This window comes from Cyprinus carpio, chromosome A7 (genome assembly GCF_018340385.1).
Source record: "Cyprinus carpio isolate SPL01 chromosome A7, ASM1834038v1, whole genome shotgun sequence".
Taxonomy (NCBI): domain Eukaryota; kingdom Metazoa; phylum Chordata; class Actinopteri; order Cypriniformes; family Cyprinidae; genus Cyprinus; species Cyprinus carpio.
In genome coordinates this window covers 23,150,279-23,438,636 of record NC_056578.1, presented here as the reverse complement: position 1 = coordinate 23,438,636, position 288,358 = coordinate 23,150,279, and the positions used below count along the sequence as shown (strand labels likewise).

The following is a 288,358-nucleotide window of genomic DNA, read 5'->3' as shown; positions in this document are numbered from 1 at the left end:
GTGTTTTGACATTCTAAGAGAAAGTTTGAGCACCAAAGAGATGGATACAAGTGGAGACAATACCTGAAGTACCAGAAGACCACTCCAAATTTCCTGATTAATGTTCATTTTACTTTTGTCTACAAAGCTGCGTTTTGGACATAATGAGCATAAATACCCTACATTAAATCACAATCTCTCACATCTTATCAGTTATGATCATATTTAAATAATCACTTCAAATCCTCCCTGTCATTAACAACACAATCAAACGAGCACATGAGACAGATACAGTCAATCCATTCTCTCCCTCTACATGCCATTACAGCTCGGGACGATTGAATCATCTTACAGTTTAAGGACTAATTAACTTAATGTGCCCACATGTGTTACAACATTAACCACATTATGTGATGGGCCTGTTATGCTGAAGTGGAAGCCTGATTATTTTCTGGATGGGTAACTCGGTAATCATGTGGTCTGTCTTTCTTTCCTTCTTAGGTGCCGAAACCATTTGTGATGCTGGAACCTGTCAGTCTGTCTGTAGCTGAGCTATTCATGACAAAAAACAAGATCTCATTGGGTCTATATTCATGTCTTCATTGATTTACCTTGCCACATACACCCAGACAAACTGAATCATCAGACAGCAGCACAGAGCGCTTGATAAGACTAGCTAAACCAAATATTCCTGAGGTCTAGGGGACATAGGGCAGGCTGCAGAAATGACAATAAAGTCCTAGAAAATACGACCCTAGAAATAAAAAATATCAGCTGAAAGTTCCGAAAGTTTTACATGCAATATCACTTCAGTTTCCTTCTACCGGCATTGTACATTGTGCATCTTCAAAACTTCTCAAAAGCATTCAGGAGAAACGAAAGCATTAATGAATGCATGCCTTGTTGGTGTTCATTAATGGTTTGGTCAACCTGATTTCCATGTTAGGCCCAAACTGACTGTCTGTTGTTCAGAGTGTCAGCGCATTCACACGACCAGCTAGCGAGAGCGCAGCACACTTGGCTCTCTCCAGGACTTCCTATACTTCAGAACTTCCGCAGGACTGTTCGTTCCCCTGCTACTCAAGGGTGTGGGATAGTTGGGGTGAAAGGGAATAAGTGAGAGGAGGAGGTGGCCGAAGGCTTGGCAAAGTATGACAGCATCTGTGTTGCCCACTTCTGCTTTAATTAAGAAGCCTCTTCAATGCTTTCGGTGTTGATTTCTCCCAAAATCTTAATTTCCTTCCCCATCTCCTTCTTTCTCTTTATGCCCTGGGGCTTGGAATGAAATTGTAAAGGATCATGGGAGGTTATCCACAGCATTATTCTTGTTGGGTCCCAAACCAATCAAGTGGTTCACAGAATTGGAGCCAGAGTTGCTATAAGAAACAGAAGAATCTCACTATGGTATTGCGGCTGAGTATTTGAGAAAGTGTTTTCTCAGAGAAATATTAATAATTACCTATCATATAATAAACTCTTTTTCCTTTTTTTTGTTTGTTTGTTTTGTTTTTTTACTTCATTTCAACTAAATAGGTTGTGGCTCGTTATTGATGTTGTTTACTTAATCATGCAGTGTTCACAGTATAATTAGTCCAATTCAGCTCATAAACTGCATGAGTAACAGTGGCCAAATAATCTCTTTTGAACATTAATATCCAGTCCTGTTTACATGAAAAAAATATTTTACGAGTTAGCATACAATTAGATTTGTATGAAAACATGATTTAAAAAAAATCTAATAAGCAAATCATACAAAAATACAAATTAGATGTTATAAATTCATGCAAATTCACCAGCAATTTATTACAAAACATAAAACAGTTACAAGTTGCCATAACAAAGACTACTACATCTTCCATTCCAGTGTGGCAAATGAACCAGGCTCAATATCAGCTATGATTTTTAACATCCTTACCTTGCAGGGCAGGTCAATTCATTATGCAATGAGTTGACCTTAATAGGGGACCACCTATGGTCCATATCTTGGGAACTTTTACCAAACCAATTTCAATGTTCTGAATAAACTGCACCCCGTGTTGTACGGGTGCCTTCCCAGTAGTTGACCCAGAGCACTGATACCTTTGCGGATAATGGCAAGGTGAGCACTACAGGAGGTGTGCATGGGACTGACCCCCCTAATTAATGCTTGAGCTATAGTAAAAATCTGAAAAATAAAACAAATTTTAAATTTCTGCAATTTTCAGAATAAGACAGATGACATGCATAAGTAAAAACATTACAAAAATCAAAGTAATATAATGCAAGCTTTGCAAAGAGGCCAGTTTTTTTTTTGTATTTTTTTTTAAGGATTAAAAAAGTTCTAAATTTAATTAGACAATACAGCAAACCCACAGCTTGTGTGTGAGGGGAGCTGGAGCTTTGAGCCAGAGCTGTATCACATTTAATTTTTGAAGAAAGCATTTACATAGAAGTCTGCACAGCAGCAAAAGGTGTCAGTTTTAATCAAAGAAAGAGTGGGTAATGGCCACAGAAATGGCATTACAAGGCTTCTTAATTAACAAAACCTGTACATTATGTTTTCTTCATTATTTTCATATCTTTAAAAAACACACAGCTGCACTAGATTAACAGTCTGAACACTCTTAACCCGATGACACTGATACAATAAAAACCATTATTCTTTTTGTAAAGTTAGTTAATTTTGAGAAGCCTCTGTTTATATAGTTTAAACATATCAAATACTATACTTTATATACAGTGGCTCCAAAAAATCACTTAAGTCTCTTTTTGGACATTTAAGTCATAATTAAAAATGTCTTTGAATTATGTACAAAAATATCAAAATAATTTGTAAAAAAAATAATAAAATAAAATCACTTGTATAGATGCCACTGGATATTTTGTATATATTAGTATGACTTAAACACTCAAATTTTTGAAGGACCCTGTATAAACCAATTTCTAACTGCTGCTGCATGTACTATGCCACATTTACACATCATGAGTTTGCCCTTTTTGCTTACACTAGCCTCCATCTTATTGTGTGCATGTGTGTGTAGGTGTTGGTCTTAAAGAAAGCAGGAGAAGGAGTGAGAGAATGAGATCATTTTGAGACGCTTTCTGCGTCTGTGCCTGAAGCTAGGCCGCTGTCCAAGTACACTGTGTTCTGCAGCACAACAAGGTCTCTTCACACTCTGAACTCCTATCATCGTTTTTGTTTTTCTCAAATAGTTCACACAGAGAAAAAAAAATCTAATTATAATCACATTTGTTTTTCAGCTTTGTATCTCAAGCCAGGTTGACTACAGTATTACATAATTTAAACAAAAACTAGTTCTAAGACCGCATGTCATTATACAAGAGACAAACACAGCACATGCACTGAAGTTTAACCAAGGATTTCTTTTGGTTGACCACCCTGCCGGGCTGAATCAATGAGCTCCAGCCGAGGTGTTTGATAAAAGCCTGGCAAACACTTTCACAGCATTGATGGGCTTGTCTGCCAAGCACCTTTGCCAAATACACACACGGAGACACACACGCAGCAGGCTGTCTGTTGGAGAATGGAAAGAGATGGATAGTCTCTACGGTTGTGTGACTGTATATCCTCAGTGCTCCCCACTGAGCCTACAGCACCATGGTAAACTCGCATCTGAAACATGCTGAATACTCACTCTTGAGCATTAGTGTGTGTCTGTGTGTGCGAGAGCTTCGATTCAAAGCAGGATCTGAGTGAGACCACTCAAATCAGAACACAACACGGCCCTAAAATACACAAAAGAAAGCATTGCACTTTATGAGATAGTATTTAACAGTTTTATAACAGTTTAAGATAACAGTTTCTTTGAATATTGTAAGACATTTGCACTACAGAAACATGCTCTGTGGTGAGAGCTAAGTGATCTGGTATGAAACAAATTGTTACGGTCAGTGGTGAGCATGTGTGTGGTCAGAAAGTGGGCAGAGGAAATGATGGAATGTATTATTCATGTCTAGAGGAGAGAGAAGGCAAAAATCAGTGGGTATTGATGAAAAGAAATAGGTGTGTGGATATGCATATCTAAGCAGCTGTAGACACACGTCTACACCACAAAGACATGCCTGAAAGATCTTCTCTTAACCACCTGTTAGAAACATCTTTATGATTCTGCTTTATAGTACTTAACCTGCATAAACCTATAGATCATTTCAGCTGCTACAGGGCGAGAGCAAGAGAACTACAACTCCCGAGTGTCCCGTAATTACAGAGGCTCTGTCAGCACCGTTTAGCCCCTGAGCTGTGAGGTCCGGAACTTCAGCCTCACTTCAGCAACAAAATGAAAGGGTTAAATCCTGCTGGTGACGAGCCAAGCACTTTAACTGGAGAGGGTAAATAGGAAAACATGTGGGGAAAGAGAAGAGCCATTGTTTTTTGAGCTCTGAATGCATTCACAGTTTTCTCAAAAGCAAATGAAGAACAAATGCATGGGGACACTTGTTTTTTCACTCTCTCCTATGTGTTTCTCAGAGCAGCAGCTGCCTGTAATTTAGTTTGAGTCTGTTTTTCGTCATTGAAGGAATGTCCACAGAAATGTGAAACTCTCTCCAGATGGTGACGCGTTTGACTCCATTCAGCTCGTTCAAAAACCATTCAGATTCCAGATGTACATGTCTTTCCTTCCCTCTTTTCTCCTTTTTCAAATAGACACACACACACATATTTACTTATTTAAGGAGGATAAAACATACACTTCTAATATTTTCATATAAAGCTAATTAATAATAATGATTACTGGGTAAATAAAACACAACAAAATACATAATGCACTTTCTTTATGAATCGTTGATTCACCTCAGTTCTAGGGACAATTTTGTCTACAGACTAAGCAATCCCACACACATACATTCAGATTGTCACATATATTCAAAGCAGTGCATTTGCTCACACAGCCTTTCAGTTAGACGATATTTACACCAGGGTCAGAAACAGACCAGGGCTCTGGGCAAAAAATGCCAATGGAAGGGACAAAGAAACCACTGGATATTTCAAATGATGGAGAAAAAATAACCCAAAAGTGAATTCATGGTTTTTTTTTTGGGGGGGGGGGGGGGTATATTATTATTAAAATATTATATTTGCTATGTTCCATTGTTCTAGCTAAGAGTTTAGTGTGTCTTACCATATACTGACTTATAGCTGTCAGATCAGTTATTGAATGTGTAGGAACGATAAAAATAAGTAAATAAAACACTGGATTTTGAATTTGAAGCAATCACTGACCAAAGCATAAAATATGACATATAAACTAAATTAAATCATAATAATTTAACTAAGATGGTAGACAGTGTCTTGCCAAACATTAATGGTGAAAAACTTTTATTTTTTTTCTTGACTGTTCATAATTTATCAGATTAAGAATTTATTTCCGTTCATTAATTCATCTTAAGTATATAAATGACATACTGCATGTCTTTATAACATCAGAAAACCATTAAGTTCAAAATGCCCCTGAAAATCTATTTGAGGGGGGAAATATTTGCAAATGATTAAAAAAATACTTTCTAAACCTGGTTCCCACCTACACATCAAACAATAATTCAACTGACATTTCAGCAGATCAGATCATATGTGTCTCTCTTTGTCTCAGACAACAATCTACCAGACTCTCTGTGTCTTGTCTATCATATCCCCACACCCTGTAGTTTTCACTGCCACAGAAACAGCAGAGTGGATGAAAGTATTTATGAGTCAGCAGCCTTTATGTAGGAAATGCAAAACCACTTGAAATGTGCAAGAAACCAGCTGGGGACTAGCTGTTGAATTACTGTCTCTCCAGTTAGCTGTGTATGTCTGAAGTGATTTACTTAATATCTTTCTAACCAATTCTCTACATATAAGTCTTTCTCAGAACTTTAAAGAAGCTTTATTGCTATAATGAACAAGAGTATACTGCACAAATCATAGCAAAAGCTGTTTATAAGTGGACACAAAAATGTACAACAAAAAATATAGAAATTAAAATTAGTTTGCATGTACGTGCACAAGTATTTTACTCTCTGTTTGTGTCTGTTTCTTTCTCTTCATTATCATCATTAGCAGTTCTGGGGTGTAAATGGAGTCACTGTGAATGGCACCATCATCACCTTCCTTCATTACTGCTACTTCAAGCTCTTATGACACACACTCACAACCACATAGACATGGGAAGGTTAGATACAGTGTGCCAGAAAGCATGTCAGTTCACATTTCGATTCTTGAGAAAAGACTATCTAGGATGATCTGTGATTAACAGCAACTTGAATATTTTGCCTCCCTGGACTGTTCTCTCCTTTTCCGGTAAGCCGCATTTTCCAGCCTTCTACATGTTTTCTCCTTTTTATGTGTGAATGTGCATGTGTAAGAGTGAGAAACAGAGAAAGACAGGAACACAGAGGGCCTCTGGCTCAAGGTCATTGGTTTAGGTCCTCAAAGGGGTTTAAAAAAAAAAACACCCTTACAGATACTGAACTATAGTTTACGTTATTCTTACAGATCTTATTTTTCTCTCAGATTCTGCAGAGACACCAGTGTGCTTCACAGGACCCATAACATTACAATATACATGCAGGAGAAGACCCAGAGCACAGATTAACTATTTAACAACTCAGAGGCAGTGAGGAAGGGAAAGCGAAAGATTCTTGCAGAAGAGTACAGAGTTTACAAACTGAAGTAGAGGAAATCTCAATCATGGAGAAACACATGCTACAAGTCATGACAGAAAGGTTTACAGGACTATGAGCTAAAGCAAGAGTTTTCAAATTTGTTGATGCCAATTAGGGAACCTCAAATATAATGTTCCCTTATTATGATACTGTAAGTAGGTACTGTTAGACTAAAAGAGAAACATTTTTCATTTGTGTCTTTAAAATAAAATCTTAAATCTGTTTTTTTCTTTTTTGTTAAACAGGAAAACATTTTCAAGCAAATTTTAAGAAGCACAACTGCTTTCAACATTGATGATAATAAAAAATATTTACTGAGCACTCAATCATCATTTTATAATAAATTCTAATCATTTTAGACTGTAGACAAAAGTATTGGCTGGTGAAAATTCAGTTTTGCTATTACATAAATAAATCACATTTTAAAAAATATTGAAATTGTACAAATATTTCACAACAATACTGTTTTTACTGGGGTTTTGAACAAATAAATGCAACCTTGGTGAAAGACTTTTTTCAACAACATTTCTTACATCACCGAATCTGTTGCTGACTTTTTTGCCATTGTTTTAAAACTCATGGTAAAATGTGTTAAGCTGACCTGACAGTATAAAACACCTAGAGATTATCAAAATAGCTAAAATGTTTCATAAACAAACATGGAAGAGGCAGGAAGATGTGTAGAACTCTGTGAATGACAGACGTTCCTATTCTGTGGAAATCTGCAGAGCTTTCTGTGCTGATTCTGTGTGGGCTGAGTGACGGGTGACTGGATGAACAAACACACAGAGAGATGGAGAGAAGCAGCAGCTGTGATAAATCCAAGTAGAAAAAAGGTAGAAATAAATAGAAGAAAAAAGAATAAAGTGAAGGTATAAACAGCTGGGATATTGAGATACTAAAATCAGTTTTTAAAGTCTCTTAAAAAAGACTGGTGGCCTGGGAGGCATTGCCTGAAGTGATTTCCTTTTGTTCCCTCTTCCTCCCCCAAGGACCCTTAATTACACTTGTCGGAGGCACAGGGGGTCAGAGGGGTGGGGGTTGATGGGATGCTGGAGAATCTCTTCATGTATTATGGAGGAGTGAATCCCCTTGAGAATTATGCATGTGTGTGTGTGTGCGCGTGTGTGTTAGTGAGGCATGATGTGGGGGGGGGGTAGTCTCTCGGCAATCCTTCTTCAGCAGTTCAAAAGATGTGTGAAGAACACATGAATTATAAATCCCATCTGCACAAGACAAGTGTGAGAGAGTATTAAACACTAAATGCATTTGAAAGGTGTGATTGGAAGTGCTGCTCCGCTTCCAGTGTGTGAATGTGGGTGTACTCCTGCGTCTACATGCACAACAGCTCCTTGTCAGTTTCTGTGCGCACACTCTTGTTATTTGTGGTGCACTCCAGATAAACAAATCAGAATGTATTCATGCTGTCTGCGTCTATGCTCTCAAAACTGCACAATCAGCTTCAGCGCGACTGGGAGTTTGCTAAAGAGACTCTGAGAAGTGGTCATTTTTACCGTATACATCAGGAAGAAAGTAATAAGTAAAAAAAAAACTCCACTGGTTCTTTGACGAGCTTAAAGGAAAGCATATTTATTAATATTTTGAAGAAGTACATATTCCTATCATCATAAACTACACTAAATAACAAAGGGGTTTTCAATTCTGGCATCTTTCTTTCAGTTTAACAGAGCCATGTACAGCTGAGTCTGACAACAGGTGTGACTCTTAAATTGTCCTCCGCTTACAGGAGCACCTCGAATATTGTCTGCATGAACAAATAATGACAAACCCAATTTCTGCTCTCACAATACCTGTGAATAATGTCTGTAACTGTACGGAGACTTTCAATCTAACTGAAACAACTAGCTGTCTAGTTAGGTTTTGTTCAGACAACACGTATTGGACACTGAATATTTATATAGTTATATAATGCAATCATCATTACTGAAGCTAACTGAACTGTGTGTGAGCAAAACTGTATTTATCAGGACATGCAACTATTTTATGATGATGTGGGAATGTAGGATTAAACACGGAATTTCAAACTGTGTCTCCTCAGGGGGCCTCAAGGGGGTGATAGCAGGTTAAAAAAAAAGATTTTACAAAATGTGTCCTTGGACTGTTAAAAATAATGAGATATTAGTCTGAGATATGAGATAGAAGTCATGCCCACAGACCACCCGCTCCAATCGCTAAATGTCTGTTGCATATGGTGCACCAAACTGGAAACACTTTCACAAAGTCAGAAGTCTAAATCTGATCATTTACCAAGCTTGGACGACCTTTTGCCAAGATATGAAAGGATTCCAAAGTGATCTCATTTTATTAGCTGTCCTCTCACATCTATAATTGAAGATGAGGTGAAGTCCCTCACAGAAAAGGGAACTTCTGCAACACAAATGAACGTACCAACACTGACACTGCAGTATGTGAATTCAGTATTTGGATCACCTGAATTGCTTGATGGCACTAAAAAATAGAGAGACATGCTCCAAACAGACATGTACCGATAGCTTCTTATTAGAATGGCTGTTGATGAAGTTGATGAAATTGGTGCTTATTTGTTATTTCTGTCAGTTTAATTAAAAAAGGATATATTTTACACATGATACTTTTACAATGCAAAAGTATGAACATTTTTTACTATCATCAGCTCGTACATGTGCACTGGTGAAAACGCAGGCAGAGATGAAACACCATCAGTGCTAAATGGTTAAAATTAGAGAACACAAGTGAGAGCTCGCCAGCCGTGGGCTGCTGGTTGAGAAACACTCGTTTAGCTGCTGACTCTGTACTTAAGTCAAGTTCAAAAGAGAGTAGTTTTCCCACTTCAGACTGGGGTGATTTACATATAAATTAATAACATATGCAGAATGACTGTGGTGGATACGAAAAAAATATTGCATGTAAACAGAGTTAAATCTAAGATCACTGACACTGAAACATGCATTTTCAGTCTAAGTAAAGAACCTCAGGAGAAGTACACCGCTGTCATAAATACCTCTTTTGCTCTATAGGGAATTAAACCAAGACCTCAGAGGAAACACCCACACACACACACACACACACACACACATAATCACATATTCATTGATCACTGGAACTTGCTGTGTTCTCGCCCTCTCTCTACTGACATACAGGTCAATAACAACAAATAAAGAGCAGTAGCGTAGAAGCAAACAGAGTGAGTTAAAAACAAAAGCTCATGTTAAAGATGCCACAGAGGATTGGTAGCAAAAATAAAATGCTTAGGTAAGACGACATCAGCAAAATGAAGTGTCACTATGCAATGTGAACAGTTGCTAGCCAATTCCTCCAGAATCTGTCCTCCACCCCAAGCTGCCCTTATGTCCTGCTGGTAATATATAATGTGAAATTTAATGGAGTATACGTATATTTTTAGGTGTGTAAAGTCTGTCAGGGCTAGTGCTAACTGAATTATTAAGGTGCCTAATTATTATGGTGTCTCTCTAGGTATCTTCAAATCAGCTTTGATGTATTTATTTTATGTACCCTGATTGCCCAGATAACTGTTATCTGATAAACTGTTATCTTTTAAAGGTACAGTTCTGCCAAAAATAAAAATTCGGACATAATTTACTCACCCTTATGTTATTTAAACAAAATTTCATTATTGGCTACTCTATCCATTTATGATTAATATATGAAAATAAAACATATTGAAAACTAAAGCTACTTTTATTAAAGTGATCATCCCTTCAAAGATTTAATCATCTGCCATAATAATTTAACAAATCTTTATTTGGTGGTTTTCTCAGCCAAGTGATAGATGTTATTTATTGTTATCAGTTTAATCAAAATTTGATTAGATTATCCTCCATCAACAGCCCTGCCAGAAACTTTGTTACAGCATTCTTTCATTTACTGTCCAAGTAACACAGTACAATAATGGTCAGACAATGACATAATGTGTGTTCTAATTTATTCAAATGAACAAACCCTGTACCTTAAGCTACTTCCTTACTAAACTACCAAAAGAATGTCACACACTTTTCTGCCATGATGGAGATAATGTTCAACATTAACCCGACAAATGAAAAGCCTCATGGCCTGAGCTGAACTTAAATCTCCAGTTTAATTTGATTTATCTGCTCCCAGTGTCTTTGAATTCAGACGGTGTCAGTGCATAATTTATGAGTTGAACAACAACAATTAAAACATCAACACAGAAGACTCTACATAATTCATTGAATGACTTGTTAAGAAAGACTGGCTGTCTGGTTAATGACGGACCGTTCTTTGAAGTCTGGGATTCGGCGGCTCTATGAATATCATGAATAAAGTAAGAGAAAATTTTACTAATTCGATTCATTTATTCTAGAACACTGATTTTTTTTTTTAGGAAAGCCATCTGTGTTAGTGAAACATTTTCCTGCATGAGAGGCACAAGAGCGGAGCGGCCGTTCTCACCAACTGTTCCGTACAAGCACCATGTGCTAACGTAAGGCAACTCAAGTGCGTCGAATACAGCCCTTGATAGGTGGGATAAGTAATATGATATCCTTACGACTCAAATAACTAAATGAAAAAGAGCATGAAGCTGTTCATCAGGAACTGAATGAAGAAGGAAGCATTCCACTTTAATTTTGCCTTCCTGCTATAAAAAAATATCCAGATGGCCACAAAGGTTCCCTACCTGCCCAAACACATGTCAAGTATAGTCCTGTGCCCTTTCTTTCAAAACATACTCTCTTTTCAGCTCCTCTAGTGCACATTTCTACCATGTTTGCCTGCATGTAACATGGGGTCCGTTAAATGCTGAAGCTCTAGCTGAGAAAAAGACAGTGTTTAGCATTCCACCTGGTCATTAGGCAGCTGTGCAACTGATATATTCTGAGCCCCAATGTAAAATTAATGCCACCCTCATATCAACCTCAGACAGACAGGCTAATGAGAGCATTGGAACAAACATGGCATCAATTATTCCATATGCGGCACTATATTTTTAGCTCCATCTTCTTTTCACACTTCAGTGGCCTCGATCTTTAAACCCCACAATAAATAATAAGTTTCTCTCACGATAGACTGGTCATTAAGCCTAACTCTGACTAACCCAGAAAGGTTTACAAAGCCCCAAACAAAGCAAAACAAATAAAGACCTAACTGGGAGTCATTAAACGGTCAGGGTTAGTTGCTAATAGTGGATAGTGTGAGGCAATTAGCACATGGTCCGGGAAAGCCCTCAGCAGTCCTAATTAAGTCATCTCTAAGTTCACTGCAGAGGCACTTATCACACCCAAGAGGATGGCAGAAACCAACACAAGAGAGAGATCCAGGCATAAACAATGGTAATTTCTAAATGATGTACTCGCTATGCTCTCTACATGAACTTCTGCTTCTTAGATGGTAAAATTGCATGGTTTGAACAAAGGCATGTTTTTACTTCTTACAACCCTGTTTTCTTTCCATAATAGACCGTTTCCCTAGCCCACAGACAGTCTAAGCCTGTTGGGTGAAATGTTTTATAATGAGGGTCAGCTGTGACCTGTTGATGGTCAGTTTGAATGTTTTGAACCGAACAAAGGTAGACCTCAGTAATCTACATTCACTCTCTTTGCACTGGCATCTGCTCTTGGATTCTCCTCTTGCCTTATGCTCTTCCTCTTTACCTGAGCTCTGTCTTCTTGGACAACGGTGTATAAGGCCATTAGGTGAGACTCCAGCCCTCACTGGCATCTCTCTCTCTCTCTTCAGAGCTTCAGGAGCTGTTCACACAGAGCATGTTTTTCCATTCCATTGTGCTAGTTTTCCATTGTTTTTCCATGTAAACACACATTAGATGGACATGGATGTTGCATTCGCCTCTTTTGCAGTGTCTCATGCATGCCGCAGCATTCTCAACACAACGCTCAAATTAAATTAAGTTCATCTTTTGAAACTTCTTTTGAGTTTTTCCCCATTCTACTACCTGCATCTCGTGTTTTTCAAAGCAAAAAAATGCATTCTATATAAAATGCATGCTTTTGCTGCACTCTATCTTTTCCTATTTCTTTCTCTCTCACACGGTTAATTCAAAATGCATCTTGTTTCAATTGAATTATCTATTCTATATTTCAATTTTTATAACTATTTAATCCAATATGTAACCATTTAAAGCAGTAACATCTGATTAAAGCAAGAAATCACAGACACAGTTTTATACCATATCTATTTATCATGCTGTTCATCTTTCTTAAATCATTTCAGCCCTTCAAAAAAAAAAAAAAAAAAAAAAAAAAAAAAAATCACTGCAGTAAATATACAAATTTTATTAGCATAATAGATCTTTTGTAGTTTGGAAGCCCACATATTCACATAACTAACTGGGTGTTTCTAAGTCTTAGCTGAAGATCAGATTAAGTACAATCTAAAGAAATTATAACATTTTATTTTATAATTTTTATTTTATTTATTTAACAAATGTATGAGAAAAATTGGATATGTTTGAAGACACATAATGAAAGGGGCATGGAGAGGTTAGAGGTTAATAAAAAAAAACTGAACTGTGTATATTGTTACATTTGTGTCCAGCCATTTGCTGTCTGTACTGTGCATAATGTGGTTTTGTCATGTTCAATACAATTGTTCAATTGTTTTTCATTTAGCAGCACAACCTGTAAGAGGAGCAACATTTTGTTCCTCTGCAAAATTCACACACATGGATAAGCTTGACTTGATCTGACTGAAGCTATAGTATTTAATATTTCCCATGAGAAATCTAAAATTGGCATAAAACAAATCAATAGAAAAGCTTGAAAAGATTCTCAGGGGGAATCTCAAGGGAAAATCATCTGAATTACAAACTGACAGTTGTCATCTGAAAAAGCGCCACAAGGGATTTTTCCCCCCAACCCGCTGTTAAAAAAATTGTCCTTATTGCGACTGAAGTCACTTTTGTCTCTGAGTCTGTAGGTTTTAAGTGTTTATACCTAAATTTGACCTGAATGGAAAAAAATCTTCTGTCACTTACCTCCAAAGGGAACTCTCAAGAACTTTGTTGGAGTCTGCATGGAAATATTTAGTGAGAATGAGGATGACCTACGAAGAGAAGAAAAGTGTCATTAAACATTAAATAAAAATAATTATATTTATACATACATATACACATTTTTTTTTTTTTACAATTATATTAAAAAATACAGTTGTGTCCAAAAATCAAATTGAAAATGTGTGTGAGATGGAGCAAATCAAACACATTAAGAACACAACACTCAATCCACCTTTCTCTTGTAGGTTCTCATATCCGTAGCGAACATTGCATTTGCAAAAACTTTTGGAAAGTCTGGAAGAAACTGAATTTCCTGAGAAAATGTTCCCTAAATCCAGCAGAGAGCCATCACTGCAAGTGTCGAGTTCTTCAGACTTACACAGAAGCATGACGTGTTTGGTGTTAGAAACAGTATACGCTAACCTTATTTGACAGTCATCAACACTTGATGGCCAACATCTCCCTAGCTTCTGCTAATAACTACTCTATTTCTTTCTTTTTTTTTCTTTTTTGGATCTTTAGGACTGACTGCACTGCAAGCAGTTGCTATAGTATTGATGAACATACAGTGCATTTATTTTGTTAATTTTTCTTTATGAGTTTTTTTTTTCTCATAAAACAATAAAAATCACACATGCAATGAGCAAGCGGGGTGAGTATCAACAAGCTACACAAAGTTTTCTTCAGTAGCTTTCTTCAACATTCATTAGTTGCAATATAGTATTTTAATCCAGACAGGTACAATACACAGCTGCAATAGGTCTGAAAATGCACATAGTAACATCTTGATAATTACAATTTATGTTGTAGGGTTTCTGTATGTATTTCTCTGTGTTGTGGCATTTTAGCAAGAGCAAACCTTAAAAAACAGCTATCTTTCTGATTAGGCTGCCAGTAATAGCTTCAATCAACACAATACATATGATGAAATCTACTGCAGCTCCACCACAAGAATCTTTCTGCCGTGTGATTCTACCTGCCTTGAAGTATTTTTACAATGAAACCCACTGTATCTCTATAAAACTGGTTTCAATCCAAGCATGTGTAATGGACGGTAAATGCTTTTTTGAGCATTAAGATATAAAACACATGTCGAATAGAGAACACAGACCAACACACACACAAAATGATGCCTTCCTCTGGTCTATCTGGTTGAGGTATAAAAGCCAGGGTGGGTTGTATCCTTAAAGTCTCTCCTATCTTTTATTCATGTTAGTAGGACGCCTGAGTTTGCAATAACAAATCAGTAGTGTGTGAGTGAAGGGGGATGACTTCTGTCTGTGTGTCTCCTTTATCTTTCTCTACTGCCTCACACACTGGGTCTCTGACAGCAAAGCCCAGTGGAAAAGCAGCACCACGAAAAGGGTCAGAGAGATTCAGGGCCTTGGCAGGGTGACTGACAGGGCAGTACTGGAATGTGGCAGGAACCGTGTGGACCGGGCCAGCCTTGGGCTTTGCTTGGGGAATTGGCTGATATGGTTATTGCCCTGAGCTTGTCCCTCCCTCTGTAGACGACAGAAGTGCTAAAGGTCAGAAAGGTGTGAGCAAAAAAAGCAAAGGTTTTTTACCAGTATGGAGGTTGTGAATGGCCGAAAAGCTATTTTAACCTTTAACAGTGATTCATGGCAGGTCTCAAGCCGAACTGTACAAAAAACAAAAAACCCAGTTCAGTAAAAATTAAGTTATTCCTGGAGTCATGTTGATATATTGTAAAAAGTTAATTGCATTCAAGCCAGATATATATAGGATATACCTGATGTCAAGGATTCAGTATATAATATGCTTTATTTCTTACAATTAAAAAAGCAATTTGAAAGGGCCAAATATGTTTTGTTCTAATAAATTATTTCTTTAAATGTTTTTTAATACAGTTCAGCTGCTCTTGAGTGATATAAGTTTAAGATTCAGTGTAATCATGCTTGCAATTTCCACATTCATAATTATTCATAAAACAAAAATAAATTCCCACATACTGTTATTGACATTCAAGTTGGTAAGATTTTTTAAATCTTTCTGAAAGAAGTCACAAAGGCAGCATTTATTTGATCAAAAATACAGTAAAAACTGATATTGTGAAATAGGCTATTTTTACAATTTATATAACTGTTTTGTATTATTTCACTATATTTTATAATGTCATTTATTCCTGTGATGGCAAATCTGAATTTTCAGCAGCCATTACTCCAGTCTTCAGTGTCACATGATTCTTCAGAAATTATTCTAATATGTTGATTTGGTGCTCAAGAAACATTTCTTATTATCAATGATGACAATGTTGTGTAGCTTAATTTTTTGTGGAAACTGTGATTACACACACAGACATTTAAGTTAAAAAAAAAGAACAGTGTTTATTTGAAATAGAAACCCATTGTAACATTCTACATGACTATACTGTCACTTTCAATCAATTTAATATATCCTTGCTAAAAAAAGAAAAAAAAATCCTTTATTCCTTATTAAGCCAAAACTTATTATCCTTATTGAGTCAAAACTTTTAAACATTCGCATATAAGAGGGAATTAGATAAATGAATCAAATCAAAAGTATGATCTTTCTATTTGACTGTAATTCTACAAATAGTGCATATGAATCAGCACTGTCTCATTTGTTTTGTTTTTCGTTTCTGATTTGAGCAAAAGCAAGCCATCTGATCATTATCAAAATTGTTCAAAACAAGTCTGCTTTTTGTGTATTATTACTCCACATATTATGTTCCTTTCCTTTCTCCCTCGTTCTGTTTCCCTTTGTCTATCATCGACTTCCATCAAAACAAATCTGAAAAGCATCTCAGGCATCAGGCCCCCAAACATCCTCTTGGCTATTCATGCTATAATTTGTCAAAAACATAACTATTTACCAGATGCAATCTGTAACTAATTTAAAGAGCCTTTCTCTCTGGGAATACTGAAGAAAATGAGGCTTACTGTTACTGCAAACACAGCTGTATCTGGAAGAATAACCAAGTCTCTTTTTCCACTTATGATTTTTCTTACATACATGGGGATGAATAAAACATTTATCAAACAGTGGTTGAGTGGTCTACATTCACTCAACAAGGCAGAAGCATTTGTTCTTTCCACAAAAATACCACAGTGTGATTAACAACAACTGCAAATCTTCCTTATTCATCAGTACATACACCATTTTGACGATTCCTTTTGAACTAATTATGCTGAACCTAATCACACATATTAGCTGTCCACAATGCATTTTGGCATCAGGCTACACAGCACAGAGTTTTCTCAGTCCACCCAGGGGGCCGAGTGTCCCCGCACAGGCATCAGATGGTGGCCTTTGGAAAGAGTCTGTCTGCACCCAGCTGTCTGCAGTACAACGCTAATGAACCACTGGGAGCAAAGCCTTTCACTCACTCACATCATGCAAATACAGTTTGAGGAAAAGAACAACTGATGATCAGCAGCTTAGAGCAAAGCCCACTGAACTCATTACTGACATCAGCATGCAGGGAATAATCTTCACATCATTTACTTTGAGCAATAACAAAGATGACATCAGCTGAGAGTGAAGAGAAGCGAAGACTAAATGTACAGGCACTCTGGCGGCAGCCCCTCAGTTTATCTGCTTACCAAGAGGAAGTGAGAGCAGACACAAAAATATAAAAAAATTAAAAATAAAAATACAACAGTAAAATCAGCACTGAGGACAAGAAGAGCCTGTCACTGAGAGTAAATCTTGTCATCATAAGTGTCTAGAACAAAATAATATAAACTCATTTAAATTTTTTGCTGATATTCAAATTCTAGTGTTTTGAGACAAAAAATCAATCATTTTAAGTGCATTAATTGATTTATGTATCACAACATTATAACGTACAGATTGAAAAAAATGGACATTTCTTTTTGGATATTTCTTTTCACTTATAAAACAAGAATTATTTGATACCAATGTTAAAAGATTCACTTTCAGGGACTGTTAAATGACAAAAAAAGAATTAAAAAATAGAAATGTAAAAATTGGGTAAATGAGCATGTACAACTAAATAGATGTCAAAAGAAATGTTATAATATTTAAAGTTGCAATGAAACAGAAGTAGCAAGAGAACTTTTATTCCGTACTGTGATATACATCCAAGTTTGAGATTATTGTACACGTTAAAAATAAAAGATCAGGCACATCATTAAAAATAAACTTAAGCCATGCATTTCTAATGCTTGGATCTTTAGGAAGGCTATGCAAAGTTTTGGGAGGAGTATAGAACACACCTTCTTGATTACATATGACACATGTTAAGGGGTGAGAGAAACAGCACAGAGTGAAAAAAAAGAGAAAAAGTCTGACTGTAAATACAATTCTCTTCTATACACACTACTTGAGGTGCTAGAATATGCTTAACAGAGCAGCACTTCAAAAAAGGATAACAGAGAGACTAAAGCTTTTTCTCAAACCTCAGCAAAGATCCCTGGGATTTGTCACCATCGCTGTCCTGCATAAAAGCAGATAAATGCCTCAAGCATTACACACACAGATTTGGCTTGCCAAGATAGGAAAAGTATAAAAGTGCCTCTTGTATCCTTTCTCAGCTGCGTCACAGAAGCCTTTATGCTTAAATCATTTATCCGTAACTCAAAAGGGATTTTTTCTTCAGTGAAATAAAATGTTGTCACTAAAGAAAAGGCAGGAGTACAGTTTGTCTCTCCATCTGTACTGTTGTGAGACGAAGGGTCACAGTAGAGCTGGGGGGAAACTATGAGTAATGGTGATAGAGGCAGAGGATAGGTAGACATCAATCAGTCCACTGCACAGCAACAGACAGACTCTCTATCGGAAACCTTAGGAGAAAAACTGCTGTGATGCCAGTGCATTTATACCAACACACTGGCCCTCATCCCAGAATATCAGCTTGGCAAACTGGTTTTAGCTACATCTAAATCTTAGTCTAGAAATATCTTCAGTACATCACATGCTGGGAAAGACTGCAATTTGCCTAAAAGACCGCAAGTACAGCGCCTCCACATAAGGCTTCTGCAGGGCATCTTTTATGGACACTATAAATCTGGTACTAATTAGATGACGAGACAGAGAGCAGGTGCATAAGACACCAAGAATTAAATATTACAATATCAATTATGGAAGCAATTATTGTTCTCACTGACATTGTTTTATATAGTTCTCAAATGATTGGCCCCTGAAAAAGAGACAAACATCTGAATAGATTCTAACCAAGCAGGACACAAGGGGGGCCACTGATGAACCGCCTGACCTCCCCATGTCTGTCTGCGGTTGTGTTTCCTCCTCCTACTGGCTATGTTGCATGCTTCATTTTCTCATGCCTGAAGTGCTTCAAAACCCAAAGAGAAAAGAAAGGACACAGAAATGTATTATTCCAGTCATATTTTCTCAGGCTGCTCCAAAAACTGCCAGTGCATTTTTCAGCAAGCCTTCGAAAAAGTGCACAATTTTCCTGAAATTTGTGAAATTCTCTCTAAAAAAAGTGGCAAGAAAAAGTTCTCTATTTGTAGCTTTGGGAGAATGACATTTCTCAGCCAGTTGGTGACATTTATTAGGGAAAAGTCAACCAGCCTGTGACGAGACGTGAATGGACAAACACAATGCCACAAGAGGCTTCATTGAAAAACACATCATGGCAAACATATCACATGTGAACTGTGACTGCACAGAGCACTGACTTCAGTTCACTATCCGACATTCCAATGAACTTGGCGCTTCTTTAAAGAGCAGTGAATCAAGTGATAGAGAAGGGGAAATAATTCACTGAGTCTATGCTGAAAGTCATTCTTATGAAGCCAGACAAGGAAATGAATCACTTCGCAAGAATACACAATCCCTTAAAGGTGCTGTATGTAGGATTGACAGTCCAAATTCAAAATTTTGGGGAGGGTTTTTTTTTTACCCGGCACCTCCTCCTCAGACTTGAGGCACACGCAGGTTGCCAGATTGACGACAAATACAGGATCAAGCACACTTGACGATGAATGAAATAAAATATGCCGTGTTTTCCGCCAACTGGCAACCCAGGATGCCGAAATACAATTGGGTAAACTGTCAGTGGGCGGGTTTCACAAACCAAAACAAAGATCAACATTCTGGCCAGGAACGCACATTTTTAATGGAGAATAACTGACTGCAGCATTGTTTTTCAGATAAAAAAAGTATGTACCTTAGCATGTTTCTTAAATATCTGCAAACATATTATGGTATTTTTATGCTTTAGTAGAGTGAAAAACTTACATACAGCACCTTTAACTAACATGTCTGATGCAGTGGAACCACACACATAGAAAAAGATACATAGAAAGCCATTCATAATTTAAATGACTGTATAGTGCCTCTCAAATTAACGAATGATTGGACAGAATGGGGATACCAATGATAAACGTCTAATTTATGTTCCTCTGCATTAACTGGACAGTACTCCAGTTTAAAATGTGACAGATGATAATCCATCCCAGACTGATTTACCATAATCCAGTGTCGTTTTGGGTTTAAGTATGGATCCCTGAAGATTACTTCACACCATTACACAGCTCTCTCCCCCATCAATCACACAGATTGACTAGGTAATCTCAGAAATGTGAGATTATGAGAGAAGTAGTGTGCCTTTAGATGTGCCTGTAGAAAACGATCTGCTTAAATCAAGGAGGTTAGCTAACTAAAGCATGTAGGCAATGTCTTATAAAGCACTTTCACAAGAAACTTCTAAGAATATTAACATAATGTCACTTTACACTGCAGAGTTCATGTTAAAGTATAATTAGATGTGTAATGTGCAATTAAAATGTAATTGTTTGAGAACAACCTGCAGCTACATATTTTATTCCTACTGCCATAGGAAGTAATTACATTCATTTACAATACAGGAACTCTGCAATTGCAAAGGCTTAAATGGTTGAAACTCTATTCTATATTGATTTTTAAAAAGCACATAAATACAAACAAATAAATAGCAAACTGTGGTTTTATGTTATAAGTGATAGTCTGAGAAAGCTTCGTTGTGTAGCATCCGCTCTGTATGCTCTGTCACATGAAGTGTAAACACAAAAAAAGTCACACCTGATCATTTCATTCTTGCTGGATTTTTTTCTTGTATTATTTTTCTGGCACAGACTAACATTCAAAAAGAAGATAAAAAAAGAGACAGTAAAGATATTTACAATGTCATTAAAAAATTATATTAAAAAAAGCTGTTCTTTTGAACTTTCTATTAAAATTTTAACCATTTTCAACACTGATAAAATTCAGTTTTGGAATCAATTACATTTTAAAATGACAAATACAGTTTGTAATATTTCAGAATATTTTTTTATCAAATAAATACAGCCTTGGTGGTGAGCATAAAAGACTTTTCAAAGACAAAGAAAATATTACAGACACTGTAAGAATGGCAGTATATCTTGTTCTACTTTGACACAATCTGTTTCCTAAGTACTGATTGCCAATAAACACCCGGCATGTGAGTGACAGCTGATGCAGGAAATGCAAGGAAGCACCACAGACCCACTGTCCAGCTGTGTTGTTTCCTCCCAATGATTTTATTCCCATCACTCCCTGTAAATCCAGCCAGACTGCTGAATCCAAGGGAAAATAAAACACAAAAGTGAAAGCACAGGGTGTCTAACTGTGAGTGTTGTGTGCTTGTATGTTTGAGACGTGATTGAATGGCCTGCAACGGTGCATTGATGAACTAAGAGGAAAAGTAGGCTTATAATGAACTCTGCAGATAGAAGATCTGGCAAGGCTTCCTGGCACGCTGACAGTGGAGGTTTTTCTCAGCCAGACACAGTGAGAGAAGCCCATAGTGGACACAGCTGTTATTACTGGCATAACAGCTGTCACCTTTGCAACACAGTAATTTTTTTCTCTCAATCATCCCTTTATGTTGTAATAATTTCCCATATATATAAATTATTCTGTCTATATCCACCCCTCACCCACAACTCTCTTTTGCTTTGGTAGATTATTGCCTCTGCAAGGCAATAATTCCTCTTTGATGATACATTTCCATCTATATTTCTTTTTGACATTCTTTAAATTTGAGGCTTAAGCCTCTTCCTGACAAGAGTGGCTATGTTATCCGTCTTTATTTATTTGTGTACTTGTGTGGAGTGAACAGAGAACAGATAACTTTTATCTCGGATATAAAGGATGAGGTTCTGAAGCTGTGGGACTAGGCCCGGATCGAATTGAAATGAATACGTTATGCATAACTACTAAAGGTTCATACTTAACATTGGGTGCTGGTTTTGCACTCTTTGTTTAGGCTTTGAAACCGTCTTAAAAAGCAGCAGAATGTGAACCCCATTCCGTCCTAGATTCTTTAAGGTGGACCGCATAAAGCTGCACACTCCACTGAATCGATAAAAAAATGTTTGCAGATCGCCATGTTTCACTTAAACATATAACTTCAAAACTTGTTGGGTGGTAATTGTGAGTGGGACCAAAACAAGAAAGACAAAAGAAAGTAAGACAAAAGAAGAAAGAAATATAATAAAAGATATGATTTTTTTTTTTTAAAGAGCGATACATATTTACTTAATATTAAAAAAAAGACTAAATAAATGATGGCAAACTGTTGCTTGCCTTTCAATACACTTAACTTTGTAGGGTAATAAACACTTAATCTGTAATGCCACAGGTTTTAAGTTTCAATCAGATACATTTAGAAGTAATCCATAAAATGGATGTCAATCTTAAAAAAGAGATTATATCCATACAGTAATTAAACCTTTTTTAACCAGGGTGGTCCTAACAGAGCCCTGGCCCAGAAAAGTGCGTGTGTACAGTATACAGTGGGAAAAATATTTATTTGATCCCCTGGTGATTTTGTAAGTTTGCCCACTTACATAAAAATGAAGGGTCTGTAATTTTTATGGTAGGTTTATTGTAACGTATAGAGACTGAATATCAACCAAAAAATCCAGAAAAAAAAACACATTATATAAAGGTTCGAAATTGATCTGCATTTCAGTGAGTGAAATAAGTATTTGCTCCTCAAGCAAAACAAGACTTAGTACTTGGTGCCTTGTTGGCAAGCACAGAGGTAAGACTTTTTTGTAGTTGGTTGCCAGGTTTGCACTCATCTCAGGAGGGATTTTGAACCACTCCTCTTTACAGATTCTCTCTAAATCCTTAAGGTTTCTTGGCTGTCCTATGGCAACTCGAAATTTCAGATCCCTCCATAGATTTTCTACAGGACTGAGGTCTGGAGACTGGCTAGGCCTCTCCATGACCTTGATGTGCTTCTTCTTGAGCCACTCCTTTGTTGCCTTGGCGGTATTTTTTGGGTCATTGTCATGCTGGAAAATGCTTCAATACATCTTCAGTGTTCTGGCTGAGGGAAGGAGGTTTTCGTCCAAGATTTTACAGTACATGCCCCGTCCATTTGCCCCTCAATGCAGTGAAGACGTCCTCTACCCTTAGCAGAAAAACAGCCCCAAAGCATAATGTTTCCACCTCTGTGCTTGACTGTAGGGATGGTGTGCGATAGTCAAGTAGTCGAGTTAATGCCAAAGATCTCAATTTTGGTCATACCACTTTCTCCCAAGCCTTCTCTGAATCATTTAGATGTTCATTGGCAAACTTTAAACAGGCCTGTACATGTGCCTTCTTGAGCAAGGGGACCGTGCGCTGCAACAACAAGCTCCTCCCGTGTAGTTCAGGGGCTGATCCCTCACCTTTCTCATGATCATTCTTACCCCATGAGGCAAGATCCTGCACGAAGCTCCAGACCGAGGCCGAATGATGGTTGTTTTGTATTTCTTCCATTTCAGAATAATTGCACCAACAGTTGTCTCCTTCTTACCAAGCTTCTTGCTGACGGTCTTGGAGCCCATTCAAGCCTTATGCAGATCTACAAACTTGTCTCTGACATCCTTTGACAGCTCTTTGGTCTTGCCCATGGTGGTGGGAGAGGTTGGAATGGAAGATACAGATTGGTCTCATTTTTATTTCATTTTGCCTGTAAGTAAGGGATAATGTACATCCAGCCGGTTGTTCTAGCAGGAGGGGTTTTGTATCTGCCTGAAGGGGTTTATTCTGCGAGATACTTGTCACATAAGTAAATAATTAGACGCAAAATATTGATTTGAGCTGAAATATTTGAACGCAAAGCTTCTGTGAAGACAGCAGTTGCAAACAAGCAGCAAATTCAAACTAAACGGACATTTAAGGGAAACGGTGCAGTCAAACAACGTATCATACAACATTTCACCACAAAAATAATTAAGCCAATAAAAGAATCAAAACTAATATGTTTTAAAACCTTACCAGTTTGTTAGTTCTCTTATAATCCATTACAGCGTACAAAACAATCGTAGCAAAATGGCAGCAGCTGCGTTTGTATGAAACGAGAGCGAGTCCTCGATACCAGGATGACATAATTAAACAATTGTACACCATTTTGAATCGAGTTTTAATATTTTATTAGCTAAACAAATGCAAAGCTTCCACCAAGAAAAAATAGTTCAAGCGAGAGTACAGCGCTGACTGCTGTTACCCGGATGAGCCTGTGTTATAGTTTTTACAGGTTGTTATCCAGGGATAACATACTTCGGAATGTCGTGACTGAATCAAGTATTCCACAGAGCCGTGTAATAATGCCTGATAAAGCAGCGTTTGTGATCACAGTGCTGCTTTGTGTACAGCATAACCAGGGAAACTGCTATTTTTACAGCTCCGAAAGCGGCACCTAGTGGCAAAGAATGAATTTGCATTGTCATTCAGACCAATGAAAAAAAAAAAAAAAACAACAACAACAAAAAAACCAGTGGGTGGGCAGTATGCTAATGTTTCATGTTGACATCAACATGAAACAGCTTGGGATTCCTTTTTTTTAAAAAAACGACTGGTTTCAATGATCCAGGGTTGACTCTTTCTTTTGAGAGACAACTTTATACACAGTGCACTTTCAGATTTAAAACATTGCAGGATGTTTTCATTCACTTAGAGCTGTGTTACACACTGCATAAAAGGTAATTTCCAAAAATCCATAATACAGTAGGGGCACTTTAAATTGGCCATGTTCCACATGGGCACATAATCTGTGGGAGCCAGAATGTTTGCTGGTTGGTATGGGAACAAATACTTATTTCACTCACTCACTTATTTTAGTTCACTGAAATGCAAATCAATTTCTAACCTTTATATAATGTGTTTTTTTTCTGGATTTTTTGTTTGGTATTCCGTCTCTATCCATTAAAATGGACCCTTCATTTCTTTGTAAGTGGGCAAACTTACAAAATCAGCAGGGGATCAAATAAATATTTTCCCACTATATACATACATATATATACATATATACATATATTCTCCACAGTATTAAGAATCAAGCATATGTAAACTTTTGAACAGTGTCATTTTTATAAATTCAACTGTTATTTTCTGTTGTGGATTTATGTAAACATTTTTATGTGAAATATCTTATTCAGGTCCACACTAAATAAAAAATATAATAAAAAAAAATGTACAGACACACATTTTGAATTGCACGAAATATGTAATAAAAAAAAAATATTTAAAAGAGAAGCCAATAGCTTCAGATGACATGAGAAAACACAAATTCTCTGTTATAAACACCCACAATGTTTGCTTTAACCTCTAATCTTTTCCAAACAAAGCAAAAACCATTGCCTCGGTTAATAGAGTCTTCTTTGATGTGGGCTGGTGCCGTCTCAAGAAGTCTAGATTGGCCATGCACATATGAAACTATTGCTTCAATGTGAGCCTTTATCTGGATTAGGGGAAATTACACTGACCACTAGAAAGGGCTCCATCTGATGAGAGAGTAATTAAGAGGGATATGCTGACCACACAAGGTTAAGAGGGAGCAATGTAAACATGTTGAGTATAGAGAGATCTCTGAAGCTCAGCCTAATGCTCTCATGGCTAATTGAATCAACTATTTTTTTTGGCCTCTTCGCTCCATTAAACTGTGCACTGGCTCCCAAGAGTAAAGCATCTCACTGCTGCCCTCTCACCCCAAAAACTTTTCTATCACTTTACTTTTCATGTTTATATTTTTTTACAGTATCTGCTTGATGGTTCTCCCTATAATCAGTTCATTCATTTAAATCCATTTAGTCCACATAAACACTCAAAACAAATATTTACACTCAATTTACACTCAAAACAAATATTTAGGCTTAATACTTAAGATTTATGTATTTCAATTGCATATCAAATTTTCATCCATTTAGATTACATATTTATTTTTAACATAAACTAATGAACTTTATGTGATGCATATTGGCCAACCATATAAATGAAACAAGTAATGAGATTTATGTAATAGCACCTAGCACCAATAAATCCAATTTGCTTTAAATGTATAAGAAACAGGATTTTGCAATATTATGTAATAAACCCAATTTGCTTAAGATGCAGCACATTTAGGTAATGTTTATTAATAAACACAATGTAATTAAAAATCATATTTACAATTTAAAAAATGTTCCTCCCCCTTTCCAGTCACACTGCTGCAACAGAACCGGATACCTCAGGTAAATCAATGATAACAACATTTGTGACATGCAGTAATTTAGAAGACTCAGGGGTTGAGTGGCTTTGCACCACCACACTTTCCATGAATATTTAGTTACATGTTAGGAGTACACAAGTATAAAAGGAACATTCTAATCTAAATTTTAAACTTTTAACATTTAAAATGACTCAAGTACAAAAGTTTGCAACAAGTCATCTCAGTTTTCAGTTTAATCAGGGTTTTCTAAAACGATTCAAACGTGCAGACTCAGACTCAGCCTCTACACTTCAACAGTCCTGGAAGACTGACAAAGAGAATGAGTTGTGTCCCAATGCCAGTCACAGTGTGTTGTTCAGAAATGTTAACATTGTTTGCAAACTCTGACGTTTTAGATACATTTTAGAAACATCATTCAAACATACACTGCCTGGTCCAAAAAAAAAAAAAAAACTTTTACCCCAACTGATGCAGTGTGTAGTTTTTTATTTCTTATTAAACAACCATGTCGGATGTGTACCCTTGTACATTTGATGACAATCATATATGACCCTGGACGACAAAACCAGTCTTAAGTCACTGGGGTATATATGTAGCAATAGCCAAAAATACATTGTATGGGTCAAAATTATAGATTTTTCTTTTAAGCCAAAAATCATTAGGATATTAAGTAAAGATCATGTTCCATGAAGATATTTTGTTAATTTCCTACCTTAAATATATCAAAACTTAATTTTTGATTAGTAATATGCATTGTTAAGAATTCATTTGGACAAATTTAAAGGCGATTTTCTCAATATTTAGATTTTTTTGCACCCTCAGATTCCAGATTTTCAAATAGTTGTATCTCAACCAAATATTGCCCTACCCTAACAAACCATACATCAATGGAAAGCTTATTTATACAGCTTTCAGATGATTTATAAATCTCAATTTAGAAAAATTGACACTTAAGACTGGTTTTGTGGTCCATGGTCACATATGACAATCATATGACAACAACAAAATTCATCAGGCTCAATTTGTGAAACAGTGGTTTAGTGAGCATGAGGAATCATATTCACCCATGAATTATCCACCACAGAGTCCTGAGCTTAACCCTATTGACAGTCGTTAGGATGTGCTGAGCCAACTTTACAGAGTGGTTCGACTCTCCCATTGTCAATACCTCATCTCAGCCAAAAATGAAAGCAACTCTTGATGGAAATTAATGTTGTGATGTTGCAAGACGTTGTCGAAACAATGCCACAATGAAAGCACAATGTAATGAAAGCTAAAGGAAAATATGAAATATATTGATGAAATGAAATAATGAAATATGAGTTTGCAACTTATTTTTGGACAGGCAGTGTAAAGTCAACTCCAACACATCCCAAAGACTTTCACTGGGGTTTAGATCAGGACTCTGTGGTGGACAATCTATCACAGTTTGAGCCTGATAAATCTTGACATTGTCATCCTGGAATATGTACATGGGTATGTCTTCTGACAATAAAAAGCTAAGCACTGTATAGGTTAGGGTTAAAAGATTTGTTGCCAAACATACAACATGCAGAAACATGTCAATCACTGCAATCATGATCCAATCATAAAAACACAAGTATTTGCTTAATTAAATCCAGGCGGTGATTTTTTGGCAAGGCTTGTTCCACAGCCAGCTGTATTTAAACCATATTCATAATTTTTAACTTATCTTCTTTTATGTTCCACAGAAGAAACAAATTCATAGAGGGGTTGAACAACAAAAGGCTGAGTAAATAATAACAATTGTAATTTCTGAGTGAACCGTACCTTTAACTTTCTTCTATTCCTCAAGCTAGAGAGTTTCGGGTTCCTTTTCTTGTTCTAATTATAGCCTTATAGAATCTCCTATCATAGCCTCTATAACATACGGTACGGAAAAAGAAATGGTGATAGATATTTGTTTTCACTGGCTAGAAAGTATCTGCAATGTTTACTGGCAAGCAGTACTTTGTAAATATGTGACCACCCAGTTTTGTCTGTTTCTAAAATGTTTCAAGGTGGTCAGCCTTTGTATAAACAGAACAAACCTTAAAAGAAAAGAGACCCAAGCAAGACCAAATACCAGCTTTGAACCGAGTCAGATCTGTGTGACTGATCAATGTAATGTCAATCTGTCCTGGCTTTTCTTTTTATAGGTACTTAAAGTAGCTTTGCTACTTCTAGTTAGTCATTTCTCTATTGTGGAAGAGAATGATCTCAGGTAAAACAGCACTCATTTGCTCTCAGGTGAAACTGCTTGCATTAGTTGTCAGGTGAATCAGTCCTCTTACATGCTGAGCAGACTACACCACTCCACAACAATCTACTTCAGTGCCATTAGGATAAAGAACCACAGGGATCATAAGCTCATGGAAAAATTGAAAGACTTTCATAATGGCTGTTACCGTCTCAGATACCTGATTGCCTGTCAGGCAGACTTACAACAAAGTGGAAAAAAATAAGAGTGGTGAATTCAGAGAAGAGCACCCATCACCCATCGCTGAGCTCATGCCTAATCGTTGTCACAGAGTCTCAACATTCATAATTCATCCAAAGTAGGCCAGGGACTTTCTGCATCACAGAAAACACACCTAACAGGAACAGAGATCATGTTGTTATGGATGTTGTTAAGAGAAAAATAGCAGAGGCTTTAATATCATTAAAATAAATAACTTAATTAATACTTTGATCTATGTCTAAATGTTAATATACTGTACAGATTTCATACTTGTTATTAATGGCTATTATTAATTTTGGGGTTAGTAAGATTTTTTTGTCTGTATCTGAATTGATTCTTTTATTAAGCAAGGCTCAATTACATTGACAGTAAGTGAATGTAAAGATTTTACATTGTTACAAAAGAAAATATTCAGAACTTTTTATTCATTAAAAAAAATACTTTAAAAAAATTGTGATACTGAAGACTGGAGTAATGGCTATGGCAGTATGCACAAAACCGCAAAACCCCATGAAAGGTAGACACCAAAAAAGAGTTTCTCATATAAAATAAATGCATGTAAGCCAATGCTGAATAACAGCCATCTGAATCATACAGGAAAAAATAAATAAATAAATAATAATAATAATAATAAATCGGATCACTGCCATCATATTTAAAACACAGATGTAAATGTTATCCGTTTCTTTCCATTTCTCAAAGCCAAAATGTAAATAAAGTTACAGCATAACCCTCCAAACATACCATGTTTACAATATTTTATATAATAAAAATACTCTGACATAATCTGTTAATACAAGAGCACATGGAACAGGTACGCTTTACTTCCCCTTGTAACAACACCATCTTGCAAAATCATCACACTGACCATGAAATAAATCTGGATCTAACTTTACAGACCACCCCAGTAACAAACTTGAGTCTTGAGTTTAACTTAGTTTAACAAACTTCTAAAAAGAACAAACCCCATGCCATCAGACGGTTGCATGACTTAAAGCCAAAACAATGCTTCAGCTATCGCTGACATCCATTGCAGGAGCCCCAGAGCCAAGCAGAGCTGACCTTATCAAAAAAGCAACAAACAGAGAAGTGCTGTCAGAGCTAAAACAAGCAAAGGTCTGAGTCTGACAGTTAGCAGTTATGACTCCAGTAATAGAGGAGTTATTTTAAGACATTTTAGTGCTTATGGACTACAGGTACAAACATAAACACCATGCATGCATATGAGTCAGCAGAGGTTTGATTGAGATCATTTTGATTTGCAAAGGGTTGAGAGAATTCAAAGGGATCGGTGATATCAAAATATCCCCAAAATGAATAATTGAATACACTATCATTCAAAAGTTTGGGGTTGTGAGATTTTTTTTTTTTTTTTTACTTTTAAAAATTATTATTTATTCTGCAAATACACACTGAATTGATTCAAAGTGACAGTAAAGACATTTACAATGTTACAAAATATTTTTATGGTCATTCTTTATTTTAAAGTCCAATTCCCACTATTAACAAACCATTAATTATTGACTTTTCAATAAACTCCTAATTTGCTGCTTATTAATAGTTAGTAAGGCAGTTGTTAAGTTTAGGTATTGAGTAGGATTAGAGATGTACGTAAAATATGGTCATGCAGAACATGGGCTTTATAAGTACTAATAAACAGCTAATATGCTATTAATATGCATGCTAATAAACAACTAGTTAATAGTGAGAATTGGTTCCTATACTAAAGTGTTACCATTTTTATTTTAAATAAATGTTGATCTTTTAAACTCTTAAATATCAAAGAATCATGAAAAATGTTACCGTTCCCACTAAAATATAAAGCTACTCAACTATTTTTAGTGTTGACGATAATAATAAATGCTTCTTGAGCAATAAATCAGCATATTAGAATAATTTCTGAAGGATCATGTGACACTGAAGACTGACGTAATGGCTGCTGAAAATTCAGCTTTGCCATCACAGGAATAAATTACATTTATAAAATATTCAAATAGAGAAAAGTTATTTTATGTTGTGATAACATTTCACAATGTTTTTGATTTAACTGTATATATTCTATCAAATAAATGCAGCCTTGGTGAACATAAGAGACTTCTTTCAAAAACATTGGAAAAGCTTACCAACTCCAAACTTTAGAACAGTAGCGTATTTGACTTGACACCCAGGACAAATATGCAGCAACTGTGCAAAATTGATAAAACTTCACAGTTTCTCCATTTATTTCCCTCCACTGATCTGTACAAACTCTTGTAAGTACTGTATGTCACAAACATCATTGTTGTGAGAAAGACCATATTACTTCAACAGATGAAATAGCAGAGAGCACAAGAGAGACAGAGAGAGAGTGACAGATAAAGAAAAAAAAGAGAAACTCCATCTGAGTGAGTAAATGAATGAGCAAGTGAACAAATGAGAAAGGCAGAAGGTGAGAGCTTGGCCTTCCAAAGGCCTTACATAATGATTCCCATTTGAAGCAGAACACACTGCCTTACTCAGTGAACTTTAATGACAAGACCGCAATGAGAGAGTATCACACAAACTGATTCGCACAAACACTGTGTGTATCTCACAGACTGAATGTTTATATCTAAATCTACACAGCGTTTATCATGCGGGGGTGATGAAAAGAGAGCCTCTCGTTGATTCTTTCATTAAACCTTTCTGACAGTCATCTTGCTGAAATCGCATCCTCAAGCACTCTTTCCATCCTCTAAAGTGGACTGATGGCACACACAAGAAAGGTACCAGGTTTGAACAGAAATTTGATTAATGGCTGGTTTTATAAATATTCATTGCCAAACGCAATTGCTTTCATGGAATGTAACCAGATTTGAGGATTATTTGATGATGAACTCACATATTTTCCTTTTAATTGCACAGCATAATGTACTGAGGGATAATTTCAAGACTATAAACTTTCTTCCATCACCAGATCATGACAGAAAACAAAACAAAAATCACATGAAATGGTCTGCAAGGTTACATAACTAGGAAGCTCTGTATTGTGTTTCTTAGTCAGTGTTTACTTTCCACAGATAATGATGATTGATCTTGGGTCAGTGAGGTAAAAGTATCCCATGGCAATTCACGTCAACACAACCATAATCTGTTATATGACACCAGGGGAAAGAAGACATTATTACAGGGCTTTTACGGAGAGAAATGGCCTCAGGGAGAGTCATAATGAGGACGTCCAAACCAGTAGCACTCAGTGGACTATGTGTGTTGTATATATTGTGCATTACTGTGTACAGTCTATGTCAGAGCATAATAAATCAGCGAGATGCACTCACACAGCTACAGCAGCCCATCTTTAAATATGACTTTTTTCCCCTATAAATAGGATGTACTGTACATATACACATTCAACTGGACAGTTATCATCAAAATATTAAATTACATGTGCACAAGGAATTACAACAAAGCCAATAAATAAAATAAAATAAAATAAAACCAGGAGAAAAATGTAATCCATAAATCTAGGTAAGTAATGTAATTGAAGGCTAGCTGGAAGTAGTTTAAAATTTGAACAAATAACTGTTGTGCTTTTTCCCTGAAGTGTCTAGCAGTGAGACACAATGTAATAATCTACACTGTGTTCTAACAGACAAAACAATGACTTTATTCTACATCTGACTGACAGATGTAGGCTGAAAAAATAAGTCACAGTGATGTTACCATGGGCCAAGAGTTTCTCCTAAACCAGGGGTTACAAAACTCAGTCCTGGTGGGCCGGTGTCCTGCAGAGTTTAGCTCAAACTTACCTTAACACACCTGCCTGGAAGATTCTAGCATGCCTAGTAAGACCTTGATTAGCTGGTTCAGGTGTGTTTGATTAGGGATGGAGCTAAAGGTGCGTTCATGACATGTTGTAATGACCGTGATTACGAGATACCACTTGTAAAAAGCGTTCACGTCCTCGTAGAACTTGTAATTACAACTTGGGAGTTTGTATAAGAAATTGCTTGTAAATGATGTGCAAGAAGAAAGAGCTTATCACAAATGTGCCATTTATGAAGTATTGCCTAATAATTTTGGTTAACTCTGTGCATGGGTGTCCGTGATGGGAGTGATCGCATTCTGTGGGGCTGTTGTTGGCCTGTAAATGTGATAGTTTTCACATTATTGATGATTTACAGAGGAGGTCCATATTCTTTATTGGATTCCCTCCATCTGGCTCTCCAGCTACACAAGCCCTTTAAAACGTTGGGTGGATTTCTTTACAAAGATCTTATTTTATACTTGGACCATGTTTTGCAGTGGACATTCTGCTTAGATCTACAGCAGATTTGCTCTTTTATTACAGTTGTTCCCTGAGAATTTTACTCATTTTGCGGCAGACCTCAGAAATGTAAGTATCTGCAGAATAATCTTTTGATAATACTGAAATGAGCCATGCAAACCCCCTTTAAACCACTATCTCAGATCAGCTTCCGGCACAGGAGACAAAGACTACAGTCAATATTTATCAGCATTTCTATCCAGATTCCATAAAGTGAAAATCAAATCTTTCACTGACTCCAACCAATTTGTTACACAATAGGACATCACACAATACTGCACTTCCAGTGTGAGAATCCATTTAACACAGGTCAATAGCAGCTGTAGGTGAGCTGAAAGAACAAGAGTTTTGTCGACACAGGCTGGATTGATAAAAGGTCCTATTGTGCGGATCACTAGCAAGAGGAAACTATTTGTGAGTATGTGTGATAAAGAGTGAAACATCACATCGGGTTCGCAACAAGAATATACCTGAAAACTGCTTTTTATATATGCTTGTGCAATAATGACTTGCAGACATTCATTAGTAGCATTGCTATTACAACAGCTCATATGAAAAAATGTAGGTCATTAATGACTGATTTATGAATAACTGACTTGAGTTGAATGATGACCCTATTGTCTACTGTAGAGCTGCTTTATGGCTGAATCGACTTTGTTTCACAATTAATGAATTTTGAACATTGACAGTTATTGAACTGAACTGAATAAACACTGAATTGACAATTTCAAACAATTTGTTTTTTATAAAGTACTTGATTTAAATAATGCTACACTTACAGATCGAATTCATAGAGATGCAAAAAAAAGACATATGAACACCAATTTATGTGGTATTTCTCCATCCTTATGTCCCTTTCTCCATTACTATTTATATATTTATAAATATGTTAGTCTTATATATGGCACATTTTCTTTATGCAACATTTATTATTAGAATAACTTAAAATACAAAATAGCTACTATCCCTAAAACATGCAGTATCCTGTAATGAAATGCTACACACATGAAAAGAAAACCAAACAGATGTATAAAATGGATCATATACAATATACAGAGGTAGAGAACTGCAAAGATGAGAGTAAAATAGGAGAGTCAGGGAAACAAATAGTTTTAAGAGCAATGTTGAATGAGGACAAATGAAAATGGAAGTATAAAGGAGTGTGAGGCATGTGTGAAAAGAATTTAATCAAAAAAAAAAAAATGAAAAGGTGGAATGGCAGATTAAAAATGAAATAATGATTTACAAAGAGAGGAACATCCAGATAGATAGAAAGATCATCAAAGATAGACATCAAAGAGGGGCTTGAGCACCTGCCCTTTTTCTTCCTCGAGAGGAAGTGCCCTTTTTTCTGGGGAGATTTTTTTTTTTTTTTTATAAATTGATATATGTATATGTGTGTGTGTGTGTGTGTGTGTGTGTGTGTGTGTGTGTGTAGTGTGTTTCTGTTTGCGCACAGCTTTCCCTGTCAAACAAATGAAAAATCTAAATATCAGGTCAGGTCTAGAAATGTTGAGGCTCGGTCGAGTTCGGATGCCTTTCTCCCCTCCGCATAGCACAGCAGCACACATTGATCAGCACAGCTTGCAGAAGTGAAGCCCTGTGTTTGTCTTGCTGTGGAGGTGAGGGGTGATGAACAAAAGACTAAGCTACCTGTGCCTCCAATTTACAGCTAAGTATCCAAAAGACAAAAGGCATAGTTACTTTGTATTACTAAAATCCCTGACTCATGAGCTACCATGTAATAAGTTAGCTAAAGTTTAGTTAAGGCAATATAGCATGGGCATACAGGCTAACTTAATGGAGAAATGACAGCTGAATACAGTAAACAATTTATTGTCTTATAAATGCACAAATTATAAGTGAAAGTATGTCCCTCTCCTTTGTGCAGTCATTTATTCTAAATATATACTTAAAACTAGTAGCATAGAAAACATGCACATTGTGGCTTAGTTTGATTTGTTGTTGCCTGTTCTTGTGATAAAATTAGTGAACGCTAAAGACCATGGTCTCTGTGAACTGATTATTTTGTAGACATCTGTTGAAAAAAATGATACAACATGAAACAATTGGGTGAGTGTGAGGGAATTAAAATAAATTGTAAGGTAAGTAAGTCAGAGTTGTGTTAATATATTAACGTTTTGTTTAGAAAATAAAAATTAAGTAAATATGAGAAGTGCCCTTTTTTCCACTTGAACCCCTGCCCCTCAAAATGTCTGTGCACGTCCCTGTAAATATATGACATATTTACAGTGAGAAAGTGAGAGAGAGAGTGACCCTAACTTGCTGTGTTTAGCCTTTTATGCCAGACTGAATCTGCAGCTGTTACTATTGATTACTGTAGGTGGCAGAGAAAAGGAGAGAGATCATAAGAGCTGTTAGCTACACCCAGATGAAGGGCCTGAAAAAAACGTGTGCAGGTGTAGTCACAAAAAAAAAAAAACCACCTGAATCATTCCTAGTAATCAGAGACATGTTGACTCACTTTAAAGAAGACACGAAGAAGCTTGTTCTTAATTTTTCCAGTAATGGAGAGAGTAAAGTCTCTGACACACAAATCCACTTATTTTGTCTGATTGGCCCTTTCAAAGCACTTCCACAAAACTCTTGTACTCTGTCATTCACCGTATGTCTACCTGCTATTTTCGACATCCTTTAAGCTTTCTAATAAATGTATGAATATAATTATGACTGTCAAAGATCTAATTTCTCTAGGGACTTTCTTTCTGCTTATGTTACTGTTAAATAAGACTAGGCTTGCATTGAGCCAAACAATTATTTTCTCTAATTAATTTCAAGACAAAATAGATGCCCATGCAAGATATCTAACTATAATAAACAAAAGGTTCAGCCACAGGTTGATAAAGAGCAAAAAAAGATCTCAAGAGATTGGAATAAACCAAGATGAAGTGGGCTAGAAAAGATGAAACGAGAGAAAGATTTAATTAGATGAGCGTGCATAATTCATCAGCTTCATCAAGATTGTGATTGCATACTGTCACATGCATAATTGATTAAGAAAGAACCTGCATAGTCTTTTTACACAAAGAACAAAGATATAATTGAATATCTTCTGAAAGCCATCAGTAGGTTCATTTTAGTCCTATGGAGCAGGAGAAACTGTAATAAAACACAGAAAGAAAAGATAATGTGAAAAATAAAATATTCCAACCCAGCAGAGGGAAAAGAGGAGCGTAGTTTAAGAGGAGGTGGAATGAGACACAAAGGAGGTGAAGGACAGGTCAAAAATGGTGAAAACTACTGCATATCCACATTAATCTTTCACTGTCAGGGAGGTCAGAGGTCAATGGACAGTTAACCTAATACCACATTATGGGACCATAATAATCATAACTGCTGACATCACAATAATGTACTTTCTCTCTGTTCTCTTCAAGAATTCTGTTGGAATCTAAGGTTTTCAGCATTTCTACACAAAAGAATCATTTTACGTAATAAAACTGTTAGTAATGCAGTAATTAAAGGGGTCATATGATGCGATTTAAATGTTTCCTTTCTCTTTGGAGTGTTACAAGCACTTGGTGCATAAAGAAGATCTGTAAAGTTGCAAAGCCTAAAGTCTCAAACCCAAAGAGATATTCTTTATAAAAGTTAAGACTTGTGCACGCCCTCTAAAATGGCTCATTTAAACACGCCCCCACGTCTACGTCACTGTGTGGGAAGATTTGCATAACGTCGCCCAAATGTTCAGGCAAAGAAAGAAGGCGTAACTTTGATTCTCGCTGTTGCTGCTGCCGCCATGTTGTTGAGACACTGTGTGTTTCGTTGTGAAAGCGAAACTACTTTGTTTGGCCTTCCAAAAGAGGATGATATCCGCTTCGTCATGCCTAGAGCTGATCTGTGCTGGTCACTGTGGAAATACATCAACTTTGCACTGGGATCGCCAGATCTGCTTTTACCGTGGATGAAGCAGTGTAGAATAGCACTTGCTGTTTATCGTTTCTTCGATAACACAAATGCAGACATGGTTTTATGTTTATGCGGTGCGAAATTGGTTTTGTCTCGTCGTAACGGGTACTCTGCATCACAGTATGTTAAGGGTCGTAACATTTCCATCACACACTTGAGATATTTGGCCGATCACAATGCACTGGATAGCTGGCCAATCAGAGCACACCTCGCTTTTCAGAATGTTTCAAAAAAGCGGGGCATAGAGGAGCAACAATAATATACAGTATGTGGAAAATAATGTGTTTTTTGAACCTTAAACCACATAAACACATTGCATTACAACAAAATACACAAAATAATGTTCTTTTTAGCAATGTCATATGCCCCCTTTAAAACATAAACACTGCAAATCATTCACAGGGTTGTTGAGATGCTTCAAATTCAGGATTTGTTTTAATGAATACAAAGCCAAACACACCTTACTAATAAACATCTTCGGTGTTAGAGATAAAATGTACTTTCCACAAAAAATCGTTTTGATGGATGGATGGATGGATAGACAGTTTTTTTATTTTAAAACTAGTTTTCATGCTAGATAAATTATATAGTTCATCAAGTCATGTGACACATTTTATATTCATGGAATGTGCCAATAATATCATAACATTAAGCGTTTCTGTATTTTTTAAATGATAAAAGACTACACAAAACATTCTCTGTTTTGATAATTGTGTATTGTCCTGTCCTTGTCTTTTAAAACATCCTTTAGTAAACCTTTTACATATGACATTTACGGTGTGATCATTTATTTGGCACTTCAGTGATAAATGAGGTCAAAACTCATCTGTCACCTACAGCAGCAAACATTCAGCCAAAATATGAAGCACAAAGTAATATATTATTAGAGCAGCGTTACAATGAATTGCATCCCAATTCAGCTGATTATAATGCTTTACGTGGTGCGGACAGGGGCGCACTAAAGCACAGGCTTATATGAGCTTTAACCACAGCTCAAACACTGAGAGAAGGCCCCAGTGGAGGAAAGTATGACATATTAAAATTGATCACAGCAATATACAATGTATTGGCTGCAGTAGCAGATCCTGGCATAAGCACTGATTCACACTTCACCTCTCACCGGCCAAACTGGAAGCGGAATGAATGACAACAACATTTTATAATACAGGTAAAGTTATTCAAACTCCTACAATATATCCATGAACATTCCGTTTTTATTTACTTTTATAAAAAAAAGTATTAATAATAATTCAGCCCTGGATGAATTCCTCGTTTATTTGCTTTGTAAGGATTAAAGAACCTGAGATACTTTGATCTCCTGAGAAACAGACAATACAAACATACACGGGCATCTTCGAGACACCCCACAGAGTGGAGGTGCAGGAGACCTCCTTCCCTTCTGGCCATTTGTTTCATTTTAAATCCCTTCACCCATGCTTTCTTCTACTCAATCTGCTCAAAAATGATTACATGAAAATGTCAATGCAAGTGAACTAACAGTCATGTCTGGTATCATTTGAAATGTCTCAGTGCAACTGGTACAATGGTCTCAATCTTACAAAAGTAGATTAAAAGATAATACAGATCCTAAGAGTTAAGAGATATTTTGCCTACTGTGATGGGAGTGCCCCTTCCCAGGGTCCTCCATGTAAATTACCTCCTGTTCCCATTGAGTTGTAAAACCACCCAGGCTTGGGACCTGAGTTAATGCAAATTCCTATTGTTAGTTACTGTCTCCATCTCGGGGGATGTTTGTCTTGGTCTGAGGTATTTAAACGATTGCAGCAAAAGGATCAGGGCCTTCTGTAGCCAGAATGAGCCCTTAGCATGAAGTGTGTCCACACACTTCATACTTATGTATTTTTCTAAAAGTCAGGTATGCATCTTTTACTCTTAGATTCACCTTTGAGAATTTGATGTGTTCCGTATTGATTTGATATCTCTGAATTGGCTATGTAATTGGCATAATACTTACCTGACTGATAATAAATTGTTACATTTGATTTACTCTGAGTTACTCTGAAATTGCTTCCTCAAGTAGATTAAGTGAAGGCTATGTTTCCGCAAACCTGCGTCCAGGGTTAAGTGCATACTAAAACTCAGGCTAGATGGAGCATGGGGCACATCAGGTGAGGTTTTAGATTTCTGGCTAACCGCTTGACTTTAGTTAAGTTGTACTCAGTTGCAGTAACTATGGGGGGCTAGTCAGAGCACTGGTCATAACCGCTGGTTATTGTCTCAGCTTTAATTAAGTTGTACGCAGTTATATAACTGTCGGGGGGCTAGACAGGTAGTGCTAGCATAACCGCTGATTATTGTTTGAGCTTTATTTAAGTTGTACGTAGTTAATCTTAACTATCGGGGCTAGACAAAGAGTACTAGCATAACCTCTGATTATTGTCTCAGCTTTAATTAAGTTGTACGTAGTTATATGACTGTCGGGGGGGCTAGACAGATAGTGCTAGCATAACCGCTGATTATTGTGGTGAGCTTTAACTAAGTTGTACATGGGTAACTGAGGGGGAGTAAAACGAAAATACTATTTCAAATATGGTAAGTATGGGTAACCTATTAAATAGTATTAGTCATAACCTCTGACTACTGTTTAGACTGGCGAGTTTGTGATCGTGGGGCACACGTAGAAGAACGGCCGTCGTGGGGCACCCTGAGCGACATAGATTCCTAATGAACAAGTAAATATAAAGTAAAGAGTTAACTAGAAGAATCCAATGTCAGAATAATAATAATAATAATTAGAGACAGACAATCAACCAATTTGCCTTTCAACCTAAATTCGAGGTCATACTAAAATGGAGTCAGATGAATTATTAAAATGGAGTCAGATTAGAATTGGATTTAAATTGAATAACTCTACACGCTGAAAAGACCGAACGCGCAAGAAACCTTCAGCCAGCACCGGATACCTTCCTTGGACCGAGTGCCTGGACCTTACAGCTTCATGTTGATTTGCTATCAAAACATGTGACAGGGAATAACTGAGAAATGTTTCAGGCAGTCAATAAATTGACCACCGTCTTCTATTCTTAATCAGTTAGTGTGGCAGGAGTGGCAAGATTTCATCAACAGCAGCGGGTTGGGACTGTTAGAGCTTAATTTCTTCACAAAGATGGGCTTTAAATAGGAGTGACACAGTCATCCTCTCACCCTCACCACATGCACATCTAGGCTAGAAGAAGACCCTCCCCCCACCTTTTATTACATCCAGAGGCCTGTGATCTGGGTGTGTCTATCCCCGTTCCTGACAGCCTAATTAAGCAAGAGTGTAGCCCTTAATTGATTTCCTCATGGAGCAAGAGCTCAGAGATGCTTGTTTTGGCCTTAACTAATGATCTCCTCAATTAGTATCTGTTGGGGGGGGGGGCTTCAGGTGTGAGATAGAAGAGTGCTGGGGGTTTCCCTGAGGTGGGCTGTCAATAACATGACCAAACAGCCTGCTGTTTTATACTGTAACTGTGTCTTTACACAGTGAAATCATCCTTATTCACAATGTTCTTATTCATAATGTCTATTAATGATCAGTGTTGTTATAGTTATCTAAATACAAATATTTTCACTAATTCAGATACGGCTAAAATAAAATAAAATATGAATTCAATGAAAATCATTAGAAAAAAAATTAGAAAGGCTGCCTTTGTTAATATGAAATAATATTAACTTTCAAATGTTATAACTAAAATGACTAAAACTGCAATAAATTAAAGTTAAGTATTTTAAAATAAGAAATATATATTTTTAAATATATATAGATTTAAGAATAAATCTGGAGACAAAATTTTTTTTTTTTTTTTTTTTTTTTTTTTTTTTTATATAGTGTGTGTGTGTGTGTGTGTGTGTGTGTGTGTGTTTGTGTGTGGAGCCATGAGCACATTGCTTTCATTTCTGACTGTTGTATCTTGCTAATGAGCACTGAATGCTTGTACTCTCAGTTCACCAGATCCATCTGAAGCCTTCATATTTTGAATCATGTTACATAATCAAATGTAATTTAGGTCTGTTTTGTGCAAGAACTGAAGATTTAGCATGAGCTCAATACTTTGGCCCAACACAATATTCTTTTATCAGCACGTCTCCAAGAATGAGGTGCAATTCGGCTACACCCAAAATGAGCATAACTTAAAAATGACATTGGTCTGTTCCAGGAAAACCTTTAAAGAAATGAAAATACTCCAGCTTTGTTGCTGTGCTGTGCATGAAGCTATGAACTGAATTTTTAGGCTAGGATACAACAGAGAAAAACACTTTTTCAAAGTTACATAACTTGATCAATTTTGTGACTTTATGGTGGAGAAAGAGGGGTAATGGGATCAGAAAGGATGGAATCAAGCCCGTGTCTCCCACGTGAGCATGGCTTAACTTGTCTGGAGCAGCTGTATGACCACCATGACACTCATCCAGTCCCTGATAGTTATAAGCCTTCATATATATATATATATATATATATATATATATATATATATATATATATATATATATATAATGTTGAAATGTAGAAAATGCATCTGGGTAAGGGAGTGACAAAACCTTTTTTAAAAAAAAATTTTTTACATTCCTTTGTGCTATTTGTACCTCACTGAAATGTTGTGGTTGTAAAAAAAAAAAAATGACTACAGTTATAATACATTCAAATAGTCATTAGACATTCAGGACTAAGATCAGTAAAGCTTGTGTCAAGTAAAATGTGTCAAGCCTCAGTAAATGTTTTCTGTGTGTCTGTGTGTGAGCAGGAGAGCGAGACAGATGAATCTGTCAGCAGTTCTTCTGAAGGTCAAATGCAGCTATTCATGTGTGTTCATTAAAGTGAAAACAGTCAAAATCTGAGACACACACATCATTTGCACACTCTTCATCATGACAATGCAGACAGTTACGCTGGCTCGTGGAATCCACGGTGTCTATTAAGGGTAAAATAAACAAACTATTGACAGATAGATTAGTCACACACACATAGACTTCACATGACAACTGCGGCTCATGAAGGACTGTCAGTCAAAATGCAGATTTAAAAAAGACAGTTTTGCACACTCTCTCTTCCTCAAACATGCATACAATGAATAAATATGGATATGAATGCATCTGACTGTACTGTCTGTTTTGCATGTAGCTCATTTTAATTTCAATCATTTTAAAAATATTTTTTTAATTAATTTGTTTTATCCATACATGTATATATATATATACATACATATATATATATATATATATATATATATATATATATATATATATATATATATATATATATATATATATATATAGTAACAATGTAAAAGTCTTTGCTACTTAAAAAAAAGCTTTTTATTCATCAAAGAATCATAGAACTAAAATATTAAGCCATACAAATGTTTTCAACATTGACAATAATAAGAAATTATAATAAGAAATTACAGCCATTCAGCATATTGGAATGAATTCTGATGGATCATGTGACACTGAAAATTGAAGTAATAGCTTTTGAATGTCATGACAAAAATAAATTACTTTATAAAATACATTAAAATACAAAAGAGTTATTTTTAAATTGCAATATTATTTCACAATATTACTGTTTTTACTGTATTTTTTACCAAATACATGCAGCCCCTTACGAAAAAGAAGTTTATTCAAGTACACTATTAGTATACTTCTTTTAAACTAAAAATAGGATACTTTCAGTCTATAGAGACAGAGCGTATAGCGTACATAGCGGGGGGGACAATCCAACGCTCTCCATTGACTTTCTATTGAGCTGCCTACTTGTCATTTCTGACTTATAACAAAAACAGAGCAATGCTTAAAAGCAGCTGTGAGAGGTGTACAGTAAACAAGCTAAAAAAGCCAGAACTAAGTTTTTATAAGCTGACCCATCCCCCTCCCCCCCACAAAAAAAACGCGCATTTAGGACACAAATAGTTGTAGATGTCGGGGTATTTCATGCTGGGTTATTCAGTTGGATCATTTCTCAAACAAAAGGGAAGGTTAGGAAAGGGGCACTGATACAGACCAATAAAATTTAGCTTCTTAATATATCTTCTCCTCTCAGATTCACATAGGGTGGTGAAATAATCCTCTGACATGGTTAAAATAATGAATGGTCTTGTCACCGATTTCGTTTCCCTCCAGTGGGCGCAGTTCTCAGAGTAATATGACACATTGCACTCCACTTTTGTGTCCTAAACGCTTGTTTTTTGGGGGTGGACAGCTTATAAAAATGTAGTTCTGGGTTTTTTATAGCTTGTTTGCTGTAAACCTTCTCACACTGCAGCTTTTAGGCATTGCTCTGTTTTTTGTTTTAAGTCAGAAATGACGAGGAGGCAGCTTCCCGCAATAGAAAGTCAATGGAGAGCGTTGGATTATACCCCCCCCCCCCAGATTATGACATGTGTCACTCTGTCTCTATACTTTCAGTCTACTTTTTATGTACTTTTCAGAAATGTGCTTTATGTACTTGTCAGAAATATACTTAAAACGGTTAGGAACGACCCTTCAATATGGCGGCCATGATTGTTTTCACTTCGAAGTGCATTTCGGATGGCGATGTATCCCGTTTGGAACGCACCGTCTTCCACATGTAATCTAACATCATCAGACATAAAACAGCATCAAAACTTTGTTTAATATGTAATGTTATGGAATAAAATGTTGACCCATGAAGAGATTTGGGGTGTTAATCGACATTTTATTATCATTCTGAATCCAATTCATAGTCTTTTTTCATTTTTTCATTTTTCTTTATTTTTTATTTATTAAACTTACCCACATTCATGTGTTTATAAAAAAGAATGCATGACGCTAGAATAAAATGTTTTTGTTTACAAGCAGATACCCTGTTCTTTCTTTTGATGTTTTGTATGTTCAGATATTCATATAACAAAATACATACAAACCTAAGTAGGGACATAGTAGTATACTTAAAAGCAGTGGCGTAGCCACGGGTGTGCCAGGGTGTGCCGGTGCCACCCACAGTGGTAGCTGGCACACCTAAAAATAGATGCAGAATTATTTTTTATAGTCTCAATAAAAAATGTTTACTAAACTTGGGCTATTGTTGTTTACTTAGAAAATATATATTTTTTTAAATCAACCCTTTTACGCATAAGTTACAAATATTTTAACTGACCCCTTGTTTCCATGGCGACGCGTCATGATTGTCATGTGACACACCGCGGCCACAATAACTAACAGATGTATCGCTATTCGTTTTATTTCGTTTTTCATTTTTTATTCAAAAATATTCACAAACATGTACACGCTTACCATGTCAACTATTTGATATTCCGATTCTTCGTTTAAAAAACCTTTATAAATTATCTTGATCTAACGAGATGAGCGCTGCAGTTCAGAGTCCTGTCAGCCGGATTTAACGTACAGCCAAACTGTCTCTGGTACAGCACTTGAATTCCCCAGTTTCTCCCGAAATACATGAAAGTAAGTGGCTGTTGAACTGTGAGAATAGAGTAAACTTTATTGTTCTGCTATGTGTGTCTGATATATGAATAAAACACATATTTGAATATATAGATAGTAATTTTACTGCTTCCATAGTGTGTATTTTACAAACTACCAATGTATTGTTTTACTAGTGATTATGTATATTTAAATGTATGAAACCTAAAATAAACATTATGTGGTTGAAAACACTGCATATTAGTTATATGATAATTGTTGATATATGACAAGCGCTGAGCGCGTCCGTCTCTGGCTCAGCACCAGCCAACGCGGGAAAGCAGTTTGAATCTGGCAGTTCTGTGACGCCACTGAACATTCTAAATCATACTCTCAGGGGCACAGAAATAAAAATCCAATATATGGTGTCATAATGCTCAAAACGGCCACGCCGTCTCGCCCTTTTAGCATCACTGTAAACCCTAACGCTCAAAATAATTAATTGGTTTGAGTAGGAAAAACTTAAATTAAACGAATAAGTTCAGTGAAAATAACTTTATGAGTATTTAGCACTTTGTTTTTCTTTCAAGTTCACATAACTGATATATTTTAAGAAAACTAAACTGTTTCATTGTTTTGAGTTTTATGAAATTATTTATTTTAATATTTTAATAAGTTTAGACAAACTTAAGTTTAACTGAAACAGCTTTGATGTCTATTTCCCAGCATGCTTTGCCGATGGCACTCAAAAGGGCGAGTAAATGCTAAAATTAAGTGTAATATAAGTTTTGTGTGTGTGTAAGATTAATGTTAAGTGTGAGATTTAGCAGTGATTAATGTTTTGCTAATTTATGTTATGCTAATTTAGAAGAATTTCTGTTAATGTTGGCTTTATGGTGACAAGTGGTAAATGCAGCTTGCTTTGAGAGCAAATGATCCCTTTATATTGTTATGCTCATACAGCTTCTGTATAACACCATTGTTAATATGTTAGCAAATTAGTATGTAAGCAGATTAGCTTTTAAAAGCTAACTGAGTTTATACTAATAAAAGTGTTCACATTGAGATCAATTGAAAGTTTTAAGTTAATTGTATGAATTAATGTCCTCATACATTTTAATTGTAACTTGAAATGTTTAAGTACAAAATAAAAATCTGCTAGTTCGGCTTACTTATTAGGGTTTACAGTGTACTTCATAGATTTGAGTTATATTAATTGAATTAGTACTATTAACTTTATTTACCCAAGTTATCTTAACAATAAGTTACTGAGTTACTTGGACACAAATCAAAATTTTTTTATGCTTACATTTTTTGAGTTAATAAACTTAAAGGATTTAAGGCAATCGGTTTCCTCAAACGGTTTGAGTTGAACTAACTCATCAGGTTTTACAGTGCAGCTAACAGGCACTATGTTATGACTATGTTATTGGCGATCCTGAGTGTAATGTATATTATTCTTCCGCAAATGGCAGTCTATGGCAGCCCTATGAGACAATGAGACATAGTACACCTGATTGCTCTCATCATGCTGATCACAAACAATATCATACATTAAGACTCCGCCAATTACAGTAGTAGCCATTTTGAAAAGTACAGTGTTCCGTTTTTTTCGCTCAAATGATCTTCGGGGCGAGCCGCACGCATAAAAGTACTGTCCCCGATTTCTGATGTTTTGTTCTTCAGGCTCTGCACTGCTCTTGGTGCTTAAATGCTTGCTGCCCTGCTGTACTTGATGTGCGCCATACTTGGTCTGCCATCTTTACCTTTAAGATCAATAACCCATAATGCTGCTTGCAGCTATATTATTTTATATAGTTTTATGGTTATGTGGGGCATGGTTATGGTTAGGGTTAATAATTTTGCACAGTAATCTGACAATAAATGTGGCACACCCAGATTTTCATACGCACACCCAGAGTCTCTTTTCTGGCTACACTACTGCTTAAAAGTACGATGTAAAGTTCACTTAAAGAAAACTTGCGAGTATACGTGCAGTATAAAACTACAAACTACTAGTTTACTGAATCCATACTACAAAGTGTACTAAAAATGAATTTATTTATTAATAAATTTAATTTAACTGTATTTAATTAGTAAACTATCAGTATACCTATAAGTTCACTTTTAGTATAAACTAAAAACATAGATAGTTTACTACTGATATACTTAAAGTATACTTAAAAGCCAATTTAGTCCCAAGGAGTATTGAAATGGTACACTTATAAGTATACTACTAGTACACTGATATTTGTAAACTTACTACATAAAGTATACTTAAAAATATACTTAAGCATACTTAATAAAACAAACTTGAAGTATACTTATTTTTGGTAATGGGCCTTGGTAAGCTTAAGGGACTTCTTTCAAAAAACAATAAATAAATAAACAGCTCCAAACTTTTGAACAGTAGCAGAAGGCTCTAGGAGTTCTAGGAGTTGTCTGAAAAGATTCTTCTATATCAAAAATAAATAAATAAATAAATTGTATCACCACAATGGGGAGACATTATTGCTCTTTATTCCCAGCATACCAATGGCCACCTTATAAGAAGGTGGTACTATGATTGAAGATATGGAAAAGTTTTGGAAAAGGAAACCTGAGTGTGGGTGGAATTTCTGACTGCTAGAACGCAGCCTGTATTTCTATAGTGCTCTAAAGGCTCTAAAGGGAAAATGAAGGCTCTGGAAAGAAGAATGATCTTGTTTCAATAGCTGATTAAAGGTGGACACAAGCTGCTCATATTACTGGCTACAAGTTTGGAAAAAACTATTCAATATTGAATCATGCATAATAAAATACTATTAGTTATATATAACACAGCACAGTTAGTATTCCTCAAGAGTTCTTCAAAAGAAAGGAGTTTGCAGATTACGCTAGGAAATAGTCACTTTTCGAATTGATGCTTCCTCTGTAAAAATGCCTGGTCAGAGAACACACATATCATATCATATCATATCATATCATATCATATCATATCATATCTATTATATTATATTATATTATATTATATTATATTATATTATATTATATTATATTATATTATATTATATTATATTATATTATATTATATTACAATCCTATATCATTGAGATTTATTGAGGTATGGTTGATCTGCTACTCAATATTGGAGCAGGTGGATTACAACCCAGCAAACCTCAAAACAACAGTCATGGGTCAACAAAGAAAATAACGAACTATAAAATTATGAAAATGATCAAATCAGTTGGCAGTAGAACAGAAGTTTCTAGTACTGCAGTCTCAACACAGCAGTAATGGACTCATTCAATATATAATATCATTGAAAAAACTGATCTAGTTTTGAAATGGAGTAAAAATTAAGCTGACACTGTGAGAAATGAACAGAAAGAAGTTTATGTGAGCTAAATGAAACTGAATCAGAACATACGGGGAGATTTCACTGCTCTTCTGTGGCCTTACAAAGGATTTTTACAACAGAGGCAGTTTGCCAAGAACAATTTTTGGAAAATAGTGTGATGGATTGTCAAGTAAATTAACTTGAAAGCTATGCCAATTAACATTCTATTAATAATGCTGATTATTTATAAGGATGAATTAATTTCAAATCATTTTATTGTTATTGTATGCATCATATAGTTTCATTTAGATATATTATCAAGAGAGCTGTGGGAACATAATTATAGTGGATTTCAAATTAACAATCAAATAAAAAAGGTAATAATTGGCCGATTATAAAACTCACACATCACGGAACTGTTGAACACTTAGTTCCAATGGGCTATTAAAAAAATAGCTATGAAGTTGTTCAACATCACTTCAACAAACTATGTCAGCTTAATAAAAATGTTGAATAAAATACAAACAAATAAGATTTTTATGATGTTACTTGTAATATCTATGGAATGCAATCTGAGCAGCTAAATAGGGCAACTGTACAGTCAAAAATACTGTAATAATGAAAGCATAATAATTTTTATGTATGGCTCATAAATTCATATCTCACTCAAACACGTGCTGCCTTGATCAATAATAAAGCTTTGCTTCTGAAAAGCTAACTTACTTCAAAAACAGTGACGCTATCATCTCGAGAGAGAAACAGTTAAACTAACAGCTTCACTATTTGTAGCGGCACTACTGATCAGCACTACTGAGAGCTGCGGCTGACACATGTAATAACACACGCTGACTCTCATCCTCGTTCGCGAAGATTGGAGCTTCATTAACACAGCAAAAAGAAGCTGTATACTGCCAAAGCATGTTAAAATCTATGCACATACATACACATTTATAGATGTTACCACTGTTACTAGCACTAAAGCATGTTTCTTAGCAAGATGATGAACATTTAAGGGATGAAAACGACAGTTTCTACAGTAAGTTGAGACCTTTAGATGAGAATTCCAGACTCAGTGGTATTTAAACATTGTTTATAAGTCATGTCAAATGACATGCCAAATATATTTAATGTAAACAATTGTGCCAATATAGTATTTAGGGTAGGAAAAAGGGGGAAAAAAGAAAAGAAAGAGATTGCTGGAGTCAGACTGCAGAGTCACCGTGTCTCTCTTCTCATTGCTCTTTGTCAAAGATGACATTCATAGCACTAATCAACAGTTGCCTTATCTGCCATAGCCAGATGTCACATAGCCTACACATGTGTGTGTCTGTGTGTTTTAATCCCCCATCAAATGAGAAGATAGCCAGAGAGAGAACGTCTTTGTGTAGAAGATTTCAGCAGTAGATTATCAGATGGACTTTCTAACAATCTCTGTGTGTGAAGCAAGGTGAAGTTTACTCCTCTCTGCAACTCTCTCATTAGATTACCTGTCTATTACCTTTAGCACTAAACACACTAATCCACAATGCACTGCCACATATTCACACATAAACAGGTGTTAAAACATGAAAATGATCCGGAAAAAGACATACAATTGCAGCTTTGTTCATTTATTTAATCAAAACAACAGTAGCACAAAGCTTTTTGGGGGATGGCAGGTCATGGAGCACAGTGGAGGTTGGAGAAGCTCCTCTGCAACTCCAAGGTGCACCGTATTCATCCTAAGCTAACTAATTAGAGTCTGTTAATTCGCTCCATACACTTAATGATATGGCCCCACTAAAGGCAGTGAGTAATTAAAGCTCAAATATCAATAATGAAGTGTGTTATTGGTCCTTAAGTAGCCCAGTGATCACTATCTAATTGGGTACACATATTCCACTCATACTTGGCCACATAAAAGTCACGTATAATTATTGGTCTTTTCATGATTAGATTTTATCAGTAAAATACACAAGCAAGTATAAATACCCCCTTGCGGGAGATGAACAGCTCCTGATCCAGTTGCTTGATTTTTTTTTAATTACAGCACAGTGTTAGAGAGTTACATTTAGTGGAGATTTACCATCAGGAAGACAGATGCTTCCTTTAATGGCTATTATCATATTCATTCAGTTTCCACAATGACAGGTCATTCTCTGCTCTAAAGACGCAGCACAGCAATTTGCATTCTAGAAAAATTTAAAAATCTTTTTTCCTTGGTCCCCATCTGTTTCTCATTTCCCATATCAAAGTTGTATAGAGTTTTTACCTGTTCTTTGTTATAGCAAACTTTGGATGACTAACCACTAACCCATTGATATGCACGGAATGATATGCATTCACATTTGTAGACTCCACAGGTATTCACATGACCATGCAATCACAATGACAACCAATCAGAGTGTGAATGCCCAGTCTGCACCACAGGATCTAAGTGAGCACAATTTGTATTCCTGTTTTTCTGATGTCTAGTGCTCATCATACCAATGAGCTTCTAAATGAAAATACACACAATGTGTGATACAAATATGGATGAAGAAGAGGTGATCTACACCACATAAATTGCAGAAGCATTAAATGGCATTCACAGTGCTTGTCAACTCTACTCTAAAAAGTATTTTTACTGATTTTAGAATAATAAATCAAAGAACAGAGTCACAGTCTTTAATATTCCACACGGTAAATTCCAACAATCCAAATACAGAGCAACAGTCCAAAAACAATGACAACACCGGACACCTGAACCAACACAGAACTGTATGAAATAATATAATATTGATAATTATAAGAAATGTTTAGAATGTTTTTTGAAGGCTCATGTGACACTGAAGTAATGGCTGCTGAAAATTCAGCTTTGCATCATAGGAATACATTTTTTAATAAATATATAAAATAAATGTGATTATTAATATATTTTAAAATATACTATTCTACATAAATTGTAACAACATTTCACAATATTACTGTTTTTAATTAAATAAATGCAGCCATAAGAGACTTCTGTCAAAAATGTAAAAATGTTTAAGTGACTTCAAAAACCTTTTAATGGTAGTATATATTTATTAGATATCTGTGTTAATTTCTGCAACAGGAAAAGTATCCACCTACATACCTTTTGCTCTTCACATCCTCAATGCATGCCAGGAATAGAAAGTCACAGTAAAGACTGGATGAGTAAACTTCTCGAAAGCACTTTCTGACTTTTATTGTTTATCCATTTCTACATGTGAAACCGTGCTTGACGTCATACACTCAGCTATTCTCAGCCCGAGAGGTGCCTGGCATTTCACACTCTATCCAAAGCCAAATGGAAATGCTTTACATTCTGAAAATGCTACCCAGCATCTCTAGTAGTGGAGAAGTCAGGAAAACCTGTTTTATTAGCTTTAGTTTTATGGTACATTCCACCTTACATGACTAAACTCTAACAAAAAATGTCTGAACTCCCTGAGCATCCTAACATCACACTGGCCTCGGAACATTACAGAAATTCATGAATTCAATATAGAAGTTAAAAGGAAGGGTGCATTAAGCAATGTGCCAAAGGTATTGCTACGGAAAGGAATTACATCCCCTAAAAGGGGCATTTAGTGATCATTTGGCAAGACTAGATCAAAATTCCTACTCTTACAGTCCTGGCAAACCATACTGACCCTTAATATGAGTGCCGGGTAAAATGCTCACAATCCACCCCCCTCTCTCATCAAGAGCAATGCTCCAGGAAAGCTGAAAGGGTGCTATCAACACAGGCCTGCTTCTGGTGACCCTGGGGTCAGCCACACTAATTACAGAGCTGCTGGGTTAGCACACATCAAGGAGATCCTACAAAGGGAGCCATCGTAAAAAAAAAAAAAAAGTTCAATGTTAACAAACTGCCAACTGTGTTTAACAAAATATTGCATATTGTGTTGACTTCTTGCTAGTGAGCTTACAGGCCACTTTTTGAAGGTGACAGCTGCAACAGCCTTCCAAACTGTAGCGTGATTAAAAGTAAAATGGGAAACATAAGATAATTTGTCATTGGCATTGTTCATCAATAAGCCAAAAATCGTCTCTTTATTCAACCCACACCATACACACATACAAAACGCAACACATAAGGTTATTCTGCTCCAGAAGTGAGTTCTTTGTGCAGCATTGATTGACGAGATCTCACTCTTTCATCATGGCTTAGTGCCCATCCCATACACATGTATTCTTGGCAACACATAAATCCACAGTTCATTGATACTTCAAGTCTATGTAACAGTGGAGTTCTGGAGCTTCCTCTGGCATCATTATGGTAATGCAATACACATACTTATTAGGATGCGATGAAAGTCAGAATATTTACCTAATTCTCTCAACAACCTTTTAAATCTTGTATTTCACGGAAAGATCAAAATGCTTCCATATAAAACATTTGTTCTGGATGGGAACTGGAGGAAGTTGCAAGATTTCCAATTTACTTCAATGGGCCAGTGAAACAGATGCTATTCGTTTGCACTGGGTTTCTGCACTGCGATAATTGAATATTTGGAAAGTAAATATCTAGCAATTCCTGCAAGTGATTCCTGCAAACATGGAAGTGGGTTTTTATTGCAATACATCAGTGAACTTAAACAAAAAGAACAAGCAAAAATTTGGCTGTTTGTTAAAATTAACAGTATATTAACATGTGTAAACACACACATGTTATAAATATAAAGGATGTTGAATCCACATGCAAAGTTCATTGTTAGAGTTGAAATCACAAATCCAACACTAGTGTTCCATAAACAGGCAAAAGCAACCGTCACAATAAGGGTTCTCAAGAAATCAAACTTAACTAATGAATTCACTACCTACTGAACATAAAACTACCAAAAAAGGAAAGAGTCAGTTCAGTTCAGTCTGTGATGTACAATGACTGACTAGTACAAAACTCAACCTTCCAACACTGTTCACTGATTACACTGACCTACTTCATCAATCAGTTTCCACTCCTTTCCAGCTGCTGGGACTGTAAATGTGCAATAAAATGGTCCCCAATACTAAGGCAAGCTCTTCCAGTGCATTAAATGAATACAAATGTTGAGGAGAATTTTGAACTAGTTTTGACCATAGGCCAAGTTAAAAATCTAATTTAATATAAATTATTCATTACAAATATGCACACATTTAACATTTTCACACTTATTTCTAACAAAACTTAAGTCACTTCTCTTCTTAGAGGACCACAGAAGGTCAGAGCTGAAGTTTTACTGTCCCAAATCCAAGGTAGGGTCACAGGTCATGGACTCGTACATACAGTATGACTGTAACCACAGTGATGTGGTAAACCATGGGGAATTTGATTACACAAGCACTCAGCTCCACTTAAGACTTGGAACATCACCATGATCATGGGATCAGGGTGGGGAAAGAGAATAGGAAGATTGAAAGGAGATTACAGCCAACGCAGTGCAGCAACACAGAGACAGATTTATTGTAAATTCCACTGCCTGAAGGAATAAAATAAGTGGAAGAAAAGAATCTTTCAGGATTTTTGTGGTTCTCCTCAGACTGTTGTAACAAAATGGAGAGAGGGAGTTCAATAGAAAATAAAAAAAGAGAAAAAGGCAGAGAAAAATGAGAAATTGGAGAGTGGAGGAAGAATGTGTGTGTCTGTGTGTGAATGGGAATGAAAAATAGAATGGCTCCAGGGAAAGAGAACGTCTCAGTCATTTGTCCATCCCAGAGAATGACGGAGGTCAAGATTCATTCAGAACACCAGACACCAGTGCCTAAAATATAAAATCCTGGAGACCAGGAGAATATGGCTGGAAAAAGGGGAAAAAATGGACCAAAACAAAACATTAAATTTCACTAAAACAAAACAATAAAGCATAAAAGACAATTAAGCACAGAGATACACTGAGATAAACAGAAAGAAAAGGAAAGAGAAAGAGAAACAAACAGTCAAAAAGAACAAGCTAAGAGGAAGAGAAAAATGTTCTCCCTGTGCTGCTGCAGGGGAATCAGTCACGCGAAGACAGCAATATAGAAAGCTGAGGGCCTTTGTCCAGCTTCTACCAGTCAGAAAGGACAGAAAGGACCCTTAAGCAGTACACACACACACACACACACACGAAGAGCAGGATTCTTGATTCCTAACTCTTGTGTGCATGTAGCTATTTTAAGCTATTTTTCTGTAGTATTTCTGTAGCTATTGATTCTGTAGCAAAAAGGTTTCCTGTTGATGTCATTTAGCTTTTACCTGAAATAAATATGACTTTTTATTTCAAGGTATAAAGAAAAACAGTATTTAATAATAATTATGCAAATCTATACACATTGTTTTTAAAAATATATTGGGAGCGTTAGTTGATTACAATAATTTGATGATTAATAATTCATAAATAAAATTAAGTTGTAATTAAAATGAAATTACCCATTTGTATCCTTTTTCATTATAGCTTTGTTACATTAAGTAAAGGTTAGGATTAAGTAATATATATATATATATATATATATATATATATATATATATATATATATATATATATATATATATATATATAAGCAATAAGGTACGAGAGGCCGTGCTGTATCGTGAATAAATCACGGCTGAAGGCCATTGTTAAGCACGACGTGAAGCAGACATACGCACGACCGGAAGGAGCAGAAGCGGTCGACTGTGGCATAATAAAAGCTCTGCTGCTTTCGAGCTGTGTGTCGCGCTCGTTTAGCAGCCTCGGTTTGCTTTGACAACTTTCAGCCTCACCCTGCTTCATTCCACTACGTTAATAAATCATCCATGAACATGATTTCTACCCGAGTCCCGTCGGATTGCATCGGCAATGGAGATGAAGACCACAACTCCCATGATTCCTAACTCAGTCACGGCGTCATTAAACTACGCCTTTGTTACCTTGTTTGTTTTAAATACTAGCAGCGAAAAATTACATATTGTGCCTTTAATGAAACAAAACAATAACAAATAATGTAAGCACGTTCTGTTCAGGTAGATTCATGCAGCAAAACCCTTAATATAGTAAGATTTTATCAGACATGATCAGTCATGTCTTTAGTTAAAAAAAAAAAAATTGTGTCTTTAGTTTTAATGATTTTATGATTTCTACTGATTCCACTGATAGTCACCATTTATTAGTTATGACATGATCATCCCAGTATACAAGTTTGAGTGAGCAGGTTTTTCCTTTCTGTCTCTATCAAACAATTCATCACTTTAGTACACAGTCACATATCTCCATCACTGTAGTCTGAACAGAAATATAACATTACAGAGGTCCTGCTGTGGGCCACACAATAACTCTCTCCCGGGTCATTCAGCTGCATCAGACAAGCACAGCTCTTTGTGCATTTCTCTTTCACAGGGAAAACTGGTTCTGCTGCCAATGGCTCAGAAACATGCTGAGCTACATTTCACTGTCTGAAGTATCAAAGAAGGCTAATCTCTAAAATATGAGAGGAAAAACATGCAAGAAATGACACCAAACTAAGATAACAAGATAACAGCCCTGGCAGTTCTAAACTCACACAAATCATAAAGATCAGTTCATAAGCTCCAATGTAATAACTCAAAATGTTTTGTTTACACCATCCTTGTGTTTAATTTAATTATTATTATTATTATTATTATTTTTAAACATTCACAAATTGATGTTGCTGTATTTGGAGGGCAAGACCAATGTGTGTGACTGCTTTTACAGCAAGTTCAAGGCATAAGGATGAAGTTCAGCACACACTTTATTAAAAGTGAGGTTAACAACAGAACTGTGGCCTTTAAGAGGCTATGATTCATGAATTTGATGACAAATTATTCATGACTTCAAAATATGCTATCTCTTTTGGTTGAAAACCTTCTCAGAAAACTTCAAGCATCTTCTAAGAGTCTAAAATTGATCCTTGATCCCTATAAAGCATCACCGTTACAGCCATATGCATGAATTATCATAACTATGCTTACTTTAGATATTATTTTAAATAGGTTTTAAACTAGATATATTTTATTCTTATATTCTGTATTTTTAGTGGTAGAGCTTTAATTTGAGCTTTTATACATTTCAAAACTTTCTCAGAAAATCTGCATCTTTATATTTCATACAAACAGACAGATGTCTGTGGAAACTGTGTCCCAATTTAAAATGTTTTTGAGCATCTTGTGCCATCAGAAATGCTGTTTCAAAGTACCAAAATGATTCCATTCCTATTCCATTCATTATCCCAATTTTATTCCATTCCGTTGCAGTCTGTCGAACTGTTTTTGAATGCAAGAATGTGCCTTCCGTAAAGCTCCCCCTAAGAATTCGGATCTGATTGAAAACAGCCTAATTATACAAGGATTCCTTAAGATAGAGAAGTTGATTAGTCGTTCAGACAACTCATTGACTAAACGATTTTGAAAATACATACTTTTGAACATACCTAATTTAATGTTATAGTGTTTTTATTTGACCAATTTAACCCAAGCAGAAAAGACAGATCTCAAAATGTTCACTAGCGAAGTAATGCTGAAACACACAAAGGAGACAAAGTCAGAGAGAGAGAAGCTTGTCCTTCTTTTCCATTGATTGAATTACCCATGTCATATTCCCTGTCAGTTCTGTGTGTTGTAGCTATATATAAATGTGTCTGCTGTAGAGAGGAGAGAGAGGCTGTGGATCCGTGACAAGCAGTCCTCTTCACCACAACCCAACAACTGATCAAGACAAGAGATTATACAACCAAACCCAAAAGCCTCCCTCTTCAGTCATACTCAATCTGAGTTGAGTTTTACAAATCCAGAAGAAGTGAGCACTGAATTCAAATCAAGAGAAAGGAAAAAAGAGAGAGAGCAGTTAGTGTTTCCCCTACATTTTCCTAAAGGCTTTGACTTTGTTGAATAAACATGAGCACTGCACGTTTCAAAATCAAAACCCGGTGCGGGTGTTTTAATATCACTTTATTTATGAAGGAAACTGACTATCTTCAGAAAATTTTGGATGTCTATTTCACTTTATTTTACATGTAATGTCTGATAAAGCAGCGTTTGTGAGCAGAGCCCTGCTTTGTGTACAGCCGTTACCAGGGAAACGATGATATTGAATGCTATTGTTATTTTTTTTTGGGATTAGATTCAACTTTATTGTCATTATGCAGAGTACAAGTACAGAACTAATGAAATGCAGTAAGCATCTAACCAGAAGTGCAAGAATATAGTGCCCACTGCTCTGGGTGTGTGTTCACTGCTGTGTGTGTGCACTTTGGATGGGTTAAAAGCAGAGCACGAATTCTGAGTATGGGTCACCATACATGGCTGTATGTCACATCACTGTCACTGTCACTTTGTACAGTAACAAAGTTAGACAGTTTACATTGTAAAAGCTTGAACAATGTACAGTCTGTGCAAATATATGTATGTAAAGTACTGTGACCAGTGTAGAAAGAAAGCAGGTGCAGGTTAGATTGGTGGTGTGGAGTTCAGAAGGGTCATGGCCTGGGGGAAGAAGCTCTTCCTGAGCCTACTAGTGCGAGAGTGTAGGCTTCTGTAAAACCCGCCGGATGGAAGGAGGGTGAAAAGTCCATGGTTAGGGTGAGAGGCATCCTTGATGATGTTCCTTACCCTGCCCAGGCAGCGCTTGTGATAAATGTTCTCAATAGTAGTTAACTGGGTGCCGGTGATCTGTTGAGCAGTTTTCACCACCCGCTGGAGTGCTTTGTGGTCAGATGCGGAGCAATTGCTGTACCATACTGAGATGCAGTTTGTGAGTATGCTCTCTACAGCGGTAGAATTCAACAAGGATCCTGGGACTCATGTGAACTTTCTTAAGGCTCCGTAAGAAGTAAAGGCGCTGCTGTGCCTTTTAGACCAGGGTGGAGGTGTTTAGGGAACAGGTGAGTTCATCAGAGATGTGGATGCTGTAGCGTATGAGGCCTGAACCAGACAAATTAAAGATTCGATCGTGAGCATGGTTGAAACAAGAGAAGCCGAATTCCTCGGAAAGGCAACAGGAGTTTGTAAATCAACTCCTAGCACCACAGTCTGAAGCAAGATAACTAACCAACTCTTTCACAGAACAGCTTTCAACATTAACACCATTAGAACAATTATTGACAATTTCAATTCGAAGAAGAGATTGTCTAATTTGGGGCAAGTAATCGAATAGATGGACAGTCTGACCCTCACATGTAAAGCCATGAGAGTAAACAAGACCGTTGGATTGACTTCCCCCCACCTAGCAGAACCAGACTGAAATTCCTAAGGAGACCTGTTAACCCCTCTGGTCTTCACAGGACATATCCTTACTCCACAGAATGGCACAGAGAATCCCTTCCAATGCATATATGCACCAAAATGAATTCAAAAAAGACTTCTAAATGGATATCAGTCCATTGCTTAACTCCATATCATTTATGTAACCCACACATTTGACTTTAATGTTTCTAATCACTTATTGTATGTCTTTTAATAACTATTAGATCAGCTTAAGGATTCATATTCATGTTTAGTATGTATGTGTTTCAATCTGCTTGCTTGAAATGTTTCTGACCATCAGTTATTTGTCAAATGTATCATATTCTGGTTATAGGAATCATGTCCAAATTATACCCTGCAAGAACGGGAAAATTCGGACCACGTGATTGATAAGATAACATATGATTTATGATACCCCGAGCAAAGACAATATCTAATTGGTCAAGACAACATTTGAGGTGTGGCCAAAAGGCCAGTTTAAATACTCAGGACACCATCAAATTTCGCTTTTTAGCTTTTAGCTCTCGTTTAGCTTTTGCTATCAGTCATGCCGGCTTTTAGCCTGCTTTTTAGCTGCTGCTTTTAGTCATGCTTTGTCATCACTTTTAGCGTTCTTCGAGCGCCGTTCCAGCGTGCTTCGGCCTGCACGCCTGCTACTTAGCCACGATGAGAAGAAACACCACCTATTCTCATCAAACTTTACTTCTGTTCTTTTACTTTAGTTTCTTTTCTTTTCCGTTTGAGAGTTTCATGTTCTGAGTTAAGTTTTGCAACGCCGTGTCTCCGAGTCTGACCTCAAGTGCCTGTCTGAAACTTCAGCCAGCCCACAACTCTTCATCGTCAGCCAACGCCCAACCACGGGCTTCCCAAGACGTCACTTCAACGACTACTGAACTTCCAGCCAATCAGCAACTTCGGGAAACCCCCTTTTCAGCGACAACAAAGGGAACCCCGTTAAACAGGCAACGCAAGTAACCTCCATACTCACATCTGTACTGGTGTTATCTAATATAATTTTAACCTCATTGCGAGGGTTAATTAAGTGATTAATGGTTGTTCATGTCTATGCAATTTCACGTATTGCTGTAAACTTGGGATTTCACATTTTCATCCTCTTAAACTCATTCTTTCCTAACTTTCTATCTTCCTGCAACTTGTGTGAATGTGTGAGTGTGTGTGCTTATGTGTTAGATTAGTTTATATGTCTTAGATTTATCTAATAAAGCCTTATTCGTATTGAAAAGAGAAGTATCTTGTGTTTTGTGCTTACAAGTTAATGTCTTAAACTGCCGATCTTGTTACTATGCTAATTAATAGTGTTTTCACTATACTTTGGATATTAATATCCAGCGCAAATTTGATGTTAAACGGCTCGTTCAGTGAATCGCTGGCCGTTTCAGTGATCAGCCGTGAAACAGTGATTCTGTTCAAATTCCCTTTAAAATCTTAAATGATTCCCTTTGAGCTAAATTGACCTGTTTCCCTTACAATGCCAAGGAACTTGAAACTCTAAACACGCTCTACTACAGATCCACTGATGTAGATGGGGATGTGTGCATGACTCCTAGTCCGCCTGAAGTCCACAATGATCTCCTTAGTCTTCTAGTTGTTTAGTTCCAGATTGTTGGTGGCACACCACACAGCCAGGTGCTGCACCTCATCCCTGTAGGCTGACTCATCATCATCTTTGATCAGACCTACCACTGTGGTGTCATCTGTGAATTTGATTATGGTGTTGGAGCCATAAACAGGAACGCAGTCATGGTTGAATAAGGAGTACAGAAGAGGGCTCAGTACGCAGCCCTGTGGAACACCAGTGTTCAGGGTGATGATGGAGGAGGAGAGGTTATCTAACTTAACAGACTGAGATCTGTTAGTCAGAAAATCTAGAATCCAGTTGCAGAGGGGTGTGCTGATTCCAAGCTGGCTGAGCTTAGAGATAAGCTTGGAGGGGATTACAGTGTTAAATGCAGAATTGAAATCAATGAACTGCATTCTCACATGTGAATTTTGACTGTCCAGGTGGGTAAGGGCAGAGTGAAGAGATGGTGTCCTCTGTTGACCTATTGTGGCGATAGGCAAACTGGTATGGGTCTAGTGTAGCAGGGAGACAGGATTTTAAATGGGATACAACCAGCCTCTCAAAGCACTTGGCAATGATGGGGGTGAGTGCGACAGGACGGAAGTCGCTAATGACCGAGGCAGTGGAGTGCTTCGGTAATGGCATGATGGTGGAGGTTTTGAAACTAGTGGGGACAGTTGTATGGGCCAGGGACAGATTGAAAATGTCCATGAAGACCTCAGCCAGCTGCTCCGCCCAGGCTTTAAGCACACGACCAGGTACTCCGTCAGTGCCAGCTGCCTTCCGTGCATTCACCTTACACAGAGTGGAGTAAACATCTGAGGTGGAGAGTGTGAGAGGCAGTTCATTGGGTTGATGCTCAGCTTTGAGGGGGACCTCCTTATTATTTTGATCAAAACAAGCATAAAAGTGATTGAGCTCAGTCACATTGGTATATACATGGTCCAGTGTTTTATGTCCCCTTGTAGTGCAGGAGACATTTTGGTGAAATTTAAAGTGGAGGGATTAAAGTCCCCAGCAACAATAAAGGCCCCATCCGGGTGCAAGGTTTGTAATTTGCTAATAGCAGCCCAAAGTTCTTTCATAGCCACATTAGCATTAGCGTCCGGCAGTACATAAACTGCAGCATCAACAATGCAAGTAAACTTACATGGTAGGTAGAATGGCATGCATTTGATAATCAGGAACTCCAGATCAGCAGAGCAGTAGGTCTCAACAATGACAGAGTCTGTACACCATGATTTGTTTACATAAATGCATACTCCACCACCCTTGTTTTTACCAGAGGCTGCTGCTGCTGCTCTGTCAGCCCTGAAGAAAGAGCGTCCATCCATATGCACCACGCTGTTTGGGACATCGTTACAGAGCCATGTTTCAGTGAAGAGCATAACATTGCAGTCCATAAGCCATTTTTGTGTGAGGGTCCAGATCTTTAGTTCATCCATCTTATTCATCAGAGACCGTACATTGGCAAGGAAGATGCTGGGCGGAACTGGTCGGGGTGGGTTTAGCCTTAGTTTAGCACGCAGGCCTCCACGCTTTCCCCGTCTTTGTTTACAATTTCGACGGCAACGCCGAACACTTCTGGTCGGTGCGAGTGATCCGCTTTGATCTCTGTAGCTCCGGCGGGAGTTTGCTGAAGTTGAAAGGATGATCTAAAACTATGTTGGAACACCGTTTGTTGATGTCCAAAAGTGACTGTTTACTGTAGCAATAGTTCACATAACTGAATCGAATGAACACAAAGAAAATAACCAGGTAAATTAACACTATTTACCGAAATCTGGTAAGATGCTGAGCCTCGCAATGCGTTTGCGCCGCAATCTTGTCTTGTCTATGATCAATAATATATGTAAAAAGTGTGATATTATGAGCACTCACAAAAAATAACAGATAACAGACATGTATTGAGGACTATGGAACCCTGTTTTTGCCACAGAATAAAAAAAAGGTTAAAAAAAAGGTAATTAAGAATTTTTATCTAAAAATTCTGAGTTTATATGTTGCAATCTTAGAATTCTTAATTTCTTTCTCACAATTGAGTTCACATCTCAACTTTGACATTTTTTCTAAGAATTGGGAGTTTTGCAATTCTGTATTTATATCTCACAAAAAGTCCAGAATTGTGAGAAAAAACCCAGAATTGTGAGATGAAAAAGTCCAATTATCTTTTTTTATTTTTTATCCTGTGGCAGAAATAAGCTTCCATAGAGAACAGATAAAAATAGCAGACACATATATGAAGGATATGGAGTGAAGCTGCGTTTGGTGGCTTTGAAGGGGCAGGACTATGGGATTCACTTCTCAGATAGACAGAGTGTGACTCATACAGTCCATCAGATTCTCACATACACACAAAACAGTCAGTTCTGTGGGTGATTATATTTAGCATTTCACAACATATAATGATAACAGCTAAATGTGCAAAGACACACATATGACAGCACATTTCAATAGGCAACACTAAGACTTGAGAACAAGTGCCATATGGCTGTGATATTATGGTGCATAATGGTATACGGCAGTGGTTCCCAACCACGTTCCTGGAGGCCCCCCAACCACTGCAGGTTTTCCATGTCACTTTAATCAAACACACCTGATTCAGTTCATCAGCTCATTAGTAGAAACTCCAAGACCTGAAATGGGCGACAGACAAAGGAGAGATGCAAAATGTGCAGTGTAGGGGGGCCTCCAGGAACGAGGTTGGGAACCACTGGTATACGGCACAACGGTGTGTGTGTGTGTGTTCCAGGGTCTTGACCTCTCTGTGCAAGCAACTGGTCATGGGTCTTTTTGCCACTATCCTGCTCTGTGTGTAACACTCTGAATATGATGATAAACCGGATACTAGTGCTGGGCGATTTTTCTGATTTTATCGATTAATTTGAATTTAATGTTTTGCCATGATTTAATTTTTTTTTAAATCGAGGAATCACATTAGAATTAGACACTTTGACAATATGCCAATGTTAACAGTAAACAGAAAAGAATGATCCAACCGCATATCGGTGCATGTGATTAACCACTCATGTGTGATGTCATGTCTGTGAAGAACCATAAGTAGAATATATCACTAAGTGCCATTCACACAGAATGCGCTTTTGTGTTGACAAAGAGGCAACGCGGGCAGTGGAATAGGAAAAATGCAGGAAGATGGGGGTTGAACTTCCTACCAGATACATCAAGCATATTAAAGTCAACTTATTCATAGAATAAAAAACCCCATTTGAGTATGCAAAATACAATAGATGAGATATTAAATAAAAATGAGCTCAAAGATATAACACTGGACAATAGATTTTAGTGAGGTGGAAAGAACTAAAAGTTTTATTATAGAAAATCTACTTTTACACAATTACTTTTACATTAGCATCCGGTCACAGAAACTTATAACAGAGCTGCTTCTTACTGTTGAAAAAAAAACATTTAAGTCTGTAAGTCTGTAGTCATATGTAATCTGTTGCTTTGGACAACACACCCACACACATCACTATACTTACACCACAATCTAGTGTCTCTTATTTAAACACACACCAGAGAGAAAAGAAGTACACTGTTTGACAGAATGCATACAGAATGAAAACAATCTTCTTCGTTGTTAAGGCCATTGCACGCATTCGTCATCCTTTCCAATTAAAATGCATGCTACGGATGTGAAAACGCAGAAAATCGAACCTGATCCAAATTTTTTATGACGGTCGAAAGTTTCAGAGGCAGTGTGTAAATGTGATTGACACAACGTGAGGTCGTATTTATTTTTCAAAGTGTGAAAATTTCGGACAAAAATTTCGGACTCAGTGTGCAAATACCTTTATGCCAGAAAAACAAAATATCTGCATGTAAGTCAATGCTAGTGTTCAGAACAATCCAAATGTTACTGTAGTACTCTTCTCAGCCTCAGACAGCACACCCACAGACCGCCCACAGTTCGTTCATGACCGAACGTCTGATATTGCACACAAAACTGGCAGGCATTTTCTTGATCTGGCAAGCTCTAATCTGATTGGCTGGCTTCTACACAATTTTACGGCAGTAAGGGTTCACCAGATCTCCTGAAAACAAGGTTAAGATTACAAAAGGCACCAGGCTGATACAGATTTGCCATGTTAGTGGCAACAGATCTTTGAAAGATATTTACAGTTTTGTTCTACTTATTAGTATGCATAGTTACTTGTACATTTGGAATTATGATGAAACAACCAATTAATAGCATATAAAAAATAGCTTTAGTATGTAAACATTTGTCTTTTATAGTCCTTTATATTTATATTATAAATAATATAACTGTACAGTTACATTTTAGTATCATCTAGTTATTTTGGAGCTAATTATTTCACAAGTTTAGCTCAAAATAGCTCAAGTTATACCAGTCAGATGATAACAGACATAATGATGATTATGATTATAGCTCTAATTACGTATAGACCTTAAAACTCTATACTCATCAAATCATAAATACAGCCTAGCACAGATATACTGTTTGTCCTTCAAAAGAGGGAAGATGAATGCAGAGTGTGACAAGTGCATCATGAGAGTTCAGCGGTCTTTGTCTGCTTCACAATGACAGTGTATTGTTATTTCCTAAAGATCAACACTCATCCTATAGCCTTGCTGGGTTTGAGAGGGTACGTTAGTGTGCAGATATAATGTCTCTGATCCCATGTAGCTGGTGTTAGGGCATTCAAATTTTTAAATGAAGATGACTGAATGACTGAAAGAACAATATTTCACTCTTGAACACAATTAATCACAAGTTCAGTAACTGAAAAACTAGACTGCTGAGCATCTACACTCTAGGAAAAGTCCTTTGGCCCAGTTTATCATGTTAATATGAAGGAATTATCTGATTTTTCACAGATGTTTTACCTGTTTGTTGAATTAAGTATTGAATTGTATTGTGTTTTCGAGTTGAAGCAAATGTCTTTAAACTTAACAGAAAAGGTACAGGTAACTTTCTGCAGGATATTATCTTTTTTTTTTTTTTTACAGATTTCTTTCTAAGAGCGTACTATTTTCAGTAAGAAAGTGTATGAAAAATGAGGTTCAGTGTCAAATTACCAGATGCCTCAATTATGACAGTCTTTGCTCTCAGAAGAAAGTGAAAGAAAAATTTTTCTCCAGTTATTATATAACAGCTAGAATATTCCAGATGAAACCTGGACATGAGGTTAAGAGAACATCAGAATGGAAAAGAAGCTGCAAAGATAGTGTTTTGGGGGTCAATTTGGTATTTATGCATAATTCTTTACAATTCTCCCATTTCAAATCCAGACAGCAGGCAATAAATCAAGCATGCAGTCTATATTCAATTCATATTACGATTTAAAATTACCAAGATTAAAAAGTATGAGGTATATATAGTGACTGACATCCCATGGGTGAATTTTTATTGCCATCCTGGCTGACCTGAACGATCCCAATAACTATCTGAGTGCCTCTGTAATTAAAATTGATAGAGCTCATAGAGCCTTCATCATGGTACTTGTCAGTCCTGCTGAAAATTACACATGAAAGACATCATCCTTTATATTGTGTGTGTATGAGCTGAAGGTTAGGGAGAAGAGGACAGAGAGTCATTAGGCACGGACGTACAGACTTCATTAAGGCACAGTCACGCTGATTAAGAGAGAGAAAAACAGAGAGAGAAGAGAGAATGTATACAGGATTTATCATGAAATAGATCCACTCTAACATTGAAAACATGCTTCAGTAACATCATACCAATTATTTCATTCTCACTGTAATTTTCCCTACATGGTCCATTTAGGGTTTAAGAGACTAAAGCAATAAAGATGTCTTATTACCAGTAGTTCACTCCAGCCTAAGATAAAACTGTGCTATTAGAACAATGCTGTGGGAGAGATGTCAGTTTGACTGATCTCTATCAACATGCTTTCGGAGGAAAGTAACACACAACTTTTGAATTCGCAAAGATCTATTAGTGCACAAACTGTCCATGGAAAGAAAAACTAAAAGAATGAATGAGTGCCAACGCAGCTGACAAAGAAAGGACAAAAATGTCCTTGGCTCTTAAACTTTTCTGCTTACTAGAAGTGTTTTTTAGAACTTGTTCAGCACTACTGAATTAATATTTTACAGAATACTAGAAATCTCATTCTCCAAAGCTTTCTTAAGTTCTGTTTTTCTGCCCTTTCTACACACTGTAATTCCACTTAACTGTTTGTCCAACCTTAAGCAAAGAGGATGTTAATGCGAACCTACACTACACTGGAAAAAAACAGCTGTAGGATTTACTTTGAAACAATTTTCACTTTGAAATTGCTAGTTAATTTTACAAATATTACAAAGAAACAAGTAACAAATTTAATTTAAACCTGAAATCTTGAATTAGAAAGACCAAAATAGTTTTTTTTTTTTTTTTTTTTTTTTTGTAAAACATACTCCAGTAATCATAGTTTAATTTATAACTTTGAATTTTATTTTTTTGGTTTGGTTTATTTTTTATAGTGTATGCATGCAATCAACATGAGTCACTGCATGAAGTGGCACAAACTGATTAGGAGGTGTGTGCGTATATATAGCAAAATACATACAGAATAAGGAGATGAAAACGTTTTAACAACTATAGCCAACAAACCAAATGATGTGAACTTTTCTTTGTTTTAGACACCATGCTTCATTTCAGGAACAATGTTGCCACCAGGCCAATCAGTATAAGAGTTCTCTCTAGTTCTCTGAATATATAGTATCTGTAAGCTTTTCCTGTCACAAACAGCTACTGATACCAGCTGTAGTCACTTCAAAACAACAGGCATTTGTTCTGCTATTTTTCAATTTTGTGTGACTGCTGAAAACAAAAGGCTGGTGGTCTTGTGAATTAGTATTTTATTAACCCTTATGGACTGTAGACAGATCAGGTTAATCATCTGTTGTTTCATGGTTCTGAGGAAGGTACTGCACACACAATACGACTGTCTCACAAGCTTATCAACAAGGCATCAACACTTCTGTGTTCAAAGCTAATTTAGTTCTCACCCAGTGTACTATTTTCTCTCTGTATTCTTCTGTGGTCTCATACACTATGCAGTGTAATGACTAAATGAATCTGTGGACATGAATTCCCTCAGGCTAGTATGACCTGGCAGAAACAGGAGGAGCTCTCAGTCAAAGCCAGTAGTGATATAGATCTAGACTGATGAACACATCTGACTTCAACAAATTCACAGCTGTAGGTTTAATGAGTCCATAGTTGAGTGGTTTATTAAAGGAATAGTTCTCCCAAAAATTCAAGTTTTGTCATCATTTTCTCATCTTTTCCTGTGTTGTTCCAATCCGTATATTGTTTTCTTGCTTTTTTGAAATATGAAAAGAGATCATTGGCAGAATGTCTGAGCTGCTTTCCATACAAGGAGGATTTGAGTGGTCCCGTCTTAAAGATTGTCAGTAAATAATGGCTTAAATTTAAGTCCACACACAAAGTTATCATATAGCTTCAGACTTGGGCTCAGCCTAAAGTGCATACATTAAAAGGACTACTTTTATGATATCTTTATGGTGCTTTATGGGATATTTTGAAGATTGAAGGTTGTAAAGTTATATTTGAAAAAAGAAAAATATGCTATTACTACAAAAAATATGCCATTGCATAGTTTTGTAGTTTGTTATTCAGCACAGTTCAGAACTGAGGTGAAATGTAAAAGCACCTGTTGTACATTCCACGTGTCATGTTTCTAAGCCAAAACTGGAAAGATCTGCTCTGATATCGTGCTCACAGATAACCACTTGAATCACACAAAAAGTTACCCTCTCAACATTTATGAATTTGTTTTCTCAAACTAAAATTGAACTATACCAAAACACAATTAGAACCTCTGTCTACACACACAGAAATCTCATGTTGATATCATATTGAGATCCTCTTATTTGCTCAATCGATTAAACTAATATTGAACATGGATTATGTCTGCTTTTATTACAACCGTAGATTATAGTGTAAATAATTCAAATCTGTACCAAGCAAAGCAAATGTTATAGGGGTGTATAAATACATCAATGTCCAAAAGAAAATGAATTGCCTTTATTTCAGAATAACACTTACTCGTGACGTATTGTCTGCACAGATCAGAACATCAGATTCATCACATTTCTCCACAAATAACTCACGATTTTATGTTTCAACCATGGATGTCAATCTGAGAGCCCAGAATAACATAATGCCCTAATAATCATCATCTTAGGCTGTTTATTTGTTATCTTATGCATAAACATTCAAGTGCCAGAGCTTCAGAGTATCAGCCAATCCTCCTTCCAGCATAAATCACAATCTACTTTTGTTCAGAAATATTGCGTGTCTTATTTTGTTTTTCGTGGAAGAAAGAAAATAATACAACATTGGGTAAATTATGTCAACATTTTTAATTATGGGTAACTAGTACTTCAAAAACACAACTGGAGGAGCAATATGACATATGCAGGTCTAAGGCCAATGCATAAAACACATTCTGCATGCTGCACATGAACTCTCCGTCTGAGCTGTCCCTCCAGATTCTGATGAGGTCTCCCAGGAAACAAAGGAAGAAATCCTCATTGGAAGCGGAAGCGAAAAGGACCACAAGTAAGCCTCTAATAAGTTGGGCTAATAGAAGTAGAGAAACTAAAGTCTCAGTACTGAAAAGAGCAAAACCACCAATAGCATGCCAGTAATTAGTACTGATATTTGAAAGAAGATTGGAATTGGAAAACTGGATTTGGAAAGGCTTTAAAAAATGTGTATGGAAAACACTTTTGTCCACTCTGCCACAAGTTTGCAAGCCAATTCTGACTCATTGCAAAACAGAAACATTCAGAAACAACTAGGGAATATTGATTCAGACAGACAAAACATGTGCTAACAATTTTTGCCCATGCAGTAGGAGGGGCCAAATGAACTGTCTGTTAAGTATACGAACCATGAATGAATGCCTATTTCACGAAGTAAGCCTTCAGGAGGATGTGTCAAAGACAGTGAAATACTGCAGACAAGCTATGTATCTTAATAACAACTTGTTTTTATATTTTTTTCCCAATTTACATGCAAAGCAAGACATATTTTTATTAACCATTTGCCACCAGGGACTATCTTAAACGACTCATCCATCATCTGCGCTTGGACACATATTTTTGTGAACTGAAAAAGGAAGAGTGTTTGTTTGTTTCTGCATGGGTAGATAATCTACTGTATAAAACATATGGCCATTTAGTTTCCACAATGCACAAAAATCACAAACAGTACCACATAACATTTATATCTATAAAAAGTATTTGATACATTTTAAAGAGCCAAATTTCCATGTGATCCGATGTATAAGAGCTCATTTCCATATAATAAGTAGATTATATATTATCTCTAATTTTATATATAAACAGATCCCCCTAAATCTTTAAAATTGGAAAACTTACAGGCTTTGGAAAACAAGAAATTGATGACTCAGGAGAGAAGCGCACATGGTGGTGGCGTCTCTGGACTGCCTTGGAAATGTCAATGAGCCATGTGTCTTTCATTTTATCAGATTTGCTAATAATATGAAGGCTAGAGAACAACATGCACGCATTGTGAGCTAAATGAAACTGTCAGCAATCTTTCTACCATTGCTCCCTTGGACTCCTTTTCTATCTCTATTCTGAATATCCTTTTGGGAATCAATACAGTCTGTCTATCTATCTATTTCTGACTTTCTCAAATGCAGTATCTAAGTTTTCGGTATCATTTACCCCTCCTCTCTCTCTGTCTTAACTAAACACAGCTATCAGCAGGCAAACAGATGGATGATGGTTCCTGACAATGCTGCAAACACAAACAACAGCAGAGACTGCTGCTAAACACCAGATAGATGACTACATCTCCTCATATTTAAAATAAAAAGATTTGTCATCAGAAGTGCAGGAGGGCAAAATAAATGAATCAAGATGGTCACACTGCCCAGATAAAGTGAGGTAGAACAAAATAAAAAAACGGAAAACACAAAGAGCACCCGTTCAGCACACTGAAAGGCTCCTATGCTGGAATTACGTCAAGAGTCTAGTATCGTTCTCCAGGACTGGAGCCTACTGTAGGTACTGGAATAATGATGGATTGTTTTTCCTTTGTTTTGAATCTTTTCTACACATCACTTAAAGCACAGCAAATATTTGCCTCTCTCCAAAGGTTGGGCTATAACAAAACACATGTAGAATACCCATTAATAATAGACCTCTGTTTGCACATGCAGAAATTTATTGAAGCAACTTGATATGCTGATATATTTCTTCCTCTTATTTGCTCATTTAATTAAACTGATACTAAACATGGATTCTTCATGCTCCTATTTCAACAGCAGATGATTGCATAAATAATTTATATCCGTACACACGTCTGTGCTGGACTGGCTTTATAATATTTTCATGTAGGCGAATTTATGGAAAAACAACTGACTTCAGCAGTTATGTCACACTTTGAAGAAAATTTCAAGAAGAGTTCCCAAAAACAGTCTCACATTACTACACTCTCACAGTACAGAATGCTTGTAACACGTCGCCAGTTCCTTCTTGTTACCCATAATTCTGGAAAGTTCATCTTTCCCACATGGCACTGTGATCAATCTATTTTAAACAATCCCTAAATGCCAAAGTAACCCTGTTGTGAATTGAAATCTGGAGTGGACATGAAATGGGCAGAAATCTTCAAGAATGGCTGTGCTTCTGCTAAAATCCTAATGCAGCTGTCCATAGCTGTATGCTTGTTGATCTCTGTGCATCTATTCCGTGTGTCTGTCGGTTGCATTGTTATTTTAGTATAATTGATATGCCATTACAGTTTTTGTCAATATTTTCGACTTTATTTTTCATTTTCTGTTTTCATGTCAAGTCAAGTCACCTTTATTTGTACAGCGCCTTATACAACACTGGTTGCAAAGCAGCTTTACAGTGTCAAACAGCAAAATAGTTTTTCAATAGTGCATGAAGACAACAACAAAGAGTCATTTTCCAGCTAAAGTCAGTTCACTGATTATTCAGTTTTTATTTAAATTTTTTATTTTTATTAATTTTGTTGTTTTTTAAATGTCTATATAGTTTTTTTTAATTAACTTTCAATTTAAGATTTTTAAATATATTTTATTTCACTTAATGATATTTTTATATGGTTTTACTTTCAGTAATAACCCATGTTGATTGCTCGGCTCAATTGAAGTTACAGCTCTCCTCACTGCAGAACATCTGACATAGCAGCCAGGACCTGCATAATTCACACAGCTACTGCTTAAAGCCCTTAAGTAATTAAAAGAAGCAACAAGACCGCAGTCCACACAGACGTACATCTCCAATACACACAAACATGATCAAATGCAGATAATGCATGCCAATTCCATGCCTCTAAAAATTACTTTTTTGTTTGCATTTTTCTAGATCTTTTGGGAAAGTACAGTGCATGTGGTTTTAATAAGGTTGTTAAACTTTCAGATACAAATTATCATTAATTATAGTTATAACATGAGATTCCCAAAGCAAAGAAAATAATTACAAATTATATCTCTGTAATATTTATTTTAATTAGCATCAGATCAATGAGATTAAATGAAGAATTTCACTTATGACTGGTGCTTCTCACATTTGTCTTATGGAAAAAAAAATACACATGTAACTCTTCTAGAGTTTCAAAAGACATTCACCAATGTCAGTCAATTACAAGTCAGATTACAATTCTCAAAAACCTCATCAAATTGATGCCATACACGTTTTTTAAACTCTTACTGTACGTCAACGATTTTAGGGAAAACATCTGAGACAAAGCTGCTACTTAAACTAAACAAATTGTGAAAGATCTGAGCAATAACGTTTCTCATTCCTAAAACTTTTGCCATTAGGCAAATGAAGCCGAGCACAGAAGCATGACCTGAAAGCACATCATACTTCAACAGATATTAAAAAGCAGGTTTTATTCAAGGCGCTTGCATCTTGTGTAAACAGCTCATGAGTTGTTTTGGCAGCTTTGAAAATGAGAGATGTCTCCTGCAGATACAATTCTGCAAACTACGATCACACAAAGCGCGCGTTTGTTCAGAGCGCATACGCGCGGCTCGCGCTCGTTCCTTTGATAGGTTTTCATTGTATCGCTTATGATTCAGCAAGCCCAGGTAAACACAGTCAAACTTCAAATTGTTATTGACCCAGCTGTATACTAACAAGGACTTGCAGTGAACTTCTGTTTGCTAGGCGTGTGCAGGTGCATAGTACACTGTGTATCAGTGCGTTTCGGCATCAAATGTCATTCTGGCTCACTTTACATGCAGGATGGTTTGGTAAACACTGAACCTAAACCTCTCGATACACAGCAGATGGGATCTGTGTGAAGATGAGAGCTGGTCGTTATGCATCTACCTGCTGTCTAAACACCCGACTATCAGCTCATGACGCTTCATTACCTGTTTCTCAACCCGAAATGAATTCTCAGCGCATCTACGCACCTCATGACAGGACTTGACAGGATATGGGGTGGGGGTGGGGGGTACTCACGCTGCTATTTTCACCCGTCCAGTGGACCATTGCCTGGTTGTGGGTGGCATCCCCTTTAAGGACGAAAGAGCTGCTGAGTAGAGAGACTTTCTCCGGAGTCGATGCCCTCCGGACTCGGGGAACTCCCATGACCGGTCCGCCCGGGTCACCGCTGTAATCTCCGCGGCTGTGCGCTGAGATAAGCGTTTCATCTCTGCCATTGACATGCCCACCGCCGCTGTCAAGCCCTCGGTCCCGTACGTTTCTCTGGTTTATAACGCCGGTGTGACATGAAATCGGTCCGAACAGTGACATCCACGCGCAAGCGAAAAACACAGCTGTGTACAGGTGCGCCAAAACTGCCATGATGAGCGCCTTCATTTAACACTGTCAAAGCGAGTGCGATGCAAGCGAAAGATGGGAAGCTCTAATGTGAGAGAGAGAGAGGGAGGGAGGGAGGGAGAGAAAGGGTGAGAGAGAGAGGGGAAGAGGGTGGGGAAGCAGAGCTAGAAACAGAGCGCGCTCATGTGCTGTATAGTAGACAGCTGAGAGCGAAGAGAAGAACAGCCGTATTCTCATGCCACCTAGTGGCGAACTTAGTCAAGTGATCGATTTTTACGTGTAATTATTTTAGAAACCCGTTTGTACTAACACACGTCTAATAACGCAATTTTAGATTTTGAAGTACTGTTACATTAAATTAATCTCTTTTAATTTATAGGCTAGTTTTCAACTTTGATATTTTTTGTGTGTCAAAAACATATGAAAGCACATACTGTTTTGGACATTTTCTTGGCTAGTGTAAATAATCATGACCATATCTGGAAGCTGTCACACCCCTGGACTGTTTATTGTGTTTTCTTTCCCCATGTGCTCTGTGTGACTTAGTACGTCTTTTGCTTCAGGTGTGTCTAGTTAATTATCTTCGTTTGCCAACCTACTTATGTTGTGTTCTGTTCACTGTTTGCTGTCCGGTATTGTTGATGTTACCCTGTGTGTCTTTGTGTGGATTACCATTAAAAGATTTGTTGTTATAATCTCCGTCGTGCCTTTGTCTCCCTAACAGCAGTCTTGTGACAGAATAACAGACCACAAAGACTAAGTAAGCGGTGTCTCCCCCTTGTTTTGTTTTCCATTTTTGTCCGTTTTTATTTTTAATTATGGATATCGCTGACCTATTCATCGCCCTTGCCCATCAAGACTATTGGACTATGCTGTTGAGTTCAGCCAGCTTGCCTGTTTAACAGCTTTCTACGATGCAACGCTGAACTCACTGTTCTGGATCGGGGCTAATCACCATCGACCCGTTGACCTCCCAGACACCATCAGACTGTGCTGGAGGGAGGCAATCATCAGTTGTCTGGAGAGCGTCTACCCCCGATCCAGAACACAGCCAGACCCAAAGCCCAGCCCACCATCACCCCACAGCGCAGAGCATAAGACAGAGCCAACCAATGACGGAAAGCCTACCACAACCGACGAGCCATTGCCAGAGAGAACGATAGAACTGGGGATCGCCTCGGAGCCAGAGCCTCAGTCGACGTCAGACCAGGTGCGAGAGCCGGCTACAGTGCTCGCCATGGAGGAGAGCGCTATGGACAGCGAGAGTGCGGAGGGAAGCTCTGCCCACTGCACCATGGCTGAGGGTGAGCCTAGCTCAATGGACTGTTTTTTGGACATACTGTATATGCAGACATGCCCCCTCTTCTCCCGCCTTCGTCTGAACTTTCTGTCTGCCCTGAACTGTCTGCCTGCCCTGAAAAAAACCCAGAGGTCGTCCCTCTGTCCGCCATGCTCCCAGTGTTGGGAGTCACAATGTGGTGTGTGTGGGCGGCAAACACCATTCCCTGAACCCTCTACCTGTCTGGATTTCCCACCCACCCTCCCTCTCCTGCCTCCTCCTGTCATCCCTTCCTCAGCTCCACCACCGTTGCGTCCTGGCAGCCCCTATACTCACCGTGTGGAGGGATCGCCACGGGTCTGCCATTCTCCATCTGCGTCATGCCTGGAGAATCCCTTGTCTCCGCCTCCAGCCTCTGAGTCCTGGACTCTGCCTTAACCCTTTAACTCAGCGGTTCAACCATGTCTCCTAACTCCCTCATGTCAACCGTGGCCCGTCAGCTGCCGGGCTCCCTCATCCCTTCAGCTCTGCCTTGGTTTGTCGTCGACCACCCGCCGCCTCAGGACTCCAACTCCTCCGGCTACACTTCGTCCCTCCGGCTCTGTCAGGCTCCTCCTTCCCTCCAGCTCCACCTTGGTCCTTGTTGGAGAGGTGGGGAATGTTACACCTAAGAGTTTTTTTTGGGGGGGTGGGCATAACAGGCCATACATGCATACATACGCAATCAAAATTATTCAACCCACTTGACCTATGAGACAATTTGCTGCAGAGAGCAAAATTTTATGAAAATATTACAACAAAGGCATCCGTGAACTATTCCTAATACACATTTGAGTGATTCTGAGAACGTAACACTGATGAAAAAATCTAATTGGCTCTGAACATTCATGTTCAAAATGATTCATTGTTCAAAAGGCAATTTTTTTGCAGAATCTTTTATTCTTTAAAACCACTAATAAACGCTGCCTATAAATCCTCAGAAACCTCTCTACTGCAGTCTTGGCACACTCCTCTCATTAAAAAGCAAACAAAAATCACTCATAACACTTATAATCCACATTTCCAACACTTCCACCAAATTCTACCAAAATAAATCCAAATATTTTCACATATATGAAATATTCAGTATACATACATATTCAATTAGAGTTAAATCTGGAGGCTGAACAGGCCACTCAAGTACATTCTATGACTGATCCCTGAATCAAGCATAAGTAGATTTGGATGCAAGGGCCATCGTAACCATCATTTCAGAAGGGAGAGGGACAGAAATGTTATATATATATATATATATATATATATATATATATATATATATATATATATATATATATAGCTATTCCTTATATGTACATTTAACTTTTCCGGCTTCTTATTGCTACCTGTCCCAACTTTTTTGTAATGTGTAGCTCTCATGAAATCCAAAAAGAGCCAATATTTGGCATGACATTTCAAAATGTCTCACTTTCAACATTTGATATGTTATCTATATTCTATTGTGAATAAAATATAAGTTTATGAGATTTGTAAATTATTCCATTCCTTTTTTACTCACAATTTGTACAGTGTCCCAACTTTTTTGGAATCAGGTTTGTAATATAACTATTTCTTCTAAAGCTTTTGAGAGCTCTGTTGAATTTGCATATCTGCTACACACGTCAGCACATGCATGGGCTAAGTTTATGTATGTGTAACAGCTCAAGCTAATTCTGTTTTTCAAAAGAGTTTCTAAAGGCTTAATTGCATTTTAAGACAATTTTGTTCCCCACCATACAAAAAAGTGACTTGAAAACTGCAGTGCTGTAACGAATGGTCCACTGAAGGCATGTTGAAATGAGAACCAAAGCACAGTTTATTTACATAAAGACAAAACATAATCAGAATCGGAATGAGCTTTATTGCCAGGGATGTTTACACATACAAGGAATTTGTTTTAGTGACAGAAGCTCCACATTGCAACAGAATGACAGTGACAAGACAAGACACAGATAATAAAAAGAATAATATACACATACAAAATAGACAATGTGCAAAATAGCAAAAACACAATAGACAATTTAGTGTGTACAGGTATATTAAGTGCACATTTCAAATGTAAATAAGTATGTGTGTTAAATAAATAAATGTATAATAGTGTTGTGTGTTCCACGTTTATTGTCATATGTTGATGAGATGGATTACCTGAGGGAAGAAACTGTTCTTGTGTCTGGCCATTATGGTGGTCGGTGCTCTGTAGCATCGACCAGACGGCAACAGTTCGAAGAGGGAGTGTGCTGGATGTGAGGGGTCCAGAGTGATTTTGCTAGCCCTTTTGCTCACTCTGGATGAGTGCTGTTCTTGGAGAGTAAGGAGGGTTGTACCAATGATTCGCTCAGCAGTCCGGACTATCCTCTGTAGTCTTCTGAGGTCAGATTTGGTAGCTGAGCTGAACCAGACAGTTATTGAAGTGCAGAGGATGGATATAATGATGGCAGAGTAGAACTGTTTCAGCAGCTCCTGTGGCAGGTTGAACTCCGTCAGTTGGTGAAGAAAGTACAACCTCTGCTGGGCCTTTTTCACAATGGAGTCTATATGAATGTCCCACTTTGGGTCCTGAGAGATGGTGATGCCCAGGAATCTGAATGACTCCACTGTTGTTACAGTGCTGTCCATGATGGTGAGTGGGAGGAGGTCAGGGGGGTTTCTCCTGAAGTCCACTATCATCTCCACTGTTTTGAGCGTGTTGAGCTCCAGGTTGTTGAGACTGCACCAGACAGCCACCTCTTTAACCTCCTGTCTGTAAGCAGACTCGTCACCATCCTGAATGAGGCCGATGAGTGTGGTGTCGTCCACAAACTTCAGGAGCTTGACAGAGGGGTCCTTTGAAGTGCAGTCACTTTGTGTACAGAGAGAAGAGCAGTGGGGAGAGAACACAGCCCTGGGGGGCGCCAGTGCTGATCATACAGTTGCTGGATGAGAATTTTTCCAGCTTTACTAGCTGGTGCCTGTCTGTCAGGAAGTTGGTGATCCACTGACAGACTGAGGTGGGCACAGATAGCTGAGTTAATTTGGGCAGGAGGAGGTTTGGAATGATAGAGTTAAAAGCCGAGCTGATGTCCACAAACAGGATCCTCACATAAATCCCTGGTCTGTCTAGATGCTGCAGGATGTAGTGCAATCCCATGTTAACTGCATCACCCACAGACCTGTTTGCTCGGTAGACAAACTGCAGTAGGTCCAGTGATGTCCTTCAGATAAGCCAGCACCAGTTTTTCAAATGGCTTCATGGCCATTAGAGCAACAGGTCTGTAGTTATTATGTCCAGTACTTTTGGGTTTCTTTGGGATGGGGATGATGGTGGAGCATTTGCTTCAAGTTTTGATTGCTTTGAGGTTTTTTGCTTGTGGTACTTTTCAGACTGTCATTGGCGATGTCTTCAGAATACACAAATCCACTGTCTGCAGAGCTGTCCATCAAGTGGCCTTATCCCTGTGTTGCCGAATTGACACGTATGTCAAATTTCCTTCCAGAGACGAGCAGGACGTATTAGCGGAGCATTTTTTTTTTTGCTGTTGCTGGTTGCCCATGCGTTTGCGGAGTGATAGATGGAACACATGTGCGAATTTAAGCCCCCCACCAATATGAAGATCAATTTGTCAACCGCAAAAATTTCCATTCTATTACTGTACAGCTGATATGTGACCCAGACAGCAAAATAACAAATGTTACTGCTTCGTGGCCCAGCAGTACCCATAATGCATGTGTGCTGTCTGAATGTAACATTTATCAGAGTTTTGAGGATGGAACACACAGGGGCTTATTTTTAGGGGAGAGCGGCTATCCATGTCGTTTATGGCTGATGACACCTTTTAGAAATCCAGTAGGAGCTGGATAAAATTCATTTAAATAACCTATTTATGCTATTTAGATAGATAAATCAATAAAATTAGTGAAATGCTGTATAACTTCACTTGTATAACTTATAAAGTTAAATATATATATATATATATATATATATATATATATATATATATATTTTTTTTTTTTTTTTTTTTTTTTTTTTGACGAGTAAAAGTAATGTAACTTATTGGTCATAATTTTTAGTGTATCATCTTTCGTTTTTCATATTGCAGGAACGATACAACACTGCTCTATAAAAAAACTAGAGTAATCATTGAAAGGACGATTGGCCAGCTTAAAAGGAGAGTTCACTGTCTTCAAGGAGAGCTATGTCTGGAACCAACAAAAGCAGAGAGTCATCACTGCATGTGTCATCCTGTATAACATATCAAAAAGCTTTGGTGTGCTCATGAACATGCTGACCCTGATGAAGCAGTGCAGCCAAATCAAGATGCGGAGGATGCAACAATGGAGGGACACGCCACCCAAAACATGCTTGTGCAAACATTTTTTTTTTCCTAAAGTGGGCTGAATATGTTCTACAATAAACTGTATATAAATTTCCAGATTAGATGCTGTATAAATGAATAAGTTAATAATAAAATAAGTAAGTAAATATAAACAGACTTCAAAATATGAAACTACATTTTTATTTATAGATTAAAAAAGATATTGAAATATTTACAATAATCAGTTCGCAACGTATTAATTTATAGAGAAAATTAATATTTATGTAGGCTAGTATGTATGCATTTCTGTATATTACGAATCATTTGAATAAATATCCTAAAAGATTAAGGTTTGTGTTATGGTTCACTTGTTGGCTGTAAAGCTATTAATCCCTCTTGAGCAAGTTAGTTAATTTTGTGTTGGAGTATTATGTTCTGCATATTCAAGTTTTCCTTTTCCATTTCTAATTTAGAAATCTCCAACTCTGCTTTCCTCTTCTGCAGCAAAATAACTTATCGTTGAAATTCAGCAAGCCCTGATGTACAGGTGCATCTCAATAAATTAGAATGTCGTGGAAAAGTTCATTTCAGTAACTCAAATTTCAACTCAAATTGTCAAACTTGTGTATTAAATAAATTCAGTGCACACAGACTGAAGTAGTTTAAGTCTTTGGTTCTCTTAATTGTGATGATTTTGGCTCACATTTAACAAAAACCCACCAATTCACTACCTCAACAAATTAGAATACTTCATAAGACCAATAAAAACATTTTGGGGTGCACCTGTAACTCTTCCCAATCCTTTCTCCACAGATGAAAAAAAAAACCTTTTTATTTAACCCAATATCAATGAATTATGAAACATTGTTTGTACTCTTTTATTTGTTACTGAATGCAACACAGATGTCATTAATAATAACCTATAGCTGCTGCCACTAAACTCGTGGCTGGATGGCTAGGAGTGGGACTTGTCGCTCCTGGAACATTTTCCCAGTTTGGGGTGGTTAGACTAAAAAAAGACAAATATATTATTATTATTATTATTATTATTATTATTATTATAGCACCTACCCAACTCCGTATACTACAAAAGAGACCATCTTTGAAAACAAAAGAGATTTAGCAAAATGCATTAGCATCATCTGTGTAATTTTACCTGCTTCCCGAGCTGCTTTGAGGAATGCCAGCAATACCGACTCGAGTTGGAGAATCCTTCCCTAGTATGTCTTGTACCAATTTCGCTGTCTCAGACAGGTCATGTGGTGGCAGCCCTCCTCCTATGTACAACAACATTTGTTAAACTGTATTACACCAAGTGTGCTAATTTTTGACACATTATATCCAGTCACATATCAATTTAAATGTAACTCGCAACAATGCTTTTTCCAGATGATTTTTTATAGTTGTGTATTTCTTTTCTTGATCTCACAACTATGCTTTCATACTTTTTCATGACTTCTTCTACTGTGCGCTTGACAGCAAGGTTTCTTGAATTGATTATATATATATATATATATATATATATATATATATATATATATATATATATATATATATATATATATATAAATCTTTCCACAAATTCAGAAAGAGTGCTAGACCACAAAACACAAGACTGCAAGTCAAAAAACACAAGACTGCCAACTACCAACCCAAAGTCTAACATTAAGTTTAAACTTTGGCATACTTACAAATTGGAATTTCAAAATAATATATGCATATCCAGAAAACATGCGGGAACGTGGCTACAAATCCATGAACGTAGAATATTTTTAAAAACACTGGCACAGTGCTAACCATTCATATTAAATGACATCAATGTCATTAATGACAGAGTGGGCCATCAGGTCAAACGTGAGGCGAAACAAAGACCATTCTGGGTTGTAATGTTTGTGGAAAAAAAATCCTTATGCAAGCAGAAACTGTTCATAAGCCTAAATCAGGACACAAGTTAGGTTTTCCTTTCCTCAATCTCTCAGATGACTTGTCCAAGAGACAGACTAGGCTGACTGAGAGTCAGAGGATTACTGACCAGTGGCCTAAATTTAAAGAGTAAACAATGTCAGCTGTCTGCTTTAAAACCTGCAAGAAAATTCACAAACACATCTACTTTCATTCGAAATATTAACTGATAACAGTAAAATTCAAAATGTGATAATTAAACATACATGATGTAAATGTAAAATTAGTTGTTGTTTTTTTTAATTCAGAGAATTTCCATCACTCATGTCATGAAATCTGACCACTGTACAAGAATTTCTGTTAACCCGTTTAATCCCACCGGTCACAATAGTGACCGTAAAAAAAGGTTTTCATTTATAAAGCTCTAAAAACCTTACTGACTGATGTTTTAGTGCACTTCCTGCAAATATGGAAAAAATAAAGGGTCTCAATTAAATGTGTGCAGTTTCACATGATTAGTGCAAATTGTCACATGACCAGAGCCGCTTATTTCCTGTTTGCACCTTGAGAAGATGATGGCTGCGTCAAAGCTCCAAAACTAAAGGCTAGTAAAGTATGTCAACATAAAGATATGAAAAAGATTTTTGGTACACATGTTCTTTAGGGTGTCTAGTATTAATATATGCATTCACATATATTTAGTTTTGTTGAGTGTGGTCATAGAATGAGAAAACATTTTGATGGTCACATTAGTGACCGGTGGGATAACAGTGAACTTAGGTATACAATATAAATCCAATTGCAGTTGCTAGTGAAAATGACAATAAAATGTTGCATTGATAAAATATTGCACTAAACCAAAAATTACAATAATGATGTTTTTATACTCAAAGCATTAATATAAAAATTTGATGTTATATTTCACAAAAAAAGTAAAAATTTTGAAATGCGGTGATAGTTTAATTTTTTTCTTTTTGAGTTTAATTATCTCAATTTTCCTATCAATGTTGCATAAGGTTTTTTGTATGCATAATAGTAAACCTAGAATGTGATCAAACAGTTTAAAATAGCTGGGCTAAGATATATAACCATTTTTATGACTGCAGAAATATGTTCATTCAGTACTCACCTTATCCCACAATTGTGAGAGAACATAAAACACAATTTTTCACACACTTTTCCAAAAAAAAAAATTAAAAAAATAATTATTGACTATTTCAAAGGGTTACTAATGACACATCAAAACTCAAATCTACATAACTTCTAAAAATCCATCAATAAAAATTTTAATGTTTACATGTCTGCATCTACATTATCCAGTGTAAACACAAGTCTTCCAATAAAGATTGAATGCAATTTCGACAGCAGGTTTTAAATTTATTCGTGTGTGTTTTCTGAATTGATGGACCTGGAATGATGTAAAGGCTCGGGGTCGTTGAGTAATAAAAGTGTGAGGTAACCTTCAGGAAACACGCCGTCCCTTGTCACGTGCAGAATGTTTCGACCTTCCTCTCAACCAAACTACAGAATGACGTCAGTTTTGACTACACCGAGGATTGGTCGTGTACGGCAGGCGTGTAAGAACAGGAGCTGTGATTGGTTGAATGAGACACCCTCGCTCTGCAGGACTCTCAGCGTGGACATTGAGTGACGATGGCGACCTGGTGTGTGCGTGCGATCAGACAGAGCTCTTCTATCATAGCATCCCCTTCACTTGTTAGGTAGGTTTTCGTAGCACTTTTATTGTGTGTAGCTGATGTCCATGCTTTCGTAAATATTTTGCTTTTACAAAAATGAATGATCTTACTGTTGCGTGGGCTGTTCTCTAATGAATGATTGATGCTGAAGGACCCTCAGTGTTATTTGCCTTCACCTGACAGTGTTTAGACAGCATTGTCTTTCTGTCCTGTCAGATACTGTCAGATTAGTTACATGGGGTTACAGGTGCTTCTCAGTGACACTGTTTGTTTTCTTTCAGGTGTACCATGTCATTGCATATTACATACAGAACATTTTTCCATTGAGTTCAGGATTTTGGTTTTAATCTCCTTAAGCCTTTAAAAATAGTTTCCCCAAGTTGGCATGGCAATCAAAGACTCGTTTCCAACGCCTTAGTGTTTAGTGTTAAAACAAAGAGTTACCGAAGGGTCTACTAGTTGTACTGCCACTGTTTCACTCCATGATTGGTGTTGTAGACAAGTTGCAGACCTAGTTTAATATGTCAAGGTATCTAGAATCCCATGTCGTTTAAATATATATTTTACAATAAAATTAACCAGTTTAAGGTTAAATTCTTTACATGCTCAAAAGTAAAACTTAAGTCACTCATTCAGGTTTGACTGTTACCCATAAAGAAGCAGTTATTTTAAATTAACTAGTTTATTATAGAACCTTTTTTTTTTTAACTGGTCTTTACATATAATGATCGTTCATAATGACAATGTCTGTTAAAGTAAGCATGAAATGAAAATTCACTAATAATATTACTGTTACTATTTTTTTTAAATGTGTGTCATAGAACTAGTCAATGATTAATCTTGAATCATCACTTATTTCATTTATTATTATTATTATTATTATTATTAAATATCATAACTGGATCTCCTGATGAAAATGACAGACTTCTCCATTTTTGAGTGCCTGCCACACTCAGTCATCTGTTACATTTGGATGTACGCCACGATATTGAAGGAATAGTTTACTTCCATTTAATCAAAGCTTCAAGTTCAAAAAAAGGATAAAAGACACACACACACACACAAAGCCCATAGATGAGCAAAGATTCAGACTGTGTACTTCAGTTGGGTCTTTAGCTATCCGAGCAAGTGCCAGTGAGATCAGTAATAATGCTAAAGAAAGATATTCTACTAGTATTATGTAAACCTGATTTTTATTGGGGGGGGATTCTTCCTTTAAACCTGTTTGACAGCAGCAAACACAACATCTCTTACCATAGATTGGTTGCATAATCGCAATGTATATAACCTGTAACACAAGGGATCGATCTGTTAACTTCTCTCAGGGCGACTCCACGCCTCCTTTGCACAGCAGCCCATCAGAAAAGCTCAGTGCCTGGGACTGAAGAAGAGAACGGGACTCCGAAACCAGAGCCCAGTGCAGCTGAGAAAGCCTTCATAGAAGAAAAGACACAACTGGAAGAACAGCTAAAAGATGTTACGGTATTGCTGTATTCTTAGTCTTAGCATCTGTTGTGTAGAAGTTTAAATTTACATAAAATCTGAAAATAAAAGTTTTTCTTGCAGTTCATGAACATGTAATTTCCACTGCACAGCCTGACCTTCAATTGCCCTTGTAGTTCAAGGACATCACAGCCCTTTTAGTTTCTCTAGACACTGAGGACACTTTTATTCATTTTAATTCATATTTGTTTAAACATGGCTCTATTTTTTAAGAAGTGCATTCGATAGGGTCATGTTTCAGATTAGTGATGTTCAGAAGGTTTCCTTGGCTGTAAATCAGCTGTAAAGTGTACCAGACTTTGAGTCTCTACTCCAGCCTACTCATTTCTTTACATGTGAAGCATTCAGAATAATTATTACAGTAAATCCAACATATCGTCATTATTCCTTGTAATATTCCTATACAATAAAATCTGCTGAGTTTTTGGAATATTAAAACTAATTATTGCAGGTATATAAGAAGAAAAAAACATAAATAGTTAATGAGGTTTTGGCATTTGTCACATAAGTGTTTTTCTTTTATCTTTGTTGAGTGGAGCAGTTTAAATAGAATATGGATTTGAAAAATCAGCATGCTGTTTGTAGTTGATGGTCTGATCTTTTTGTTAATCATCTTTTGCTGAAGATAAATACAAGCGGGCGCTAGCAGACACTGAGAACCTTAGGCAAAGGAGTCAAAAGATGATTGATGATGCTAAGCTTTATGGTAAGCTATTATAATTATTTTATAAGCAGTTTTTATGAACAGACATTTCTGGATCTGGTCAATTTGTGAAATGTTTTAACTCCCATCTATTTTCTCAGGAATCCAGGGCTTCTGTAAAGATCTCTTGGAGGTGGCTGACATCTTGGAGAAGGCAACAGAAAGCGTACCAAAAACTGAAATATCTACTGCAAATCCACACCTGAAAAATCTTTATGATGGCCTTGTAATGACTGAGGTGCAGATCCAAAAGGTCTTCCAAAAACACGGCCTTGTTAAGCTTAACCCTGATGGTCAGAAATTTGACCCTTATGAGCATGAGGCTGTGTTTCATGCACCTATGGAGGGCAAGGAGGCAGGTACCATAGCTGTAGTTACTAAAGTAGGCTACAAGCTGCACGGCCGTACTCTACGGCCTGCTCTGGTGGGTGTAGTCAAAGCCCCCTAACTGGTCGTACACACTATGATGGGTTTGTGGTTTGGGTCAACTGATCGATTTCTGTAAATTAGCTGGTCTTAGGCTCCACTGATTGTTTTTTTGTATTTGTTTTGTTTTTGTTAAATGTGCCTCTGAGAGGTGAAATCCAATATATTGACAACTGAAGGACAATGCCAGACTGATCTTTGTGATTAATAATGAATCAGTAAAAAAAAAAAAAAAATATAGTTATTGGGTATAATATAAGAGTTGAGTGTGTATGAGGTAGAAGATTCACAGAATCTTTGATTGGATGCATCAGTATTCTCTGTAGGATCATCACCTTTCCAGGGATCCAAAGAAACGGAAGCTTTTGAAGAATCTTAAGCTTTTAAAGAAACACTGCAGCATATTACATTATTGAACATATTTTCTTATACTTATTTGCTCTTACATTAATTGCTTTACTGAAGAACGTTACCAGTCTGGTGATATCCATGACAGCAGTTGTTAGATTCCACTTTCGCTGTCAGTGTAATGCGTTTTTTTCAATTTGTATGAGAAAATAATTAGTCTTCTTTACAGGACTTGGAGTAACATTTTATCCAAAAATAAAATGTATAATTTTACAATAACTTGCCTACTGGCGGTTGTGCTTGCTAACTTTCACCATTAGTTTCATAGTGTGCAAACCTGATGAAATATCACACTTTAGTCCTCTGATTGTAACAACTTCTGATGTGGTTTTGTGAAGATCTGGGGAAAAGAAGAATGGCCATTTAAGGCCTCTTGAGAGATCAATCATTAGAAATTGTGGTTGTAATATAAATAGAATTATACTGTAACATCAAATTTAAAAGGGTATTGGATTCAACTATTTCATCTATGTGAACAAGGAGACAACTGTCAAATAAAGCATGTACCTCTTTTCAAATTTAGTCCTTATTACACCTTTCATAGGTTTGTTGGTCATTTTTGGTGAAATATTCTTTTCTTAATAACAGACAAAAAGGTTATATTTCAACACTTTAATAACATGACATATGCAATAAAATACTTTCCACATACTCAACATTTTGACAAATATGATCCTTCCAAAATGGACTATTTTACCAAAGAACATTCATGGCACAAACAGCAAAAAAACAAAAAAAAAAACTTATCCTTTTTAAATGTCACATTGTCTTTAAAAATGATAAAAATGAACTTGCAATAGTGTATTTTTGTGATGTCGTTCATTCTCATATCTCTGCTCACATTTTCTTTAAAATTGTTTTTTACTTTACAAAAATAATTATATTCTCTGAAATAGCATATTGAATGATTTTTAAAGTGTAAATAAAAATAAAATGTATGGCTTGGGTACCAGTGATCCTGTTTCCTACAACCATAAAGCATAACCTGAATACTAACCATTTCTAAAAATGTAAGCACCTTTATACAAATGAAATAAAAAGGCAGTGACAGAACACCATGGAAACAGAAAAGACCCCTCCACATTTGCTTCAGAATTTCCTTATTCCTAGTTTCATGAGATATGACACACTGTCTTCATGCCAACATCCATCATTTATCAAACGGTCACACAGCCAATATCCTAAATATGTCTTGGATGAGTTTCTCTCCAAGTACAACTGTGCCCATCTACTTTTAATGGCTTTAGTCATAACCAATATTATTGTGTGGGGTAGTTACATCTATCATAGAAATCTGAAGAAAAACAATCAAGCCCAAATAAAACCTAAAATAAACCTTAATCTTTGTACATTTTTGATGAGGTACAATTTAATATTAAAATATAATATTAATAGCAAGGAAAAGGAATAAAAAGCATCAACCAGGGCAAATATGCTTCAAGGCACACAACATAAGCATACTCAACTATGAATGAATGTTTATGGGTCTTTATATGTACCAATGTCTGGGGCGAAAATAGACAGTATAAATGCAGATGAGGACCACCACTTTGTCCTTTACAACAGATTTACACTAAACACAGTTGTTTCCAATATTGTATACAAAAAAAAAAAAAAAAAGGTATACTGTGCCTATCAATTCTATTTGACTGTTAATATATTAAACATTTCAAAACTATGTAAAAATTTGAAACCTTTGCATTGGGCTCTGTGAACAGTGCTTTTCTTAGCTTTCCACAGCTTTGGGGTAGACACAAGCAGTCAATAATAACATTAAAAATAATGGGAAAATATGTCTCAGTTGTAATCTAAGATTTGATACTGCATGAAGATTTTGTCAAGGCATTAGAAAATAAAATAAAAACGTAGTATGGAGTCATAACACAGTCTCATCTTTTAAAATGTGAACATGTTGAGATGAGAACCCTTGATGCTGTATTGACTTTTATCCCTCACATTACCCAACAAATAAGAATAATACCCTCTTGAAACAGGAGCATCATGGTAAATGTTCTCCATTGGTGATCAGCTTGATGTGAGCATCAAACTAATACTTTATATAGCCGGGGTGTGTGCCATTTAACTTCAACCTCTGAAACATGCTCAACGTAACATAACCTCACAAAGGTCAACTCCAAAAAATAATAATCATCAAACATGAACTTCAGACATTTTGATAGTATGGAGCATGCTTCATGTGACTCAACATTCCCACAACTGACAGACAAAAACAGAATATATCCAACTGAAACAGGCAAATTCAGGTTAGAATACAGGAACTTTAGACTTTTGGCAACCTGACCTAGTTTCCTTCTTATAACAAGAAACACAGAACCAATTTTAAAGATCTGGTTTGTCCAACATTACACATTCTGTTCATACTCTATTGGCAGGGAACATTCAACACCACTGAAAACCACATTCATAATGGAAGCATTTTAGCATGGGGCAATGGGCTTTTGTGTTATATTCTGATGTATTACATAGGACAACTTACTGGAAAGTTCCCTATGGATACTGATTAAGTACCTTCTATAACCATGTTTATGTTCCTATGAGGAGATCTGAGATCAAACACAGACATGTTAGACTGACTGAAGGCCCACGTCCAGTAGTGTGGCACCTACAGTCATTTTGTTTTCACAGGCTTTTCTGAGATGCAATATAAAACAGTAGAAAAATATATTTACAGTCATTATTCTTACAGCCAAATCTTTGGACAGTGTCGTTAGGAGGCTTCTCGGGATATCCAGCCGCTCTCCGACAGGAAATTCAGAATCCGTTTTTTCAGCACCTTGTCCAGGTAGCTGGGAAGGCGGCTTTTCGAGGGAATGCCCTGCCTTTTCTGTAAGTGATCTTTGATGATGATAGTCTTGACAGTCAGATAGCGTGTGGGACTTAGGTTCATAGAGTTGCACAGTACCTTCTCCCGATCAGACAGCAGCTCAAAGCCCGAGAGTTTCTCAATGGCTGAGAACTCACTGTCCTTCCCCTCCTCTTTGATGGCACTGACTCCTCCACCTCCGCCAAGCCCACCTCCTGCTCCAACTCCTCCTCCAAGCCCGGTCGCTCCTCCTCCACCACTGCTGCCTCTCTTTGAGCCAGCAATACTTTTATTTTCTTTCCGTTTTTCCCGTTTGTGGCGTGCCGCCTCGTACTCGGCCGACTCGTCGAGTCTCGTGATGCCATTCCGCCGATAACGCTGAAGCTCCCGAACTTTCACCCGCAGCATGCGCTCTTTGTGCATGTTATCGAAGAATTCTTCAAACTCCCGTTGTGGCATGAACTGGCAGAGTGCCCGTAGTTTCATCCGTTGCTCTTTCTCTTCCTTGGTGATTTTGCGTTTCGCCGCTGCTGCTGCTGAAGAGGAGCCCAGCGACCCTGTTGGAATAATGGAGGTACCACCTCCCAATCCTACAGCTCCACCTATGCCCCCAACCCCCCCTGTTCCACCAGGTCGTTCTCGCTCTTTATCCTTTTTGTCCCGTCCTAGAAAGGCTGGCACTAAATTATAATCACGAGCGATGTTTTTCCGTCGCTGTCGCTCACGCAGCTTCCGCACGTACATGTCCACATGGGCTCGTTTCATCTCGATCTCGATATCTTCATCATCGTAATTTAAAGACAGGCCACTGATGAGCTTCTCCGCCTCTTGGTCATATTCGATCTCGTAGTCATCACGGAGAGGCATATATCCCAGCTGCTGCTGCTCTGCCACAGATATGTCTAGAGGAGGCAAAGGGGTAGTCAAACTAGGAGACAGCGGACCTCCGCTGGGACAAGTGTGGTCTGTCACGCGGTTGGGGATGCTGTCAGGGATGCAGGCTTTGCCCAGATTCCCATGGATATACATGCTCACATAATGGTCCATGACCTCCTGAGGGGTGCGTGATGCACCCACGTGGGCTGCCATATCCTCCTAACACACATAAATAAACAAAGATACAGTGTTAGTTCATCCAGAAATTAATTTCTGTCATTTACCCACCCTAATGTCGTTGCAAACCCAAAAGTCTTGAAAACACAAATGAAGATGGCAACTCTGTCTCTTGAGAAGACATGGATCAAACCTCTTGAGTCATATGGACTATGTTTACAACGTTTTTATGAACATTTCAAAGCATCAGAGTTTTGATCATTCAATTGAGGAACAGAAATCTCATCAGCTTTTATTAAAAACGTCTTTATTTTGTGTCTCGAAGATGAACGAAGGTCTTATGGGTTTGGAACAACATGAGGGAGAGTAAATGATGACTGAATTTTCATAATTGGGTTAAGCCTTTAACATACAGGTCATAATAATATCAAAGTTACAAACTCAAACATGAATATAATTTCTTAGCACGTTATATTAATGAAAATAAGCTATGCAAATATTCATAAATAACAAAGGCAGTGCTTTCAGTAATAGTGCACAGTACAGTTTGTTTTCTCTGTGGAAACTCTATACTGTGCAGCTGTTCATTTCATTCATTTTTGGGTTAAATAATCCTTAAATACAATATGCACAACACACCTGGGGGATCTGCTTGATTCTTAACAAACTATTTTCACTAAGTTACTTAAGTCAGCAATGCATCATTTGTTGCTGACTTAACTTGACCATTTTGTGTTGAGGTGCACGTGTGGCAATGCAAAATAATTTTATTAAAGCCGCATCGATATAGACTCATTTGAGAATCGTACCCAGTTACCAAATCCATATTGCTCGATGGCATCGAGCAGCGACTGCTCTTCCCTGCTGGTCCATCCTCCCTCTGCCTCGGGACCCCAGAGCGAGAAGCGCCCGCCGTCAACTTGCTGATAGCCGTGCCATCGCCTGTGGTTGCCGATTTCGGCACCCGCAGAAAAGCACTCCGGACAAAGTTCAATATCTTGGCATTCGGCACAGCGAATCCGCAAATTAGTAACATCTGCCAGGCAGTTCACGCAGTACTTCTTCCCTAGGTCGGCCATATTGCTCTACCGCTTGTTGTTGGAAGCAGCAGTGGCGCGGGGCTGGGCATGCGCAGTGGTGTATCTCCGGTCACGCCGCTGCGTCTCATTAATATTAATAAGCTAACAGCGGATGCTTGCGATTGGCTCTCGCTGTGGGTGCCCATGGCAACAATCACGCACTCCAGTACAGACACAAAACAGTTTAGGCAAGCGTTTTTCATGAGCTAAACGTTTGTTAATTTTAGAGAAATTGCATGTCATTATTTTTAGGTTAATACAATTTTTTTAATAACCTTGTATAAATTCAATTATATAAAATGGAAGAGGGGTCATTAGAGTTAAAACATGAAGAAAAGAGGAGGAGATGGGTTTCAGCATCACTGATAAGGAACAAATGGACCTGCTACATGAACAGCAAGCTGAGACTGAAAAGCTCAGCAAGCTAAAGGGTCAGATGCAGAGCAAAGTAGCAGAGTACCTCAGTAAGAAGACAGGTGATAAAGATCCCAGACTGGAAGAGATATATCAGACCAGGAGCAGTACCAAAAGTGCATGGTTCTCTAGAGGAGCATTAATGCAGCACCACAGTTTCTCTGAGCTCCAACAACAGCGGACCGAGGAGCTCCGCCAGCAGAGCTCAGAGAAACTGAACCAGGTACAGCATGAACTGAGATCCTCAGCGGCACTGAAACATGAAGCTGCCATGACAGCACTGACCGTTAATGTGTGCACACAGGCAGCACTGGTGCAGCAGCTGCAGGAAGACCAGCTGAAGCAGGAAGACCAGCTGGCATCTGTGCATCTCTACAACATCAAGTTCAAGAACAGGTAGATTTATCGCCTGAAAACATCACCAAAACATCTGAGAAATGAAAGTGTTTTTTTTTTTTTTAAATTAATGAATTAATTATTTTGTATGTATTTATTTGTTTGTTTGTCTATTTATCTATTATTTATTTATATATATAAATGTAATTTATGTCCACCTCATTTCAGGAGTGAAATTCGTTTTTGTGATCATCAGGAGCATGTAAATGTTACAAATTAATTATATATTAATATATTGAATTAATTGTATATAATTACAACACGGTGATATATAAATTTATATAAAAGCAAGGTAATATTATTATGTATTGCATGTAAATATATTAGTAATAAAACAGCTGAATGCATGACTGGGACACAAGTCTTTTGATTCAAATGTTGTTTCACATAGAAGCTATTCAGATAATATAGCTTATATAAGGACCTTACATAATAAGTTCACAATTATCCATAAAAAGCATTATTTGTAGCAGCCTATATTGTTTAATTTCATTTTTACACATTTTTTTTTTGTCCCACAGCCTCAGGGCATTTCTCACGTGAAAGAGAAGCTTCATTTCGTGCAGATGGAGAGTAAGGTCAAGCACACTCAACTGGTGAAGGCAGACACACTGGTGGCTCTTAAATGTGAAGTGCTGACATGTACTCGACAGGCTCGTGACGGCCTGCGTGCAGACAACCTTAAGCTGCAACAGCGCTGTGGCCTGCTGGGAAACACCACACTGCTGCAGGACTTTGAGGAGAAGGTCGACACCTCTGAATGCCTGCAGCAGAGACTAGAGCTGAGCTCATGCTGAAGATCCAGCAAAGCAAACCAGAGGGCCAGTGACAACACAGGTGCACATGCTTCCCTTCAGTAACTCTTAAATTTCATGTATAGAGCGTAACTTAACAAAGCTTATCTTATGCAAAGCATTAAAATGTATAGAAAAGTGGAATATTTGGTGAGATATAATACTTCGAATTTATCATCTTAAATAGTATTCAGATAGTATTTATCTTAGTTATTTTCTTTTGTTGATTTTTTTGATTGTCACAGTACCAAACAAGTGCTTATAGTGGTTAGCACCCAATAAACGAAGAACACGTAACTTCCATAATTTTGCTAGACTAACTACTTTAAAGGATGCTGTTGCTGAATTCTTGTGCAAAGCAAAAGAAATTCATGTGTATGGCTTTTCAAATCTACCCTGTCATTTGACACTGACACTGTTTTTTTATTTTATTTAAATTTAAATGTTTTAAAGAGGTGCATTAACAGCACCTAAACCATTGTTACTGTAGACAGAAGAAAACTGTTTATTTTGATTGGTCATTTGATTAAACTCGTCTTGATTAGCTCTGCTATGCTGCTGCCGTACAACAAGTTAACAAAAAATATTCATAAGGATATTCATTTGTCAGTTTTGTGTTATGTTGTACTTTATTGGAAATAAGTGTGTAATATAAGACAATTATTACAGAGTAGAACAAAAATAATTTAAGAGTTTATTTAATCAATTATGAAATTATGATTAAAATGATTCATATAATGTGGTAAAATAAATATGGTGCTAATACTGCTCAAAGTTGCTGTGTAGGAATCATGACAAGTTAAAACACTCTATCATTCAAAATGCATCACTAAAGATCAAAATGTCATTTTAATTTTTAATGGGTTTTAATGTAATTTTAGTTTGTACTTTTTATTTATTTTTAATTTTAATGTTCTGACGCAATTTAGATTGAAACATGAAGGGTGGGACATAACGAAGAGCCAAAAACAAAAAAGCAGCCAATAGCATTTTTATGATCTCGTTTCAATGATTCAAGTGACACTGACTTGAATCTTCCTTTGTCCCAATGGGAAACATATTTATACTGTCGGAATTCCCAGTGGGCAGTTGATGTTGAAAAGACATCAAAATTGACATGAGGAAAAAAAAAAAAAAAAACGGTCAAATATACATATCAAACTGGCATCAAAAACTTGAAATGATGTTGATTTGGTGTACACTGAATGTTAAACATATTGGCCCATTTATACATTAAACCAATGTGGGATTAACTTGCTATTTTCACCCAATCACATCTGGAAGAAATTGGCATCCAGACTGAATTTAAAATGATGTTACAACATCTTGATCAAGTGTTGACTAATAATTGATGTCAAACTGATATCAAGGTGCCCGCTGGGTTGTTAAATATCCTATATAGTGCACTATATAGAGTATAACCTGACAAAGCATACCATATGTGGAGCATTAAACTTTATACAAAAGGTTATTGGTTTTCAAATTAAAGAAATAAAGAAATACTGAGAAATAATACACAGAATTTGTAATCTCAAATAGTATCTAAAGCTGTATATCCCTGTTCTTCTCTTATTATGATCAACACAGAGCCAGCAGATGGCGGTATTTGTTACGTCAAGTCAATTTCTGTATATTCTAACTTGTTTTATTATTCAAATGCGTTGTAATATATATATATAACATATTTGACATTGTGAGTCTATTTGAATTACAGAGGGAAGTGCTCAACAAACAAATAATGTTTGGTTTAAGCACGTAACTTTTTCAGTGTCAGAGTGAAAAAACATGTCAAGCTGTTGCTGCAAGGTGGAACATTTAAAGAATTTTTACAAGACTAACTACTGACTGCTTCCACTACTAGAAACGTGTTTTCCATTTAACATTACAGGTGATGTTGGTTTTGCTAATTAGACTCAAATCTATTTTAAAAACACCGAGCAGCATATGGCCTCCCACAGGAAATGCAGCCGAAGGGTACAGGGTCATTGGCATAAGCAGCCGACCACAAATTCTAGTGTTCCACTGACAGCTCTGAGGTGTTATCATCTAGTGACACTTTGTATGCAAGTGAGAAACTAGTGCTATTAAAAGACACCACCACCAACACATTCTGCAATTCTATGCTGATACAATTCTATGCTGATGCAGTTCTGTGCTATGCAATTCTATGGTGATCTTTTAAAAAATGTCCAATATGAAGTTAAGAATGCTCATATCCGTAGGCTTGTCTCTGGGTCACCCTTATTTCATTTAAATAGTTTGTCTTATTTGAGGCCCTTTCATGTTTTAATTATCAAGTATAACTGGTCATGATTTCTACTTTTTTTCGGAATTTAAAAACCCATCAACAGATAAGGTTCTCTTAGTACCATGAATATCATTTACAATTTAACCTGTGGATTAGCATAAATAAAACTTATTAGCAGTAGTACTTTGAATAATCTTGCTTTCGCAAATCATTTATTAATACTTTATGCTGAGAGCCTATGCAGCAACTACACATATGGGGCAATTTAAGGACAGCTAGCTCTAAAAAAAAAAAAAAAAAAAAAAAAAACCTATAGGAGATCCATGCAAACTGGTGATCTTTCATAAAAAAATGACACCTCGTGATCTTGAAAGGTTATGGAAGGAACATATTTTAGTTCTGTTTTTTCAGCTGTATCTGTTTTAACTTGTGCATCTTACTAGTATTGCAAGTTAAGACCAAACTGGCTTATGGAAATCTATCTGCAACTGAGTAACTAGACTTTTTGATGAAAAGATTTCAGGCCACAAAATGAGCAACAATACAGTCATTTTGAAATCCTAAATACTGAAACTCCAGTCCAAAGACTTTCTCCTTGTTCATCAGCACTGCTGTATTTTTACAGTATTTTATTGATTTATTTTCTATTCTTTAGTTAACACTTATTGTCTGTGCTGTGTTGCGTCTGCTGTACTGAATACTATCCTCACTAATTTAATGGACCATGTTGAATTATTTGTTCTTGAGTGCAAAATAGGAAATTAAAATTCTATAAAAACAGAAAAGGTCAATAATTAGTGACACTTGAATTGATAACATGAACGTACATGCTTATAATACAATAAATGACAAGTTTTTTCCCCCTTTTTTTACATATATAATATAAAAATTCAGTTAATATATAGAACCTGATGTTAATTTGTTTCTATCGCAATTTATTGCCTTTTTCTGTTGTTTTTAACCAGAAACAGTTTTGATTTATTTGATCTTGTTTTGAATAAGCGCTGCTATGCCGTTATTTGCTGATGTACAATATAACAAAGAAATGATTTTACAACAAAATTCTTCATTGTTTTGTGTTCTGTTTTATTAGAGTTTAGAACATCATATAAAACTGCTGTTATACAGAATAAAACAAAAGCAAATTTCTTTCTTCAGCCTACATCAAAAAAAAATAAATAAAAATACTATCCTAAATCGTCCCTCTAATCCTGGTAAAAACATGGTTATTGTTGTCTGTTTATATGTTATTTTGCAGTAAAATTAACACTAGTTAAAGGTAAAAATTATTTCAGCACTTAATGCATCAAAACATGCAGTTACTTGAGATGATGCTTCACATGATAATAATGAAAAGAATATCAGAGCATTACAGAAAGAGCTTTACTGAGCTAATACTTAAGAAACAAACAAAAGCGTTCCTTTGAGCATGTTAATCATCGCCACAGCAGCATCACTAAAGATCACGATCATCGATTGCTTTCATGGCACTCTTCACCCAGCCCAGCTGAGGATCCGTGCACATACGATAACCCTTCTTTGTGACAAAACTGGTAGAAGGAAAAGATCACAGTTACTCCACACAGAAATCTTATTAACACAGTATAAAAGATTTTTACTGTTATAATTATTATGAATATGATGACAAATTAAAACTCACATGACTCCAGGTTTGGGGCAATCCACTCTTATCTCTATGTAGGAATCAATTTTAGCAATGGGGATTTTTCTCCCATAATTATTAAAACAGCATTCGGATGGTAAATTGGCACCTGTGTTGAAAAATATCATTTATGTAATAAATCCGTTTATTAATATTTTAACATCAAACATCTAAATGTTAACAGATAACTTGCTCATTGTAAGAAAAATCATTAAGATTACCAACCCACCCTTGGAAATAAGTTTTACGACACTGATAAAGTTTTGTTTTGTTTTGGATACATTTCTATTTACACCACTGAACAAATAAATATGTTTTCGGGTGACTTACTGTTGCCCATTGCACCAGACTGGAGGAATGCAACCGCCAGAAGACCAATAAAAAGACAAAGACAATACTGACGCATCGCTGCAGATTCTTCTTCTTCTTCTTCTTCTTGAGATAAAGCGGTTATCAAATGGATAATGTCCTACAAACTTTACCCTGGCTTTTAAAGGTAGAAGGGGAGGGGGCGAGTGTGGTTGGGGTAAGGGGCAGGTTATAGGTAAGAAAAAGTTCCACTGTGATCACAACTGAAAAAAGTGCTCATAAGTCTTACAGGAAACAGTTTTGTGGTTATTTCATGTAGCAAAACTGCACCTCACATATGACTCACCATTTTAGTCTACAGTGGCATTATTCTGAGTGTGAACACTAATGAAGTGAAGAGACAATGGACCACGAATATATACAACTTTATTTCTATATCATCTGTATTGACAACAAAAGCAAAAGGCAGCATTTTTGGACAAAAGGACAAACACATAAGAACACAGACGTGTTGTGTGAGCTGCATCAGTGCTTGCTCAAATAACTTCTGAAAGCTTCAATAAGTGTGGGATTGCATGCATACAGTCTGCACACGTTTGAATGCTCATACAGTGTTGATATAGATGAACAAAAGGCTAACATTAAACCGTTTGGACTGGCCAGTTATTCATATGTGGGCACAGATACACTGAACATCCTGCTGCCTTCATCTTACCACCTGATTCTGTCAGTTCCCACATAAAACACTAACATAATAAATACATTGCACAATAACATTACTGTACTTCATTATTAACATTTCCTGTGTTCCTGGATGGCCTCTGCTCTTTTGCACAGAATTAATCGTTTATGGTGATGCACACACTCAAGTACTCACAATATAACATGACGTTGTTTGTACACACACACACACACACACACACACACACACACACACACACACACACACACACACACACACACACACACACGTCATCTCGGCCATTACAACTGAGATTGTCTTCACTCCTTTTATTGTACATGAACTCAAACAGCTGAATGCACTGGACATATATAAAGTGTTTTAAGCTCTTTTTGTTATGTGTTATGTGCATAAGTTCTTTAAAAACTTTGGACTCATTTTGGAAAAAAAGAAAGCCATTTCCTTAAAGCTCCTGGTGCATGCCCCCCAGACATATAAACATTTTTAAAACTGAGGCAATGAATAATTAAATTATAATAATAAAATAAAAAAAAACAGCCAACATTAACACAAAACGAGTTCCTGGTGTTCCTATATGGTAATGAACAAGAAACAAAACATGGAATGGCAGAGCATTGTAAAGATGACAGTGAAAATATATGAAAAAAAAAACTATTTGCAAAGCAGCTTATTGCAGTAGTGTGGTTTAGACCACAAAAAGGTGGGAGGTTTTTCTTTGATCACAGTGATCACATAGCCGTGAAATCTCACCACATTATCTTGATAATATCTGAACATAAAATTAAGATATCACGTGCTTTTCAATATTCTTGTGCCTTCATAGCTTGTTTACATATTACTGTGTGTACATACAGTATACACACTTACACTCTCAGAGGATATGAAATGTAGGTCTTTTTTTCCCCTCACAAAAATAATAATCCATGAACTTTACCATGTGTTCTAATCAATATAATAAATAAGCATCCGGATGTTTAACATGACACTGTCAATACCTTGCAGTCAAATATTTACCAAAATGTCTTTCACTTCTCTAAACTTAAAAATAAAGAGGCTTTTATTGCTGTTACACTATGGTCCCATTAATTAGGCCAGTTAAGTGCATGTTTACATGAAACAAGTAAAGACTATGAAGTATTATAGAATAGTATTTCATTGATTTTGAATAATTCGATTTTGTCTGATTTTAATCTCAATTTGATGAAGTGTTGAATGTCAAGAATAATTTACTGCAAAATCTAACGAAGCCAATATGATGCCAAGCATAATGCTGAGATGAGCCGTATGACAGAAAACCACCACCATCTATAAACACACACTCAATCTTTCATCTACCTTCTTTTCAACACTTCAACCACCATGAGATCCAAGCTGCACCACAATGTCAAAGCCACATTCATTATGCTAAAATCCTGTTCTGTGGGCATGAACTGAAACACTAGTATTCCAGCATGTTTGGTTTAAGACTGGAACAACACTTCCTATAAAAAATAATGAGGAAAAAAAAAAGGGAGAGAGAATGCAGTAACAATTCCACAAACCGTATTCACTCAAATCTCTGAATAAAGACATTTGTAATACAGAGAACAGAGAGTAAGAGGTAGAATAAATAATAGTTCTTGAAAATAAACTTAAATTAAAAAACGTGTACAAAAAGTCTAAGAATCAAAGGTGGGATTCACTAACATTGCATCCTAGCAAACAAAATAAACTCGTCATGATTTGTGCACTTCTAATTTTTTTTAAACTAACACTACCTATGAGAATCCACGATTCTGAAGGATACTCAAAGGTCACCAAGAAAAAAGTACAGTGTGACTGTCAAGAATCTCATTTCAAGTCAATATGATTTCATATTAGAAACAAACCACAGCAAAACATCTATTTTTTTTTTGTTGCTTGAATGGAAATGCCTTGTTTAAGCTGAGGGGGGCAGGAGGATAAAGCAGAAGAGAAAGGGTGAAGGTGAAAGCAATGAAAAGACAGAGACATTAAATAATTTAGATCTTTACAAACACATTGCCACACCTTATTAAGAGATGGGAGTGTACATTCATGTGATGTGTTGCCTCCGTTCCAGCCCTGTGAGGTCAGTTTGTATTCCCATGCATCAGTCTGTATGGAACTGGACACGTATGATGACCACTGGAACTGATATTTTCTGATGTGGTACCAGAGGTATGCAGGAGTATCCATGCACAGTCGACATGAGTTTCTCTCTTCGTCTCTTTGAGGTGGAAGAGAAGACATGAGGATGCATCCTTAGTGTTTCAGTAGTGGACTGCCCCGGTCTTGTCCTTTCTGCAAAGCCTGAAGAACCTAGAGGTACAAAAGAAAGAAAGAAAGTAAAAGTAAAAAAAAAAAAAAAAAAAAAAATACTAGCGGAGTGAAAACACAATTTAAATATGACCAGCACTGTATCACTCTTCTATATACAGTATAACATTCCCTCTCGTTTTTTTTTTTTTTTTTTTTTTTTCACACTTTGTTGCAACCTTATGCTAAAATGCTTTTAAATTAATTTTAAAAAGCAGTTATTACAAATCTAGTGTTTGCTTTGTCATTATAGTTTATGAAGTGCACAGAAATATTTTAAAGCATTTTAGGATGCAACATAAAATGTGGGGAAAAAAGAAGTCTGAATAAGTTTTAAATCCACTGTATATTCTTTTCAAAATTCTGGGGTTATTGAGATTTATCTCGAAACAAATAGATCATTTTATTTATCAAGGACACATTGAATTGTCAAAAACGGACAGTAAAGAGAGTTAAGAATAATGTTAAAAAGATTTCCATTTTAAATCAAATCTGTTATTTTAAACTAACAGCCTAGTGTTACTAGTAAACTTTAGCCTACTTTAGCCTGCACTTTGGATGAGTTAAATGCAGAGCACGAATTCTGAGTATGGGTCACCATACTTGGCTAAATGTCACGTCACTTAAAAAAAAAAAAAAAAAAAGAATGAGTAACTGTTTTCACAAAAATCTTAAATATTTTGAACATTGATGATAATAATATTGCATGTTTTTTGACCACAAAATAAGGCTGAAGACTGGAGTAATGGCTGCTGAATGTAATAATATTTCACAACATTATGTTTTTTTTATGTATATTTGATTGGATAAATGCAGCCTTGGGGAGCATTAGAAATGGGTTTGAACATTAGTACTGTGTGTGTGTGTAATATATATATATATATATATATATATATATATATATATATATATATATATAAAAAATAGTGCTAGTGGTAATAAGTATTCACTTAAATGCATGTTATGTGTTTGTGTGATTGTTTAGAGAAAGATGCTCACTTGTGCCCATTTCTTGTTCTTGCTGTTCATGTTGATGGTGGTTATGCTGGAGAAGATCTCTTCAGCAGAGATGTAGTCCGGCAGGCGCGTCAGGAACTGAGCGATGTGGATGAAGTCCATGTGTGTGAGGATGTCCTCGTAAAGTCGCAGAATCCCCAGTGCTGTGCGGAAGAGAAATTCCTCGCCATCACGACAGAACACGTCCCACACACGGCACGCAATGTCCAGTGGGAGAGATTTACTGTACAAGGTGAAGATCCTAAACAGACAAAAGCAGATCTATGATAAATAAATCTGTACCTCAGGGGCAAATTTCTGACAGGACTTAAAGTATCTCACTTACCAGTCAATTAAATAAATATCAGAGGACAGGCTGTTATTTTTAAAATGTGCAAAGAGCTTTGGTAGATTTTCTTCAAAGAACACTTCAAATGCTGCAAAGTATGTCAACATCTAAGGAAGAAAAATGACAGGACCATATGAAAAGTCTTGAATAAAATGTTTTTCTTGATCACACAACTTAGACTTCAAGACTGCTCATAACTCACAAGGCTGTGGTCCACTCTGTAGAAAGCCATTTGACAAGGCTTGTTCAACAAATTGGCAAATGCAATGAAGGCATCAGCAGTGTCCATGTTGAGGATCAACACTGCTGCTATAAAGGACATTCCCTGCACCTACAAAACAAACATAGCAGAGATAAATAAATGAGGATTTATATTTAACGCAGAGCTTGAACTGATAAATGTGTGATGTTTACAAAAACAGCATCTATTCTTACCCCTAAATGCCTTTCTGTATTCACAATTCAAACTGACAACAAGCACGCATGCAGCATAAGCACACTGTGCCTTGATAACTGTCATGTTCAAAAGTTTGGCATAATTAAGATTTTGTCATGTTTTTTACTGTATTTTTGATCATATAAATGCAGCCTTGGTGAGCAAAACAGACTTCTTTCCAAAATATTTTATCAGATCTTATTCTTTGACCAGTTGTGTAAATGTAAGTCACTGGGTGAAAAAAAAAAAAAAAAAAAAAAAAAAAAGACAAATTAAGTTTTTCTTTCCCAAAGGATTTTACAAAAATTGGCAGCTAAAATACATTGGAGCTATTTTAATTTAAATTGTTTTGTCATACCAGTGATTGATTAAGTAACATTAAGAGAAACGTACAATATGTTCTCAAATTTTTCCAGTTTATAATACGACCTTTACACCTAGCATCTTTGTGGGAGGTGTAAGTGCAAAAGCTTTCTGGCCAACAATTCACATTGTGGTCTGTGAGCAGGATGTAAGAGGGTTGTGCAGCCCACATTGCTCTTGTATTCTCACATGTTCAGCAGAATAAGGTCTAAGGCAAATGTGCATAATAGCTGGAACAGATCAACTCTTCAAACTGCAGCAAACCAGCTGTAGGACACAGCATCTCTGTCGGTTTCTGTTTTACTGTAAACATCTCTTTATATGAGTCAATGCTCAAGCAAACTGAGGATAAGATGCAGTGGTGCAGAGTACATTTAAAAAATATCAGACATCACTTAAACAATTAGATATAGTAAACCAGACTTACATATCCTACATCCGGACGATAGCAAGTGTAAGCTCCCAGAATGCTGTGTAATACATCATGGTATGGACCTCCCTGAAAATAAACCCCAAGAGATAATGACACAGTTGTCAGCAGATGATATAAAACACCAGAAACAGCAATGCACCCTACCTGTTGAAAAATACAGAGACTGGGAAAGGTTCTGGAAATGTCTAATTTGATGAGTTCTAGACTGGCCTCTCGATCAGCATGAGACAATCCTGCATCTGAAAAATAAGCAATAATTAGTTACAAAAGAGCATTAAAAGATGCTGATGGAGGAGAAATAGCAGAAGATAATTAAAGAATTTAAAGAACATAAATAATGTTTGATATGAGATTAAAGAAGTTATTCCAGCAAAAGTGAGAGAAAAGAAACAAAAGTACCATGTGCTTGGAAAAATGTGTAACAATCACCTTCACTCTCTGTTTCTGTAGCAGCCGTTGGGGCTACAAAGGCATTCCACTTTTCTTTGGCTCTTGCCAAACAGATATTATACAGCTCTGTTTGAAACACATACATAAATAATAATAATAATAATGTGTTATTTACATGATAATAGGTTTTTTTTTTTTAGAAGTTATGTTTACATGTGTAAATCTAAAATCACCATTTGCTTTGTAATGAGACATTAAATTCACATTTTATCCAAAGCGACTAATAGTCCATTCAACCTATAATTTTTTTTTTTGTTTTACCAATATGTGTGTTCCCTTTGAATCGAACCCACGACCTCTTGCACTGCTAGCAATGCTCAACCACTGAGACCCCCTAGTGATACAGTTAGGCTATTGCATGTAACCGTTGTTATGAATCAAATTTGCTTTTGGAGATCTGCTGTTTCTGAATTCCAGGGATTTCACTCGTTTGCTTAAATATAAAGTATAACTGCATTGTGTTTAAATACAGGGAATATTTCAACAAAAATGTAAAACTAAATTCTCATAATACAATTATCCACCTTGTAAAACTGTCTCGTCAAGAATCATTTGCTATTTACTTTATTTTTCTACTCATGATTACAACAGATCACTATTGCAAAAAAAAAACAAAAAAAAAAACATTTCAACCACAACAGATTACGGTGCAGAGTTCTCACAGTGAATGACCACAAAAGCATGGTTATTATCATTAGCATATGACATCAATGCATCATTTATGCTTTGCTTTAGATATGCTGTTCTCACAAAAGAAGGTTCAATCTTGTTTACGACTGCAAATTTATGGTATAAATTTGTGGGGTTTTGTTATGCCAGAGAAAAGATTAAAATTAAATACCAATCAAACCACATCAAACCACAGGACACTGCTTGTGAAACAATATAGAAAACAAAACCATTTAGATACAAAGTGATTTATATAATTACACACAAAATACACATTTAAAAGAAAAGATAGACTTTGTTTAGCAGTCTTTTTCATCCATACAATTCGAATTAAAAATAAATTATGTCCAAAGTAGTCTTTAATCCAGTATGTGTGAGGTGTATGTGATAAAGAACACATAAAACACATTCATACCATCTGTGATGTTCAGTTCATTGCCTATGGCTAAACTCCAGACTTTGCCCCTCACACTGGGTGGCAGACCCTGCCACCATAAATCCCTCACCCGCTTGGATGAACACCTAGAATGGGGAAGAGAAGGACAGAGTGAAACAAGTCAATTAACAAGTCTAATGTGTGCAATTATTTTCAGGGAAACACACGGCTAAAGTAGTTTCAGGCAGGTCTTGACGGCATTAAGATGTCAACTACACATATGCCGGTATTTGGTAATGCATATATCACGGTAATGAATATGCAGATATTGTTATCGTGTGCACTTCTACATACCGTGAATAATTATACAGTACAAATTATTTAGAATTTGGAATGCATTTTAAGAATACTATTCCCATCAACTGGTCAAAATGCACAACACCGCTGTATGCTGCTTGAAAGACACGTGTGTGCTGCTCTGATGTAAACCAGCACGCATGAGAAGCACATGGAGGAACACGTGAGAGATGCGCTGAATGAAAGCACATTCACTCTCTGACAGCAGATGGCGCTAAACTGCAGAAAATGCAGCCCTTACCCTGGAAACCCCATAAATACAGGTGCTGGTCATATAATTAGAATATCATCAAAAAGCTGATTTATTTCACTAATTTTATTCAAAAAGTGAAACTTGTATACTATATTCATTCATTACACACAGACTGATATATTTCAAATGTTTATTTCTTTTAATTTTGATGATTATTACTGAAAACTAAGGAAAATCCCAAATTCAGTATCTCAGAAAATTAGAATATAACTTAAGTCCAATACAAAGAAAGGATTTTTAGAAATCTTGGCCAACTAAAAAGTATGAAAATGAAAAGTATGAGCATGTACAGCACTCAATACTTAGTTGGGAATCCTTTTGCCTGTATTACTGCAGCAATGCGGCGTGGCATGGAGTCGATCAGTCTGTGGCACTGCTGAGTTGTTATGAGAGCCCAGGTTGCTCTGATAGTGGCCTTCAGCTCTTCTGCATTGTTGATTCTGACATATCGCATCTTCCTCTTCACAATACCCCATAGATTTTCTATGGGGTTAAGGTCAGGCGAGTTTGCTGGCCAATTAAGAACAGGGATACCATGGTCCTTAAACCAGGTACTGGAAGCTTTGGCACTGTGTGCAGTCCAGGTGCCAAGTCCTGTTGGAAAATGAAATCTGCATCTCCATAAAGTTGGTCAGCAGCAGGAAGCATGAAGTGCTCTAAAACTTCCTGGTATACGGCTGCGTTGACCTTGGACCTCAGAAAACACAGTGGACCAACACTAGCAGATGACATGGCACCACAAACCATCACTGACTGTGGAAACTTTACACTGGACCTCAAGGAACGTGGATTGTGTGCCTCTCTTCTCTTCCTCCAGACTCTGGGACCCTGATATCCAAAGGAAATGCAAAATTTACTTTCATCAGAGCACATAACTTTGGACCACTCAGCAGTAGTCCAGTCCTTTTTGTCTTTAGCCCATTCTGACACTGTCTGTTGTTCAAGAGTGGCTTGACACAAGGAATGGCGACAGCTGAAACCCATGTCTTGCATACGTCTTTGTGTAGTGGTTCTTGAAGCACTGACTCCAGCTGCAGTCCACTCTTTGTGAATCTCCTCCACATTTTTGAATGGGTTTTGTTTCACAATCCTCTCCAGGGTACGGTTATCCCTACTGCTTGTACACTTTTTTCTACAACATCTTTTCCTTCCCTTCGCCTCTCTGTTAATGTGCTTGGGCACAGAGCTCTGTGAACAGCCAGCCTCTTTTGCAATGACCTTTTGTGTCTTGCCCTCCTTGTGCAAGGTGTCAATGGTCGTCTTTTGGACAACTGTCAAGTCAGCAGTCTTCCCCATGATTCTGTAGCCTACAGAACTAGACTGAGAGACCATTTAAAGGCCTTGCAGGTGTTTTGAGTTAATTAGCTGATTAGAGTGTGGCACCAGGTGTCTTCAATATTCAACCTTTTCACAATATTCTAATTTTCTGAGATACTGAATTTGGGATTTTCCTTAGTTGTCAGTTATAAAGATCAAAATTAATGAATGAATATAGTATACAAGTTTCACTTTTTGAATGGAATTAGTAAAATAAATAAACTTTTTGATGATATTCTAATTATATGACCAGCACCTGTATAGCAGCTGTGCTACTTTCTAAAATGTATTTAAATAGATTTAAATAGGCATTCAGATTTGTGGATTTGCTGTGTTGTTCATCACAGCGCCAAATACTTAAATATTTAGACTTAATAGGCTATTCATTTATAAACTTTTTTAACATTTTAATCTGGACTACAACATGCCCTAGATATTAAAAAATTATATAAAGTGTTTTGATTCTTTATTGTTCATTAACACTTTACATCAGGGCTTCATTAGTTAACATTAGTTAATTCATTAGTTAACAAACTGCCAATGAAAAATTCTTCTGAACATTCATTAATCTTAGGTATTCCAATATTTAATAACACGTTGTTAAAATCAAAAGTTGTAACTGTTATTTAATGAGCTAACATTAACTAAGATTTGTATTTTATAACAAAGATTAATAACTTCTGTAGCAAATGTAGCTATTGCTCATTGTGAATGTTAATGCATTAACTAAGGTTAACTACTGAGGTCTTATTGTAAAGTGATAGCTATTGGTCTTTATAGTTCTTTTGCACTTTAATCTGTGTAAAACTTAACTTTATATATTTTTCTCTATTACTTTATTGTATTTAAATGTTCAGTTATTTTTGTTATAAGAAAAAAGTTATTAAACCTGTTATACCGTATTATGACCACTTATTTAAACTAAATTTCAATGTCGTGATAATACCGTATACCGTGACAAAAGCATTAGAAATTAATCGCAACATGAACTTTTGATACCAGCATATCCCTAATGTCCACATCACTTCGCTAAACGATTTCAGTTTTTTCAAAAGGTCCTTGCAGCCTACAACAGCAAAAGAACCAAAATTCACAATGACACTGACCAAGCAAATAAATGTAGCAAAGTGGATAAAAACAACAAAGTATTTCCATGTTTTTTGCCACAAAGTTAAGTTTTAACATGTACAGAAAACACATACTCTCTTTCTCCTGCTCTCTTTCCCTTAAAAACGCACACATATAGTATGGACACACACTGAAACATACAAATTTTATCAGTAAAATAGCTCAGCACTTTAAAAGCTACGTCAATGATTTTTGTGTGCAGACTCACATGCTTTGCCAGTTGGGTAATATCTCCTGACTCCAGGTGAGAGCAGCATTGCCAATGCTTTCCTCATGTTTACACCTGTCCTCTAGTTGTTTCCTCCGTTTCTGGGCCTCTTTCAGCTCTGCACAGAAACACATACATGCTCAGTGAGAGAGAGGAGGAATGGCAGTGAAATGGAAATCTATTTCAACAGGATTTTTTTTTAGCTTTTGCAACAGCGCCCTCTAGAGCACACATATACACAAACAAATGCATGAAAGGAAAGTCACCTCTCTTCTTGGCCTGAGCCACCATCTCCTCATATTCTTGTCTGTGTTTCTGGGCTTCTTCCTCAGGCTTTGCAGGAAGATTCCTACACACAGATACACAATTACTGTCAATAGACGTACACATTTCTGTCTGTGAGAGAAAACATTTTGAAAACACTTTACATCTATAAATCCTTTTTATTCCGTATTCCCTATGTTTAAATTATACTAGCACACAATATCAACTGTGCTGCATGGCATAACATTCCATGCAAGATGGAAGTGTTTTTTTTTTTTACCTCTGTTTATTTTCTCTACACATCATACAGGAATGAGAGGTTTCATGACAGGAGGAGATGTACAAAAACACTTACGCTGGACGGTTCTCCAGTATAAGGGCTGTGGTTGAAAGTGGCTCAAAGTCCAGGTTCCTTTTTACATTCTTCTTGGGAGATATGGAACTGCTTGATTGTCCACTCCTTCTTTCATATTCCTTTATAAATAAATAGATAAATAACATAAAATAAAATGTGTAAAAGTATATAATTCTCATATTGTATTTTCAGAAAGTTTTGGAATATTTGTCCTCTCCCCAAATTTGTCACTACCGAAACACAGTAATAATAATTTAATTAGAAGGGTTACATTGACCTATTAAGATTTTACTTATATCAACATTGTGTGTGTATCTATTTTATTAAAACATTTTCAGAGGTAAATCAATAATAAAATTTTTAACAATATTTCAAGTGAGATTTATGAAATTTGTTGCATTTTGAATACAATTTTTCTTTGTAAAAGGTAAAACGTTTATCATACTGATTTCAAAGTTAATAATTCATTAGTTTGAATAAATATTGAACCAAAAACTATCATAACATCTTACTTGATAATTCACTATACTTTATTTTTGACAAAACATCCTGTGTTTCGGTAGTGACAGTAATGCTTTGGTAACGACCACATTTACAGCATTTTAATTTGTATCCTAAAACACTACTAAAACATACTAAAATACAAAAAAAAATTGCGTTACTGTACTACCCCCCCACCCTCACCCTGTAGCTATGAGAGAGAGACAAAAACATTTCCTGATCATAAATGTAAGGGTGTAGTTAATTTCAGTCTCAGCCAATAGACTAAAACACACACTGTTTCGATAGTGACAAATGCGGAAAACATTTTTTTTTTTACACACTATTCATAATTTACAAAAAAAAAAAATATATAAAAAAAAATTCTCACTTTTTAAGAGAATCAAAACGATATTTTTAAAAACAATGGGGGAAAAAACCCTAAAATTTCAATATTTTCATAAGCTGAAATTTAGGGCTTAGGGTTCAGGACAGCCTCCTCCCAACTGAAAGTACCCAATAAATAAGGATTTTATATATATTAAGCTTACTAATACTTTAAATATTATTGTGGGTTTCATTAGAGAACCAAATGATCTTAGTAAACATCTAAGATTTGAATACTTAAATGCTTTTTAAATGTGTTTTTATGTTATGGGACAGCAGTTTGGACTAATTCTGTAGAATTGACCATATAGTCCAAAGAATTGAAACAAATAATACACTAATATAAATACACTAATATACAGAAAGCACACGCTATCGCTCATGAGTGAATATAAATATTAAATTTGCCCCCACGCTGCACTTTCTCAGAGATAAAACTAGACAAAATGACCTACATTCCAACTTGAGTCAAATGTGTACAAGAGAAGGACATTAAATAAAATTAGACGAAGAACTCCTAATTAGTTTTAAGAGTGAAAGTGGGACAGCAAACCAAAGAAACAGGATGACAATATAATAACAAATGTGCTCAGGCATGAACATCAGGTACACCTTCTACGCTTCACTCTCTCCACATCATTTCCTCCCTACAAATGCTCTTTTTTCTATTCTTCTCATTCTCCTCATTTTTTCTTTTTTATCAGACATAAAACAATGAGGGGGAAAAAGAAAAAAAAAAAATACGACATGAACTCACCATGAACGCTGCAGTGCTGTTGAGACATTCAGAATCCAGTGTTTCAGACACAACACTACACCATTGCTGTACTTCCACAACTGCAAGCTTAAGTGCCTTGCAGACCGAAAGGCAAAGCACAGCAGCAGAGGAAGACCACAGGGTATATGAGACACACCCTGAGAAACAGTAGCATGATACTACTGTGCTCCTGCTCCTCTGCTGTTATTGCTGTCTCACTCCTGCTAAGTTACTTGACACTGTTTTTCCTTGCCCTTTTCTCTCTATTAGTCCGTCCTAACAAACATGCACCCAACTGGGAGGCACTACATCAGAGGGATGCAGAGGATCAGACTTGGTCCCGTGCTCCTGCTGTGTCCATAGGTGTGTGTGTGCATGCTAATACTACTCGTCATCACAGTGCTGAGAGAGGATCCATGATTTACAGGCAGCCATACTAATTGATTCCAGCACAAGGCTCTCTGCACTGCAGTCTCATGTGATCAGTGCACTCTGTGCTCTGCTGTACATGTCTGAGTCATAAGATGATAAATAATCTGCTTTACGTAGCCTGCGTGTCATCAGTTCTCATGAGCTTTCACTGATTCAAATAAAATATAACAAGAAACATCCTAACAACACTGCCAAACCATACCACCCATTTTAGTCACTTAAGACTTTACGTTTAAAACATGTACATGGCAGCAGGGAAAATATTGCAATGTTTAAAGTCAAAAACACTGAGGCAGGACAGAAGTACATAATATTAAGTTAATCTTAACTCATGTCTTCCTTTAAGCCACTGGTACAGAGCCTAAATAAACCCGCAACTCTAAACCTGTCACCCAATACCTCGATCTTCCATTACAGCTGCAGAGAACAAAAGCAAGAGATAAAGGCAGGAATTGGATGTGGGTGAAATCTAGACGGACATGGGGAGGCAGAATCATGGGGTTCAAATTACTTAAAGAAAACTGCAGGCCTGTACACTGGAAACAAAGCCCCATTTAAAACAATATCAGAATATCTCTGCATTTGATTGAATCATGCATAATGAATCAAAGTGAAAAATCTAAAACTAGTATACACAAATCTTTAAACATGTAAATGCTTCACTGTTAAAATATTTTCTTCCAGCTGAGCTGTAGCAAAAAACATTCATGGGTTGATTTCCCCAAAACGAGAAATGGAGATTTGAAGCAGTCATGGGAGGAAAGTGTTTCCATGCACATTTTTGACATTAAATTAATGGGAAGATTGCGAGGAGACGCATGACAATTAAAAACAACATGCATTTTTAAATTGGCTCAAAATATCAAACATGTTTGATATTCTCAGATTGGAGAAGCTTAAAAAAAAAATCTGTGTCTGTGCCCAACATACAATACACCTTGCAAAATCTGGCAACTCTTGACTGTCCAAAACCTGCAGACTGGTTCTGACTTTCTATAGGGCCATACTCAGTGAAGGGTACATTATACAATACACTGTATACAGAAACTATTTTTTTTATTTTTTTCACAATTTCACCACAACCTTACTAAATGAAAAGCACTCAAAAATCAGGTAAATTGCATTTTGACATCTTGTAAGACCTTATATGAGTGCAGGTGTGTGAATGTACCTTTTGCATTTTCCTGGAGCCTTTGGTGGAAAGTTCTTTATGTGGAACTTTACCAAACAGCTTCCAGCCAGGCTCTCTCTGTTCTTCCAGTGCACCCGTCTCCTTCACGGTCTTAGCAAAAAGACTCTTACAAATATAGAAAAGAAATAAAAGGAAAATTACCTTCGATGTTTTATTTTTTTGCCTTTGCATTATTTTTAAGCAATGTGAATTCCACAAAGAGACACTTCATTATTATAGTACTTTTCATTAAATACACAGAACAGAAGGAGAAACTGAAAAGAATACTGCACTACAGTGGAGAGTGAGGCAGAAGGAACAAACATTTGAGCTGTTTTAAGATCAAGAAAAGCTTCAAGAAAATCTGTGCTGCAGAGATGAAAAGAAATCATGTTTTCATGGAATTACTGTTCCATCTCATCAAAGGAAAGGTAATTGTGAGGCATGTGCCACAAGTTGAGAATGATCACCCACAGCACAAAGGACAGTGACTTGAGTGGATGTTACAGAACAAGCCGAGGTCCAGGTAGGGATGAGCTCTATTAAATATGAAGGACCTAAGCCACTTAAGACCTTTGGAGCACTTAACTCCACGCTATTCAGTGGCGTCTGAACATTTTTGTTCTGCAACCCATTTTTAAGGTTCTAAAATGTTTGTGAAACAAATAGACGAGCGTTTTAGCAGCACTGAAACTGATATGGCTGATGATGGGGATTACAGAAAATGATGGGTGTAAAAAACTGAAGTATATCATAGTCACATCATAGTTATATCAAATATTGCATATCATAGCCGGATTGGGGCCTGCAAGTAAAAAAATATGAAAATTAAATCACTGGTGATGAGAAACACCAATGTACCCTATAATCAGAAGTTGAAATAGAAAGTGAACTTAAGTCGAGATAAAAAATAAAATAAAAAATAAAAATCACAGACAAAACAAGAACTTGCGATGTTGCAAATGTTTTGTTGCAAGGTTTTGTTATACTACCCAAAAACAAAAAACAGAAATCTTTTTAGGTTGCTACACTCTTATAAATGACGGAACTCAAGGATAAAAAAAAAGAGCTTAGATGATAAAGTGAAAAGTGAAAAGGTGTTGCCAAGAGTATTGCAGAATTCCAGCGGAAACACACATGAAAAATTACATTCATTTTTAATGTAATTTAATGCTAAAAATTTTTTGAATAATATTAATGCAACATTATTTGAAAGGCTAAATTTCATTAAGTTTACACATTAAGCAAACCATGATACTACTGAACAAATCAGTAGTTTCTTGGTGTGAATTTAACAACATTACAAATGCAAATGCTACAATACTTGTGGAAGAAGCTGGCGAGTGGACCCAGTCTCTTGGGTCTAGCCTCATGTGGTGTAGAGACCCCCACTGGTTGCCGTTGTGGGCTGCTCAGCTTGCCGTGTAGGTCAGTAGGAGATGAGAGTGAATTGTCACAACGGTGCAAGACATCTTCATTCTCAAATGTAACAACCGCGCTGGACTCGGATGTAACCATAAAGTCTTGGAAGTCCTCATTACTGACTGACAATGTGGCAGAAAACTCAGTACTTAAACTGGAAACACTGCACACTGAAATTTCATCACTGCGGTTCAAAGTACCCCTGCCTGCCGCACTCGAGAGCCCACTTGCACCATAAAGGCGTACCAAATCAAAGTCACAACGTGGGAAGGTAGAAGACTTGATTATGGAGTTATCTGAAACATCCAAGTTTAGTGTTGCCGGATTATCATCATGTGGAGGTGGAACCAGCAGCTCAGCAGCGGGGACTCGAGCATGAATGTGCTCAGGGGGGTTAATCTCAAGGGTGGGGATTCCAGAGTCCTGAGAGGCCAGGCTGCTGCGATCCTCATCACATGTGCTACTGAAGGGAGTGAACGATTTGTAGCTGAGGGAGACATGTGGCAGCTGAGAGTCTGAGGGCATGAGATGGTTGACATGGTTTTGGGTGAGAGGCAAACACTGGTTGTGTGAAGAGTTGCTGAACGATGAGACCTGGGAATCTAGAAAGACAAATAACAAAAGTAAATCAGTCTTTATGAGGAAAAAAGTTAATCTGTAAGTCATATACGGGTGTTTTGGCTCCTTATAGAAAATAAACTTTATTTCTAAACCAACAAATGTCATTTCTACTGCATCAGATTACATACAGTATATCATTCCTGCAACCCTCTATGGACACCTTGGCAATAGAATCGCCATTGGCTATTAAAAATTCTCACTATAACTCACCAGACTTGATCTAGAAGGCATGGGAATATAATAATAATAAAATTGTATAAAAAAAGTTTTTAGGACAGTTTTTATATTAAATACCATTTCTGCTTATGACCTCATCTTACAAATATCTCAGGGTCACATGGACAGAAATCAATTGTATCCTAGAAACTCAGGAAAAAAAAAAAAAAAAAAAATCCATATTTCCCTCGACCTTGAAACATAAAACAAAGCAATGCATTATTCAAAATAAGTAAAGTGAAAATTACTTCATATTATTAGTAAATTGGGCCCATGTTAATTTTTCATTAGGTGACAGGTCTGTGCTCTCAGCCCACACTATATTCCCCATATGTCAACCTCTCCGAGTCTAGCCTCAGTAAAACAACGACACAACAACCTCTCATCACACTACTTCAGAAAGCAACCTGAAACCAGACTAAAAAAACGTGACCCAAAGACCTAATGAAACGTCACGTCAACACTCCCTCCAACCCAACTATGAGACAGCTGTCCTCAAACATCCTTGATAATCTAGTGGACAATATCTTTCATAAAAATTGGACAAAAATAGCTCTTTGACTGAATGAGGATAGAGGGAGAATGATTGGGGTGCATATGGCCAGAGGACATCACAGTAGCACATCAACAGGACATCAAAAACAAAGTGGAAAATAGAACATCAGCTCAAAACAAAAAAAGATGACGAACAAGATGTTATATTGTGCCTGATACGTTTGCAAAATATATAATGGGAGAGGCAATGGATAATACAAGCTCTACTGGTTCTTCCTCCCCAATTGAATATGGTTCAGTGTGTGTCACAGGTGTGTGCGCCTGCATCATCTAATGCAAAAGAAACAAAAAATGTGCATAGAATCTACAAACCATTATTTCGATTGTGGACAGAACATGCCTTAAGAAAGCCATGAAATCTACAATTGAAAGTGCAATCAGTAACTGCAGCTTTTGACAGGACAACAATACTTTAAAAGCCCCAAAAATACACACCATAAACAATAACAGTGCTTTCGTCATTTCAAAAGTGACCCAGCCCATACATTTCTCAAATGCATTTTTTGGTCTTTGAGTTTTAAGGTTACTGTGTTCCTGTAGTCAAAGAGAACTGATATAAATTATTTATTTAGTGTATTTATTTTCTAAATTAATAATAAGCTCTTTCAACCAAATCTTACAGAACTACTTCATGGCTCTATGAGATGATGTGCTGCTAATGCTTGTAAAATACTATGAAATTGTTGTTCTCTGATGCAATCCTTCATAAGGCAATAAGCATCCTCCACCTATGTTGGAGGAATTGTGGGACGGAGGAGGCACGTCATGAGCATACATTCTGGCAGTGCTCAATGAGGAGTCATTTTTGGGAAGCTGTATGGTCTACCATTACCAGCATTTTTGCGGTCAGTATTCCCAAGTCATTTGTATATAGTTCTATAATTAATTCCTAAGAAAAGCATGATTCAAAAGCATGAAACATTAAGCAAGATTCTGCCAAAAAATTTACACTAATCAGTGATTTGCAATTTCAGGGTCCACCCACTACCCTGAAGCACTTCTTAAATACTTAAATATTTGTATGCATAATCTGCATGTTGTGCAAAGAAACAAAACACACACACACACACACACACACACACACTCAAACATACAGTTTCATACAGTCTTGTACATTTAGTCTCTTTGTCTATTTTTCAAATACTTTTTTTTTTTTGCTTCAACTCAAAATGTGTATGGTTGATTCACCAGCTGGTTGGTTTGGTTCACACCTTTTTTTGGTACATATTCGGTAAATCAGGAAAATCCCTATGACAAAACTTCTTCTGAAACCATGCTGAAAAAGTGGGTGAGCACTGTTGCACTATACTCTTCACAACTGTATAAACACAAAACACCCACTGCATTTAATACACGTGTAATCACTTATGTACAACATTTTAAACAATAATTATATATTACAAGATTTATAATAAAAAAAATTTTAAAAAAAGCATCATGTAGTCTAATTTCATTCATTCATTGAAGTGCATGCTAGATTTTTGTCTGTCAATACATTTCTGAAGCTTTATCTGATTACACTCAAGCATATATAGTTTCCCCATGTCTCAAGATCCAGTGATGCTAATGTGCAATAATTCTGACATCCAGGACCCTAAACAAACAGCTTGGAGGATGTAGCTGTTATGGCTTCAAAGTTACTTTGAACTTACCATCAATGCTTCGACCGTTTGTGTTGCTTTCCCCGGACGTGTGCTCTGCTTCTGCCATGTTCCTGCTGCAGGTGGAAGGATGTGTGTGCGTCCATCACCTCCTCACCTTTACTCCAGACCCTCCAGTAAACAACATATCAAACACTTCTTTTATCACTGTTATAACACTCTCCGCTTTTACGAGCACTTTCATTTACGTCATCACCTAAACTCTAAACTTCACTCAAAACTTTTCGCCCTTCTTGTGCGCTTCGCTATTCCTGGTGCAGCAGACATTAAACTTCTACATCACGACAAGCGTCTGACTGCAAACGGCTCGAACTCTATTTGCGCACGAGTAACGCTAACAGCAAGATAAAAGCGAATGAGAAGTCTCTTACCTGTTGTGACGCTGCAACCGCCATTTTAAAACATCCTCAGTATAAATGTGTCAGTAAAACATGCGAATCGACAAATCCACCTGCGCTACGACGGACTGAAGCGCTGGTCTGCATCAGATAAAGTCGAAAACTATCGCTACTTTCACCTTTGTGGGTAACGCCGCTGTTCAGGCACGCAAACCGATGTCATTTAAATAGAGGCAGAGCGTTTTGAAATAGTTAGGACGTCTTGCCGACAGTCAGTAAATCAGGAAGTGACCTCCGGCGCCCTGTAGACACTGTAACGTTACACACTGAGCGACGCGATTAAACTTCAACGCTCCCCGTCGACGCAGCTGCCTTCAGGATCATAATGTATTCTTCGGTGATTTATTAGTTTTGTCGTGTCGTGTGAACACGGGGTGTGAAGTTTGTTTTATGCGTAGATACGGTTTATTGCTAGTTTTAATAAATTAAAGTGATTAAACCGTAGGCGGTATTTTATCAGTAAGCAGAAAACAAACGGTTGCTATAGTAACTACAACAAACGCCTGAACCTGCATCAGGCTGATTAACGTTAACCTCCCTCACTCCTCTACAGCTTTAGAACGAACACACACGACCATACTGCGGGAAAATGCAGTATTTCATCAGTTTCATACTTTAATATCTAAAATACAAATAGTTACTTACCAGGAGTTCAACCAGTTGTGTGCATTTGATGCTATTGACAGAACTTATTTATTTTTTAAACCTTTAATTTCACTACTACCATATGTGCTGATTTAATGCACTTGAAATATTCAACTATCTGTAACTGGATTTTACTGTGGCTGGTACAGGGTGGGCTATAACATTTTATTAGGCCTACTACTCTTTAATAAATAAATATATAAATACATAAATGTATAAATACATATAGAAATGCATAAATAAATACAGAAATAGTCATTTATATTACCAAAATGTATTTATTTTCACTATTATTTCTGCCTTTATTTATTTATTTCTACTTTTATTTATTTATTTTTCCTTCTGTCATTTTTTGTCCTTCATATTAGCACTGAGAATATCCTTTAAAAAGCACATTACAGTATTTGTAAAGACATTTTCTGTGACAGGTTGTGCTGGACAGTCTTCCTGGTCAGGGTTCCCCTTCCCTTGCTCTGGTTCTGTTGTAGCAGGTTGGCTCAGTGTCAAAGCTTAATGTGTACCTAGAAGTGACCTATTCAAAACTTAGCTATCTGGGAAGTGATTGTGTAAATCAGAATATTTCAGAAAGTCTCTCTCCAGCGGTTTTCAAAAATAAACAAGACCTATTTTTTTTTAAGTTTATTTTGAATGTTTATTAAAGGTTTAGAAACTTCACAATGAAACAAAACGATGTACTCAGATGTACATGGCATTAGAACAATGCAACCTTGCAACTTTGTGTTGGGGTTTGGTGACTTTCATCAGGTATTCAGAGGAAAAATACAGGGCTGGGCTCCAATTAAAAAGCCGCTGCAATAAGAAGAGAGTTTTGCTTTAAAAGTTATACAACATTGCAAAACTTAAACCTCTAAGAACTTGAAAGTCATCCTCTCCAAAAGTAATTACCAAACCAAAACCTTAGAAAAAAAAAATGCAAATAATGCAATTTTCAGTCTCCCATAGACATGAGTACTCGGGTCTTTCTCCGGCAACCATATCACCTCACACAGAGTTAAAAGATGAACCAAAACATCAAATCACTCTTTTCCATTTTAAAATGAGTCTGTTCAAACTACGAGAGGAACCATTTCAAAGTTCTTTAACTGTAAGTAACCGGTCTATGATGTTCTTTAATATTTGACTGTCACACAAATGTATTACAAGTATGCATTTTCTTAAAATGCTTAAATCTAAATTGCTTTTGTCCTCTGTCACCCACCCACCATAAACAAGTTTCTTAATGAACATAAACCCAACTAATACAAGTAACAATTCTGGATGATGGCAATTAGTTGGGTTGTAGAGAAAGTAATGCCAAACAATATGTAATTGCATTTTGGAATCTGTCAGTATTTTAAAATGGAAAAATTAAACTGAATTGCAACATGTTATTCGTCAACTAAATACAAATCCAATAAAGGTGTCTATATGCACTGCTGTACCCAGTTATAGCATACAGTAAAATAATTTTGTGCCTTCACACTCTGTTTCTATCACTATACATTTCAATGAACTGGATATGTATGATCTTTGTAAAACAATAATCAAACTCCCACAACCACAATTAGGAAATAATGTGGTGAAACACAAACAAACGGTTTCAAACTGGGTCATACAAAATCATCTCTCCAAGGTTATGGTCTACAGCCTTTTCCATACAGTCTTAGATTACACACTTTAACAAACAAAGGTCTTGAGCTAGTCTCAAGAACAAGGCCCAACCTGCTTCTGTTAAAATAAGCACAAATCTTTGAGAAAGACTAAGTTTGTGGCCCTTTTTCTTACACACATTTGAAGATTACATCTTTGCTGTAGTGTATGAACATTAGCACCAATACATAAAATACTCTATAGATCTTACCGTCAAGATCAATATTTACCCCTAAAATGTATCTCAGAACAAGTCAACTAAAACCTGTTCACTTGTAAAGGGGAATAAGAACATTTTAAATTGTTTTCCTTTTTTTTTTTTTTTTTCTTCTCTAATTTGATGCCAGAGAAAGTTTAAAAACTTAAATCCTTGTGGCCAATTAAGGAAAAGTTTTTCAAAGGTATCTGTTGGTCATTGTTGAGTGGGGTGATATCATTTTCTATTTCATTACCACATTCAAATTCCCCCTTAAAATATACAACAATAATGCTTTTAACCAAATTTCCCACAAAAGTGGTACAGAAAAAGAATGCACACATTTTTCAACTAAGATAAACAAAGTATTGAGGGTGCTCCAAAAAAAAAAAAAAAAAAATCCCAAATTCACACTTCTTCACAATTTACACTCTGCTGATGTAGCATACATATAGTAATTTCTCATGCTAACATCTGTAACAAAACAATGAAATGAGGGAAAATCCCCATCCAGGCTAGATTAAAGCTAGCAGATGGCAGGCTAGACATCCATTAGAAGACCAAAATGAGCTGATAAGATGGTATTAGAGCAAATATTATTTATGTTGGGCTGGATTTTGCATTATGAACACCATACCCCTACCACCTCTCATTCCACAGCCACAAAAAGTTATATAGGCAAGCGACTTGCCAGACTTTATAGGAAAAGTAATTTGGGCCTTATTCATGGGGGGTCATTTCGTTTGTCACAAATAACCCCTATGTATTTTTTAACACAAAAAGGTTGTAGAGTTATGGTGTGCTAAAATACTACATTGCTTTTGTATATCCCTCTTCATTTGAGGTCTTACTAGGCACTGCCCATGCCATATGACATCAGCACACAATGACACAGCCACATATTTCTGAAACAAGTAAAAGGAAAAGTACATGAAATGAATAAACCTTCAAGCAAGCAATCGACTGCCATTACTGGAAACACTCAATTCTTTTCATGTAAAACAAAAAACTAAAACAATCAAGCCATATTATGGATAATCAGTAGTCACAATTTTGTTGGGTAAAGAAGGGGAAGAAATTTCACTAAAATGCACAAAACTTAAACTAAACTTAAAGAAACAATACATAAAATGATGTTGCAACCGATCATATATATGATCAGCTGTAAGGAGTAATAGTTTTTAAAGACTTAGAAACAACTTAAATGAAATTGTATAGTTGGGTCAAAATATTCAGTGACCTATCCCCCTCCCCCCTTTTAATTTTTAATTCCCTTGTAGCCTTTATCTGCAGCATTTGTATTTTACATGTTTTTTTTTCCTCAGATATCTTACTATACTTGTATTCAGGAAATGTAAACTGTCATTTGACACCACAACTCTCTCCAAAAATAACTTTTATGAAAGGTAACTTAATAAATCAAACCATCTGAAAAATGTATTAAATTTTAATTATAATCTTTTAACCTAGCAAATTGTAAACATTTATCACAATGTCTGAATTAAATGGGAAACTTAAGCAAAGAAAGCAACTTCCAGTTTCAAGGACAAGGATAAATTTCTTCATTTAGCCTTTTTTTTTTTTTTTTTTTTTTTTTTAAGTTTGCTTATTGTATTATGACACCTTCAACATATTACCCTGCTTTATTTCTTTAAGATGTTTTCAAAGCAGCATTGAACTAAAGTGGAACATCAACAAATTATTGATGTAACAGAACAAAAGTGGGGGGGTGGGGTGGCAAAAGCACTTTTTCTTTCAACACACCAAACCTCACACAACTCTATCCTCTACAATTCATAAAAAATGAAAAAAATAAGACAAAATGCTAAATTATCTGATTAGGGAAGGGGGTGTCGCATTCGTAGTGCTTTCAACCTGACTTCTGAGTATTCATAGTTCGGTCACAGAAACTTAGACTATTAGAAGGACTGAGACTAGGTTCACAAGCACATGCACAATCAGTAGGACCACAGTTATAGTGTATCCTAGATCAAACATAAAAGTGAAGCTAAAATCTATAAGGGGTAAATTAAAGAACAATCTTAATACTTAACTATGCCTTTTTTATTCTTTTCAAAAGTGATCAACCTTGGAATTACCAGACTGAAAACAAGTCTATAATAAATGCTGTTGACCAGAATCATCTAACTGTACGTTCAACCTACTGCCATGTTTTCCTCTCGATGATACGCCGTTTTAGATGAAATGGCTGAGGAATAACAGGGCTTAGGACAGCATGGTAAGGAAAGAGCCCACTGTGGGCCCTGGGCTCACTGTTCTTGTAAGGGTCCCCCTATCCTTCCTCTGCATTTTAGTTGAAAGTGATAGGAGGAAATCAGCATTGGTATACCTCCACGCTCAGCAGAAGAATCATACATGACTGCTTCCTATAAGCAAAAGAGGGTACAACATTTAGTATTGAACAAACTTACACACAGACCACCTTTTTCTATTCAATGCAGCGTCTATAATTTGACAGCAAGATTCATAATGACTAGTCTCTATTGATAGATCAATAGGTTTCTCATAGCAGTGTACAACTGGCTTCCCCAGTATCTAAGCCCGCGTTTCCACCGCTGGAACTTTACCCTGGAACTAGGGACTTTGGGCTGGTACTTGGTGTGTTTCCACTGCAAGAACCAGGATCTAAATAAAGTTCCGGGTAGAAAATGCCCCTCAGAAAGTCCCTGCTGGCGAGGTAGTACTTTTTCAAAGTTCTGGAACTTACGGGGGCAGGACTTGGGCGCTAAACATGCTGATTGGTTGAGTTCACGCAGCATTGTGATTTCAACCACCATTTATTTGCATCATTTTCTAAATATTTCTGTTAATGTGTCATGAAATGTAGTTTTAAAAGTATTTCAGGCGAGAATGTAGTTGTTTAAAACTCAAATCTGTGGTTTATTTATAAAGACAGCGCCTATTTAAAAATATGTTTCGCCGATTTCGGAAACGGTCAGCTCCACACGATCAGCGGGAGCTCGGTGCTCATGTATCCGACATAGAGCAGTCTCAACTCGGCTAGTCCTTCTGACATTTGCCGCTGGCTCTGATGTCTCTTTAGTGGTTAAACATGAAATATAATTCGTTTTGGGTAAATCTAACAGGTAATCTTTGGTCTTTGTTCAATTTATCTATATGTTAAAATGAAAATAAAAAGAGGCAATTTATATAATATTTTGTTTCATTGTAATAGCTGTATATATGCACACATTTTCCTGAACTAAGTACATTTCTGTGGCTATTATTATGTTTAAATGAAAACGAAAGGAGGCAGTGATATTTCATATCATATTTCGTCTTGTTGTAAATATACAGTGAGGAAAATTGCAGTAGCCAAGGCGAGCTGACTGATGTTATCAAGTATGCTGCTGTTTGCAGAATTACCGGACTTGTGTCATCCCGTCCGCGGGAGATCACACTCCCGAGTCGAACTCGCAAAGTCCGAACTACCAAGGACGCAAGTCCAAAATTTGCATACTTTGTATTGAGAAACGCGCACAGATCTACGTCACCAGACTATTTGCCTAATCTTCACGGTACTTTAGACCGCGGTGGAAACGCAGAAAACAACAGGTCTGGGGAGAAAATAGTTCCTGGGGAAAAAAGGTCCTGGTACAATTGTTCCGGGTAATTTCGGTGGAAACGCGGCATAATACTGTTAAATAGTGTACTCTTCTTACCGCCACACTGAGAACCTGGAAATAAAGGAGAACATAGAGTACTTTGCCACCAGCACTCTTCTTGCTGCATATTAGTTAAGCACTGTTCTCCAAAATTCAACAGAGGTAACTGTTTAAGAGACAAAGAATGTCAATCAGTGGGAGCAAATTAATGTATCAGGGAATGCACCGACTGCTATACTTTTTTTTTTTTTTTTTTTTTTTTTAACCATTGAAAGGTAAAAGGTATACCATTAAAGAACAAGTACTGTCAAGGCATATATGAATTCAGTACATTCTATATGCATGTCTCTGAAGGTTAGATAAAAGACTGGCTCTACAGTCACTTACCTCCTGCATATCTTGAGCAACATCAAGCAACTTCCCACTTTTGGAACTTTTTGGAATCTGATCAGTAGCAGCGCATTTGCGTGACTCTGCCTCTCTGCTAGATTCCTCTTGTTGAAGAACAGAGGACTGAACATGAGAACATGGCACCGAAACCGCTGCCGTCTCACAATGTACGCAAATCTCTTGTTCAGTAATTGGCAGAAGGGTGCTCCCACCCTCCTGTGAATCGAGTGATGTCTGGGCACTCTTCTCCATGCCAGACTTCTTTAATCTGGGTAGGAACTTCCCAGACTCCAACTCAGATTTCCCATAGTAAGGGCCCTCGCACTCTGCGTCCTCCTCGAGAGGCTTGAGGTCAGCCTGTGGGTCATCAAAGAGGTCTGCCTGACCAACTGGAAGACTCGCTTCCTCTTTCTCAGACTCTACATCTGACTCACTGCACCCGCCTGGAGAAAGTTCAGAGGCAGATATTGGCCGGAAATGAGTCCTTGGGGAAATTCGAATGGCCCGATATTGAGTCCGGTTGATGCCATATAACCAAGGGCAAAAGGGCTCATTGTCAGAGCATAAAATGGATTTTGGCTTGAATCCCGGGCTGAACGAGGCCATATCCTCTGGCTCAAAAGAGCACTCCACATGCAGGACCTGGGAAAAAGGGTTGTTCAGATCAAAGGATGAAAACGCGTAATCCAGTGCTGACTCTTCTCCACGGAAGCCTCCACACGATCCCAGTAAATCTTCATGGAAGACAACAGAAAATCCCTTATTCAAACCATCCCCGGGTCCCTTGGTAGCCTGCTCATTTTGACCAAGGGACACCAGAGGTCTCCACAATGGCTTGTGGCCAGGAGCAAAGCAACTGCTCGTGTTCATAAACACATCCGCTCCTGCAATGGTTACCATGTCAGAAGATGTGGCTGCTGCACACTGCAACAAACTGCCACAAGCATCACCGGGTGGAATCATAGCCCATTCTCTGTCGCCACTTAGAGTCTTCAGTTCTCCATAAACCCCACCGAGGATAAAGGAGGTGCTGTCCTGTGAATTACAATTCCAGGGCTTGGCCGGTGTCGTGTAATCCCCATCATTCATTTTAGAGAGCTTGGTTTTAGGAAGTCCCTCGTTCTCTTTCTGCCCATCCCAAAGATGATACTCCGAACACTGCACAGCTTTCTTTTGAATAATTTCACCTTTTACATCCTTGTCAAGACAGCTGCAATGGTAGCTGGTAGAATCTGAAAACAAGTGCTCCCCTGTATTCTTTACCCCGAGTGTTAAGACACAGTCTCTGTCTCCAATTGCCATCCAAATGTCTTTAATTATCCCTGAGGTGTATTCATCACTTTGTTGATTGGGGACATCTGAAAACACAACAGCATTATAGAGTTTACTCTCATCCTGCTCTAATGCTATGCCACAAACAGACTCCAATTTCGATTTCTTATTGAAGGGCTGGTTGGGCTCTGTGCCTACACTTGTTTCTTCCTGCTGGTGACTGGAGTTCTCTTGAAAGAAATCTAAAAGCTCTTCTTCTAGGCATAAAGGTGGAATAAGGGAGATACAGCTGACCTCTTCACTGCCAAACTGAGCAGACTCATCTGCTAGAGCACTGATCTGTTCACTATCTGACCGGGTCTCCTCTGAGTGGGACCAGGGACTACAGGTCCTCGTTGATAAGTTAGAGCAGTGTTCCGTTTCTTCAAAGGCACTGTTTTTGGTCCAAATTAGCAAACGGGATTGTTTGTTTCCTTGTGGATCTAAACAGCTACTTGAATCTACATTGTCCTGACCCTCCGCAAGAGAGTCGCAGGGAAAAGAAAAGGTAGGGCTATCGTACTGCAACTCAAAAAGCGGAAAACAGGAGTTTAGGGCAGAGATGCTACTGCTGGCCTCTTGGAGATCATGCCCTACAAAAGCTCCAGACAGACAGGAGAGCCTGACCGGAGAGTCACCTGGACAGCTTTCTCCTTCCAAATCTTCCAAGCTAGATGATGAACAGCACTCCCAGACTTGGGCAATATTTTCCATATCTTGTGTGATAGAAACATCTGCTTCTGAGGCTCCCAGAGAATCAACCCTTATTGCACTTTCCCCTTGCAGCTCAAGGCCATCTAAAACTACACATCCTGCTTCAAAGTGTTTTCGCTCAATGCTCTTCTGCCGAATCATGTTCAAGATTCGGCTTTCTTGTACCGCATCTGAGGCACTAGGATCCAATATGGATTGGTAAAAATCAACTTCATAGAAGTGAGTGAATTCAGACAGATGCTCGTCATCTAAATTTTGACCATCTTCAGGAGGAGGGCAGCTTGGAATCCCATTCAGTTCAGGAGCCTCTTCGTCACCTTCACCAGGCACTTCAATGAAGTGACCATCCACAAAAGTGCCTGCTGGAAGGTATGCCCTTTGAAAACAAGAATTAGCAATGCAGATCCCTTGAATTCTCTCCGACAGACAGTCAACATCAATGGACATAGCTAAGTCACTGGAAGAGTCTTCTTTACTCCGATACTTTGTCTCCAATTTACTTCTACTTAGAGGGACAAAGTACTCTGAGATGGGCTCTGTATACCAAAGTGGCTCTTCCACATATTCCTTTTTATTGGCCTCTCCTCCTAACTCCTGTGCCTCAGCCAGATTAGCATCTTTGCGGATCTCCCTCAGAGGTCTTTTGCCTTTTTTCATGTAGTGCTGCTGTTGCTTAGGTGGGCCTCCAGTGGTACTTATGCTGCCACGTGCATTTTTCCGCTCTTCTTTGTCGATGACTTTTAGGGCCAGTTTGACCTGTCCGCCACCACTGCGGCCTCTTTTCTTTCTGCTGCTGACCTCTCTAGACTTGTGTCTTATGCGCACTGCTTTGCAACTAGGGGTCTGGTCACCCTGGTTACCACTGGAGCTTGAGCCAGCCTCACTAGAGCCAGAGGACCATGATCTGGGACGAAACCTCCCCTCAGACCGGTGTCTCGCCTGTCTCTTACTATGAGGAGCAACCTGATCATCACACACTCCTGTTGCGCTTCCATGGAATCGGTTTTCCTTCTCCCTCTTTGTGCGTCGCTGCTGGGCCCTCTCGCTGATTGTGGTGTTGGTACTGGGTGCATCAACTTTTCGGTCTTTAAAAGCTTCACCTTCGCTGGTGCAGTCTTTTGGAGAGGATGTGTCTGTGCTTGTTTGAGGGACAGCAGATGATGATGAGCTGGAATATGTGCAGGTTTTAGCTTTGTTCCACACAGTCATAATTTCTTGGAGACAAACTGATTTTTCTGAGAGAGGTGGAAAAGCTTCATAGTACCTAAGGGAGAAATTATAATAATATTTTAGTGTAAATAATAATATGAAAAAGAAAATTAATAGAACAATAAGAGAATTTAGAGCATAAAGTCATCTTCAAGTTGCTATTTAGGATTATGTAAGTTGCTATTATATTTTTGCTCCACCCAAATAACAAGCTAGACATCACCGGTATTCTTTACTGCAATATCACAATATGAACATGCACGGTATTGTTATCGTGGGCACTTCAAAATACCATAAATAATTATCACATTTTTTTTATTTTTTGAACACTTTTCCCATGAACTGGTCACAGTGGACAATACCGCTTCACACTCATGTAAACAAGCACGGAGAAGCACATGATGCGCTAAATGAACGCGCACATTCACTCTCTGACAGCATATGGCGCTGAATAGTAGAAATGCAACCATTACCCCGGAAACCCCGTAAACAAATCAGCTGTGCAGCGCTATTTTCTGAAAGGCATTTAGACGATTTAAACAGCTATATGATTTGCTATGGTGTTCAACACAGCTCCAAATACTTAAATATTTAGACTTAATAGGCGATTTATTTTCAAACTTATTTATTTTCACTTTTTTACATTTTAATCGGGACTACAACATGCCCTAGATATTGTTTGAAAATGTTTTGATTCTTTATTGTTCATTCACACTTTACATTAAGGCACCATTAGTTAAAGGGTTACTCCACCCCAAAATGAAAATTTCGTCATTAATCACTTACAATCACAAATCAGATACCCCAATGTCATTCCAAATCCAGTAAAAAGCTTTGTTCGTCTTTGGAACACATTTTAAGATATTTTGGATGAAAACCGGGAGGCTTGTGACTGTCCCATTAACTGCCAAGTAAATTACACTGTCAAGGTCCAGAAAAGTACGAAAGACATCGTCAGAATAGTCCATCTGCCATCAGTGATTCAACCCTAACGTTTAAAGCAACGCAAATACGTTTTGTACATGAAGAAAATAAAAATAACTTTATTCAACAATTTGTCTCCTCTGTGTCTCTTCACATCACCGTAGTGCCATTTTGGAGAACTTGAGCTGAACGCAAATTGCATACGCTATTCTGTGTTAGCCGTGACACAAGGATACATTTTCTGTGTGTATTTATGCTTTGATCTGAACAAAAACAGCATCCGTGCAATGCGGCTGACACAGAACTTCCAGCAGATATTTTCCAAAATGGCGCTAAGGTGATGCAGAGAGACACACAGGAAAGTAACCGTTGAATAAAGTAGTTTTTTTTTTTTCTTTGTGTACAAAAAATATTCTCGTCGCTTCAAACAGTACGGTTGAACCACTGATGGCAGATGGAGTATTCTGACGAGGTCGTTCATACTTTTCTGGACCTTGACAGTGTAATTTACTTGGCAGTCAGTGGGACAGTCACAAGTAGGGTTTGGGCCGATAGACGATGCCATCATCCATCGCCGATGGCTGATAGACATGACGATGTTGCGCCGGCATCATGACCGTTGAAAAGCGACCGTTGAAAATTATTTGAAATTTGTGTCAGCACGTCATAAATAGAATGCAGCAGCAGTTTACTGTCAGGGAATTGTGGTGTCATGCTGTGCCGCTTCCAGTGTAGACAGCATCACTGATTATACTGAGTTCTATTGACTGATCTACATATAATAAATCTCTTACAGATCAGTGGTTCTACAGCATTTTGTTGCGTCGCACCGCGCCGCTCGCATCCGGTGTAGACATGGTGTTAGGAATCGTTAGTTGTTTTCCCTTATAAGGATTCGGACTGATGTTACCGTCCATTGAGATGTTTTACTGCAGACATCATCCGATGCAAAATTTGTAGACATTGCCCAACCCTAGTCACAAGCCTCCCGGTTTTCATCCAAAATATCTGAAATTGTGTTCCGAAGACGCACATAGGTTTTACATGGGGGGGTAAGTGATTAATGACAAAATTTTCATTTTGGGGTGGAGTATCCCTTTAACATTAGTTTATTTATTAGTAAAATATAAAATGCCAATGAAAAATTATTAATAATTTTAATAATAATTAAACATTCATTAATCTCAGTTAATTTCAATATTTAATAACAAGCAAATGTAGCTATTGCTCATTGTTAATGTTAGTGCATTAACTAAGGTTAACTAATGACATCTTATTAGGGCTGCACGATTAATCGCATGCATTTGTCATGCGTGTCTCATCAGTAAAGCCGGTTCCATGATTAGCGGTAAATGTCTGTCACCTGTTTTCAAACGGGAGCGGCAGTTAATACACAGAGCCGTAGTTCACTGACAAGCTACGCAATATTCTGTTCATAATTGAGATTAATCGCATTCGATTATGAACACGATATTGCGTAGCTTGTCAGTGAACTACGGCTCTGTGTATGAACTCCCGGTGCATTTGAAAACAGGTGACGGATATTTACCGCTAATCACGGAACCAGCTTTACTGATGAGACACGCATGACAAATGCATGCGATTAATCGTGCAGCCCTACATCTTATTGTAAAGGGTTACCTATTGGTCTTTATAATTCTTTTGCACTTTATAAATTTTTCATGTGTTGCTTTATTGTATTTAAATGTTCAGTTTCTTTTTGTTATAAGAAAAAGTTATTAAACCTGTTATACTTTATTATGACAACACTTTTTTGCAACTAAATTTTAATATCGTGATAATACCATATACCATGATAAAAGCATTAGCAATTTATAAAAATTTGATACCGTCACATGCCTATAATAAGCAACAACAATTGTTGCATTTTTTCTCATCTCTGTTTATGTTAGGCAAGAACTCGGGTTGGATGACAATATCATAACGAGATCACAATAAAAATGATGATAAGCTCAGTCAGGACATTTTTACTCAATATCTAACAGCCTATCACACAGCAGAAATAATCAGGATAACAGCCAGTCAGTGGATGCAGCTAATAAGTTTGCATGTTCTGCGTCTCTGTGTATGAATGGCGTGATTTTTTTACAACACAAACTCAAACACAAGTGACATTCACAGTGTTTTCAGCATCTGTGTCTCAATATATAAGAGCTGCTCTGAGATATGTTGGCACATCTTATGTTGTGTAGCATTTTATTTGACCAAAAATAAAAGTGCTATGTTTTGTTGTAAATTGTTATTTTAATTTTAAATTACATTTTAAAATATTGATTAAATTATGATTATTATTTCATGTCATTAGACATTTTTTGTATAAAATTTGTATTAAATTAAACAGAACCTAGCAAATAAATAAAATAAAATGAAAAACACAGAATTTAGGGGGGGGAAAAGGATTTCATGGGAGCATAAATTGAAAAGTTGGTAGCTCACTCTATGGAGTTTAATTGTGAACAAACAAGATATGTTTACGTTCATTCTCAAGGTTAACAAACATGTGGAAAGCATTTCCTTCCCAATTAATGGTAAACGAATATTGTGATAAATATAAATATTGTATGATATGGAAAAATATATTATAATAATAATATATTTGGCCATATCGCCCAACCCTAGCATAAACACTCACTAGACTCTCAAAACAAAAAAAAACTACCCATTCACTTTGAGGCATGCTTTTTATTTAGACTACTTTTTTAATCATAGGCTTTTCTGGTTTAATAAAGGCACATAACAACATCAGTCCTATTGCTCTAATTAATTACATGGAGATCATAACCCTAGCTGTACAGCAATCCACATTACATTACAGACTTCAAAGTTTAATTACTTACATCTCAACCTGGTCCTTAGAAGAAAATGATTCATCTGGTTCAGGAGACGGAGACGCATCAGATTTTTTATTTCCTTGCTTTTCTTTTTCTGTAATTTAATAAGAGCAAAGCAATATCATTGAAGTACTGGCATTAAATTGTTACAGCTGCAAGACAACGCCATTTTCGCATTAACCTGCTTGAGTCAGAAAACACGCAAACCAACCTTTCTGTTTGTTTTGAATATCCTTGAGTTTAGAACACAGCTCCTCGACCAAGCTTTCAATTCCAGAATTCTGAAGGAGAACAAGAGTAATTTAACTTGCAATTTCGGGTGAAAATTGTATCATAGTTCTGTCACTGCAACAAAAATCAATTGTTTTCTTCAAAAACAAGGTATTAAATAAACGTATTACTCCCGTTGATTAGAAAGCTCCAAATGTACACAAAATTAAAACAGTAACCATATAAAATGTCAACTGTGTAATATAATTTGTTGAATACATCTGAAGTAGTTCTGGTGATTTTTTACAGAAATAAGCATCATCACTCTAAAAGGCTTTGAGACAAAGCATATCAATGATTTTCCCAAAAGAAAGTGGATCTGAGATACTGCCACATTACTCAAACTCTGATTGGCATATTACAGAGTCTTAATGAGGAGAGCTATTCTTGACTGCTTAACCAATGTTTGCTCTACTAATTCCACAACACAAACTCACAAAAGTACACTAATTCCAATTTAGCAGTGAAAATGGTTGTGGGAATACAAAATGACACACTGATCTTACTTCATCAGATGCTGAACGCAAACATTGCACAGCAGCTTGTTTCTTCATCTCTTCAAGAGTAAGGTCAGTCCCTCCCTTCCTCTTGCTCTTCCCCCATTTCTTCCCTGTTCCCTTCTCCCAGCCCAGGAAGATGTCATTTTCCTGCACACAAGGAAGACCAGGAGTTGATTGCTTAGTATTAATGTAGAGAAATTGTGCACAAATGTCTGCCAAGATGCAATTACTGCCAAATACACTGCTCTCAAGAAAATAAGAAGAACACCACTTTTAGTATTTCTTTTAAAATCTAAATAATTGCAGAAAGAATCTATTGCTTGAGTATCAAAATAAATGCTAGTTATTACTGAGCAAAACAAAATGAATACTGAGGGACCTGGATTACTTCTAAACACAGAAAATATGTTAAATGCTCCTGTTTTAATTGATTGAGCCCTAACATGCAAGACGCTTTTTTCTTTATGAATCACTGAAGCTGGTTTACAAAAAAAATCTATCGTATGACTTCATAGAACACTTTTAAAGTTTTGGTTGAACTACTCCTTTAAGACGACGTTTTGTTAGATTTGTACAGAAACAAGTCACAAAACACAAAAGGTTTTCCAGATGTGCTGACACTTTTTAACTATACCTGGTCCTGCAGATCATAGTCGTAGTTGTCGTGCAAAAGCAGGCTAAGGACATAACGTGTGTAGATCATTGCATCTATGCCAAATTTCTCCAGCTCCTGACCCAGCCAGCTCTGCACTGGCCCTAGTGACTGCAGTGAGGACATCTCTGAGGAGGACGCAGGGTCTGACAAAGGGAAGGCCCGCAAGACTCTTTCAGGAGCAGGGCCGTCTGACTCTCCACTCATTGGATGCAGGAGACTAGGTTGGAGCCATTCTCAAATGAAGACACATGTTGCCAGGTGGACACGAAAGTGCAAGAGGGAGCGGTATGAATGGGTGAGAGCTGATATTATAGTAGGAGAGGAAGGACTCAACCCAGCAGGACAAACACAGGAAGGTCTACATGAAGAATCATGTAGAATCCTCTGTATATTCGTATTGCTGTAAGCAAAAGGTGGCTCTAATCTTCAGGCATGGCTTTTATTGAATAGGCTACTTTCACTCATAAGGGTTCATCTTGGAGGACAGCTGGTTCCAGGCTCAACCTGTGTGAGAGAGAGAGAGAGAGAGAGAGAGAGAGAGAGAGAGAGAGAGAGAGAGAGAGAGAGAGAGAGAGAGAGAGAGAGAGAGAGAGAGAGAGAGAGAGAGAGAGAGAGAGAGAGAGAGAGAGAGAGAGAGAGAGAGAGAGAGAGAGAGAGAGAGCAAAAGCACTTAGTTTCTAGGGCCCAATGAAATCAGTTTTATTTTTTTCAAATTCCTTTTTTTTTCTCCATTTTAATTATTAAATTACTTTATTAATAAAAAAAGCATATCTTGAAATCATTAAACTTACAATTTAACAGCAAATTATTAAATGTTTAACAAAATATTACATATTTAGGACCCTAAGAAATACATATTATTTTACTTTGTTTCTGGTAATCAAATTAAGGCATAAAACATAAATGTAATTTTTCTTTAAAATAGTTGTCATTAAAATTATTTCCATTAATCCAATGAAAATAAAACCCTTTCCATTTTTGGGGGCAAACAAAGTCCTGCACAACAGGTGTACTGTTAAAACAAGGAGCAAAATTGTGTGATTATTCCTTAAAAAATAAAGCTTGAATAATAATTGTATTATTAGCAGTAGCAGTATTTAACCAGACCTTTATTTTGACAGGTTGCAGGCCGTGAAGAGTTTTATTTGTGTATACATGATGTAACATATGTTTTCAGGTATATGATGACAGTTTTTCTAAAATTAAACTTTCAGATGTTCATGAAGTGATTCTCAGAGCAGTTCTGGAGATGTTGTTCGTGTATTTATGTCCTCATTTAGTGAAAGGGCATATGATGTAAAGGGCTTCATGAGTGGTAAACAAAACCATGTGTCTGCGCCATTCATTCACACAGAGATGCTCAGAATATCAGATTTAAAAGTCTTTTTGCAGCTTAACATTCAGACACTAGCCCATATTATGATCTGATTTAAGTTAACTGACCTACTTTTGATTAATTCATGAATGAATTACTGTAAAATTGTAATAAATTTCATGCTTGTATTTCTAGTGCGTGCTGGAGCTGAACATGTTGAACACTTCCACCTTACAGTGATGAAGAAAAAGAGATACACTAAACAACAACAACAAAAAAAACAATCATATATCATAGTTTGCCTTATTCTGTAATCACAATTAACTTTTATAATTGTGTGACTCTGATTTTAATTGTAATTAACACCCTGTGTTAATAATCATAATACTAATAATTTTAGTGCATAAACAGTGATAAAGACATAGCTTCGATACCTGAAACCATGTTACAACTTACAATACTCTACGTGTAAGCATTCAATAATAACATTTCATCCTATAGTAACTCTCACTAAAAGTCTCCTGAATGCCATTGAAGGCTACATCAACAACATAAAAATCGGGGGTTTGCCAATAAAAAGTCTGTAAACTATATAACACTACTATGACATCAAACATGATGACATTTACCTTGCAACAGCTGTGTCCTTACTGAAGTTTGAACTCACTTGCCAATTCATCTAGATCTGACAAGAAATGTAATCCATATCCACAAGATTTGGTTTTGAAAAGGAAAACAAAAGTACATTTTGTATCCGCTCCTGGCACCTTGCATAACCATAACAAGTGCTCCAGTTACAATGTTTCGAGATTAGTCAGCAATGTTTTTAAGGTGAGGCGTAATATGCTTTGGTATGAATACCATGTAGTATTCAATGCAGCTGGAATCAAATCCAATTAAACAAAAAGGTATAAGAGGCTGTGTTATATATTCATATATAGTCACACCTAAAGGGTACAAATCACAAGAACTGGACCACAAAAAATACATGATTCTACAAATGAACACTGGGGAAATTTCTGTGTGTTAATAATTTTGTGTGAATCTCGTTTTATACATCTTTGCCTGAATATTTTTTGTCTTCTGATTAATATCTTTAAAAAGCATTTCCTATTGAAAATACTTCCTCTAAGAAAAAAGCCCATTGAACCTGAGCTCACAATTAACTCCAACATTACAAACAGTTCTTTTATGTGCTGACTGTGAAGATTTGCCAATGATTTTTAATGAGACCAGAAAGAGGAAACTGTAAGACGGAAGTAACAAGCTCTCTCGACAACCCCTCTGTATTTTATATCTATTTTGTGTTTAACTTAAGAACTGACAACATGAGCATAAGATGATGACAGTTTCTAGACGAACCCTTTTGACATTGCCCAAGGTATGAGCATGCCTGGAATGCTACTATAATTATGACTTATATAATCAAGACAATACATGAGTTTCAAACAATTTCAAAGAAACAGGTCCTACATGTCATGACATGACATGTGCCTAAACCAATACTTCCCCCCCCAAAAAAGGGCCACAATAAACTATGCATAACATTAAAGAACATTAAAAATAAATCCATATCATTCACACGCTCCTTGGATGCTCTCATTTCCCAAGTTGTGCTTCCCTTACTCTAAGGCTAATAAATGTATTTCACGATCTGGGTCATTATTTAATACAAAACCACACATAATGTTTCTTATGTATCTGTCAATCACTCTGATATTTAGTTAAAATTAGTTCTTCTGTCACCTTTTTTTAATCAGTTCTGTGAATGACTGTATGGTTATTCTTTATAAAGTAGCAACAATGTAGTTTGTAAAGTACACTACTGTGCAAAAGTCTTCGGCACGTTAGTATTTTCACCCCAAAAAAAGGGTTTTAAGCCAGTTATTTATATATTTTGCTGTAGTGTGTCAGTAGGAAATATCAGTTTACATTTCCAAACATTAATTTTGCCATTAATTTTTAATAATAATCTAGTGAGATTTTTGAATGCACAAGCAGTCTGACAACAGCCGGTGCTCCACACGGAGATCTGATCTCACCATCATCGAATCTGTCTGTGATTACATGAAGAAACAGATGAAACTGAGACAAACTAAATGTCTCTGCAGCAAACAGACACACTACAGCAAAAGATATAAATAACCGGCCGAACACCATTCTTTGGCGTGAAAATACTAACGTGCCTAAGACTTTTGCACAGATGTGTATGTATAAGTAAGTGCAAATAAATTAAGTATATTTAAATAAGTATAATTAAAATATGCGTTCATATGTGTTAAGGGCTAGAGTTTCGCTGGAGGAAACAGCTGTGGTGTGATGAGCGGTGAACAGAGCGAAAACTTCAGAGTAGATGGGAAACCGGTTACATAGGTACCGGTGCCATATTGGTATATCTTCAGTACCCAACCCTAGTCATGATGCTGTGTGGTGAGCATTTTATGACAATGATCAATATGCTTCAAAAAAAATTAAAATTAACCAATGTTTATAACTTATAAAGAGTTAGTAGGTGCACAGACATGCATATTCTCTAAAGCCGAGCACACACTTCATGATTGTCAAAGACTAGAATCTGTGCCAGTGGATGGAAACAGTCGTTAAGTGTGTTGAGGTCAGTCTTAGAATGCTTCAGCTAGTTGTGTAGTGTGTCCCCAGCTTAAGGGGAGCGTTCAATGAATAAGCAACATTCTAAATACCCAAGAAAATTCCAAGCACTGTACTTATCTATGCACTTTTACCCAAAACATGACCCCAGTTGAGCATTCATGCTTTCCAAATGCAGAAGAATCGAGCTCGGATATACTACTACTGAATGTGGACATTATAATAAGAAACAACAGGAAATCTTAAAAACCCTTCCTCCCTGTCTGACATACGCAGTTTGTTGTGTTCAAGTGGACGAGACATTTGTTTCCACTCAAAGGTGAAACTGAAAACGGTTCAGCAGACTGCAGTGCGGAGTGGATTGAACAGCACCTTCATTTATGCTTTAGTTTATCTTTCTGTTTTCATCAAGGCCTTGATATTTACATTCATATTATGACTTTAATAAGCTAAAATGGACCCAGGAGTTATAAAAATACTTCTGTAAAAGTCCGACAAGATTGCACAACAACATATTCTGCGGAATAATTAAGATCAAGCACTTTTCTTTAAAATTGGATTCCTAACGGATTAGAGAGGAAACTTGAGCGGTAACTACCAGTACAGCTCTTGAATTTTGCCCTTTCACATGGCTTAGGTTAATCACGTTAGAATAAAAGCCTTTTACAGTTAGTTGTAGTCCTGTGCTAATCGACCACCTGAAGGCGACACCGCCCCCGATGTGTCTGTAACACGCCTGTATAAAAATGATACCAACACCGAAACAACGCGCATTGTTTGACAATGACAGCAGACCAGCTACGAGCTGACTATCACCTGACACAAACCAGTGACCAGAAACCCGATCACCGAAGTCACCAACTTTATACCTTGTGATCATTTCAGTGCGTTGAACGACAAAACAACGAATAATAAAGACCGTTTGTTTCAATAAAGATTCCTCTCCACAGGCCACCGACTGTCTATGAGCCCAGCTGACTAACCCCAAAACACTTTCCCCTTACTCAGCATGATTCAACTACACTGAGAAAAGTGCACAATATTATCATGCTGCCGCTCTGCTCACAAACCAGCCGAAGTTACAAAATGATTCGCGACAAGCGCTTTCCTTGCATTGCGCAATAAGTCTTCATTTCATGTTATGAAGCGCATGATTTAGGTTTATTCAGTTAGCACAATAAAACATTATTGTCGTTTAGAGTGCCGTTCTGACGCAGTTGAAATGTAAACAGATGACCGCTCATACAGTGTGTCGCTGGCTGGCGAACTCGGACACCATTTTACGCCGCAGAGTGAAACGCTAGTCCCGGTTTATCACTTCCTCGAAAACTACAGGCAACGAAAATGTTCTTACCTCACAACATACAACGGTCCATACGTGTGCTTCGTACAGTAAATTCAAAAGTAAACACGTCTAAATGGGAAAACGTGCGTTATTTATCCAAACAGTACGAGGTAGCGTTAAGCTATGCTAGTGCACCGTTGTAGCTAAACCGGGGAGGAGGCGCGGCTGATTCGCCTGGCTAACGTTACAGGCGTTTGAAATAATACTTGACAAGACGGCCTAAAACGTTAGCTTTCGATTCAGATCGGACCTGGGGAGCATTACTAATATATATAACTCGCAACAAATTGAAATGTAGCTTAATACGATGAAATAATCTTACCTGCTGTAACCCTACGCAGTGTGCTAAATAGCAGCAGGAGAAGCGATGACTTCTCTCGCCGCTGCCGTTACGAGCTCGAGCTCTGAAGCGCCGCCGCAATAGCGTCACAGATACCAGGCGCTGGGTAGAGTACGTTACGTCCTTATCTCGGGTTAGGACGCAGCTGACGACATTTTGGATCAAGGTGGCCCTGCGTCATACGTCTCTTAACATCTTATGACAGTTCGGGTTGAGCCAACATGGCTGACAGAGAAAGACTTTAAAGGCGATTTCCGACTCCATTTTACTTATCTCCAGGCAACAAGACAGATTACTAATGTGTCGCCATGGCAGATATCCCTCCGCGAGCGCTTGCGTCAGAACGAGCTCGTTCTCGAGTTAAATACTCTCAGTCGAGATCTCCCGCGCTGCAGTCTGTAAACCAACACTTCTCTTTGGCCAGAATTCGAAAGGAACATAATTAGATTGTTTATGACATACAGCACATATTGCTAGATTGTAAGACATTTTTTTTTCAGTTGTTAACATAAAATAATTTTGAAAATACCATTATGAAGTTGGATTATTGAGTATATTTACTTGCGTAAAAGTGAACAACATTTAAAGTCAAACTTTACGTCTGTTTTACATAACAGTGTGTCCGCAATTATCACCTTTGAAATATTGCTGATTGTAACTTTACGTACAATTAAAAGAAAAAATATATAAATTACATAATATTGTCATCCCTTATGGAATGAGATTGCCAACATCCTTACTCCAAAATATCAAAATCATACGTCTCTGGGAACTGAAAATGGCAATGCATGTGCAGTCTGGAAACACAGCATTCCTAGACCATTCAACAAAACATTTATGACAATAATTTAATTATATAGATATAAAATATAATTTTCCTCCTCTCTCATATTTTTCTCCATTAGCATACTCCGTGATGTTAAAGGAGTAATTCACTTCCAGAAGGAAATTTCTGTCATCATTTACTCACCCTCCACTTGTTTCAAACCTGTAAGTTTCTTTCTTCTGTTGAACACAAAAGAAGATGTGTTGTATCCGAGCAGCTGATGGCACCACTGACTTCCTTTTATTTTTCTACTATGAAGTTTGTTTCTTTCTCCCTCAAACAGGTTTTGTTGGAGTAGCCTATAAATATATACATAAATATCAATATATATATATATATATATATATATATATATATATATATATATATATATATATATATATATTAACATAAATATATATATAAATATTCCAAAATGTGACTTTTGGGTAGGCTATGACAATTTTGAGAAACAGACATGATATGGCATATTTATGTTAAAGTAGATTAGATAAATCATATTTTCTCAGAAAACATTCAACACATTCTCTATCACTGGTTGTATCACAGCTCACTGACTGGTATATTTCAAACCGGTGTTAGTTAATCAAACATTTAGATTTTTGATATATTTTATATTGCATGCATAAAATACAAAATATGAAAAAAATAAAATAAAAAAAGCCTGAGAAGATTGTGTCTATTTTTCATACACTTTTTGTGTCGGTTTCATGCAACAATGAACACATGTGCAGCGTAATCATATATAGCCTTATAAACAACATTTACCAATGTAATGAGGGTGTACCATATACAGTACTCCATAATAACAGCCTAATTCATAAATGTCATTCCAATTTATGATCATTTACACACAAGATGTAGAGGCAGAACTGATGGTTTTCCTCACTTGGCATGTGTCTGTACTGTGGCTCTGGCACCCTCTGCTGGTTGAGAGATGGTAATACATCAATACTGGCAGCTCCACAGAATAAATAAGGGTCACATTTATTAACACATCATATTTACTTCCTTTAACCACTCCCATCAATGCATGATTCGAACTAATTAACTAACTGACCAATAACTAGCAGTGGCAAATAAAACACATTATTTACAGGTGACCAGAGGCATTTTAATCATGGGGGTTTAACTATTTGAAAAATACTACAGTCAGTAGTGAAAATACTACCCCCTCAGATTCCCCAAGATTATTATTTTGTTTTAGGTAGTTATACAGCTTGCCCTGCCCAAAATGTATTTATGCTCTCATTCACAGCACTACATAACTACTCCAGTATCAGAAGGCTTAGAATTGTGATTACACTGATGCGCTGTGATTTGGCATGCATGCTTTTATTTATAACCTGATGTCTAACAAAATATCTTGTTTTAATTTGAGTAGAAAGAGATTTAATTATTCTTCAGACAGCTTGGGTGTCTGACAGGGGAACCATGACATTGGAAGCTATGAAAAAGCAAAATACAAGGCAGCTGCATGCAAAAGACTTCACATTTATATACATTTTTTGCAGCATTAAATGGTATGCTGCACTTCTAATTTCGATGTAGTCACATTTTACAGCAGGCTTATATTTACAGAAGCTATTTGAAGCATAGTCAGCCCAATCACATCTCGCTTTACATTCTTTCAGGTCAATGTACAGCTCAGTATTAAATATTATATTTGTTTGAAATGATCACTGGGCAAAACCAGGTTAAACTAGACGTTAATAGGTGGCACCTTGTCTCCATGTCAATCAAAGTCCAATCACCCCATGGTCCTGATTAACAGAAAGGCATTTTTATTTAAAAATTAAAGCTTATACCAATAATACAAGCCATGATATTGTAAACGTAGTCATGTTACATTCTATTTGGATTCAACAGCAGAGGAACAATACGAAAGCAATGAGGCAAACTGAATTTTCAAACCACATCTATTTCACTATAGATCAGGATTAAAATGAAAAGAAAACATTTCTTCTTTTTTGAGACTGAGGGGCCAGTGCCAAACATTTCAACCAAAATCACAGGACAATAAATAAGCATAAAATATCAAAACACAGATCAACGCGTGGTTTCTTGAAAATAAACTCTCGAAAATATTCTGAGTGAAATGAAGAAGCAAAAGGTCAAATACTCAGGTGGCATTGAAATATATGAGCAATTAAGACAGCCGAGGTACAAGCCTCTGCATTCACATTCATAAAATCAGTATTTCATCTTTGTGCTTGTTTTAGCTTTGTACAGTAGTGCATAAAGACATACTATGCTGGTAGTGAGTCGTTCATGATGATTACATTAGTATCCATTTAAACATAAAACAGCACACTCTCTTTTAAATATATTAAAATCACTGTTAGTTTGGCTCCAGATCGAATTTGTGTGTATAATATAATGATATACTTGTTTGCTGGTGCCTGTGTGTCTGTTACTCTTCTCTGGCAACACAGACGGGCCTGACAGATGGAGTGTTCTGTAGGAAGTGGGGTCCGACTGAGAGTGAGTGGGCAGTGAGCAGGGGGAGGGGTATGACTTCTCTAAACTGCTATATTGGCCCTTCTCTCAGTCTGAGAACTATAATATTGATTCAAATGATTCTTACATGAAATCGTTTTATTTGACCCTGATCGCGTTTGGTGCATGCATCAAAATATTAAATTTGTACACCCAATGAAAACAGGATTTATTTGTGTGATCACTGGTGATTAAGGCTACAAACAGCCTGCTTTACTCAGGTATTTTTTTTTTTGTAATAGAATTTCTTCTCTGTGGTTACATTCACTGACCTCAAACAGTATAGTTCTGAAAATGACAAGTTTGATGACTTTGGAAATGTTCAGCAAAGTTGTCCTGGCAGAAAACGTATAAAAACCAGTCAACGGCCATCAGGGTGACAAACAGCATGTAACAGACACACAGAGATTTGGTTCGACATTTCAAAAGTGATTTGGTTTTGAATACATTGAGGCGCTGTCCACAGCATTTGTGCCATTATAGTCATTACCTCAGAAAATACTTTTCTAGGCAGATAAACTTCTGGTTATGCCTCCACGCTTACACATAACATGTGAAAGTGAATGCTTTTACAGGCTGTACCTGTCCCACTGAAAGATTGTCAGTAAGCGATTCTGTCAAAACAAAGATTTTTGTGTTTTTAAAAGAAAAACACAGTGATAAGTCTAAAATGTTTTCTGTGGTAATTGACATAAATGCTGTAAACAGAGCTTGTGTTTACATTCCTTTAAAGGTAAAACCTGTTTTCTCACTCACTTGTGCCTCACAAGATCAGTTTTACACCAGTTTCTCATTAAGGGATAAAACTGTGCCCAAATATGATGTCTAAAACTGTTAGAATAAAACCAAGATGAAAGGTGGAGGAAAAAGTTTAGCTGTTTGGCTGGAAGCAAATCATAGATGTTCAACAGAGAAGCTACTTCCAGAGATGGATGATAATTTACTATACCATTGAAAAGTTTGGGGTTTGTAAAAGTTGTTTTTACAAAGAAATTAATACTTTTATTCAGCAAGGATGCATTAAATAAATCAAAAGTGACAGTACAGATTTTTACAGTGTTACAAAAGATTTCTATTTTGAATAAATGTTGTTCTTTTGAACTTTCTATTCACCAAAGATTCCGGGAAAAAATGTATCACAATTTTCACAACAATATCAAGCAGCGCAACACGTTTCAACATTTCTAATAATAATAATAAATGTTACTTTAGCACCAAATCAGCATATTAGAGTGATTTCTGAAGGATTGTCATCAATGGAATAAATTACATTTTCCTTTTTTCTGTATTTTTGATCAAATAAATGCAGCCTTGTTAAACATAAGAGACTTCTTTCAAAAACAAAAAACCCTTGTTAGACTTGACGACCCCAAACCTTTGATCGTTAGTGTGTATACTGTATAATAATAATAACTATAAAACTAAATTGAAATCTAGATTTTGATTTTAAATCTACAATTTTTTTTTTGGCAAATTATAAAGAACTTACAATTTACTGTAATTAATTATTTTACAATTATGTAATGAAGATTCAGTGTCAGCAAACAATGGCACAAAACACTAGACTAACATGCAATGTAAGAAAAGATAAACTGTTCAAAGCTAGGCTGGGTAAGTGAGATAACCGGTTTTACTGTGGGAATTCAGATTTTTCACTTTAAAAATATATAAATGCTGGTTTCTTACATGTACACAATTCCACATGTTGGTGTTAAAACTTGAGTTTTCAAAGTGTGTAAATATAGAATTAGGATTGTTCAGGTTTTGTGGTATGGACCAATCACTACAGTCTTTGGCAGTGTAACAACAGCACAAAAACAGACAAAACTCTTTCAATAAATAGGACGAATATGTCAGTTCAATAAAACAAATAATAATATTCACTTAGTACCAACTAAAACACGGAAGCAGTTCTGCAAGACTATAACAGCAGCGATTAAAGCATGTGGATGGAAGTCATTCTCATTTCTGGCAAACTATCATGAGGCCTTGAACTAACAACACTTACAAAAAAAGTACAATCTCTTGTGTAACAAAAGGTGTTTTCAAGCTTCTGTAAACTTCCTAATTTCAGCTCAGAGCTGCCTGGAAGGAAACATCATTTTGAGGACATACAGTATGACTAGCTCGAGAACAACTGGAGACAATTAGGGTGGTAGCAGTACTGCCTAAAACATTTCTAAGAAGAACTTGCATTGGTACTTCAAGCTGGATCACATGGGACCGTCGATTCGATTGAAGATGCTTATTCCAACAGCATCAGAAGCTTTTGCACATAATCACACACAGATGTCTGCTTGCAATTGAAACATTTCCTTGCTCATAATTAAAAAGAAGTTCAAAAAGTACTTGCTCATGCAAACTGCAAGTCTCAGCAAAGCTGTACGAGCTGCCGACTCGGGCAAATACTGATTATACATCTTAACTAATCAGATACGCAGACCCACATATAAACAATGTTAAATGTAACCAGAGTAAAACAAGCTCATAAAAAACAAAACAACAACAAAAAAAACATCACAACTATATATGTCCCATTGTCATTATTTTAGCTATTGATACAAGCTATGATTTACAAATTTAACATTAGTTGGATACAGTGTTTCGGCATTTTGATACATAAAACCTTGAGGTGCAGCATCAATGCTTTTTAGAGTCCAACTAAAATGCTTCACATGATATAGCGTCCGACAACACGCAAACCGAGAAGGCAAAGGTATGCTGAGGAAAAAATGTACATCATTCTGTACGGAGACCAGTCTCTGTCCCTCTCTCAGTCTTACCAAATGAGACGATGACAGGCTGTAACACCACACTGCCTTTAGCTCCGCCCGACAACATTTACACACAACCATAAAGACCCCAGTACGAACAGAAAGACACATATTAAGGCCATTTTGTATTAAATGTGGCAGGCTAACCTCTTCTAGAGACCGACCGACCACACATCCGGAGTTAAAGTCTGATAATCATCGAACACATAGTAAACATTACCTCTCTTTCTCCTTCTGTTTCTGTGATACTATCTCACACACACACACATGTACACGCACACTTTACAACAAATCTTATCTTAACACTGAGTTACAAATCCTGTAAAAATGTCTTAGCAGTAAAAGCGAAATTGCTGTATTTGTAGGCTCAGAAATTGAAGAGGTCCCTAAACCTAATGTTAAATTTACATCATCGATGGAGGCCTTGGTGTCTGCTTGTTATTGTGTTCATCATACCACTGCATATGAAGTATGCACGCATTCAAACATTGTCATATTTGAGCACGGATGGTCTGCTGAGCGTTATTACCGTATGTGGGCAGTACTTGTGTATGATACAACTTACCGCTACTGTATATGTCTGTTGTGTTACTGTTATGGCAATGAATAAAGAAAAAGTATATTTAATAACTGATTGGTCAATCGATGTGGGGTTTAGGTATTGGAGATTAGACTGAATCTAATATTGGGTCTGCTCCTAAAATGACATTCAGCCTAAACTTCTGTTGTGTTTGAAGACATGAGACTTTAGGTACTGAGGGTCAGTCCCAGCCCCATGTGTTCGGATGAAGGTCAACTGCTCTGTGAGGAGTGATGTGAAGGTTGTGCGCTCATGGAGGCTTTACTCTTCTGAGGTCTTCCGAAGCAGTCTTTCATACAGGCTGAGTACATGATGAACAAACTGATACTGCTCCGCTGTCTGGATCATGCCGCCTCTAAAAGCACAACAACAACAACAACAACAACAACATGAGGCCAACTGTTAATGTACTTAATAGCATCTAGCAGTCCAACTTCGCACTTAACAATAGCCTAATGGTCTTGCAAGGATTTTTCTCCATGACTTCAGGTTGGCCCGGACACCACTGAGGCCAAACAGCTAACATTTATTCTGCTGCTGTCTCAGTACTCAAACTGACTCTTGTGTTTAAAAGAATGTACAGTGTATATATACATATATATTTTACCTGTCCAAGCGTAGCTGGCTAGTGGTTTTCAGGATGTCAACCACCCCTTCGTTGTTCAGCTGCTGGCACAAGATGGAGGTAGCAATGAAACAGCCAGTGCGTCCAATCCCTGCACTGAGAGTAGAGAAATCACTGTTTGAATATATTAGCTTTATCTTTGTACTATGTCACTTTAACAGCTTTTTTGAAAAATGTGTGTTACCTGCAGTGGACAATGACAGGGCCACTGTTGAGCGGAGCCTGTTTCCTCGCTTCTTCCACTTCCTTAACCAACTCCAAAAGAGGCGGGGCCTTGTCTGGAGTTTTCTGATCTGGCCAGGATGTGTACCAGTACTGTCTGAGAGTGCGCTCCTCACCCTCACTCTACACACACAAACATCCACCAACATGTAAATGCACATTTGCAGTTCATTAAAGCTGTGTTCACACTCCAAAAATTTGACCACAATTTGGCCATATGAGACAAATTTGGCAAATCCCACAAGATTCCTCTGATCCTAGGCCAAAATCTGTAACTTTTGATAACTAGTTTGGCATTTTTGCTGACAGCGGATTGATGACTACTGCAATCTGATAAAATTCTGCATTGTGGCTTCTCCTATGACAACTGCTAAATCAAGAACCTTTAGGAAGACAGAAAAAACACAGCTTGCTCCACACACATCACCGTCATCAGATGTGTCATGGATTGATGATGTAAAAACTATGCCTATGCCTATTTTTAATGAGATTTAACAGCTTATACCTGGGATCGTGTTAGTACAGTCTGACAAGCAACAGTTGTAAAGCACTGTTGTATAGTGTGTACCCTGCTTAACACACATTTATACACAGGAGCGTTTCTAGCCTTTCATCAGTACTGGGGTACTGTTCAAATGAATTAAACTGAATCATGAACAATTTTGCATGAAAAATCATGAAAAAGATTTTGCAAACCCATTTGACTGATTAGATCAATAATGATTCATTCACAAACAGCTTGTTTTGATTCTAAACAACCCACAGAAAAGACACACGACATAAGGTAATCTCCACCATCAGTAATATTTTACTGGGGCTCGTGTCCCAGTGAAAAGGGTCTAGCCATGCTCTTGTGTATACACAGACCAAATGACGCCCATAGTAACATATATATACACATTGTTTGATATATCTCTTTAAGATATCTTACACAGATTTTGTGATTAACTACATTTTATGTGAAACACTGCATTGCTAAGAATATTTGTTGCCATGACATCCATGCCTCCAGAGGAAACAGTAGAAAACATACTTAGAAGCAAAAAAAATATTGCGCTCGACCTAGACTTCTCTCTTTCTGTCCCTCTCATCTTTCTTCTCTTTCACACAAACTTTTATGAGTTTAGACTCTTCCGTATATATTAGTCTTGTCTTTATTAGTTGTAATCTCTACATGAAAGAAACTTGAAAAGAGAAATTAGACTTGACAAGTAGAAATTACTTTTAAAAAGTGATGGCTTTTAAACACAGCATTCTCAGATTTCACCTTTTTTAGTCTCTAAATTCTACTTTAAAAGAGTATGCAAAATATGATACAGTCAGTCAGTGTTTTTCATGGGCTATAAACAAATTCAAAGTTGCTGCAATGTTGTAATGCCATATTAACCTGTAGGTGGCACTATCATCAAACTGCTAGGGTACCCTCAGGGCATGGTCACATGACACATGACATATCCCACATTTTGTGTAGACCAAGATAGAGCCTTCGATGCAACTTTTTTGATGTGTGTATATTCTACTCTTTTAGTTGGTCAAATTTAGCCAAATTTAATACTAATAATTAAAAAAAATACAATAAATGCCATGATGCTTGGCAACCAATTAAGTATATATTTAAAAAGTTAAATATAAGTTAAAAAGCATATAAAACAGAAAAAAATCAAATCAGTTATTTTTATTAAAACCTTTCGACATAAACAACCTAGATATAATCACATGATGCATCAAACTCAAGCCTGTTCCTCACAGTAAAAACGGCTCTTCTCTCTGTGTGTGAACACACACACACACACACACACACACACACACACTCAAACACAAAACAAACCTTCACAGTGAAAATCCTTAAACTGTAGTCATCTGCCTGGATGACCTGTTTGACAGTGATCTCGATACCTTCACAGATGACACTGTCCTCTGGCCAGTATTCTGTGCATTTCTGTGGGACACACACACAAATATGTTTTATTCGATTCATATTTTTTTATTCAGTCCAGCAAAGCCCATTTTAAACCATTTCTGTCAGGTCCATTAAGTCAAGAACACACAGACAATAAAAATAATTTAAGAATTTTTATTGAATAGATTGCAAACAAGTTGATGTTCCTGAATTGAAATTTGGCGGTATGGCTCTGTTCAGGGAGTCCTCTGACCTTTCATGAGCACCATGAAATAGCAGAGAGTCAGAGGACAGCAGCAGCAGCATTAGGGAACGCTCACACAGTTTAGGACTGTGGGAGCTAAAATATCCCCCCTGTGAACAGAGCAGGCAACATGACAAAGCAAATGCCACGTTATGCATAAGGAGGAGCTGGGGAGGTGGCGGGAAGCAGAAGCAAGCAGCAGCCTGTATGAGCAAACTGAATGTGTTTAAAATAGGGTGCCTTGTTTGAGCTTTGGCCATTGAGCAGCGAGGGGACAGTGTTGTTAGCAAATAGCATTAGCAGCATCTTGACTACCTGGCCTGCCAGAACTGACGCTGACGCTCAATTAAGACAAATCCTATTCATGATTCCTGAAAACTCACTAGAATTCACCTAAGTATTGCAAGGCAGGTAAAGAGTCAAAATCACCTCAATCACATCTTTACAAATTAGTAATATAAGTAATATAATATACTTATTTAAAAAATAAGTAATATAATACATACAAATTGGGAATATAATAAGTGATCTTATGTTCAGCCTGAGTTAGTGCTCAGTATCGAATAGTGACAGCACTACTGTAGGTCCTGGACAAGAACTATTTAGTGTTAATTCAAGTTTGCATAACCCTGATAATTAAAGAGAGAATACATAATAATAATTAAAATATCTCAAAGATGTTTAATTGCTTAGCATGAAACACTGATTCATCCCAATCATGTGATATGTGTGGATATATCCAGACCTCATTTTTTTCTTCAATGTTGGTGATCATGACAATAATGGGACAGCGCTCCTGCCAAACCATCTTCCAGAAATCCCCCACTGTGTTTACAGTTGGACCCTGTGTAGCGATGTATGCCTTTTCTTTCCCTCCATAGCCCTAAAGGAAAAAAGCAAATTTGAACAAAAAAAGAACCTTATATGGCTGATTAGAGAGCCTTAACTTTTCAGCCTTTTGCACTTCTACTTGATTAGAAATAGTGCATTCACCTGCTCACATAATATGGTTATTTTTCAAACATGATCTAGTCTCCCAAAATTAATAACTTGTGATCTCAGAATAAATCAGAAAAGCTACTGACATAAAAAAAAGCTTTACTCAGCTAAAAATGTAAAATAAATAAATAAATGTTAGGGTTTATACATTTATTACCTTAACTTAAAGGACAAATGACAGACTGTTACAGAAATATTGCAAGAATGAAACAATATTTAGACCATGCTAAATGATTAACAACTAAAGATTTGGTTGTTTCATCACAAACTAATTTGTTCAGTTTATTAAAAGTGAACACATCACAGCTTACATAGTTTATCAACAGTCAAAATAAGATTTTCATTTGATGCTAACACACACCCACCTTCAAATAATTAGCGTTGATGTAGGTGCTGAGAAAATCGCCTTCCTCTTTTGCTTGTAAGCAAACTCTGCTGTGTGTGTCTGCAATTTAGAGGTAAGATCTTACAAATACAAAGATATGGCAGCATCATCAGTAACAAACCTCATTAGCCATTTCCACATTTTACTATATACAGAGTATTATACACACTTGGTAGTATGGTTTTGTAGCGATTCTTCCTCACCACGCCAGGAAAATTATATTCTTTTGGGTCCACGAAGTTCATGGGTGTTTCCTGTTTCCACCAGATGCACAAGATAAGAAGTGGAATCATGTTACAATCACTGTTTTATAGAGTACACTGATGTTACTGAGAGTGATACTCACATAGAACTCGGCCTGCAGTGCAGCGTCGTCCAGTGCGCGCTTGTGCAGCTGCTCGGGGGTGAGCAGGTTGGATGCGTTCTGCAGGTATTCCTGTGTGCTCTGCTCTCTAGGGGACAGCAGCGCTCCATAGGGCTCTGTAGTACCAGGGGTGCACATGTCCAACGTCAGCGACACGTTAGAACCTCTCCTGAAAATGTCCCCAATGCAAAACAATGTGATTTCAGATGCATTTTCAAGTTCTTTATTAAAGCTTGTAAAATTAGTAAGAACAGGTCACATGTACTTTGACTACGTTTCTGTTTTACACACTTTAGAATATGACATCCTGAATAAATGAAAAGGGAATTCATCTGTATTTAAAATATTTAACAATCGCTTTTTAATGTTTAATTATGACTCAAGTGGTTAGCCTTTCCATCATCACCACTATATTTATAATCATAAAATCATCAAAATATTTCATCAAACTGTAACATAAAACAATGAAACAAACCCTCACCGCCACAAAAAAACATCCCAAAATCAAACAACAACAAATTATTTATAAGATGTAAATAAGAGCATTTTTTCACCTTTCCTGCAAGCCCACAGATTTGACAGTGAGAGTGGCAGGGTCAGCTTCGGTCTTCATGTCCATGAAGCAGTCAAACACGGGTGTCTCCGGAACAGCATCCAGCTCGTAGAAATCCTGTTTAGCATCTGTCCATTCTGAATATGTAAAGGAGGGCTGCCTGCTCATGGACTGACGACGGTCGTCAGGGAAGCAAGATGGGTTGCCAGGCACCAGGCTTTTAATGCAGAACAGCGTCTGTTGTGACAGCAAGTGGGGGGGGGGGGAGTTCAAGCTTTACACAAAGGAATGAGTGCATGCTCGTTTCAAATAAGCTGCGGCAACCCTTTGTACTGAGCACATGCTGTAATGAATTTTTACGGAAATCAAGTTATTGTATAAACAGGCTTATCTAAAGCTCTGAGTAACAAAAGGCGAAAACATTAAAAAACATACTCACTCCAGTACCAAGGATGACTACACCTAAGAAGAGTGTGGCTATGAGGGGAAACAAGCTTTCCACCCTCCATATCTCCATCTGCAGACGATCAACGACATATGATAGTGAATCCCTTTTAAATTCTCTTTCACATCAGAGTTTTTCATTCTGTTCTGACAGAGAAGCTATTTCAGCTCTAGCGCCATCACCTGTTGATCATAGGCATCACTGGTGGAGACAAGGTACTGAAGGAGATCCAAAACTTTATGTGCTGCTGGAAAAGCCCTGTATCCATTCAGCATGTAAAGGACCCACAAACCCTGAACACATTAACAATACACATTTATTATATCACACACAAACCCTTCAAAAGACAACAGTTGCTTACATATCAACAACTAGGAATGGCAACGAACTAGGAATGTCTCACAGATATGAGACATTGGATATGAATCACTAAATGTGTTTTGGTATTTTGCCACAAGTTTAATTTCAAATTAATAAATGATTATTGTTTTGCAATTACACTAACGTTCAAAAGTTTGGGATGGGCAAGTTTTTTTATTTTTATTGTTTTTGAGTTTTGTTAAGTGTCTCAAGCTTACCGAGGTTGCATTTATTTGATTAAAAAATGCAGAAAATATTGTGAAATATTATTCGAATTTAAAATAACTGTTTTATATTTTCATATATTTTAAAATGTTATCTATTCCAATGATGGCGAAGATTAATTTTCATCAGCCACTACTCCAGTCTACAGTGTCACATGATCTTTCAGAAATCATTCTTATATGCTGATTTGCTGTTAAGAAACAGTTTCCACAAATATTTTCGTGGAAATCATGATACATTTTTTTCAGGATTCTTTAATGATTAACAAGTTCAAATGAACAGCATTTATTTGAAACAGAAACCTTTTGTTACATTAAATAACTTTATTGTCACTTGATCAAGTTTATGCATCCTTGCTGAATAAAAGTATTAATTTCTTTCAAAAAAGATAAAGCGTTGACCCCGAACTTCTGAATGGTAGTTTATGTGTATATATAAGTCTTGCACAGCTGTTAGCTGGTTTGTCAGACAGGAAGGCAAGCGGTGCAGTTATTGACTATAGGTTCAATCACAGCAGACCCTGGAACAGACTGTTTTTTTCTATACTTACATGCACAAACTAGGGCTGTCAAATGATTAATCACGATTAATCACATCCAAAATAAAAGTTTTGTTTACATAATATATGTGTGTATACTGTGTATATTTATTATGTATATATAAATACACACACATGCATGTATATATTTAAGAAGAATATGTTATGTTTATATATTAAATATATTTATATATAATATAAAATATAAGAATATAAATATATAAATGTATATACATGTAAATATTTTCTAAATATATAATTTATGTGTGTGTATTTATATATACATAATAAATATACCCTGTACACATACATATATTATGTAAACAAAACTTTTATTTTGGATGTGATTAATCGTGATTAATCATTTGACAGCCCTAGCACAAACACATTCAGGCACAAAGACATATAAGCACACAGATTTTCAAACAAACCATAACAAGTGTTTTATTGTCCATTTACTTTACAAAAACCTTCATTATACATGTAAAACCTGCATGATTTAAAAAAAAAAAAACTAAAATAATTTAGCTACACAACAAAATTATCAACTGCATAAGTCTGCTTAAAACCGCTTAATAAGCTAAAAGCCAAAATTGCCACTTTTAGACAAAACCAGAACATAAGTGAAACACTCTCACACATACAGCCATGAAAATCAATTAATAGTTAATGGTGTGCACATCTGCATAAAGTGATATGTATGTGTTAAGGAGTTATTTGCTAATTATTTGAGAAATGTGCATAAACTCACTGTGAGTTGAGACAGTGTGTACAGCAGGAGGAAAGCACCAGCTGTAACACTTGCTTTCAATATTCTTTCCCATAGAGCAATCCCAACCCCTGGCAGGGGATCGTGGGTAAGTGGGGTGGCATCCTCCTGCTCTTTAGGTGCGTCCTCTCCAACAGGGGCTTCTGCCATACTGTATTAAAACGTCCTGTCTTTAAACAGCTGAAACAGACACAGAGAAAACCATGTTTTCTACTAGAGGCAGAAGATAATAAAATGGGTGTAAAAATATACAGCAAAAATAAAATGAACAGCTAATTTAGAGCAAACAGCAGCAATGCAGCTGAATGTAATCACAGAGTAGTACACTACAGCTTCTGCAGTACAGTCTCATAATTCATGGCATTGCTGTGGGAGGAATGACACATTTAGAGGTGGACTATGCAAATGAGACAGTGCTGCGGACATAACGCTAACACGGGGTGTTATGCCATTTACAGTGTGAACTGTGCTATAGCAGTCTTATCACAAGATCCATAATGATTAGCATTAAGAAAAGATTTGAGGTTTGAGCAGCAGTGAGTAATGTTATTCTAATTGCATTACATTCACCATCTAATTTTGCATGATTACTGTTTAGTCTACTGTTTTAACACATGTGAGTTGAAGTCGATGCCGAAATATTCCCACATCATTTGAGTTACTGCTGATCAAATTTTTATCACTTTCTTTCTTTTTTCACAGCAGAAATGCTTATGACACAATGTGTTTAATATTTAACCACTTCACTGTGCACTGACAGTGACTATCACTTTTCAAAAATTAAAGGTGTACAACATCACTGCTTTGTCAAAGTTAAAGATGAATTTCAACAGAATTCCAACTGAGATTCAACCATGAATAAACCAGTCAATATAATTTTGATAAATCCAAAGATTCATAAATCCATGACAACCATGTTCTGATTTTGATTCACATAAATATTTGTCCTAAAGTGACTATTTTAATTTAGAAAAGATTTAAAGGGTACAATTTAAAGAAACATTTTGAAACGTACCAATATTTTGATATAGGTAGCATGGTAACAATTCATATATATATATATATATATATATATATATATATATGTTTGTGTGTGTGGTGTGTGTGTGTGTGTGTGTGTGTGTGTGTGTGTGTGTGTGGAGTCAGACGAAAAAAGAAGGCTGTGTGTCACCTTTAGTGCAGAGTCAACATTCAATGCTGGAGTGGATCACTCTGATCAATACACCAGCTCCACACACACACACACACACACACACACACACACACACACACACACACACACACACACACGCACACGCACGCACACACATTTACAAGAAAAACAGTCACTTCAGCAACAAACACACCCATCCCCCTTTCTTTCACTCCTTTCTCTCTCTCTGACCCTCAACTCATCACTTCTCTTCTGTGCATTTCTCCTTTCCTCTCTTCTTTTCCCTATTCCTTTCTGCTTTCATCTTTCTTTATGTTGTTTACCCCTCTCTCTACATACCTCTGACCCTCATCTGCGAACGGTCTTCTTCCATCCATTTCACCTCTATCCATCTTAACCTCCCCCTTCTTTTACCTCTCTTCTGTGATGAATATTTTTAATTTATTTATTCCTGTGCTCTATTCATGCTGCAGCCGGATGCTCTTGAATTGTCAGAATGAGCTATAAAGAGAAGAGATCGCTCTGTTGAAGGATACACGCACACACACACACATACAAGTACACACCCTTCACAGATTGTCTTTCATCAAACCTAAGCATAATCATCTCATGCCACTTGCTCAATCAGCATTCAGTTCCCAGCCACAAACTGTATAACAGGGAAAGATGAAGAAAGAACAGCCTTTGCAGAAACCAAGAATGAAATGGGCCACAACAAAAAATATTTAAAAAGGGAAACTATGTTTTTAATTCTTAAATGATTTGACAACATTGGTGTCCTCTCTCTCCACAGAGAATTCAATAATCTCAGTAAAAGTGTTTTTAATAACAACGATAAGCCTGAATGTTTTCATTTATCCTCACATAATGATGTCTTCATTTTTTATAGACTAAAAACATCAGAATTTTAAATTACAACCTGTATTCATTTGTCAGTTATAACTACATTACCATTCAAAGTTTGGGGTCCGTTTGATTTTTTTTTTTTTTACTGACCGTAAACTTTTGAATGGCAGTGTGTGTATATATATATATATATATATATATATATATATATATAAAATTGAACTTAATATTTAATTAACTGAATTAAACTATGCTTAATTTGTTCGTAAAGAAACTTTTCATTTTCAGAAATGTAAAACATCAGATTTTAAAATTATAACTTCACTTCCTTTCTTACTGAACTATATGAACAATAATTAACTTAATATTGAAATTAATATATCTTTATTACTATTATTTATAATTGATTTATTATATTTAAATATATTATAAACTTATCTTAATTATTAAAACTTAATTTTTAAGATAAACTTAAAGCACTCTTGTGCTAATGTTGTGTGTATACAATAAAAACTCACAAATGCATGGATTTCATAAACCACACCACAATCCAAAGTATTCTCTTTGTGAGAAAGAAAGAACAGACATACTTCATAAAGAAACAATAAAGGACTTACTGTATAAAAAAAGCAAAGTTAGGCTCACATGACAGTGACAAACTCCTCTGTCAGGACCTAAAACAAACTAGGAGTAGTGAGAAGAAAAATTAGAAAAATAGAAACTATTTGCATTGCATTAAAATGTCAATATATAGAGCAGTAGATGATCATTCTTACTCATGCAGCTCTGTACGGAGCGCTACAGATGGTGATACAAGCAGAGGACACTGCGTGCCAAGTCAACCAACAGGAGTCACTGAGCAGTATCGAATAAATAGCCCTTCATGAGTGTCTATCACAGAAAAATGACAGGTGGTCAAAATATAGCAGGAGATATGATGAATCCAAGCAAGACATCCAGGAATTAAATGCAGTATAAGCAACAGGCGAGACAAAAGACCAACAAACAAGGAAGAACTTAAGGTCTGTGTGGAACGTATCTAAAACACGATCACACATTCAGTCCTCTCCTCTACAATCAGTAAACAATAGCTGCAGAGGTCTGGTCTGGCGATGACGTGATCTCCATTGGCATGGGGGTAACCATGGAAACAAATACACTCAGCAGCAAACGGTTTATATAGAACCACAATCAACACCCCCTCCACACACACACACACACACAGACACACACACACACAGTTATACACACTCTAACACCCACACACACAGACACGCAAAGGGATAATGCAGCAGACACAATCTATAGTGGAATAAAAAGGAGAAATACAGTTCCCATCTGGCTCCGGCAACATTTAAAGACATTTCCTGCCTTTTGTGTTTGAAACAAATATGAAATCTGTTTCTTTTTTCAGTTTCCACTGAGATGCAAATTCATTGTACTGAGCTCTTTTAATCTATAGCTAGCCAACCCAAAACTATACACACAAACACACATTAACAGCATAAACTAAACAGACATATTCCACGGCCTCCGCATTTTAAAATTAAGCAGACTCTACGTCCTACACACTATTGCTGAACTATAGTCTGAGATTAAAACAAAGTTAATATGTCAGCAACGCTTTTAACAACAACAATGGATGGCATTAACTGTTGGCAGTTCAACATGGCCTTATTTTTATTTTGGACACATTAGAAGTCTTTATCCATAAAGGAAGCATTTTTTCCACAGCAATGAATTAGCTAATGGGAATACAGATTTTTCCATGTAAATTGTTTTGATTAAAGAGAACAGCATGAGAGAGTGCAAGAGAGAGAGAGAGAGAGAGAGAGAGAGAGAGAGAGAGATTGCCTGCTTAATAGCAGCCCTACACTATAAGGCCGGTGTTTCAATGTGCTTGCTCGTATGAGAGGATTACGCTTTATGCTGGATGAGTTAAATCAGTGTGCTTTTGTTCTGCAGACTGGGCCCAGTATTGCGCTCCACCTTTGATTTCCAAGAATGAAGGCATGGTTTTCAAAAGAACCCACCTCTCTGTCTCGTTCTCCACCTCTGAAACACATAGCTGATATGATTATTTGGTTGTATACATTTCAGAGAAAGAAATGACAAACACAGGGCCACAGACGGGAGAGAAAGAATGAGAGAGAACGAGAGAGACTGAAATCATGGCCAGAGGATTATTTGGACCAGTCTCCCTCCCCATCTAATAGCCAGACAGATAGAGTCTCATTGGCTTAATACATTGACTAAAAGCAAACAACCCTTTCTAAAAAAACAATTCCTGCACTAACAGTCATTACATTGACCCAAAGTCTGAATTATTCAATCGAAAGCTCAAAAAAAATAAGAAAAGCTGAAAATATAATAGTCTGACTGCATAGAGCCCCCACATATCACAGAGTCAAGCAATCAGATAGACACACACACACACACACACACACACACACACAGGATGGCAGCCTATCTGGAGAATATCAGGCACATAGCAGAATGAGATACTCTACACTTGTTGAATGCCATTTAAGGATCACAAATGCGTCCCTCTATCTCCCAAAAACCCATCCAATTGGTTATGTAAAATTATCCTCCTATATAACATACTGATAAAGTACATCAGTTATTCGTCATCATAAACAAAAAGACCATTTACTTCGATGGATCCAAAGACCGCCAAATGTTTTCTCATGATAGCTAGAATGACACATCCCAAAGGTGAGGTAGTTTTTAAGAACGAAACAGCCAGTATAAATATGCGTACAGGCTCCATACTGAAAGACCTCGCTCATTGACTCGCTTCGCCTCTTCATTGAGAACAACACTCCAGCATCCTAAAAACATGACGCGCGCTTCCACAGCATGAGATGGACACTGAATAATAATGCGAACCGCACCGTATACGGCGAAATACGGATGCGCTCTTACCTCTCAGATGGGTGAAAGCTGTGGAAATGAGCGCGGAGATTCGCGCAGCATCATTAATATTCACATCACAGCGCTCTCGGAGACGCGCGCGGAGGAAGAGCAGGCAGCGGGAGACGCTGCAGTCGCTGCAGAGCCGAACAGCGGCCCTCCATAAGAGCCCGCCTCTCTGTACTGACAATCACAATAATGAGGAGGGTCTGAGTGCGTGCGTGCGTGAGCGCGCTCGTGTCTCAATATGCTCTGACTCTCTCTACCGAGAAGCCTATATTTTTGTTTCGTGAGATCCCCTTTGTGCGGTTTTCAATAGGTGTTGACGTGTGAGGTATTGTCTTCCGCGAGGCGGATGGTGCGATTCTTCGCTTCAGGTGGCAGCTAGAGGTGTAACCTAGGCAACGTATCTCAGAGTAGAATGGGGTGGAGGGATGCACTTTAGTGCCCTCTTCTCTATTCAGTCCCCTCGGCGCTCGCAGCAACTGCGTCATTTTCTAAAGCAAATGAAAGCACATGAAAACGTACTGGATGTTTTGCGCAAGAGGGTCTGTCACATTTTAGTGAATCTGACGTGAGAATTTGTTTTCATTCACATTCCAATTCCAATTTTTCTTTCTTTCTTTCTTTCATTCTTTCTTTCTTTCTTACATTTTTCAGTTTTAAAACCCCACAGACTATTTATTCTACAAGTAACTGCTTCCATCTAGTGGTGCTTTTCTGTAGTCTGCATTGATGACCACGTCAGCAGCGCCACCTGTGGTCATCATACGCAAACGCAGCATGAGTTTTGGAGGCCTTGGGTTACAATTTTGGAAACTCTTTGATTGTGAGACTCTAAAGTCCTATTAGCATCTATATGTATCTATATCTATATGTGCATGTATGGAAACTATTTGTGTTGCTTAGTCGGTATTTCTCTAAAGAGGTTGGTGTGGTTGCTGCTGCCGTTGTAGTGATGGAAGCTGGTATGGCTGCTGCTGTGAGCTGCTGGTTGTGGCTAGTATGGCTTCTGTTTCTGTGGGAGGGGTGGCATAGATACTGTCCTGACGGAACCTAACTTTAGACCAGCCTTAAATTTATACACATATATTCTACTTCAAACACCTTAGGAAAGCAAGCATCCTCTGTTTCCAAGAACTGCTTCACTGTTTCCCCTAAATGGCATCTAAAACTTTTCCAAATAATACCTAAATATATCTCCAAACACACACTGTTATGTACTTTTTGCTGATGCTTGAACATGTCTCTAACCCTCCCTTACCTCGTCCCCCACTATGAGTCCTCAAATTTTGCATTGTGCTATTACTTATATAGATTTATTTCTAAAAACTACATGTACATTGAATGAAGGACTTGAATGGAGACTAGTTTAAGCACTACAAATTGGCACCCATATTTTGCAAAGGAAGTTACAGTTTAGAAAAGTGTTTAGTGCTGCGATTGGTGCGGTAAAAGAAAAAAAAAGCTTCTATTGTGAGCGGGGAGATAAGAGTTTCACTGTTTCATCCAACAGAGATCTGTATATGACCACTTCCTGTTTAATCATTGCATTTGCCCTACTCTTTCTTGCTTTCTGTTACACAGGAGACTGCATAGTTCACTGAAGAGGACTGAGACCCCCCTAAAAAAGAAAAACTGTTGCAACACAGAGAACAGTGAAACACAAAGCAGAGAAACCGTGCCCACAAGCATTCACAAAGAAACACTGTTATGGGGCTGATGCACCAAATCATCAAGACTGCTGCTGAACTCTTCAGCTGAAACAAAAAGAAACTTACAGTTGTGGAAAAAAGCTGAACGCTTGATTATCTGGATTTCTGCATAAATAGCTCCTAATGTGATCTGACACTTAGAAGGGTCTTTGGATCAATATGTTACAAAGCTTTCTTTTTGAATTGCTCTACAAATCATGGTTGATGACACTGACACTAATAACCCTGCGTGGGCTATTCAAAGACCCAGTGACTGTTAATACTACTATAGTATGTCCTTGAAACAGCTGTATTGTAAGACTGAATGACACCTCAAAATGACTGGAGTTGCATGGAAATGTAATCTTTCAATCTAGTGCTTAGAAGCCGGAAACGCAACAGTCCTAATTGACAAACAGGAAGGCAGAACTGCTGGGCTAAGTATTATGACACTAGTTCAATTAACTTTGCAACAAAACTACTGTTAAAATTTACAACACTGCTAATCAGTAGACAAACCTTAAAAAACACATAATGAGGTAATACAGTTTTTTTTTTATGACGAAGATTTAAAGAACTAGTTAATAGTGAGAAGGTTAGCGAGACTTGAGTTTTTTTTAGCAAGCCTTGTGTGACACACTGTGTAGGTGTACCTCTGTTGTGGGAGGGTGCTGCTGCTACTCCTCTTGATTTTTTTAACAGAACAGTTGCACACAAAATTGCCACTAACAAAAAATAATTAGTATTATGATATTGTATGCCTAATGTTGTGGAATTTCTCTCATCAGCATCTAGTGTCTGGCTCAGGCTTCACTATCACTTAAATATATCACAGAGTTCACATAGGCCTACTTTTTGACCAATGATATTGATCCTTTAAACCTACTGTTGTGGTAGGATTTTATTTATTTCTTTATTTTTGACAAAGTTAATATGTAATTGAATGATGGAAACAACAAAGGTTTTATTACTTGATAATTCTCAGTGACACAAGTAATTGCTCTCTGATATCATTCTAATATTTCTGATAATTGTTATCACCTGTTAACATATTAAACATTTATCCATGAATAGGGAGCCCCATTCTATCTACTTCCATAACTATTTGCAGCTATTTCCATTCTATAAGTCTTCACTATAGCAACTTGTCACTCACTTGTTTTAAGATCATTCATTCATATTTCATCGACATGTTGGCTACGTTTTAAAGTTTCTCTTTACTTGTTGTCTTAACAACAGTTAATATTGCGCTCTAACAGCTAGAATAACATTCATATTTACGTATAACTGAAGCTCAAATAGTAATACTGTATCGTGTTTCGATTTTTAGGGCATGAACTGATAAAACGTATAACTGCAATTGCTTTGGATAAAGCATCTTCCAAATGCATAAATGGAAATTAAAACTTGACTGCGCTAAAGGGTTATAAATAAAAGGTTTAAATGCATTTGAATTCTGCACATCCGTAGTGAATTGATTAAAGCAAAGGCTAACTACTCTATCTTCGTTGTTACGTCCCTTCTGAATGCATTTTTGAGAAAGTTTAACCTCCCTTGCCCGTTCTGACGCCTGCAACAAGATTTTATAAAGGGTGAACGTCCGCTGGTGCTGTTTTAAAAGCTGATGTCTGAACAGACGCCGCGGGCGGGGCTACTCGTTCCGTCCCGCCCACATCACTCAGTGAAGAGAGAGAGTCAAGAGGAGAAAAGTTCAGGACAGCAGCACCTGAAGCAGGAATGAGCAGCATTGCACCTCAGCAGCTTTTTCATCTTGCACGATAGGAACAGTTCTTCTAGATAACAAAGACATTGACCAAATTGACCAAATTATGAAATGACATAAACCCTTTGTTTTGTGTTTTTTTGCCACTATGGGTCAACATTATTTACTTCAGGCCAGTGTCTTCCGCGCGACTGTCTTGTTTGCTGTGCTCATCTCGGTAAGTTTTTTTTTTCTCTCTCGTTTTGTTAAGCGTTAAGTGTTGATGTTTAGAAACGCATTAGTCTCGTCTCCATTTTCAAAACTGCTACTTTCGTGTCTCTGTTAAAATTAACCATGCTTATCTAAATGACATCCTGTGTGACTGAACCTCATCAGTTTCTGAAGTTCTCCTAAAACTTTTAACTAATGTTTTGCGTTAACGTTGTTTTAGAACTTCGATATACGTTTTGTTCCACTTTGAAATATAATAATCGAAATGAACGATCTGACGTATGCTGTTTTTGTGGGATAACATACATGCATACATATTTATTTATTTATTTAAGTAAGTAAGTTAACTACTATCTTAAGTTTATTTGAGGGAAATGTAATTTATAGAAAGTTGGCAATAACTTCTGTTATTGAACGCAAGCACAGCTGCACACTGGTGCGCAATAGTGATGTTACTAAGCTGATATTTCCATACATCGGTTTAATGAATATGTCTGGCATCAGCGGTTTTTAATGATCAATGGTGAATTTAAGTAGCCTATGTGCGAAGATTTTCCATTGTGTTCTGTTTAACCAGAAGTGCAACCGTTATCTATGCAAATTTCATCTCATCGCAGTCAGTTTGCGTTGGTGTGACAGATAGAGACTGGCAAGCTGACAGCAGGAATTTTTGGAATAGGTTTTGTCCTGACCAGGCTTTATTGATTAAAATGTTTTTCTTATTTTCAGTAACCTCACCCAGATACAGGATTCTGGCCTCATTTCTCCATGTGTATATGTGATAGTGTCATGTGATATTGCCTTTTATGAAGTTCACTTCTGTTGTTGCAAAGGAAATATGTATGCCTGTCGCCTCTGAAAAAGAAGCCGTGTCTTTGTTTAAGTTATACCAATAACCTTATTAGCTGCTGGTGTACTGGGTGGAGACGTCATAGACAGTTTTATCCAAACCTAGATAAGGCTTGTGATTTTTAAGGAATGGCCTGCACTGATTCATGAGAAACCAAATGATGATTCCACTGCCTGATATAGATGAAATCTCTGTTCTCTCTTCTTGCGCCAATGTGCGTGCCAAATGCCATTAATCCCTGATGTGTAGTAATTAACACCACCAGGAAAGTACAGTGTTTTGCATGAATGTCTCATGAAAATAGTGCCCGGCCCATTTAGGAAGAATATACTGCTGTGGGCAGTAGAGGAGAAAAGGGGAAACTGTGACGTAGAGCTGCGGAACAGGGAAAAGAAAATGGTCTAGATCCCCACCATTCCCTCTCTCATTTCTTATCACTGCAGCCATCTATAGTGATAACCATTATTGTGGGTGGTGTTGCTATTTGAAGAAGAATATTTGCAGCATGAGTCTTTTTTTTGTCATGCGCTAGGCCATTTTGGCTGTACGGATGGATAACTTGACGTGCATATATTGTACATATCCTTAGTTAATTACATGGGTTAAAAATTAATAAATAAAAGTATACTTGGGAGGAATATTCTATTATTGTTAATTATTGGGTGTTTTAGTGAAGTTTATAAAATTTCTGTTCAAGCATCAAACATTTATACCCTGAATATTGAGCTGAACATAACATTGCGCATGACGTGATTGTCATGTTTTTATATATATAAAACAAAACTTTTTAAGCAGAACAAATTCCTTGTAAACTTTAAATAATAGCCTTATAATAATTTTAGTCTTTCATACTAGAGCTTTTTTCATCAGGCCGAAACTTTAATTAAATTATTCTCACAGAATTTGGTGTGCATTAAAAAAAAAAAATCACAGCGTTACATTTACCCTGACAATATTTCCGCAGTCAAGTTGTGTGTCAAGTATTGTTCTGTCAGCTGTTTAGAATCACAAAAATGTTAAAATTGTGAATGAATCTGCTTCTTTTCAATGAACTGGTCAAACGGGTTGGCAATTCAGCCAGATGATGTGATGATGTGGTTTCTGAGGTAGCAACTCAGTACTTATTTATTTATGCACACACAGTTATCTGCAATATCATTTTCCTATTTACTTTTAAAGATGACTGTATATTTTTTTAATGTGTTAGATATAATTAGAAGTATTGCTTCTTATACTTAAATAGCTATATATAATATTATATATATATTATAGCTGTACATTTCTTGATTCATTTTCATTTCTTTCTACATTTTTGAGTAGCTTTGAGGCTCAGTGGTGCTCACTGTTCAAACAAGAAAGTAAATAAAACAGAAGCACTGGCCTCAATTGTGCAACTTATTTGAAAATGTGCTTCATTTCTTAAGTTTGGAAGTTTAGTACATTTCCCCAAGTTTAGAAATTCAGTCATCTGTGAGATAAAGCTTGTCTCTGTGCCTTCCCAAAAATGCTTGTGTCCAGTTGTATATAATGCCCTCTTGTAGAAGGATTCTGGCTTATTCTTGTGGTGGAATAGATTAGACACACACACACACACACACACACACACACACACACACACACACTCAGTTCTGTGTTCAATGTAAATTTTGGTACATTCATTCACATTCAATGGTTTATTGTATGGCTAGTTAAAATGCACACAAACTTGAAATGTCAGGCGTCATAAAATTGTGCAAGTCATAAATAAACAGATAATGTAACATTTATGCAAATTTGCTATTAAAGTTGAATAACTGGAATGTTGCTCTGTTGAATTATGCTACACTTTTGCAAAGAAAATGTAGGTATAATTTATAATGTATAAGAATGTATAATTAATTTACATCAAGTATTTTATTTTACAAGTATTGTGTACAACTGGTCATTAGACAAATATTGAATGTATTTCCTCTGTAAAGACTCTTAGGTGTCATTTCAGTTCAGTTTTAGACTGTCATTCATGCAGTTGTCTGTCTGTCTATGTCTCATTTCCTGTCGTGTCTACATAACACATCTCACCCTTCATATCTCAAACTCTGTCAAAAAAAAACTCAGTAGTCTTTAGGTAGCACATTGATACAAAGGTTTAAACATACATGCTTCTCTCTCTCAGGCGTACACACACCGAAATTTAAAACACCCACTCAGAGGTGTGTTATGTGAGGTAGCCTTTCATCATAGCTGGGTAAGATTGTAGGTTTATCTGTAAATTGCCCAGATGGAGAAGTAACAGCAACATGCAAATACAGTGTCTGTCACTATGTATTTGCATGCACTTTATAAAACTGTAAAAGGCCTTGTAGCTCAATAGGAAGTGCAGGGCTCTTATACAATCTGTTCAAAATGTGGAGTGGAACTTAAGTACAAACACATCATAAACAATTGGTTTGATTTGTTTAGTGTTTGATTTCTCAATGTTTATGTACATACTAGGGGTTCCACAGACTAGTCGAGTTCAGTGCTCTGCCGTGACGCTTTAAGCTTGACGTTGACTAGTCTCTGGTCCTATTTGACGTTGACTAGTTGCTGGTCCTATAAAGGGCACAACAGGATAATAAATCTTTGAAGGACTTCCACATTTACGCTCCGTTTCCAAACAGTTAAAATGACAAATAAATGTATACTCTGAAAGCTCCACAAGATGTGTGATTATATTACTGGGTGCTCGAAATTGAACGGGAGAAAGCACATTCTAAACAGCTTATTGTACAGGTAAGTTAATCACTGTTCTAATCTAATGCGCTGCTGCACTGTAACCAAATACATAGGCTACAGACAGTAGCTCGTACGTCATGCGCAGATCGAGCGCGCACAGAATCATTCAGCGCGGAAATGTACTGTCAACACTGTTCTGTGACTTCTCAATAAAATAGCTTAGAAACTGAAAAGTTCAAGCATATTTCTTAATAACTAAATCCCACAGCGTCACTACTACTAGAGAGACGCTTCCATTTAGAATTAATTCACACATGCAATCGCTCTCACTAATGCATTCATGTAAATCTTTACTGTGCTACTTTATCTATATTTGATTTAGAAAGAACAAAAATTCTATAAAAAAAAAAACAACCCAAAGGCAAAAGAACTGATAAAAATTAGCTGTTATAGGAGCAATAGCCATGTGGGCAGCACTGTGTCATATGCCATAGCTGTGCACAGGGGGTTTGTCACAGCTCCAGACTTATTTGTTTATTAATGACGTCATCAAGCCATTAACCCCTAGTACATACCACAATATATGTGACCGCTGTACTGTATAACAGTAATGCTACCCTCTTTTTAAAGAGTACTCTAATAACAGCCCTAGAGTGTTTATATTTGTTTCTACAGACAGATGTAATGATGATCTCTGTGCAGTGTGTATTTTGAGCTCTCCGACCCTCTTTAGATGGGAAAAGTCATCTAACACAGCAGGGTGTGTTCTGTGTTGTCGAAACAGCTCTTATCTAAATTTGAAATGAAGAAGTTTGAGGCTTTCGTTTTTTTAAAAAAGTAATGCCTGACACATATTGGACATTCTCAGAGAACAACATCAGTTTGACTCCAGGAAATTGGCTGAAACTTGCTGAACCTCAAAGACTGGATGTCACAGCCTGCTTTCGGTACAGACCCCCTCCCATGCAGCATTTACTTTGTACTCATTTTTGAAAATACATTTGCAGCTGTGTATTATCTAGCACATTTAGATCTCATTTGATCTAAATGTTTGTACATTAAAGTCTGTTCGCATGCACTTTAAAAATTGGACCAAACTAAAATGTTTTAAAATGTCATGTAAATGCTTTTGTCTGACTGAAATCAAACCAATTTTACTTTTGTCAGTCAGTCAAACTAACAGGTCTAATGTGAATTCTACTTTTAGTGCTTTGGTAGTAGCAGTCATATATATCATACAAGGCCTGTATATGCCTTTGTTCTGTGTATATTGTGGAAATAGTGTTTTCTAGTATAATAGAAATTTTCTTCTAGTTTGATTTCCTAGTGTAATATCTGGACCTATGCATTATATGCCAGAGTCAGGGGAAGTGAAGTGGCATTCTGGGTAAGGCTTCTTTCCTGCAGGCTGATCTGTAGGGCTATAGATAAGAAAAGACTCCATAGGAAATGTTTAGTGAGTGAGTACGAATATTGCATATCAAATACAAAAAGGGGGGATGCAATTTCCAATTCCAGAGCTTAAGTCAGTTCATTAATAGAGTTGTAATTTGCAGGTATTAGGTAAACACATTGAGTATACTTATATATATATCTCTTTAAAATGATGTATTATTAAAGGTTTTAGTAATGATTTCCCAACACTCAGCTATAAAAGTTTATATATATATATATATATATATATATATATATATATATATATATATATATATATATATATATATATATATATATATATATATATACTAGTTTTCTGATATAACAAAAATAATTTTTGCATATATATATATATATATATATATATATATATATATATATATATATATATATATATATATATATATATATATATATATATATAGGAAAAAAGGGAAATGCAAAAATAATTTTTGTTTTAGTTTCCATTCGACATCCATAGGAGCTACCCAACTATGACGGCCCCCGGAAATGTGAAAAGGGTCCATTGGCTAGTGTGATGCATGTGTTTTACATGCATCACTAGACATGTAAAACAGTTTCAACAGCTATCATTAACACCTAAGTTCCTAATTCCAATTATAATTTTAAGTTTACACAATACCTTCCTTAGTAAACAACTGAATTAGTTTCCTTTCAGCCATGTCTGTTATTTGTAGATGGCTTTTTGATTAAATCAAGAACACTTTATGTCTCTTACCAGGAAATTAATAAAGTCTTGTTTGACAAAAGGCTTAGAAAGTAAGGTGCTTGTATACTTTGTTTAAGCAGTGTTTGAAGTCAGCCTTCGTAAAAAGCATAGTTCAGCAAAAATAGGGATATCATTTACAGTTACGCCTCTGTTTATGTCTGTCCCAGTTGGCACACTTAATGAGAACCTGTGTTCTTGTGGTCTGCATCATTTTAGTTGTCATTTCAATTGATCATGTTCAACAATATAATTATTGTTCAATTTTATATAACAAAACTGGGGTTTGTTTACTGGTAATAATGGCTTTTTAATGTTACATGATGACTATAATATACAAAAATAAGAAATTTGTATGTGCAGCATCGGCATCAAACAGGCACATTGCACTTGTTTGAAGACATGAATGAACTATCACATGTTCTCCATTATCCATTGCTGGTTTTGGGGGGGGGGGGGATCAACCAACAAATGAATGAATACATTAATTTGTGAAAAGAGGTTGAATTATTTACACACTGTTAACACCAGTGCCTCTCCTCCAGAACTGTTCTGATAAACAAATTTTTAGATATTTTTAGATATAGTCATTTCACAAAATGATTTACTTCCAGAATGGAGCGGATATACAGTAGATGAAGTGTTTTATGTTTTGTTTGTGTTCTTTATATTCATTCTTACTGTTTCACATTATTGTTCAGTTACTAGAGTCTAACTACAGAGAGTTAAAATGTGTTTTTGAAACTATTGTTGTTACTAATATGGAAGTTGTGGCTCAAGCAGAATAAAAGATCAGATGTCATTTTACAAATCTGACAATGAAGATGTCCCCGATAAGTAACCAATCATAGCCAGGCTGTAGGTGTCAGTTTCATAATAGGCCAATGAACATACTGCTCAGAAGAACTAAGAAAGGGAAATGGACAGAATAAAAAATGTAGAAGCAGATCATGCCAGGCACTTACATTTATTTACTTACCTACTCATCCTTATTACTATTCTCCACGTTTTAGAATAATTCTAAAGTCATCAACAATGTGAAATAAGAAAGTAATGTATAGGAATCATGTAGTGACCAAAAAGTGTTAATCAAAGGTATTGTATATTTTAGCTTTTTCCAAGTAGCACGATTTGTCCTTTTAGAAAAATAATATTTTAGCTTTATAAAATAATTAATTGGCCCAATTTATATTTTTTACAATTTTAATTTCATGCATATCAGTATATCATTTTGGTTCAAAAGGTTTTTAGGTCATTAGAAACATAAATACAGTCTGTTGTTTTAAAAGATTTGCATAGTAATGTGTAAATATAGCTTATGCATGTGTTTCTAAATTCTCCAATGGCCAAATACTCAACTTGGAAGGAAGAATGATGTTTTGATTTGTGGTTAGATTTAGTTGAACTTCAATACAAGTAAAGAGAACTGTCAGGCCTGTAGTTAACTTCAGGGTTTTGTTTTTTCTTCTTTTTTTTTTTTTTGGAAACATATTACACTGTGAATACTTCCTTTTTTTTATATAGAGCTCATCTGACGTCACTGTGGTGCACATAATAGATCAATATCTGAAACAGATATTGCACAATGGAGTTACTCAGAAAAGTGCTTTATTTGTAGTTTAAAAAAAGCCTGTTAAGCCTGTTACTGCTGTGGATTCATGTGCTGCTAATCAGCAATCAAAACGAAAACCTAATACATCTGATGACGTTACACTGTTGTTTTCTTCCCCAGATCCCTCGTGGGCACTCTGACTGTAAGTATAAACATCTCTAAAGTCACTTTTCCTGAAAAAGAGGTCTTCATTTGTACAGTCTGTATCAGTGATAGTTACCAATACTAAGCTTAACCCACTTGATGTGATTTGCATCATCAAATAATGTTTTTGCATTTACCTACTGAATGCTGGTTTTGTGTCTTTATTTAGGTGCAGTGTGCCAATACAAGATAAACCCCACAACATCAGACATCACTATATTTGTAGGAGACAGCTCCTCCTGCAGTGTCCAGAACACCAGCATTACAAGCACTCAGAATAGCATCACAGTGACTGGACTGCAGCCTGGAAACACATATTTCTTCAAGATCAACTGCTCAGATGTGTGCTGTGGAAACTTCTCCACCAGTAAGTCTTTATTACTTCTAATAATGATTGATCAGGCTTAAACGTTTTCAGTGCTTCGATGGACTTAAAACATTAAGGCCACTGTTGCTGAGAAAGGAAGAAAATATTTCTGCCCTTTTCACCCACAATCACATTCACCGTATCATTCTTTCATGCACTTTTCTCATCATTTGTCACTCACATTCTCAGTAATTCTCTGCTTGCACAACAGATTATTCCAGCAGTCTGACTATCACGCAGCTCAAATCCTCAGTGTGTCTCAACTGGACAGGCCAGTTATCACTGACCAATGAGTCTTTTACTCTCCGTAAGTCCTAGCCAACCACAATTTTTTACTTTATAATGTATCAGTAACTTAAAATGAAAAGATATTTGGAGATGGTGTGTTTTAGATAGCTGAAAGTAGAAGTTTTGAGTAAAACATGAATAATTAAAAAGCATTTATGAAATTTGATAATGCACAGTGTTTCTAAAAACAGAATTGTGTACATGTACGGGGCAGTTGCATTAAAGAAAACCTTCAGTTATAAATGAAAATTCTGTCATCATTTACTCACCTTCATTTTGTTTCAGACTTGCATGGCTTTCTTTCTTTAGTTGAACACAAACTAAAATATCTAACAGAATCTCTGGGGCATTTTTCCATACAGTGAAAATGAATGGAAAGTCTATCAAGTTCTAGAAAGGACACCATATGACTTAAGTCTTTTAAAATCATACAGTATGATAGCTTTGTGTGAGAAATCAACCAAAACTTTAGAAATGTTGACATTTTCCTCTCTGTTGAAACTCTCACATCTCACTTGTGCATATGCATATTCAGATGATGTGCATTAAGACGGTTCTAAATCTGACATAACTGATACTGAATTCATTGGTTCTTGCATGTGACCTGGCTGATTGCTACAAATCATATTGGAAGATGTGCATGTACAAATTAAATTTGAAAACTTTTCCCTTTTTTAGCTTGACAGCTTTTGGTAACCATCCACTTTTTTTGTATGGCAAAATGCAGCATAAATGTTTTGTTAAACATCTCGGTTTTATCATGGGAGAAAGTAAATAATGACAGAATTTTCATTTTTGGGTGTCCATGTCCTACTTTCTCACACTCACACTCTCCACTCTCTTGCACTGACAGGCCCTGAGCCTGTTAGTAACCTGTCTGTGCACTCCATCACTGTGAGCTCAGTGAACCTGAGCTGGATACTTCCAAATGGCATCAGCCCCTATTATAGAGTAGCTTGGGGTGCAGACTTGCTTCTCACAACTATCCAAACCTCCATTCAAATCTCACAACTTGAACCTGGCAATAAATACTCCTTCAGAGTCACCTCAGTGGCCTCTGATAACCTCACTGAGGGGAATGCTGCTGAAATATCCCAAAACACAAGTAAGTACTGTAGGCAGAAGAGAATAGGGGGTTTAAATGTGTCCTTATTGTATTGTGGAGTAAATTGAAATTTTGTGTGTGTTTACATTACTTTTACATTACTGTTCAAGAGTTTGGGGGTCAGTACGACTTTTTTAATGTTAGATTCAACAAGGCTGCATTTATTTGATCACAAATACAATAAAACAGTAATATTGTGAAATATAATTAACATTTAAAATAAGAGTTTTCTATTTTAATATACTTTAAAATGTATTTATTCCTGTGATTCAAAGCTGGATTTTCAGCAGCCATTCCTCCAGTCTTCAGTGTCACATGATACTTCAGAAATCATTCTAATATGCTGATTTGCTGCTCTAAAAACATTTCTTATTATCAGTGTTGAAAATAGTTTTTTTTTTTTTTTTGGTGGAAACTGTGATGCATAGAAAGTTAAAAAAAAGCATTTCTTTGATATAAAAAAAAATATTTTGTAACACTATAAATGTATTTACTGTTGATCAATTCATGCAAACTTTCTTTAAAAAAAAAATGTATTGACCCCAAACTTTTTCAGTCGTGTATGTATATTAATGAAGGTCTGATTCACTGTGTGTAGGTCCAGCACAAGTAGAGAATATCACTGTGCTGAATTCCAGTAACAGCAGTCTGACCGTGGGCTGGCCAGTCCCTCTTGGTCATGTGGACTCATATATTGTGAACATATCTGGTGCCGAGCTGAACACAACCCTCAGCAATACCACACTTACCAACTCTTCAGTCATCAGTAACCTCATGGCAGGACGTGTTTACAACCTCACTGTGACCACCATCAGTGGAGTCCTGAAGAACAGCTCTAACATAGTGCTGGTTGCCACTAGTAAGTCAGATATCACACTTTCCATCTTGTCACCATAACATCAAACACAACCTTAATCCATTTATTACATCTGCAGAACCATGTATTTCTGTGTGATATTTCCCTTTAGAGCCTAACCCGCCTGAAGCTGTCCGAGTGAGTGGTCAGACAAATGTATCTATTTCTTTGCTGTGGTTGAAACCCTTATCAATGGATGGAGTCACTGTGTCCTATGAAGTGTCATATAGATCTAACCAGTCAGGGGTCAACCTAACTTTGAATCTTACCAATTCTTTAAACGCGACGCTCACAAATTTATTACCCGGCAGTCAGTACGACATCACTGTGGTCAGCATAGGAGTAAAAGAACTCAGGAGCTCATATGTAAACCTCAGTGCATATACAGGTACTGTAAAGCACACAGCACAGCATGCATTTAACCTAAGCTGTTGATAGTATAAACTGCAAATTAAGTCTACAGTTAGAGTTACAGTTTATTTTTACAGGGTTGCATAAGCATGTTTGTGTTTCCACAGCTCCTAATGCAGTGCAAAATCTGGCTGTTTCTGCTGTCAGCACCAATTCAGTCAATCTGACCTGGCTACCCCCTAATGGGACCCTCAGCCTGTTCTCCTACAGTATCAACATCTCTTCACCTAATCAGACTCTCAGTACCACATCCAACAATTATCAGATTACTCCGTTGCAGCCTGGGACTCAGTATAATTGCAGCGTCAGAACACTCATAACAGCTGCCAACATATTTGGACCCTCACAGACCATACAGTGTAATACCAGTGAGTGTAAATACTACACATCTCTCTAAACTGTAGATGTACTGTCATACAGTAAATTGTTTTAATACTTTTTTGTAAGTTTTGTGTAATTAGGTTTTCAGGCAAGTAATGGGCATTTTGCATTATGCTTTAATGTTACTGTGCTTTGATCCTCTGTATGTGTGCAAGTGTTGTATAAGATAAACAATTTTGAATATAGACTATACAATAAGTGGTAACCCTTTTTTATTTAAAGCCTAATACTAGGAATGTACAGTATATTGGTATCATATTGGTTATTTGTCGATATTACAGATTTGTATTGCTATAGACATTTATAATTTATAATAGGCGACACAGGATAATTATTTTTACATGCTTATTTTGTGCGTGCTTATTTATTTTTTACATTTTGAACTTTTTCCCCTTGTCTAAGGCTCACTTTAAGTTAATCTTTAAAATCACTAATCATTTAATAAATGTAATGTAGTTTATAACAAATCTCAAAATAAATATCTATTATTTTATACTACACATTTGGTGTTCAGATGTCTAAATTCACTTCGTTTTTGTTGTTTTGTATTGCATTTTTCAAGTTCAGACAAAATAGTATACACTTTTAGTGTTTTTTAGCCAGAACATTACAATAATTACTGGCTTATTATCTATATTGCCCAGAATATTAATATTAAAATGATCTTTACCAAATAGACCTTTATCAAGGGAGCAGCATATTTAATGGATTGTACTGTTGTTCAACAACATGCCAATTGTTGTGAGTTGTGGAAATTGCATGTGATCTAGAACTCTGTGCCATTCAAACCATTGTAAAGGGTAGTAAGTCTATCCCTCATAGCCTTGTTTTCATTCACTTTAAATTCAAATATGCCTCTACCTTGACTAAAGTCTTTAGTCTTTGCTTACTCTAATTCACACACATTAATATATCAGTGCAGAATATAATTGTGTGCATTCTCTTTCAGAGCCACTGCCAGTGACTAATTTAACAGCCTCTCCTGTTGGCACCACTGAGATGCGCCTTTCATGGTCTCGTCAGAGTGACTACAAATCTTCATATCAGTATAATGTGAGTGTAAATGGTGAACAATGGATACAGATTAACAATGAGTCCACAAATGTTGTTAATCTGATCGCTGGCAACAACTACACCTTTACTGTGCAAACTGTAGCAAATGGCATGAGCTCTGAATCTGTAGCCATCTCTGCATTTACAGGTATTACAAATCTCATATTACTCAAACACTTGTTCCTTTTATACTGCACCCCACTTAATGGCTTTGTATCATAACTTTCCGTCTGTGTTGCTTACAGTTTTGTCTGTTAGTCTGTGATGTTTAATAGGATCCCTCTTTTTCCTCCTCTCTTATTTGGTGTTATCAGGGCTTGGTAAAGCATCTAATATTTCTGCAGTTGGCACTACTCAGAGTATGAGAGTGGAGTGGAGACCGCCTGATGGCATTGTGAGTCTCTACAACGTCAAAATCCTGTTGAACGGGACTGTTTTAAAGATGGAAAACCGAACGAATGAGACAATTGTGGTGTTCTCAGACCTGCTACCTGGAACTCAGTACAATGTCATTGTGACAAGTATCAGTGGACCCATAAAGCAGGACAGCGATAGTGTATCCAATGCCACCTGTGAGACCCCTCACACACCCTAAAACAAACACACACTTTGAATTATTTGTGTACAAGCAGTAGACAGAAGTAAAACACTCACTGCACACTGTTGTATCACCATACACAGTATTTATTTGCATGCACTTTAAGAGTGAGAAAAGGAAGTAAGACATTTGCTTTCAGAAACAAAGAGCTGACTAAACTGTTCTAAACAGGCATATTACACTGAAAGTTCTTAAGTGTGTCTTTTTAAAGAGAGGATATTACAGTTGGTGCAGTTTTCAGAAATTGTGCAAGTTTCTAATACCTTTGCACAACAGCTGCAAATGTTTATAAAGCGTTTATAACATTTATGAAAATAGATTTCAGAATTTTATAACATATGAGTGTATGAGAATGTCACATGATGGTCTGTAGGTGATGCTCTATGCCTGTGTGTGTGTGTCACAGCTGTGATTTATATTGTTGTCATTCCAGTGCCTACTCCTCCTGGCGAGTTTGTGACCATGCAAAGCACAAACTCACTGAACATTAGCTGGGCTCGACCACTTAACATGAGCTCCGTATCACACTATTTCCAGTTGTCATACAGGAACAGCACGCTGAACTGCAGTCAAAACTACAGCTCTCTGACAGGACTCGATGCAGGTGTCCAGTACAACATTATTGTGAGGACTGTAGGTGCAATGGGATATTTCAGCTCTCCTCAGTTTCTCACTGCATATACAAGTAAGCAATGCACATTTGTAGTTTTTTTATCCTAGTGGCTTGCTTTAGACAGGTATCGGATTTCATATGGTGGTTGCAAATCCAAACAGTTGTAATGTTGCATTGTTGGAATAGAAAGTAATGTCTGTATGCAGATGAATATGGCTTTTTTTAATTGAATTAAAATCAATGGTTCTTTAGAAAAGATGATAGTTCACCCGAAAATTTCAATTCAGACATTTTTTACTAAACTGCAGTTCCAAAGATTTTTGTTCATATTTGAAACTCAAATAAAGCTATTTTTAATGTTCTCTCATAATATTTGTCTAGATATATCTTATGAACAGATTTCACTTCATGTTGTGCTTGCTTCATGAATGAGAACCAATGAGGTTCTTGCACACCGAGCAAATATGGTTGAGATTCCATTTACCAAATTTGATGCACTCTGTGTACTTTCATTTTTGGGTGAACTGTCCCTTTAAGGAACTTGTACTGTATATTGGAACTTAATATTGTACGCTGCATTGGTGGTCTATGCAGTTGGTGAATAGGACCCTTGGTGCTGTATGGCCCATTTTTGAACAAAACGCTGATGTGTATGTTTTTTTTTTTTTTTTTTTTTTTTTTTTTTTTTTGTGAATGGTTTTCAGATCCTACTGCCGTAACTGATGTGAGATTGAACGAATACACTGAGACCAGTATATCTTTGAGCTGGCAGCAGCGTGATGTTCAGCAATCTGGTTACTCCTACCTGCTCACCTTCACACACCCTAATGGCATAGTTGACCAGAAGACTGTAAATTACACCAGAGCACAGCTACTGTCACTGCAGTCGGCTAGTCAGTACAATATCAGCATTATCACACAGACAGCTGGCGGCACCAAGTCTTATCCCCAGTTTATAACCGCCTGCACAAGTAAGTAACCACACTGCATATGACAACACAGTTCTTAATACATATTTGCTACATGTATCATGCTATCACATCTGCTCTACAGTCACTTGAATGTTTGTTTCCCAGAGCCGTTTCCAGTTTCTGCTGTAAAATACGATGTTCTGAATGTTTCTGCTGTGAAGCTAAGCTGGTCCCGTCCTCAGGAGTATCACAGTGGCTTTTCCTACCAAGTATTAGTGTCCAACTGCACAGAAAATAGTAGGAACTTGTCGATTGTGTCTGAAAACATCACAGTGCCAGACTTGCAGCCTGGAACCCTGTGTCAGTTCAGTCTATATAGTTTGGCCTGCGGCATTCTGGGAGAACCAGTGAACATCTCTGTCTTCACAAGTATGTACTCCCACACATGCCCACCCCTCTCTGATATACTTTTCGCACCACTGCCTTTGGGAAGACAATACTGGAGTATTATTAACGTGTCTGAGTATGTGCCTTGTATATTGTGTTTATTGTTCTCTTGTCTAATTAAACGGATTTATTGTAATTGTACTCAATATACAGTAATCAAAAACTGACCTGTCTATATATTTTTTTGTCCTGTTGTTATTGCCTTTATATAAATTATTGCCAAGATCTGTAAGAGAAACGTAATTTGAACTTGAACATACTCCAACAAGGAAATGCAAACACAAATCCCCTCTTTGATCCAAACTAATTATTGCTCTTTAAAGGACACTTCCTTTCTTTCTCTCTCTTTTCTCCAAAGAGCCCTCTACAGTGATTCCACAACTAGATAATCAAGGCTCTAACCACTCACTCTTGGTGACGTGGGATCATCCTGCTGGTGGGCTAGACATGTACATTCTGAACATCAGCAGTGAAGGATGGAGCAGCTCTAAAGTTCTCAATAGCACTGAATGCAATCACACCTTCAGTCAACTAAAAGCAGCCACTATCTTCACAGTCACACTCACGACTGTCAAAGCAGCCTTCCGGGAAACATCTCATTCAGTAAACATGGCAACTTGTGAGTACTCAACTCCAAACTATAGTTAGAAAATCATGTGGCAGACTTAGTAAGCATACATACATAGTGGACCATAGTGTTTCTAGATTCTAATGGTCTGTGTTGCAGATCCAAACAGACCGGGAGAGATTACGATTTTGTTGAAGAGCAGCCATTCAGTGTGGTTTCGGTGGGATGAAGCTGAGAACATGTCAGCTGGCAGCTTCAACTACAGCCTGACCTGTTGGTTGAGCTATAACACCAGTCAATATCTCACTGCTAATAACACTTTCCTTTTGGACGGCTTGCGATCTGGAACATCCTATAATGTTTCTGTGGCTACTGTAGGCCCGATGGGTTTCCAGAGTGAATCTGTCAGAGTTCATGTAACCACCAGTAAGTTCAGCACTTAGTGGAATGGAAAATTATAAAACTGATAAATTACATTGAAATAATATTCCAAGAAATACACATTACATTAAGATTTTTAATATACATTAATTCAACAATATTGAGCAAGGGCACATTAAAAAGAGAGATTAAAGATGTTTATAATGTCTTTTGAACTTTTTATTGATCAAAGAATTCTGAAAAATAAAATGTGTCAGAGTTCCACAAAAATATTAAGTAGCACAGCAACTGTTTTCAGCAGTTAAATGATATTAAATGTTTCTTGAGCATATTAGAATGATTTCTGCTGAAATCTGCCATCACACAAATAAATTCAATTTTAAAATATATTAAAATAGACAACAGTTATTTTAAATTAATTTTATAAATATATAAAAAAAATTATTAAACTAATATTTCACAATATTATTGTTGTGACTTTTTTTTTCAAAAACAACCTACTTTTACCAACCCCAAACTTCTGAACAGTATTGTAGGCCTATGTAATATTTTATTTACACATTGCATTGGCTTTGAATGCATTTTGCAAGTACACTGATCCTCAAAGGGCAAATAAAAAGGAATAGTTCATTCACAGATTAAAAAATCATATTTTTTTCAAAAAACAGTTATCATTTACTTTGCCACATGTTTTTTTCTTTCTTCAGTGGAACACTAAAGATGAATTAAAAAAAAAATAGTCATCCAATCTTCTAATATATAATGAGGGTGAATGAGGACTCGAACTGTCAAGCTCCAAAATGTGCTCAAAAAGTAATCCGTACCACTTGCATGTCAGTAAATAATGACTTCAATTTCCATTTGTTCCATTATCACATTGATGATGTTTTATGCCATTTTTTTTGTGTGTAATTTTAAAGTTCGAGAGCTTCCGTAGTCCCTAGTCACTTCAATTACATTGAGAAGGAGCCTTGATATTCTTTACAACATCATCTCCCGTGTTTCATGAACATACCTCTAAAGTCCTCATCCTTCTCCCCCCGCATCTGTTTTCAGAGCCTGATCCTGTCCAAAACCTACAACTTGGTTCCACAACAACGAATAACATTTTTGTAATTTGGGCAAAAGTGGAAGGGGTCCCGATATATGTAGTAAGAGTGTACAGTGAGAAGGTAGAGAACAAATCAACCAGTACAACTAACAGCATGACCATATACAATCTGATGCCTTCGACACTTTATAACATCAGTGTGCAGAGCAGCACTTCTGACAACACAGAAGGAGAAGCCGTGTGGCTGCAAGCATGCACAGGTTAGTACAAACTCTATTATACTGTTATATATGGTTTTACAGCAGAACTGTATGAAAAAAGCTGTTTGCAGCATTCAGTGCTGAGTTGTTAATTCTTGTGCTGAAAGTGTAGTTTTCCAGCTCACGCAGAGATGTCCACTTTAAAAATGTTGATACAATAATCAAGAAACACTTTAGTCTAATGAAGCACATAAAATCTGTGTGCAGATGCAGCTCCAGTGGAGAGTGTGACTTGTATAGGTCCTGATTTAACCTTTCCAATGCTAACCCTCTCATGGAGCCCTCCTCCTGGTAAAAACCAGGGCTTTGAAGTTAAGCTGAACTCCTCCAACTCAGAAACGACCTTAAGTCTAAACCACACCTTCACTGGACTCAAGTATAACACTCTGTACAAAGTCATGCTCTGGACAGTTGGTTGTGGGAATAAAAGCACGGTGAAATCAATCACCTGTATGACTGGAATCACAAGTAAGGAGAGTTACTTCTGTTTTGTATTTTGTGTTTGTATGTGGGTGCATATTACATGTTTCTTGTTTTTGTGTGTGTGTGTGTGTGTTTGTAGAGCCTGTTGTACCTAAAATAAGAGCAGTGAGTATATCTGAGCTACAATACAACAAGTTTACTTTGATTCTTCAGTCAGATGTCTTTAATGACTCAAACGGTCCTGTGCTGTATTATGGTGTGCTTGTCTACTCCGGCACGATTGGTATGTCAAATAAACTCTAAATTCATCCATTTGCATTTGTAATATTTTACTCAGCAAAATGCCTCTCCATTAGTCTTTTTTTAATAATTGGGTAGTATTCAATACCATTAAAGTGTTTGGGGTTGGTAGGATTTTCTTTTTAATGATTTTAAATGGAGTATCTTATGCTCTCCAAATCTACATTTACTTGGTCAAAAATACAGTAAAACATTAATATTGTGAAATATTACTATTATTTCAAAAAGACGATTTATTTTTGAATGTATTTTAAAATGTAATTTATTCCTGTGATAGCAAAGCAATTTTTTTAGTGGCTATCATTCTTTAGTAACACATGATCCATTAGAAATCATTCTGATATGCTAATTTGGTGCCCAAGAAACATTTTTTATTAATATCAATGATACATATATCATTATCATATGTATCATATATATATATATATATATATATTAGGGCTGTCAATTGATTAATCACGATTAATCACATCCAAAATAAAAGTTTTGTTTACATAATATATGTATGTATACTGTGTATATTTATTATGTATATATAAATACACACACATGCATGTATATATTTAAGAAGAATATGTTATGTTTATATATTAAATATATTTATATATAATATAAAATATAAGAATTTATATATATATATATAAATAATATTCTTTGTTACTTTTCTAACTATTACTATGCTTTTGTTTAATACAGCTTCTGCAAATAAATGTATATTATATATAAAAAAATTGGATTGTAATGAAATCTTTGGTTTTGTTTCCTGCAGATTGCTTGGACAAGAGTAACTCGATCGATCGATGCCTGTTGAACACCTACGAGGACTGGAAAGCAAAGCTTTGCAGCACATTCCTGGCTGTTGTCAAAGAAACAGGGTCTACAAGTGTACAGATTGGAGATGGAACTATGTGGAAAGGTTACAAAAATGGAGAACTAAATGCCAAAGTCAGTTACAAGTAAGTCAATATACTTCCCATACTTTGGATTAACTTCAGCTTTGGATATATTAAAACCCTTTATAGCAGCGTAATGGTTATTTCCAGAACTAAACTACTGCTGTGTGCTCCTAATGCTGCCTTGCACAGCTCCATCATCTGCACTACTGTGTTGGTTGTTATGTCTTCTGCATTATGCTTTTATGTGTTTGGCTTTCTTGCAGTTTTGCTGTCATTGCTTTCACTCGTCTGAAGATAAACAACGATTTAGTGGATGTGTCTAATTCATACTACTCCATATCTGAGTTTTACCAAAGTCCCATCACACTGCCAGAGAACCCAGGTAAAGACTGGGACACTTTCTCTCTATATTTAAGCTCTTAATTGCACCAGCATTTTCAAAGTAAAGACATGAGATTTATTGATGTGTGATTCAAATACCCAGAATACTTCAAAAGCATGCATTTACATGCATTTAGATGAGATTATAGCTTGGGTTATCAGACTTAACACCTTTTTTTCTATTTAGTTTAGTTTTTTATTGACTTGTAACAAGAACTGAAATCATTTGGATGCTCTTACTTACCCTAGACTCACTTCTAATGAGTGGGCTTGACTTATGACAAGCACCACCAGTGATATTTTGGATAGTCTTAAAACAAATCTTTCCATCTGCATTTCTAGAGTGTATGCATAAATCATATAAATAATTTCTGAGCTAACTTTATTCTTTCTCCATCTTTCAGTGGTAATTGGAGGAGCAGCTGCAGGAGTCGGTGTTGCTGCTCTTCTTGTTGTAATCATCATTGGGGTTGTGGTTTGTAGACGGTAAGACATTTTACAGATGTCATACATGATTCTTGATGTTTGGAGTGTTTTAATTGTTTGATTTAGAGCTAGTGATAGAGATGTTAGATTTAGAGGATTTAAGATTATTATTGCATGTGTCCCCACAATCTTATTCATCTTGATAAACGTTGGTGTGTATAGATGTGTATTTCTAGATTACAGAATGTTCCTTAATTCTGTTTTTAAGTATTAATAGACAGTGGCAAATAGATAATTACATTTATGCTATCAATATTCCAGGAAGCAAAGAAAAGATGATTCTACTAGTGTTCCTATCCACTCTATAAGGCAAGTACACTGGTCTTCTCAAAACAAATGATAGAAAAAAATATTGCCATAAAAAGTAACCTTTTAATATTTTTTTGTTTTGTTTTCTTACAGAAACAAAGTGTAAGTAATCATACATGTTTGTCCACACTAATTTTCATGCATATTTATGATTTGACTGAAAATTCTGACTACATAACATTTTTTATTTTCCTATTAGTCCACATTGCATTAACTCATATTAACAGATTGAACTTTTGATTAGTAAATCCTTAGATTAACATGAACTTTTTAAATGCTGTAGAAGTATTGTTAACTAGTGTAGAGTGCTTTACCCTTTTTCTGTAAAGTATGTTTATATATTATTTTATTTGCATTATGCGAAATATTAAATACACTGTTCTGTGGTGTCTTGTATAGTTTTTAACCATATGTTATTTAATGGTGTCATAGGAGTGATCCAATAAAGGTGGAGGATTATGAAGCTTATTATAGGAGGCAAAGAGCTGATTCCTTCTGTGGATTTGCTGAAGAATTTGAGGTGATTATATCTTTGGCTTCTGTGTATATTTCCAACTGATCAACTCTAAATAACAAATTGGTATTGCATTGCAAATAAATTCCATACTACTAATATGCCACTATTATTTTTGATCCAAAAACTGTAGTAGCAGTGTCTGATTTGTTTGCTTTGACCATGTTGTGTTCCTCTTCCTTCATAAATATGTGACATACACTTGCTTCCCTTCTTGAATTATAGACAGAGAAACAAATGCTTTATTACAGATGTTTACATATTTGTGATATAAATGTACTAGAATCAATAGACAAAACAAAAGAGAGACTGTTTACATAAATGTATGTGTGTGTCTGTAGGATCTAAGGCCAGTTGGGATAAATCAGTCGAAGACTGTTGCTCAGGCCCCTGAAAACAAAGCCAAGAATCGTTACAACAATGTGCTGCCATGTAAGAACCACAGGACTCACGAGTGTTTCCCTTCATGAAGTTACACAACACTGAGTTTCCTCCACTCTGATCTAGACACGTAGCCCATATTCACAATGGTTCATGTCTTCTCGACAGATGATTCATCTCGTGTCAAGCTCTCTGTGCTCAGCAGCCCATTTGATGATTACATCAATGCCAGCTACATGCCGGTAGGAAGGGGAAAAACTACAAAAATATGACATTTAGCTCTTTACACAGTTGTCACACTAACTGTGTGATATTTTCAGGGTTACACTTCAAAGAAGGAGTTCATCGCAGCCCAAGGCCCACTGCCCTGCACTGTCGATGACTTCTGGAGACTGATCTGGGAGAAAAACGTCCACACTATTGTCATGCTCACCAAATGCAATGAGCAAGGACGGGTACAGTATACACTCATGCTGCACTTTCTCTGTGATCTCACCTGTTAGAGCCGTCATTCCTCATGTTTTAGACAGTTTTATTGTTAGATTACTCTACATATCAGTACCAGCATCAGGCTTTAAAAGCCTAAATCACTTCACCACAACATATTCAGTGTTCATATCCTCATTCAGCATTTTGTGATCATTTGTAATACCTCATCTCAGGTATTGAACTATTAATGAGCTGAAATGAATGCTGCCACAATGTTTTGTCCCTCTCAGGTGAAATGTGAGGAATACTGGCCAGCAGAGACGAAACATTTTAACAATCTGATAGTGATGAATACTTCTGAGATCACATTGGAAGACTGGACTTTACGTGACTTTGAAGTGAAAAATGTAAGTCTATATTAATATTACAGATAGACCAAGGTGCTATTTATACCATATGTTACACAAAAACATGCACATACTGTTACTGATATAACTACACCACGTTTTTGTCAGTGTTTTTTTTTTTTCTACTGCATTGGTGCACCTACTTATTTTATTTATACACCTATCATTTAGGCTGGGAAATTATCATACATTTAAATAAATAAAAAAAATACATTCATATATCAAACAGTTTATACAAGTATAACAAATTTTATAAAGTCATAATTATCTTCTTGGTAATATGTTTGCAGTATGACTCAATTATAACATTATGCCTCATGCATAATTACAAGGATTGTGTCAATGTTTTGGGAAAAATGATTTCTGTCATAACAGGTGAAAACAACAGAGTCTCGATCAGTTCGTCACTTCCATTTCACTGCGTGGCCAGACCATGGAGTTCCTGAGACCACTGAGCTCCTAATCAACTTCAGACACCTGGTCCGAGAACACATGGACCAGTACTCAAGACATTCACCCACACTTGTGCACTGCAGGTACTTCAACAGTTCCTGAACTCTTCTTCAATATATACAAGCAGGTCTACTCAACACCATTTAGTTATTATACTCCCACAAAGAAAAATGTCATTTTCATCATATTTTTTGATTTCATAATACAGTGCTGGTGTGGGCCGGACGGGAACCTTCATCGCCATTGATCGGTTAATCTTTCAGATTGAGCGGGATGGTGTAGTAGATGTATATGGGATCATCCACGATTTACGCATGCACAGACCACTCATGGTTCAAACAGAGGTACATTCATTACCAGTTTTTGAATTTAATGTTCTTTTATATATATATAAAATCGTCCTTAAATGTCTTCTGCCATCTTATTCTGTAACAGTGCAGGACTTTACATTCTCTATTTTTGCAGGATCAGTATGTGTTTCTTAACCAGTGTGCCATGGACATCATCAAGTCTCGGACTGGCAACAATTTAGATTTGATTTACCAGAACACAGCTGCACTCACTATTTATGAGAACTTTGAACCCTTAAAAAAAGCCAAAAATGGCTACCATAAAGCCTGACCGTCTACCTTGAATAATTCACTGCACTGCTGTAAAAGAAACTTTGTTCTTTTATTTTTTTTTAAATGGAGTTTTATTTAAAGAGGAAAAACAAAACATATATTAAGTTTTTTTTATAAAGGTATAACAGTACACCGAAATATTTTTACATTTTGTTAATCAAGTTTTAATCAAATACAGAAATGTCACTGCAGGGATGTCTTGTGAGTTTTCATAGAATAAAGCTGATAATGTTTCAATGATGTAATACAGGCTACAGGTGAAATGAAGATAAGCCTGAATAGAAATATAGACATGTGCAGACGTCACATAGGACTTCACCATTAGACAGTAGTACAGCAGTAGTGAAGACAAAATGGGTTTTCAGAACACCTCTTCTGTGATTTAACATAGCAACTAACCTTGGTTTGAGCCAGTAGGCTGGTAATCTGTTGACAATGTGCAGTGACAGGTTGCTGTTCTCAGGTCTGTGTTTTTAATATATCTATTTATTTCCGGATGTCACAGGCCAAAGGTCGACCTTAAATGGGTAATAAGGACAATAAGTTACCATTGAACAGTAGCGGTCTCTTTGGTATTCTCTTCAGTTGTTTATTTCAGTAAAGATACATGCTGACCTGCCTGTTCCTGGTTTGTAAATGTTTTTGTTTTCCTTTTAGAATGAGGTCAGTGAATGTTTAGTATATGCCTACTGATATAATTTATTACAAAAAGATTTTAACAGAGTGTGACTCTGGACCATGTGTGCACTTAAACTGTTATATTTGTACATAATATATTTTGTTCAGACTGAACTTCCAACTTTTTTCTCACAAAGTGTTGTTCCAGGGACTTTTTTTGCTTGTGTGGTTTTAATATTCTGCAATTTTCTGCACAGATTTTTTAAAATAGTTTATTGATACTCTGCTGGTCATGATAGAGAACAGATACAGATGAACTCTGTATTATATTGAGATTAAAAAAGCTGCACTTTATTTCAAACTACTGTGGTGAGGTGTGTTTGTGTGTGTGTGTGTGTGTGTGTGTGTGTGTAACAGAAACCAAACGCTTGTGTGTGAGATATATACATATATATATAGTCTCTCTGGTGTCAGCTCATCCGTTTAGTCACAGTATTATTAGATGTCGATTGTAGGTTTGTTGACGAGATGGTCCTCAATGCAGAACACAAGGTCCAGGGGGCGTGGTTGGATCCAGATCTCCACCCTTTAACTTACCAAGCCCCACCCCTAAATCTACGTCTCCACCCCTTAATTTACCAATCTCCACCCCCTAGAGGTGGATCTAACCACGCCCCCTGGATCTTGTGTTCTGCACTGCAGTAAGCAATAGATTCAAGATTCAAGTAGCCTTATTGGCATGGTAAAAAAGTATCTTTACATTGCCAAAGCATAGAAACATTTAAAAAGACATTTAACACAAATATACATACGAATAGAAGAAGCCTATAGCATATAGAGTCTATATATCTGTATTCAGTAAAGCGAAAGTACTAATAAAAGTTCCGATAAAGTGTATCTCGCAGTGAGTGGCTACTGTTGTTGAACCTTGTCCCGCCTCCAGTGTTCACGACACAGAGAGAGGAGGAGGAATTTACCCGGTGTACGTGATCCGCAACAAAATGGCGAGGACTATGGTTTTATTTTAGCACTTTGACACTTTTATACGCTTTACACTTTTATTTTTTACACACAAGTACAATCCGGTTACTTGTTATTTGTTACAACATGTGTAATCGGACAGTTTGACTCCCAAGGTAAATATGATCCGTGGTCTTGTGCGGAGATGAAACGACTGCAGCTCTTTATATCAATCATTACTTCTATGCAAATAACAATAAAGCCCTTCTTCCCACCGCAGTGAACAGAGCTTCGGCGAAACTTAATCGACTCAAAGTCCTTTAACCTGTTACTAGTCTGAGGACTGGTTGAAGTTCAGCTCTGCGCTTAACCTTTCCCTCACATTAAATTACGCTTTGTCACTGCTACCACAGCGGGATAAAGCCGTAAAGCGTTACGGCTTATAATTTATACTTGTATATTCGTCGGAGTTGCAGATACGTTGATGCAGATGCTCTTAATTTACCACTTTAAGGAGAAATATCGGGGGAACAAAAACCTGAAGCTGAGATCTGATATAGCGATTTGAATGATGGAACCAGCAGCGAAACAGAAAGTGATTTACATCACGTACCTCATCGCGGCGCTGGACATCACCTGGCTCTTCCTCCAGTTCTCCATAACTCCGGTTCGTCTTGCTTTTCGACTTCATTTGGGATCAAAAGTTAAATAAAACCACCTTTGAATCGATTTTGCTGAGCCCTGGAATATCTGCAGGGATTTTGGCTGTTCTCACATTTGATACCTGACATTCCAGCAAACAAACTTTGATCATGTGAACTAATTATATTTACACTTAAATATTATATTCTTTATATAATACAATTTATATGATAAATTATTATAATGTACATTATATGCATGTGTGTGTGAATTTATGTATATATGTATTTAAATATATATATACAGTGCTGCTTGAAAATTTGTGAACCCTTTAGAATTTTCTATATTTCTGCATAAATATAGCCTAAAACATTATCAGATTTTTGCACAAGTCCTCAAAGTAGACAATGAGAACCCAGTCTAACAAACGAGACAAAAATACAAACAAAAACAAAACAAAACAAAAAATTCTTTCTCATTTATTTATTCAGGAAAATTATCCAATATTACATATGAGTGGCAAAAGCATGTGAATCTCTGGGATTAGCTATTAATTTGAAGGCTAGAAACTGTTACAGAGTCATCTCTCTAAAGAGTTTGGGCTCTACAAATCCACAGTCAGACAGATTATGTACAAATGGAGGAAATTCAAGACCACTGTTGCCCTCCCCAGGAGTGGCTGACCAAGAAAGATCACTCTAAAAGCATGATGTGTAATCCGCAAGGTTGCAAAAGCACCCAGGGTACCTTCTAAGCAACTAAAGGCCTTATTAGCTAATGCTAATGTTCATGAGTCCATCATCAGGAGAACACTGAACAACACGATCATGGTGTGCATGGCATGAGTTGAAAGGAGAAAGAACAGAAAGAACATTTCTGCCCATCTGCAGTTTGCTAAAGATCAAATTGACAAGTCAGAGGAAAACTGGAGAGATGTTTTATGGACAGATGAGACCAAAATAGAACTTTTTGGTTTAAATGAGAAGCGCTGTGTTTGGAGAAAAGAACACACTGCATTCCAGCATAAGATCCTTATCCCATCTGTGAAACGTGGTGGTAGTAATATGGTTTGTGTCTGTTTTACTGCATCTGGGCCAGGACAGTTTGCCATCATTGATGTAACAATGAATTCTGAATTATACCAGCAAATTCTAAAGGAAAATCTCAGGACATCTGTCTGTGAACTGAGTCTCGAGAAAGTGGGTCATACAGCAAGACAGTGACCCCAAGCACACAAGACCATTCTACCAAAGAATGGTTAACCTCTTAAAAAAGAACAAAGTTAATGGTTTGAAATGGCCAAGTCAAAGTCTGGACCTTAATCCAAATGAAATGTTGTGGAAGAACCTGAAGCAAACAACCCATCAACATCACAGAGCTGAAGTGGTTCTGTTCTGATGAATGGGCTAAAATTCCTTGAAGACATTTTGCAGGACTGATCAGCATTTACAAGAAACGTTACCTGCAGTTATTGCTGCAAAAGAAGGGTCACACTAGATACTAAAAGCAGAGATTCATATACTTTTGCCACTCACAGATATGTAACACTGGATAATTTTTCTCAATAAATAAATAACAAAGAAACTATTTTTGTCTCATTTGTTTGATTGGGTTCTCTTTGTCTACTTTCAGAACTTGTGTGAAAATCTGATGATGTTTTGGGTCAAATTTATGCAGAAATATAGAACATTCTAAAGGGTTCACAAACTTTCAAGCAGCACTGCGTGTGTATATATATATAAAATCAGTGTTTAACTATTATTCACCTGCATTACATATTCTTCATTTAATAACTAGCTTTGGATAAAAGCAGTAAGTGAATGATTGTAAATGTAATGTATAGCAGATTAAAGCTGGCCATGTAGTTTGGGGCCAACTGTAGTCTAATCCAGGCCCTTTCAGATAATCAGATAGAAAGAAAGCAGTTATAACAGATGGGCTGCTTTGCTTGTTCATTTTCTTCCTCTGTGGAACAGTATTTGGCGAGGAGGCTCGGGTTCGATACTATATGGTTCGGGTATCTGCAGACCACAGTTGGAGTAATTCAGCTGCTTGGAGGCCCTATTTATGGAAGGTAAGCAGTCAGAACTCATCTGTGTGTGGTGTATATGGAAATGGGATAAATATGTGTCTGTAATTACATGTGTCTAATGAAAATTACTAATTTATTTAATGTCTTCAGTCATAGGACTTCAAATATAGGTAGTGTATGATATAGTGATTTCTTTTATTCACATGTGTCATTGTGTCTGTTTTCAGGTTTGCAGATGTGTTCGGAGCACGCGCTGCTCTCTCTGTGTCTTGCTTGGCATCAGTGGTTTATTTCCTATTGTTAACAGTGGCAGACAACACTTTTATGCTTTTTGTGCACAAACTACCTGCTGTTTTCATGCATGGACTGCCAGGTAACACATGCTCATACACTCTTACATATGTGTAACTCAAACACACTGTCTAGGTACGTGAGTACATTTGTTTCTGTGTGTAGGAGCTCAAATGGTTGTTGCAGATCTGTCAGAGAATGAGAAGCGAGCAGATGCTCTTGGGAAACTCGGCCTCTGCTTTGGCATTGGCATGATCGCAGGATCATCACTGGGTGGGACCCTCAGCACACGCTTTGGGTAGGACACACTACGCTGCCATTCAGTCTTCAGTCTTCAGTCTCACAAGATCCTTCAGAAATCATTCTAATATGCTGATTTAGTGCTCAAGAAACATTAGACATTAATATTTTTCCAGAAACAGTGATAAGGTTTTTTTTTCAGGATTATTTGATGAATGCAAATTCAAAAGAAACTCCATTTGAACTCTGGAAAAAACACATTTTTCCATTTAAACCTAATCATGTTGTTTATCACATGAAAATGAAATGAAAGCAGCTCTAATCCAGTAAAACAGAATTTAAATGCCAGCGTTTTTTGTGTTTTGCAGGGAAAAGTTTGCAGCATCTTTTGCGGCTGTTGGAAGTTTTGTTTCTTTGCTGTTGGTGTTGAACTTCATCCCTAAACAGACCAAAATACAAACCATGCCAGAAAGTAACAGTATGACATAAACACACAACTCACTGAGACACAGAACGAATTCTCTTGCTGTAGCCATTTGTAGCTTTATTGTAGAAAAGACTTATAGTAAGAATCTGATTATAATACAGGTACATTGTTAAAATGAAGTTTGTATTGAAATATTCTTTGCAAAATATTCATTGCAAATATTAAATGTTATGTATTATATATACATTATATATTATATATAATGATTATTATCATTTTTATTTTTGTTTAGAGAAGGGATCATCAAATTCCGTGTTTAATGTGGGAGAGATCACTAGACTGATGAAGTTTCCAGGTGTTGCAAAGACTTTTACAGTGAAGATTATTTCTGGATTACCAGCAGGTGAACCCTCAATTTAACTTTTGCCATTAGTGACTTTTAAACGCATTGAAACACCCCTAAATTGGTAACATACTTAAAGCTGACATGAAATGAAAATTCACCATCTTTTTTTCTAAATGCATGTTATTGATCTTATTGTGAATAAGATCATAATGCATACAAGAAGTTTAAAAAAATACCTTTTGAATGAAGTTACATTTTTAATTAAAATGACAAAACTGTCAAATCTTTTGGTAAAACGACAGACTTCTTTCGGGTGATGTATGCTGGTCTTGTCTAATCATTTAGTCTGCATAACCCACCACTTTCATACAATCGACTGCAAGCTCGCAGTCAGATATGCCTCTATCCAATCAAATAACTGATGAGTAGAGCCCCCACATTTGATCATCTGTTTTCTCAATCTACCTAACAATACAGAAGAAAAAATCTGTTCCTACTTCTGTTTCATCATGACATTAAAGGAGCTGTATGTACGTTTTTGACTCCCCGGGTTGCCAGTTAATGGAAAACACAGCATATTTCATTTCATTCATCATCAAGTGCGCTCGTTCCTGTTTGTATCATCAGTCTGGCAACCTGCATGTGTCAAATCTGAGGAGGAGGGGCCGGGTGAAAAATACCCTCTCCAATATTTTGAATTTGGACTGCAATACCTAGTTCAACCACTCGGTGTCAATCCTACATACAGCACCTTTAAATGTTGTCTTGTGTTTTGTTTTACATATTTCTATATATCGGTATATATCTATATGTCGGTTTTATTGTAGGTATATTTCAAGTTATGTTCTCCATCATTGCCATGAACTTCTTTCAACTGAAGGCAGAGCAGAATGGCTATCTGATGGCTTACTTTGGCATAGTACAAATGGTATAAATACATGCACACTTCTTATCAATCACATGCCATTTAAATAGTTTTGGATTTAAGAGCTGCTGTGCTGAGGCACCAAGTGACGCTGCTATCTTGCTGTTTAAGGTAATCCAGGGTGCTGTAATTGGGCGTCTTACGTCTAGATTTTCAGAGTATTCTTTACTTCTGCTCTCTGTTGGGATATCCAGTTTAGTGGGCCTTGCACAGGTAAACTGATAACGCAAACAGTTCCCTTTTTTGTTTTAAATTAGTTGCATAACAGTTGTGTCAGTTAAACATGGAAGCTGGATTATGTGACTGGTCTCACAGTGTGTATGTTGAATATTTTTGTTTTGTGTGTTTTTCAGGCTATGATGACCAATGTGTTTCATTTCTGTTTAATCGTAATACCGATGATGTTTTCTCTAAGTGTCTTCAATGTCATCACAGATAGCATGTTGACCAAGAGTGTGTCTCCATCTGAGACAGGTAATCCACAAACACACATCCTAGACTGGGCATGAATGCAATGCATACATATGCATATACATTGTACACAATGCCCAAGGAATCATCTCCCATGCAAATGTTTTCATAATGCGCTAAATGTAAACAATTGTTTATGTGGTGTGTTCAGGAACCATGCTGGGTCTGTGTGCGTCGGTGCAGTCTCTTTTGCGAACTGTGGGCCCAACCTTTGGAGGATTCCTCTACGAGACATACGGTGTGCCATCCTTCGGATACATCCAGTGTGTCATTAATGCTGCTGTCTTTAGCCTTCTGCTAGCCACTGGAGGGCGCTCACAGCCACACAGACCATAAAAATTGTGAAAAGAGTTGTTTATGACTGTCCTGTTCATGATGGCCACATTGTATGAGAGAGGGCAGTTTACAACAAACCATGGGCATTAAACTTACCTTCTCACACACTGGGGAAGGATTTAGTCACAAATAACTCAGCTGATCTCAGGTTTGTTAATACCACAAACATTCTAAATATCTTAAGTTACTGTCAAGTTATTCCACTTCATATCACAAGCTAGCTCAGGATTGTTTCATCTCTTAAAAAGGAGCTGGCATGTGAATGTCTACTGTAGGTCAGTACAAAGAAGCGCAGAATGCTTTTATCTTTGTGGCATTAGGATAGTTTCAAACAATCCCATATTATACGGAAATTATTCATTATAATGATGTTGCAGTTATAAGACATCATGAAAAAGAACTAAATTAAAAAGCCATAATTTTGTATATGAAACTCCACAAGTGAATATATATATTTTTTTCTCCATATTTATCTTGTTCGTCTGCCCTGCAACTCCTGCCAAGTTCTTCAAAATCTCCCAAACTGTGAAATTAAATGTGCACATTTTATTTTGTGACACTGTTGTAATGCTTTTTCACATCTGCAGTGAAATCTGTCCACTCTTTTCCATGTTTAGCTTCACAGCACATGCTTATTAGTCCAGCTGCACTTGTTCACATCACTGGTACACAGATTCAGAATTTTACTCTGTTCCTCACAACAAGGTGGATTTAAGTTTCTAAAAATAATCTTTTAAGAATGTTCTTTATTAGGCAGACTTTAAGCAGAATGCTCTTAACAGCTTCAGTTACCATTCACTTTCGTTGCATTATTTTTTCATATAATTAAAGTCAGTGATGACCTCTAATTCTGCCAAGTGCCTTCTTCTCTTGTGTTCCACATTAGAAATAAAAATTATAAGGGTTTGTCATACCATGAGGATGAGTAAATGACGACAGAATTGTTTATTGTTATTGTTGCTATCATCATTATTATTATTATTAAAAAGAACGAATCTTTTCAAACCTTCATTAACTGTTGCTCAGTTTGCAGTTGGATCAAAATGATTTTCATTTTCACTATATTATGAAAATAGAAAGAAATATCAAAATTGTTCTTCAGGTTTTTCTTCCTGCAGCGGACCCTCCCGTTCTCTCGCTCTCTCTGTAGTTGTGGGTATTAATGTAGGTCATTAGCATAGATTATGCAGATGACGGGCGTTATCTTCAGCACCTGAGATGCGCTCGGACACACGGGAGTGAGAGCGCGAGAAGCAGCTGCAGTCAGACGGGAATATGCGTCGGTTCCACCGGTGGAAGACTGTTAGGGGAGAATCTCATTCCATTTCAAGTGATTCACATGAGTCACGGATGGATCCTATTTTAACTCCCGGAAAGAAACTTTTTTTACTCTATTTATTATTCTTTATCTTAATATATCAAGGTAAGCAGCATGACGATGTTTTGCTCAGATTAACCGATACCGACCGATTATTTAGAGGAAAAATAGCCTACATGTAGATAATTACTAAATTGTATAATTAAGTTATATATCATTATCAAAGAAATAGTTGTATTAGGCTACACTACATAAAAAATATAATGATAAAAGATATATACAATTCCTTAATATATCAAGGTGATTAGCAAGACGGTCTGTAAATAATTTCTTCTCCTTATTTCCATCTTAAGAAAAAAATTGATTATTAATTTACTGTATTAAAAAGCTTACGTAAAATATAGTGTATAATTATATACATCTTAGCCTATATGTTATATATATATTCCAAGCGTTTATTAATTTTTTGATAAAGAAAAGTCTTTACATGTGAAAAAAAAAATCTAATCATGACGTATAGATGATAATTTGTTTCTTTTCAGCACATATCACGTGGTGCACTGAAAGTCTGAATTTAACACACCAGCATGATTATGAAAAGTGAGTATTACTATTTACATTTAGGCTATATGTCTATCCGATGTGCGTCATGCATTTATATTTCCATGTAATATTTATTAATTTATTATAAAGAAATAAAAAAAAACCTTTTGTTTTAAAATCTACGTCTATTTACTGGTAATGGTAAACATTATTTGCACATTTTAAACAGCACTAAAATGTTGACATCCTGACTCGCGTTTGATGAAATCACATGAAAGGTCTTCAGGTCTGTAACAGTTCTGAAACAGGCTGACAAAGCTCAGTCGAAACGCCTGCGAGTCTCTGGCTGTTCTGTCTAACACAAGTGCTGATTAGCTGTGTGTGAGGAACAAACCGCTCCTTGTTCTCTGTGTGTCCCAGCAGCAGCGAGAGCAGCAGGATAATGCTGGAGAAATGGGATCCCGCTTCCCAAAACGAGCAGGTAGGAGAGCTGAAGCGATGCATAAGAGAGCGCACAGGAAACCTGCGCTAAATGCAGTGCCATGAGGTTAAATGCATAACATCACAGAAAACAAGGTGTTTGCAAAAGCTGTTTTAAAAGCGAGATATGGTGAGAATACCTGAATGAATTAGGATCTATTTAAGGTGCAGTTTGCACATAATGTGTGCGGTTTAAATTACAATATATGATTTTAAAATTATGACAATTATTATTATAATAATAACAATAGAAAACAATTTCTCACCTGGCTCAGTGAGTATAATTATTCTTAGAACTGTTCATGATTTGATCAACAATTAAATCAGTCTTTACTACGACGGATTCACTGATGTCATGTGTTCAATAACTGAAGAAGAAAAGGGAGGTGCAAAATTCTGTACGGATTTGGGAGCCTGAGCCCCTAAATAAGACTTGAATACCTGGGTTGTGGAGGGCCAGAATGTGCAAATTCTTTTTGCATGCAAGCATACCTATATACGTTTTATTTCTACGGGGTTAAAACGTTTTAGAAACCACAAATGTTAGAATAGCTACGCGTTTGTCAGGGTAGCCTACAACCTTATTTTTTTTTTTTTTTAGTACGAAAACTTGTTCGATTGAAGAGGTAACCATGGCGCTCGAGCACTTTGTGTTTGACATTGATGAAACAAATACTGTCGTGATGTTTTTTATTATAGATTATAGACACGAATGTAGATGAATGTGTAGGCTAGCATTAAAGTATTTGGCATTCGGTTAATTGCGTCAGGGGCGCACAAAAACAGGTGACCGCGACAGATTGAGTAATTCCTTGCGAATATTCTTTTAAAATAAGTTGACCCTCATGAAATTCATTGTTTAATTCGCACACTGAAAACACATCCCCCAGTGCTGGCTTTGTCGAGCTCTTTGGGACAAAAGCGGTCATTTCGGAGGCAGCAAAGCGGTTTCAGATGTCCGCTGGGCGCTCAGGATTGGTAAAGCTGTTCCCCAGAGCCGCTATTCACGGAGACACACTGGCCCCGTTCATTATGTCAGAATACATCTCCCTTGCAGTTCGTAAACTACATAAAATTATTGAATTCTCAGATATCAGGTGTGATGGGGAAAAGCAGGCAGAATAGAGGCGGTTTCGGTCAGATAAGAAAATTATTTAGTTCTGAAGTGAAGTGAATCGCTAATCGCTCTCATGTAGGCCTACCCCTCCTGCGGTAATAATAAACTCTTATCCATGCTTTGCGCAGGTTCTGTAGGCCCCCAAGTGAACAATGATTTATTAGATTAAGACTTTGATTGGAATTTCAGATTTGCCCTGTGGCGTCCTGCTTCTGGGTCTCCGGATAAATTAGTTCTAGGAGGTCTTAATTAATCCGATATATGAGAACAAATTAAAGTATAGCTGAAGGATAGATTTTGTATTTTTCACCTGAGCTTAATTTGTCAACTAATTAATACGAACAGTCATAATTACATAAGCGTGTAACACAAAATTCTCACTGCCTTTGTATTTAGGCTAATATAAATCTTTCAGAGTTATGTCTCTTTGGTGACAATTCAATGTAGCCTATTCTCAATCTCACTAAGTCCGATATCGATATAGTTTTAAAAATCGTTCTAAATTTAAAAGAATAGCATAGAATAGGGTCCACGCCACAACCATAACGATAAAGGCACATAGAAGCGATATCGTTGTAATCACAAAAGTTTTTTCTTCCCACTGCTGATTAAAACACTGACAGCCAATCAGCATCTTTCCTGCTAAAAGTCATTTCGCACTTGTAATGAACAGAACGTAGTCCGCTGGTGTGGACGCTAATATAGACATCGTTGTGGAAATCTTCATAGTTATCATTCTTAGTGTCAACAGACCCTAATACAGGGGTCTTTCCAAGCCAAAGACCCCTTGGTTAATAGAGCTACAGACCAGGGGCCCCCTGTTACATGTTACAAAAAAAAAATAATAATAATAATTGAATGCATATTAAATAGCATTAATGTGCTTACATATTTTTATGAACTTTTCAATAATCATTTTAATTAGTCATGTAAATTATATTTTAATTGTACTTAATGCATTTGTAATACATTTGAATGTGGAATTAATATTTAGCTGAACTTCAGCTTTGGTTGTCACAAATAATTTCAGTAGCCTAATTGATAAACTGCCTGTACTACCAACAAACTATGGACTGATTTTTTTCTTTCTTTAAAGAGGTCCTTAGAGAGCAACACATCATCAACAGAGCAAACAGAAGCACAGAAGCCATCACTCCGCAGAGCCACCGGTAAGAACTGAGCAGAATGTTACAATAGTTTAGGAGGCCCAGTGCTGTTTGGGGTTTTTGTGCATGTTCCCCCTGTTGAACAATGCTCTATGTGTTTTTTGTTTCTTTTATTTTTTTGCTTGCATGTCTTGTTACTGACACCTACACATATGATTATGGGTTAATCTGCAAGGAACTGTTTGTTGATGTGTGTGCACGAGATTATAACATTAATAATTACTGTGTTTGCAAGTTTGTGATGCATAAACCTAATTCTTGTAATGATAAACTGCAAATAATAAGAGTTATGCTCATTTGAAATGTGAGAAAGGGACTGCCCCCTCTTTCACTAGACATCTGTTCAACAGGCTGAGTGTCATCATTACACACAAGAGAGGGATTCATCTTAATGCTTCAATGACCAGTTCAGTTACCAGATACCTTACACACGCTTAAATGCACTGAAACACACACTATTTAATGTGCTTTATTTGTGCCATACAGGTGAGTGTACATCTTCTTGTCTGAATGGGGGTTGGTGTGTCCATCCAGACTCCTGTAACTGCACTTTATACCAGGCCACTGGAACACACTGCCAGACAGGTACTGTACTGTGGATCATACAATTTAATCTCATTTTGAGATTCTTCTCTGAGTTTTGGCATGACAAATAATGGATAAAATGTTTCAGTCCCCAACCTAGGCTTTGAGCGAGAGATGACGTGCCGCTCGTGGGGACAATACAACTATGAAACCTTTGATGGACTTTATTACTACTTCCCTGGAAAATGCAGCTACACATTACTGAGAGACTGCGAAGACAGCACTCGGTCAAGTGTACATATACAGGTGATCTCTCATAATGTTTATAAAAGGATATTTATTTCACTTTATTTTTGATAATTTTCTGTATAATAATTATAATCAGTGTATATCTACCACATAACCACCTATAACTTTTTACCAGAAAATATGTTCTTTACCAAATGGTGATTTGTTGCCTCCAGACTGTATTCAACTACACACTGTGTCTGGGGCAGAACCTTTTCAAAATGTATTAAATAATTTAGGTACTAATACAGTATGTACACTTTATGTACTACCTTTGAGGTACTTATACACACCCTTTAGGGGTAAATAAGGTACAAAGTGTATCTTTTGAAAAGGTACCGACCCAGTGACAGCTTTTGTACCTTTTTTCTGAGGGGGTATTAGCTTTAGATGTGGTTTGTTTAAGCAGGCTTTGCATCAGAGATGCCATAAGTGTGTGCGTACTGCACAGCTCTTGCCTGAGGAAAATATTTATTGGCATTCATAGAGAAAGTGATCTCATTATTATGGTCATTTATTCCCATTACAGTTTAATACAGTAATTACGGCCAGGGCCAAAACAGAATTGGCTTTGTTCTCCCAGACTCACTGATGGGAATCCAGAGGAGGTGAGCTAACTCAGCCAGGAGTTTCTTTAGGCCATTAGCTTAAGTGCCAATATCATTTATCAATGAATTGAAAGGATGGCCGACAGTAATGCAGAACTTAAGCAGGATTGGCCCGGCTGCTCTGGATAAGACGACTCCACTCTTTGATGGTGGAGAGGAAGCATCTTAAGAGCTGCACACTGTATTTGCGTACACTTTATTTGAGTGATAATGTGGTTTACTTCCGCTCTGTTTCAGCATTGGAATTCTCTTTAACTTCAAATTTAGCTTCGTTTTAGGTCTTTTTTTCACTTTTTAATATGGAAATATTCTTATATCATGCTTAATTGCGAATTATTTGTATCTTCAGGTGCATAATGACCCAGATTGCAGTTCTTTCCCATACTCCTGCACACGTTCAATCAGCCTCTTCCTGCCGTGGGAGGGGGAGATTAGGTTACAGAACTTCAGTGTTACTTTCAAGGGTCAAAGGTAATGAACATTCACATTCAACCATACCCTCTGTCACTTAACCTCAACCTGACCTGCATGCTATCTCATTCTTTTAAAGAATCTGTTCAATGATTTATGTGTGAGTGTAGTTCTAACTAAACATCCTCTCTCTGTAGTGTACAGCTGCCCCATCATATCCACGATGTTGAGCTGGAGCGAATCTCTGACTACATTGTAGTGTCTCAGCCACAGGGTTTCACGCTGGCCTGGCAAGGGCTCACTGGCTCTGTGTACATCAAGATGAGTCCTGAGTTTGTAGGACACACCTGTGGACTATGTGGAAATTTCAATGCTGACACTCAGGATGATTTGAAGACCAGCTATGGCAAGTTTTCCCCATTTTGTTGCAGATTGTGGCATTTGAAAAAAAATTGTATGATGGAAAGAGACAACATCAGCAAGATTAAATCAAGATTAGAAATTGTAGATTTTATTCGGCAGTATAGAAAAATAGTAAATTATTTGAGCAGTAAGAAAGATGAAATGACAGTGATTCTAAAGTTAGTTCAGAACATTTTGTTTATTAACAGATTAGATCTTCAATATTTGATGAAGCTTAGGGTAGCTGACATTAAATAATTATAGGAAGTTGGAATGTCAGCTGTGGTGAAACACATTACTGCATCTAAAATTATTAAAAAATAATATGCATAAGTATACATTCTTTCATAATTATTGTGTATACAGTTTTTGAGTTTTTTTTTTTGAGTTGTAAATAAAAAAAAGATTATTGGAATATGTTTTACAAGAAAATTCTATTCCAGTTTTGTTTTTCTACTTTAATTATCACATTTAATTAAGTGTGTTAATGTCTTTTGCTTTAAAATTGAAAAATCCCATAAAAATCTCTGAAAAAAGCTTCTACTACACCTTTTTTTCAGCGTAAATTTTAAAATCTTGAAGTTAATTGAAAAAGCACATAAACACATTATGCATCACTCAAATGCATTTATCCCTGTTTTCTACAGGTGTTTTCACACAGGATTTGGCTATGTTTGGAAACAGCTGGGCAGAGGAGGAGCCACAGCTGGGCAGATGTCATGTTGTTCCCTCTCTTTACCCCTCGCCATGTGCCACACAGGATCCTCGTGTCTTATTGGTACTGCACACACACACACACACACACACACACACACACACACACACACACACACACACACACACACACACACACACACACACACACTGTATATTCTTGTCTCACACCAACCAGACTCATATTCTCATCTACACCCACTATACACCTGGTGAATAAGGACTCTGGTTCTTCATTGCAGAAAGTGGTGGAAGTTTGTGGCACCCTACTGAAGGAACCGTTCCAGTCTTGCCATGAATTTGTCAGTCCATATTCATATATGGCCAGTTGCTCCAATGACCTCTGCCTGTAAGTACTGACACAACACTGAGCTACTTACCACACCTACTGGAAAGCTATAAACCTACCTGTATATTGCAAAGCTACTGACGTTACTTTCCAAAGTGTTATCCTAAACATACTTATGCTGTTGATGTTATTGCACTATATAACTCTTGTGGGTATAATTTTTTTCACCTGGTGCAGGTCTGGTCCCAATGGTGATGTCGTGTGCCAGGTTTTCACAGAGTATGCCAGAGCATGTGCCCATGCTGGACATCCGCTGCATAACTGGAGAGCACACGTTCCTGTTTGCAGTAGGTTACATTGCAAATACACAATTGTTTGTGATATTTGAGTATATTTTGTATAGTTGTATAAATGTACTGGTAATAAAAAAAGAGATAAAAATAATAATTTTTTATTCTAAACTATGGTTCAAAAATTTTTTTTAAGTATCTCACATGAATATATTTATAATTTAATAATGTTTTATTAATAATATATTAATATATTTTTATATTGTAATTACTTCCTGTGATTGCAAAGCTGAATTTTTGTAACATTTATTATTATTATAAATTTTGAAAACAGTTGTGCTGCCTAATATATATATTTTTTTATGTTTATAGAACATTATTTATTTGAAATAGAAATGTTTTGTAAAACTAATAAATGTCTTTACAGTCACAATCAATTTATATGTCCTTGCTAATAAAAGTATTAATATCTTTCTTAAAGAACAAAACAAAAACTTACTTATTCAAATTTTGAAAAGTGGTGTAAATAAAAAACTGAACAGTTCATGGAATATTGGCAACAGTTTGTTGAAATATTGCATTGCAGTAATTTTGCCACAGCATGAAACTAAGATGTAAAATCACTGTAACACACTTGAGTAATCTCGAGTGCCTTATTACTTTCTTTTTTCCCTGAAGATATTCAAGTTATACAGTTTATCACTGTAAAATATTTAAGTGCTTTTGCTGACCATTTAAGTGTTCAAATATTTTTATTTATTTATTTTTTTGCTGTGAGATGCACATTGTGAGAGTATCTGTTGTTCTTGTCTGTAGGTGTAGATTGCCCCGGTGAGCTCCTTTTCAGAGAGTGTATTACCTGCTGTCCCATGCACTGCAAGATTGAACACATGTGTATAGACAACAAGCTGCAGTGTTTGGATGGCTGCTACTGCCCTGATGGTAGAAACATAACACTAAATGCACTAATCACAAGTTTTAAATGCGTGTTTATTTGTGAATGTTTAAAGATAATTAAATAATTTTACATTCTCTAGATTTGATCTACGAGAATGGGGTGTGTGTTAAGGAATCAGAGTGTCCCTGTGAGCACCACGGCATGCTGTACCCCTCCGGACATGTCATACAAGAAGACTGCAACAACTGGTCAGACAATATATTATCTTATGCACTGCATACTTGGTTGAATGAAGAAGCATTGAAACGTGTTTGTGTGGTACTGAATGTATCTATTTTTGTTCTTGTCTCAGCACATGTATTGAGGGCATATGGAACTGCACTGAGCACAGCTGTCCAGGTGTTTATCTGTTTTTATTTACCTTTTTTCATATTTATGCTACCCTCATGATGTCTATTTTTTATTGTTTCCACATTTTTTTCCCATTCATTTCATTCATTCTCCTCTTTCTAAACAACATTTTCTCACTTCAGTGATACCGAATGTATTTTATTTCAATTTTATTATCTTTTGATTGCATAGATTTAATTTATTTAGTCAAATATAACAAATGAAATTCTCCAGTCCTCATATAGTACTTGCAGTTTAATGAATATTAAACTGTACTGTAATATTATAGTTTTTATTGTATTTTTAAGAAGATTAAAAAATCTTTCAGACCCCAAACGTTTGGATGTACTATTTTTTTTCTTTTTTTCTTTTTTTTACAGGGGAGTGCTCTGTGACAGGAGATATGTTCTTTCAGTCATTTGATGGCCGCGTTTACACATTTCCTGCTACGTGCCAGTACGTTTTAGCCAAGAGCAGAAACTCGGGCAAGTTCACTGTGACCATTCAGAATGCACCCTGTGGAGCCGTAAGTCCCTGTGCACTTTCATGCTCTCCGCACCAACACAAACCTCGAGTATTAGCACACAACAGAGAAAAGACTTAAGGCATGCCAGATGTAGCATGCCAAAGCTTTATTCATCACGTTCCAGAATTGCTCTAGTGTAGTGATCTAAAGAGTAATCTGGGAGTTGGAACACAGCTTCAGTAGACAGACTTAAGATTGCAGCTTCTAGATTTGTGTGATTAGTCAAGCCATTGGCTTATTAGCAGTTAGAGTAGCTAGCCTTATTAGTATTGTCGTTACGTTTATTGCTAGATTGGTTAAATTAATCTCTAGATTAGGCACAAATAATTGCACAGCCTTTCTTTTGGCTAAAGTTTCATTTTTTGGGTTGAGATGAAAAAGTCCTAGATGCGCTTGTACCGTGATTAGACCCTGCTCAGCTTTGACAGATAAAACATGAAACGATACAAAACATGAAGAGATTCTCTCCCTCAAAGCCTTCCTTTCCTGAAGCCCAGACCTGCTGATGATAAAACTCAACACACGGAGAGCAGTCTGGTGTATAGTGTCACTGTCTGGACTCTGAACAAGCCATTCTGCTTATCTGAGCCTCTGAATGACAGAGCCAGAGACTTTGTAGTTGCTGATAGAGAGAGAGAAGAGAGAGTGAGAGATGTATTTCAGTAAAGCGACTGGTGAAAGATCCTCATATGGGCACCTGTTGGTAGCGTCCATCTTTTCCTTGAATGGAACGATTCAGTGGTTTATCTCCTGTGAGCAGCTCTCAGTAACACTTTCACAAGCATAAATGCTTAATTCCTAAACGACATGATTACTGAATTAGTCAAAATTGAATCAGATGAACTGATAAGTTTGTGTCCCTGTGCAGACATTCATCCTTTGTGTTCGCTGCAGTAGTTCTATAGCTGCTGATATAATGCGTGCTGGTATGGGACGTTCTGACTCTCTGATTTTGTTTTGCTTTGTTATGTCTGCAGAATCTGGATGGTTCTTGTATTCAGTCAGTCAATCTGATTGTTGACGAGAATCCACGTACTGAGATCACAATGAGCCACAGTGGAGAGGTTTTTCTGGCCAGCCAGTTCAGGATCTCACTTCCGTATTCAGATGGTAATGTACTACAGCTTATCTGTAATGAAATGTTGCCATGGAAATGTACTATAACAACTGCAAAAACAATGAACCAAAAAGTACAACCATGTGTTTTTAGACACTGAAGTTGTTGAAAGCACCTTGGACCATGTAAATACCATGGTTTATGAATTTTAGTACCATGGTATATTTTAAAATGCCTTAATATTAACATGCGATGCTACCGTGGTACACTACACTCTCAGAAAAAAAGGGTAAAATAGCAGTCACTGGGGCGGTAGCTTTTCAAGAGGTACACTTTTGCGCCTTATTTATTTCTATAGGGGGCATATTAGTACCTTACAGGTACACATTAGCACCTAAATGGTACATTTTAGTACATAAAAGGTGCGATTTAGTACCTTTTGAATAGGTACTGTCCCAGTGACAGCTTCTGTATCTTTTCTTCTGAGAGTGTACTGCCACATACTCTGATATTAGTAGAATAATATGGTATATTTTTTTGTGTTTTGTACTATTACCTTGAATGTGTTCCGCAACTGAATCTGCATACAATACAGATTACATACAGACTCATATCCAACACACTGATGTCCATCTATAATACTTAATTTTGAAAGTTCTTTAAAGGGATAGTTCACACAAAAATGTTGTCATTATTTACACACTCTCATGTCGTTCCAAATCTGTGTGACTTTCTTTCTTTTGTGAAACATAAAAGAAGATATTTTAAGAAATGTCTTATTGTTTTTTTGTCCATACAATGAAAGTCAGCAACATTCTTCAAGATATGTTCTTTTATGTTTAGCAGTAGAAAGATAGTCTGATGAGGATGAATAAATGACGAAAGAATGTTCATCTTTGGGTGAACTATACACAAAAGAAGCTTAAAATGTGCATCTGTTATGCATAGTCCTTCATGTGTTTAATATAGTGATGTCTTCTCAGATGTGTTGCAGATCCAGGAGCTGTCATCCATGTTTGTTCAGGTGAAGTCATCGCAGGGTCTGCGGCTACAGTATAACTGGAGGGAGTTCAGGCTGTACCTGCAGCTGGAGAAGCAGTGGAGAGATGATACTGTGGGGCTCTGCGGAACATTTAACGGCAACATTCAGGATGACTTCCTGTGGGTTTCACTTTCTTTCTCCCTGTTTCATTCTTTACTATTGCTCAGATTCAACTTATCTCCAAATTTTTGTTTTTGATGTGTTACTTTAGTGCACCCTCTGGGATGATTGAAAGCACACCATACTTGTTTGGAAATGCATGGCGTGTGTCTTCAGCATGCGTCCCGCGGCCCAGCTTACCCCAGCTTGACCCTTGTGACACACACCAGCAAGCAGGTGACACGTTCAACTTGTTATGCAAAACCTAGCACCTTTTTAAACTTTAGGTTTTGTTTTTGATTTTTCTTTTTTTCTGTATGGCTTGAATACCTGTTTGTGTAATTTCAGCCGCTTATGCAGTGGAGAAGTGTGATGTGCTGATGCAAGAGGTGTTTTCTGCCTGTCATGAGTATGTGAGTCCAGTGGGTTTCCAGCTGCAGTGTCGTGCAGATGTCTGCAAATGTGGAGCGCCATGCCTTTGCTCCATCCTTGCTCACTATGCCCGCACCTGCAGGAGACATGGTGTCATCACTGAGTTCCGCTCACACCTGCCTGAGTGTGGTCAGTCTAACACTTTCTCATGTATTCACTATCACAAGTGTCATATCATGTCATCTCACTAGGTTTTGCATTTATTTGATCAAAATAGAGTAAAAGTAATATTGTGAAATATTATTGAAATATTAAAATAACCGTTTTATATTTTGATGTATTTTAAAATGATTTTTATTCCTGTGATGGCAAAGCTGAATATTCAGCAGCCAGCAGTCTTCAGTGTCACATGATCCTTTAGAAATCATTAATATGTTGATTTTGTTTTCAAGAAACAGTGGTGAAAACACTGATAGTACTTTTTGTGGAAATTGGGATAGGTTTTTTTGTGGATTTTCTGGTGAATGCAAAGTAAAAAAAAAAATATTTTAAAAAACAGGCTCTATTTGAAATAGAAATCTTTTGTAACAATGACTTTTGATCAATTGCTGAAAAAGTAAAAAAAAAAAAAACCAAAAAAAAACACCTTGATAATCACTTAGTGCACTGACATGTTTATTTATATGTGTGTGGCCTGTTTTTGTGTGAATGTTTTTGCAGCAATCACGTGTCCATCTACTATGGAGTATGGAGTCTGTGTGTCGTCTTGTCAGCGTCGCTGCCTGTTTCTGTCTCTCCCTCAGCTGTGTGAAGATGAGTGTGAGGAGGGTTGTGTGTGCCCAGAAGGAACATACTTCAACATGCATACACACACCTGCGTGCCACGGTAAAAGTTAAAAAATAGTCATATGGACTGCTTTATGGTGCTTTATAGGGTTTTTTTGGAGCTTTGCAGATGTAGTAGTCATTACAAACTGCTTCAGAATTCTTCTGAATTCTTCTTCACCCATGAGGGTGATTAAGTAATGACAGAATGTTCATTTGTAATGAATTGTCCCTTAGTAAGTGTTAAAACAGTTTTTATCCATTATATTTGCTGCATATTTAGAACTGAATGGAGTTCCAAAGGAAAGTGCATGAGGGGCATGTTCATCTAATTTTGTCAATCACAACACAATGGTATATAAACAGCTTCCCTCTAGCACTTCAACTCCACCTTTTTTCTATTCACTTCTGTTATGTACATAATATTATTTAAGTTTAATTCACATAATAGAGGTAATCCACAGAGAGTTTTGCTTGTTTATCTTTATCTAAGTCAAGGATTCTGAAATTAACTTGTGAAATTATGAAAAAATAATGAATGCAAAATCAACACCCTGCTCATTTTTTAAACCCTAGCTCTGTGGCTTTGACCTAGAGTTATTAAGTGTGTGTGAGAGTGAAGTTATTTGCAGTCCTCGTTCAAGCAGGCTGTAAAATGTTATGGATCTGACAACCCCAGGTGTTGTATAACGCTTTTAGCCTCCTCACCCTCACATGGGTTCACTTCCCTTAAATGTCCCGTGTCCCACTGCCACATACTCAGCATGTGCTAGAGTTACAGCACTCACACTGGCAGAGGCTGAGAGAAAGTCAAAGACGTGATGGAGGAGGACTTTAGCCTTGTACTCTACTACAGACACAACCGCTGCACTGTGGCCTGCAGTCCATAGGCGGAGTTTAGGGGGGGCTAGGGGGGGCACTGCCCCCCCAGACGAGAGACAATAATGATTTTGTCTGAGCTATGAATGAAATATAAAAATTAAATAATTAACATTTTCTCATTTCATTTGTATTATTTTATTATTTTAGTGGTTAGAATAAGTACGTTTTGGGTTAAATTAATTATTAAAGTCCCATATCCTCCCGAGTCGCGGATGGTTCTTAACTTGAGAGGACATGAGAGGACTCTCTTTTCGTTATTTTCCAGCTTTAGCAAGTTAACAAATATTCGTTGTTTTCTTTATAAACTCACTAATAAAAATGTGGTGGAGTGAGTCATTTCTGGATGAATTGGACAGGCGATTTGAAGCGATGGCCTTGAGTGTGGCGCGTGATTCAGTATTTAGTTAAAGCACATACACAAGGCTTATTCACCCTTGGCTAGTGACAGCTGAAGTGGATCTTGTGAAATGTGCGATCGCATCGTCGATTACTCTTTAGAAACTTACAGATGACTGTGCATACCATGAGCGCTCAGACTGACCTGAGATTTGCCCCTCAAACATTTCAGCAGTTATTATAGGCCCGTGCATTTCTGTCGACTGAACCAGCCATGCCATTAATTATGAATTTATCAGTCTTTTGCATGCCAAAGTAAATTTCTGCATATACATATTACGCCAAATAGAAGCAGAAAACCATGCTATATTTCATCATGAGATCGGGTTAGCCCGCAACAATTAATTTGTTGGCTATTTTACAAATGGGAATACAAATAATTCATGACAATATTTAAAATTCAAGCTGCCCATAAAATTTATAGTGAAAAGTACTTTATTGCATTCCAGATGCTTTTAAAGTACTTTTCACTATAAATTTTATGGGCAGCTTGAATTTTAAATATTGTCATGAATTATTTGTATTCCCAAATTAATTTTTGTTTAAAAAATGTAATGTTTTTAAAGCATTTGCTGAATGGATAATAATTTTTTTTTTAAATAGGATAAAATAAAAAATAAATAAAAAAAGACTCTGTGCATACCCTCGGGACAAAATGTTTTATTTATTTATTTATTTATTATGTATTTTACTGTCGAATATATATTATATAAATATATTAAATATAGAACAAATAAAAAAAAAAGTGTTCGTGGCTCGTCTGCCAGTGGGTGCCCCCCCAAGCATAAAAGTGAAACTCCGCCTATGCTGCAGTCTCTCATCTCTAACCCAGCTACTGTACTAGTTCAACTCTCTTAAACTGCTCAGAGAGATTTTATTGTCTCATAGGTCACGTGAGCTGAATCATGACTATGGTCATCCTCACTCCTTACCACTGTACATAAAACATTAAATGTCTTTTGATTGGCTGTGATGTGTTATACAGCATTGTTGCTTTCAGTGTTAGGTTAGGACATTGTGTTACTTGACTAAATTGTCTAGAATTTGAATTCGATTTTCTCCTTGCATATGACATAATATATAGATTCTGAGTCAATTTTTTTTGGTACAGGAGTGAATGTCCATGTAGTTTCCTTGGTGCTGACTATTCTCCTGGAGATGTGATCATGACATCATCAGGTGTACAGTAAGCTTGTCTTATTCACTCATATTAAACATCACCACACTGTCAAACTCTCCATTATTTCACATTCCCAATTACAACTAGTGTTTTGTAAAGAAATACTGTTTTATCTACATATCACAGCAGCCCAGTACAATAGACTCTGTGCCTCACGTAAGTTAAAATCTTTTTTTTTTTTTTTTTTTACCTTAACAGAGTTTGCCAAGATGGAAAACTTGTTTCCCAGAGCTCAATTATTGGTGAGTGTTGTATTTCAGCATCTTGATGTTATTTATCCATGTGAAACTCTTTGAATGTCTGTAGTGTTTGCAGTTTGTTTGAATTTGCATATCTACAGTGTTGGAGTTCAGTGTATGTTCTCCTTCTCTCCTCTCTCAGATACCATGTGCCCACCAGGGCAGTTTTATGAGGACTGTGGGAACCGAGTAGATGGTCACTCGGCCAATAAAGGTTTAGCCTGTGAGCAGACCTGTGAATCGTATTTGCTCAACGTCACCTGCTCCACTCATGAGCCATGCTTGCCCGGCTGTGTCTGTCCCGCGGGGTGAGTGGGGTCTTTATTTTCTTCATTCTTAGTATCTGTTATCACTTACAAACACATATGTGGTAGGCCATATTCATGTACCAGTGGCATCTGGAGCTTTGCAATATTTACAAATGCAGTAGGAAAGAGACACTTGCCTTGAATTGAATCGCATTGAATCCTACAAATATATTTATACAGATACAGTAAAAGTGTTAATTAAAAAAAAATGTGTTTTTTATGTAATTTATCATGGAGGCATGTTAAAGTTTGCCATGGTATTATGATAGCATGTCCAAAAAACATGGGACAGTCATGGTACTTTTTTGCAAGGGATACTGCTATTGTGCCATTTACTACTCTGTTGTCTTAGTCTCTGCTTCAGTTGGATGTTTTTGCAAGAATTTGAGCTTTACTGAGTATTAATATGATTGCTCTTGGTGTATCTACTCAATGTCTCCCAAATGCATCTAGCACTTTTACAGACATTGAAAAGTATGTTTATTCTTTATCTGTATTGGTAGTTTTATTTTAATATATTTAAAAGGTTAGATGTTTCCATGTTTGTGTGTGATGTAGAGGAAGTGAATGGCTGTATGTGTATTTACGTGTGTGATGAAGCAGTGATCCATGGCTAAGCTTAGTGAGCATCAGGAACTACTCATTTCCATTACACACGCATACACTGGGATTTTTAGCTTATCTGGGTCACATGATATTCCTAATCGAATTCCACCAACTTCACATAATAAAACACCTTTTCACTGGCAGAAGCAGGCCATTGACATTCCAAGCAAAGTAGTGCAGATTTGCAGAAGCACACAAACTCCCACGCACACTTTCACGGACAGATGACATTCTGCTCTACATGTTGAGGTCTCACTCGGATGGTGTCTGCCGGAGCAGGTGATGATGTCGATACAGATCAGTTAAAGGGTCTCCGCTGACTCAGTGGGAACCTTTGCTGCCGTCTATGGCAGGTGAAAAGAGTTCTTTGTCGCTTAACTCCACTTCCCCCTCTTTTCTCCCCTTCGCGTCACATTCCCACTAAAGGGGCCTCAGAGAGCATGACTCTTGCTCTATAGATGGATTTTTGTCATCTGATATATTTAATGCCAGTGTCTACACAAGAAAACTGAGGTTAAGTGCCATATCACAAGCTTAACTTCCTAAAGCCATTTCTAGCCATAACAGCATGATAAGACCTAGTCTTATTTGTCCTTTTATCAACACCAACACCAGCAAGGGAGAGTCTGGGAATAAGCCATGTTCTGTTTTTTACTTTATTTGTGAAAATGTTCTGTGAGATCTAAAGCAGCTCACATTTTGTACATGACACACATTGATTTGATTGCTGCATATAGGAGTGTGTGCTGAATGCATTCTTATTTTAAATTATTTGCTGTTGATTTTTTTTTTTCTTTTGCACATTTGATTATTTTTGTTATTTTTTTTAAAGACTTGTTTCTGAGGTTAAGATGAGTATGACACTGGTTTGTAAATGATCTGACATTGCCAATGCTGAATTACAAAGGCAATCTAATACTCTCACTACAAAGGGAAAAACTCTCATGAACATTCATCAGTCGCGTAGTGAAAGGGCTGTGACGTCACGGTTGTTTCTGGAGAGCAACTAGAGTCTCCACTGCACACAGAGGGGATGTGATATTTTAGATGGCTGTGTGTGTGTGTGATTCAACTTCTTCTGACTTATTGACCTTTTAAACAGAAAACCATTACACAAGAGCTTCATGGGAAAAAAATATCATGGCTAAGATTCTGTCATGAGTGTTTAATAAATTCCTGCAACTCGATAGTTTGGCATCTGGGCTAGCGTAAATATGGTACAAAGGCCCCTTATGCCACAATGAGAAGTAGTGATGAGATAATTGATAAGTCTGGAAATTATTAAATGTGCCATACATGTGGTCTAACATCATTACAGTAGTGCGGTATAGTAGTAGCAGGATGTTGAATATAGGATACAGCAAAATGTCCTATGAATTGTCATTGGGGTATATATTTGTTTTTCATTTTTACTTGCTAAGTGTAAACTCACTTAATTTTCATATTTTTTCATTTAGCATCTCAAGGAAATGTACCTTGATTTTATAATGTTTAGATATTTGGTAACACTTTATAATAACTGCACGCTATTAATCATTAGTTAAGCATTAGGAAACAGTTAATTCATCATTTATAAAGCATTAATAGACATTAATAAGCAGTTTATAAATACAGATATAAATGCTTTATACTTGATTTAAAAAGCATATCTATAATGTATTTAATAATTGTTTTTTTCATACTTTATTAATGATCAATTTATCATTTCTAAATGAAGTATAGCATTATTTACACACCAGTTATAAAGGAGTTGTCAGTGGTTCATAAGATCACTTAGAAATTGTAAGTAAATGATTAATAAACTATTTCATACATCTTATTATTCAGACATATAGTTATAGTTACTTAGAGTGTTAATAAATGGTTTATTAACATGTATTTCTACTGTAATTCATGGTTAATTCAGGTAGTTATAAAGCATTTAGTAGTGGTCAGTTAACTATTTTTGTGAGCTCATCTAAAGTGAGGACTATTTATGCCTTGTAAAGCTTTTACAAATGAGATTTAAAGGCTGTTAATATTTCTATGTTCTGTATCACTGTGTTGTGTTTTGTTTCCTTTTCCTGTTTAGAAGATAACTGAGCCTTTAAATATCCTTTATAAATGCTTTACAAGGCATAACTAGTCCTCACTTTAGATGAGCTCACATAAATAGTTAACTGACCACTACTAAATGCTTTATAACTACCTGAATTTACTACATTTACTTACAATTTCTTGTGATCTTATGAATCACTGGCAACTCCTAAATAACTGGTTTGTAAATAATGCTATACTTCATTTAGAAATGATAAATTGATCATGAATAAAGTATGACAAAGTTATTAAACACATTATAGATATGCTTTTAAATCAAGAATACAGCATTTATATCTGTATTTATAAACTACTTATTAATGTCTATTAATGCTTTATAAATTATGAATTATCTGTTTACTAATGCTTAATTAATGATTAATAGTGTGCAGTTATTATAAAGTGTTACCAGATATTTTTATGGGAAAACAAGATAAAAATAGAAAATATTTTTTTTTTCAGTGTAGATGGAGGATTGGGTTGGACTAAAAGTTACCTCCTGCGGGCAGATTCTTTGTGTTGGTCAAACATTGGTGTGAGTTACTGACAGAAACCCACAGTGTGCATTAAAATTAAGAGTTTTCAAGGTTTTAAAACAATAATACATAGTTATTGCTCTGTGCCTCAAGTCACTTCTGTAAACCATTAAATATTTAGCAAATTTAGCAAAGATTAGCTAATACTAAAAAGAGATGTGGAAGGAATCTATTACTGATCGTCAGTCTACTGTAATATGTATATCTGAAAGCACCTAGAGTGACTATAAAAGGCAGAATGTAAAGTATTTGATTGCTTGCCCTCTGGAACATTGTCATGAGTCTTCTGACGCTCTAGACCTTTTACAGGGACTTTCCAGCAGCTATATTCTTTTAAACACAGACACCGTGGGTATAGAAAAAGTTAAAGTTAAAGTTAAAAGAATACATTTTGTTGCTTTGCAGCCTGAAATGAAGACGGACACAATTGTTTTTTTGCTGTATTTACTCGGTACAACATCCAAGTGAAGGATATAACACCATCATGACATAAAAATAAATAAATAAACAACCAGACCAACCACAAGTCAGGAGATGGATACAAAAAAAAAATCAAAAGCTTTATCAATGCCTAGAAGCACAGTGAAGTCTATTATTAAGAAGTGGAAGGTATCTGGTACAACACAGACCCTCCCTGGATCAGGATGTCGCTCCAAACTGGATGAAAGAGGCAGGAGGAATCTGGTCAGAGAGGTGACCAAGAGGTCTACAGCAAGATTGTGTGCGTATGACAACAATATCACAAATTCTCCACAGATGTGGCTTATATGGGAAGGTTCAAGAAAAAAGCTACTCCTCAAGAAAGGCCACATGCAGTCACGAGTCTCGACTGAGCTTTGCCTAAATGCACCTTGAAGATTCTGAGGCAGATGAGACTAAAATTGAATTATTTGGCCTCAACACCAAAAGATATGTCTGGCAGAAATCCAATACAGCTCACCATTCAAGTAACACCATTCCTCCAGTAAAGCATGGAGTTGATGATATTCTGTTATGAGGGCGTTTCTCTGCAGCAGGTGACTGGAGCACTTGTCAGGATAGAAGGAAAAATGGATGGGGCAATTTACCGTCAGATTCTTGAGAACAATCTGCTGCCAGAAAGTTCTCAATGGGAAGAAGATTTTTCTTCCAACATGAGAATGACCCAAAACACACAGCAAAACTGACGACACAGTGGTTGAAGGAGAAAAAGGTGAATGTCCTTGCATGGCCTGATCAGAGCCCAGACTTAAACCTCACTGAAAATCTGTGGAATGACTTGAAGACTGCAGTCCACAAACACTCACCATCAAACTGAACTGAACTTGAGCAGTTCTGCAAAGAAGAGTGGACAAATATTGCAAAGTCTAGATGTGCAAAGTTAGTACAGACAGAGACAAATCCCAACAGACTAAAGGCTGTAACTGAAGCAAAAATGGCTCTACAAAATACTGACACAAAGGGGTGATCCTTTTTCCAACTTTATTATTATTATTATTTTTTTTAAATACAGCCGGATAAAACTAAATTCATCCATCTTCATTTCAGGCTGCAAAGCAACAAAATGTGATTATTTTAAAGGGGGTAATTATTTTCTATACCCACTGTGCATACACAATCAGAGTCTTATTCAGAGTGCAGTGTCTCACTATCAACAATATAATGTGTGTGTGCTAGCTGTGTTTGATACATGAGCTAGACCTTACAAGCAGGTTGAATTCCTCAGTGCACCTGTTCATATCCTGAAAATTAGTCCACTAATTATTAAAGTTAGGATTTTTTCTTTCTTTCTAGTATTGTACATTGTCACATCTCTAGGGTATGGTTCTACTTTGTAGTCTTGTACTAAAGTTCTCATATTAGTTTTAATGATCTTAGGAAAAGTGTGTTGATTCATGTGAATGGGATAAACACTCTGGAGTGTAAAACAATGTAACTCTCTGCTTAGTCATTGTACTATGAAAAGAACTAGCTAGTCATGACTGTTTCCCAATACCACAGTAACATGGTCCTGAGCCACTGGTGTTGAACCAATAATTAATCACAGGTTCCCTCTTACATCAAACTCTGGGATTTCATTACACTTTTATGCACATGTGCGTTATTAAAAAATGACACTGATTGTAAAATCACTAAAATATATAGATTTAAAATCTATATTTAAAAGTCCATGTTACAATAACAAGATACTATGCTTCTAATCACAGATTGAGAGCAGTTGTTCCAACCACACATGTTTGTGATGCTGTCTGCGAATGTTCATTGGAACAATGGTTTTGAGAAATGCCAAATTGTTGAACTTGGAACCAAATGTTGGTACTGACAGAACAACCATAGCTGGCTAACGATGCTTTTAGGAAACAAACCTCTGTAACTTTTGTAAAAGTTTGTTAAAGATGCTTCAGCATGGGCTGACTCTGCACCCTGTTTTTCTCTTGTCCATTAAACCAAGGGTGATGCTGATACCCCATCCCTCGTGGGAGCAGCAGGTATAGGAGTGTTTTTGTGAGCAGGGGAATTCCTGCACTAAGGAGAGGGAGTAATTACCCCCTCCTCCACCCCCAAGCAAAGTGGTTAATGGCAGCGATGCTTATTTTCGCAGTAAACAGGTGCACAGCTGGATCAAATAACTGATAAGCTGCTTAAAGGCATTCCTGCACATTTTCATTTGTCAAGACGAAAAGAAAAGAAAGGTAACTACAAGAAAAGAAAGGCATCTTTATGTTTCTGTGCTCTGCTGCAGACCTTTAGCTTGTGTGAATGCATAGGTTTTCTGATCAATTATTTCCTCTCTCTTAGGGTTAGGGTCAAGTTTAGGGTTAAGGGTTAAGGTCAGGGATCAATGCAGGTGACCTCTACTTCTTCTCAAGTGTAATGCATCTGACTGGGTCTGAGATCAGAGTTTCCACAGAGAAAATGATGCCACAGTTGAGTCTCTAGATACACTGAAAAAAACAATCAGTAAATTTACTTAATTTTTATTTGGCAAGTTTTTGCACAAGCATTTTTCAAGTAAATTTAATACATTTGGAAATTAAGTAAATCTACTTAACTAAATTAAGTAAAAATAAAAAAACGAATAAGTACATGTAACTTGACCTGTTACATTTTATTTAGTAAATTTCACTTACAAATCTGATATAATTAAGTAAAATTAGTTGTTCTTTTAAATACATTTTACATGTTTTATGCAGTGCTGGTAATTAATTTAAATGTAATTTAATTTTTCTGTTATAATGTCACAAAATAATACCATGACAATGTGTAGTTAAGAGTCTTTTATTAGGAACAAATCATGCAAGAAATAGCCAGCACACAGAAACCTATGATGCTTAAGATCACTTTAAAATAGTTTAAACAGCTTAAGCAATAGTAAACATCCATGTTCAATGGCATATTAAACACATTACAACTCCAACATTAGTGTCAGACACAGACGAGGACACAGAGGATTCAGTGCAAAAGTGTTTAATGTTAATCAGAGGTTTCAGACACAGGTGAATCTTGACACGTAGACAAACAGTGGTAACACAACTTTCCTTTGAGGTGATGGTGATACAGATGGTGACTCCGACGAAGACGATGGGAACAGGTAGGCAGAGGAGGATGAAGAGGGTTCAACAGTTCAGGTAGGTTTGACGAAGGGCGTTCAGGTAAGTAGGGAGATCGGTGCAAGACCAGACAATGAGTGATGGTGACTGAGGGCTTTATGTGTGGCACTGGTGATGATGCACAGGTGTTCAGAATGCTGGTGATTGGGAACGAGTGGGCGTGGCGTAAGTGTCTGATTCAGGGAGTGTAGATGGTGTACCTGTGACAGTACCCCCTCCCCCACGGGCGGCTCCTGACGGCTGGGATCTTGAACAACGACGGGGTCTACCACGGCCACGGGGAGCGGGGCGGTCTGGATGGTCATGGTGAAAGTCGGTGAGCAGGCTAGGGTCCAGGATGTCATTACGATTAACCCAGCAACGCTCCTCCGGGCTGTAGTTCTCCCAGTCTACAAGGTACTCCAGTTGAGGACCCCGTCGTCGAGAGTCGAGGATAGCTCTCACCCGGAAGATGCTGTTGTCTTCTTCGATGGCGGGAGGAGGAGGTACGGCATCATCACCAGGCTCTGTGGATGGAGGAGACAAAGGTTCAGTGAATGGCTTGAGGAGTGAGACATGGAATGAAGGTGAGATACGGTACTGTGCTGGTAGCTGGAGTCTATAGGTCACTTCGTTCAGTTGCCGTTCGATCTTGAATGGTCCGATGTATCGAGGACTCAGCTTACGGCAGGGCAGCCGGAGGCGGATGTCCCTCGTCGAGAGCCAGACCAGCTGTCCAGGTTGGTATTGTGGCGTAGGTCTTCGACGAGCGTTCCGCTTGCTCTTTATGCCTCCGAACTGCCCGCTGGAGATGCACGTGAGCCGAGTCCCAGACCTTCTCGCTCTGTCGGAACCAGTGATCTACCGCTGGGACCTCCGAGGGCTCACCCGACCATGGGAAGAGTGGAGGCTGGTATCCGAGGACACATTGGAAGGGGGTGAGCCCGGTGGTAGATTGCTGGAGGGAGTTCTGTGCATATTCTGCCCAGGGTAGGTACTGGCTCCAACAGTCCTGATTCCGGTGGCAGTAGATCCTCAGGAACCTCCCGATCTCTTGGATCTTTCGCTCAGTCTGGCCGTTGGTCTGTGGGTGTGGTATCCTGAAGGAGAGGCTGACGGATACTCCTAGGAGGCGGAAGAAAGCTGACCAGACTCTGGAGATGAATTGGGGACCCCTGTCGGAGATGATGTCTTCTGGAATGCCAAAGTGACGGAACACATTGTGGAATAGTGCCTCTGCCGCTTCAAACGCTGTGGGAAGTCCTTTGAGAGGTATGAGTTTGCATGATTTTGAAAACCTGTCGACTACTACCAGCACACAAGTATTGCCTTGAGAAAGGGGGAGGTCAGTCATGAAATCTACACCTATATGGGTCCATGGACGTTCAGGAATGGGCAGAGGCACCAGTTTACCTTCCGGGAGTCTCCTAGGGGTGTTCGCTATGGCGCAGACTGAGCATCCTTTGAGGTAACGGGAGGTATCCTGACTCATCGAGGGCCACCAGTAACGTTGTTGCAGGAGCGAGAGGGTCCGCCTCCTGCCTGGATGTCCAGATCCCGGAGAGGTGTGAGCTAAGTCCAGAAGGGTAATCCGATGTTGAGGAGGGACGAAGAGTTTCCCTTCTGGACCTCCCGGCGGAGCAGGGTGTTGAAGGTTTTCTTGTTCGATCAGACGATTAAGGTCCCATTGAATGGGACTTACAATCACGGCTGGAGGGAGGATTGGTTCAGGAGATTCTGGTTCTGGGTCTGCCTGATGAAGGCGGGATAGAGCATCAGCTCTATTGTTCTGGGAGCCAGGGCGATACGTGACTTTAAAGTCGAATCTCGTGAAGAATAAGGCCCATCTAGCTTGGCGATGATTCAGTCTCTTAGCTTCACGGAGGTATTCCAGGTTCCGGTGGTCAGTGATCACCTCGAAAGGGACCTTGGCTCCCTCCAGCCAATGACGCCACTCTTCCAGAGCCAGCTTGATAGCCAGTAGTTCACGATTTCCTATGTCGTAATTCTGCTCCGCCGGGGATAGCTTCTTCGAGAAGAAGGCACATGGATGGAGTCGTGGAGGATCCCCCTGCCGCTGGGAGAGTACCGCTCCGACCCCGGTTGATGAAGCATCCACTTCCACTATGAACTGTCGGTTGGGATCAGGATGAGCTAGGATCGGAGCGGTCTTGAAGGCTTGTTTGAGATGGTGGAAAGCTTCAGTGGCCATGGGGTTCCAGGACAGAGACTTGGGCCGGTTTCCGGAGGAGTGAAGTTAGAGGTGAGCTGAGTAAACTGTAGTTCTTGATGAATCTCCTATAAAAGTTGGCAAAGCCCAGGAAGCGTTGGAGTTTTTTTATGGAGCCAGGTTGGGGCCAGTGTGTGATGGCTTCCACCTTCCCCTGGTCCATCTTCACGCCACGTGGGCCGATGATGTATCCCAGGAACTGGACTGAGGGCGTGTGGAACTCACACTTTTCTAACTTGAGGTACAGATGGTGTTCCCGGAGTTTTCGGAGTACAAGTATGACATGTTGGATGTGTTCTTCTTGGGATGTGGAGTAAATGAGGATATCATCGATGTAGACGATTACGAACTGGTTAAGGTATTCTCTGAAGATTTCGTTCATGTAGTTCTGAAAGACGGAAGGACTGTTGGATAAACCCATACGTCATGACCCTGTATTCATAGTGCCCGGAAGGAGTGATGAAAGCTGTCTTCCACTCGTCCCCCTTCCGGATACGGATTAAATTGTAGGCGCTCCTCAAGTCCAGTTTTGTGAAGATCTTTGCTCCGCGTAGTTGTTCCAAGGCAGCTGGGACCAGGGGAAGAGGATAGCTGAATTTGACGGTTTGAGAATTGAGATGGCGATAATCAATACACGGCCTCAAGCCTCCGTCCTTCTTGGCCACGAAGAAAAAGCTGGAAGCGGCAGGGGAAGTAGATGGTCGGATGAATCCTTGAGCGAGAGCTTCCTGTACGTACTCCTCCATGGCCTTCTGCTCCGGGATGGACAGAGGATAGACTCGTCCCTTGGGAAGGGTTGCTCCAGGCAGGAGGTCGATAGCGCAGTCCCATGGCCGATGAGGTGGAAGTTTCGTTGCCAACCGCTTGCTGAACACATCCTGGAACTCCCGATATTCTGGAGGGATGTATGTTTCCACCTGAGTTTCGGGGCTTTCCACTGATGTGGACTGGACCGGTAGGGATGACTTCTTGATGGATGGAATGACCTTGGGAACTTTAACTGGTGGAGTGATGCAGGTAGAATGGCAGGATTTTCCCCATTTCAGGATCTCACCTGTGGGCCAATGGATGTGTGGTTGATGTTGGTTAAGCCAGGGGCGTCCCAGGATGATGTCTGCGGTGGATTCCTCCAGCACCATGAACGTGATTTCCTCCTCATGCAGGGAACCCACGCGGAGGATGACTGTGGGGGGAGAAATAGCGGATATGACCTCGGCCCAGCGGCTTTCCCTGTATGGTCGTGATTCTGAGTTCGACGGGGCTTCGATGACGCTTGACACTTAGACGATTTAATGTTTGCTGGTTGATGAAGTTCCCCGCTGAGCCGGAGTCGATGAGGGCTTGTACTGAAATAGAAGAGTGGAGATGTCTTAGAGTAACCCAGGTTTGAATCAATTGAGCAGTTTGAGGTGGTAGATGGATGGTACTCACCGCTGGGCGTGGAGGTCGGACGGGACATGATGGTAATAGGTGTCCCTCTCCCCCACAGTAGAGACACAGCCCGGTGTTAATCCTCCGCTGACGTTCTGATGTAGATAGATGGTGTGAATCTATTTGCATGGGTTCAGGTGCTGGAGGAGCGACAGATGGTAGAGCGGGCGGAGGACATACAGCGGGAGTGAGTTGTCGACATGCAGTGAGTCTCTGGGCGACTCTGATGGATTTCTGGATTAGACACACTCAGTCCCAGTGAATCTTCATATACAACAATCAAACTTTGTATTTTCTCACATAGACCGTGGCGATAGGCGGTGATTAAGGCCGTTTCATTCCAACCACTGATGTAAGCGAGGGTACGGAAGCGAACAGCATAATCACTCACGGACTCATTTCGCTGTTGGCGAATTGTAAACAGTTGATCATGGACAGATAATTCAGACGCTTGTTGACCAAAGACAGACTTTAACTGGGAACAGAAATCAGTAACAGATCCAGTAGCAGAGGAATTCGATTCCCAGAGAGATTGGGCCCATTGGAGAGCTTTACCTGTGAGCAGATTGATGATAAAGGCAACTCGACTGCGTTCGGTGGTGAATAAGTGAGCGTTGGACTCCAGGTAGAGTGAACACTGTAGCAGAAACCCGGCTGCAATCCTCCGCCGCGCCGCTGTATGTCGCTGGTTTGGCCATGGGACTCGCAGGGGCAACTGAAGAAGTGACCGGAGTTGTAGCGGTGTTTGATGGCGATGAACAGTTGACAGCAGGTGAGGGAAGTTGCATGAGTGAGGACCGTACAGCGTGAACCAATTCAGTGAAGGGATCCGCGGTGCGGTCCTCGCCTGTGTCTGAAGAGCTCTGCATGAGGTCTGGTCTTCTGTCAGACACAGACGAGGACACAGAGGATTCAGTGCAAAAGTGTTTAATGTTAATCAGAGGTTTCAGACACAGGTGAATCTTGACACGTAGACAAACAGTGGTAACACAATTTTCCTTTGAGGTGATGGTGAAACAGACGGTGACTCCGACGAAGACGATGGGAACAGGTAGGCAGAGGAGGATGAAGAGGGTTCAACAGTTCAGGTAGGTTTGACGAAGGGCGTTCAGGTAAGTAGGGAGATCGGTGCAAGACCAGACAATGAGTGATGGTGACTGAGGGCTTTATGTGTGGGCACTGGTGATGATGCACAGGTGTTCAGAATGCTGGTGATTGGGAACGAGTGGGCGTGGCGTAAGTGTCTGATTCAGGGAGTGTAGATGGTGTGGCTGTGACAATTAGCAGTTCTATGCATAGATATGACAGCTTATTAATCTCAGTATCAAAACATGACTAACAGACTGCAGTTACAAATAAAACCTGTTAACTAAGCCCCAAACAAGAAAACTCCTTGGCCAAGGGAATTTGGAAAAGTTTTTAAACTAATAAAAAACCTGAAACAGAAATTCTAGAAATTTCTAAGTGTAAAATTATTTTTTCAAAACAGATTTATCCAATGAGGGTAAATAAGTCTCTCACTTCTGTCCCTTTCAACCAGTTTACAGCAAAGACAGCACGAATATTCTGCAATTAAGAAAACAGACAAAAGAAATTGGTTAACAGCATATTTTTAAACTAAAAGTTTATTTAGTATTTGCATTCACATAATTCATTTCACATAATTAAATTTGATGAAACGAATGAGGATTTTTTAAACACTACAGAACCAGTGGCTATCTTTGAGTTGTACTTTTTTGGGGGCTGTTCAGACATATCACACAACGAGACTATAGTCTTTGGAAAGATCACACAAAACTTGTGAAAAAAAAAAAAAAAAAAAAAAAAAAAGAAAGAAAAAGAAAAAGAAAAAAAAACGAAACATCATCACTATATTAAACCAAATCAAACTCATAAAAACATACTGCATCACAGTTCACCTTGCCATTTTCTTGCATTAAACTACGTTAATTTAGTTAATCGTGTCCATATTTTAATAATCTTTAACTCTTTTTTATTTAAAAAAGGGAACGAGTTATGGTAATTTACAAAGTGGACACGACTGAGTAAAAAAGGGACCTATTAATAAACAACGCACAATTAAGTAAAGTAATTAGAGAATGGGGGAATGATTTATATTGTGCACGATTTATATAAAATTATGGAATGAAAACGTGTTCACCAATTGTTAATTCGTGGCCGCGGCATACGTATTTTTCCTAAGAACAATGTACAACCGTACAATTCACATATTTATGTGAAAATCGTTTTGCTACGTAGACTGTAACGTTAGCTTATATGGCGCTCGTTTACAAAGCTAACTCAAGAACACACTAACTTTTCAAAGGTACAGAATGAAGTGATAACAACACAATCATCTAATGAAATTACGTTTCTTGAATAAATTCAATGTAAAAATCCGTAATATAATGCGGTTTTAAATAGTAGGCCTACTTACCTGTCGAGAACTAATGGAGATCATGGAGAAGCCTTCAATCATCGTGGGTTTTCTTTCCACGCATGCGCAGATTCCTCGCTTTAAATTTTATGTGATTTTTTAAAATTTTGCTTCAAGTACTTTATTAATTCGAGTAAATATGCTAGATAATCACAAGTCAAATTTACTTCTCTGTTGGATGTATAATATTTACAAGAAAATATTGAGTATATATTTAGATTTTACTTAATATTCAGGAGTTTTTTAATTTTACTAATATATTTTTAGTAAAGATGCATGATTTTTCCTGTTTTATTTACTGAGCCATAAAATCATTTTTTACAGTGTAGCTATACATTGTGTTTTACTCGCTGAAGCTTTTCAGTGGTAATAGTACTCACTAACTTTTCACCCGGAGATGTGCTTTCATTTTAATCAATGCACTTCCAGTTTTGACTTTGAACTTATTTGAACTTGTTTGAACTAAATTATGTGCTTTGCCATTTTTGAGTTTTTGTTTTCAGTTCATAGAAAGATCTTGTAGTCTGTTTTAATCAATGAATGTATTTTTTGTTTACAATGAGAAGGTATAATTTAAAGGAGTGAACATATTTGCTATTCTCAGCCAAATCATACAAGTTGAACAACATTTAATGGTATTCAATATATCAGAGTATGACAAGTATTCAGTCAGTGGTGTGCTTGGAGGAATTTAGTGTGTTTGTAGGGTTTGTATGATAATACATATCAGCATCCACTAGTTTATGTGTTGCTTGAGAGGTCTCGGTTTGTGTAAGGATGTACACACATACAGTATAGACCCTCATATCAGCATCTAAATGAGCCTTTGGCTGGGATATTCATGTGCCACCCTTAAACCCTCATCCAGAAACACCAAATTAATTCATCTGTTTGCTGGAGTTGTACAGATTCAAAGGAACAAGGACCTTAGGCTGTGTGTGCATCGAACGTGCAAACTGTGAATATTGTCTGCCCTCAAATCCATGATTCATATTTGATGGACTTATCCTTAATAATAATAATATCATCTTAGCTGGGAATTTCAACCATGCAGACTTTAAGAGTGTGTTCCCAAAAATACACCAACACATTAACTTTCCAACACGAGGTAAAAACACTTTGGACTTCGTTTACACCACCCAGAAGGGAGCTTACAAGGCCCTCCTCCTCCCCCACCTCGGTGCCTCAGACCACATCACTGTCATGCTAATGCCTGCATACAGACCACTTGTTAAAGTCACCAAACCAGTTCACAAACAAATACAAGTGTGGCCAGAAGGGTCGTCAGAGGCTCTTCAAGACTGTTTTGACACCACTGACTGGAATATGTTTAAGCAGGCTGCCACATACAATAACACCACAGACTTCCAAGAGTACTCCGAGACTGTCCCTGCCTACATCAAGAAGTGTATTGATGATGTAACAGTCACAAAGACCATCACTGTCCGGGCCAACCAGAAGCCGTGGATGACAGGAGAGGTCTACAGACTCCTGAAGATGCGAAAGAAAGTACTCCAGGAGGATAGCCCATCGATTCAGCTACAGCAGAGACACTCGGAGACTGTGGCAGGGGATACAGACCATTACGGACTACAAGCCCCCACCACGGACCTGTGACAGCACCATCTCCCTGCTGAACAAGCTGAACGCCCCAAGGATGTGTGCTGAGCCCCCTCCTCTTCACTCTGCTGACCCATGATTACACACCGTCACACAACTCTAACCTCTTTATTAAGTTTGCGGATGACACAACTGTGGTGGGTCTCATTAGCAACAGAGATGAGACAAACTACAGGAGTGAGGTGAGCCGCCTGGCCGGGTGGTGCAGTGACAACAATCTCTCTCTGAATGTGGAGAAGACGAAGGAGATTGTTGTTGACTTCAAGAGAGTCCACACTCAGCATGCTCCTCTGACCATCAACGGTGCGACTATGGAGAGGGTGAGCAGCACCAAGTTCCTGGGTGTGCACATCACAGAGGATCTCTCCTGGACCGACAACACCCCAGCACTGGCCAAGAAAGCACAGCAGAATCTCTACTTCCTCCGCAAACTGAGAAGAGCCAGAGCCCCGGCCCCCATCATGTGCATCTTCTACAGAATCACCATCGAGAGCATCCTGACTAGCTGCATCACTGTGTTATGGTGCCTGCAACACGTCCTGCTGGAAGACCCTTCAACGCATAGTGAGAGCAGCTGAGAAGATCATTGGTGTCTCCCTCCCCTCCCTAAAGGACATTTACGGAACCTGTCTCAATCGTAAAGCCCTCTGCATCTCCACTCACCCGTCACACAGCTTCTTCAGTCTGCAGTCACTACACACTGGGACCTGCACCAGACAGTTTGTGCAGCATTGGTCTGCTCACTACCTCATTCTGCATTTAACTGACCTCATTCAACTACCTCTTCAGTCAGTTTAAATAAACAACTGCTCTCTGAGATTTTTGATACTTTAATCAGACTGAATAAGCTCTTTGCACTACAATCATTATATCTGCACTGTTTATTTACTTCACTGGTTTGCACACTATCTGCCATGTGTCTTGTGCTGCTTTACTTATCTTTCTTTTTACATGACCTATTTGTATATTTGTATAGATGTACTTTATATTTTATCTGTATTTAATGTTCTTCTGTTAGTGTTATCTGTATGCATCAAGGGTCTGAGAGTAACGCAATTTCAATTCTCTGTATATATGTACTGTACTGTAATGTGGAAGAATTGACAATAAAGCAGACTTGACTTGACTTGACTTAATGTGACAAAATGACTGTTTGCGTACAGAATACTCAGTACTGAACAATCTAATCACTTCTTCAGCTCCTTTTCTGTCCAATTTTTATTCTAGCAGAATAAAGAGAAGTTGACAGTCAATGCGTGTTAATGACAGCCACTCGTATTCATGAAATTCTACCTCATCAGTACTCAATCAAACATATTTTCTCATGTCTGCTCTGTACAGAGAGAGAGAACAGCAGCACTGGTGCATGACGATAATTGGTGAGCAATGGAGTTTGTGATTGTTTAGTTATGGATCCATCTCTTTGTCTCTTAATTAATGCATGCAGAACAGGAGTAGGTGATCACACATTCTTTGATGGCAGTAAATGATCCAGCGTTCTGGCTGAGGGATAAAGAGAGCTGTTAACGCCTGTCTATCTGGGGTGTAAGTTTACTCAGTTCTAACAGACAGTGTGCTGGGAACTCTCAGAGACCCTCAGGCCAATGGAAATGATTCACTGCAATATTACAAGAGCTTTTTTTTAGAGAGAGAGAGAGAGAGAGAGAGAGAGAGAGAGAGAAGCTCTTTGGATCTGTGAGAATGAGAATAGGCTGCTTTTCTCATGTCACCAGTCAGATTTTTCTTTCATCCCTCTACCCTTCCAAATATTTTTGTCTCAGGCAGAATCTTCAGAGCTGTTGCATCATACTTGCATGGCATACTTACATGCATAAATAAACTCACACATCCTGTGTGCTGTTTCAGTATGTTCACAGGCGTGATACACTGTGTGCATGTGTGTATTTCAGGCTCCTCAAGCATGGCGATGAATGTTTCGAGCCACATGCATGTCCGTGTTTGTGGAAAGGGAAAGAATATTATCCAGGAGACAGAGTATCGTCCCCCTGCCATAAGTGGTGAGATTACATTAACTCATATTCTGTGCATTCATTTCTTTGTGTTTTTACACCAGTCATTTTGCTATAATACATTACAAGAAATGTTATATCAAAGATTATGTGGTCACTTGAATTTTGGTAATTCATTGTTTTAGATTATGAATGAGGAAAACGTATGCGTAATAGAGTCATTTTCCCAATTTTTTAGATATTAAATAAATCAAATAGCAAATTTGGTAGAGACACAAAATGTCAATGAAACTCAGCAAAAACCTATTCACTTCAGCATCTCCTAGGGAAAAGGGAAGAGAGAAAATGTGCAGTGAAACTTTCTGAGGTCTGAATGTTATTATTTTGCAGTGTGTGTCAGCACGGCACGTTTCAGTGTGAGTTTCGCCCATGTCCGTCAATGTGCACGGCTTATGGAGATCGACACTACAGAACATTTGATGGGTTCCTGTTTGATTATGTTGGTGCATGCAAGGTGTACTTAGTCAAGGTGAGCTTTTAGCAAAAGATCCAGGTATCCACTCATATTAAAAAAATGTATTGTTGTTGACTACTAATGTGTGCTCCTGTGTGTGTTAGAGCTCGTTAGATGCAATGATGACGGTCACAGCAGAGAATGTTGACTGCTTTGATAGTGGCGTGATCTGCAGGAAATCTCTCCTCATCTCTTTGGGACGCTCCTTCATTGTGTTTGATGATGACACTGGGAAACCTGTGAGTGAGCTTTTTTCTCTTTCTGTATAAAACATTATAAAAACTATAATTAGAATTAGTTGTCACCTAATAAATATTATGTGTCCCAACAATATCCAGCTCATTCCTGTACACCCCTGAGTAGGAGTGAATATACTTTGGTGGAATATATTTTTAATTCATCATAGTGTTGGTCATAATGTGTCGTAGTGCTGAAATAAGATGGTGTTGTGTCTGTAGTCTTATGTTTCTTGAAACATTGGTTTGCTGTGAAACGACTGAGGTACATTAACAATGGTCGATAATGATCGGCGGATATGTTTCATATGCAGAACCCATCCAGTGTGATCGACAGGCAGAAAGTATATATCTGGCAAGCAGGATACTACACCATTGTGCATCTGCTTGGGGAAGACCTCACAGTGCTGTGGGACAGAAAAACCACTGTACATATACAAGCTGGACCACGCTGGCAGGTAAACACACACACAGACCAAGAAGGTGAAGTACTACTCTGGAGTAAGTGTAAACTTGAAGTTTTGTGAATCAGTCATTTGCAGATCAATTTTGATTTTCTTATAATCATGTATTTATGTGTTTATGCTACTTTTAGGGCAAGCTTACTGGTCTTTGTGGGAACTTTGATGAGAAGACAGCGAATGAGATGAGAACACCAGAGAACATTGACTCGTCAACACCACAGGAGTTTGGCAACAGTTGGACAGCAGCAGAGGCATGGCAATCAGATAAACATACATACACTACCGGTCAAACGTTTGGAATAAATTAGAATTTTTTTAAGGTTTTTGGAAAAAGTCTCTTATGCTTACCAAGGGCTTCATTAATTTGATCAAAATAGTAATGTAATGTAATTTAAATACAGTAACAACAACAATATTATGAAATTGACATTTATATCCCAGCCAAATTACTGTAAGTTTTCTATTTTAATATATTTTAAAATGTAATTTATCGCTTTGATGGCTTCAAATAAAAAGTAGTTGCTTTAAACTTTAATATTGTATTTTATTACTGTTACTGTTTACAGCCTAGGTGAGCATACAATACATTTTTCAAAAACATTAATGCATCCTAATTATTCCATATTTTTGACCAATTGTTAGATGACTAAACATGTTTTTGCCCTTCAGAATGTCTCAAATCTGGCGGTAGCTACAAATCAAACACTCTAATCAAACTCTTTACACTGACTGTGTCTGCTTGTGTGTGAATGTCCCATTAGTGTGTGAACAGTCCTGATATAAGGCACCCCTGCAATCTGAATCCTCTTCGAGAACCCTTTGCAAAAAGACAGTGTGGGATTTTGCTCAGTGAAGTGTTCCAAGTCTGCCACCCTGTGGTAAGCTGATCACAAATACCAGCAGACATTAATGCTCACATTCACACTGAGTCAAAATGTACATGTGAGTGAGAGAGGGTTTCTGTGTTTAAAGGTGTTTGATGCTCTGTAGGTAGATGTCACATGGTTCTATATGAACTGCCTGGTGGACACCTGTGGCTGCAACCGTGGAGGAGACTGTGAGTGTTTCTGCACCAGTGTTGCAGCATATGCTCACCGCTGCTGCCAAAAGGGCGTCACCATTGATTGGCGCTCCCCCTCTGTCTGCCGTGAGTGACGCCTCAGCCCAGTCATATTCCTAGAGTCAATGTTGTAATAATAACCAACAACTGAATATATAACGTGAATACACATTCTTCTAAGAGACAATGATAGTCCGGAGGAAGAAGGAACTGAGTCATCTGTATTACAGTTTTTCACCACATGGTTGGTTTTTATGGTACTGTATAATGAGTAATACAATCTGCTTCTTCTTACAGCTTATGACTGTGAATACTACAACAAAGGTACATCTGTAGTTTTTTGATGATAATGATATTTGCACATATGTATATATGTGTATGTGTACATATATAATTTTGACAATTGTGTATGTGAAATGCACGTCTGCATAGCTTTAGGGAAAGGGCCACTGAAGCTGTTGACCTACAGAGAGAGAGGAACACTGTTGGCAGCCAATAAGACAAGTGGACTGGTGTTTCCAAAAAGAGAAATGACCAGTACTGATGAGATCCTGATGTTGTTCATGATGACGCCAGGCATCAGCAAAACCAGACCACATGGTCAGTCCGACATAAGCACACAATCAACATATAAAAATGCACAAGTGACTTTTATGAACAAATATATAGTAAAGCATGCAAGTTTCAAACCAAATCTAAACATTTTGTAGCACAAACCACCCACTTTAGATGTTTTATTCTATGTATATTCTGTATGTGTTGCTTTTCTAAATAAGTACATTGTTCATTATGCAGACACATCTCTGGTGTCATTTGAGGCGGCAGACAGACCCAACTACTACTTAAAAGCAGAGCGCAGTGGCCAGCTGAAGCTGCAGAAGTGGGAAGAAACTGAGGCATTCTGGGATGCAGCTACATTTGTTCTTCATAGAGACACCTGGATCTCAGGCTTTGATTCGCTAGAGTCCCTGGCAAAGCCAGGGTTTTTTCTGCATTTCATGCTGTCTAGACTCCAACTCATGAAATACAGTCACTCAGATCGGTACCGCCGAGCTACTCTATTCAAACTGACAGGTAAGCATGTGGCTACATATGTGCACAAACTTGCTTATAATCACACAGAAACATTACACAGAAATATCCCTTTTTTTTCTAAATCATTACTTTTATTACAGGAGCCATACCACACTATCCAATGGGTCCTAGATGTCAGTGGCGGTATGAATCATGTGTGAGTCCGTGCTTCAGGACATGCAGTGACCCATCAGGTCTGAGCTGTGCCAGTATCCTGAAGTAAGAGCACACATATTCATGCATGCAAACATGCACACATTCGTTTTCTGCAAATATCTACAAGTGTCTAAATTGTGTAAGTGTATGGCTGATATGCACCTTTCTGTAGGGTTGAGGGATGCCTGCCTCAGTGTCCAAGTCACATGGTTCTAGATGAGGTCACTCACAGATGTGTCTTTATGGAGGACTGTAAGCTACTGTTTGTGCTACTTCTATTACTAATGCTGGTGTAAAATAAAATCACTGACCATTTTTATTTTAATAAGGTAAATGATAGGTTGGGATTTACTTTCACAATCATTGTCATATGATTTAACTAAGGCAGCTTATGTTACCTTCCATTAAGAAAAACATTTCTTAACACTAGTTGTAAAATGGAGCAATTTAAAAATAATTTTGTGGTTTGTCTTTTTTTGCCATAGTAAATCCAAGCTCCAGTTTAGACAGCTTAACATAACACAATTAGCTATATCAGCTTAAATTGGATATTTTGTGCAGTATCTAAGAAATATCATGTTTGTGTTTAGGCATTAAGCCTGCTGTTGTTCCTCCATTCACGCCACCCAGTACTGCAATATCATCAACATCCTCCTCAGAGCATTCCACCTTGAGTGGTCCAGCGGTTTCTATATCACTCACTTCTTCAACAGTGTCAGAGTCTAGCACCACTGCTTCTACACCTACAGCACACATGCCAACCACTGAAAAGCTTACATCTTCTCCTATCAGACCTGGAGTGGTGGAAACCATTACCACATTAACAACATCCACTTCCTCCCCAAGTCCACTGGCTTCTACTGAGAGAACCACTAAAGCATCAAGCATCACCCACAGTTCCACTTCCTCCACCACTCTGCACACTAGCCCAATATCTCTCTCGGGAACTCTCTCAGAGACCCCTACAACAAGCAAGCCAACAGAGACTTTGACACTTCTCACACGTACCACAACTATCCCCTCACCGTCTACTTTTAGTCCTGTACTGTCATCTACCTCAAGTAAAGAGCCAACCAGAGTAAGCACTCTACCTGCTCTTCCAGTCTCAACTAGCATGAGTTCCACAGAAGCCACTTCCCCAACAGTCAAAGTGTCATCTCCTCTCACCTATAGTACAGAGACCCCCAGAGTCTCAGAGGCCTTTATACCTACTGAAATGACCACAATGCCCTCTGTGACTTCAAGTGGCAGCACACAGTTTTCTGTTGAAACCATCAGCATGACAAAGTCCACCTCACCATCGACCACAACCCCTATATTAGAATTGAGTACCTCCATCACCACAGAAAAACTGACCTTTCCATCATCTTTACACACATTGAAGACCTCTGGGAGCACCTCTGAAACCCAGAAGCCTTTGGACATCACTACCATTTCCACTTTCCCTACAGATACCGAAGCATCAGCCACTCACATTGCAGTAAAATCCACAAGTTCTGCTTTTCCAACACCACATTCAGCTCAAACAACACCTTTTATTCCTTCAACATCAACCTCAGAGCAACCCGAAACTTCAAAAACGACAGTGTCTGTTTCCACAGCTGCTCCAACAACCTTTATCACCACAGTGTCCTCTCAAGTTGCATTTGTGCCAACAGAAACTACAGCAAAAACAACCTATCAACCAACATCTGTTATATATACTTATCCTGATGTTCCAACAACTGATTGGAGAGTGATCCAAACCACATCAACTCCATTACCAGAAACAACCCAAACCAGTGCCAGGACAGCAGAGACACCACTTACTACCTACACCACCATGCCATTCACCTCAGCACCTACAGAAGAAACATCAACATTGCTTACATCACATGTGACACCCATTGACAAAACAACTTCTAGAGTCGTCTCAGCTTCTACTATGCTGAGCCCTACAGAGTCTCACTGGAGTTTAGTTTCCACCACTGCTCTCCTTTCAGACAAAGTCAGCACAACATCAATTCATCCTCCTTATTCTATGACAACTATGACCACCACATCTGAACTGCCTGAGATTTCTCCAGCATCACCATCCATACTTACAACGGCAACATCAGTATCTGAAGCCCCAACAAAAACCACAGAAACAACCATCACTTCTGAGAAACCTCTGCTAACGTCTACTGCAGCTGAGAAGGAGATTGTTTCTACCAGTCAAACATCTACAGCTAGACCTTGGAGTATACATTCTGTCACAGAGACAACTAGGGTTCCTCTTGAAACAGATAGAGCTGTGCTGTCAACTGCTGCGACAACCCAGACATCAACACTGGTCCATGAGACCTCCAGCACCTTTCCTTCCACAATGACTCTGAAATTCACAACCCGTGTCACACCAGACCTGACCTCACGAGTGGCTGTGGCTACCACACAGCGAGAAACTCCACGGGTTGTGGCCACAACCAGCATTTCACTTCCAACTAGGAATGCAACAACATTAACAACACCTGCAACCACTTATTCAGAAGTGACCACTGTTTCCACAGATACAACTACTTCTAGTATCCCTGTTGCTGCTTCTAGCACACTTCCAACACATAGTCCTGACACCACTGAATACACCTTTGGATTTACAGAGTACACCACTGAATCTGGTCCGACCACAACACTGCAGTCATCAGTTGGAACAACTCCAGTACCTAGTGTGTCATCAGTTTTTACCCAAACTACAATTTCAACACAGCCCCCTACTTCCTCTACTGTCACTGAGAGTAGTCCCATAACCAGTGCAAGTGCCTCTACGGAGCGCCCTCTGGTGGATGAATACACCACAGTCACAGCCATGGCACCTGCTCCAGACACTGCCCAAACAACACTGAGTTCATCTGTGATGACCAGTCTTCCCTACACGATAGAAACAGAGCACTGGATGACGAGCCAGACACATGCAGTTTTAAAAACTACTGCTCTCGAGCCAAGCAGAGTATGCACCGTAAGTCAATTATAAAATACTCTTATATAGTATTAGTTGTTTTTCATTCTACTTTTGTGTGGTGGTATGAACAAATGTTTATATATATATATATATATATATATATATATATATATATATATATGTGTGTGTGTGTGTGTGTGTGTGTGTGTGTGTATTTATATTGACTTGTTATTACATACTAAACTAAATAATGTGTGTGTGTGTGTGTGTGTGTGTGTGTGTGTGTGTGTGTGTGTGTGTGTGTGTGTGTGTGTGTGTGTGTGTGTGTGTGTGTGTTTGTGTAGTCTCCATATTCAGAGGTAGTGGATGAATGTACAAAGCTTATTTGTGTCAGTGGACAGTTGCTCCTCTTCAATAAGTCTCAGAGCTGCCCATATGATCCTACACCTCCAAACTGTGGTCTGCTTGGCTTTGCCGTACTGGTCAATGGTGATAAGTGTTGTCCACGATGGGACTGTCCATGTAAGGAACACCTGCATTACACACATTACTATGATCTTTTCTATTCTGTCATTTGTTAGACTATTGAATGTTTATTAAGATATACATTTTATTTTGGCATGTAGGTCGTTGTTCAGTGTTTCCAGATCTTAATCTGATCACATTTGATGGGAAAAGTGTTGCGATTTATAAAGCTGCTTTATATGTGGTGACTCAGCTTCGCAATGAGACGGTTAGCATCTTGGTGCAAGAGTGTTCTGGACCAGATGACACTGTAAGATATGCACAACTCCATTGTTTTGCCTTACTTCAGGATCGCTCCTCACAACTCAAGTGATATATTCTATTCTATTTGATTCCAGCTTGTGTGGAACTTTACCAATTTGTGTCTGGCAGCTTTAAACATTACTCACAAATCCAATGAAGTGCTCATCAATCGTCTGCAGAGACGTGTGAGTATCTATCTGTTTGCAATTCTTGGAATTAACTGCCACTTTTGTAGTGGTAATAGATCACAAATAAAGAGGTTTGAATAAACCTGGACAATTATTATTATTCTAGCCTGGCAGATTTACATGATTGAAAGAGGTTCAGAAATACAATGGGTTGTTTTTCCAGCTCTATGTGAACTCCAGGTACGCAAAGCCACGTTTTAAGAAGTTTGGTTTTGAGATTCTGGACACAGGAAACATGTATCTAATCCGAAGCCCAGCTGGTCTGAAGATCCAGTGGTTCCACACTACAGGCATGATGGTGATTGAGATGGACAGCTATAGCAACAGACTCCCCACAGTGGGCTTGTGTGGTATGAAGCCATTAACCACAGATTATATGTACTGTATAAATGATCGTGTCATATTTTAATGCCATCTACTTCCTTCATGTTCCTCACTCTCCACCTATCTCATCTTTCTCTTTGTCACCCTGTCCAGGTAGTTGCGATGGTAATCCTCTGAATGATCTGACTCTGTCTAATGGTACAATTGTGTCTGAGCAAGAGGATCCGGCCGTGTTCATCGATAGCTGGCAGATTCCCAACACCACCAGCTACATCAGCCACAGCAGACGGAGAGAAGTCAACTGCACCACGGGTGACTGCTCCCAGTGCATGAGCATGCTGAGCAACCGTACCTTCACCATCTGCCATCCTTATGTACGGCACACAACATGCACATCCCACCAACACCAAACCTGCAAACACACCAGTGATTATGCACTACATTTCCTGAATGTTTTTTTGCACTGCAGGTCCCTCCAGCAATGTTCTGTGAGATGTGGGTGAGAGATGTGGAGTATGTAAATAATCCATGTGTTGCTTTGGCTGCTTATGCTGCTTCCTGCCACAAATTCAACATCTGCATGGAATGGAGGAGCTCTGATTTCTGCCGTATGTAGTTAGCAAGACATATCAACACAGCTTTAAGTAACAATGCGTTCCGCAGTTGTATATGGTGTTAAATGCCATTTATGGCTGTTTTGTGTGGTGTGTTTTCTAATGGTAGTATGTTTGCTTGTGTAGCATTCATGTGCCCAGAAAATCTGCAGTACCAAGCATGTCTGCCTGCTTGCACTGCCCCATCCTGTCCAAACCAAGAGTTTGAGTTTGTCCCAGAGCAATGCACAGGCCTTTCAGAGGGCTGTGTGTGTCCAGAGGGAACTCTATTACATCGGCCCTATTCTGCCCTATGTATTCCACCCAGCAAGTGCGGTATGCCCCTTGTCTGTCTCTCTCTCTCTCTTTAAAAGCATTTAGCACTTGTTATGAATTTATTTGTGTTATGATATGTGTTTGCAGCATGTACTGATAGTTTTGGAACCCCACGTGCACTTGGGGAGGTTTGGAAAGCCTCGCTGGATGGCTGCTGCATGTATAAGTGTGAGAACGACAGCATAGTGCCGGTGGAGTATAACTGCAGTAGTATCCCTCAGCCAGTCTGCGTGCGTACAGGAGAGATTACTGTCAGCCTTGCAGATGACAGCAGCTGCTGCCCTCACAAAGCCTGTGGTCTGTTACACAATCATTTCACACATAACTACAGAAGGGCTGGGCAGAATGATTGTACACTTGTAAAAATGTACTGTGCTTACATCCATTAATTTTTAGCATTTAATTCACCAGATTTACATGGTGATGGAATTTCTAAAAGTTGAATTTCCAGTCAAACGACTAATCCAAAACAAAATTTGTCATTCTGCCCAACCCTATTTGGCATTGTACTTGTTAATGTACTGTATATAACTCATGTATTAATGCAACTCATATATTGACGTATATAACTAATCTATGATGTGACCATTATGTAATAAGTTCAGATGCTTTGTGAAATTGTTTAATTCATGCTTAATGTTTTGTGACAGTTTGTAATCAGAGTATGTGTGAGGCGGCTCCTACGGATTGTAAATATGGGGAGAAGCTGGTTTCGTATTATAGACAGGACTCCTGCTGTCCAGAATACTCATGTGGTGAGTTTGGACAGATTTTGTGTCTTAGCTTGTGTGTTTGAGTCTGTATATCTGTCCATGCATACAGGATCGAGTTTATTTGTTTATTGTCTTATTAGAGTGTGATCCTGATCAGTGTGTCTCGGACATTCCTGTGTGTCGTGAGGATCAGACATTGATCGCTACTCGTGCTGAAGGCAGCTGCTGTTTGGCACACATCTGCAGTAAGTCATTATGATTAATGTTAAAATTGTGTTGCTCCAATCACATATGACTGACTTTCTTCCGTGGAATAAGAAGTGAGAATTTGTTAAGACTTGTACAATAGATGTTAGATGTTACATAAAAGTTGTTCATTACATTCTAAGTCTTTAGAAGTCATGTTCTGTGAGTAAGTAGTGGGTAACAATCTGGGTAAATTCTTCCTTTAAAACTAATTTCCATCATATAATTATTATTTGATTTCAGCCTACCTAACCTTTGACAGGCATGTACTGCACTAATGTGTATAATGTAAATCTTTAGCACAATCTTTTAGCAAATAAATTAGATTTTTTTATTGTGTGTTTCCTATTGTGTTAGTGTGTGACAAATGTTCTGAGGCAGCTCCAGTGTGTCAAGATGGAGAACTGTTGATTGTGGACACAAACAGCACAGAGCGCTGCTGTCCAGTTTATCAATGCTGTGAGTACAAACATGTGATTAAACATACCGACATTTACCATTTTTATTCCTAGTGGTAAGTACAGCCAATAAAAGCAGTTGAGAAAATTGTGAGCTAAAGCTTATAGTAAGCCAGTTACAGTTACAGTAGAAAAATATAACAACCATTATCCACAGGAGAACAAGTAGCCTAAACCTGCATGTCACATAAAAACTGACAGCCCTCAAGCTCCACAAAACGAAATATCTTCAAAATAGCTGAAGCAGGGAAGTGTTATTGTAACTGTGTTGTGTGTATATGTATACAGTGTGTGAGACCTCTCGATGCTTAGACATCACATGTCCATTTGGCATGGCAGTAGTTTCCACAAGGATTCAAGATCAGTGTTGTCCATTACAGACATGTGGTAAGACCTTCAACCTTATAATTATGTTGTCTAAGTTTAGAAGTATATAGTGTGCGTTAGATTGTCTTTTTTCAAGAGATAACAGTGTAAGGGTGTCAGTACTGTTTGTGTATTGCTTTGTCTGTGTTTGTATGTGTTAGTCTGTGAATGTGTGCTAAAGAAACAGAATGCAAATCTGTATTAAGTGTGTGTTTCTGAAAAAGACTAAAGCTCCTCTCTCTCTCTCAGAATGTGCATGTGAGAAAAACCTTCGTCCTAAATGTGCTCTGGTGAGTGTCCAGAAATAACTCTATCCAAATGACCATGTATTTTTGCGTACATTTATTCTTCCATTATTTGTGTCTGATCAGGCTCTTGCTTGACTGGTCGGTCCATATCTGATATCAGATGTATTTGTTGTAGGGGGAACGTATGCAGTTAGACAGAGCATTTCTATCTGATCCGGAGAACCGCTGTGCCTGCAAACGATTCATTTGTGGTGAGAACACACATGTCTGTCTAAAATGCTCTGAAAATACATACATTTTATATATATATATACAATATACAAATATATATATTATTATATATTATTATTATTTTTTTTTTAAATGTGTGTGCATTTCTGTGTGTGTGTATTTATAGTGAGAGAGGCGGTGTGTGTGGATGGTGAGCGGGGAGTGATGCGGCCAGGGCAGACACTGGTCGAGCACCGTGATCAGGATGTGTGTTACACCACACAGTGCACACACACACTGGACTCTGCCACAGGTTTCTATCTCCTCAGAGCCACTGGCACTAACTGCACTGCACGCTGCCAGCCTGTGAGTATTTAAAATGCACAAAGACACATACAAGCCAAACACAAAATACCTCCTTACTGTGTTATGTGTTCTTCAGAACCAGATATACATCCCTCCTAAAGACCCCAGCAGCTGCTGTGGCGTGTGTAGGAACATTTCTTGCCTGATCCAGAGTGAGAATGGATCTGTAACTATGTACAAGGTGATGTTCAGCAAATGCTCATGTTCTCCTCCACTCAAAAACTGCACAGAACTAAACTACCGATCTACCAGTAATCTTTAAAAGAGTTTTTGCTGCTTAATATTTTTGTGGAAAACATGATACATTTTTTAAGGATTCTTTGATGAAAGTTTAAAAGAACAATTTTTTTTTAAATAGTGTCTTTTGTAATATTACACAGTGAATGTCTGTACTGTCACTTTTGACTAATTTAATGCATCATTGCAGAATAATATATTAATAGATATAAAGATATTATATACATAGATATTAATACAACATGTATATGTGTGTGATGTGTGTATGTATGTACAGTATGTATGTTGAATTGAAGCCAAAATTTAACAAATGTAAAATCTCACATTTTCTAAGGACTCTCTTGCAGCACTTTGTTCATATAGGGTCTGTCCTGCAGTGATGTGAATGTATTCTCTGTGTTCCCCTCTCCAGCCGGGGCGCAGCTGGGTGTCTGACTGCATGCGCTATGACTGTACGGATACTATGTCAGGACCTGTGCTCGTCTCCCACCCCTACAGCTGCCCCCCCTTCAACGAAACTGAGTGCATGAAGGTGAATTCTCTCTCCTTGATAAACATAAACCTAAATAATACATCAAGGTTCAGGTAAGATACACACAAACACATGCAAGTGACAGGGATGTACTATATAAAACTAATACATAATCACACTGAGATGATGCCGGTCTTGATTCAGTGATGGCTACATACTTTCACTGACAGCTCCCTTTGTGACAGAAGATATGAAACAATAACAAGTAATAAACATTTTGCAAAACGTGTATAGCAAGTCATTAAATATGCCACTTTTTTTGTTTGACCCCTGCTACATCTTGTCTTAGATTGGGGGCACCATTGTGAGTTACATGGATGGGTGCTGCAAGACATGTGAGTACAGAAGTTACACTCCTTTGTTCATTTCTGCCCTTGTTATAACAAGAAACATGGGTAATGTTAATATTTAAAAGATTCATCTGTTTCTTTCACAAGTTTTTTGCATTCAATATGTATGAATGAAAACAAGAGACATGGCACACTTTTGTTCTGTACCAGCAAGGTAAAGAGCAAAATTCATAAACCTAAACATAAAAACAAAAAATCCTGTAGAGAATTCACTTTTTCACAGAAAAGTAAAAGCACTGACATGCACCACAGCAGCAAAAAGTTAATTTCTTGCACCAGGCTGAGTGTAACGTTCTGTAACAATCTCTCCAGGCGCTGCGAACTCCCTGTTCCCCTTCTCTGTTAGCCCTTTGAAACCCACAGTTAGCACAAACTGTGAACAAGGTACCTGATACTAACATCAGACCTCAAGGCTCGCCATCACCATTGTTGATTTCCAACAATGTACTCCCCCTGTTCAAACAATACAGGAGTCTCAACAGATTCGAATTGAACTGCTCATTGAAGTCATTTATTCCTCTAGTCACTTTTCTCCCAGATGTTTCTTGGAAGCAGCTAAATCTTTCCCCATTTCGCTCTGTCGGGCAGTGCATTGTTGATTGCCAACAATGTACTGTTGGTAGTGGCCTGTTAGAGAGTTTCTTTAGCTCTGCATGATTCAGAGTGCTTAGGTTGTAGCCTCTAATCACATAGTATGTGTAGTTTGTGGTAATGGGGTGTTTGGTAATGTTTTGGGTGATATGGCAACATTAACAATACAAAGCATTTTCCACATCTGTTGTCTCCTTCCAGTGCTGTTGCCTTTTCTGCCACATCACTCAAACCATTACAGCTTCTGCTCACTACTGACCTATACGTTTTAGTGGAAAATCAAGTATTTGGGCTCATTTGGGTCTTTTATTTTGTTTGTTTGTTTTTAATTTTGAGGTGGTGGAACAGCACTAATCTTGAGAACAAGTAAATTCATATGTATCCCTTATTTTCAGTAGATGAGTAGTTTTATAGTGATTACTTTTTGTTAGCTAAGTGGGGAAAGAATAGTATTATTTCCACTGTTAGTTATACATCACAAGAAAAAGCTGTTTGAATTTTGCAAAGTTAAAAGTTAAAGCCTTCAATCTTAGAGGAGGATGAAAAAAGGTGAACCATAAAATCTATTAAAATAGTCTGTTTACCGTTCATACTTTAAATTTTTATTGAACTGGAAAATGAATGTAGCATAATCATCCAGCTATAAACTGCAGTGACAAACTAGATTAAAATAGTCAATCGGGATTCATCTTAATGCACAAGGACATCTTGTTATTTGTAGCTTTGTAGTTTTCGGATAGATTACTTGTTTTTTTTTTTTTTTTTACAACACTTTCACAAATGAACATTATCTAATGCATAATCAAGCACGTGCTGATTGCAAAGGTTACTTTAGAACTTGAGGCAAAGCCATCCAGTGATGTCACTTAAAGTGGCATCCCAGCAGTGTTCTTGAGCAATGCACTGTTGTCAATAACTTTTCTTCACCCAAACTGACGGTAAGCAATTAAATCATTTAAACATAATTTTAGCAACAGGAAATCAAGCAATTAACAAGCAAACACATGAGAATGGAATCCTAACATAGTGAGAGCAGAAGTTTTTGAATGAATTATTGAATTGAACTGTAACGAAAAAGACCATTCATTGACTTCTCATGCTGTAGGTAAAGAGGACGGCAAGTCATGTCAGAAAGTGACAGTAAGGATGACAATTAGAAAGAATGATTGCCGTAGTAACAGACCGGTGAGTTCATTTCAGAATATACCTATTACAATCTGGCTTTAATTTGGCTGTAAACTGGCTTACAGGTCGTGTTCATGTTCACAGGTCAACATAGTGTCATGTGATGGAAAGTGTCCATCTGCAAGTATTTACAACTACAACATCAACACGTATGCGCGCTTTTGTAAGTGCTGCAGAGAGATGGGGCTGCAGCGGCGTTCAGTCCAACTCTACTGCAGTGGAAACTCCACGTGGGTTAGTTACACCATACAGGAACCGACGGACTGTTCCTGCCAGTGGTCATAAACCCTAAACCATATCAACAGAAAGTGTTACTTATCATTCAACTTGAACATTAAGGATCATTAAATCTGAAGTTTAAATATAGTGTTGTAAAGTTATTCTGTATTTCACAGTGCACAATATACTGTTTGTTCTATCAAAATACTCAAATATTTCAGAAAATGTTATAAATTGGCTGGCTGCATGTTTGAAGTGTAAGTAATATAGAAGCATGTGAATCCAACAGCGACAGTAATAATACTAGCTATGTGCTCCTGATCTGTATATGGAATTCTACCACAGAGCCCACTGAAATAAAGATTTACTAATTGTATTCAGATGCTTTTCTACAGGTAATGTTACTTCTTAATGATCTGAATATTATGTGATTTGACATGTTATGTAACAATCATGTTTATTGAATAATTGACCTTATGCTGTATTTTGAGCACTTTATTTATTTATTACCATATAAGAGTAATTGCTTCACTCAAAATACAAAATTTGATACAAGTACGGTATGAATTATGCGTGGCTTTGATGTATGAAGCACTTCAGCTGATGCAGAATAATTGTTTATCTTTGTAATCTGGTATATATTATTGCAAAGTCAACGTAAAATTGCTTTAAACGGTATAGTACATTTTAAGAGGAGCTTTAGATTTTCTTTTTTTTTGTGAGATACATATACAGACATAAAACTGAATATTTGAAGTTCCTGTTTTTATATCTGTGTCCACAGTATTGCAATGTTGCATCAATAAAATGCAAAGGGGCGGTCATAATGAATACCTCTGTATAGACTAAAATATTTTATAATATTTTATAGAATTAAGTATTCTACGTTGAGCCCTCTTTAGGTTCTTGGTTTAACATTTTACCTGCTGAAAAATGGCTAAATATATAATATGCTTAGTTTTCAATTGTGTACTATACTATATGTATATTTCCATTTTCAATAAAAAATTCTTACAAAAAAAAAAAAAAAAAACTGTAGAGTTTCTATTTGTGTTTGAGTTTTAATCAGTGCATATTATATCTGACTTTTTAAATTTTTCAAAACTGCAGTTTCAATCGTTTCTGGATGTGCTAGTAGGCATGGCCCATGTTGGCTCCTGCTGGTGCACTTTTTGTCAACTAGTATTTATTGTTGAAAGCTTCTTAAAGACATTGTTTTTCGTGTCTGCTTCCCTTCGTGTGGTGTTATAAGCCACAGTTGTCATTGTTTTTCAAGCTTCAGTGTAATACAAGGTATATTCGACTCACTGGCTTAAAAAACAGTTTTTGACAGCAAGAACCAAGATTTTGAAAAATGTAACTGTGCATTAAGACATTTAGATCCATTTACAGATAAGAATCATTCTTTCTGGATGAGATGACATATCATCACTGGTTAATTAACAGTGTACCCAAAGCAAGGGGCCCATTGTGAGTTAGAGAAGTGCAGGGCCCCCCTCCGTAGTTCTCAAGATGACAGGACTGTACTAGTTCAAGTTTCAAATTGTACAAGTTTCAAGATTTATCATGAACATTTCAACAAGGTTCGTATTCAGTTTGACTTAGTGTTTCAGCATTAGATTTTCTCAGTATAATCAGTCTTGAAGAATATCAGTCTTGAAGAATAACTTTATTGAACTGCCAGATGCAACAGATAAAGCTGGCGAGCCAAACATTATTTACAAAAACGGAAGGTGGGAACCTAAAGACAGAGCAAGGGGGGGAGTTCCTATTGCAACTACTGCTAAGACCGGACAGTGTCACGCAGGGTGTGGAAGATCGCCTTTGACAGCCTCTGGTAATCTGCAAACGGTGGGTGGGATCAGAGATGCCTGGTAAATGAAGGCAGAGCTCGGAGATGCAGGCAGTAGGCATGTCTTGAACACGAGTGTAGATTTCTCCATGAACGCTTACTTTCTGCGGCGAGCAGCGGCGCCCTTCTTGGAGCTGAATAGCAGACAAAGAAAGAGCGAGTTAGTGGTGCTGACCTTTACTGACCTGCTAGTAGAAGAGTGAAAAAAAAACACCATACAGGACAGGGATCCATTTATTTTTTAATTGTCATTCCTCAAATTTAAGTTCTCAAATACTAAGCACAACAGCCTATGTGACGGCAATTTTTAGTAACATAGAGCATACCAAATACTATTGTTTCCCAGTTTTTCTCAGTCCAGTCCTGCAGGATGTTCCTCTCACTAACTGTGTCCACACAAAGTCATGTCATGCACATGGAAATGAAATTGCGATCACTCCATGCAAGACTTACCGCTCTTTCTCTGAGCTCTGTCAGTTTGTTAAACAGGCCTGTCTTAGTCTTAAATGTTACACATCACATTTTCACCACTCATTACCTCATGTATACAAACACAATCATCACAGTTCAGATTTGCTGGCACCAATGAAAAATAAGCCAGATCTGGAATAGTGATTAGTACTTTATAGTGCCACTTAGGCTACGCTATGTATTGCAAGTTGAGCGATATAAGAGTGAGCTTTATTTTTCATTGTATGGAAATCAATTCAGAAATCAAGTATGTTTACATGCACCGTTGTAATCGAGCTACAATCTTCATCTGTCTGTCCAAGTATATATGACACAATGCATTAGCGAATATTTGAAGGATTCATGTGCCAAGTGGAGTCGGAAATATCGCAATTACAAGTTACAAGCACATGAATGACTAAGCAATGTTGTATTTACAAGTGGAGAAACCCAGAATTCTTGATGATACTTGAGTCGCAGGGTTGTGACGTCAGAAGTGGCGTGTCGATTTGAAACATGGCAGAAACACTGACCTATAATATAGACTGTAAACTGTAGTTCGATTTGTGTACAAGTCATTATCTGGATAGTTCAACTTAAAAACCAGACTGGAATGATTTAAGTCAGACTAAAGTGTTTACATGACATTTAAAACAGGTGAATAATTATTTTAGACCGACTGAAATCAAACTTGAGTGCATGTAAACGTAGAGAAACTCACTCTCAAAGGCTTCACGCTTCAGTAAGTCTGTTACAATGCCACAAAAATGCCCCATATACTTACCACCTCTACAACAGCTTCAAAACTACAGCCCTATATCAAGTTTTAGGACATGTTTTGTAAAATCTTGCTGCCAATGACAGATATCCAACTTTTTATCCAATTTGACTGGCAGCTTGTGTGTGACAGTTTCTCTGAGAGTTTTCATGGGGTGTGAAGATGATTAGATGATAATATTAGAGTAAAGTTAGATGGTAATATTAGAGTAAAGGCAGAAGGACAGTAATCAGTCCATCCGTGTGCTGTGTGTGATGGCAAGGAGCTACTCACTGCTTCTGCAATTCATCAATGCGGTTTCTGAGAGAGACGACCTGAAAACAACACATGAGCGTTTTTAAAGCTGCCAGATCATACCTTAACCACAGGATCCTGGATTGTGACAGCTGTCCTCTACCACTGAGTGCTGACAAACACACACAAATCATTCTGGATTGATGCTCAGGACCTCAGCAGACGCCAGGAGCTGGTATAAAGCAGCATTGTGTGGGCATGTCACAGGCATGAGTGTTTCGTGCTGTAGTGGAGAATCCCTCAGCAAGACGGTATTGAGCTTAAACAATCACACACACTTACCTGCAGGAGAAACATCTCGGAATATGTAAGCTCAGAAGCTGACTAACTTCATTTTAACATGAAGCACATCTCTACTGTATAAAATCTAGGTTGTTGGAATAGTGGTTTGGTTGTTATGAAGGCTCTCACCATAGATTCTTTTCAGGAGTGACAGTACATTTGACCTTTCACCTGTGGTCTGAATCGACCTGTTTCCCAGAAGCCGTGGAGACCAGAGAGTCTCATGCATGCAGACCATGCTGTCATGTCCCTGTTGCTGACCAAAGCCTTCTTACAACTTCCTACAGTTCCAGTTACTCACTATTTACTGAGCTCCTCCACTCTCTTACGCTGGGTAGTAACCTGCAGAACACCAGAACACATCTGAGACCTGAACTACCACACACACACAATCTGAATCACCTGTACAGACACACTCAGAACTGCTATACATACGTGCCATTGTGAATTTGTTCATGTTCTTTTAATGTCAAGCTGTAATAGTGGTTTCATTATGCAAATAAAGGAATGCACTATTGCTTTTATACAATATTTCAATAAATAAATATGAAATAACTTACATTTTAGACACAATATTGCCCGTGACTTAAGGGGTGGTCACAATTACCGTTTCATGAACTATAGTCAACAACCGGAATCCACATGTTTAGGTATTTCACATCAAATTTTGCCCATGGAGATTTCGCAGCGGGTTCAAGTTGGTCACTTAAATCACTGACCAACAGAAAGCTATTGGATTTAAGTTGAATTCTGTGTGAGCTTTGCTTCATACATCACTATGCTTTTGACAATAGATCATGTGGAATGAAGAGATAATGTTTTTGCCAGCAAAATGCCACCAAAATGTTTACCAATTTGACCACATCTTTAATCTTTATTTTTTCGCTCCTCCAGCAAAAACAAAGCCAAAGCAGAATCAACCATCATGTCTCCAAGCAACATACAATAGTGATGTTTTGTTTCTGAATGAATCAGCTTTTTTTGAATGAATTGGTTGAATAAATGATTTATAAAGACTTGTCACCACCCACAGCCATATCAATGTAACCTGCAGAAAGAGTCACTGAAAAATCCCCACCACTAATGCACAAACACAATCAAATTCGAGGACCAGAACTAAATGTTGTATAAATAATTAACAAGGCATTGACTTACTTTTTGGCCAGCTGAATGCAGCTGGGTGGACAAATATTATAGTTGTACATAAATTGTGTTTTAACATAATGCTTGTTCACTGAAAGGGTAGTTCACCCAAAAATGAAAGTCATCATTTACTCATCATCATGTTATTCCAAACCTATTACTGACATTCTTCTGTGGAAGGCAGAATGTGAGTCTCAGACAACACTGACTTTAATGCTTTTTTCTTTTCTTTTTTTTACATACAGTGTAAATGAGTGGTGATTGAGATGTCCATTCTGTCTAAAATCTCTTTTTGTACCAGATTTTCATTTAGAAGTCAACTATCCCTTTAGGTTATAATGTGTCCAGGGTGCAGTTGACAAAGTAGTGGATCTCTCATTGTAAAATAAATGTAGGCTTTGATGAAACATAAGGTAGAATAAGTTTATACTGTAGATGTTGTATTGTGTAAATGGTCATTAGTCAGCTCCCTCACCTCATACTTCTGCCTCTTGAGTTTCTCTATGTGCTCAAACTTCTCAGCCTCCAGTTGGTACAACCATTCCCACAGCTCTTTAGCTTTCTCCCTGTAAACACACATATATACCAAAACACATTTAGAAGACAAACTCTGTTTTGTCAGAACAAGGTGTTCTTCTTCCAGCCTCATTGACTGTAGGCATAGAGTTGTCAGATTTGTGCTGACCTCAGCTTGTCCTCATTCAGATGGTCAATGTTTAGAGGCTTACGTCTGTCTGCCAGAATCTTCTTCTTCTTCTCTCTTTCAGTTTGCTTCTTACCTCCCCTCTTTGAATCAGCCTGTTTTTAGCAATATGCAAACAAAACACTTAGGCCTATTTACTTTTCACAATCATATACAGTACTGTACTTAGAGTGATGATTGACAGAATCAGAGCTGGAGTTGCTAGAAAAACCTTCTGCAGGTAGCTGCTGTACTGGGAGCCCATGCTAGACAGAGCAGACTTCTTCTTGGCATCTTCATCTGCCCTCTTCTTAGCATCAGCCTCCTCCTTCCTCAGCCTCTCCTCCTCACGTCTTGCCTGGCGCTCCTTGTCCTTCTCAGCGCGGATCCTCTGCTGCTCTGCCCTCTCAGACCTACGTTTCTCCTGCACATACACAATTTGTCCATTATAATATCCTGATACACTGCGCTTTGGAATATTCGATTCTGAATGCTGCTGTATCATTCTGCTCATCTAGGCCAGTGTTATTTTAGTATTATTTATATACTATTAGCCTATAGTGTTTATTAATATTAAAGTTTTGACTTATGAAATGAAAATAGAAATTAACATTATTTAGTTATTCACGTCAAAAGTTTTTCATCTAATTTTTATACTTTATTTAATTTAAGCTTTATTTCAAATAACAAAACATTTTATAGCAATATATTTTGTTTCAAATCCAGGTAAATGAAGCCCTGTCCACACAAACGCGGGTATTTTTAAAAACCGAAGCTATTTCTACGCGGTTTGGCCGTTTGTCCACATGCAAACACAGCACCAGGCCACTGAAACCGAACATTTTTGAAAACTCCTGCCAAGGTGAAGATTTGTAAAAATTTTGGTTGCAGTGTTATCGTGTCGACAGCGAAACCTGAGATTTTGGCTTGTGACGTCAGAGCACGAGCTGTTATATCCGCCTACTGGAAACTTTTTCAGGCTTCTGATTGGCCAAAATGGTTTTACGGTTGAGATTATATCGCCACCTGTTTGCTTGGCATGCTCTTGACAGTGCTTCATAGCATGCGTTTGCATTTTCATGTGGACAGAGATTTTTTTAAAAACTGAAAAAGGCAAAACTTAGTTTATAAAAATACCCTTCTAAGTGTGGACATAGTGTGAATCTGGCGCGAGAAACTTTAATCTCTTGCATCACACCGTGAGCTCGCGTAAATGCAACTGGCACATCTCGCTTCTCAGTTATTGACTGTAGTGAAAATGAGTTCTTGTGAGTATTAGCTATTATTACTGAAATATTGTAGAAGTGATCGTCTTGTTGATTGGTTAATTGTTTTTATCTTAGAAGAAGCTTTAAAGGTGCTGTATGTAAGTTTTTGACTCTACTAAAGCATAAAATACCATAATATGTTTGCTGATATTTAAGAAACATGCTAAGTTAACATACTTGTTTATCTGAAAAACAATACTACAGTCAGTTATTCTCCTTTGAAAATGTGTGTTCCGGCCGGAATGTCGGTCTGTTTTGTGAAACGCGCCCACTGCCAGTTTACCCAATTGTATTTCGGCACCCCAGGTTGCCAGTTGACGGAAAATAGTGCATATTTCGTTTCATTCATTGTCAAGTGCGCTCGTTCCTGTTGGTGTTGTCAATCTTGGCCGGGTGAAAAAAACCCTCTCCAATATTTAGAATTTGGACTGAAATACCTAGTTCAACCACATGGTGCCAATCATACATACATCACCTTTAAGTTAATATACAGGTAAGATTATAAAAAGATTTAAACTCAAATATTTTGTCCAGGTATTTATTTTTTTGTTGAGTATCCGTCTATTAAGTGGGATAGTGTACAGATGGCTGACACTCACGATTCTGTCTTTCAGAGCAATAAGCTCTTCCTCTTCCTTCTTCCTGTGCTCAAAGTGGGCATCAATCAGGGCCTGCAGCTCAATGAGATCCTTGTTTTGGCGCTTCTTCTGGATGTCCTGTTTGCACATATGTAAATATAACCTCAAACATGTATTCTTACAATGTTTATAACACTATAACACAATTTAACCAGTGAAGTACTTGCTTACATCAAAGTCCACCTTTTCCCCATCAGGTATCTTTGGTGCAGTTGGTCTGAAGGGAATGAAGGCAAAATGTGTTTTAGTGGGATTCTGGGTATCTCAATCTTCCCCAGCTCCTCAGTAAAACTCAGAGCATGTTGTATTGCATTGCAGCATTGAAATTGGCTGCTCAGCTATAAAAAGTGCTTAGTGGTCAATTCCACTTACTTGAACTTGGGCTTCTCCTCTGTTATGAAAAAATAAAAAAGGGAGAGGGATATGTAACATGGTTAGAGAGTTTAAAACGAGCTCAGTCAACAATCAGTGGGAATTCTGTTAGCCATATCCATGATCATGGAGTTACTCTTAGTAACAACTGTGCTGGTTTATATTACCTGAGCATTATGAATGATGTATGTAACTTCTGAAAGTATGTTTACAAAGTAAATTACACACATTAATTTCAATCGTTTCAGTAATGTTAATATACTGGGTTAGTTAGAAAGTTGTGAAACAAATAGGTGATCAAAACAGAGAATAATCACTGCATAAGAATTCAGATCATGAGGTGCTTATAAGTACATGAGTATAAACAGACACAGAACTCCTGGCAAATGGACATCCAAGAATTAACATAACAACAAAGCCTCGTGGAAAAGATTTGTCTTTTTATCCTTCATTCATTTTCCCATCTCTTTTGACTAACAGCATCTAAATCTGAGTTTGTTATATATCTTTGGTCATTATGGACCTCTGACTAAACCTGCAGGTGACCTAGATGAGATGTTAGAGCCATCGCAATGTTTCTTGACTATTTGGCTTGACCTTCACAGCAAAAACACAAGCAAAAAGCCACATCCAGACCAGACATTTTCCAGAAGAGAATTAAAACTACCATATTGTTCTCCTTCCTCCACTGGTGTAGCACATTCATGCAAAAAGAAGCAAAGCATAGAGCAATGTCAGCATTTCATATTCTTTCACCCTTGTTATTGACTTAAGGTAAGCCAGTGTCAGTTTCATCTGACACTTCAGGCCAGTTCACTGTCTCCCCATTCAGAATCTTATGTTGTAAGGTTTTGGACCTGATTTCACTGTGTTCCTTGCAGGCATTAACCCCTCCCCCATGCCTTCTTTCTAATCAGAAATGACAAATACAAGAAAATGACAAACATACCTTCCTCTTCATAGGCCTCTGCATGCATGAAGCGTTGAAAGCAAGAGTAAAATAGAGAACATTAATGTTGCTTTGTGTGCTTTTTGCTGCCCTAAGCAGGACTGCGTGCTCAGATGCAGACTTCAGCTAAGCAGACACTCAGATTGAGGTGCCAACTTATATCAGGATACATTGACAGAAATCAATTAATTACACAAAATCACAACAAAGAAATGTTCACATGAATGAATTTCAGTGGCACACCTCAAAATGAGCAAGTCATTAAATGAACATAAGCTAAATAACAACATATTTATATTGATGACCAATCTATATTTGCATACATATTAACGTAAAACATTGACTGGTATTTCAAAGTGGACAAAAACATCTTAATAATGGATGGCATCTTGTTTGACACTTTTTGACGCAATTTGCTTTTTAGAATAAACATCTTCTTTTTAATGTTTAATTTTATCTCAGTGTGCCAAAGAGAGCCTTTCCAGTGTTAAGCCAGGGAAATAATAAGATACTACAACATAGAGTATTATTGCCATTTTTGTCCCTTTGAAAATTATTTTGAATATACTGACCATTTATTGACCATTTAATATTCTTTGCATGAATATTATGAAACAGCATAGCAACTGAAGCAGTTGCATTTGTTGCATAATTATTATAACACATGCAATAGAATAGATTTTTCTTCAAGATGCAGCCTAGGATAGCATTATGCTGGCGGCAACTCAGAGACAGTTTTGAATGTAGAAAAGTGCAGAGAGTTTTCAGTGACTGATAAGCAGTGACATTCAGTGACTGTAAAGTCTGATAAGCATCATTGCTGCACTGCAACTGGAAAGAGCAGGAGCTGTAATTTGATTTATTATCAGCTCAGGCCTCTAGTGTTGGGAAGCTACTGTACTTTGAAACTGTTGTTTGCCAAGCTTCACCTGTCCTGATATACAATAGTTCATCTGCAGTCAAGCTACTCTAAGTTGGCTACCCTATTTAAAAGAAGTACGCTGAAGCAATTTAAGGGAGCAGCATATATTTTCAGATTATATTAATTTTTTATTTTATAAATTTTTTTTGCAATCAAAGCAGATCTATCATAAATCTACTGCACAAAACAATAAGGACCTTAATAAGTGTAATAGGATTAACCTTGAACAGAAGAAAAAAATAAAGTAAAAAAAGGGGGAATACTGGCAGTATTTAGTATAGCTACAAAATGCTTAGCAAAAAAATAATTGCAAAAAATGATCAGTGCATAATTTTTTTAAATCATTTACTGAATCTGAATTTAAAGACCAGTCTGAATGACTGGGACTTTCCAAAATGACATGATAAGAAAGAAATTGTTTAATTATCAACTTTTTCAGAATCTGATAACTGAAAAAGCTACGTTGTTTTGATGGCTAAGCTACTATTTGTTTCCCAACACTGCAGGCCTCCTGCATCCACCCTAAAGAAAGTTGCATTTTAGGTGTGACGAGCGCCATGTCTGTCAGAGCTTGATCGTTCCAGCTCACTCCCCGTTCTGCAAGTGGATTTGAATTGGAAAATATTCCTTGTTCATGAAGGGTGGAAATTGTCCAATTCTGCAAAACAAAATTCAAATGCACCACAAGGGACTGAAATGGCGTGGATCTAAACTCTGTTAACATTTGGTAGCACCGCACCAGTCTCATGGTGGGCCTGAATGAAGAGGAGGTACCGCCAGTAGTGGTTAAAGTTTTGTTGGGTTGGGGGAAGGGTACTACTGGGGAATTACATTAATGTAGCTGATTTTCAAGTAGCAGATGAGGTGCGCTGCCTGTTTTTAGTTGTTTTGGGGGAAATGGGAAGGATGAATGAATATTCATGCCACATACCTTCCTCATGCACCTCTGGCTCTGGTTCTGGTTCTGGCTCTGGCTCTGGTTCTGGCTGTTTTTCTGGCTCTGGCTCTGGCTCTGGTTCTGGCACTGGCTCTGGTTCTTGCTCAGGCTCAGGCTCAGGCTCAGGCTCCGGTTCAGGAGCTGCCTCTGGGGCTACCTCTACCTCTACTACCTCTTCAGCTAATAATACATGCAGCAAGCAACCAGGGGAAGGAAGGTTATCAACAGTTAATGCATTGCAGAGGAGGGAGCATTAAGAAATGGGAGATTATGTTTGGTTAAAGTGAGAAAGAGAGAGAGAGAGATTCATGTGTGAAATGTATAAAATGGGACAGGTGGCTGAGAGGATGCACATAGCGGGAGAACCTGTTATGAAATGATGAGACACCAGGATACCACATGCCAAATAAAATACCCACAAGAAATGACTTTGCTTTTCCCTATTTGCCAAAGCCATCGATTCTAATGATCTAAAGTCATCTCCAACTAGTTTGTGCTTGATAGGAAAATAAACTAGAATAAAATTCACAACTTGTGCACAGATAAAATACACAAACTAACATCTCAAAAACACAGACAGTGAATCAAAACAACAGATTATTTCAAAGACCTTTTCAGCAGCCACACAATTTAGAACTTCTGGTCTCCAGATACTGGAATATTCCAATTTGCTTTATGCGTTCTACTCAAAAGGTCATGGCACCCTTCAAGCTGTAGGGGGCAGCACATGCTGGGTAGCTCTGGTTAGATTTCCTACCATGAATATGATTACTATGATTATGATTTTAGATGATCTTATGATGAGTTAAATGAAAAGGTTGACATTTGAAAGATTCTTGAATCAGACCAAAATTAGTTGAGCAAATCATTTTCTGCTATCCGTTAATTATTTTTATTTGATTTAGTTACAACTTACTACAGACAGTGTCAGCAATGTCAGGCAGTTTAAAATGAATTAGGGGACTTTGTGTTGAATTAGTACATTGAAAAACTAGTTAATTTTCAAATCCTCATGGTTGGTTTGGTTGTAGTGGTGGTGTTTAATTATTTGTTTGTTTATTCTTTTACCTCCTTCTTCGTACTCTTCATATGCCAGAAAAGAAAGCAGTAAAGGAATACAAAAATTACAAAATGCTTTTTATTTTTATATTATTATTTCATTTATTCATATATATTTTGATACTCTTGTAACTGGAATTATATCATACATTAAATGCATGCCAAGCCTTTTATTTGTTGGTGGTGTTCTGTGGAGTCAGTGCTCCTCAGTTCAGTAGACTGATCACATTCTATATGGACAGTTGTATTATTGTAAATTTGTAAAAGGAATTCCTGTCAATTAATAATTTGGTCTGATCTCTGGCTTTTCTAGCCTCACATGAGCATTCACCTCAGAGAACACCAGTAACATGAGCATCATTAATACTGCCCTCAGCCACTGCATGTGTTTGACATGTCTTAAAATAGCTCTCTGTGGCAGTGGCAGAAGGCAGTGTGCTGGCATGAGATTCATGATTCATGAAACAGCTGCCAGAAAGCAGGTGGCACAATATCAGTCACTACAGGCAAATTCAAGGCACCCCTCTTGCATTGGATAAATATTTCTATTTGAAATATGTGTTTTAATTAATGAATTTTTAATGCTAAATAGAGAAAAATCAAACCTGCAAAAAAAAAATATCACAAAAGCTCTAACTGTTTCTAAATATAATCAAGGTACCTGCTGACATACCAAGAAAACACTGATGCTGACTGAAAAAAATACATATATATAATGTTTAAAATAAAATGGAAATAGATATCGAGTGGACAAATGTGTACATATGACCAGAGATGGGCACAAATACATCAAAAAGTATTTTATTACAAATACTTGCTCATCAAATGTATTTAATTTAAAATACAAAATACTGGTGTGAGAAATGTGTTTAATTAAAATACAAATAATTTGTAATTTGAAAAGCAATACTGGAGTTAGATACACATAAGAGAACCAGAAGTGCTTTCTCCTCCTTGAACAACTTATAAACAACATATTCTTTAACTCTAACACTAGACAATTAATTCAATATATTGATCCATATTGCTTCTAATTTCTTATGTTCACTTAAGACACAACTGACTTTGTTTACTTGAATACCATCAAGCATGTCTACACTTTTTCATGTTTCTTTATTGCTCCTTTATAGTTTCTTCATCAGCATGTCAAAAATTAAGCAGTCCTGCAAAACTGTATTATTATACCACCTAGTCCTACTCAAGAGGATGGCTCAAGCAAGCTATTTCACTGTCAACAGTAAAGATTAACTTCTTAAAATGCTGTTAAAGCTGTTAAGGGGCTCTCTGTAGAATTCAGAAACCACCAGTGGCCATTAAATGAGCTGTGGACAACAACTTACTGCTCATGCTCCTGTGAGCGTGCGCCGGCCAATGTGATCCACACCAACCTCATGTGGACAGGTGAGGTTCATTAAAATGACACTGTTATAAAAGTTTCCCTGGGATTTTTCCAGCAAAACTGCATCCTTCACATAACAAATGAGTCTACAGGCTCTCATTTTTAAAGGTTTGTTACATGCTGTTCCCACATTGGCAATAAAAAGTGATTAATACTTGAAAATTCTTTCATCAAGCCCCTTTAAAAATTTCATTTCATCCTTAGAAGCAAGTAGCTAACTTAACCTAGCAAGATAACATCACTTGTCAGCTAGCAAGCAAAGTTGTAGAGCAGCACAGCTTTTCCTTCTGTCCTGTAATTACATCTGATACTATCTCAGATTTCATCAAAAATATCTTCAATTATGTTCCGAAGATGAACGAAGGACTTACAGGAGTGGAACTACACAAGGGTAAGTAATTAACAACGGAATTTATTTTTTAGGGGGGTGAACTAGCCATTTAAGTCTCTGCCTATGGATCCAACAGGATGTCATATGATTCACTTGCATCTGGCCAAAAACTGCAATGGGCTATATTTGGCAGTACTATTAACACAGGTGCAGAAAGATACTGTATTATCTGAGAATAAAATGACCTACTTGATTAAGTATTTTAAGAATTTCAAATAATACTGTCTCTCAAAGTATTTAATTACAAATTGCATTTTATATTTTTTTTCCCCCAGCAAAATACAAATGACAAAATACTCGATCAAAAGTAATTAAATACACATTTTAAATAATTAATTAAAATACTGCCCATCTCTGGATATGACAGACTTGAAAATCCTGGCTAAGGCATATGTATTTTTACTTTAACTGCAATAATAATAATAATAAGAAGAAGAAGATGAAGAATTCAAATTTAGTACTTACCCTCGACCCCACTAATTGAAGAGAGAGAAAGAAGATTTATCATTATTTTGTCTTGACCAAAGAGCATGAATATATATATAAATATATATTCTATTACATCGAATGTCAGAATACTTACACATCCTCTGTGTCGGACATGGTGACAGGGAGCTTTAGACCTATACAAAGCAGACAGAGAGAATGTTTGTAATTGTTCTTTAGACTTTGTTTTGTACCACTGTGACAGGGTTAATCACTGACTTGACAGGTGTGAAAGGCACCTCAACATGCTAAATATTTTAGGTAACTCGTAAAATTTTATGACATCCTTTCATCCAGTTAACTATATTAAAAAACATCTCGGTTACGTATGTAACCATGGTTCCTCACCGTAGCATTGAAGTGACCTATAAAAGGGAAATGCCTTTACTGTCTGTCTGACTTCATTACTTCAAAGAAATGATAAATGCTCAAAGCAGAGCAAAATGGAAAACAAATGTATGTCCACAGGTGTTAGGGCCAAATTTAAGAGTATTTCCTCACAAATAAAACTTGAACATAAATTCGCCAATGTCAATTGGTTTATATGATGTAAGCTTTCGAGTGATAAAATAAATATCAGGATCTTACTATAACAACTATTGCATCTAACAGATGTCCTCACTAATATAGCTTCAGAAATGTGTGTGAGTGTGTGTGTGCGTGCTGTGACTCATATCTCCAGCACAGCTGCAGAAGTGTTTGGAGATTAACACATGATCAGATTTCCCAGCATCAGCTTTCTCTCTCTCTTTTTTGACAGTGAGGCTCTGGTCCTGACAGCCTTGCCTTATGTGGGCATGACTGTCTGATACATTATTATGAGCCATTAAAGGAAAGAATGCCAGATTATTTATGTGTTTCTATTCTGACATGAATCAAAAAGTGAATGCAACATCAAAACAGCACCAATACAATATACAATTAAGACATCTATTATATTAGTGTCAAAATGACAACTGTCCAGTCCGTGTTTGAGAAATCATTAAAGTATTGATCTGATGCTACCACCCTGTTTGTGCTATTATCTGTTGTCAGCTGTTCTTTGTTAAGCCTCTATTGTCTTTGCTATCATTAGTGGTGATCTACAGGATAGGACAAAGAGGAAGCCAACAATGTGTAAATCCTAAATTGCATTGTGTTGGCCTTGGTGTGTTATCTATGAAGTGCCACAGTGAGACAGAACCATCCCATTTACAGAAGTGCCCACACCCACCCTCAAATGATCAAGGCTGTCAACTGAGGTGAAATCTGTTAGCATATTCCATTCACATACCTCAAGTTCATCTTTTACAACAATAATTTACTACAACATGTGAGAGAGGAAAAAATATCAAATACCAAAAACATTTAAAAGAGGAAAGCACTGTCAGCTGTGAGCAGAAGTAAAGAACTGTCCACACAGACCCAGCCCAGCCTTATCTTTACTTTTTTGAAGATACCAAACCTTTAAACTCTTACCTCAGAAAAGCCGAAAGAAGAGAGTGTCTTGATGGCGAAGACGGGCTGTAAGGCTCTGCAAACCTCGAAACTTCTTAAGTCCTTGACTTATACTGATATTTGATCTTCTAAGGAGTCTCATTGGCTGAGGAGCTAATGTTGGGGGGAGGGAATCTGGACCATAAGGAGACCCACAGAATGTGCTGGATGAAAGGACGATCAGATTTGGAAAGCTGAGGCCCCCAATCGCTATATCTGTCATAGCACAAGGCAAGCAAAAATAAACCCAAGTTAAGAGGGAGAGCATGCTAAGGCTCTGAGGATCTTTTAGAAGTCTGGCTTTGGTTAACAGAGGGGCACAAAATGTCTTTGTGGATGCAGTTGGGAGCAGGGCACAGGGTAGACATCACAAACTAAAAAGTGGCATAATGGACCGATTATTCAATGCATGTTCTTTCTCCATGTCCAGGTGGATGATTATTCGTACAAGCCCACGTTGTTGTCCACAGGAGCGATTCTGTGTAGGTTTGGGTTTAATGTTGTGCATGATGCAGCGTCATGCAAAAATAAAAGTTTAAAATTGAAGCCTTTGTAGAAATGGGCTATTAACAGTCAGCCACAATTTCCAATTTCAGGGGAGACTGAAATAAAGCCAGGATTATTTGGCTGGTCATGTGATCTCAACATGTCTGCCCCCATGTGGCGACCGGCTCTATGTCAAATAAAACAGCTCAATTTGGCTACTGACTAGAGTCTTCTTGTGTTATTGTATATAATTTATTAAACATTTTTCAGTACCATTTATTTTTTTCATTTGTAAAACTTTACACATATAATAAGAAAGAAATTACTAAATGCACCTTATACAACTTGTAGATTTTAATATAAAACTATGCAGATTTTGGCATACACTGTAAGCTTTTAGAGCATATCAGTTGTTCTTGTTTAGATTTGAGAATTTGTAGTTATCCACCACAATTTGTACACTGAATATAATGTCCAAAAATACACTGAAAATCATTTTCATTATTTAAGAAATCCTGTTTTTTGCACAGCTCTATTTTTATAGTGTAAATTTAAATGTGAATTAAATGTGCTTTTACATACACTGTGACTTTGCTGCTTTTTGCTGGTTCAGCTGATAATATTTCAAAGTTTGTGACTTTATAAAGGCAATGGTTGCATTTTGTTTTGAAAGACAAAAAAACATGTAACATGTGCCTCTAACATCCATACCTGAATCTACAGTATACTAATGCCCCAAACAAAACATACCAACAGACTATGGCAGACAAGTTAACATTATTACCACAGCATATCACACCAATTCCATGTGATCTTCAAAAGACATGTAGCATTCATAAATGCATGCAAAGGTAGCTAAGGAGAAACAGACTTTTGATAACTGAACGCATGCACCAGGTTTCAGGTGAAGTGGAAACCCCCTGCCTGGTTACAGCTCACTGGCTGTCAGAGTGCAGCTTGAATTCAGGGCAAGGAGTTTTATTTTTGGCATGGAAAAGGGGTAGGTCACCATGTCCTGTTGCTCTGTTCTACTAATATTTCCCAAGCACACTCGGAGTTGGACCCTGCAGCTGCACACTTAATTGCGCAGTAATACTTGCACAGGTAAGAAAAACTACACAATTTAACTTTCATTAACAGTGTGAGTGTGATTTGTTAGTGCATGGCTCTGTGAAAGACATCAGGCCTCGGCTTGTTGTGCTGACTAAAGTGTCAGAGTGCCTGCTTTAAAACCATTGAAAGCTGCTTTTGTCATTTAACATCTTTGTTTGACATATATAATACACACAGCTAGGGTGTGTAGTACCTGTGCAGTACTGCAGCCGGTAACTGATATCCATCTCATATCTGTCTGTTCATCTCTTTTGCAGATCAGCATCATCTCTCATCTCTAGCCTCACCGTAAGTCACTATCATCATACCTGGAAGTACTTAATGTAAAAAATACTGCAGTTGCATGTATTAGAATACACTATTGATAACAGTGCAACCTTTTAGCATGAAGCCTTTTCTCTGTCAAGTTGAGGAACAGGGCATGTCTCAGGTCTCTACATCTTCAGCACTTATCTCACACAGGTCTAAGGAAAGCATATCCTCACACAGACCTTAGAGCAGTTCATTAATCAGCCAGGGAGGTTAACTTGCTTAACAATCAGATATAATGCAATAGTGTACTGGTTCTTCTGTGAATTATTAAATGGATTATAATGGATATATCACTTAGTATCATCTTCATATATATTCTGTTGTGAAGAGAAGATTTGAGGCTGGGGTGTTTATCTTTCCAGTCTTATTGTGGCTTTAGGATGTGCAGTCATTCAGTGAGCAAAAATAAAATGTAGAGCAGCTCATGATCACATTTCAGTGACACTACTGTCACACAGGCAATAAAATACATTCAGATACAGATACAGAGTGAGTCACAGACTGTATTACTTGCAAGAATATTCATTTGGTGATATTCTGTATAATGGTCAATTCTGTCACATTATGCAATTATCATGCATGCTCATCAACCTAAATTAACAGAGCTGACAAACTTACCTCTCTACAAAATTATTTCTCGTTGTAGAATTTAGGCACATGCGTAAATTCTTATGAAAGTATGGAACTAAGGAGGACAGAGTTTTCAATATTATTGACAGAGACAAAACATTCATAAAAAATGTATAAGTTTTAACTTTTTGTGACAAATACACCTTCCACTGCACAGTCACTTAATTGATTGGTTTACATGTGTTGAATGTGTAATGCTACTTAATAAAATATTATTCACTTATATGGAGAAAATATTCTAGAAAAAACACGAGGGAAGAAAAATGACACAAATGACAGCAGGAAAGTGAAAGTGACGTGACATTCAGCCAAGTATGGTGACCCATACTCAGAATTAGTGCTCTGCATTTAACCCATCCGAAGTGCACACACACAGAGCAGTGAACACACACACACACTGTGAACACACACCCGGAGCAGTGGGCAGCCATTTTTTATGCTGCGGCGCCCGGGGAGCAGTTGGGGGTTCGATGCCTTGCTCAAGGGCACCTAAGTCGTGGTATTGAAGGTGGAGAGAGAACTGTACATGCACTCCCCCCACCCACAATTCCTGCCGGCCCGAGACTCGAACTCACAACCCTTCGATTGGGAGTCCGACTCTCTAACCATTAGGCCACGACTCCCCCAATGGTGAGAGTAAAAACATTCAGGATGAAATGCTAATTAAAAGAGAATTTTAACAGATAAAAATAATTAATTCAACATTTTGACAAAAAAAAAGTACATGTGTATTTCTGAGAATTCTTTCAGTAAGTGAATATATAGCACTTTCTGAGATGACAGCTCAGATTTTTGTCTGATACCCTCTTCCAGACTGCATTCTGTTTTTAATACTGACTAGTGTTGTTCCTCCATCTGTACTTAACACTTAGACAGTCACTGAATTGAAAAACCCTGACATGATACACGTGTAAGTGGAAAAATACTTTTGTTTTGACAAAAATTAGAACAGTGGCTCTCCAGGAGCAGGATTGAACATATTTAGATTTAAGGTTGACACATAAATGAGATGTTTTAAAAATAACTAAAAACCCCACTATAATTTTTCCATCATTACAACAGCATCTTTGTTTCCAAACATTTAACTTTGCACAATAATTTCTGTCACTTGTACTTGATTATATGAGTTTTTAAAGTTTCAACTTGATTTTCTTCATTAGTAAAGTCATTAAAAGCATCTGTGGCCTTGGCACCGCTTTGATTTTACTTAAAAAGTAAGGCAGCAATTAAAACAAGTTTTAAATTTTAGTGGGTTTACATTTTTTAGAGTGCAATAACTGAAGGACAATGATCATATCAGCATCCTGTCTTCAGACATCTTTGTGATTAGAAGCCAGCTAAAGAGAGAGCGAGAGAGAGAAAATATATATTTTTAGAGCAGGCAGTTATTTTACATCAACAACAATGAAAATACATACAAGCACACAACTCTCTCAATCATAAACCCTGCATGTAACCTGAAATAAGTAAATCAAATAATAAATATATAAAATTGATTTCATTTATTTATTTGCAACTTCGAAAGATAATTTTTACAGTGTACAGGTTATGCATAATCCCAAATTATGTAATCATTTTTTGTTTAGAATTTTTTAAAGCATGTATTGAGCACAATGGAGTGAAATTCACAGTTTGTATGGAAAAACAGGGATCAAGTGGAAAGCCAAAGTTAGCATTCAGTCTGAATCGATGTTTTATTTTTAATTCCAGGCATCTATTTGTGGCTTGTTTTTCATGCAGGTGTTGAAATGCTGATGGCTTTAAATTATGGTAGTCAGCCGAATCTGCTTCCACAGCAATACCCTCCTCCTCTACTGCCAAAACCAGGGCGAGACAATGCCCGTCTGCAGAAACTCCTGAAGAAAAGTGCCAAGAAGAAAGTCGGCTCTTCTTCTCAGACACCCATCCCATTCAGGTCGAACTTGTCGCCAGTAAATGAGGCCAGCCCTGACCTGGAGCACAGTGACCACTCCACCCCTCCAAGGACTCCAGAAAGCCCTCTCTTCAGCAGGACCCTCAATTCTCAATATTCCTCCTGCAGCCCTTTCTACCGTCACTCCACCTCCCCATACTTATACCCTGCCAACAGCTCACACTACAGCTCTACACCCACACTGTCTGCACAGCTGTACTCTTACCCTGCCCCATCACTGGAGCACCAGATAGCACCTCTATACACATGCTCATCTATCCTTTTTGATGATGACTCAGAGCAGGCCACAGATGCTGACCCAGATACATCCTTTGAGATAGCCTTCAGCCAAATGCTTCAGTCCAGCTCCTCAACACCAGGGACGACACACGGCACATTCGGTGAACAACAGACCTATCAAGCCTCAGTACAAATACAAGCTCCCCCTCTGGCTCCAGTTCAACCTCCCGCTCCAAATTTGGGATTGGCCTGTGCGCCGGGTTACCAGACACAACCCTCCATATCTCAGGTTCCAGTGAGCCAATCCATCGGGGAAAGATATAAAAATGTTGCACCTGCACTCATTACTCACACACCTCTCACATATAATCACATCATGGAAACAACTGAGTCACACTTCAAGACTTCCACAACGGAGAAAATAACTGATTTTCCACAAACAAGGATTTATACTCCAAAAACCTCCTTTTATGAGATATCAAAGCCACCTATTCAGGACTCCTGGACTTGTGGTTCAACTTTTCAAGGAGGAGCACCATTAAATGCAAAAACTTCAGTGATAGATGTTAAACAAAATTCAGGGATGCAGTATGAAGCTCAAACACCTTCTAGTCAGATAAATACATATGCAAGCCCAGTTACAGGGGCAAAAAGACCTGTTTTGGAGGCTTCTGTAGATAATCAACCCTTGTTTGCATTTAACTCTACATTATCCACAACAATGATTTCTACAGAAAACCAAAAGGGGCCCATACCTCAAAATCACCTGCTCCAACCTCCCTCATCGACTAGTGTAAAAGCTCAAAGTGCAGCAGCTGGTCATGATGACGGTCCTAAAAAAATTGCTATGGATAAAATGAGTTCCACTCCAAACGGTGTTGTGTTCACCACAGGACCCAAACCGTTCATTTCCAATGCCTATTCTGAGGAATGCTTGACACCAAAGATTTCTAAATGTGAAGTTTCCTTATCCAAGACCCTTGCTGAGGCTAGTAAGTCAAGCTCCAGAGCATGTGAGGTGCTTACATCTACAGTTCCACAGGAGTATCCAATGACTAAAACTGGAACTCCAGAAACCTGTATAATTACACCAGGCAAGTCTGTTTCAACCGATATAATTCAGGAGACATCCATGCCTGTACTCTCCCAAAACTATCAAACACCAAGTATGCCTGTAAACTGGTCACCAAGACCACCAGCACGGTTTGTGGGCAACCAGAGGCCATCACAAAATGATATTAACATCCCGAAACGAAAGTCAACTTATTATGGTTTGACACCTGCTGAATATATTGCCTATGGTGGAATCAAGGTGAATTCACATGGGGATCCTTCTGTATCTAACCCTGAAGTACCAGAAGATTTAAAAAACGTGACATATGAGAATTACATGACCAAATCTCCTACCAAGACATCACAAGAAACGTTCAGTATTAAATCTGATTTCAATGCAGAGAAATCCTCAGAGGCTTTACAAACTCCAGTGGCTGCATTGCCCTCACAAATCTTGATGACACAAATAACTGACAAAACTGAACCACAAACTATCAAAAATTCCACATCTGAAATACCAGAGCAAGAGACAATCCCTGGAGTAAAACCAGTACATATAGATTTAAATCCTGAAGATACAGTGTACGATGGGCTTCAAACTATACCTTTAAGAAAGACCATAAACCCCACTGCTGTAGCAGAGGCTCTTAGACAACTAAATGCAGGGTCTGCAGACATAGCCACCCTTCCTTTTACAGCAGAGGGGAAAAAAATGCCAACTTACCCTTTTCCCCTGGTACAATCAAATATTCCGAACTCAAATATAACCGGATTGTTAACAAAGAATTTCATATCGGTTCAAAATATCCCACTGCAAACGGTGCAGTCAGAGAATGCACACAGATCTATATATCCAACAGAAAGCTTTAATCCTGCGTCAGTGAAAGCAATGCAATTACAAGTTTCTGCAAATCAAGAACAGAAAACCATGTCATGTTTATCCAAGTGTTCTTTAGAAACCCACCAGACTTACTCCATTGTCTGTGACTCTTCTATTGCTATCAATACAGGTAATGAACTTCACAATATCATAAACACCAAAAATGAAGGTTTCAATAAAATCACAAAAAACTCAACTAATGTCACAGACTCTAGAATGCCTTCTGCAGACACCAGAAGTTGCACTAAAGTACCCCCTGATATTAAACCTACAGCCCTCTCAAAGCCAGAGGAAACTAAATTTACAGCTCACTCAAAGTTAGGTGCATCTATCTTTACAGCCCCCTCAAAGACAGAAATATCCAGTCCTGAAGCCACATGTATATCTAATGCAGACAGTCCTGATGTTTTGCCCAAATCAAACATACTTAATCCTCCAACTCCCGCTAAAATATATATATTTAATACTCCAAGTCACTCTAAACCAGAGCCATCTCAACTTGCAAATACATTTAAATCAGATAAATCTAATCCTGTAGTTTACTCTAAAGCAGAAGCAAATAAAACTGCTGTTTTAATAAACCCAGATTCAACACCTCCCTCTTTGAAACCCATTGCTAAAATCAATAAAACCCCTGAAGAAACCAAAGATCAACAGATGCAGAAACAGAAACATGACATGAATGTGAAATCTATTCCAAGCCCTTCAAACAAAACAAACAGGTCATCCAAAGTCCCCTCAGATGCACAGATATTTTCACCTGCGCCTAACACTGAAGCCCCAGTCACCCACCTGGCAATGGATAAATCTTCTAAACAAGACAATAGCAATGAAGGATTAATAACCCTTAGTGCTAATAAAAAAGAGCCAAACCAAAAAAAACATTTGGCATCAGACTTACAGGACTCCAACAAAACAAACACTGATTTTAAAGCTGCAGCCAAAGTTACAGTTGAATCTAAATTAAGCAATTCAGCAACACAACAAAGACATTCAAATGCAATAATCAAACCATCAGAAAACGTACAGCAAGACACCAAATCAAATATGGAAAGCATGCAGACCAAACCCTTAAAATCTGATACTCAAAAGCCTTTACAGTCTTCAAACATGAAGTCTCTTCGAAAATCTCCAAGTGCAGAAAATAGTCTTGCCGCCATGCTTCTCAAGGCTGCCAAATCTCTGCCACTCTCTTCATCTGAAGAAAGCTCTGCTAAATCCCAGACAGAAGCCAAAGCATCTAATATGGATGTAAAGGCACAACATGCTCAGGATTCCAAGACCACAGATCTTCTTGTCACAGATGCTAAAGTCGAGGTGTTTAAGTCTGATACCTCAAAACCTCAAAAGTGTTTAAAAGATTCATTAGCAACTGAAAGACAAAACGAGGCTGTAGCCACTGATGATGGCAAGTTTAGCCAAGAGACTCTCTCTGAAACCACACCAAATGATCAGAAGAAACAAAATGAACCTAAGGGAGCTCAGAAACCCAAAGGCCTGAAGGCCAAGCTCAGTGGCTGGACAAGGCTGAAAAAGCACATGGTGGCTGAACCTGAAGCCCCCAGTTTTCCAGAGTCTGAGGTGGAGAAAAATTCTCAGAAAACAGATATCAAAATAAGTGGTAAAGACAAATCTGCAGGGGCCAAAGAAGAGTCATTGTGTGGACAGGATGTGGTAAAAAAGAAAGATGAGCCCAGGGCAACAAAAATGTGGGATGCTGTACTTTTTCATATGTTTGCAACAAAAGAGAACATTATGAAGCAGATACATAGAAACAAAACCGAGGAAGGAGATCAGAAAAACATTGAAAAGGATGGCCAGTTAGTCCCATCCTTCGTCCATCGCCTGCCCATCCTTCTCTACAGTCCGCGCTTTGATGCCCGGAAGCTGAAGGAGGCAGCTGCAAAACCTCTCAACAAAATAGCTACAGCCTTTGAAAGAGGGCTGCTGCATCGCAAACAGAAAGGTGAAGAGCCGAAAGACTTCAACAGAACAGCCAAAGGATTCGGTGAATCTACAGGAAAAACAGCAGATGTTTGATTGCATTTCAAATCCACAGTGTAAAGTTTCAACTAAGAATGAATTAGAATTACAATTCAACTACAATTTATACAATTATGTAGTGTTGTAGTACTGTAAATGTATTTTCCTTTTTTATATTAAATCATCAACAGTGAGACAAACAAGCTATGCACTGCATTCTGCTCTGAGTAGTGCAGTAAAGAGATGGTCAGCAGAAATGGAGGCCTAGTGCATTCCTGCATTGAGAGGGCGACTGATGGGTGCAGCTGTTCAGGATGTGGCGAGTGAGGAAGTGAGCAAGGGCTGAAAATGTAATGGTGAGAATGATCAAACAAGGAAGAGGCTCAGAGTGTGGTGTGGCATCCGGGGGACGGATCCTGGGTTTAGGTTTGCTCACGTCAGCTGAGCCGCGTGATGAGAGCAGACATGTTTAGAATAGAGAGCTTCAGAATGTGATGTTTTGAGCGGTGTCAAGAGCCCTGCTCAGAATGACTTATGACATGATGGTGGTGTTGTTCATTTAAAAAAGGAGGGAAAATAGGAAAAGTATAACTAGAACATGTAGGAAAGACGTTTAAAAAAAATCTAAATCTCAAGATCTTGATCATGATCATGGAATAAGACTAGAATGCACCCCCCCCAACTTTATAAAAACTAAACTAGTTTCAGTTGTGTTATTTTAAATTGTTAAAATAACATTATTTCACAGAATTTCTTTTTTTTTTAAGCTTAAAACCAGTATTGGATGTTTTCTTACTGACACATTTCAAGCAAAATGTTGCAAGTGATTTCATGCTTATGGATTAATTTTTTGTTCAGTGTCACGAATATGGAGCATGATTAGACTGACAGGTGTGACAGCAGGCATGTGAAATTTACAGAATACTATATAATACTATATAAAAAAAACTCTTTATAAGCCGGTAATTATGGCAGCCCTTGTGATCTCTGTTGCAAAATCCAACTGACTGCCATGCTGTGCCCTTTACTCGCTCTTTACTCACTCCACATGCACATAGCTCAGAGAAGTTCAACTTTTGCATGGTTCTGAGACCTAGTTCTCTGTAGTAGCACAGAATTGGCTACAAAGATCCTAAATAAACCAGCACACAAGTGCATTTTTTGATAACAGTGAGAAAACACAAGTAACAGTCTTCAACCATTATTCATCATACAATGCACTACTACCCTGTACACCCATAAGCTATTTTGATAGAGCTAAGTGTGTTTGTTTTTGTAGATATTCAGCAGCTCATGTACAGCACATTATCATATTTTAGTTACTTTGGGAAAGCATGAATTATGTCTGTGTAGTAATGAACATTCTGAATTTATATTTTGTTATTTTGAATTAAAACGATTTTAATAAAGAAAGTACATTTCTTACTTGTTCTTCAGTTTGTGTCGTTATTTATGAAGACCTTCTCATATTTCCCGTGCCCACTCTCAACAAATTTGCACCTTTTTCCAGCCACTCCCTGAAAAGGTAAAGGTCAAATTACAGCCTTGTAAAACCTTGAAAAGCCAAGAGAAAAGGGATTAAGTACTACATAATCTATAGTAGCAGATTACAGGTGCAAGAGAATGAGCCTGTGCTTGTGAACAGCCTAACTCAAGTCATGTTTATAAGAACTGATGCATGTTGCTCATTGGTTGTTTTGAACACAATTACATCTTAACATAAGTTCACAGAAATGTTTCTGTAAGGTGGATCATGGTTTAGTGCCATGTGGAGTCATGATGTACCTTTGCATTTGGTTTATCCTGTGATGAGGCGTCTCCCAGATTCTCCCATAAGGATTTTATGTTACGCACCTCACCAGCTTTAACATCCTGACACTAACACACACACACACACACACACACACACACACACACACACACACACACACACACACACACACACACACACACACACACACACACACACACACAAAGAAAGATAATAAATGGCATAATAAACAGAAATAGAAATGGCATAATAAACATAAAAAAATCACCTATTATAAAAGAATAATTTTTCATTTATTCTAAAATAAAATTGCAGACAGTCTAACCGGTTCATTTTACTCATAACCACTAGATGGTGTCATTAAACCACAAGCTTGTTTCAATGTTTCTCTCCCATCACATGACTTGTTGGAGCATGAACTTTAACCTTACAACATGTTTTATATTTTCCATAGATTCTATCCAGAAAACACACATACATTAAGTCAAAAAAAAAAAAAAAGTCACAAAAGTCACTTAAACTCTTCAACTCAACTATAAAGTATTGATGGAGAGAAAAAAGAGATAGGAATCGTTTACCTTAATTGTTTACTGAAAAGGATGAGAAGAACAGCAGACACAAGAAAAGTGTAAAGAAGAGAACTAAAGATTAATTAAAAGAAAATAGAGGATACAATAGATTCAGAAGAAAAATGTACCATTGGCTGGATTCAAGAAAAAAAAAACTATGCAATTAACATTATAATATAAGCATGTAGTATATAAACATACAGATGCTTTGGAGGAGGGGCTCTTGGTGCTGACGTCGCTGTTTCCTTTCACCCATTGGTTAATTAGATCTGCCACACCCACTTTCATTCCCTCTGTATCCTGAATCAGAGTAATTAGTCATCCTTTATTCATTTAATTACTCACTCACTTACTTTTTACAGTCACACCAGAATAATGAAGAATGTGTAACATATCTGTACGTTAATGTCACAAGGGAACAGAAATTCAGTTATAGTAACTAAACAATGACTAATAACACGATATGAGTCTGTGGGAGTAAAGAATCTGGTGCTTAAAAGGGTGAGTTCACCAAAAAATGAGAATTCTGTCATGATTTACTTACTCTCATGCCATTCTAAATCTGTATAACACAATTGTAAAAAAAAAATAATAATAATTAAAAAATTCTGTATAATGAAAGTTATTGGGGTCCTAAACGACACTGAACAATAATAGAGTGCAGCAGTGATAATATTGTTGTAAGTAAACCTGGAAGCTTTTAGCATTACACTGGTTCCCTCAACAAAAACCTCACTGGATTTTTCCATTGCCTTTCAGAATTTTATGACCAACAAAATTTATGATTTTTACATGTTTTGTTTACCATTAAAATCTTCACAAATTAGCACACTTTTGTGAATTTTAAAGCCTAAATACATTCAGCAGAAGTAAAAAGCTAAATGTAGGTTATAAACAAACTACACCACAGTCGCTTGATTTTAATGACACCATCACCAAGCAACCAACAACTCTTTCAGTCTTCACTTGAAAAAATCGTCTTCCGGACGATAGAAACTGGAAGTGCTAAAATGCTTACTTGTTAACGGCTCTTGGCCTACAAAAATAAGTCATCCACTGAACGGTTAAATAAAAAAAAACATTCTTCAAAAAATATTATTTTTATATGTTCTAAAGAAAAAAAGAAAGCCATACATGATTGGAATGACATGAGAGGGAGTAAATGATCCATTTAACATATAAGAACTAATGTTTTGATAAACTGAGGATGATCGTTGTGACTGTATGAACCTTGGAGGACACAGCCTTTGTTGAATTCTGATTCCAGGCCTCTCCCGCCTCAAACAGGGTCTTCCGAGCAGATACGGGTTCTGGTGGTGTTGGGACGTCCATTACCTTGACTACATTGCCCTCTTTACAGGACTCCTGCACACACGCACCAAAACACACACATAATGAAAATATTACGCTATCTGGGACATGTAAAAAACACCTGCTTGACTCTCCTCAATAAAAGCACAGTAACACCTAGTTCCACAATACACACATTTGCAAAGGGGCTCTTAAACAGAACCGGCTGAAAACAAAAATGTTTGAGCAAATCAGCAAGAGTAAGAGAGGAAGTGCCTGGGCATGCAGGTTGTCTGAAAGCATCACTGCAGTGAGATCAGGTTGGTAAACAGGTGAATGTAAGCACTGGGTGTGATAATAACAGCTACATGTGCAAAGAAATGTATATAAAAGCAGCAGCATGTATCCATGCAGGTGCATTTACAGGAATATATGCAAAAGGTTTAATTATGAAACTGACATTATACAAGTGCATGTGAAGGTAATTCACCTCAATGGCATGATTGTACTGCTCCAGTCTGCCATCTAACTTCGAGATGATCGTGGGAGGTTGGGTCTTCTTTATGCTGTTCCTGTTTTCACAAACAGATGAAACATTAACTAAAGTGGCACTGTTCTTTCAAGACACAGACCATCTTAGAACAAGCATGGACACGAAGAGCACCATGACTCATAAAATAGTGTAAGATATAAACAAAGGCTCTGTGAAGTATACTGTTTATACTTCATACCAGAATGAACAATGTGAAAAAGAATACCCGTTGATAAATTGGATTCTGAGGTTGATACATGTGCAAAAACAACTAAACAAATCCTTCATCATTTCATATTTAGTGAATAGGAGAAGGATACATAGATGGAAACATGTCATTTCATGTCTACCTGTCTGCTTGAAAGGTAAACCATGTTTTAAACAGTTGATTATTCATGAATGAATCATTCATGTGTGGTGTTTAGATCAAAGAGAAAATACTGATGAACCCATGAAGTCATACCACAGCACAGGAAAACAACAATTCACCCCTGCTTTTTCTCACATTCCATACTATGAGGGGGATTTTTTTTTACAATCCTACAGTAAATCACTTGTACCCTTTTATCTCAGTGTGTGTGTGTGTTTCTAAAGTCTTACTTTTTTTTAACGGAGCGGTTTAGAGACTCAGTCCTCTCAGTAATCTGTAGATGAAAAGAACATTTATTAGTTAATAGATTCAGAGCATTTGTGAATCTTTACACCACTGAGCGTGAAAAACCTTTAAGGCAATATTTTGTGCAATGTTTCCAGGCAACAGGCAAAAAAAGTAAAATGCAGTGCAACTTCATTGGGTAACGGATGATGATTGCACAAAATAAAACCATACTCTGTCAAAAGTTTGACTCAATACTGAAGGGCAGATTAACCCATTGATGTTGTAAGCAGATTTATTTCATAATTTAATTGCTGGGGGCTTTGTATCTGGCTGTTCATGTTCTTTGTTGATCCTGTAAATCCTTGCAGCCTGTTGCCCTTTCTTTCTACCACAAAAAGTGTCTAGGCCTTTCAATATTCAGTTTCACCCAACATAATATTATGGCTTAATTGCCAAAAAAAAAAAAAAAAAAGTCATCCTGCCACCCATTTCCTTTGTATTTTTAAATTGTCATCACCATACAGTAAGTTATTATTAACTGATCTGTTGCTTTAAAATGAGTCTATTATTTTCCCACACATATATATCTAGGGCATACTGAGGCTGTCAAAAATGTTCTTACATAAATGTTGTACAGTATATCAGGATGAGTTTTATCAGAACACTGCAAAGGTAAGATAGAAGGGAATATGATCATAGACATAAACAGAACAAATGCAAAACAAAGCTATTATAACCACAGTTTTATAAAGCAAAGATAAGGTACACAGAAGCAGACACACACAAACATTCTAACATGCAATTTAATGCTGTCATGCACATGCACAAAGTAAGCAACTCACCGAGCTTGCACCTTCTGATTGCCACTCCTCACCCTCAGCCTGAAACCAGCAAGCAACACATACACACACAAAGCACCTCAGCGATGTAAAGCAGATGCTTCTTGTTCTGCCATCTTTCTCCCTCAACCCAAACCACCATTGCAAGGAAAAGATCAGAACCAAACATAGAATATGGAAGACATCTGAGTCACGCAAACAGCATATGGAGGTTACCAGGTGCAATTACAAAACACAACTGGGCAATGCACAAACACGTGTTGTACAGTATGTCATGTTTTATTTCAGGTAGGGACCTACCATTATCATTGATATTGTCATTTCTGTGCCACAAGTATCGGCAAATGGTAAAGCAAAAAAACTAAAAAATGCACTACGAATTTTTTTTTTAAATACATTTCCTGAACATTCAACCCCAACCCAGCCAGAGCCCTGCCCCCGTTCTCATTTGTCAAAGTGCAACAGACCCTATTAGCGTAAGAGGACCTTTTGCAATTTTATTAATTGAAATAAGACATTTTTTATTCCCTTTCTGAAGTTTTCTTAATCAAGCTATTTCCTCATAATAAGTCACTACAATGTAGGTTTTTTTAGGTTTATTATCATTGGAGACATTTGTTGATTTGGGGACAATGTTGGAGATAACTGTCCCAACATGAATATACAAACAAGACCACCCAGACTCTGCAGGAGTGTTCAATCCTGCTTCTGGACCACCTTCCTGCAGAGTTTAGCTCTAACCTGCCTGACTCTAAGTTTTTAGCAATCCTGAACAAAGTCAGTCTAAACAATGAAAGTCACTTTACTTGCAGGCATATTTGCAACACCACCGGGGCAGCTATTACATGCAAGACCAACTCCTATCTACTTGAATGGGGAAATACTTAAATCTCAAAAGCTGGTGGCCAAACTCACATTTAAATCATGCATTTTAAATCCGAAAATAAAATCTGACATGACCTGTCTCATAAATGTTGTTTTCTGCTTCTCCCATAGAAGTTGTCTGCACTGACTTTACCAACTGGTTTCTCTCATTCATATTAATACATATGCTTTGTTCTGAAGACCTTGATTTGCTGGTTCAGGCGTGTTTAAAAAGAATTGGAGCTTAACTCTACAGGACACCCTTTACACATGCAAAAACATGAATGCACACGTCATTAACTCAATAAAACACTAATCAATGCAGATATTGTCAATTGTTCTGCAGCTAACAATTGTGAGTCAGATAATGATGCCAGGTCAACAGCAATTAAAAATGATGACATGAGATGAAGTAAAGCATGTTAATGTTAATGTCTGAACTCTGTTTAAGATGCATATGTGGACATATCTGTAATGAATCTTTAATTATAATGTGATTTTGAGTCTAATGACGATGATTATCATACCATGTAGGAGGGGCTCCTGGGGCTGAGAGGACTGAAGGGCTCCTCTGGATCTCCACTGGATATACTCAACCTCTTCAGCTTTTCCATCACATCCCTTCTCTTCCTCTCTCGCTCCTCCTCTCTCATCCTCCTCTGCACCTCCTCATGAGTCTGATCTCTTGTCTCCTGTCTGTGCTCCTGGTCCTCCTCACCGCTCTTCACAAACACCTCCTCAGACACACTAAACACAAAGAGATTAATAAAGAGCAGCAACTCATGAACAAATTATTTTACCTCACATGCATTGTTTTACCTCTCTGGACTGCTGAGAGCTGCTGAATCGACTGAAGAGTCCATGTTGCTTTGTATCTTTAGTTCTCTGAGCAAGATTATACAGGCTGAAGGAAGGAAATTTGTTCTGGGGAAATTGCGAAACTCACCTGATTTCTCATGTCATTTCTCAAGACAGAGTCAATATCAACATAACTCTATCGCTGCCCAATCATTGGCAAATTCTTCTCAAACTGTTTTCCTGCAGTGTGCTGAGGATATTACATTGTAATGGTAACTCTCACAATGCTGGAAGTCATGGTCTCCACACAGTATGTCAGATATTGATTCATAACTTTGCTGTCTGATTCAGTGTAGGATTCCTCATACTGATTCAATCCAACTCCCGGGTTTGTGAATCTTTTGAGCAATTCGTTCAAAGAATCAAATCAACAGAGTCATTTGTTGTCAATCGGATTACTTCTCATGCTGTATATTTGTGTTTTCGTGCGACTCAAGGGGATGGCTCCATTTAAAGACGCCATTCTTGGCTTTATTTAACTGTACATGGTCTTTTAATGTCATCACAGTCAATTAAAAATGTAAACTCACATCCACAGCTTGGATGTGAGTGTGGGCTCGAGTAAAACTGGCATAATTGGCATATAAAAGATGCATTTCTACCGAATCACTAGTAGAGATTAAAAATAGAGGTGGAGTTAGGTGGAGGTGGGATACCAGAAGAATGGTCATTAGAGTGACGAGTGAGGAAGGCAGTATCATATTGGCCTTAATATTGTGATTGGCAGGAATGATGAACAAGCTCCTCATAAACTGTCATTTAGAGATATAAAATGATTTGAAACATGTAAACTAACTTTCAATCCCTCAACAAGCAATAGTTAACTTCAGATCTCTATTTCCATCAAGACTGGTTTAAGCTTAGTCTCCCCTGCTACTGTAGCTGTAACTGTACTGTATACACATATTTGAACTCTTGTTCTCATTGTAACTGCATATATTTTAAAAAGGTTTTTCTGAGTTTGTTGAAATGTGTGCGTGTCTATGTCTGTACCTGTCATTTTTTCTCCTCCCCTCTTGTCCATTAGTACTGTATTGTCTCCCATTCTGTTGGAGGAGGACTGTAGAGGTGTAGGAAATCTTCATCTCTGCCTTCTTTTCTCTCTGTGAAAGAAGCATATATGTTCACTGCATGCAGTAGTAACAGTAGGCACTTGAAAGACTGGTTTTGATGCATGACTAAGTTAAGGGTTTAAGGGTAAGACGTATTATTTGAGTGCTATCTTGTTAAATGCCTTCTTAAATATCATACCTTCTCATCCATGTCACAGCTCTGATTTTGTTTTTTCCAGAAAGATGACTCACGTCCTTCCACCCTTCTTGGATCTTCCTCCTCTGCACACCACCATCCAGTCTCTCCCTCCTCCCTCTCTGCTGCATTAATGTTATCTCTTCTTTCCCGCTCTCTGGCACCCCAGTCTTCATCATCACCATCCTCATCCAGGTTTTGCTGATTTGAAAGAGGGGGTCGGGTCTGTATGAATGGGGTGCTGTCAAACACATTGATATCATGCAGTTTACTTTGTTGACCAGAGCTGGAACAAAGCTGCAGTTTTGAGTGATGGGAGCCATTGAGATGTGTTTCTTCATTTTTATTTTCCATTTGTCCCTGTTTGCGCCTGTTCAGATGTGTCCAATCACTGAAGCCTTCGTCCTCTTCCAAAGAGAATGGACAGCTTGGAACCAGATTATTCTGACCCCTAACAAACAGTGAAACACTCTCATAATTGCCTCTCATTAGGATGCCAATATACAATAACAAGTCTACTTACAACAGTTGAATATGTTAATAGAACAGAACAGAACAGAACAGAACAGAACCGAACCGAATAGAATAGAATAGAATAGAATAGAATAAAACAGAATAGAATAAAACAGAATAGAATAAAACAGAATAGAATAAAACAGAACAGAACAGATTAAGTGACTGATTCAAAAGAACAGGTGTGGTCTTGACACATATACAAATATAAACTCACAAACAGATTAACAAGCACACAAAGAAGTAGAAAGACAAAGTTGGCTTGAGCCAGAATCTGGAGGTTGAGATTCCATGGAAACAAAACAAACACACACACACACACACACACACACACACACACACACACACACAAAACACAGTATCACAAAACACGTGTATCTGATGAAGATTGGAGTGTGCTTTTAGGTTATTGAAACTAACTGGTTGTCCAGAAGCTGTGCAGTGTGAGGGCTGTCCTGTGGGGTCACAGTGGGTTGAGACGGCTCAGTAGACGAACTGGTTCTTGCACGTCGTCGTTGTTCTCTCTCAATTTCTTCTGCATCCTCTAGACTGCGCTGGACAGTGATCCTGCAAAATAACAATTCATATAATACAAATTAGTAATAATCTTCATAATATCTATGTTTAGAAAAAGAATTATGACAAATCATGAATGCTGCATTTGTGCAGCAGGTAAACAGAATTTTTATGCATTATACTGTATGTAGTCTGACACGGTGATGTTAATCTTCAGGCAGTAATTTACGACTTATCAAACAATAATACACCACCATGACTATGATAGCAATAGGGATCATATGACAAAAGATAGGGTCAGAGATGGACAGGAAGTAAGTCAAACATGGACAGGAAGTGCAGGGTTTACACTGACAGGAAATGGCTCACTACCTTCCTTTACAGAGGCTTACATTACCAGAACTAAACAAAACAACTGTCACAATTAATTCTGCAGAGAAACACTTTTACTGATTATTTACAATAATTGTGCAGAGGTGGAGGATTACCAGATAGTTTTGTTCTTCTTTACAGATCAGAAAATATTTCTGTGCTTTCATCAGTGAAATCACAAGTTTAATACGCTTATAGATTAGATACATTACAGACGCCTATGGGAACTGATGCACTATTTGCTAATATTTACGTTAAGCTATCCTGAATAAGCAACAAAGGCACGCATATTGTTACACGCCATTTATCTAATGTGCAATCTAAGCACTTCATAACTGGTTGGCAGAGTAAGCCAGAATATAAAACAGAATAAGTAAAAACATAGTTTGAAACTACCATTCAAAAATGTAGGTAAGATTTTATTATTATTATTATTATTATTATTATTTAGCAAGAATGCATTAAATTTAAAGTGACAATTTAAATGTTGTTTTGAACCTTCTATTCATCAAAGATATAAAAATGTATCATGGTTTCAACAAAAATATTAAGCAGCACAAATATGTTTACCATTGATAATATTGTTACTTGATCAGCAAATCAGCATAATGGAATGATTTCTGAAGGATCATGTGGCACCAAAGGCTGAAGAACTGGCTGCGGCAATTCAGCTTTGCCATCACAGGAATAAATTGCATTTTAAAATATATTAAAAAACAGAAAAATTACTTTGAAAAACATATACATCAGAGCAGCAGTCAAATTCTTTAACACTCACATTCTGCATAAACATTTGAATCTGTTACAAAACATATTTATTCTATTGAGTGAATGAACATAGCAAGGACTAAAGCAGAATAGCCTGAATCTATAATATCAATAATAACTGCACTCTTTCCTTTGTTGAATATATTTGGTGAGAATGGCTGGGTGGTGGATCGGCTCAAATTTTCCAGCACAGTGTAGAGGAGCTCCCAGTCCTTAGGGCAGAGTGGGAGGGGGCTGCTGCTGTGTATCACAGATCCAGCAGATTTAGAGCCGGGGGTGATCTGATGATGTCACCACCCTCAGGAAAATTCCAGTAATAAAAGAAGCTAGAGAAGCCTGTCACTGCCATTTCACATGATGTCATGAATTGACTCACCATGTGTCATGTGAACAACAGCCATCAGCTTTGGGACAGATTTTACTTTAACTACAGACACATCATCATTTCATGACATCACTCAAAACTATATAACAACACAATCATCTACCCTCAAAACCTCTGGGACGGCCTGATGATGATTTGGGTCTCACTGTATCTGCATCCATGAATTCTTTGACCATAGAATTTGGATGAAATACTAAGTGACCGCAAAACAACCCACAAGAACTTTAACCATCCCCCCAAACACCCTGAGGAACTGATAAACAGCAAGAAGAACTCATGCTCTGTTTCCCTTTCTTGACCTCTCTGTTCTGCCTGATAAAACCTTTCTGTACTAATGGCTGTCTGGTGCTACTCAGCATTTTTAGTTAACATATTATCACTATCAGCACATTAAGAGTTTAAAAGTCATGATTAAGGTTATAAAAGTCAAGATTCATGAAGCAGGATTTAATAAATTGCAGCATAATCTAGCCCTACTACTCTAGGCAAAGAACAGTGTGACTCTGTAGACCAAAGACTCTGACCAAATGGCCACAGACAAACACATTCACACACATGCATGCAAATCAACATCATCTCACCTCTGGAGGTTCTCCAATCCCTTTTTGCTGGAATGTCGTCGCAGGATTGAGCTGGACATGTTTATTTGTTTCACTGAATCTCCTCACTGAAAACCCAGCAGCCTTGCTGTGACTGAAGATAATACCTGAATGTGTTTCTCTGATTCTCACTCTTTTCCTGAGTCCTCTAAAGGGTGTGAATGTGCTCCCCCTCTTACACTGAACAAGATTTAGTCAATCTCGTTCTCTCTCTCTTTCTGTTCCACTCACTCCCTTCCTATGTCTCTCTCCATGTGTTTTTCATTCAGAGCTTTGAAACTCTGGCTCCTGTCTTTTCCAGTTCTCTCTTCCAATCAGCAGAAAGCTAACCAGTCATGTGATGATCCCCTGGGAAAGTAAGATGATACCACACAAGCACACACACATACACACCTCAAAACAATAGCATTGCAGGGCCACTAGTCTGTGTGTTGTCAGGCACTCAGTTCAGAACCAATATATCCACATGCATGGTTTGCCTGCCTAAAGATAATAAACAGGTAGGCTAAGTACATAAGTAGAGATAAGCACCTAAATCTCCATTATAATCGCAAACTAAATGAATCATGGCCTAACTAAAATATTAAAAACATAATTATAATGAAAATAATAGTTGCCCAATATACTTCCTAGCGTGGGTGGAGAAGAAGAAGAATGAAAATATTTATATTAACCACGGCACAATGGTGAGTTAAAATAATGTGTATATATACAAATAAGAGGGTGTGCATGTGAAGGTGTATAATTATGCTGGCTCAGATGTATACATCACACTTTAGCTGTATCACAAGTGAATGCCTGCAGTTTATGCAGCATTTCGATAGTTTAATAGTTGCTTTAAACACTATGGATTCAGTATGTTCAGACTTGTACTGTATACAAAACACTTTTTTCTTTTAAGAATATTAAGAATGGAAGACAGGAAAAAAAGAAAATAAATAAAGGCATAACAGAAAGCATGCCTTTGCAACACTTAATATCATTTTCAAGTGGGAGATTAATCTTGCTTTGCTTATCAAATGAACAATCTCTGTGTGTGACTCCATGTTTGCTACATTTAAAGAGCAAGTCACTACTGGTGTGATAGTCCGGCTGTTTTCCCTTGAGACCACTAGGGTCATCGGTTGTCTCACTGAGCCATATATTTAACTGGTGAAGATGAAATAATGAAAAAGCAGAATGTCACCCTTTGATTGTTTGATTTGTAGTTTTTTCCCCCAGCAAACTCCTCTCAGTACTGTTTTGAGTATTTGAATGGGTTTCACTAATGAATGTCAGTTTATTTGGTCTAATAACAAAGACCCAAAGTCATATTATTCTTTTACAAATTAAAGCCTTAGCTGCAAAACCAACCATTACATACATCAAAACCTCTTTTATACAATACATAACCACCTGTGACATCATTTGTTACAACAATAGATAGTATTACAAATTTTCCTCTCAAAACCCAGAAAACCATGAGACAACCTAACCGAATAAATAATTTTATGGAAATGTTCATTTATTTAAAAAAAACAGATTTAGGCCTCAGACTCAAACATCTTCTTCCTGCCATCCATACCAGCCTTATCCTCAATGTTCTTACGCCAGTCTCCGACTGCCTCCTTCTCCTGTAATGCCAGAAAAAGTAGAATGTTTTAAAACTACAAGCCTTCGTGTAATTTGTCTTCTCATCATAAGTTATGTCCACATTTTATTGCACATGCTTCTGTTTACAAGGCTAATGATGTGCACTCACCTCCTCCTTGACCTCTTTCTTGACCTGTTTGAGGTTGGCTCTCAGGTCCAGGGACACCTTGTGTTTGGAGCCCAGCAGGGCCTGCAGCATGGCATCAGCAGACATACGTACTTTCTTAAGAACGGGTTTCTTGAATTTACCTTTTAGGTCCTGAACCTTTATCTTTAGATCCTCAATTTAAGAGATCAAGAAATAAAGCTTAGGTTTTTAGATGTTATGTAAGTTAAATACATTCATTAGTAGATCAGAACAAAACAACCAGAACAAAAGTACCTCCTTGTTTGACTTGGCTACTTTGCTCTCCATATCATATCTCTGTTCGTCAACGACATCAATCTGCTGGTGCAACTTCCTACACAGCTCCTTTACACAAGAATACATGCGCATTATTACATGTCGCCTATTCATCTGCACTTTTGCACATCACACAGCACTGAAGGCAATAGAATATGATGATGTGATTTTAGCCTGTATAAAACTGTTCATAAGCATGATATGATTCTGTTACTGACTGATTCTCTGTGTGTGTGTTTGTGTACATGATATTCCCTAGACGTTATGGGTTATCTGTCCCCACACGGATAGTAATATAACCTTTTACCTTGTGGGACATGTTTTTGGTCCCCAAGAGGAAAATAGTTTAAACATAATGATCTTTTGAAATTATTTTTTTAAATTCTAAAAAGTAGATTTTTTTTTGTTTGTTTGGGTATGGGGTTGGGTTAGGTTATGTGGGTACAAGTTTATACAGTATAAAAATCATTACGTCTATGGAACATCCCCATAAAACATGGAAACGTGTGTGTGTGTGTGTGTGTGTGTGTGTGTGTGTGTGTGTGTGTGTGTGTGTGTGTGTGTGTGTGTGTGTGTACCTGTATTTCCTGCATGCTTCCAGGCAGTGAGAGATCAGGGCAGTTCTCCTCCATGTATCTCTGTTTTTCCTGCTCAGCCTCAGCTGTCTCTTCCTCCAAAAGCCCATGAGCGATCTGAAGCAACAAGCTCTGGAGAACAAAGACAAAAAAGCAGCATAGACAGTATTCAACAAGAGAGACAATGACAGTTCATATAGGTTAGATCTACTGAAGAATGAGATGACCTCACCTTCAGATGTTGCCTGCGACTGGACGACATCTTTTTCCTAGCAGAAAGCAAATGTTTACCATTTCAGAGAGCACAGAACAGTGCATTATTCACTGACTTGGATGATTATGGTTAGGAGAAACTCTGTAAAATGTACTGCTTTTGATTATTGTGTAATAGTAATAATAGCATTTATGCTAGTATGCATCATAATAAATACAAAATGATTGTAATGTATTTGCTGAGCTCAGTTATCAGTGACTTAGTAACTTGATCATTTTCATGCCACACAAAGATCATGAGGTTTGTAACTCAATACTTACTCAGACATCTTGCCAGTCTCTTTGTGGCAACTTCTGTGAAGGTGAAGACGCCTCTGGGTGGCAGGTGGGGGTGTTGCTGCCTTCAATCTAATGGAAACAATTTACAATCAGTCATCGGTCCTGCAGCAGGTCTAAATTTGGCTGGGGATAATGAGAAAGAGAAATGGCTGGTGTACGTGTCAGTACCCACAGAGGTACCTTAAGTTTTAATGGTTTCAATTTGAGAAGCAGTTGTCTTGTGCTCTTTTTTTAGTGTTCCTTTGTAGGAAGCAGACGGTCCGCACCCAATACATAAGACGAGACAGCTGACAGTCAACTTGAAGAATCAACACCCAACAGCTGAAACCCTCCACAACTGTAAAAATACTTTCTACTAGTCAAAAGAACTATATTAGTTCTATATTTTTCTTGCCAAAAAAAAAAAATTGGATTTTGGATTGGACGTGGACTGAGTTGGGAGTTTTCTAAAATGAGCTGTGGTCTACATACCTGTGTATATTAATTGATTGATTAATGGTAAGTTCCCTTACTCTAGACTGTAAAAAACTAAAATAGATTTACTGGGATATTTTATGTAGGGACAGTTTTGGAAGTAAAAAGAACAGGTCATATAATTTTCAGTAAACAGACATTCCCAGAATTCCCTGTATGATTCTTCACATTTGACAGTATTTTGTTAAAACTATGGTTTTATGTTACAGCATATGTTGATAAATTACATAGTATTACATTATTTTAATGTCATGTGTGTGACCATGATGGTATTTTGTATTTGTGTGTATGACACTGTACACCTTATGTGTTTGTTATGTTAAAGAATTAAAAGCGATTTTAGTAGCAGCTTGGTTTTCATCAGAAAATGGATGTTGGATTTACTGGTTTCAATTTGTTTACATTTTACAGTATTTTAACTGAATAATTCAGGCAACCTGAATTGTTGTAAAAACAACAGGTGCTGATGAACTAAGACAGGAACTATCTAACTGTGAGCATGTGCTTAATGAGATTCATATACTTTTACAATTAATTAAATATAGCCTACTCAAATGTATCCCAACAACACGTACTACAAATATGTCAAATTAGGGTCTAATGAAAGTCTTTTGAGCATTTCACATTACAGTTTAAAGTTAAAGCTGATTAGAATTTATCCATAAAGAAGACATCAAACCATATCCATGGTCTCTTCAATATTAAAAGCACAGAATTATATAAGACAACAGCCACTTAACCAGTTTCATCACAAGTATTTTCCTCCAGTATGGGGGGTACATTATAAAGCTTATTATTATCATGCTTATTAGTCTAATTTCTTGGTTGAGTATGGCTGCTCAGCATGATTGAGATCTTCTGAAGATATAACCTTAAAGATGGACAGAATAATAGAGACTCACCTTTCAGTGCGCAGCAGGACGTTCAGAGGGGATAAGAGGGAAAGAGTATCAGCTCATAATATTAGTTGGGTTTATATAGGTTTCCCATACAGCTTCTCCATTCTCTTTAAGGAAGCAGATCTTTCCTTAAGCCAATGAGAGTGTCAAATCCCAACACCCCCCTCTCCTTCCTTCCCCACAATCAACACACACACATATTTGTTTTTCTATCATTCTATCATGGGGACTGTTAACTTGTATTATTTTTATAGAGCTAATAATGCTTTCGATCCCCTTACATACCCTACCTATCACCAAAATATTTCTGCATTTCAATTAAAAAAAATAATTATTTTGTATGTTAAATAATAATTTCAGTTTTATCTGTCCTTGTGGGGACTTTTGGTGCAATATATGCAAAACCTGATCTAAAAAACACACATCTTTCACCAAATCATGAACAGAGAAACATGACACTCTTTCAGTATAGGTCTTTATTGGAAGTGCAAGAACTGTAAGAAATTAAGATGAACCCTATCACTTCTGTTGCTGAAATCTCTGTGTGTTTTCTCACCTGTTGTGCACATAGCAGCAGTTTAGCAATAAAACAGGTGGGAACTCCAACTGTATCACAGGAATATCACTCAACACATTCTGCAGACACATTTTAGATCACATACTACATGCAAACCTCACAAATTTGCAAAAATGTATAGAATTCTGTTTATAGCCATGTTAATATAGGGCACTGAGTCTTAAATGAGCAGTCCTCAATCTGCTGGATAATTTTGTCACCAAATGGCATTTTAAAACTCTGGGTGCCTTTCAGGAAACTCATTTTCATTTGATTGGAAAAATGTAAGAATTTGACATAAAAGATGACACAGAAACATTTCAGAAAGCCTATACATTTCATGAAATTCACATATAAAGGGAAAAAAATTACTCAGAATCTATTTAAGGGGGCAGCTATTGCCCCTCCGTTAATTTCTAACTTTATGGTTTAATGTGTTACTTTGATATGTTCATGCAACTTAGAGAGCATTTCCTGTATTTTATTGTATAAAAATAAAAAACTTTGACTTGGCTTATGCTGCTCTAACATGCCACCTCCTGGTGCATCAGAGTGACAGTGTTGCAAACCACCTTTCTGTATAAAGCAAGGCTGTCATTGTCCCTTTCTATGCTCTTAATAGCTATGTTTGAGAACAAATGTTTTTTGTATTGGCCCAGCCCAGGTTACTGGGCTCTTAAAATCTGTTGTGGAAGATCTTTTCACATTTGCAAACCTCATAAACTTGATCTTGGCTGAATTGTTTTCTGTAGGTTTGATAATGTCTTTGGCCACTTCTAATGAGAGGACATCCCTATATGAAAATTAACCTTGGTTTTACTACAAAAAATAAAAATAAAAAATAAATATCAATAATAATAATAAAATATTTTATATATATATATATATATATATATATATATGCTTACTATAGTTAAACCATGGTAACCACAGTTTGACCATGGCATTTGTAACAAAACTGTGGTTATACCAATGGTAGATTTGCAAAAATAAAAAAAATATGGTTACTACCATTTTACAATAATAAAACCATGGTTAATTTTAGTAAGGGATGCCCTATAAGTGCAAGAACACGCCATGTATAGCATGGTTATCAATGTCCTTTACTATGCTCTTAATAGTTATGTAATGTGCCCACGTGATGCATGGTTTGTCCAGGAGCTCAAAATGATTTCAGAGCCTTTTGGGTGTTTTCGTTGGGCGGCACTGAATGGTAACAAAACCATACCCACGGAAGAGCCTGGTTTTTCTATCTCTGCACACTCGCACAGAACAAGTGGGTCCAAATAAAAGGACAGACTTATGCGGGTCCCAGACTGATCTCTCTGTTGACCATTTTTGAATGTTGTCATTTTGATAGTCCTTTGAAGAAGATTTATTTCAAAAAGCTCTTCGTACAAATCGTAATCACTGTGTCACAGTTTCTGTATCTAAGAAGAGATGCCTCTGTCAAACAGATCATATAAACTTACAGCTTTGCTCCTTTTATCCACCTTATTTTTCAACACAGAAGTAAGCCATTTTCTGCGAATGTGTGAGACTTCCGGTTAATTAGCTGCTGTAGAGAAATAATGAGAAGAATAAGAAAGTGCAGTAAACAGTAGAACTGCTTGTGCTACAAACCAGTGTGTTCATAATTAAAGATAATATATTAAAATAATATGGTGAGGCACACCAGTTTGCAATAGTAATCAGCAAAACAAGCTGTTCTGTACAGCTTAAAATAGCTGGAAGCAGATGACACCGGAAGCCAGACACATAACACTGACAAATGGCCGCGTCCGCTCTTATGGGAAAAATAAAGTGTTTTTTTTTTTTTTTATAGAGAACATTATGTCAACAAATAAGAAAGCAATAACAATACAAAAATAAAAAAATTCTTTATCAATATTATCATTAACAAAAAAGAAAAAGTCTTTACACAACAATTTAGAGTAATGGCAGTGGCAAAATAAATGCATTATGGTGTCTGGGTGCTGTTTACAAAAAAAAAAAAATTCTTTAAGAAAGTATTAACAGGATATATATACAATGGATAATTCAAAAGGAAATTTATTTTATCTTATTATTAATTAAGTATCTATTCAGAATCAACCAAACTTTCCTCCAGCCAATATCAGAAAGATTTCCAATAAACTGTAACATTTGGAATTGATACAAATTTATTAATAAATAACAAGCGTATTGATTTATAAGAAGAAGTGGCTGAAAGGCAATGTTTCCCCACCACTGAAACAGCAGGATCTAAAGAAGGATGGGGAAAAATAAAGTGGATTGATATTTTTATATTAAAACGACAGCGACACGATGAGATATGGCGTTGGTGGAGGGTTGATGCAAAGCAGTCAGATTACCTCACATCTCATTCACCGTTGAGAAAACATCACAGTACAAAGTGCGTAATATTACAATAATAATTTATAACGTTGATAAAATAAAATATAAATAGAAAATATAACGTTGATCAGAAATCAGTTGGGAATAATCAAGATTATCCAAAACTAATGGTGCGTTCCAAATAGGATATATCTCCCTCTGAAGGGCACTTCAGAGGAGAACAATCATGGCCACCATGTTGAAGGGTCGATCCAAACCGAAGTGCTCAAAACTGGACACTTCAAAGGGCCCTTCGGAATGAAGGATTTCAAAGGGTAACTGATGGACACTTCGGGCTCCCATGATCCTTTGCGCAGATTCTTTGCATGATGCCGGTGCCTCTGTGTGGGCACGTGATGATGACGCAGAAGGGCACTTCAGGAAACAGTTCTCCAAAACTAGCGCGGGAATGCGCTGATGATGTATCATGTCTGTACAGAGGTATGCAAATAAATCATTTGACAGGCAGGCAGGACAGCCTATCGCAGTCCTGGGACCGAGGAATATGATTGGACAAACATGGTCCTACGCTTTCCACACACAATACAAAGACATATAAATACATTTAGACCACTTAAAGGCCAAACAATGTTGATATTTGAAAGCACCAAAACAAACATGCCCATACCCCAACAGTATCTCGCCCCTATTTTGATAACTGCGCCCCACAGGCACATACACAACCCTGGCAGTGATGATGCTGGAATCTCCTATGCCTGCATTGCCTGCCGGCCGAGGGTATGATGCCATCAGTAAGTGAAAGCGGTGATTGTTACTATGGTAATTCAACATAAACTCACCTATCAAGGAGAAACAAAGCAACCTCATCATTCAATTCAAGGCCTTCCCGCTCCTTGAGTTTCTCCAACGCTGGAAAGCTACTTCAATATTTACGCAAGTCCTACCTCTTGCCTGATTGTTTGAAAGTTTTGTTCCTCTGAGATTTTCCTCTTTTTTTTATTTTATTTTTTTTATCTGCCATCTCTTGCTATAGTTGATCTGCTAATATCTGTCCTGTGCACTCACTGAGCGCTCTCTTCTCCCTATCATTACTAGACACGCCCCTTACTACTGATTGGCAGTGAGTGTGTTTCGAGACTCAGTTTGACAATGTGGACAAAAGTGTTTTGCAAATATTGTTTAGTGCACCTTTAACTTCGTAATTGCTATCAGATTGTGAAGAGACTTTCAACCAGCATAACATTTTTTTTTTTTTAACCAAATCACCTACCCCACCTTTAATGTTCCAAAATAAGGGCTCGAGCAGAGCAGTTTGTCACAAACATCAAATGTAATTTCTATGTTGTTAATTATATCATTCATATCTAATAATATGCGTAAATCAAGTAAATGACAAAAATTACACAAAGTAACGACTGGCATGATTACTTAAAAAGAAATGCATGACTAAATAAATAATTAATGTGTTTCTGCTATTAAATAAAATAAACTAAAAAAAAAAAAACTCAACTAAATTATTAAAAAAAAAAAAAAAAAAAATAAAAAAATAAAATAAAATAAATAAGGCTCTTTATCCCAAGAAAGTGGTTAACTTACCTCCCATATTAGTTCTAGTTAGTTATATTGTTTTTAAACATCTATAAAGCAAAGAAAATCTATAATGCCAAAAAACTGTAAAAACTAATTGACAAGAGAACTCTTCATTTGCTTTCAATGAAAATAATAACTAAACTTTGAATAATAAAGCTGATAATATTTCCCTGCATTTCTAGAACGAATGCTGAATAGTCTGGAAGACCATTTCAGACCATCTGATTGTTAAGGCCAGTAAAATGAAGACTGGAGCTTGTTTCCACACTTTTTAATCAAGTGGATATTTCATAGGCTTATTTTTTTTATTTATTTATTTTTTTCTGTATAAACACAAACCTTAAAATCCTGACCACAGAAAAGATAAAGTTAATTTCACAACATGTTGACCTTTTGTAATTACATACAGAAGTTTGAGTATGATCGCCTCTTGAGACTCTTCTGGGTTTATCCAAAGAATTTCTATGTAGTAATGAAATACAGTCATGGCCAAAAGTTTTGGCAGTGCACAAATTTTGTGTTTTGCAAAGTTTGCTGTTTCAGTATTTGTAAATTATTTTTCCACATGTTTCTATGTTATACTGAAAAACAATGATAAGCATATCATAAGTTTTAAAGACTTTTATTGGCAAAAAAATAAAATAAATAAAAGTTAGTTAGTATTTACAGTGTTGTCCCTTGTTCTTCATAACCTCTGCAACTGGCTCTGGCATGCTCTGGCATATTAGCTTCTGGGCAAAAACCTGACTGATGGCGATCCATTTTTGCCTTATTAGTTCTCGGAGTTGATCACAATTTGTGTGTTTCTGCTTCTCCACTCGCCTTTTGAGGACTGACCACAGGTTCTCTATAGGATTGAGATCCAGGAATTGCCTGGCCACAGATCCAAAATTTCAATGTAATGATCTTTGAGCCACTTCTTATCACTCTTACTTTGTGACATGGTGCTCCATCATGCTGGAAAATGCACGGATCATCACCAAACTGTTAATGGATCGTTGGAAGAAGTTGCTCTTGCATGACGTTTTGATACCATTCTTTATTCCTGGCAGAGTTTTGGGCAGAATTATGAGAGAGCCCACTCTCTTGGTTGAAAAGCAACCCCACACATGGATGGTCTCAAGATGCTTCACTGTTGGCACAACACAGGACTCATGGTAGAGTTCACCTTTTCTTCTCCGAACAATCGATTTTCCAGATGTCCCAAACATTCATAAGGGAGCTTCGTCAGAGAAAATAACCAGTCTCTGCTGTCCAATCCTTGTACTTCCTGCATAAGTCTGTCCTTAATGTTTTTCTTGGAGAGAAGTGGCTTCTTTGCTGGCCTTCTTGACACCAGGCCGTTGTCCAAAAGTCTTGGCTTCACTGTGCGTGCAGATGCTCAGATTCCTGAGCAAGCTCTGCACTTATGAAGACACGATTCTGTAGCTGACTCCTCAGGAGGAGACGGTCCTGGCACTTGCTGGACACTCTGGGACGTCCCGAAGACTTCTTCACTGCAGTTGAACCTCTCTCCTTGAAGTTCTTGATGATCTGTAAAAGGTTCTTTCAGGTGCAATATTCTTTGTAGCAAGTTCCTTGCATGTGAGGCCATTTTGATGCAAAGTGATAATGGCTGCGCGTGTTTCTTTGGAGGTAACCATTGCTAAAACACAAACACAATGTTTGGAAGCGCTTCTTCCTTCCTTTTATATCAATCAGTCTGCTCTTACAATCTATTTAATATGATAGTGATTTCACCTGACTAGTACTCATTCACACTTTCACATGCGCTGCTGATATGATTAGTCAGTTAATGTCAGTTGGTCATTTTGTGTCAGGATCAAAAAACAGTGAAATTAATATGCATTAAAATGCATCTGATCACTCTACACAATAATCTAGAAACAAGGTTAATGAACTCCACAACAGCTTAAACAGCAAACTTTGCAAAACAATGTCACTGCTAAACTTTTGGCCATGACTGTATGTGATCATCTTACAATCTTGAATCGCTTTTGCTTTTGCTCTGACGGCCACACGAGGGCGACAGACATCATTTGGTATCTACACAGAGTACTTTAAAGTCATAAAATAATTGACTTAATTGGATGGATATGTAGGATTTTCTTAAGTAAAGTTGATGTTTTGCTTATGAAAACTTATGAAATTCTTACTGTTACATGTTCCACTAAACAAATAGTGTAAAACATAAGCAACACCTTTGCCATTGCATCAATGCAGAAGAGTAGATATCTCTTAACTGTCCTTTTGGACTATTTTTCTATCTGCCACTTCAGTAATAAGACTTTTCTCACTCTTACATTGTAAAAGAAGAAAAGGCTGCAATAGCTACAAAAAAAATCCTATTTTGCTTTTCTACCTTTTTGAACACCACTGCAAATAGAAAATGTTTGTAAAATGTGTTGTATTTAATGTAACTTCAGATGACCCGTGTTATGTATCAGACTCTTGGGTCCTTCAGCATCGGTCAACTGTAACTGAATGCAGAAACATGTGGTTGGTACAGTATAAAAAACAGTACATCTATGGAACATCCCCATAAAACATGGAAACCCAACATGTGTGTGTCTGTGTGTGTGTGTGTGTGTGTGTGTGTGTGTGTGTGTGTGTGTGTGTGTGTGTGTGTGTGTGTGTGTGTGTGTGTGTGTGTGTGTGTTTACCTCAATGTACAGGGAAGAAGGTATTGCACAGTCTCGTATTCAGTTCAGTACTCACAAGTGAAGTTACCCATCTATCTATGCAATAAAGTGGAAATAGTGCAATAGTGTTAGTACAGTATATGTCCCTACTCTGATACAGACTTTCTTTTTTTAACCAGTACTGTATATGCACACATAGTTATTTAGTGACATGTCATCTATATTTATACATTCATGAAGTGACAAACACTTGAGTGTTGAACTTGAGACATGGCCCTCAAGAGACTTTAGTTAGTAACCTTTTTTTTGACCAGGATAAAGACAATATTTGTTCAAGAAAGCAAAAAAGACATAACAATTAACATATTAGCAAAAAAAAAAAAAAAAGATTGGGGCCATCGTAAGTTCAAAGGTGGTAGTTCATCCTGAGAACATGAGTTTGATAGCCACATGAGCCTCGTAAAATGTTCTCACTAGTCGGTCGTCATGATATTTCACTGTATAATTTGGCCCTCACAAGTATAACTAAACAAGTACACACACATTTTTTTCAAGTCACTTACCAACTGGGCCTCAGTCACATCACAGAGGCTCCACTTCTGTTCTTCATTTCTGGGTAAATAGAATCCTGTAACCATTTCACATAATAGCACTGCTTAGATTCATGATATAAACATACACACATGCTTAATTTCATCCACAGATCTCCCATTATTAACAAAAATTACAGAGAAGTAAGTTCAGTACATTTGATGCTCATTAGGCATAAATATAGGGAAGGAAAAATGGGAAGAGCTTAGCTTAAGCAGAAGAACTGTCTTCATCTCTGCTTGCTCAGCCTGGTCTCGTTCAGCAATAAGCACCATGATTAATGATCTTAGTTCAGTTATGATCTAAAAAATACCAATTTAATGTAGCATATATCAAATCTTTTAGTGAGTGAAGATAAAGAGATAAAAGATAAATTACATGAGGATGACTTTTTGCTAGTAGGGTAAGAAAAATAAGGAAATGTGATGAGGAATGAGGAATGATGAGAGGAATCAAAGGAACTGGGAATATGAGAAATGATCAGATCAGATGACACAATTTCTTTTATTACTTTTATTTGTTAAGGTGAGGTCATGGATCACTCATGTAGTACATGACATTCTAAATATTATGATTAGCTTAGTTAATGTTGGTTTGTTGGATGTGAAAGCACATTTTGACAGCGAGCTTTGCAACAGCGACAACAGAAAGTCCATCAGAAATCAACACCACAAGTAAAATGTCTGCCTGTTTAAGCCTCGGATTCAAACATCTTCTTCCTGCCGCCCATGCCGGACTTATCCTCAATGTTCTTACGCCAGTCTCCCACTGCCTCCTTATCCTAAAATAATTTGTGAAAGAACTCCAAGTTTTTAAATAATTACTTTGGCAGGTATGAGTTTCTTTATTGCTGTAGTGTGCGCTCACCTCCTCCTTGACCTCTTTCTTGACCTGTTTGAGGTTGGCTCTCAGGTCCAGGGACACTTTGTGTTTGGAGCCCAGCAGGGCCTGCAGCATGGCATCAGCAGACATACGTACTTTCTTAAGAGCGGGTTTCTTGAATTTACCTATCAGGTCCTGAACCTTTATCTTCAGATCCTCAATCTAAAAAAAACATGCAGTGTTATTTGCTGAAAGTTAAACCCATGAAAGATAAACAAATGAGAGAACAGAATCCATGCATTTAAACCTCTTTTTCGCCCTTGGTCACTTTAACAGACAGGTCATATCTCTCCTCATCCGCCACATCAATCTTCTGATGAAGCTCTTTGCACAGGTTCTGACCACAGTGGAGAAAACATTTAATTGAAGAGTAAAATACTGCAATAATAATAAAAGACTTCATGCATGTGTACCTGTAATTCCTGCAGTGAGCTAGGCAGAGATAGAGGAGGACATTTCTCCTCCATATAGCGAACTCTGTCCTCCACTACCTGCTTTTCCTCAGCCACCAGCAGGTCCTTGGCTATACCCAGTATCAAACTCTAGAACAAACAATGGGGAAAAGACACATGCAACAAAACACACATCTCTAGAGTAAGCACAGACAGACTCAAATGCTCATGTTTACCTTGAGATGATGCCGACGGCTTGAGGTCATCTTTTTTCTGTTAGGATTTTAGGAGAGAAATAATATAGTTCAACACTTTCGTACTGTATGTGTGAAATTTCCACTTGAAGGTGTGTTTACAGACTTACTCAGACATGATGGCAGGCTTGTTGTGCTCTTCTGTTAGGAAATATAGAGTACAGGGTGATTGATCAAGCATTGTTTGATGGTCAACACATTGAGCAGATGATAAACCATGATTTAGATGTCCTATTTTGGTGAGGGTCGACTTCTCTCTAGCTAATGTGTTACTTAGACTTATGCCTAAATGAAACCCTGGACGACAACATTTTTTTGGTTTACAACATTTAATCTCAAAGCATTAAATTCTGCAATGCAGCCTTTCTAAGCTCTTCTCTGCTGCGTTCACCACATACACACCTTATTCAGTTACAGCCACTGAGTACTGTTATCAACAGTCATCACTTTTAACACAGTAAACTACAGCTATAAACAACTCACACTCCTACATACACAATTAACACTCTCATTCATTACATAGAGAACATCCCACCAATCACATGCAAGAATATCAAGTGGCTGTTTTTTTCCCCATTAATTAAGTAATCCACTTCTGTATTCACTCATGTATAAATACATGAAAAGGAATATGAGCTGACCATATAATACAGACAGATGCTGTACATACATTTATTGGTATAAAGTATGTATTAGGATGACTATATTTAATTAACATGATGCACATTGTAAAGTTAAGCAACATGTATTTTATTATTACAGATATATACTGTAGTTAACGACATAAACATACTGATGTTTTGGTGTATTTTGTGTAAAAATGTTAGCTGAATAAAATTAAATAAATCTGGGTGGAGTCAAAAGGAATATACTGCTATGTTTCACCCAGTACTAGCATTTAGCTGCATGTGACATAAATGTGAGTGTAGCAGAAAGCTGATATCTGTGTGTAAAATTATCCTAAGTGTTGTATCAAGAGCAAAGGGCTAAAGATATTAATCAGAAACTGTATCAGGCAACAGATCAGACCGACACATTCCTCTTCCTCTCTCATTACTGCTGTCTCTTTATTCAATATCCTCAACGACAGCCTTCTTCAAACATTCTCCTATATTTAAATAAGGCTATATTTACTGAAATATTTACAGCGAATGAAAAACCTCATACATAAGCCATTAACATTATGCCCTTGAGCATGACACCTAAAACCAGACTACTCCAAGAGGATTCCTCACTTTGAATACAAGTGTCTGATAAAAGACTACATACTCTGCTTGAAACACAACATGCAAGAGGATGCTTAGGCTTACAATGAAGATAAATACTCTAAAACATTTGCTGAATAAAAGAAAGGAAGCAAACTTAATTTACTAATCACTGAACATATTCCTTCGCTTTGAATGCCTCTAACCCACATCTCATACAACACATCCATATAGTCATTAAAACACACACACACACACACACACACACACACACACACACACACACACACACACACACACACACACACACACACACACATATATCATATATATACTGTATATATATATATCTATATATATCTATATATATATATATATATATATATATATATATATATATATATATATATATATATATATTATAGGAATAAAAAAAAAAGTCTTATAAACTTTTGTAAAAATTAAGAATTACTTTAGTGTGTAAGCTCAAAAAACATACCAAAGTTCAACAAAAAGAGAAGCTTGCACACATAATAGTAAATTTCTCACAATTCTTCTTTTTTTTTTTTGTAAGAAATCTTCTACCATTATGTAGGCAAGCTCATCTCTTTGTTTAACTCATATAGTTTTTTAAAAATGTAAACAGTCATCTTAAGACACATCCAGCAATTATACAGCATGTGTAGCAGGTTAGAAACATCTCACCTTTAAGAAAATCTGGGTAACAGGACAGACCAGGAACTGCGGGCAGCCTCTATAATGAAAGATGGTTTTGATAGCATTCTGATAGCAACTCTTTATAGAATTAGAGTCCAGTGCAGACCAATGAGACTTCATGATGATGAAAGCCAATATTACCCCTCCCAACCTCACTCATATAAATAACCCTTGCTTTCAAGATTGTTTTTCTTATTTTATTGCTTATTTACTTTACTCAGTGTCCTAATGAGTTACTGTACTATGAAATGCATAAATCGCCATAGAAGACAAAACATTCAACCAAAAACACAATCTACTTAAACAATCAACATGAATAATAGTCTGCATCAGTGGTTTTTAATTTAATTTAATTTAATTTAATTTAGTTTAATTTAATTTAATTTAATTTAATTTAATTTAATTTAATTTAATTTAATTTAATTTAATTTAATTTAATTTAATTTAATTTTAAATTCTCAGAGCACACTGGCAATGTTTTGGTTTTAAAAACACTGACAGAATTTTGGTCCTGTATAATGTACCATAAAATTATGATGTGAACAATTTTGAAGTGCAAAAGTAATTTAAAAGATTTAAATATTTAAGGAATGAATGATAAACAGGCAGTTTGGTGTAATATAGATCTTCCATGCAAAAATATGTAAATTGTCAAATTATTGTCAACACCGGAACCACATTCCAAACAGTTTTGTTTTCACAACAGTCACATGTTTGGAGTTAACAGAGCAAAAGGGAATCATTTCTACATATCTAGAATTTACAGAATTTGTCATGTACACTTTAAATCTGTGTTAACTGCAAGTGCTGTTGTCTTGCAGGTCCATATGCTACTATTCTACTCCTTCCATTTGTAAGCAATATATTTTAAACACCACTGCAGTGCAGCAATTGCATTAAATTCATGACATGAGCCAAAAATATACTAGTCATCCTCAGGAGAAACTGTATCCATCAAGCCTGCCTGACCTTTCATTCAGTAGACAGTTTCCAAGGGCTAGAAACCTTGTGTCCCGGGGGCTTCTAATTCCAAGGGGGAAGAGGATGGTGTCAAAGTTGTGTGTACATGTGTGCGTGTTGACATGTGCATGAGTGTGTGTGTGTGTGTGTGTGTGTGTGTGTGTGTGTGTGTGTTTGATGCTAGCTGTGTCTCTATGAATGATCCCAATTTGAGACCCCAATTGGTGCTGCCAGTCCAACCCTGATAGAAACAATCCTGAAATAGTTAAGACATGATGTCAAACCAATTTTACCCATTAAGGCTTCCACATTAACTCCTTCAGCCCCAGCTATAGAGCTCAGAGAAACATATAAACACACAAACTCGGTGGAAGGTTTGAAGTATATAATACATTTTTGACAAGCTAATTTTGGCCATTTAGATACTGTAAATAAAAGTAGCATCTTAACTAGAGCAAAAATCGTATTCCTGAATAAATAAGAATATTCACACATGCCCATTCCTCCAAAAACCAATACAAGCAGTTGTATCATGGATAATAAATATATAATAAATAAATACATGTGCACCTCATATTTACAGTGAGGAAAAGCATTACTTCTTTAGCTGCAGAAACACCAACATTCATCAGACTACAGCACAATTAATCTTTAATAGAAATAATAGCTCAGTCTGTAATCAAGAAAAGCGTCTGGTTGCATAAACGTAAAAGTTAGCCATCTAATGTGTTTTTTTTTTTTTTTTGTCATAACTTTTTTAATCAGTTAAATGAATTCTAGATTGGTCTAATTTGAATCTGAAAAGTAAAACAGATTACCCCTTCACTAATTGCTAGTTGGTCAGACTACGTCTTTAGACACTGTCTTAACATAGTGGCTCTATTAAAGTAACTGGCCCCTGGTTTGTTTCATCAGCTGTTTGATCAGAGACATTACTCTTCTCATGTGCAATGACTGAATGCGCAAGAAACCAGATCACCCAAACATGCAGATTCTCATGAAAGAAGATGAGACAATATATAATTTTTTGTCCACACACTTTCTTTAGCTCAGCTCAGCTATGTAGGCAGGTTGACAGATGTTCTGATATGACCTCAAATGTGTCGAAACTTGCCACGAGACAACATGACATTTCAACAAATGCCACAATCCTAACCCTCGAAGAACAACTGTAGCAATATTTTAACATGTATTTAAAGCAATTAAATGATACCTAAATATGGGTAAAAACTACCACCTCCGAACTGTATCACAGGAAATGTGCATGCTGATTATCAGTTTGCTAAAATCAAACAAGAAGGTCACTGCTTTCTTCTAACACTTTAGGAAGTAATTTATTAATTTTCCATCAAAGTAACTGACCTGAAACATTTGGTCATAATTCCCAATCACATTTAGTGATTAAAAATGATTACAACCCCCAAATAGTAATGGGAAGATTACTTGCAATTTGTAGTCCGTTACTTATTACAGATTACATGTGACAGTGAGTCCAGTGGTCGACATCTATATTATTCACACTATTCACAGAGCCCAGCCCAATAAATCATAGTTGAACTCCAAATGATTTTGACATAGCCTAATGAAACTTTAGAGAATGCCAAAGGGCTGCTCTCAGATATACATACTGATGTCTTCTAGC

The 288,358-nt window shown here is 37.3% G+C and overlaps 14 protein-coding genes across 46 annotated transcripts in view; 4 read left to right on the top strand and 10 right to left on the bottom strand.

Annotated features, from left to right (window-relative positions):
• The window catches only part of LOC109107397 (VPS10 domain-containing receptor SorCS2-like), a 163,892-nt gene extending 91,769 nt beyond the window's left edge, over positions 1-72,123 (bottom strand). For 3 of the 4 annotated variants that reach the window (XM_042760498.1, XM_042760497.1, XM_042760499.1), the window contains exons 1-2: positions 71,693-72,122; positions 13,592-13,659 (exon numbers count right to left, since the gene is read on the bottom strand). In XM_042760498.1, coding sequence (XP_042616432.1) covers positions 13,592-13,659; positions 71,693-72,052 — 428 coding nt within the window. In that variant the 5' untranslated portion in view covers positions 72,053-72,122. Of the gene's footprint in view, positions 1-13,591; positions 13,660-71,692 lie in introns of all 4 variants that reach the window. The other variant, XM_042760496.1, reaches the window with a different exon arrangement.
• Positions 72,124-81,086: 8,963 nt separating this feature from the next.
• LOC109073387 (grpE protein homolog 1, mitochondrial-like) lies at positions 81,087-84,440 on the top strand. The gene is made up of 4 exons (XM_042760489.1): positions 81,087-81,243; positions 82,545-82,701; positions 83,347-83,428; positions 83,527-84,440. Exons 1-4 carry the CDS (start codon positions 81,176-81,178, stop codon positions 83,871-83,873), a joined length of 654 nt encoding a protein of 217 aa, XP_042616423.1. The 5' UTR covers positions 81,087-81,175; the 3' UTR covers positions 83,874-84,440.
• Positions 84,441-84,856: 416 nt separating this feature from the next.
• LOC109070533 (transcriptional adapter 2-beta-like) lies at positions 84,857-89,278 on the bottom strand. The gene is made up of 2 exons (XM_042760488.1): positions 88,946-89,278; positions 84,857-88,178 (listed from the first exon to the last, which is right to left on the bottom strand). Exons 1-2 carry the CDS (start codon positions 89,213-89,215, stop codon positions 86,988-86,990), a joined length of 1,461 nt encoding a protein of 486 aa, XP_042616422.1. The 5' UTR covers positions 89,216-89,278; the 3' UTR covers positions 84,857-86,987.
• A 4,858-nt stretch (positions 89,279-94,136) lies between these two features.
• Positions 94,137-95,226, bottom strand: LOC109073478 (C-C motif chemokine 8-like). Its single transcript, XM_019089596.2, has 3 exons — positions 95,061-95,226; positions 94,728-94,839; positions 94,137-94,617 (listed from the first exon to the last, which is right to left on the bottom strand). Exons 1-3 carry the CDS (start codon positions 95,134-95,136, stop codon positions 94,524-94,526), a joined length of 282 nt encoding a protein of 93 aa, XP_018945141.1. The 5' UTR covers positions 95,137-95,226; the 3' UTR covers positions 94,137-94,523.
• Positions 95,227-95,445: 219 nt separating this feature from the next.
• LOC109079948 (TBC1 domain family member 14-like) lies at positions 95,446-114,741 on the bottom strand. 2 transcript variants are annotated; one of them, XM_042760485.1, is made up of 15 exons: positions 114,086-114,741; positions 113,706-113,825; positions 110,564-111,263; positions 109,240-109,366; positions 106,013-106,131; positions 105,660-105,742; positions 105,394-105,511; positions 102,170-102,276; positions 101,065-101,151; positions 100,780-100,874; positions 100,630-100,701; positions 99,606-99,734; positions 99,401-99,510; positions 99,058-99,316; positions 95,446-98,061 (listed from the first exon to the last, which is right to left on the bottom strand). In XM_042760485.1, the coding sequence occupies exons 2-15, from the start codon at positions 113,761-113,763 to the stop codon at positions 98,005-98,007; spliced, it is 2,121 nt and encodes a 706-aa protein (XP_042616419.1). In that variant the 5' UTR covers positions 113,764-113,825; positions 114,086-114,741; the 3' UTR covers positions 95,446-98,004. The 2 variants fall into 2 exon arrangements, with proteins under 2 accessions (XP_042616419.1, XP_042616420.1); XM_042760486.1 differs by lacking the exons at positions 109,240-109,366; positions 110,564-111,263; positions 113,706-113,825; positions 114,086-114,741 and adding an exon at positions 107,637-108,265.
• A 642-nt stretch (positions 114,742-115,383) lies between these two features.
• Positions 115,384-134,961, bottom strand: LOC109105518 (uncharacterized protein KIAA0232-like). 4 transcript variants are annotated; one of them, XM_042760483.1, is made up of 8 exons: positions 134,644-134,960; positions 129,034-129,558; positions 128,406-128,546; positions 127,841-127,910; positions 127,636-127,723; positions 120,617-123,908; positions 120,287-120,395; positions 118,835-118,990 (listed from the first exon to the last, which is right to left on the bottom strand). In XM_042760483.1, exons 2-8 carry the CDS (start codon positions 129,256-129,258, stop codon positions 118,974-118,976), a joined length of 3,942 nt encoding a protein of 1,313 aa, XP_042616417.1. In that variant the 5' UTR covers positions 129,259-129,558; positions 134,644-134,960; the 3' UTR covers positions 118,835-118,973. The 4 variants fall into 4 exon arrangements, with proteins under 4 accessions (XP_042616418.1, XP_042616417.1, XP_042616415.1 ...); XM_042760484.1 differs by lacking the exon at positions 120,287-120,395 and having other exon boundaries at positions 115,384-118,990; XM_042760481.1 differs by lacking the exon at positions 118,835-118,990 and having other exon boundaries at positions 120,133-120,395; positions 134,644-134,961.
• A 4,859-nt stretch (positions 134,962-139,820) lies between these two features.
• On the bottom strand, positions 139,821-154,288 carry LOC109105154 (tyrosine-protein phosphatase non-receptor type 5-like). 3 transcript variants are annotated; one of them, XM_042760478.1, is made up of 15 exons: positions 153,897-154,287; positions 151,745-151,859; positions 151,586-151,652; positions 148,952-149,149; positions 147,260-147,370; positions 147,072-147,149; positions 146,634-146,869; positions 146,062-146,248; positions 145,885-145,969; positions 145,696-145,775; positions 145,077-145,214; positions 144,016-144,126; positions 142,150-142,310; positions 141,948-142,061; positions 139,821-141,695 (listed from the first exon to the last, which is right to left on the bottom strand). In XM_042760478.1, exons 4-15 carry the CDS (start codon positions 149,117-149,119, stop codon positions 141,602-141,604), a joined length of 1,563 nt encoding a protein of 520 aa, XP_042616412.1. In that variant the 5' UTR covers positions 149,120-149,149; positions 151,586-151,652; positions 151,745-151,859; positions 153,897-154,287; the 3' UTR covers positions 139,821-141,601. The 3 variants fall into 3 exon arrangements, with proteins under 3 accessions (XP_042616412.1, XP_042616413.1, XP_042616414.1); XM_042760479.1 differs by lacking the exon at positions 153,897-154,287 and having other exon boundaries at positions 151,745-153,588; XM_042760480.1 differs by lacking the exons at positions 151,586-151,652; positions 151,745-151,859 and having other exon boundaries at positions 153,897-154,288.
• A 2,968-nt stretch (positions 154,289-157,256) lies between these two features.
• On the top strand, positions 157,257-180,846 carry LOC109093368 (receptor-type tyrosine-protein phosphatase eta-like). Of its 4 annotated transcripts, XM_042760470.1 has the most exons (31): positions 157,257-157,518; positions 164,952-164,973; positions 165,145-165,342; positions 165,554-165,649; positions 166,484-166,735; positions 167,334-167,594; positions 167,704-167,979; positions 168,110-168,370; positions 169,333-169,584; positions 169,751-170,008; positions 170,468-170,719; positions 171,352-171,618; positions 171,724-171,987; positions 172,364-172,624; positions 172,733-172,999; positions 174,011-174,265; positions 174,473-174,733; positions 174,828-174,971; positions 175,758-175,944; positions 176,148-176,266; positions 176,670-176,751; positions 177,013-177,060; positions 177,154-177,162; positions 177,493-177,580; positions 177,916-178,006; positions 178,124-178,197; positions 178,276-178,410; positions 178,675-178,791; positions 179,167-179,327; positions 179,453-179,588; positions 179,710-180,846. In XM_042760470.1, exons 1-31 carry the CDS (start codon positions 157,450-157,452, stop codon positions 179,863-179,865), a joined length of 5,319 nt encoding a protein of 1,772 aa, XP_042616404.1. In that variant the 5' UTR covers positions 157,257-157,449; the 3' UTR covers positions 179,866-180,846. The 4 variants fall into 4 exon arrangements, with proteins under 4 accessions (XP_042616404.1, XP_042616406.1, XP_042616405.1 ...); XM_042760472.1 differs by lacking the exon at positions 166,484-166,735; XM_042760471.1 differs by lacking the exon at positions 174,828-174,971.
• Positions 180,847-181,319: 473 nt separating this feature from the next.
• LOC109093370 (solute carrier family 22 member 18-like) lies at positions 181,320-188,003 on the top strand. 3 transcript variants are annotated; one of them, XM_042760476.1, is made up of 11 exons: positions 181,326-181,621; positions 181,960-182,112; positions 184,064-184,161; positions 184,347-184,492; positions 184,576-184,708; positions 185,019-185,128; positions 185,370-185,480; positions 186,251-186,351; positions 186,460-186,561; positions 186,702-186,822; positions 186,971-188,003. In XM_042760476.1, exons 2-11 carry the CDS (start codon positions 182,014-182,016, stop codon positions 187,153-187,155), a joined length of 1,206 nt encoding a protein of 401 aa, XP_042616410.1. In that variant the 5' UTR covers positions 181,326-181,621; positions 181,960-182,013; the 3' UTR covers positions 187,156-188,003. The 3 variants fall into 3 exon arrangements, with proteins under 3 accessions (XP_042616411.1, XP_042616410.1, XP_042616409.1); XM_042760477.1 differs by having other exon boundaries at positions 181,320-182,112; positions 185,019-185,122; XM_042760475.1 differs by having other exon boundaries at positions 181,328-182,112.
• Positions 188,004-188,245: 242 nt separating this feature from the next.
• On the top strand, positions 188,246-235,160 carry LOC109094256 (otogelin-like). Its single transcript, XM_042760469.1, has 56 exons — positions 188,246-188,578; positions 189,016-189,073; positions 189,437-189,497; positions 191,710-191,782; positions 192,266-192,364; positions 192,453-192,610; positions 193,550-193,671; positions 193,809-194,017; positions 194,661-194,791; positions 194,970-195,076; positions 195,254-195,363; positions 196,123-196,248; positions 196,344-196,452; positions 196,557-196,603; positions 196,975-197,120; positions 198,098-198,230; positions 199,161-199,338; positions 199,431-199,555; positions 199,667-199,879; positions 200,411-200,576; positions 202,905-202,979; positions 203,172-203,215; positions 203,355-203,520; positions 219,936-220,043; positions 220,386-220,524; positions 220,614-220,748; positions 221,060-221,203; positions 221,341-221,460; positions 221,971-222,087; positions 222,200-222,356; positions 222,567-222,593; positions 222,702-222,869; positions 223,065-223,343; positions 223,445-223,562; positions 223,672-223,751; positions 224,090-226,473; positions 226,761-226,938; positions 227,043-227,191; positions 227,280-227,369; positions 227,536-227,722; positions 227,850-228,070; positions 228,166-228,304; positions 228,437-228,625; positions 228,713-228,922; positions 229,276-229,380; positions 229,479-229,583; positions 229,942-230,043; positions 230,331-230,429; positions 230,658-230,698; positions 230,832-230,907; positions 231,054-231,232; positions 231,309-231,413; positions 231,882-232,001; positions 232,291-232,336; positions 234,048-234,127; positions 234,212-235,160. The coding sequence occupies exons 1-56, from the start codon at positions 188,431-188,433 to the stop codon at positions 234,410-234,412; spliced, it is 9,402 nt and encodes a 3,133-aa protein (XP_042616403.1). The 5' UTR covers positions 188,246-188,430; the 3' UTR covers positions 234,413-235,160.
• An 836-nt stretch (positions 235,161-235,996) lies between these two features.
• On the bottom strand, positions 235,997-249,855 carry LOC109094281 (troponin T, fast skeletal muscle isoforms-like). 14 transcript variants are annotated; one of them, XM_042760456.1, is made up of 15 exons: positions 249,707-249,855; positions 248,346-248,385; positions 248,228-248,238; positions 245,982-245,996; positions 244,908-245,093; positions 243,055-243,072; positions 242,773-242,793; positions 242,106-242,124; positions 241,905-241,950; positions 241,695-241,811; positions 240,060-240,251; positions 239,831-239,943; positions 239,621-239,711; positions 237,700-237,740; positions 235,997-236,332 (listed from the first exon to the last, which is right to left on the bottom strand). In XM_042760456.1, exons 2-15 carry the CDS (start codon positions 248,363-248,365, stop codon positions 236,296-236,298), a joined length of 927 nt encoding a protein of 308 aa, XP_042616390.1. In that variant the 5' UTR covers positions 248,366-248,385; positions 249,707-249,855; the 3' UTR covers positions 235,997-236,295. The 14 variants fall into 14 exon arrangements, with proteins under 14 accessions (XP_042616390.1, XP_042616389.1, XP_042616394.1 ...); XM_042760455.1 differs by lacking the exon at positions 237,700-237,740 and adding an exon at positions 238,304-238,344 and having other exon boundaries at positions 249,707-249,853; XM_042760460.1 differs by lacking the exon at positions 242,773-242,793.
• Positions 249,856-253,506: 3,651 nt separating this feature from the next.
• LOC122145653 (lymphocyte-specific protein 1-like) lies at positions 253,507-270,526 on the bottom strand. Of its 6 annotated transcripts, none has more exons than XM_042760453.1 (15): positions 270,038-270,526; positions 267,836-267,982; positions 266,906-267,143; positions 266,648-266,757; positions 265,616-265,681; positions 265,324-265,543; positions 263,936-263,974; positions 263,716-263,757; positions 263,096-263,139; positions 262,454-262,535; positions 261,904-262,038; positions 260,875-260,973; positions 260,119-260,211; positions 259,760-259,850; positions 253,507-253,602 (listed from the first exon to the last, which is right to left on the bottom strand). In XM_042760453.1, the coding sequence occupies exons 1-14, from the start codon at positions 270,094-270,096 to the stop codon at positions 259,767-259,769; spliced, it is 1,458 nt and encodes a 485-aa protein (XP_042616387.1). In that variant the 5' UTR covers positions 270,097-270,526; the 3' UTR covers positions 253,507-253,602; positions 259,760-259,766. The 6 variants fall into 6 exon arrangements, with proteins under 6 accessions (XP_042616387.1, XP_042616383.1, XP_042616388.1 ...); XM_042760449.1 differs by having other exon boundaries at positions 266,906-267,353; positions 270,038-270,518; XM_042760454.1 differs by lacking the exon at positions 270,038-270,526 and adding an exon at positions 268,874-269,105 and having other exon boundaries at positions 266,906-267,353.
• Positions 270,527-271,541: 1,015 nt separating this feature from the next.
• On the bottom strand, positions 271,542-274,731 carry LOC109094253 (troponin I, fast skeletal muscle-like). Its single transcript, XM_019107948.2, has 7 exons — positions 274,594-274,731; positions 273,200-273,286; positions 272,898-272,934; positions 272,669-272,797; positions 272,070-272,159; positions 271,797-271,973; positions 271,542-271,668 (listed from the first exon to the last, which is right to left on the bottom strand). Exons 2-7 carry the CDS (start codon positions 273,205-273,207, stop codon positions 271,579-271,581), a joined length of 531 nt encoding a protein of 176 aa, XP_018963493.2. The 5' UTR covers positions 273,208-273,286; positions 274,594-274,731; the 3' UTR covers positions 271,542-271,578.
• Positions 274,732-282,804: 8,073 nt separating this feature from the next.
• LOC109094252 (troponin I, fast skeletal muscle-like) lies at positions 282,805-285,843 on the bottom strand. The gene is made up of 7 exons (XM_019107947.2): positions 285,745-285,843; positions 283,945-283,975; positions 283,817-283,853; positions 283,602-283,730; positions 283,436-283,525; positions 283,174-283,350; positions 282,805-283,087 (listed from the first exon to the last, which is right to left on the bottom strand). The coding sequence occupies exons 2-7, from the start codon at positions 283,950-283,952 to the stop codon at positions 282,998-283,000; spliced, it is 531 nt and encodes a 176-aa protein (XP_018963492.1). The 5' UTR covers positions 283,953-283,975; positions 285,745-285,843; the 3' UTR covers positions 282,805-282,997.
• Positions 285,844-288,358: the final 2,515 nt, after the last annotated feature.

What these genes read in the sequence shown, in the direction of transcription:
- LOC109094281 (XM_042760456.1), bottom strand. Translation starts at nt 248,365, where the DNA reads ATGTCCGACACAGAGGATGT. An exon ending in GGGAAAAGGTGGACTTTGAT is followed by an intron (nt 241,812 to 241,904) that starts GTAAGCAAGTAC and finishes ATGTGCAAACAG; the next exon opens with GACATCCAGAAGAAGCGCCA. An exon ending in ACAGCAGCTACCTGCAGAAG is followed by an intron (nt 239,944 to 240,059) that starts GTTTTTCTAGCA and finishes TGCTAAAAACAG; the next exon opens with GCTGATTCAAAGAGGGGAGG.
- LOC109079948 (XM_042760485.1), bottom strand. Translation starts at nt 113,763, where the DNA reads ATGGCAGAAGCAGAGCACACGTCCGGGGAAAGCAACACAAACGGTCGA. An exon ending in GCTCCAGGAAAATGCAAAAG is followed by an intron (nt 106,132 to 109,239) that starts GTACATTCACAC and finishes TTATTTATAAAG; the next exon opens with GAATATGAAAGAAGGAGTGG. An exon ending in TGAACTGAACATCACAGATG is followed by an intron (nt 101,152 to 102,169) that starts GTATGAATGTGT and finishes TGTTTCAAACAG; the next exon opens with AGCTGTATAATATCTGTTTG.
- LOC109070533 (XM_042760488.1), bottom strand. Translation starts at nt 89,215, where the DNA reads ATGGCCGACCTAGGGAAGAAGTACTGCGTGAACTGCCTGGCAGATGTT. An exon ending in AATATGGATTTGGTAACTGG is followed by an intron (nt 88,179 to 88,945) that starts GTACGATTCTCA and finishes TATGTGTGTTAG; the next exon opens with GAGGATATGGCAGCCCACGT.
- LOC109094256 (XM_042760469.1), top strand. Translation starts at nt 188,431, where the DNA reads ATGCGTCGGTTCCACCGGTGGAAGACTGTTAGGGGAGAATCTCATTCC. An exon ending in CTGTTTGGCACACATCTGCA is followed by an intron (nt 229,584 to 229,941) that starts GTAAGTCATTAT and finishes CTATTGTGTTAG; the next exon opens with TGTGTGACAAATGTTCTGAG. An exon ending in CTGCAAACGATTCATTTGTG is followed by an intron (nt 230,908 to 231,053) that starts GTGAGAACACAC and finishes GTGTATTTATAG; the next exon opens with TGAGAGAGGCGGTGTGTGTG.
- LOC122145653 (XM_042760449.1), bottom strand. Translation starts at nt 270,096, where the DNA reads ATGTCCAGCTCAATCCTGCGACGACATTCCAGCAAAAAGGGATTGGAG. An exon ending in GCTCTCAGCAGTCCAGAGAG is followed by an intron (nt 265,544 to 265,615) that starts GTAAAACAATGC and finishes CTTTGTGTTTAG; the next exon opens with TGTGTCTGAGGAGGTGTTTG. An exon ending in AACCGCTCCGTTAAAAAAAA is followed by an intron (nt 262,536 to 263,095) that starts GTAAGACTTTAG and finishes TTGTGAAAACAG; the next exon opens with GAACAGCATAAAGAAGACCC.
- LOC109093370 (XM_042760476.1), top strand. Translation starts at nt 182,014, where the DNA reads ATGATGGAACCAGCAGCGAAACAGAAAGTGATTTACATCACGTACCTC. An exon ending in ACCCTCAGCACACGCTTTGG is followed by an intron (nt 184,709 to 185,018) that starts GTAGGACACACT and finishes TGTGTTTTGCAG; the next exon opens with GGAAAAGTTTGCAGCATCTT. An exon ending in ACTTTGGCATAGTACAAATG is followed by an intron (nt 186,352 to 186,459) that starts GTATAAATACAT and finishes TTGCTGTTTAAG; the next exon opens with GTAATCCAGGGTGCTGTAAT.
- LOC109105518 (XM_042760481.1), bottom strand. Translation starts at nt 129,258, where the DNA reads ATGAGTGGAGAGTCAGACGGCCCTGCTCCTGAAAGAGTCTTGCGGGCC. An exon ending in TCTAAGGACCAGGTTGAGAT is followed by an intron (nt 123,909 to 127,635) that starts GTAAGTAATTAA and finishes TTTCTCCCTTAG; the next exon opens with GTACTATGAAGCTTTTCCAC. An exon ending in TTGCTCAAGATATGCAGGAG is followed by an intron (nt 120,396 to 120,616) that starts GTAAGTGACTGT and finishes TCTCTTAAACAG; the next exon opens with TTACCTCTGTTGAATTTTGG.
- LOC109094252 (XM_019107947.2), bottom strand. An exon ending in GCTCACTGCAGGAATTACAG is followed by an intron (nt 283,526 to 283,601) that starts GTACACATGCAT and finishes CACTGTGGTCAG; the next exon opens with AACCTGTGCAAAGAGCTTCA. An exon ending in TGACCAAGGGCGAAAAAGAG is followed by an intron (nt 283,351 to 283,435) that starts GTTTAAATGCAT and finishes TGTTTTTTTTAG; the next exon opens with ATTGAGGATCTGAAGATAAA.
- LOC109073478 (XM_019089596.2), bottom strand. Translation starts at nt 95,136, where the DNA reads ATGCGTCAGTATTGTCTTTGTCTTTTTATTGGTCTTCTGGCGGTTGCA. An exon ending in GTCTGGTGCAATGGGCAACA is followed by an intron (nt 94,840 to 95,060) that starts GTAAGTCACCCG and finishes TTTTCAACACAG; the next exon opens with GTGCCAATTTACCATCCGAA. An exon ending in TGCCCCAAACCTGGAGTCAT is followed by an intron (nt 94,618 to 94,727) that starts GTGAGTTTTAAT and finishes TCCTTCTACCAG; the next exon opens with TTTTGTCACAAAGAAGGGTT.
- LOC109094253 (XM_019107948.2), bottom strand. An exon ending in GAAGCATGCAGGAAATACAG is followed by an intron (nt 272,160 to 272,668) that starts GTACACACACAC and finishes TCTTGTGTAAAG; the next exon opens with GAGCTGTGTAGGAAGTTGCA. An exon ending in TAGCCAAGTCAAACAAGGAG is followed by an intron (nt 271,974 to 272,069) that starts GTACTTTTGTTC and finishes TTGATCTCTTAA; the next exon opens with ATTGAGGATCTAAAGATAAA.
- LOC109105154 (XM_042760480.1), bottom strand. Translation starts at nt 149,119, where the DNA reads ATGGCAGAAGCCCCTGTTGGAGAGGACGCACCTAAAGAGCAGGAGGAT. An exon ending in TCTGTGGGCTTGCAGGAAAG is followed by an intron (nt 146,249 to 146,633) that starts GTGAAAAAATGC and finishes GGACATTTTCAG; the next exon opens with GAGAGGTTCTAACGTGTCGC. An exon ending in CTACAAAACCATACTACCAA is followed by an intron (nt 145,776 to 145,884) that starts GTGTGTATAATA and finishes TCTAAATTGCAG; the next exon opens with ACACACACAGCAGAGTTTGC.
- LOC109093368 (XM_042760470.1), top strand. Translation starts at nt 157,450, where the DNA reads ATGGGTCAACATTATTTACTTCAGGCCAGTGTCTTCCGCGCGACTGTC. An exon ending in TGTCTACTCCGGCACGATTG is followed by an intron (nt 174,972 to 175,757) that starts GTATGTCAAATA and finishes TGTTTCCTGCAG; the next exon opens with ATTGCTTGGACAAGAGTAAC. An exon ending in CCCACACTTGTGCACTGCAG is followed by an intron (nt 179,328 to 179,452) that starts GTACTTCAACAG and finishes TTCATAATACAG; the next exon opens with TGCTGGTGTGGGCCGGACGG.
- LOC109073387 (XM_042760489.1), top strand. Translation starts at nt 81,176, where the DNA reads ATGGCGACCTGGTGTGTGCGTGCGATCAGACAGAGCTCTTCTATCATA. An exon ending in GCATCCCCTTCACTTGTTAG is followed by an intron (nt 81,244 to 82,544) that starts GTAGGTTTTCGT and finishes AACTTCTCTCAG; the next exon opens with GGCGACTCCACGCCTCCTTT. An exon ending in TGATGATGCTAAGCTTTATG is followed by an intron (nt 83,429 to 83,526) that starts GTAAGCTATTAT and finishes CTATTTTCTCAG; the next exon opens with GAATCCAGGGCTTCTGTAAA.